Here is a 285,462-nt window from a genome sequence, read left to right as displayed (position 1 = left end):
CTCTTCCAGTTCACGGGCGCTCAGGCCGCTCTCTAGAGAACGAGCATTTTACAAACCGCTCTTCCTCCCTAGTTGAGCTTTCCCCTAGTAAATGCTATCAGGACAATGCTGTTGCAGTATGTCCTCTTAATTCCTGCATCATCCCGGGGCCCCTAAAGATACCAAGGGGAGCACGTGCAAGCACCTTGGACCCACACTCAAGCCAGACACTTTGCAGCAGAAGTACGCAGCTACACTGAGCCTATGGCAGTAGTTTCACAGCATGGCTAGTTTAAACTCTTCAGGCCAACTCTGTCCTGTAGACCCCAAATCATCTTTTAAATCCTGTTACCAACTACTGAGCTACCACTTTTAACATGAATTTACCCAATCTTGAGCAGATCACTCCATCAGCACAAGCTGAAATTCACAGCATGTATCTTGGGAAAGGCACCCCAACAGCAAGATGCCCAATGGCCAACCCAACCAGCCTCAGAACAGCTTTTATTCTTCCATGTGCTGGGTAGACTTGCAATTTAAGATTTTCAGCACCTGCCAAGGACCTTGAAGCATATGGCTTTCTTCCCCGCATACTATAATTTACAGCCATTTAAGAATTAGGCCTTCCTGGTAGCTTTGACCAAGCCCACTTTATAAGAGTTGTAAAGATGAGCCCTAAGGAGCCGGGCTTACCAATGCTAGCAGCTCAGGGAAGGGCTCTGGGTAAATAAACCACCTTACCACTATGCTGATGACAAATGACACTTTACTGCCTTGAATAAGACCTTAAAAAAAGAGCAGTGCTACACACAGAGCATCCACTGAATTTATTCCTGACAGCTAGAGTTGACAGAAAGCTCTGCCACCATTAAGTTGTCCTCTGAACAAGTACTTCTGCTTTAGCTTGGGTCTGCGGGAGACCACCCAGCAGAACAAAAGCTAACAGCACATTAGCAGAGCAGTGCTTGTGCTCTTTACTCCTTGGTGCATCAGTTTTAGTCAAGTTATCTGGAAACCGAGTCTTGCCCAGAGCAAAAGACCTCTCACCTTACAGCTGTCCAGGTCCTTCTGCTCAAGATCTTTCCCCACACTGTAAGAACATCAGTGGAAGTTTCCCCATAGAGGAAAACAGCATTTGCCATAGGGTGACACACATCACTCAGCCTCTTCACAAGCCTGAAGGCACACGTAACTGTGTGCATGCACACAAGAAACTCCCGTTGAGCTGAGCAGCATGCCAGGCCCTGGATACTTACATTACAAGCAACATCTGGTACCTGCATGCTTAATGCACAGGCAGTTTGACACCGCATTGGGCAGCGGCACCAAGTGCTAGATGAGCACATGCACCCACTTTTTGAAGTCATGCTCTGAATACATATTTCAGCCTTTGAAAGCTCACCACAGGGCTGGAGAAAGGCTATTTAGAAGGGACCAGGACTTGTCTGAGCAGGTCTACGATGCCGAGCCCTTCAGAGGGTCACACTTGCTGGCTGGCACCACCATCAAGGTTAGACAGAGGGACATTTCAATCTCCTGAGAGGAGATACCAGAAGTTTGCCTGCTGGGAGATTACTCAGCACAGGAGGGATGGCAGACTGTCAAGACCTCCCCTTCATCCACCAGCTACTACTTATGCTGAAAGTCCACCCTTCTGCCCTGATCTCCTTGCAGAGGCGGGCACGAAGAGATCAATAGGAAAGCTTTTACCAGGAGAAAAGCAGGGCAGAAGTGGGTTTCAGTGCCACCACACTTCTGCTTCCACTCAGAGACACCTGCTGTGCCCAGAGGCTGCAGAGCTGTATGCACATTTGGGGCAGGGTGGCAGAGGAGGGAAGCAGCATGACAGAGGCCCTGGAGACTGAACACAGTGCAGTTTCTTTTGTCATTCATCAAATAAGCTTGTAAAGAAAAAAAGGCTGATGTCCCAAACAATAGCCTGCTGCAGTTCCAGAAAAACAGCTCGTCTGCAGTTTTTACCGCCCAGCCAGACTCTACCCTGGTGGGGTGGGAGCAGGCTGAATGTTTTAGTCAGCCAAAAAGTAGCACCTCCTACAGACACTAAGCAACTTCATGGCAAGAGAAACATTTGCATGTCTGAAAGTCAAAGGGGCACCTTAACCACCTCCTACAGCTACAGTTAACATCTCTAGTTACAGCAGTGACACAGTCAGACAGGCTGCCAGAGTGAGTTTTCCCCCTCCATCACACACAAGCACCAAGCTGCTTAAAACATGACCCACTCACCACAGGGGAAGGGGCAATCAGTACTCCAGATTAATCTTAAGTGAAGTTTTAGCACTTCACACCTGCAGCCACAGGACCTCACACTGCCTAGGAGGAGCCAGCACACCTGCAGCTGCAGCACAGGGGACATCCAAATGAACCAAGCCCAGCAGCAGCTGTGATGACACATGTGGGGCTGCAGCACACAGTACAGGAATGGGCTTTGCTTGGCACAGGGAAGGCAGATACTGGATTCCCCCCTCTATTCACACCTTAACAGGGAGCTACAGGGAACAGCCAGGCTCTTATAGGTGCACAAACAAACAGGGAAAAGCTGCAGCAAGAGAAGTGGCACAAAAACTTCTCCCTCTTAAGTGGAGCAGCCATGTGGCAGGGCCCAGAGAGGTGGAGGCTATCTCCATCCTTAGGCCCTCAGAACTCACCTGCGCAGCACACTGGATACCTCCAGAGGTCTCATGCAGCTCAAATCCTCCTGATTTGATTATAATCCCATTACTCCAATGAAGAAAGAAGTCACTGCTGTTATGAGAAAAGCCACCTGAAGTCAGATGCACACACCCTCTCTGGAGCTGTACATCACAACAGAAGTCTCAATCATCTATGAACCAACTGCCAACTTTCAATAAAAGCAGTTCCCAGACCTGCAGATGTGATCAAACCAGCAGTAACCACCATCCAAATAGGAACTATGGCACAGCCCTTTTTGTTTCTGGACAACAAAAGAGGAACCTCTGCCCTGACAGATTCTTCATTTGGGGCGAAGAAGAACTGAGGATATTCAGGCAGCTATTTCTGGTTTGCTAAGAAGGGGGCAGGGGAATAAAAAAGGCAGCATGATCCCACAGCTGAACTACAGAATTAGAGTCAGGACACCTGAGGTCTATTCTTGGTTCTGGCACCAAGATGGTAAGTCACTTCCCTGGCATGCCCTGAAAAATGGAAACAGCAGTGGAACTAGGAACACGGAGAAGCTTATCGCGTTGATGTTTGAGAGCACAGGTCCCCCCCTCCTGCACTGAGAGAGTGGGACCCAACTGACAACAAGCCTTGCTGCTTCTTGAGGCAGGGAATTTTCTACTGTGTTTCTGGGAAGGGAAAACAGATGCCCAAGGTAAATATAAAATCAGTAAAGACAGCTAAAACGCAATTCAGGATTAGAAGTGCACAGGTAATTGCATTCACTAAGCAGACTGCCACAACTGCGTTCGTCTTTAAAAAGATCAGAACATTGAAATACAGCAGGTTTTAACATGTATCAGTCCCAGAGAGATTTAAAAGCCAACATATTCAGGTCAAATTCTGCAAAACAAGCTTCAGCTTTGCAAGCCTCAAGAACAAACACTTCTATATTTAAGTACCAAACTCCTCTCAATTATTTGCTGCAACATCCAGGGTGCAAACTCTGCAGCATGTGTTACTTTATGTGCTAACAAGGATGAGACTGACTCATTTTCACTGCTCAGCTGCACCACAGTTTGTGGGGGTGTCAAGTCCATCAGGATGCCACCTTTAGGAGAAGGTATGTTCTTCAGAGGGGGAGCAGGCTGTTGGCCATACCCCTTTGGGCAAGGCAGCAGGCTGCGGTAAAGAGCAAGCTAAAAAAGACATGCTTTAGTCCCAAATGCAATCTTGTTTGAGAAATGGCACAAAAGCCTCACTAAGGCATTCAGCTGGCATAAAGCCACATATTTCATCCCTAGATTGGCACACCCAGCACCACCAGTTATGCCTGCAGGTTCCCAGTTACCTTCCAAAGGTCTGCATGCCTCGGGTACAGAATGAGAGCCTTAGGGGTTTGCTTCACCCTCCCTCTGCACTCTTGGAGGGAAAATAAGCCAGAGGGGCAAGGAGGGAAGCCGGGCATTTCTCCATGGCCATCTCGAACAGACAACGGCTGCTGCTTTGTCTGAGAGCAGCCTCTGAGCTGGCAGTAGCACAGACATCACCTGTGATTCAGCTGTTTTGCCAGCGCCTAAGGGACCATGCATAAGGCAAGCGAGCCCGGAGATGTGGATACAAGGTGCTGAGATAGAAGACGCAGCACTGGCTGGAGATGCCCTGCCCACTGCCCCTGCCCTCAGCCCGCACCCTCTGGGAGGCTGTTAATTCAGACCCACGGTGGCACCGCACAGCATCTGCGTGGTGACAGCTCAAGGACCATGGCACCTTTTGGAAGCAGATCACTTCAGAGCCAGCTCAGCAGAGGTGCCCATTTAAACAGGCCTTGTTCTGGGAACACTGAGGCAGCCCATGAATTAAGTTTCCACAGCCCCTTGGGCTACGCTTTCCCCTCCAGCAGCTTTCCTATCCTGCTTTGAGCGGGAGGCTAGACTAGCTAACCTCAAGAGGTCCCCTCCAACCTGAATTACCCTACCACCCTAAAAAGACAACCTGTCAAGAGCGCTTCAGAGGGCCCAAAGTGCCCTCTTACAGTAGTCCCACATGCAGTCCCTGCACGAGAAGTCAGCTAGAGGGATTTCAGCTATACAGACAGGTCAAACTCTGCTGGCTCACCGGTCTTGCCCCTAGTGTCACTGCAATGACAGGTCATGCTGCAGCACCACACTACACAGCCTGTTATCAGAGCAGCAAGCTGTGCCCGGAGACAATGCAGCACCAGGGACAAACTCAAGTTTAAGGTGGGAGCAGATGCTGAACTCTGGGCCTGTCCCACCAGAGCTGGGGAAGGGTAGGAGCAGGCATCACTCCTACCTTCTGCTACAGGTAGCCCCAGTGCACTGGGAGAGCGGCTCCAAAAGCCACGTGGAAGTTCAGGCAGTTCCTCTACCCAGCTCCAAGTGGAAGCACTCAGACCTGCACACGTTGTGGAGTCTGTAATGAAGACACCAAGCCAAAAACATATTCAAGGGCCTCTTCTAGAGAGCTACCATATTACCACCAATGAAGCTGCAGCAGACAAAGCCTTTCATGTCTGCTCTGCCTAGCAAGCAAGCATCCCATCTGCTGCTTAGGCATGTAGCAGTGCAAGGGTTGGAGGAAAACCTACCCACACCATCTCTCATTTCACTGGCACAATTTTGGGGATGAATCTTACCCCAGGCCAGAGCTTGCACACACCTAAAACACCCTGCCACTACCTCCAGTATCAATCACAACGGGGGGGGGGGAAAAAAAGAGACTAAGCTACTAGTTGCCTGGGGCAGCTCAGAGCCACCGAACAGCAGTTCTGATGCTTTCCTCAGAAGGAAACATGCTTGCTAAGGCCCACTTCAGGAGCTAGCCGAGAGGCATATGCTCCAGACTACAATTTGAGTCAAAAAGCTTATAGGCAAGCTCCACGAGGCCAATGCATCTGTACACACCAGCATCACCAGGCAGTGGAGCACTAGTCAGCATGTCTACGAAGGGTGGAGATCTGCCAGCGCTGGAGCATTTTCTTCACTGCATCTCCAAAGGCTTTGAGCAAGATCAGATGCGTGAGAAGTCTGTGCCTTCCTTGCACCACCACCTTGTGGGTGCAAGGTAATGGCTCATCTGCCATTACCTCCAGAGAGCATGCAGGCAGCAGCAACAGCCCCTCAGGGTTGGTCCAGAGGCTGCAATAAAACATCCTTCCCTGACAGAAGTCAAGGGGAAGGTTTTGGGTGGTGTGTGCCTGCTCCTGCAAGCCACCTCCATCCAGCACAAGACTGGAGGCTGCCCTGACCCACTTCAGTTCTAGCTGGATGCAAGCAGAGATGCTGGTTAGATTCCCATTCCAGTTACTCACCTATTTGCATCTTCTACTTTACAGCATCAGCACAAATAAAAATAAATCTGTTTAGAAGCTGCTCAAATGGAAGCTTTAAGAGGTGGATTAAGAGCAACTTCCATTAGGAACCAATTGCAAACTCAGTTTTGATACTTGTTTTACTTACTTGATACATATTTTATTCTGTTAAGCATCAAATACTGCTGCCACATGAGCAGTCTGCAGCTATTAAGTGCTCCCTGCTTTCTACTCCACAGCACAACTGGCTCTGGCCAGCAGGTGAGAAATCAGCCCATGGAGTGTGAGCAGCCCTTACTGAAACATGCTCAAGAAACAAGGGCCCATTAAGCATCCACACCAAGTGGATCCTCAGAAAAGCCCTACAGGAGCTAAGATGTCATGGGGCAAGCTTTTAGTAAGGCCGTTTCAGGTACTCCTGAAGTACAACCACCACACAGGAGGCCACGCAAGTCAAGCCAGCTCCCAGCTTTGTTCCATTGCAACATTATTATAATCAACATCCACATACAAGGCACCACCACCACGTTCATGCTTCCACTGCTAAGCCCTGAACAGTAGGCAGGCTGCTTCAGAAGGACCAGGGCTTAACACACAGCTGCTGGGAAAGCCTGTCTTCATTTCAAAGCAACAAAGGACACTGGGAACATGGGGATTCAGGACACCCCCCCCCCTCAGGTCTTTGGTTACTCATTTGCCTGAGTCTGGTGCAGGCCTGAGGCCAACAAGAGATGGTCTTGCCCCCTTGCTCCAGCACCAACAGCCAGTATGAAGGAACCTTTTATTGTTTTCCAGGCAGACTCAGGCTTAAACCTGAGTGAGGCTGCAGGTGAACTCTGAAGTGTCTCACTCAGGGTGAAGTGCCCCCTCTCCGGACCTGAAGCTCCCCCTTCACTAGGGAGCAGAAAGAGTCCTTCTTGGATACTCTGGTGGCACATAACCTAGAGTTATCCAGATGCTGAGCTCTTCCCTGTCACAATGAGCCTCTGAAGCCTTCTTCTAGCACGAGAAGGATTTTCATGCAGCCGAGCAGGAATATGCAGCAGTTGAGGATTACACTGCTGTTTGAGTTGATGCAGCTACCAGGCACACCTAGGCAGCAACTGTCTTCTGAGGCCATTTGTCCAAAACACAGCAGGTAGAAAAGCAGGGAGAGACCCAGACACACAGAGGGGCACCAGGAAGAGTGCTAGGGAGCAGGCACTCAGCACCATGCTGCAACACAGGTTAGCCTGGCAGCAAATTAAACAGCCAGGGAGAACAGTCGGAGATGTGGGGGACTTCCCTCTCCCAAATCCTCTGCCCCTCTAGGGTCTTCCTCAAGCTCTGCAGCTAAACACTCAAACCAACAACTCAAGGAAGGCCAGCAATTGCTATGTTGTGCTTATTAGCAACAACCACCCCCAGACTGATTAGCAACTCTCACTCAGGGGGGCAGTTCTCAGGTGCCTGCCACCACCCATAACAGCATTTCTAAGGACAGTCTGAAAACAGCCAGTCCTGGGGGAACAGCTTACAAGTCCCTCCTGCTGTTATTGAGAAGAAAGGCTAGGAGTCCATGACAACAATCATGCTTCCTTCTGTGCAACAGGTCTTTTCTTTCATCTTTCAGAGATAGGGTTTTGCCTTGAAGACTTCAGAGTGATTTCTACTCAGAGGCCTCAGCTATCTGCCAGGCAACACACAACAGATTGCCTGTGGTTCTAGCCTAGCAGATTTTAAGCAACTACAGATAATCAGCACATTCAAGCTTATTGCAGAAAGAAGTTGCTGTGCACTGGGAAGCAGGAGAACCAAGGGCTGGAAAGATCCAGCAGCACTTCCCTACCACAGGCCATTTCCCAAGCACCAGAGCAACTGGAGCTGTAAGCTTGCAGGCTAGAGAATCAGACAGCAGCAGCTGCTCCAGAGAGGGCATGGATGAGGCTGGAGCTGCAGTCTCAAGAGCAGATCCAAGGAAAAGCTCAAATCTGTTGCTGCACCGGCAGCTTTAGGGTCACACGCCAAGCAGAGAGGCAGATACAGCAAGGTGGTCCATCCAACACCATCAGGAAGAGCTCACCAAGAGGCAGATGTCCTCTCTGCAAGAAGAGCCGATCCTCCTGAAAACGCCCTTGCAGGTTAGCATCACAAACTTAGTGTTAACAGACTGGTTTTAGGATGATTTCCCAGGGGGGGCAAGTCTGCCTGTCCCACATAGGGTTAGCCTCCGCTTCCCAATGTAGGACAGGACAGACCAGCCAGACCAAGCAGCTGGCATACAGGCTAAAAACCAGCCAGGGAGACCCAAAATCCACACAGGGATCTACTTGTGTACTGCTGTCACCCGTTCTCTAAGCAAAAATTGGATCGAGACCCCATTTGCTTGTGCTCCTTGAGGAATAGGGCAGAGAAGGTAAAGGATACCATCAAGGGCAGTCCCATCTCACTGCTTCTTAACCCCTCCTTGCCTCTGCAGAGCAATGAACTTGAAGGTCTTGACACAGGCACCTGCCTACTATACTGTCTTTAAAGAAGGGGAAATGCTGCCTCAAGAAATACAGCTGGGGATGGCAGGACTGGAAGTGTTCAAGGCCAGTTTCCTGCAAAAGCCCCTCCCCAGGCCACAGAGCAGGTTTCTGGGACTTGCTGAAGTATTTCCAGCTTGACAGATCTAGTGGCAGTAGCGGGTTTAAGATGCCTTTCCTGCTATGAGACAGCAGTTCAATCCTACAGCCAATAAATGCAGGCAGCTCGAGCCTGCAGCAGCTGCTGCCTCCCAGAGAGGGTCTCTCCAGACATCAGCTTCGGGGACAGACAATGCATCTGGCATGCTCTCAAGGGCTAAGCACACATCCTCAGTGCATTAGGGCACTGGACCCAGAAGGAAAACTTGTTAGAAATAACCTTGTCTGGGTGCAAGGGGTTCAGCAGCCCTTCAGGAAGGGGGATGTAGGCAGGATCGGAGTATATAAGCCAGCCCCGTTGCTCTCTGGCCTCCTCCAGCACAGCCCTGGCAGGCGCCTGATCCCACTGCACCAGGCTGCGCTGTGACACCACCCCGAGCACAAGGTGACACCAGAAGGGTTTGCAGCCAAAGGTCCTTCCCAGGCTGAGAGCGCTCCATGCTGGCATGGACTATGCAGACAGGAGAGGAGGCCCCAGCTCATCAGTACTCAAGCACAAGCACTGCAGGGGACCACATCAGCAATATTTTTAGCTTGATTGTTAGGGGGTTTGTTTTTTGGGTTTTTTTTTTTTTGCATTTCCACCCTTCCAGCCACCTCCCCATGGGTCCGCGCAGCTGAGTCACTGCTGGAACCTTCCAAACGCTTGGGCGCCAGCGGCACAACAGCTCTGCTTGGCAGCACCATCCCTCCCCAGCCCCTAGAGACAGCCCAGCACTGATGCAGCCTCACCTGCTCTCAGGACACCCTGATAGAGACCCCAGCCCTCAGGGCTAGGCCAGCTGCAGCCTCCCAGGCCTCAGCACTGGGCATCAGGAGCACCTGGACAGAGTAGCATCCTCTCCACATCCTCCCTCTTTCCTTCACAGCACAGCCAGGCCACCTGGAAGCATTGGCATCTACTGAACTCCTCAGATCCATACAGCTTTCAGACAGAGGAACACTCCTCTGCCACCCAGAGTTTTTCCACAGCCTTTCAGAAGATGCTCCTGAACTACAAGATCTCCCCTCCCAAGGAGCTCCATGTTGCCACTCCAGGGCCCTCAGAGGAGAAAAAGATGAGGCTCTGCAGAGATGGGAGGGGTGGGCAGGCTGAAGCAATACAACAGCTGTGCACAGGTATCAGCCTTTCACTTCTCTCCAGCATCCCCGCAGCTCTTGGAGCAGGAGAGCAACAGCAGCCCAGGCCAAGGAGCACTCCTGGCACAGCTGCCACACACCTGGGAAGGGAGAGTAGGATTGAGAGGGAGAATGTGGTCTCAGGACCACAACACCCCCAGCTATATAGACCTAGACCCTGTGCACAGCCTCTGCAGGCCAGAGGCTCCTCTGTGGAAGCAGCACAGCTGCATTTGGGCTGGTTTTACACCCCAGCCATGCCCCCCTTGTGTACCAAAGGGAATACCGGGAGTGAGAAGTGAGGAAACAGGCCTCTCCAGACAGTATTGCATGCCATCTTCCAGCAGCTGTTACCACAAGTTGTTACAAACACCCACCAGGTGCAGATCACCCAAGCCCAGGGCAGTGCCCAGTTAGATCCTTCCTACTGCTCTTCCCAGGCCTCTGCAGCAGGCAGGAGCCCCAGCACAATGCACTGCAGTCAGCGGGGGCACCTGACACCAGATACAGCCTCTGCAAGCAGGGAGGTCACTGGAGCATCTTCAAATCACCTCCAAATGATTCTCCCTCCTGAAAGCAGAAGGCCTTACACCCTTGACAGTGAACCCCCCCCCCTTCCATGGTCCACTCGGCCCTACTGCCCAACCCGCGAGGTGCAAAGCCTGCCACAGGCTTGTGCAAGCACTGCTCGCCTGCCTGCCAGAGCGCTGCAGAGACATCCGCACCTCTGCCAAGACAGCCTGGCAGGAAGCCGGCCAAGAGAACACTGGAGACAGCTACAGCAGATCAGGTGGGGCTGGGACATCCGCACAGAGCAGCCGCCTTGGTGTGCGACAGCCCTTGTTCTGCAGCACCATTGTGCACCAAGCCCCAGGTGTTGTGGTTGTTAGCAGCAGCAGCACTGTTCAGCATGGATGTTGCCTGCTTTAAGTGTGCTCTTTACATTAAAGATCCTGTAACACAGGTTCAGTGCCCCATAGTCTGCTAGCAACCATAAGGGGCTCTATGCACAGCTCTAAGACACCTGTCCAGCTCACTGCACACTAATAACTTTCATTTCTCCCTCCTCCTTCAAGGTTTCAGCTGGCAATGAAAGGAGGACAGATACCAAGTGTGTGGTATTCCCTGGTTCATTAGGGGAAACCCATAGGACCATGTGCTGGAGCAGAGCAAGGCTTAATAAAGCTACTGCAACCTGACTGCAAGCAGACCCTAAAGTGCCTGTGCTAGGGCCCACATGCAAGCCTGCACACTAAGTCTTGTGGAAATTAGATGTAGAAACTCAAGTGAGCTGTACTGATGAAGCTGTCATTTCAAACTCCACTACCCCACAAGTGGTTTTTTTTTTCCCCCCTACAACCCATGCAGCAGCATTCAGGGCTGTGTCCCAGAAGCTCTTCCTATCCTGAGGACAGCACCCCCTGGACATCAGAGGTGGTCGACAGCACCCCCTTGCCCCCCCCATCTACATGGGCAAATCACACAGCTTCTGGGGTGGCCTGGGCAATCTACATTCCTGTCAGCACCAACTTTACGCCTGGGGCCTCCTGTGTCACCCAAGTCTGCACAGAGATGCACTACCCTTTTAACAAAGCAGCAGCGTGCTGCTATAAAGGGATGAGTTTCTGTAGCAACCAGGCTGAACTTGTACAAACTCTGCCAAAGCACTAGATCTTTCCATGGACTGATACTTGAACGAACACACCACCATTTGTGAAACTGGTTTTTACAGCCCTTAAAGGCTGGGAAATGAACCCTTCCCTCTGTTTTACCCCCCTGCCCCGTCACCAGGCCAAGGAGATGCATTAAGTTTGCGCATGCAGCACCCCTTTCTCCTCCTGCGATTTTACAGAGAAGGCTGGTGCCTCTGGAAGAGCTAACTGAACCTGAGTCACTCTGGGGGAAGCACCCAGCACCCCAAACACTCCCCATGCAATCCCAGATGCAAAACCAGACTGGAGAGGATTGAGGGGGAAGGGCAAGCCAGCCAGCAGCGCGTGGCTGCAAGCCCACACCCTGCCGATCACGTAGGTTTGCGCTGGACCAAAAGAGTTAAACCAAGAAGCCATTCCACTGCATCTCCTCCAGCCCACTGCTAGGAACAGACCGCTATTTCTAGTTGAACATGGGAGTGGAGAAGGATCCCTCCAAGTCTTCCACCCAGCCTGCGAGCTGCCAGCTGAAGTTGTTAGTCAGGTGCCAGCTGCACCTACCACACCCCACAGGCAGAGTTTGGCAGGCAACACTGCCATAGCATAGGAGCAAGTGGTGCTGCCTGGACTCTCACGGTCAGGCAGGGGGGTCCCTCTGCAAGCATGCACACCCCTGCCTGCACAGCTACCTGCCACCAGGGATTTTCTCAGGCTGCCGGAGTGAAGTTCAGCCTCACTCCCACCCAGCATGTTCAGCCTCCTGACACCACACCCCCCACCCACTCCCTCCAAACACAGGGAGAGGATTTCTCCTCTTCTCTCAGCGAGGTTATTCCTCCACCAGTGTTACAGCACCAAGCAAAACATAAGCCTGGGCACTTCTTGTCTGCAATGAACTGACAGCAGAGCAGAGGGGGCTGTGGCACAGCCAGCCACAGCCTCCCCAACTAAACTGCCACATTACACAAGCATTACAGGTTGAGAAGCCCCCATCAGTAACTGCCAGCACACCGTTACACAAGCAAATCGCGCCGCATTAGCTTTAAAATGGCCAAAAATAAAAGGAATCCAACAACTGTTGCTGCGTGCGTCAGACTCACCGGACTGTGTGCTGGTTTGTGCTGCAGCATCAGAGTCCTGGGTGCTCCAGGGTCTGTCCCACCCTGTCAGGTTGAGGGACTGCAGGCCAAGGCACAGATCGTTGGTGTCTGGGAGGCCACGGGAAGACTCTTGCGTGGATGTGGGGAAAAGCATCCTGCTTGCCACTGCTTCTTCAGAGTCCTGGAAGTCTGCTCAGATTGAGAACAAACAGAAGCTTGAGAGTTCAGGGCTGCTTTTTTCTTTTTAAAGAAGGAGTTTTCTGAAGCGTTAAGCCCTGAGCCAGGTCTTGTGCTGCTCTGAAGCCACAGCTTCTGCAACTAGCAGTTGTACCCCAAAAGGGAGGGCTACCATATGTCCGGAAACCAGCCCCCCACCCCCCTCAGCCCCTCCACCTTCCTATCCCGTCTGCATTACTGACTGGGTCAGCATGTGACCAGGCTGCTGATGCTTACTGTGCTGACAGTGACGTCACTCAGCCATGCAAGAAAACTGCATCAGCTCTTATAAAATAAAGGTAAGAAGAAAGGATAAGATTTCCCCCAAAAGACAAGACGGCAGGCAGGAGAGGTGCAGCTCCAGTAAATCAAGGGAGGCAGGCAGCACAAAAGCAGGGCTCCACAATACAGCACAGCAGACGACAGGCTCAAGGCAGCAATCCCCCCAGCAACGACGATAGCAGCAGCGACAGAGCAGACAGTTTTAGTGCTACCCAGCTCTCCTGTCCCCGCCTCCCTCCACCCACAAAACCCAAAAACACTTTAGTCCTGGACAGACTCCAGCTGCTGGCTCCAATTCAGAGCCCAATGCAAAGCTTCGCAATTCTGCTAGCATAATCTCTTTGGTTCAACTTGGCCACTGTGCCTCACTGACTCTGCGTTGTTTACCACTGAGTAACAAGGATAACCTTCACCCCCCCACACTACCCGGAGAGAAGCCCATTATTCTGGGTCCAGCCCGAGCGGGCACATCACGCTGGTACAGGGAGAAGAGGACCAGCCAGAGCACAGGACCCATTTCACATCAGGAATTCTTCATGGCCTGTTTACCTTCTGCCTGCCTTGTCCCCCCTCTCCCCACCTTTCCCAGCCCTCCCCTCCCCTGCGGGGTGTTCACAAGCCTACGGTACTGGAGACACCAGATTCTTGCCTCGGTTTAAGTCTGTGCCAACAGCCTAAGGAAACACAGCAGGTTCATAGTCTGAGAATTCCAGTTTAATGCAGGGATCTGGGGGCTGATGAAACCACAAGATGCTCAGCTGTGTTACCCAAAATCTGAGTCAGAGGGCATTTATAAGCCAGCTACCAAGCAGCAGCAGCTGTCTCCTCCTCTTCCCCCTGCCCCCACACCCTCCCACTGTGCCATCAGATGTACACCTCGGCACACAACACTCCCAGCTCTTCAGCAGGGCGCTGCAGTGACTTCAGCCTGTCACGTTATCCCTCATGTGCAGCCCCAGCCATCCCAGACAGCCTGACAGCATTCCTGGCCTCCTTTTCCACACCCACATCCCATGCCACTGTTTGCCTGTGACATAGCAAAGCCCAGGCAAGGCCCCACCATCAGCTGGGTACCACACATGAGACACAGGCCACTGCCACCACCAGAGGTGGGACCCTCACCTTCACCCCACAGCAATTTGAGGAGCACCAACATTCCCAGATCACAGCAAGGGGGCTGAAACACTGTGGTTGGGATGAGACCAGCTAAAGCCATACCTGCTGGCAACATGCCGCCTTCCGCCTTCCCAGCTACAGCCTCCTCCACAGTACTTCACCAGGATAGCACCCACCAGGTTTTTTTTTTCTACTCCCCTAGTAGTTCTAGTACAAGCTGTAGTGCCAATTCAGTCACATTACTATCAAGCACCTGTAACAGCATTGAATATTCCTCCAAAAGCATCATGCTGCATCTTCAGCAGGGTATTTCACTGCATTAATTCTTCCAGTATAGTTTTCAGATTGCTTGTTTTGGACAGGCCCTAAAAACATTTATAATGCAGCTGTAGGGAGGAGAGGATAAAGGCACACTGCTCAGACAACTCAGTTCCCACAGCAACCATAACTTGCCCATATGAATATGTAACATTTCTGCATTTATGAAAATGCAGAAGTGCTGTGCTCTAGCCCAGATCCCTGGCAGTAGGAGACTACCTTCCCTCTGGGGACCAGGATCTTCCTAGGTTTTATGCCATCTTCAAGATTAATTCCCACCCAGCTTCAACTTCTGGGAAGCATGGACACAGTATCAATAGACAGTAGAACTTGAACCCCACCTAGATCTAACATCTTGGATGAGAACCACCACTGAAGAAATAAGGAAAATAGGGAACAAATTCATCAGCGACAAGAAGCACTCACTCCACAGCATCCAGCCACATTTTCCCTAGCTATCTACATTTTTCAGGAAATAAGCTGTTTTGTTTAATTGAACCCAATCAGATTCAAGTTTGAGATCTATATTTCCCTCTGATGACTTCAATCTACATTAAAGACAAGCTCCCTGCAATTCAGTTACAGGTATAACTGCTGAAGCACAGAGTAGAATTTGCTTAGGTAACTAGCATTTTTTAATTAGACCTTTTGCCATCCAAAGCAAATAGCCAGCACAAGCCTGCTTCCCCTTTAACATTCCCAGTCACACTGGAAGATGGATATGGGTCATCAAGGAAAAACACCAACTTAAAAAATAGAATTTAAATGGATTTCTAGAATAGTTATTTTCAAATTCAGAGCCTGAAAATTTGTTACAAAGCAATCAATTGTTGATGGCAGACAAAACTAATAGGATACTGGGGCAGGAAGAATTAATTTCCTACAAAAATTCAGTCTAAAGAGTCATAACCTCAAGTTATTCATAAGCAAATGTCTACCAAATATTAAATAATTTCGCTTTGCAACCTGACACAGCCCAACCCAGCCCAAATGCTTTGCTGCAGACTTTTCCAAGCCCCAAGAACCAGTGTGAGTCTTTCCAACCTGGGTTTTTCCCTGGAGTTGCCACTGGAAGCCAACCATCCTGGCAGAGGGAGCTGCGCTGCACTGGGCTCATGCCCGAGCATCTGGGAGAGACTGAGCTCCCGCCTCCCGAGCTGGTTAGGTTTGATTTCAACAGCATCATGAGAAGCAAGTCCTTAGTAAAACGCTCCTGTGCGGGTCTTGGAGCAGGCGGCTCTCCTGGATGACATCCTCCTGTCTGTCCAGGAGATCCCTGGAGCCAGGGCACACCACAGCACAGGCTGGACAGCTTTCCACACCACCACCCAGATGGAAAGCTGCATTTTTCAGACTTCAAATGTTAGCATCACATTTAAGATATTTCAAAGGCTTCTTGAAGGTGAGCATCTCCACACAGTTCAGCTCTTGACCTGCAGTTAAGCTCTACCAGCCCAGTTGGCTTATGCAAGCTGCAGCCCCAGCCACTCGTCCCCACCCCAACGCTCCCTCCCCACTTACACCAGTTTAGGCAGATGAGTTTCCACACAGGAAGCTGGGTTGGGGAGCTGATCCGATTAAAACCAAGCCACCAGGAGTTAGTTTTAGCCTAGCTCATTCCCCTGATCTGGTATGCAGTGTGGCTGCACCAACCAGGCATTTGAAACAGGAAAATATTTAGAAAATTACAGCCTAAGCCTGCGTGGAGAGGACAAGCAAGGACTGGCACCACAGGCTGTGACCCACAGGCAGTTTGTGGCAGGTAGGTTAAGGTAGCATGGGGAGAGCTGAGCATGACTCAGTCCCTGTCCTGCAGCAGCAGCATCCCTCTGTGCCAGACTTAGTCTTGAAAGGTAACACGTCATCCAAGCACAAACACAATCAGATGTTTGAGCCTTCCAGACCTAGGCCACTTGAAAAGCCAGCTAAAAATCCAGCAAATGGGTTTTAGCTTGAAAACTGAGAAAATCCAGAGAAAGAAGGCAACAGAATGATTAAGCAAACATGAACCAAACAAGCTAGATCCCTCTTACCACCTCTGTGGCCATGAAGAGGCCTCCCTTTGCTTCCGCATGCTAATTTCTAGCAGAACCTGAGTACGGAGGAAGTCCCTCCACAAACGAGGCCCCAAGTGTACAGAGCAGGGGAAGGATAAGCACAACTCAGATGTAAGCTCTGTTCACTGACAAAACCAGACTCACCTTTGTGTGCAGCAACCTTGTGGACTAGAGCTCTGACCAAGGCTGAACTTCCAAACCAAATCCAGAGAAGCAAGAGGCAAGGCGAGGATTTCTGCAGCCTTCAGATCATAAATGGGAAGGCAGCTCACAGCAGAAGCATTGTTTTACCTTTCATACCTCTTTGCACCTCCAGTTGTAAAGGCTGGGAATTGCATCCCTGAAAATTAAGCTTCAAGTATGTTTTGCACAGAAGACGAATCTCAAGCGCAAGCTTTTAGGAGATGAGCCAATTGTATTCCTAATGTACACTGGGGATCATCAGGGGCTTAGGAGAGCTCTTGTTAGGCATAAACCTACTAGTTACAAGAGGTTTTCTTGATACACAACTAAGCATCTTCCCTGTAATCTGAAAAATTCCTCAGGTAGACATTTGCTGCTGCATGACCTGTTTCACAGCCAGATGAAGGAGTCTACCTTATTCCTGTAACCACAAACACTTGGAACAGCTGACAAGCAACTATTTGAGAAACTAAGGAAGAGGGCACTGCAACTTCGCCTCACTGCTCTACCTACCTCTTCCAAGAGTGAGAGACTGCCACAGGATTACTGCACCAAAAGCTGAATGACAGAGCACAGCACATCTGGAAACCCACAGGAAACCTGCTGGATCTTCAGCAACACCATCCAATTTGTGACCACTGCAGAGTGCAACAGCTCTAGGCCAAGTCCCTGCTCTCTACAGAACACGACACCTTAATCTGCTTCCATTTGAAGATCTGATGAAGAAACCCATTTACTAGAGCTACTTTCCAGTACAAAACTGCATTGTGCCCAAGTAAGCAAAGACCTGTTAATGTGACACTTGAAATACAAAGGCCAAAACCTAAGGCAGTAGGTGTGCACCTCTTTTGGGGCACAGGTGTTGAATTTCACTATTCTGGATGTGTGTACCAGACAGCATTAATTTGAGGCAAGCAGAATGGTTCTCAGCTGCCAGGTGAGCTCCTGCTAACAGCCTTACTCTGCCTCAGGCACCCTGTTAACCCCATGAACTCCAGGCAAGCAGCACCACATTTTGGGTCTCTGCATCTACCGCATTTTGTCCCTGCACCCAAGACCACACACATCAGGTCAGCCGCATCCAGCGAGGTCTGGCATGTTTCCTCATGGCTGCAGGGCAGTGAAAAACAGAGGAATTTACATTATAGTACCAGAGAGGACTTTCTGGGTGGCTAAACAAGTGATAGATCATTAATTGACTGCGATTGAGAGCAAACAGGAAGCCGATTTAGTCATCAGCTGGTCTGGGTTTGCATTTGTCCTTCAGTTTTCCTTAAATAAAGGAGCCACTGAGAATCATTAGGACCTGATGGGCCACAACTAACAGCCTTTACACTGAACTTGGCACCTTAAGCCACTCCCATACACAGGAAGTCATTTAAGCATCTCCCATTTCTTCACACAATGGACTGTCAACTTATAGCAAAATAATGGCTGCTTTGTCTCAGTTAAACGAGCAGAGCTTAATGAAAGGGAAATCAATGCTGCTGGGACATTTGGGGTACCTACAATCCTTTTAAATCCATTTGTTTTAAGCCAGCATTGCCTTCAGTTGAAGCCAGGCAGCTTAGCCAGGTGAGTAAATGGGTGAAGGCTGAAGAGGGGGCTTTACTCACTGTTCTACTTAAGCTGGAAGTTGTGCCTACATTACAGGATGATGATTTCAAAAGCTGGTTTAGTTTTTTGTTTTTTAAACCAAATCTGGTAGCAGCATCTTCCACCCAGCAATACCCAGCTTTAAAGCCTAGCAGGTGGTTTGCTTGCTACCTTAAGAAACTGGCTTTGCTCACATTCTTATTCAGACCAGTGATGAACATGCAGATCAGCTTTAAATTTGGGAGAGGAGAACCACATTCCTGTGAAGCAGTTGCCCAAGGACAGGCTGCACTCCAGCAGCCCTGGCAGGAGTTGAGCTGGTGGGAGATGTTGACCCCTGCCTCTATCAAGGCCACATTTTCTCTCCCATCTCCAACACCACACTAAAAGCCACTAAAGGTTAACATCTGCACTACACAACCTTGCTGAAGAAGTTTTGCCTTTCTTCGGGGAAGACTGAATCAGCCTGAAAGGCAAGTGTTTTGAAGCACCACACAATCCTGTCCCAGAAGCTACCAGACAGGTTCTACAATTACAGCTTTCACCACACTGCTTGCACTGTACCCTTCAGTTTGGGCTAGCAACCTAAGCCTAGGCTTGGGGAACTCCTGGAGCAAGCACCCATGAACCACTGCGGTGGTAGTCAGGCTGGGCCTGACAACTCAGATTATTTTGACAAGGCAACTAAGTTCACCGAGGATTATCATTAACTGCAAACTGATCTTTATAGAGATTTAACATTAGGTACGGCAAGCTAAATCTCCAGTGGCAGTCCCTTCTGCCACGCAGCTCTGCCCAAATCTGGATAACCCTCCAACTGTCAGATACAGGACTGCTGAATAAGCTTGTTCCCTCACATTGCTCAGACTGCTGCTGTACTGATCTCTTCTCAGCACCATCTTACTGCGCACCTCATCACTCCGAGTAAGGTGCCTCCACACGTGTTTTCCCAATAGCATTAGTGAAAGGTCACAAACTTCTGCTGTCCCTTCTCCACCACATGTAATCCTCTTAATGCTGAAAGGGGCTTCTTACACCCAAGTCCAATCCAGGATAAATTTAGTTTGACCTGAGGAAGACAACTGAAAAGCTTGAGGGACCATGAATAGTTTAATGTACAAGTATTTTCCTGCTGGAATAAAATCTCTTCCCCAAGCCCCCCAACCAAAAGAGTTTAAGTTGTAAAAAGACAGTCCTTTCACCTGTTAGAGCTACTACATTAAGGGTTGATCTCCAGGCTCATTAAGACTGCCCAAGCTACAAGTTTCCTGATAATATAGCCTAACTACAATACAAGAGTTGTTCCTGCACCAAATAAAGGCACCAGGGGCTCATGAATTCTTCAGAAGTGATTTAACTTGGAGCAGTGACAAGACACCACATGAGATCAAGGGTCTCTCTGCTCTGTTGGTCACCTACCTGGAAGCCAGGCTCACCGAAGGCAAGGCACTGATCCTGCAGAGCCTCATCTTGTTCACTCAAAGGCATGGCAAACAGCTCCAACAGCCTGCTTCAGGCTCTGAACTGTTCACCCAGTGCAGGGGGCAGTTAGCAGCATTATATTCTGAATTTTAGCAATCAGCTGTTCAGCCTTACAGCCATCAGGTATGAATTTCTGCAAGAGACTGCCACAACCTAGGCCAGGGTCCAAGGGCCAAAGCACCTCCCCATTTGCAGATCACAGTGTCCTAGGATTCACATCCTTGCTGACAGTGCCAACTTTTTCATGGAGAAGATGCTCATTAGCCACACATTAAACGGAAGCAGCTCATGCACTTTTCTGGTCCAGAGACAGAAGGAAGCTTGCAGAACTGCTACATTCAGGCCCTCATTACCTACCAAGAGGTCCTGACTGACACTAACGAAACAAGGCTGGAACTGCAAGTAGACTAATAACTCTGAGCTGCCAATGCACTGGCAGATGCTGACTCATCCACACATTTACAGCTGATAACTGCTGGCCTGGCCCAGGTAGCTCAGGTCAGACTCTATTATCAGTTTCTTGCACAGCCCAGAGGCACCTTCTGAAAGAGAACACACTCCCATTAGCCTAAAGGGCGAGGGCACCCAAGGCAGCCACTTTGTAGCCCTGCCTCAGCAGTGCCCAGGATCCTTTGGGAAGTGAGCAAGTCTTTTTCCTCATGCCATCACAAGCATTTGTGCCACTGCACAAGGGACTTGATATAAGCTAAAAGCCTCCTGTCAGGTTACCCAGTGCTGAGCAGGGCCCCCACCCTGGTTCCCACACCACACAAATGGCTGTGCCAGCAGCCAGCTCCTACTTTGAGACTGGCCTCAGCTGCTACATCAGGAACAAGAAAAGCTGCTTAGGATGTCCCAAAAAGCACAACTTTGGTTGCCCTGCAGCAGAAGTAATGTTTGCTAGAGGAAGGTTCCCTTTTTTACATGCAAGTCCCACCATATTTGTCCTACAAGAGGTCTTCCATAGAAGTTACTCAGCAATAGCCTGAAACACAAGCAGAGTTTAACACCACCAAAGGGAAATTCACCCAGTTTCCAATCAAGGCACCACCTCTCAGCAGCTCCACACCAGGCAAGAGCCCCTGCCCCAGACATCCGTAAGAAATACCACAGCAACTGACAGACCAAGCAGAGATTTACATGCAGCAGGTCAGTAAGCAGGTTCATTGCATTGCCAGGTGAATACCCCAGTCCCTCAGAGGAGAGCTTTAGAAGCCTAGAAGACAGTACTGCAAATTAGAATTGATGTGCCAGCTCTAAGCCCAGAACTAACCCACACCTTCACAGGATGAATCTGCTCTTGTGGGCAGGGATAGTTCCTTTATCAACCAGGTTAACTTTGGCAAGTAAGCTGAAAATTAGGAAACATTTCCACTCCAAATTATAAATGGAATATGAAGGACTATAGCTGTCAACAAGGCAGCCAGAAACAACTCTTTCATGAACTCATGGTAAGGAGATAAAGGAAAATACTTATGTTTATTTCTCCCTTATGCTTCCAGTGCATCAAGATCAGATACAACACTATCACTGTGCCAAGGGACAAAAATGTCTAAACAGCTCAGTACAACAGCAAATCTCTAAAAATGTACCACTAACCACACCACTGACCTGAATTAGTTAGTATTCACTACGCAACTGCTCAGGAGTAGCCAGCGTATCCTCCAACACAGTTTTACTAGGCACGTTTCAAGCAATGCTGGCTATAGATCCGTACCTCGAAGCAAACAATTCAATTCCTCTGGTATTTCTGCAGCGCCAGCACAGGATCACATGGCCAGATCAGCCCCTGGTCCACAGTGCTAAGCCCTTCAAATACCCGGGAGATTAAGGTGCACCGGAAGTCATCCGGTAGCAGTCATTTTGCTAGTCCAGAACAAAGTTGCACTGCACAAGCATCAAACAGACCCACAGGATGCCCAGACACATTAAAACTCATCAGATTATCCATGAACACAAGACAACCCTGTCTCCAAGTGACTGCACAGAAAGCTTCTCTGCCTACAGCAGCCTGCAAGGTCACCAGCTGGTGAGGTTTTTCCCTTTACTTCCCACTTTGTTTTGGGACAAGTCCAGAGGGTCAGTTTGTTTCCAATAATGGCCAAAGTGTTTATTGACCCTATAATTCAGAGGCTGGAGGAGAACAGCAATCTCTTTCAAGTGCCCAAATCCTTGGCACAAGTACCATTGCACAGAAGTGCGCTGGCAAGAGGAACATCAGGCACCAGGCAGGTACATTTACCAGCAGATCTTGCATACTGTAAAGGGACAAAAGCACGTCCTTCACTTACATAAAAATAAGATTGGACCCTACACTCTTTGCTTTGGCACAGAGCCTTCTGTTTCAAGGCAGATCAAGTACAAGACAGGAGAATATGCCCACTCCCCTCAGCCTGCAGGAAGCAAAACTTGCAGCACTGATTTCATAATCCCAAGCTTGCTTTGTAAGAAAGTCTCCACCTACATGTACTGCTTCAGTGTGCTCTTAAATACACAGTTAACTGACCTGTAGCAAACATGGTTATTCAAAATTCTTTTGCATTTTTAATGTATGCAGCAGATCAGCCATACTAACCGCTAACAGATAAATCCTGCCTCCAGGAGAGACTGTAAAGGAGTCTGCTGGACCTATGTATGCCAGAAGTTGGCATATCAGGCAGCAAGAGCTCACGTCCTGCCCACACAATGATCCACAGCATCACAGGGAGTGTAAGCGAGCCTTCCCAGGCACCTCCACACTGGCAGGAAATACTTGGATTATCCATTTCAGGTACACAAATGAAGCCCCCAGTACCAAAACAGCATTAACCCCAACTCCAAGCAGCTCTCTGCTCACAAGCACATGCCAACAACCACACCACCAAGAAGTACCACCACATGTTCGCTAGGTCCCACCAAGCAATTCCCCCCTTCCGCCAGCCCCGGACCTTCAAGCTCACCTCAAACCCAACCAAACACTCACCTGGCAGGATGTCACGTTTGCTTTTTGTGACAGGCGTGGTGCAGACTCCACTGAAATCCAGAGAGTTGTCCAACATGGCATTTATTCGGCGGAATATATCTGCATTGCTGCAAGTGGAAAGTGCAGGGGCATCCGGGCTATCCCAGCAGTCCTTTATGCTCCTCCCAGTATCTTCTTTCTGGTAAAAAAGAACAAGTATTAGTGTCAAGCAGCCTAGTACTCACCACCTGGCTTTCCACACATTGTGGAAAGTCTGGATTGCCTCCAATACTCATATTAGCTTTAGCTCCAGGTCTTAGCAACACTCAAGTACAATTATTGGCATTAAAGAAACAGTGAAGCAAATGGGTCAGCAATTTGTCAGCACAGCACATCAGGCCAGGACGGCCCCAGTCACAAACAGGTACCAGCTCACCACAGGTAGGATGAACTTTAGACTAAGAGCCACAGCACCCAAGCTAGTGTGGTTGCTAACACAAGCTCCCTGCTGCTTTTCTCCAGCACATCACATCACTACAGTGGAGATCTGGTTAATAGAGGCATGCGCCTTCTCCCCAGAATCAACCCCCTGACACTGGGGGACAAGGAGGATGCTCATGGTCAAGGCAGCCACCACAAGAAACCACCTGCGCACAGCAGAAGAGAGCAAGGCTCACTTCACCACCCGTATTTGGGAGCTTTGAACAACATCTTGGAATGGCTCAAGTCAGCAGCCACGCAATCACTTCAGAAAACAGGCTTGCGGAAAAAACATGACTTCCCAGCTAATCAAACATAGCCTCAAATCCTGAGGTTTCCCTCAACAAGGCAGAGAACCAAATCCTGATCTTCCCTTTAGGTAGCAGCTCCTGACCACAAAGGAAGGTTACCCCAAACCAGCTCTGCTTTAGCACGACACTTCACAGGCACTGATCTGCCAGCATCAAGGTTTTGGGACCATCCCACACAAGCCAGAGCTATTGTAATGCTTCCTCTGCATGAAAGAGATCAAACCCCTCCTGCTTCCTGGTGCTGGTCCAGAGAACCAGCAAGAGCAGCTGCTTCCCCCAGGTCTGCTCACAAGCCACTTTCACATCTAGGCTTGTTTCAGTGCAGCTGCACAACATTCAAGCCTCTGCCAATCTAGAAGCTGCTAAACTTAATCTGTAACCAGCATTTTTGGACAGAGGGCAGGTCTTCCCACCACCCAAAAGCCACTGCAGCAGAACTCTGCTCCTGAACATGCTGAGCAAATGGTATCGCTATAAATTAGGACCCACATTAAAGAGAAGAGCAGGAAGGCACAACCTCACCAGTCTTGGCCTCGGGAACAGAATCCTTGCCATTAAGCAAATAGAGTTAGAGCCAAATGCAAAGAACTGAATTGCAGCAAGGCTGGTGAACAAGCCCCTGCTACTCCAAGACACGCAGAAGCCTATAGCTCTAAATTGGGCCATTTGTACTTGTCAAGGAGATATTTAATACCTCTACCTTTTGGATGCGTTCCTTGCAAGAGCTTTGGGCCTGACTTCCCCCACATTTCCCCCCTGCTTCACCCACTAGCAAACCTGAAGTGCTGAGCTGGTTTTACTCTCAAATCATCCCTTACTGATCTTTCCGGTATGTGGCCTGTGGCAGAAGGCAGGTCTAAATTGAATTTCACATGGACACAGGAACTTTAGCCCAGCCCGAGTATGGGACTTGCATTCCCCCCCAACCCTGTCATTATGACCAGTTTTACTGCCATAACACACGATCTGATAGTTATCTCCACACATGCGAGCTCCCCCCACCATTTAGCTAAAAAGCAAATGAAACCCTGTCCTGGAAGCAGCAGGAATAAGCTACTGAATTGTCAACTCACACAATACCTCCAGGCAGGACCCAAACAATTGATTCAGGATTTCAGCCCGTTTAAGACTATTAGCATCTATTCAGCACTGGAATCCGGGATCTTTGTCTATTGAAAGGCTCAGCCCACCCCAGGTAAGATCCTGGGACTCTGCAGGCACAATGCAGGAGCATTTACAAGCCAAGAGTAAAACAGGTAGGGCTGAAAGCAAGCTTCAGGCAAGAAGAAACAGGCAGAGCAAGCTTTAAGTCATCTTTATAAAAGCAGCTGAGGAGTATAGAAGCTCAATTTAAGAAAGTATTGCCAGTCATCTTTAATAAAAAGAAGTGCCGCATCAGGATGCTTTGGCACAAGTGTGAAACTCCATATTCTACTCCTGTTACTAAAGAACCACTTACAGCAGGAGGCAAAGCTTTTCCCTAGGAGTCTGTGCTAGCAAGACAAAAAATAAACCCAAGCAGCAAACCAAACACCTGATCTGTTCCTGCTCATTTAGCATTTGATGCTTCCCACAACTGGCAGCACCAGTCCTGCTACAAACAAGAAGAGAAAACAGCAAGAGTATGGCCAAGCATTTCTGCAAAAATTCCTTCCACTTACAGAGCTTTTAACCTTAAGACTGTCAAGGATATCCTAGAGATACTGCAAGCACCCAGGACACAGGAGCTGGCATCCAACCCCTTGTAGGAAGTGGCTCGTGCTCATTGGTACCTTCCCCTGGTAAAGCTCACCCTCCTCCCTAAACCCCTAAAAGAGATACTCCTTTGAGAAGAGGTCTGCAGGTCTTCAAAGCACACAAGGCCCAAACCATTCAGCAGCCTGGATAGTCTGGTGGAAAGAGTTTGCAAACGTGTAGCTGAAGAATACACCCATATCCTTTAGTCTCAGAGTTAATACCAAAGCACAGGGAAATACCATGCCTGTGGCTCTGTCCTCCAGGACCTGCTCCACTCTCACATCCCCAAGACAAGCAAAGGAACACTCTTGAGCCCAGCTAGGATTAGCTTTCAATGCTCCATCTTGAAGGATTTTGCAATAGTTAAACACATGCTGTCTGTTCAGGCTTCTCTGGAAGTCCTCTGCACAGCAGCAACTACAGCTACAGCCCAGGCTCGGAGCTGGCAATCCCCTCTGCTTTCACTGAGGCACCAGTCCAGGAGCACTGGTGGGTGGTTCTCCTCCTTCCGCAGGCCCCAGCAGTGACCTGTCACATTGTGTGAAACACCAGGGTGTGACCCAACAATGGCCGTTCTCAGCCCGTCCTGCCTGCTACAGTGCAGGATCCCAGATCAGAGGAGGGGACACCATTTTATCAGTGCAGTCAGTAGACAGACAAGTCAAAAACAGAAGTGTGATCCAGCTGACAGGTCATTTAAAGTCATCAGGAGTCAAACACTACTTCCTGACACCTGGTAAGACACCCAGACTCCATTTAAGAGCTGAGAGTTTCTAGGGATATTCCTAGATCGGAAACAAATGAAAAAGGCAATTCAGTTCCCTGCAGTAGGCACACAGTACCACAGAGCAAACAATTTAAAGGCTTCAGGTTAAATCATTGTGGTAGATCTGGAACACAGACCCAAGAACAACTGCACAAAGACACACAGCAAGATGAATCTCAGACAGGAATACAGTCCATCGTATCCTGGCTCAGCTAAACCCTTAGCCAAGAACCCATGTCCAAGCATGAAGATGCATCCCCAGGATGCTCTGAGGTCTCAAGGAGGACACCATCAGGCTCCAGACACCTCTAGCACTCAAAACAAAACACACCAGAGTGAGAAAGGGAGTGCCAGGCTTGATTTGAAATAGGGAGGAAGAGTTTCCACTCCCTCAGAGTAACAGAAAGACAACTGATGAGCCTTACCACCATGGTAGAGAGCTCTTGTTTACTGGCTCTGCCTTGAGAAGCTGGCAGCCAAAGCACAGCAGCTGTCAGGTCTCTGGAGTTCACATCCCATCAGCCCCAAGCAAACCCCATGGCTGCAGCCTGCCATTTACCTGCAGGAGGTCCTACTGCTGAGACACATGCACAACCTGCAGCAGCTCAGTCAGTAGAACAATGTACACCTGTGGAGCAAAAGCCACCAAAGATGTCCAAGGTAAGTGGAAATGAAGGCACCTCCACAGCCCCGAGGCAGACAAGCCAGTAGGAAACAACCTACGGATAATGAAATCCCAGGGCTAGGCAGAACCCACAGCATCACAACAATGCTGGCACAGGATTAGGATAGCCTAATCCTTCGGGAAGTCATTAAACACAGCTCGGCTGCCGGTATGGCCAAGATGTGCATTAGCTCCTGGGGACACTCTGGAGCAGACAAGGCTTACCCACCTCAGCTACAATTCAGCCTTTGCTTTTTACACCTTTCGTAGCAATCCCACTGGGGCAGCGCCATGCTGACGCCCAAAGGGGTTCTCAGCCCTGTAGCTACAGCCAAGAGGGCCTTGAATCCTGAGACAAAATTTAAGATGCTGTTAAAATGGTGTCAGTCACCAAGCCAAGATGGCTCCATACATTGATCATAGGCAGCTCTAAAAGTAATTTTTTTTTTAACCAGTAATTTTCATTTCCTAAGCTGAAGTCAGCTACACCAATATAAAGCATAACATTGGTATAACTGTTTCTACCAAGCAACACCGCTAACAAAGCAACAAGCTCACACATCCAACTCATCCCAAACAGGGTTAGGCTAGGCTGCATTAGCTCTCTCACCACCAGCAAGACTGAGCTTAAGCAGCTCTCCCAGGGTTTACTGCATGGAGAGGGTTTTGAACACACCTGGCTGGAATCAAGACTGGAAGGGATTTTGATGGCAGTATTTTCCAGAGGAGCACTGACTTCAGAACACTACCAGTGTTGCCAGAACTCCTATTTTTAAAAAAGTTTCCCTGTTGAGGCACCTACTTTTTAGTGGGGTTTTTTTTGGAACAAAACATTTTGAAGCTATCACTCAAGCAGCTTTGGAAACAAGCAATATCACAGCTGCCTGTTTCAGCACATTATCAAAGCAGAATAAGGTTTTAATTGGTTAAGGGAGACTGTTCCAGTCAAGATAAACTGCAGCAAAGCAACGAGATCGTGAAACTCCTCACAAAACACAGCTCCCATCCTTTGCACAGTTCTAGCTGGAGCCCCTCACCAACACTCCAGCTGCCAGCACACATGGTTTAGCCATCACAAAGGCAGCCACAACGAGTGTTAATTGGTTTTAGCTGGGGAATACTGAAGGGTTAAAAAAAAGAACTTGTTTTTCTGAAGACTCTCTCACCTCTGCCCATACAGCACAGAAATTAGGGACTAAGTCTCCCGGGGTCACTAACAGAAGCCAGTCTTGCTACGTGGAGCTTGCAATTGCCTGGTTTAAAACAACCGCTCCACTCACTTTGCATGCTCAAAAAAGACAGAGTTTAGAAGCGCTCAGAACTACCTCTTGCTACCAAGCAAGACCATGGGTTCCCACTCAAGCCAAAACACACCCTACCATCATGAACCAGAGCTCAGCACCTCCAGCTCAGCTTCACCCCCCAATAACCTGGGATGAGAGCAACCACAGGCACCGCTTGCTGGTTGGACTGGGACCACTGGGTTTCCTCCAGTAATGGCTTTGCTCCTGAAGGTGGCACCAGTCAGTTGACGGGTTGCCTGAGGTGAAGTCCCTTCAGAGCCCCTCGTTCCCTCAGCGGAGGGGGCCAGTCGCCGGGCCTCAGGACTTCACTCAGCGGCGGGGCCCGCCCTCGGGGAGGGCCCCGCCGGTCGGCTGAGGAAAGGGGAGATCCCATCCCCGCTCCGCCGCCGCACACGGAGAAAGGGCGGGAAATCACCTCAGCGCCGGTCCCCCCTCTCCCCCCCCCCCCCGACCTACCGCCGCGCGCCGCCAACGTGTGAAATCACGTGACGGGGGCGGCCTTAAAGGGGCCGCGCGCGCCGCCTCTCTCCTCCCTCCCGCCTCGGCTCTGTGAGGCGCCGGGGCCGCCGGCACGTGTCCCGCCCGCTTCCCCCCCTCCCCCCCCCCCTCACCGGCGGGAAGGCCATGGGCGGCGCTGCGGGCGGGCGGATCCCGGAGAAGAGGGAAGCGACAGCAGCGGGCAGCCCTGCCCGCCCCGCCGGCTTTTATGGGCCGCCGCCCCACGGGGAGGGGGTGTGTGGTGTGTGTGTGTGTGTGTTAAGGGGAGGGGCCGAGGAGCATGCGCGCTGCGCCCGCTCGCCGCGTGGCGCACCCCCCCCAATTACTCCTCCCCTATCCCGGCGCGTACCGCCCGGGGTGTTGGGCGCGCGCCGGTTCCCGCGCTTGAGGCGGCGTCTCTCCCTCTCCTCACGACGCCCGGCGGCGGCTTGAGCCTCCCTGGGGCCGCCTCAGCGCGGGCACCTCTCCGCACGCAGGCTGTGGCGCTCGCTGCGCTCCGTGTGAGGGGAATGGGACCCCCAAGGGGTTAAAACAGCCCCCCCTCCCCCCCGAGGGGAATGGGGTGTTGGTGGTGCCGCCAGCTCCCGGCTTCAGCCCCCCTGGGTGCGAGGCAGCGCTGAGCGCTCCAGCTCTGGTCCCCGTCGTGGAAATGGGCTTTTCCCTGCGGGAAGGAAATGCTTGACGCCCAGCAGTTGGTGGTGCTGTGGCTCTGGCCGGCATTTTGTCACCGTAAAAAAAAAGGTGATTTTATCCTGTCTCTTACCCACGCACTGGAAAAAGCAGAAAGCCCCTCACCCTTTTTGCAGCAGCAGAAGGGGTCGGACTCGAGGCGATTTGGGGTTCAGGCCTTCCTGTGTGTCCTTTGCTCATCCTCTCCCTCCAGTGCTGGGCCTGGCTTCCCGCTGGGCTGCAGCTTTGGAAAGGGAGAGCCGGGGCTCTCTTAAATCCCACCCAACCCGTGCTGGGAGGAGAGATCTTGATAAAGAGTCAAATTTCCTTTTTTTTTTTTTTTTCCAGTTTGGAGATGAAAAGCCTCCCGGAGTCGGCCCCAGGAATCCTTCCAGTGACACTGCAGAATAGACCCAGCCCTGATGTAGCAGGTATTTTTGTGGTCAAAGCACGAGCAATTCTGCTTTGAATAAATAGCTGGAAACCTCCCAGGACTCCTCAGATCCCCAGTCGGGACCAAACGCCTCTCGCCCTCTGCCGAGCCCCAGGGGTGTTTACCCTGACCCTGTGTGTCAGTGCCGGGTTTTCGCCAAGAGCCAGCAGCCACCCAATTCAAGTAGTGCCACCCCCAGGGGACTTGTATGTCCCCAGTTGCTTAAGGGATGGCTGGTCCCCTGATGTCCCCAGTTGCTGCCCCGGGGAGGCTGGCAGAGCCTGGCATGGGGGCAGTTTGGGGCTGATCCAGCCGCTGTGCACACAGAGCAGAGGAGGGGAAGGGAGCGGGTTCGAGAAGAGCTTTATTGGGAGATCCTGGCCATAATAAATAGAGGTTACACTGGGAGACAGTGGCGAGGGGCTGGGGGCTGGAGGCACACTGTGCTCCTGTGGGGGCTGGAGCCGCTGCTGCCCCTCTAAGCGGAACATCGCCCTGTGTCCCATCCACCCTGTCCCGCTCCTTCCTCCCAGCGGCAAAGCTGGCCCGGGGGTCGCTGCCTGCCGCCCCTCTGGGGATTGGGCCAGGGAATAACCTGGCAGAAATCGGGGCAGGGAGCGTTTTGGGGAGCGGTGTGGGGCAGAGGTGGGTGGGAGGGCAGGGCCGTGGGTGCGGCGGGGCACAGGCATCACTGTGCCAGGGCCTGGACGATGTCCTTCACCAGCATGGTGCCAATAACCATCTTCTCGCTGTTGACGGTCAGCTGAGCCACAGCACCCTCCCGTCGTTCCAGAGTGATGAGCACCAGGCTACCGCTGGTCACCGTCTTGGCTGCGAACCTGCCCGCCAGCGAACACAGAGTTTCAGGGCGAGCTGTCCCCCCGTCACCCTCCCATCCCCCGGGATGCTCCGGTGGGGACCAGGGAGACATCTGCCACCTACGGCCACCGTCACGTGTGGGTTCATGCAGGCTCCTTGTCCTAAAGGAAGCCTTGAGTGTCCCCGCTGTGATTCAGGTGGGACTGGAGAGGTAACAGTGCCTGCCTGGTCCTGGTGTGGGGGTCCGGCTACCTGTACTCGTTGTCAGCACCGCAGGGCACGCGGCCCACGTTGGCAGCCACGGTCACTTGCTGGACGATGGCGTGGTCACTCCAGCATTTCTCGGGCAGCGTCAGCTTCTCCGTGATCTCGCTCATTCCCGTCAGCTTCCCTGGAGTGGGCAGCAGACACACCTGCCCGTCTCCGGCCACGCACCCAGCAGACGTGTCCCTGCCGGGCCCCATTTTGCCATCCCCAAACCAAGCCCCTCCAGCCGCCAGCTCCCTGCATCTGGGTCCCCCATGACATCCCAAACTGGCTGCCCTACTTGCTCCTCTCCAGCCCAGCAGAGATGGATTTGGGAAAATCCTTCTTCCGCAACCCTTCCCGGCTCATCCCTGCGTCCCTGCTTGGTGGCCACGTCCCTGGGTACAGGCTCCTCTGGTCACCGGCGGTGATGGGGCCGGGTGCTGCAGGGCACCAAGCACCCACCACTCAGTGCAGACCCCCATCCACGGGGCCAGGGTGGGGATGCTGGTGCTCCAGGAGCACAGGGATGTGGGGCCAGGGTGTCCCCGTCACTCACCAGACATGATGCTGGGAGCGCCAGGGGTTGCATGAGCCCTCCATGCTGCGTGGGGACCCAGAGAGGCCACCCTGGCGCCAGGGTGGTCCCCCTGACCCACGGGCCAGGGGGTGCAGGAGGGGGGCAAGGGGAGCAGAGCTAGTCTAGAGGCCGGTCCAGTGGCCACTTACCCTCGCCTGGCTGTGCGAGGTGCTCTGGGGCCACAGCGAGGGCGGCAGAGGGGACAAAATGGGGGGTGAGCATCGGCGCTGGGGCGGTGGGTGCCTGTGCGCCACCCTGTCCCCATCCCCATCCCCCACTCACCCTGCTCCTTCTTGAACTCGTTCTCGCTCATGAAGACGGGGGCCATGAGCTCCCCCACGGGCGGCTGGATGGAGACGTAGAAGTGGCGTGTGTGGGTGCTGGGGAGACAGGTGGGTGAGGGGGGCACATGCTCAAAATGTCCCGTCCCCCCCGGGTCCCGCTTCCTGTCCCTGCCTTCGGCACGGGGCGGCTGGAGGGAAACTGAGGCACAAAAGGCCTTGGGAATAGGGGGAACCCCTCAGGCTGGACTTGGGGCTGCTGCCACCTCCTTGTCCCCTGCAGGGATGCCGGTACCTGTCCTGCTGTCCCCTGACCACCCCATGCCCATCCCGGTGTCCCCCCTCCCCTGGAAGGACCGTGGTGCCCATCCTGCTGTCTCCTATCACCCAGAGGGACCTTGTCCCACTGTCTCCTGGAGCTTCTCCTGCTGTCTTCCATCCCCAGAAGGATGTTGGTGCCTGTCCAGCTGTCCCCAATGCCCTGGAGCACCCCATACCCTGTCCTGCTGTCCCCTGGGGCACCCCACACCCTGTCCTGCTGTCCCCTGTCCCCTGGGGTACCCCATGCCCTGTCCGGCTGTCACCTGTACCCTGCTGCCCCAAGTCCCCTGGAGGGATGTTGGTGCCCATCCCACTTTCCCCATCCCCTGGAGCACCTGTGTCCTGCCCCGCTGTCCCCCATTCCTGGAGTACCCCACGCTGTCCTCCTCCCCTGGAACACCCGTCCTGTCCTGCCCAGTGCCGGGCACTCACCACAGCTGGAAGTTGGCCGCCTGGGTGGAGTCACAGAAGTCAATGCCCATCACCACGCTGGCCGTGTCCCCGGGTGCCAGGCGTTCTGAAAGCACAGGGCTGCCACTGTGTCCCATGTCCCCTCCACCAGCTAACCCCTGTCCCCGTCCCTCCAGCAGCATCGCAGCCGTGCCGTGCCATACCGATCTCAGGGAACTCCTGGATCCGCGTGCCAGAGAGTGGCTTGGGCTCACTGACCCGCAGGCTCTTCACCTCGGCGTCAGTGTTGTTGGAGATCTGGATCTGGATGGCCACCATGTGGGGGTCCCCCGGGAAGGGCCGGCGGCTGAAGCAGTACTCGACCGAGAGCCCCTCGCCCGCCATGCGGTGCAGCAGCTCGTAGGTCCTCACCGCACCGAATGCTGGGCTCAGCAGCTGTGAGGGACCGAGGGACCGGCGTGGGCTGCCAACCCCCTCCCTGTGGCCCCCGCAGGTGGCAGGGGTCCCAGGAGTCCCCTGGGAAGGATGTTGGGGACACTTACGGCAGGTGCCAGGGAGGTGTCGGTGAGTGTGAGGCCCTCCAGGTCTGTCACCAGGCTGGTGGAGACGATGCTGCTGGAGGGTACGGGCTGGGGAGGAGGGGGGGTGACTGCGGGGTGTGGGGGTGTGGGAGGAGGAAAGAGTTAACAGAGCTCTGATGAGCCACAGCCCCATGGGGACAGCCTCAGTGGCATAGCCCTGTGGGGACAGCCACATGGGGACAGCCCTGGTGGCACACCTGCATGGGGACAATCCCATGGGCACAGCCCCAACAGGGTCAGCCCTGCTGGCACAGCCACCTGTCCCACAGCCATCCTCTGGGGACAAGGACCGCTCACCCCATTGGTCCCTGTCCCAGCTCAGCAGCCCCCAAAGGACCTGTGGGACCTTGAACCCACTGGGGTGGGTGCCTGTGCCTCAGTTTCCCCAGCGTCACCGTAACAGCCATCCCACATGCCCCGGGCAGCCACTCACAGTCATCCAGGTCGAGCAGGGAGATCTCCTTGGGGCCAGCCCTGCTGCTGGGGGGCTGCAAGGGGGCAGAGAGACGGGGAGGGTGTGAATGGGGGGTCTGGGGATCCCCGCGCTACCCCCAGCCCAGCCTGACCCTCACCACCTTCCTCCGCTTGGCCTCTGCCTCGGAGCCTGAGTCGGAGCCCGAGGAGCTGCTCTCAGAGGCGCTGGCCTCCTCCGATGAGGTCTCGGTGTGGCTCTTCCTGCCCTGCGATGCCTTCTTCTTCTTGGCCTTCTTCGCCCCCTCCTCCTCCTCCTCCTCCTCCTCTTCCTCGCTGGGGCTGCGGGGAGAGCCCAGCTCAGGGTGGGGCCGGTGTGGGGTTTGACCGGGGGCACCCCGCTTTCCCAGGGGCTACCTGCCCGTGCTCCCTGGGGCTGCCTTCCGGGACCCTTCCTTCTCCTTTCTCTTCATCCTCTTCTCCTCCTCCTCCTCCTTGTCCTCCGACTGCTCCCCACTGCCTTCCTCCTCCTCTTCCTCCTCCTCCTCCTCGCTGCTGGAGCTGGAGCTGCCAGAGCTGCTGCTGCTGCCGCTCTCCTCGCTGACGGACTCGGGCTCTGCAGGGGGCACGGCTCAGCCCTGCTGCTGCGTCCCCCCATGTCCCCACAGCTCCCTGCTGCATCCCACTGTATCCCTGCATCCTCCCACTGCATCCTGCTGCATCCCAGCACCCTCTGCTGCCTCCCACTGCGTCCTGCTGCATCTCCACGTCCTCCCACTGCATCCCACTATATCCCTGCATCCCTCTGCTGCATCCCCACTGCACCCCTGCATCTTCCCGCTGCGTCCCACTGCATCCCCACAACCCCCCACCACATCCCTGTTTCCCCCACTGCGTCCCCGCATCCCCTTGCCACATCCCTCCATGTCCCCTGCCATGTCCCCACCACGATGGGATGTCTCCACTGCAATGTCCCCTGCCCAATGCCCCACTGTTGTGGCACCTGCCTGATGCATCACTGTGGTGGCCCCTGCCTCATGCCCCACCATGGTGTCCCTTGCCTGATGCCCCATCATGGTGGCTCTTGCCCCATGCCCCACCGTGGTGACACTTGTCCCATGCCCAAGTATGGTGGCACCTGCCTGGTGCCCCATCATGGTGGCTCCTGCCCCATGCCCCACTGTGGTGGCACCTGCTTGATGTCCCTGCCACAGTGATCCCTGCCCCATGCCCATGCCACTGGGTCCTCACCGCTGTCCGCCGACTCTGTGGGCCCTGACTCTCCCTCTGAGTCAGAGTAGAAAGGTTTCTCCACCTTCTCCTTCCTCTTCTCCCGGCTGGTGCACTTGGTCCACTCAGGAACCTGCCGGCACAGGGTTGATGGAGTGGGGCCATCGCCGAAGGGTGGGGGAGCCCAAACAGCAGCCCTTGCCCCACTCCTGTCCCCAAGCAGGTGTGCGGGCACCAGAGAGGGGACACGGGGCAGCTGAGCAGCACCTGGGCACCTTCTGGGGCTCTCCCAAGACCCTGAGATGATGTTCCCACCTTGACCCCCACCATGCACCCCGCACCCTGGGGTGCTCCACGCACCTCCACGTTCCTCACAGAGGGGTCGGGGGCCTCATCCGGCCAGTCAGGCAGCTCCTGATAGCCCACAGCCTTGGCGTTGAGCAGGTGGGACAGGGAGCCCAGCTGGAAATGGTCCCGATCTACAGCAGAGTGAGAGGTGGCAGCAGCTCGGGGACAGACATGCAGCACCGTGGTGATAGCTGGCCCCGTGTCCCCATGCCCTGTGACCAGGGGTGAGTACCTTTGAAGGAGGACTCCAAGATGGGAGCAGGTTTTTGGGCCAGGAAGAGCTTCTTGGCGTACTTGTTGAGGGCCCCACTCTTCTCGGTGGGCACAATGAGCTGGCGGATGAAGCGAGCCCGGTCGCGGATGTCGTAATTCTGGTCGTACTTGGCCAAGTTAAGGACGTACTGGGTCAGCAGCTTGCTCTGTGCCAGAGGACATGCTCAGGGCCAGCCTCTCCCTCCCCCGTGGGGAAACTGAGGCACACCATTGGGTCACATCCCTGGTACCTGCTTGGAGTTGGTCAGGTAGAGCTTAGCCGCCAGGTTGATAACCTGCAACTTGACGATGTCCTCCTCGTTGGTGAAGGACTTGGCCATCTTGCGCAGCACGTCAGGCGCTATCTTGGGCACATGCTCGCAGTACTCACCGATAAGCCATAAGATGCTGGCCCGCGCCATCGGCACCTGCAAAATGCCCCCGGGCACGTGGTACCGCTGCCACTCCCCCAGTCCTGCGGGCCACGCAATGCCCTGACCCACCTGGATGTTGTCGGTGAGCTTGGCCATGTGCTTGATGATCTCGCTGTGCTGGGCCGGCTGCATCTGCAGCAGCTTTTTGATGACCACCACGGATTCAGCCACCACCAGCTCTGCGGACAGAGACCCGGCCTCAGCGGGGTCCTGCCCCAAGAGCGATGGAGCCCCTGTTTCACCCCCACTGCATGCACTCACCGTCCCGGTTGGAGAGGAGCTGGACCAGTCCGTTGAGGCAGGTGTCCCGCACCTTCCCGATGTTGGTGGCACAGCGCCCAATGGCTTGGATGGTGGCCGCCACGAAGTCCTTGTCCATGCTGCGGATGTAGGTCTGCACAGGCATGGGGGGGGACACATGACATGTCACCCACATGCAGGGCATCCCCCCATGTGGTGGTCACACGTTAGGGCTCTTTGGAGCCACCCATGGGGTTGGCATGGCCTCAGCCCACTCCTCCTGGTGGGGCTCTCCTCTGTCCCCTCCATGGTGGTGTTTTGGCACCCAGAGCCATGCCAGGGTGACACCCCAGTGGCCTCAGTATGGCCATGGCATACCTGGAACTCCCGCAGGATGGTGGAGATGTTGGTCTCGTTGGCCAGGTTGGTGAGGACCTCCAGCTGCAGGAAAGAGGAAGAGATGGGCAGCGTGGGGACACGGTACCAGGGCACGGGGTCCTTGCGGTCCTCCTGTCCCCAGGGCATGGAGGACAGCTGCCCCACAGGGAAGGGCTCCATGAAGCCCCAAAGCCACCAGTGATGGGTTCTGCCAGGTGTTTCCAGCTCACTTTGAGGATCTTGATCTGCGTGGGGTCTGTGGAGCGGATGTAGAAGCTCTTCAGGTAGGGCTCAAACATCCCCTGCATGCAGAGCCAGCAGCGTTAGTGCCATCCCTGTCCCCACCTCGCTGAGGCCACCCACAGGCAGCTGGCCCTGGTGACCCTGCTGGCTAACCCTCATTCCACTCCAGAGTCAACAGGGCCAACTCCTCCCACAATGAGTCCGAGACTCACCCGCCGTTTGATGGACATGGTGGCCACGTTCTGCAGCACGACATACTGCACCTCGCTGTGGGAACAAAGAGGGGACCACCATCAGCGGGGCAGGGTTGGACCCCCCCAACAAGTCTCTGTGAAGATGGGGCAGGACCCACCACCAGGCTGGTGCCACCACAACGCTGCCAGCCCATGTCTGGACTGGGCTGGGCCAAAAAGCCCTCTTTTTTGGCAATTTGCCCCAACCCAGTATCCCTGCGGGGATGGACTTTTTGGGGGACTCTCCCAGGGTCTTGAGGCTCCCCAGGGGTCCCATCAACCGGGGTGGCGGGGTAGGGGACCACCACAACCTGGGTGCCACAGACCTGTGACTCCGCAGGAGCCGCACTAGCGCCTTGGCGATGACGCCAACCTCCGCCTTGGGTGCCAGGTGGAAGTAGAGCTGCGCCACGGCCATCACCACCTGCGGGGAGACACCCGAGTGTCACCTGGCGAGCATGGGGCACCCCGGGAGATGGCTGTGTCTCCCAGAGTCCCACCCGGCAGCACCTGGAGGAAGCCCAGCCCTGGGTGTCCCTCAAGCACGCCGCTGGCTCCTTGGCCAGTGGGGACGTCACGAGCGCAGGCTGCTGGACACCACCCATGGCCTCCGGGGATGGACAGGGCTGGGGCAGGGGGCTCACCGCAGCGTTGCGGCTCTGCAGCAGGGGCTTGGTGTTGCGGAGGAGCAGGCGGTGGTCGGGGTCCATGACGTAGGGTTTGCGCTTGGCCAGCGAGGCTGCCTCCGCCTTGGCGTCCTTGGCGTCCTCCTCCTCGGAGCCGTAGAAAGCCTTCTCGGCGCTCTCCTCCAGCAGGGACTCCTGCTGGTAGGTGGGACGCCTTGCATCCCCTCAATAGCACACCCCTTCACCCCACCTCCCTGGGGGCTCCCAGGGCACCCCGAGGCTCCCTGGCACCCCAAGGCTCCCACACTCACGTTCTGGTTGGGGCTGAGGAACTGGGTGCGTGCGTAGCGGGTCAGCATGTTGATGATGACCACCTGCCCCCACTCCTCCACGTCGATGAGCAGGTTGCAGAGCTTGCGGTAGTTCTTGTGGATGAGGTCGATGCGCTCCGGGCAGACCTCCTCGAATGCCATCACCACGCTGCCAGCCACCAGCTGGGGAGGGAAAGCTCGGGGTGACTCACCGGGGTGGTGGCATCTTCATCATGATGCTGGCTTGATGGGGAGGGTGGCATCCCCACGAGGATGCTGGTTTGGTGGCATCCCCATGAGGATGCCAGCTCAGTAGGGATCGCTGCATCCGTGTGAGGATGCTGGATCAGCGGGCACAGTGGCATCCATGCGAGGAAGCTGCGTTGGCAGGCATGGCTGTATCCCTGTGAGGATGCCAGCTTGGTGGGGACAGTGGCATCCCTGTGAGGATGCTGATTTGGTGGGGATGGTGGCTTCCTCGTGGGGATGCCAGCTCAGTGGAGTTGGTGGGATCTCCACGAGGATGTTGGCCCGTTGGGGACAGCAGCATCCCCACAAGGACGCCAGCTCTGCAGGGAGGGCTGTATTCCCGCGAGAATGCTAATTTGGTGGAGATGTCTGCATGCCCATGAGGATGCTGGATCAGTGGGGACGGTGGCATCCCCATGAGGATCCTGGCTTGGTGGGGATGGTGACATCCCCACAAAGATGTGGGCTCTGGGGATGGCTGCATCCCTGTGTGGATGCTGGATCAGTAGGACGATGGCATCCTCATGAGGATGCCAGCCCTGTGGGGGTGGCTGCATCACCACAGGGATGCCACATCAGTGGGGACGGTAGCACCCCTTTGAGGGTGCTGGCTCGGTGGGGACAGCAGCATCGCTGCAAGGATGCCCACTCTGCATAGATGGCTGCATTCCCACGAGGACACCAATTTGGTGGGGACATCTACATCCCCACGAGGACGCCAGGTCAGCGGGGATGGTGACGTCCCCAGATTTAGGGGCAGGGGAGACACAGCGTCCTGCTCACCGTGGTCTTGTCTGCCAGCAGCTTCTCAATCACTTCGATGAGCTGGTCCTTCTGGTCTGAGTCAAGGCTGCGAGGGAAGAGTAGGGCAGGTGTGGCCAGACCAAAGTCCCCCCCCATCCTTGCCTGTCCCTGCCTGCACCAAGCAGCTGAGACCTCAGCATTGGACCCTTATTGGTACCCTCAAAATTTAGCAGCCGACCCCTCATTACCTGTACAGCTTGGGGATGGCATGGGCGGCTGTCTTGCGCACGTATGGGGACATGTCCGAGGCGGCCTCCTTGATGGCCAACATCATGATGGGCACAATGATGGGCACGCGGATGCTGGAGAGGACCCGCAGGGCGCTGGCGCGGATCAGCTGGTTGGGGTCCTGTGGGGATATGCGGGGGGCTGCAGCGCAGCCGTGGGGGGCTCGCCGCCCCCCCAGACAGTCCCCGGGTCCCCAAACCGGCCCACCTTGAGTCCTCGCTGGAAGGTAGAGATGGAGAGCAGGGCCAGATCCTGCTGCTCCTCTGCGTAGCGCACCAGGTAGACGTACACCAGCTTCTTCACCTGTGGGGTGAAGGTGGTGGGGCCACCTCAGAGTCCCCCAAAACCCAGCCCATCCCCAAAACCCTCCTGCAGGGGAGGTGTCAGACCCTGGGGACACCCATGGATGCCACCAAGGCCACCCAAGACCTTCCTCACCTCGATGTTCTTGCAGGCAACATTTTTCACCACGGCTGGGAAGAGGTCGGAGGCGTTTTTACCCCGGGCTATCATCTAGGAGGTAAAGGAGCAGTATGACACCAGGCTGCTGGCATGGCATGGCACAGCACGGCACGGCTCAGCACGGCATGGCTCGGCACCAGCAGTGGTCCCCACCGGTAGCAACAACACCCACCGCCACGATTCTCTTCATGGCCTCCAGCTTGAGCGAATCCTTGTTGCTATCGAGCATCTCCTTCAGGTCATCATGCCTGCACCGTACCAGGGGAAAAAATCCCATTTTCCGTTTTTAGCCATTTTTAAGCATTTTTAGTCTTTTTTTTTGCTCCCAGCCTGCCGTCAGGCTGGCAACCCGACCCTTCGCCATGCAGTATTTATGGGGACAGGAGTTGGGTTACAGCCAGGTGAAAGAGGAGCTGGAGGGACTGGCATGGCACTGGCATCCAGCTCTGCCCCCATCCTGGGCGCTGGGATGAGGACCCCATCCCAGCCTGGCTGTGGCTGTCACCCCAGGATGTCCCCAGATCGCTTCCCAGGGAGCAGGTGCCCATCACTGGCTCCATCCCAGCCACCAGCCCAGTTGGGCTGAGTGTCCCTTGTCCCCTCCTGGGCACGGTGGCATGGATGCGCCAGTGCACTCTGATGCAGAGCCCTTCCCTGGTCCCCTCCCTGGGCTGGGAAAATGCCACCACCGTCCCCTTTTATAAAGCTGGTTGTCACTACTGTCCCCTCTTCTAAGGGACATCCATCCCCACTGAACTAGGGGGGACCTGCAAGGCTGCGTCCAGCCACAGCAGCTGGGGGTGGCACCCATGGGACGATGCTCGGCCAGAGCCACCGTTGCCAGAGGGTCCCGGGGGGACTCCTTGGAGGGGTCTTACCGTGGCAGTGGCCCAGTGCTGGTGGCCACCGTGTGCTTGGGGCTGGAGAGTGGCCGCAGCTCATCGGCTCGCAGGGCGCTGTAGCAGGCAGGTTGTCTGGCCTCAGTGGCCAGCACCGGGCTCATTACCTCCTCGGCCGTGTCACTGCCCGACGGTGATTTTGGCCGCCTGGCTGGCCCTGCTGGTAGCTGCTGCAGCAGCTTCTGCACCGGCGGCAGGGACAGCATGGCTTCAGCCAGGGGTGGTGGCCCTGAGGATGGTGGCAGGGCTGTGGCCCTGCTCCTCCTCCCAGCACCGCTGGCTGAAACCTGATGCTGTTGTTGGGGTTGGGTTGCAGCCACAGTCGTGACGCCCTTCCCGGTGGACGAGGCCAGCCTGGAGTGTCACATCCCAAGTGACACCCCTCCTGCAGCTGGGGCTTGGGGACATTGCAGGGAGCTCCTTCCCTGCGTGCTTCGAGTGGCTCAGTCCTGGCCAGGGACCCCATGTCACACTGGGACACCTACCTGCGTGATGAGGTGGCAGGATGGGACACTGGTGGGTGTCCCACCTGGGTGACGGGGTGGCACTTGGGAGGCATTTCTCTTGCCCCATGCGCCATGCACAGCTCATGGGGACGGTGACAGATCTGGTGTGGCCACAAGGGGATGGGCTCTGGGGAAGGGCAGCACGCAGGTGATGGGGACAGTGCCCGGGGGTCAGGGATGGGGGCACACTGCCAGACTGGGGGACACTGCCAGGGGGTCAGAGATAGGGGGACACTGCCAGAGTGGGGGACACTGATGGTAGGTCAGAGCTGGAGGGACACTGCCAGACTTGGGGACACTGCCAGTGGGGGTCAGGGGACACTGCCAGACTTGGGGACAGGGGTACGCTGCCAGGCTGGGAGACACTGCCAGATTGGGGGACATTGCCAGGGGGTCAGAGATAGGGGGACCCAGCCAAACTGGGGGACAGTGCCAGGGGCTCATGGAAGGGGGGGACACTGTGAGATGGGGACACTGCCAGTGGGTCATGGATGGGGGACACTGCAAGACTGGGGAACACTGCCAGGCTGGGGGACAGCCAGCAGGGCAGGAATGAGGAGACACATCCAGCCTGGGGGACATTGCCAGCGCGTCAGGACTGGGGTGTCACTGCCAGATTGGAGGACGCTATCAGGCAGTAATGGATGGGGGGGACACTGCCAGACTGGGGGACACTGCCAGGGGTAGGGAGTGTGACACTGCCAGACAGGGGTACACTGCCGGGGCATTAGGGAGGCAGGGACACTGCCAGAGTGGGGGACACTGCCAGGGGGTCAGGGCTGGGGGTACACTGCCAGAGTAGGGGACAATGCCAGGGGCTCAGGGAAGGGGGGACACTGTGAGATGGGGACACTGCCAGCGGGTCACAGATGGGGGACACATCCAAAGTGGGGGACACTGCCAGGGGGTCAGGGCTGGGGGTACACTGCCAGAGTGGAGGACACTGTTAGCAAGTCAGGGAGGGGGGGACACATCCAGGTGGGAGGACACTGCCAGTGGATCAGGGCGGGGGGACACTGCCAGAGTGGGGGACACTGCCAGCGAGCCAGGGAGGGGAGGACACTGCCAGAGTGGGGGACACTGCTGGGGGTAAGGACTAGGGGGACACTGCCAGAGTGGGGGACACTGCCAGCAGAGAAGGGTGGGGGACACTGCCAGGAAGTCAGAGACAGGGGATACATCCAGCCTGGGGGAGGCTGCTGGGGTGGTGGTGCCACTGCCAGACAGGGGGACACTGCTGCGGCATTAGGGAGGGGTCCAGGGATGGGGGACACTGCCTGAATGGGGGACACTGTCAGCGAGTCGGGGGGGGGACGACACTGTCAGACTGGGGACACCGCCAGCAGGTCAGGGTGGGGGACACATCCAGAGTGGGGGATGCTGCCAGGGCTGGGGGGACAAAGGGGCCCCCACGTTCCCGCAGCTCCGGGGACCCCCCCCCCCGCTTCCTCTGCATCCCTGTCCCCGCCCCCCAACAGCCTGCCCCACACAGAGGTGACATTTCTCAGCCCCCGCCCCCCGCTGGGGACCTCGGCGGGGGGGTGCCGTCACCCGGGGACCCCTGTGAGAGCCGCGGGAGCCGGCAGAGCCTGGGGGGGACGACACCGTGCCCCCACGCCCAGGGGCGGGGGGTGCAGTGGGGGTCCCCGCGTATCCCCCCCTCTACACCGTCTCCAAAACCCCGCGGTTTTCCCCCAAAACCCTCCCCGGCCCTTGCAACCTGCAGTCGCGGCGGCGCGACCGCGTCCCCTGTCCCCATCCTCATCCCCATCCTCATCCCCGTCCCCACGCCGGGGACGGTGGCCAGCCCCCACCCCCCACCCCCCGTCAGGTACCGCGTCCCCGGCGGGGATGGCGGCCAAGGCCCGCGGTGGCGGCCACCCGGCCAGGCTCAGCCTGTCCCCCCCTCGGCGTCCCCACCTCTTGTAGTCGGAGGAGAAGATGCCGCCGCTGGCGGGGTCGTGGCCGTACTCGGGCTCCCCCAGGCTGGAGGAGCCCCCCTTCTCCTCCCCGTAGGCCGGGCTGGCCGCCATGGCGGCGGGATGCGGTCGGGATGCGGCCGGTTGGGATGCCGGGACTGATGTCAGCGTCGTGCGGGGACGGGGACCGCCCTAACGCTCCCCACGCTCCCCCTCCGCCGGGGACGCTGGGTTTAAGGGGGCTTCACCCAGGCAGCTCGACCCCTCCCTAAACCGGGGGGGGGGGGGGGAGGAGGGGCTTTGCACCCCCAAAAGGGGTCCCCAGCCCTGCACCCCCCCCCACCCGCACAGGTTTGGGTGCTACTCAGCTGTAAAATGGGCATAATTCGGGATATTATCAGTAGTAGCGTTTGGGACGCAATTATATAGTATCTATCATATAGCTCATCTATCACACATCATAATAGATTATATAATTATACATATTTACATTATATTACATTACATTATATATTATATTACATTCTATTCTATTCTATTCCATTAAATTACATTATTATTTCATACATAATACATTAAATAGTATACATTATATGTTATATACTACACATTATATGCTACATATATATTATATACCATATATATTATATATTACATTACATTATATTATATTACTGATTATATTACATCTCTTATGTTATATATATTCTATCACACTATATTATACTTAAACCATAATCCATTCTACATTCTACATTCTGCATTCTGTTGTATGTTATATGTTATATATTGTTATGTGTTATATATGTTATATGTCATACTACATTATATTATATTGCAGATTGTATTAATTCTATGCTATATTCTATAGTCTATATTCTATATTCTATCATATTACATTATACATTACACATTATACATTATATATACAATATATATGATGTATAATATATGATCTATTATGCTTGTATTAAATTATTTATTCATATTATAGATATTATCGATGATGATGGTGATGATGACGATGATTATAATACACTCCACAGGTAATTATTGATATTGGCAGACGTTTCAGTTATGATGATTATTCTTTGCAGCTAACAAGCCCTGAGCAGCTGGTTGACAGCCGGGCAGCTCTCTCACCCCACCACGCAGGAGTGAGGCAGCGAAGGAAAACGGGCACATTTCAGGTAGAAAAAAATAATAAAGCGTTTAATTAATGCACGGCAATTAAGCTCCAGAAAGCAGAAAGCAACCCCCTCCCAAAAACCTGTCCTTCCCTGGGGCGAGTTGTTGGGGTGCGCAACGCGATGCTGAGGCTCCTCTGTGGGTCGGGGGGGGGTTCGTCCTCAGGGGGACGCAGCAGCTGCCACCCCTCACACCATGTGGCTGCTCCTCTGCAATGCGGAGGTGGGTGGGCTGCAGGTGGCCTGGAAAGGGGGGGACAGTCCCCCGATGCCCGGCCCTGCCCTTCCCGCCCCATGCGGCTGGGTCCCCCACCAGCTCTGGCAGCTGGAGCCCTGCCCTCCTGGGGACCCCAAAGGCCTCCCGGGGACCCAACCCTTCTCAGGACACCGCAGTCCTCCCATGGACCCGCAACCCCCTGGGGACCCCAGCCCTCCTTGAGGACTCCAGTCCTCCTGGGGAAACCGCAGTCCTCTGGTGAGCCGTCCCTTCTGGGGACACCACAGCCCCCCCAGTTACCCCGGCCCTCTTGGGGACCCCAGCCCTCCCAAAGACCCCAGCCTTCCTAAAGACCCCAGTCCTCTTGGGGACCCCAGCCTTCCCAAAGACCCCAGCCCTCCTGGGGATCCCACAGCCCTCATGGGAACCCCACCCCTCCAGCAGACACCAGCCCTCTTTGGGGAATCCACAGCCCTCCCGGGGACCCCACAGCCCTGCTGGGGAGGGCTGACACTGGGGATACTCACGGCCCCACCACCACAGCTGCCACCTTCATTTGGGATTTCCACCTGCAAGAGAAAGCTGTCCATGTGCAGGGGGCTTGGCTGTCCCCACCGCTGTCCCCACCGCTGTCCCCACCGCCCATGGGCCAGCCCCAGGGGGAAGCGGCTCAGGATGCAAACGCAGGGCTGGCTGTGGGTGCAGGAGCCGTCCCACCGCGGCCGTGACGCCCAGCTCCGTGCTCACCAGTTGCGTGTAGAAGTGCACCAAGCCCAGAAGGTAGAGGGCAAAGTGGATGCAGTTGTTCTTGCCAAAGTGGTATCTGGCTTCGCTGTTCATCGTCTCCCTGACTTTACTATGGAAGTCACTGGGGTCGATCCCGCCTCTTTTCCGGTAAATCTGGCATTTCCCCCTCTCCTTTTTCATGGCTTTGTAGCCTTCCTTGCTGATCCAACCAGTGTTCCTCTGAACGCTCGTGTCTGGAAAACCGAGAGCTGCCCATCACCCTGGCCCGGCCACCGCGCTGCTGCCCACCTTTCGGCCACCGCCACGTCCCAAAAGGGAGCAGGGGTCGGGCGCTTACTCTGGAAGTGTATGACCTCTCCATCCCCGCAGTAGACGGCCGCATGTTTGAAGCTGCTGCTGAGGACACCAGGGCTGATGTTCATGGGGAAGAGCAAGATGTCCCCGGGCTGCAAATTTCTCTCTGACACCTTCCTGAAGACATCCCCGTGGCCGGGGACGCTCTTGAGCAGCAGAAACTTGAGAGTCTCATACTCCCTCTGCCAACCGCGCCAGGGAGGGAAGGTGAGGAGGTTGCAGAACCTGCCCCATTGACCCCAACACCCCCCGAGCTCCCCACGCTGCCGGTGGAGGTCTCCCCAACCTCCTACTTACAGAGCTGCTCGACATCTGCAAGGAGAGAGGAACAGAAACGGGGTGTCAGCACTGTGCTTGTGCCGTCCTGCCCGTGCATGGAGGGCAGGGTGCCACCCTGCCATCACACCCTGCCCATGATGGCTCCTGCCAGGTGCAAGGGCTTGGCTTGGGCAAAAGTCACCCGTCCTCCCCAACTTCTTCATGCTGGAGACGCCCCGGGACAAGCCCCGTTCATCATCTCCCCCCCTGCCCTGGCGTGAGGGTGGCGCGGGCAGCTGCCTGCGAAGGAGTGTGAAGATGGGAGCACCCTTACCAGGCTACTGCTGCTCATAATCAGTGATGTCCCTGGGCCGGAGCCGGTGACGGAGCCGGTGACAGAGCCGGGCTGCTGGCACCTCCACCAAGGGTCCTGGGAAATGCAGCTGGGAGGGGACGGCAGGCGCCGGGGTCAAACCTCACCTCTCAATCTTTCCTGATGCACGTGAGAGGTGGAGAAAGGCTGAAAGCAAAACGAAAAAGCAGTGCAAAGTCCAGGAAACCCCAGAATGAGTTTTTCTGCTTCCTAAAGCTGGGGTTAATTTGCTAACGGCAGCTTAAATGTGAAGTCTGGGAGCGGAGGGAGGTGATTTGGGAGATCCTGGAAACGCTCTGGAGTCAGAGGAGCTGCCGGACATCTCCAAAAGTGCGTGTCATGCAGCAACCTCCCACCCGCCTCCGAGAGACCTTCGTCCAGCCCCAGCCTGAGTAGGACCCAGCTGCTGGTTTTTGCTCCTTTCCCCTTAGAAGCCACGGGGACATTTCCCCCTCGCTGGGGAATCAAACTTGCCCTCTCGTGGGAGCGAAGCCTCCCAGAAACTTCCCCATGAGTGTGGGAACTGCAAAAGTCTCTAAAAGCAAGCTCGGAGAGAGACCTGAAGCAGCTCTAAAGAATCCCAGTGGAGGAATATTTTCACAGGATCACAGAACGGTTGAGGTTGGCGGCACCTCTGGAGGTCATCTGGTCCAACCTCAAGCTAGAGCTCCTTGCCCAGGACCATGCCCAGATGACTTTTGAATACCTCCAAGGATGGAGGCTCCAGAACATCCCTGGGTGACCTGTGCCAGGGGTCGGTCACACTCACAGTGAAAAAACTCTTTCCTGGTGTTCAGAGGGAACCTCCTGTGCTTCCGTTCGTAGCCATTGCCTCTGGTCCTGGCACTGAGCGCCACCAAGAAGAGCCTGGCTCCGTCGCCTTTACTCCCCCCATCAGGCGTTGATACACACTGATAAGATCCCCCTGAGCCTTTTCATCTCCAGGTTGAACAGCCCCAGCTCTCTCAGCTTCTCTTCATACAAGAGATGCTCCAGACCCTTGGTGGCCCTTCGCCGGTCTCTCTCCAGTATGTCCATGTCTCTCTTGTACCGGGGAGCCCAGCACAGGACCCAGCACTCCAGGGGTGGCCTCACCAGTGCTGAGCAGAGGGCAAGGACCACCACCCTCAACCTGCTGGCAAGGTTCCTCCTAATGCAGCCCAGGATGCTGCTGGCCTCCACTGTGCCCCGAGGGCACATTGCTGGCTCACGGTCAACTTGGTGTCCCCCGGCACCCCCAGGGCCTTTTCTACCAAGCTGCTTTCCAGCTGGTCGCCCCCCAGCATGTCCTGGTGCCTGGGCTTGTTCCTCCCCAGCGGCAGGACTTGGCACCTTCCCCTTGTTGAACTTCATGAGGTTCCTGTTGGCCCATTTCTCCAGCCTGTCCAGGTCCCTCTGGGTGCCAGCACGACCCTCTGGCGCATCAGCCACCCCTCCCAGTTTGGTGTCCGCAGCAAACTTGCTGAGGGTATGCTCTGCCCTGTCAACCGGACCAGTAATGAAGATGTTGACCGGGACTGGACCCAGGATTGACCCCTGGGGTATACCGCCGGTGACTGGCGTCCAGCCAGACCTGGTCCAGCTGTTTGGCCAGTTCTCAAGCCAGCAGCCCAGGGAATATTTATTTTGATGCTCAAAACCAAACGCCGTTAACGAAAGAGGCATCTGTTTGTCTCAGGAGGCCACAGGGAGTGAAGAGCTCTTCCCCCTTCGAGATGTGCCAAGGCAGGACATCGCTCACAGGCAGCTTCAGGGAAAAGGAAAGCAAAAGCGAAAAAAGCACAAATCAAACAGGTTTAGCACAGACTCTCCGTGCCACCGTTCATTGCCACGCAGGAGGGATTGCAAAGCCACCAACACAACGCTGGTCCCCCGGGGAGGGATGTTCCAGCCCCGCGCATCCCCCAGGCGCATCACCGCCTCCATCACTGCAGCGCTGGGGACACCTGGGAGAGAAGATGGGCTGTGGTGACGCTCGGCTGGAGCGGGCGTTGGGGTCCCCCGGGGTGGTGGCACCCACCATGGTGCCAGCGAGCTGGCCCAGCCCCAGCAGGGTGAGGGCAAAGTGGATGCAGTTGCAGGTGACAGCGTCATACTCCACCGCCTGGTCCATGGCCGCCCGGATTCGCCGCTGCAGGGCGGCCGCATCCAGCCCTCCCTTCCTCCGCAGCACCTTGGCCGGACCCCGTGTCCGCAGGAGGTGGTTCTTGCCGTGCTTGGCCACGATCCCCGATGGGGATGTCCCCGAGCTGCCTGTGGAGCAGAGGGTACGCTGTACCCCGTGTCCCTTCCACAGGGACGTCCCCACGCCGTGGCCACCTCCTGGGGCTCACCTTCCAGGTGGATGATCTCCCCATCACCGCAGTAGATGCCGGCGTGGGCGCCCCACCAGCCAGGGCCTCCCGAGGCCAGTGGGAAGAGGAAGAGGTCCCCGGGCTGGGGCTCAGCCACCCCATCGGGGACCATGTCAAAGTGCTGGCCCAGCAGCCACTCGCAGAGGAAGAACGCTGCCGTGCTCGCCACCCCAGCCACCGCCTGGGGACCCATCCATGTTTCAGGGCCACCGGTGCCCCAGGGACAGCGGCAGCATCCCCAACCCACTGGCTCATCCCCCATCCCTGGTGGCTTGGGCACAGCTTGGGGGCAGAGCGAGCTGGGGAGCCAGCCTCTGCTAGCACCCATTCCTGCTGGCACCCATCCCCAGTCCAGAGCAGCCTCCCAGGAACCCCCATCCTCTCTGCATCCCCAGACTCGGCACCGGGCAGGTCCCAGCCACGGGGTCTGTGGGTGCCACAGCAGAGGAGTGGCACCTCCTGGGTGCGGGTGCCCTCCCCGCCGGCTCCCCCTTTGCCTGGACGAGGAGGTTCATCTGCAAGGAGAAAACATGATGTCCAGAGAATGAGGACACGGGGCCGTGCCCAGCCCCATTTCGGGGACCTCTCTGTCCCCAGACAGTTGTGGTGCCAGGTCACCCTGCCAAAACGCAAGCTGCGGCGTCGGGCACCACGCCAGCCCTGGTGGTGATGGACGCTTTATTATTTTTTTCTACCTGAAATGTGCCCGTTTTCCTTCGCTGCCTCACTCCTGCGTGGTGGGGTGAGAGAGCTGCCCGGCTGGCAACCAGCCGCTCAGGGCTTGTTAGCTGCAAAGAATAATCATCATAACTGAAACGTCTGCCAATATCAATAATTACCTGTGAAGAATAACAACAACAACATCTACAATAAGAATAAAGAACACAATGCAATACATAATGTGTCATATATATGTCATTTATCAGACAACATGCATCATAATATAATTATGGTGGGTTGACCTTGGCCTGCTGCCAGGCACCCACCCAGCCGCTCTATCACTCCTCCTCCTCAACTGGGCAGGGGGAGAAAAATACGACGCAAGGCTCGTGGGTCGAGATAAGGTTAGGGAGATCACTCAGCAATTACCGTCACGGGCAAAACAGACTCGACTCGGGGAAACTAATCTCATTTATTGCCAATCAAGTCAGAGTAGGATAATGAGAAATAGGAACAGATCTGAAAACACCTTCCCCCCACACTGCCCTTCTTCCCGGGCTCAACTTCCCTCACGATTTCTCCACCTCCTCCCCCCGAGCGGTGCAGGGGGACGGGGAACGGGGGTTATGGTCAGTTCATCACGCGTTGTCTCTGCTGCTCCTTCCTCCTCGCTCTCTTCCCCTCCTCCACCTACTTCTCCAACGTGGGTCCTTCCCATGGGCTGCAGTTCTTCACAAACTGCTCCAGTGTGAGCTCCTCTCCACGGGGTCACAGGTCTTGCCAGGAGCCTGCTGGGATGGTCTTCTTGGGGGTCTCTCCCAGGGTCTTGAGGCTCCCCAGGGGTCCCACCAGCCATGGTAGTGGGGTAGGGGACCACCGCAACCCGGGTGCCACAGACCTGTGATTCCGCAGGAGCTGCACCAGCACCTTGGCGATGACGCCAACCTCCACCTTGGGTGCCAGGTGGAAGTAGAGCTGCGCCACGGCCATCACCACCTGCGGGGAGACACCCGAGTGTCACCTGGCGAGCATGGGGCACCCCGGGAGATGGCTGTGTCTCCCAGAGTCCCACCCGGCAGCACCTGGAGGAAGCCCAGCCCTGGGTGTCCCTCAAGCACGCCGCTGGCTCCTTGGCCAGTGGGGACGTCACGAGCCCAGGCTGCTGGACACCACCCGTGGCCTCCGGGGATGGACAGGGCTGGGGCAGGGGGCTCACCGCAGCGTTGCGGCTCTGCAGCAGGGGCTTGGTGTTGCGGAGGAGCAGGCGGTGGTCGGGGTCCATGACGTAGGGTTTGCGCTTGGCCAGCGAGGCTGCCTCCGCCTTGGCGTCCTTGGCGTCCTCCTCCTCGGAGCCGTAGAAAGCCTTCTCGGCGCTCTCCTCCAGCAGGGACTCCTGCCGCTAGGAGGGAAGCCTTGCAGCCCCCCAACAGCACCCTCCTTCACCCCACTTCCCTGGCCCGAACCGGGGCTCCCAGGGCACCCCGAGGCTCCCTGGCACCCCAAGGCTCCCACACTCACGTTCTGGTTGGGGCTGAGGAACTGGGTGCGTGCGTAGCGGGTCAGCATGTTGATGATGACCACCTGCCCCCACTCCTCCACGTCGATGAGCAGGTTGCAGAGCTTGCGGTAGTTCTTGTGGAGGAGGTCGATGCGCTCCGGGCAGACCTCCCCGAATGCCATCACCACGCTGCCAGCCACCAGCTGGGGAGGGAAAGCCCGAGGTGACTCACCAGGGGAGTGGCATCTCCGTGAAGATGCTGGTTTGGTGGGGGTGGTGGCATCCCCATGAGGATGCTGGCTCAGCAGGGACGGCTGCATCCCTGCGAGGATGCTGGATCAGTGGGCACGGTGGCATCCCCATGAGGATGCCGGCTTGGAGGGGCGGTGGCATCCATGTGAGGATGCTGGTTTGGCAGGGACAGTTGTATCCCTACGAGGTTGCCAGCTTGGTGGGGACAGTGGCATCCCTGTGAGGATGCTGGTTTGGTGGGTGTCATGGTTTAACCCCAGCTGGCGGCTAAGCACCACACAGCCGCTCGCTCACTGACCCCACAGCGGGACGGGGGGGGAAGAGAATTGGAAGGGTAAAAGCGAGAAAACTCGTGGGCTGAGATAAAGGCAGTTTAATAGGCAAAGCAAAAGCTGCTCACGCAAGCAAAGCAAACCAAGGAATTCATTCACTGCTTCCCATGGGCAGGCGGGTGTTCAGCCATCTCCAGGAAAGCAGGGCTCCATCACGCCTAACGGTGAGTTGGGAAGACAAACGCCATCACTCCGAACATCCCCCCCTTCCTTCCTCTTCCCCCAGCTTTATGTGCTGAGCATGACGTCATGTGGTGTGGGATATCCCTTGGGTCAGTTGGGGTCAGCTGTCCCGGCTGTGTCCCCTCCCAGCTTCTTGTGCCCCCCCCAGCATGCTCGCTGGTGGGGTGGGGTGAGGAGCAGAAAAGGCCTTGACTGTGTGTCAGCACTGCTCAACAGCAACGAAAACATCCCTGTGTTACCAACACTGTTTCCAGCACAAATCCCAAACAGAGCCCCCGTACTTGCTACTGGGAGGAAATTTAACTCTACCCCAGCCAAAACCAGCACGGTGGGGATGGTGGCTTCCTTGTGGGGATGCAGGTTTGGTGGAGATGGTGGCATCCCCACGAGAATGCCAACTCAGTGGAGACGGTAGCATCCCCATGAGGATCTTGGCTCATTGGGTGCAGCAGCTCTGCAGGGACAGCTGCAGCCCCCAGAAAATGCAACTTTGGTGAGGATGGCTGGCATCCCCATGAGGATGCCAGCCCTGCGGGGATGGCTGCAACACCACGAGGATGCCATATTAGTGGGGACAAGACACAGAGCCCTTCCCTGGTCCCCTCCCTGCGCTGGGAAAATGCCACCACTGACCCCTTTTCTAAGGGACGTCCATCCCCACCGAACCGGGAGGATTTGCCAGGCTGCATCCAGCCACAGCAGCTGGGGGTGGCACCCATGGGACAACACTCAGCCAGAGCCACCGTTGCCGGAGGGTGCCGGGGGCCTCCTTGGAGGAGTCTTACCACGGCTGTGGCCCAGTGGCCTCGGGGTTGGTGAACAGCCGCAGCTCATCGGCTCGCAGGGCGCTGTAGCAGGCGGGTTGTCTGGCCACATCACACTGGGACAGCCACCTGGGTGGTGGGGTGGCAGGATGGGACACCCGTGGGTGTCCCACCTGGGTGACGGGGTGGCACTTGGGGGGCATTTCTCCTGCCCCATGCACAGCTCATGGGGACAGTGGCAGATCTGGTGTGGCCACAAGGGGACGGGCTCTGGGGAAGAGCAGCACGCAGGTGATGGGGACAGTGCCCGGGGGTCAGGGATGGGGGCACACTGCCAGACTGGGGGACACTGCCAGAGGGCAGGGATGGGGCACAGCGCATGGCACGAGTGCCAGGGCTGGCGTGGTGCCCGACGCCGCAGCTTGCGTTTTGGCAGGGTGACCTGGCACCCCAACTGTTTGGGGACAGAGAGGTCCCCGAAATGGGGCTGGTCATGGCCCCATGTCCTCATTCTCTGGACATCATGTTTTCTCCTTGCAGATGAACCTCCTCGCCCAGGTAAAGGGGGAGCCGGCGGGGAGGGCACCCGCACCCAGGAGGTGCCACTCCTCTGCTGTGGCACCCACGGACCCCGTGGCTGGGACCTGCCCAGTGCCGAGTCTGGGGATGCAGAGGGGATGGGGGTTCCTGGGAGGCTGCTCTGGGCTGGGGATGGGTGCTAGCAGGGGTGGGTGCCAGCAGGGGTGGGTGCCAGCAGGGGTGGGTGCCAGCAGGGGTGTGTGCTAGCAGGGATGTGTGCCAGCAGGGGTGGGTGCCAGCAGGGGTGGGTGGTACCAGGGGTGGGTGCCAGCAGGGGATGGGTGCTAGCAGAGGCTGGCTCCCCGGCTCGCTCTGCCCCCTCTCCCCACAGGTGAGCACCCTGGTGCAGACCCTGCGAGCCCCGGACGGGCCGTTCCTCCAGGCCCGGCACTGGCTGGGCTCCTGGGTGCGACAGGTTTTGGGGGTGCTGGCACGGGGACCCCGGCCAGGGGCTCGGGCAGGGGCATGGCAGCGGTCCAGGCAGGGGCTGCGCCATGGCACTGGTGCCCTGGGTCCCATCTCCCCAGCGCCACCGGGGCTGACGCCGGGTGTTTGTCCCTCCAGGTGGGCAGCTCCAGGCAGGTAAGTGCCAGCATCCCCTCTGCGCCCGGCACCACCCGTCTCACCCCTGGCTCAACAGGGCCAAATCCTGCAAGCCCTGCCTTTCCCTCAGCTCCTAGAGGAAATGGCCCCTTCTCGGAGGGTTTCCCCATCCATGGAGATCCAAGCTGTGCCCAAGCCACCAGGGATGGGGGATGAGCCAGTGGGTTGGGGATGCTGCCGCTGTCCCTGGGGCACCGGTGGCCCTGAAACACAGATGGGTCCCCAGGCGGTGGATCCAGGCAGCCAGGGACCAGGCGGTGGAGGACGACGCGGTCACCTGCAACTGCATCCACTTTGCCCTCACCCTGCTGGGGCTGGGCCAGCTCGCTGGCACCATGGTGGGTGCCACCACCCCGGGGGACCCCAACGCCCGCTCCAGCCGAGCGTCACCACAGCCCATCTTCTCTCCCAGGTGTCCCCAGCGCTGCAGTGATGGAGGCGGTGATGCGCCTGGGGGATGCGTGGGGCTGGAACATCCCTCCCCGGGGGACCAGCGTTGTGTTGGTGGCTTTGCAATCCCTCCTGCGTGGCAATGAACGGTGGCACGGAGAGTCTGTGCTAAACCTGTTTGATTTGTGCTTTTTTCGCTTTTGCTTTCCTTTTCCCTGAAGCTGCCTGTGAGCGATGTCCTGCCTTGGCACATCTCAAAGGGGGAAGAGCTCTTCACTCCCTGTGGCCTCCTGAGACAAACAGATGCCTCTTTCGTTAACGGCGTTTGGTTTTGAGCATCAAAATAAATATTCCCTGGGCTGCTGGCTTGAGAACTGGCCAAACAGCTGGACCAGGTCTGGCTGGACGCCAGTCACTGGCGGTATACCCCAGGGGTCAATCCTGGGTCCAGGTGGGGGCTGGAGGAAAATCTCTCATAGGCAGGTGGGAGGTTGCTACATGACACACACTTTTGGAATGTCCTGCAGGTCCTCTGACTCCAGAGTGTTTCCAGGATCATAGAATCATAGAACAGTTGGGGTTGGAAGGGACCTCTAAAGGTCATCTAGTCCAACCCCCCTGCCGTGGGCAGGGACATCTTCAACTAGAGCAGGTTGCTCAGAGCCCCGTCCAACCTGACCTTGAACGTTTCTGGGGATGGGGCATCCACCACCTCTCTGGGCAACCTGTGCCAGTGCTTCACCACCCTCAGCGTAAAACATTTCTTCCTTAGATCTAGTCTAAAGCTACCCTCCTTTAGTTTAAAGCCATTCCCCCTTGTCCTGTCGCAACAGGCCCTGCTAAAAAGTTTGCCCCCATCTTTTTTATAAGCCCCCTGTTAGGTACTGATAGGCTGCAAGAAGGTCTCCCCGAAGCCTCCTCTTCTCCAGGCTGAACAACCCCAACTCTCTCAGCCTTTCTTCATAGCAGAGGTGTTCCATCCCCCTGATCATTTTCGTGGCCCTCTTCTGGACATGCTCCATCAGGTCCGTGTCTTTCTTACGCTGAGGGCTCCAGAGCTGGATGCAGTGCTCCAGGTGGGGTCTCACCAGAGCAGAGCAGAGGGGCAGAATCCCCTCCCTCGACCTGCTGGCCACGCTGCTTTGGATGCAGCCCAGGATACGATTGGCCTTCGGGGCTGCGAGCGCACATTGCTGGCTCCTGTCCAGCTTTTCATCCCCCAGTACCCCCAAGTCCTTCTCGGCAGGGCTGCTCTCCATCCCTTCATCCCCCAGCCTGTATTGATACCGGGGGTTGCCCCGACCCAGGTGCCGGACCTTGCACTTGGCCTTGTTAAACCTCATGAGGTTCACACAGGCCCACTTCTCGAGCTTGTCCAGGTCCCTCTGGATGGCATCCCGTCCCTCTGGCGTGTCGACCGCACCACTCTGTCATCTGCAAACTTGCTGAGGGTGCACTCGATCCCACTGTCTGTGTCATTGATGAAGATATTAAACAGTACCGGCCCCAATATGGACCCCTGCGGGACGCCACTCGTCACCAACCTCCATCTGGACATTGAGCTGTTGACCACTACCCTCTGGGTGTGACCATCTAACCAACTCCTCCCCCACCGGACAGTCCACCCATCAAATCCATACCTCTCCAGTTTAGAGAGAAGGATGTTGTGGGGGACCGTGTCAAAGGCCTTACAGAGGTCCCGATAGACAAGATCTGCAGCCCTTCCCGTGTCCACTGATGTAGTCACTCCACCACAGAAGGCCACTGGGTTGGTCAGGCAGGACTTGCCCTTGGTGAAGCCATGCTGGCTGTCTCGAATCACCTCCCTGTCCTCCATGTGCCTTAGCATAGCTCCCAGGAGGATCTGCTCCATGATCTTGCCAGGCACAGAGGTGAGACTGACTGGCCTGTAGTTCCCCGGGTCTTCCTTTTTTCCCTTTTTAAAAAGGGGGGTTATGTTTCCCCTTCTCCAGTCAGTGGGAACTTCTCCGGACTGCCACGACTTCTCAAATACGATGGATAGTGGCTTAGCAGCTTCATCCGCCAGTTCCTTCAGGACCTGCGGACGGATCTCATCGGGTCCCACGGGCTTGTGCACCTTCAGGTGCCTTAGATGGTCTTAAACCTGATGTTCTCCCGCAGTGGGCGGCTCTTCATTCTCCCAGTCCCGCCTTTGCCTTCTGCGGCTTGGGCAGTGAGGCTCGAGCACTTGCCGGTGAAGACCGGGGCAAAAAAGTCATTGAGTACCTCCGCCTTCTCCGTGTCCCGGGTAACCAGGTCTCCCGTTTCGTTCTGGAGAGGGCCCACATTTTCCCTCCTCTTCCTTTTATCCCCGACGTACCTATAGAATCTTTTCTTGTTGCCCTTGATGTGCCTGGCCAGATTTAATTCTATCAGGGCTTTAGCTTTCCTAACCTGATCCCTGGCTGCTCGGGCAATTCCTCTGTATTCCTCCCAGGCTCCCTGTCCTTGCTGCCACCCTCTGTAGGCTTCCTTTTTGTGTTGGGGTTTGTCCGGGAGCTCCTTGTTCATCCATGCAGGCCTCCTGGCGTTTTTGCCTGGCTTCCTCTTTGTTGGGATGCATCGCTCCTGAGCTTGGAGGAGGTGATCCTTGAATATTACCCAGCTTTCGTGGGCCCCTCTTCCCTCCAGGGCTTTGTCCCATGGCACTCTACCAAGCAGATCCCTGAAGGCAGCAAAATTTAATAAATCTAATCAATGCATGGCAATTAACCTCCAGCAAGCAGAAAGCAACCCCTGACCCGCTGCACCTCCTGCCCCATGCAGACGGGTCCCCCGCCAGCGCTGGCAGCTGGAGCCCAGCCCTCCTGCGGACCCCAGCCCCCTTTGGAGACCCCAGCCCTCTTTGGGAATCCTGCAGGGCTCCCAGGGATCCCAGCTTTGTTTGGGGACTCCAGCCCTCGCGGGGTCCCCTCCCTCTGGGGGATCCCACAGCCCTCCTGAGGATCCCGGCCCTGTTTGGGACCCAAAACTCCTTTAGGGACCCCACAGCTCTCCTGGAAACCCAGCTATGGGTTTCCCTCCTGGGGATCCCACAGCCTTCCGGGGGACACCATCCCCCTCGGGGCCCAGCCCTCCTGGGGACCCTACAGCCCTCCCAGTTACCCCAGCCCTCTTGGGAACCCCAGCCCTCCCAAAGACCCCAGCCTTCCTAAGGACCTCAGGACTTTTGGGGACCCAAACTCTCCTGAAGGCCCAGCCCTCCTGGGGACCTTGAATCCCACCCAGGGACCCCACAGCCCTGCTGGGGAGGGCTGACACTGGGGGTACTCACGGCCCCACCACCACAGCTGCCACCTTCATTTGGGATTTCCACCTGCAAGAGAAAGCTGTCCATGTGCAGGGGGCTTGGCTGTCCCCACCGCTGTCCCCACCGCCGTCCCCACCGCCCATGGGCCAGCCCCAGGGGGAAGCGGCTCAGGATGCAAACGCAGGGCTGGCTGTGGGTGCAGGAGCCGTCCCACCGCGGCCGTGACGCCCAGCTCCGTGCTCACCAGTTGCGTGTAGAAGTGCACCAAGCCCAGAAGGTAGAGGGCAAAGTGGATGCAGTTGTTGTTGCCCAAGCGGTATCTGGCTTCGCTGTTCATCGCCTCCCTGACTTTACTAGGGAAGTCACTGGGGTCCATCCCGCCGATTTTTCCAGTAAATCTGGCATTTCCCCCTCTCCCTTTTCATGGCTTTGAAGCCTTCCTTGCTGATCCGACCAGTGTTCCTCTGAATGCTCGTGTCTGGAAAACCGAGAGCTGCCCATCACCCTGCCCATCACAGCTGTCCCTGCAGAGCTGCTGTACCCAATGAGCCAAGATCCTCATGGGTCACATGTCCTCCGGCTCAATCTTTCCTCCCTCTCCGTGAGAGGCGGAGAAAGGCTGAAAGCAAAAGCAAAACGAAAAAGCAGTGCAAAGTCCAGGAAACCCCAGAATGAGTTTTTCTGCTTCCTAAAGCTGGGGTTAATTTGCTAACGGCAGCTTAAATGTGAAGTCTGGGAGCGGAGGGAGGTGATTTGGGAGATCCTGGAAACGCTCTGGAGTCAGAGGAGCTGCCGGACATCTCCAAAAGTGCGTGTCATGCAGCAACCTCCCACCCGCCTCCGAGAGACCTTCGTCCAGCCCCAGCCTGAGTAGGACCCAGCTGCTGGTTTTTGCTCCTTTCCCCTTAGAAGCCACGGGGACATTTCCCCCTCGCTGGGGAATCAAACTTGCCCTCTCGTGGGAGCGAAGCCTCCCAGAAACTTCCCCATGAGTGTGGGAACTGCAAAAGTCTCTAAAAGCAAGCTCGGAGAGAGACCTGAAGCAGCTCTAAAGAATCCCAGTGGAGGAATATTTTCACAGGATCACAGAACGGTTGAGGTTGGCGGCACCTCTGGAGGTCATCTGGTCCAACCTCAAGCTAGAGCTCCTTGCCCAGGACCATGCCCAGATGACTTTTGAATACCTCCAAGGATGGAGGCTCCAGAACATCCCTGGGTGACCTGTGCCAGGGGTCGGTCACACTCACAGTGAAAAAACTCTTTCCTGGTGTTCAGAGGGAACCTCCTGTGCTTCCGTTCGTAGCCATTGCCTCTGGTCCTGGCACTGAGCGCCACCAAGAAGAGCCTGGCTCCGTCGCCTTTACTCCCCCCATCAGGCGTTGATACACACTGATAAGATCCCCCTGAGCCTTTTCATCTCCAGGTTGAACAGCCCCAGCTCTCTCAGCTTCTCTTCATACAAGAGATGCTCCAGACCCTTGGTGGCCCTTCGCCGGTCTCTCTCCAGTATGTCCATGTCTCTCTTGTACCGGGGAGCCCAGCACAGGACCCAGCACTCCAGGGGTGGCCTCACCAGTGCTGAGCAGAGGGCAAGGACCACCACCCTCAACCTGCTGGCAAGGTTCCTCCTAATGCAGCCCAGGATGCTGCTGGCCTCCACTGTGCCCCGAGGGCACATTGCTGGCTCACGGTCAACTTGGTGTCCCCCGGCACCCCCAGGGCCTTTTCTACCAAGCTGCTTTCCAGCTGGTCGCCCCCCAGCATGTCCTGGTGCCTGGGCTTGTTCCTCCCCAGCGGCAGGACTTGGCACCTTCCCCTTGTTGAACTTCATGAGGTTCCTGTTGGCCCATTTCTCCAGCCTGTCCAGGTCCCTCTGGGTGCCAGCACGACCCTCTGGCGCATCAGCCACCCCTCCCAGTTTGGTGTCCGCAGCAAACTTGCTGAGGGTATGCTCTGCCCTGTCAACCGGACCAGTAATGAAGATGTTGACCGGGACTGGACCCAGGATTGACCCCTGGGGTATACCGCCGGTGACTGGCGTCCAGCCAGACCTGGTCCAGCTGTTTGGCCAGTTCTCAAGCCAGCAGCCCAGGGAATATTTATTTTGATGCTCAAAACCAAACGCCGTTAACGAAAGAGGCATCTGTTTGTCTCAGGAGGCCACAGGGAGTGAAGAGCTCTTCCCCCTTTGAGATGTGCCAAGGCAGGACATCGCTCACAGGCAGCTTCAGGGAAAAGGAAAGCAAAAGCGAAAAAAGCACAAATCAAACAGGTTTAGCACAGACTCTCCGTGCCACCGTTCATTGCCACGCAGGAGGGATTGCAAAGCCACCAACACAACGCTGGTCCCCCGGGGAGGGATGTTCCAGCCCCACGCATCCCCCAGGCGCATCACCGCCTCCATCACTGCAGCGCTGGGGACACCTGGGAGAGAAGATGGGCTGTGGTGACGCTCGGCTGGAGCGGGCGTTGGGGTCCCCCGGGGTGGTGGCACCCACCATGGTGCCAGCGAGCTGGCCCAGCCCCAGCAGGGTGAGGGCAAAGTGGATGCAGTTGCAGGTGACAGCGTCATACTCCACCGCCTGGTCCATGGCCGCCCAGATTCGCCGCTGCAGGGCGGCCGCATCCAGCCCTCCCTTCCTCCGCAGCACCTTGGCCGGACCCCGTGTCCGCAGGAGGTGGTTCTTGCCGTGCTTGGCCACGATCCCCGATGGGGATGTCCCCGAGCTGCCTGTGGAGCAGAGGGTACGCTGTACCCCGTGTCCCTTCCACAGGGACGTCCCCACGCCGTGGCCACCTCCTGGGGCTCACCTTCCAGGTGGATGATCTCCCCATCACCGCAGTAGATGCCGGCGTGGGCGCCCCACCAGCCAGGGCCTCCCGAGGCCAGTGGGAAGAGGAAGAGGTCCCCGGGCTGGGGCTCAGCCACCCCATCGGGGACCATGTCAAAGTGCTGGCCCAGCAGCCACTCGCAGAGGAAGAACGCTGCCGTGCTCGCCACCCCAGCCACCGCCTGGGGACCCATCCATGTTTCAGGGCCACCGGTGCCCCAGGGACAGCGGCAGCATCCCCAACCCACTGGCTCATCCCCCATCCCTGGTGGCTTGGGCACAGCTTGGGGGCAGAGCGAGCTGGGGAGCCAGCCTCTGCTAGCACCCATTCCTGCTGGCACCCATCCCCAGCCCAGAGCAGCCTCCCAGGAACCCCCATCCCCTCTGCATCCCCAGACTCGGCACCGGGCAGGTCCCAGCCACGGGGTCTGTGGGTGCCACAGCAGAGGAGTGGCACCTCCTGGGTGCGGGTGCCCTCCCCGCCGGCTCCCCCTTTGCCTGGACGAGGAGGTTCATCTGCAAGGAGAAAACATGATGTCCAGAGAATGAGGACACGGGGCCGTGCCCAGCCCCATTTCGGGGACCTCTCTGTCCCCAGACAGTTGTGGTGCCAGGTCACCCTGCCAAAACGCAAGCTGCGGCGTCGGGCACCGCGCCAGCCCTGGTGGTGGTGGACGCTAAATTCAGGGAGGCGATGAACAGCGAAGCCAGATACCGCTTGGGCAACAACAACTGCATCCACTTTGCCCTCTACCTTCTGGGCTTGGTGGACTTCTACACGCAACTGGTGAGCACGGAGCTGGGCGTCACGGCCGCGGTGGGACGGCTCCTGCACCCACAGCCAGCCCTGCGTTTGCATCCTGAGCCGCTTCCCCCTGGGGCTGGCCCATGGGCGGTGGGGACAGCGGTGGGGACAGCGGTGGGGACAGCCAAGCCCCCTGCACATGGACAGCTTTCTCTTGCAGGTGGAAATCCCAAATGAAGGTGGCAGCTGTGGTGGTGGGGCTGTGAGTACCCCCAGTGTCAGCCCTCCCCTGCAGGGCTGTGGGGTCCCCGGGAGGGCTGTGGAGTGCCTGGGAGGGCTGTGGGTTCCCCAAAGCAGACTGGTGTCTCCAGGAAGGTTGGGCTCCCTGGGAGGGCTTCAGGGTCCCCAGGAAGGCTCTGGGGTCCCCAGGAGGCCTGGCATCCCCAAACACAACTGGAGTCTCCAGGAGAGCTGGAGACTGACAGCAAAGGAGGTCTGGGATCCCCAGGAGGGCTATGGGGTCCCCGGGAGGAAGGGGTCCCCAGGATGGATGGATCCCCGGAGGAATGGGGTTTCGCAGGAGGGTTGTGGGGTCTCCAGGAGACATGGAGAACCTTGTGTTGTTTTCACTTTTGCTTTTCTTTTCCCAGAAGCTCCTTTCCCTGAAGCTGCTGGTAAACAACGTCCCACCCCTGGTGCAGCTCCCCCCTTTCTTCCTTCCTCGAAGGGAGTGGCTGCTTTTCGCTCCCTGTAGCCTCCCAAGTCAAACAGATTCCTCTTTCGCTGACGCCATTTGATTTTGAGCATCAAAATAAGTAAGTCCCTGGGCTGGTGGGTTAAAAACTGGCCAAATGGCTGGACCAGGTCTGTTTGGAGGTCAGTCACCGGTGGTCTACCCCAGGGGTCAAAAGTGGATCCAGGTGGGGGCTGGAGGAAGGTCTCTTGGAGGCGGGTGGGAGGTTGCTGCATGACACACACTTTTGGAGATGTCCGGCAGCTCCTCTGACTCCAGAGCGTTTCCAGGATCTCCCAAATCACCTCCTTCCGCTCCCAGACTTCACATTTAAGCTGCCGTTAGCAAATTAACCCCAGCTTTAGGAAGCAGAAAAACTCATTCTGGGGTTTCCTGGCCTTTGCACTGCTTTTTCGTTTTGCTTTCAGCCTTTCTCCACCTCTCACGTGCATCAGGAAAGATTGAGAGGTGAGGTTTGACCCCGGCGCCTGCCGTCCCCTCCCAGCTGCATTTCCCAGGACCCTTGGTGGAGGTGCCAGCAGCCCGGCTCTGTCACCGGCTCCGTCACCGGCTCCGGCCCAGGGACATCACTGATTATGAGCAGCAGTAGCCTGGTAAGGGTGCTCCCATCTTCACACTCCTTCGCAGGCAGCTGCCCGCGCCACCCTCACGCCAGGGCAGGGGGGGAGATGATGAACGGGGCTTGTCCCGGGGCGTCTCCAGCATGAAGAAGTTGGGGAGGACGGGTGACTTTTGCCCAAGCCAAGCCCTTGCACCTGGCAGGAGCCATCATGGGCAGGGTGTGATGGCAGGGTGGCACCCTGCCCTCCATGCACGGGCAGGACGGCACAAGCACAGTGCTGACACCCCGTTTCTGTTCCTCTCTCCTTGCAGATGTCGAGCAGCTCTGTAAGTAGGAGGTTGGGGAGACCTCCACCGGCAGCGTGGGGAGCTCGGGGGGTGTTGGGGTCAATGGGGCAGGTTCTGCAACCTCCTCACCTTCCCTCCCTGGCGCGGTTGGCAGAGGGAGTATGAGACTCTCAAGTTTCTGCTGCTCAAGAGCGTCCCCGGCCACGGGGATGTCTTCAGGAAGGTGTCAGAGAGAAATTTGCAGCCCGGGGACATCTTGCTCTTCCCCATGAACATCAGCCCTGGTGTCCTCAGCAGCAGCTTCAAACATGCGGCCGTCTACTGCGGGGATGGAGAGGTCATACACTTCCAGAGTAAGCGCCCGACCCCTGCTCCCTTTTGGGACGTGGCGGTGGCCGAAAGGTGGGCAGCAGCGCGGTGGCCGGGCCAGGGTGATGGGCAGCTCTCGGTTTTCCAGACACGAGCGTTCAGAGGAACACTGGTTGGATCAGCAAGGAAGGCTACAAAGCCATGAAAAAGGAGAGGGGGAAATGCCAGATTTACCGGAAAAGAGGCGGGATCGACCCCAGTGACTTCCATAGTAAAGTCAGGGAGACGATGAACAGCGAAGCCAGATACCACTTTGGCAAGAACAATTGCATCCACTTTGCCCTCTACCTTCTGGGCTTGGTGCACTTCTACACGCAACTGGTGAGCACGGAGCTGGGTGTCACGGCCGCCGTGGGACGGCTCCTGCACCCACAGCCAGCCCTGCGTTTGCATCCTGAGCCGCTTCCCCCTGGGGCTGGCCCACGGGCGGTGGGGACAGCGGTGGGGACAGCGGTGGGGACAGCCAAGCCCCCTGCACATGGACAGCTTTCTCTTGCAGGTGGAAATCCCAAATGAAGGTGGCAGCTGTGGTGGTGGGGCCGTGAGTATCCCCAGTGTCAGCCCTCCCCTGCAGGGCTGTGGGGTCCCCGGGAGGGCTGTGGATTCCCCAAAGAGGGCTGGTGTCTGCTGGAGGGGTGGGGTTCCCATGAGGGCTGTGGGATCCCCAGGAGGGCTGGGGTCTTTGGGAAGGCTGGGGTCCCCAAGAGGACTGGGGTCTTTAGGAAGGCTGGGGTCTTTGGGAGGGCTGGGGTCCCCAAGAGGGCCGGGGTAACTGGGGGGGCTGTGGTGTCCCCAGAAGGGACGGCTCACCAGAGGACTGCGGTTTCCCCAGGAGGACTGGAGTCCTCAAGGAGGGCTGGGGTCCCCAGGGGGTTGCGGGTCCATGGGAGGACTGCGGTGTCCTGAGAAGGGTTGGGTCCCCGGGAGGCCTTTGGGGTCCCCAGGAGGGCAGGGCTCCAGCTGCCAGAGCTGGTGGGGGACCCAGCCGCATGGGGCGGGAAGGGCAGGGCCGGGCATCGGGGGACTGTCCCCCCCTTTCCAGGCCACCTGCAGCCCACCCACCTCCGCATTGCAGAGGAGCAGCCACATGGTGTGAGGGGTGGCAGCTGCTGCGTCCCCCTGAGGACAAACCCCCCCCCGACCCACAGAGGAGCCTCAGCATCGCGTTGTGCACCCCAACAACTCGCCCCAGGGAAGGACAGGTTTTTGGGAGGGGGTTGCTTTCTGCTTTCTGGAGCTTAATTGCCGTGCATTAATTAAACGCTTTATTATTTTTTTCTACCTGAAATGTGCCCGTTTTCCTTCGCTGCCTCACTCCTGCGTGGTGGGGTGAGAGAGCTGCCCAGCTGGCAACCAGCCGCTCAGGGCTTGTTAGCTGCAAAGAATAATCATCATAACTGAAACGTCTGCCAATATCAATAATTACCTGTGAAGAATAACAACAACAACATCTACAATAAGAATAAAGAACACAATGCAATACATAATGTGTCATATATATGTCATTTATCAGACAACATGCATCATAATATAATTGCGGTGGGTTGACCTTGGCCTGCTGCCAGGCACCCACCCAGCCGCTCTATCACTCCTCCTCCTCAACTGGGCAGGGGGAGAAAAATACGACGCAAGGCTCGTGGGTCGAGATAAGGTTAGGGAGATCACTCAGCAATTACCGTCACGGGCAAAACAGACTCGACTCGGGGAAACTAATCTCATTTATTGCCAATCAAGTCAGAGTAGGATAATGAGAAATAGGAACAGATCTGAAAACACCTTCCCCCCACACTGCCCTTCTTCCCGGGCTCAACTTCCCTCACGATTTCTCCACCTCCTCCCCCCGAGCGGTGCAGGGGGACGGGGAACGGGGGTTATGGTCAGTTCATCACGCGTTGTCTCTGCTGCTCCTTCCTCCTCGCTCTCTTCCCCTCCTCCACCTACTTCTCCAACGTGGGTCCTTCCCATGGGCTGCAGTTCTTCACAAACTGCTCCAGTGTGAGCTCCTCTCCACGGGGTCACAGGTCTTGCCAGGAGCCTGCTGGGATGGTCTTCTTGGGGGTCTCTCCCAGGGTCTTGAGGCTCCCCAGGGGTCCCACCAGCCATGGTAGTGGGGTAGGGGACCACCGCAACCCGGGTGCCACAGACCTGTGATTCCGCAGGAGCTGCACCAGCACCTTGGCGATGACGCCAACCTCCACCTTGGGTGCCAGGTGGAAGTAGAGCTGCGCCACGGCCATCACCACCTGCGGGGAGACACCCGAGTGTCACCTGGCGAGCATGGGGCACCCCGGGAGATGGCTGTGTCTCCCAGAGTCCCACCCGGCAGCACCTGGAGGAAGCCCAGCCCTGGGTGTCCCTCAAGCACGCCGCTGGCTCCTTGGCCAGTGGGGACGTCACGAGCGCAGGCTGCTGGACACCACCCGTGGCCTCCGGGGATGGACAGGGCTGGGGCAGGGGGCTCACCGCAGCGTTGCGGCTCTGCAGCAGGGGCTTGGTGTTGCGGAGGAGCAGGCGGTGGTCGGGGTCCATGACGTAGGGTTTGCGCTTGGCCAGCGAGGCTGCCTCCGCCTTGGCGTCCTTGGCGTCCTCCTCCTCGGAGCCGTAGAAAGCCTTCTCGGCGCTCTCCTCCAGCAGGGACTCCTGCCGCTAGGAGGGAAGCCTTGCAGCCCCCCAACAGCACCCTCCTTCACCCCACTTCCCTGGCCCGAACCGGGGCTCCCAGGGCACCCCGAGGCTCCCTGGCACCCCAAGGCTCCCACACTCACGTTCTGGTTGGGGCTGAGGAACTGGGTGCGTGCGTAGCGGGTCAGCATGTTGATGATGACCACCTGCCCCCACTCCTCCACGTCGATGAGCAGGTTGCAGAGCTTGCGGTAGTTCTTGTGGAGGAGGTCGATGCGCTCCGGGCAGACCTCCCCGAATGCCATCACCACGCTGCCAGCCACCAGCTGGGGAGGGAAAGCTCGGGGTGACTCACCAGGGGAGTGGCATCTCCGTGAAGATGCTGGTTTGGTGGGGGTGGTGGCATCCCCATGAGGATGCTGGCTCAGCAGGGACGGCTGCATCCCTGCGAGGATGCTGGATCAGTGGGCACGGTGGCATCCCCATGAGGATGCCGGCTTGGAGGGGCGGTGGCATCCATGTGAGGATGCTGGTTTGGCAGGGACAGTTGTATCCCTACGAGGTTGCCAGCTTGGTGGGGACAGTGGCATCCCTGTGAGGATGCTGGTTTGGTGGGTGTCATGGTTTAACCCCAGCTGGCGGCTAAGCACCACACAGCCGCTCGCTCACTGACCCCACAGCGGGACGGGGGGGGAAGAGAATTGGAAGGGTAAAAGCGAGAAAACTCGTGGGCTGAGATAAAGGCAGTTTAATAGGCAAAGCAAAAGCTGCTCACGCAAGCAAAGCAAACCAAGGAATTCATTCACTGCTTCCCATGGGCAGGCGGGTGTTCAGCCATCTCCAGGAAAGCAGGGCTCCATCACGCCTAACGGTGACTTGGGAAGACAAACGCCATCACTCCGAACGTCCCCCCCTTCCTTCCTCTTCCCCCAGCTTTATGTGCTGAGCATGACGTCATGTGGTGTGGGATATCCCTTGGGTCAGTTGGGGTCAGCTGTCCCGGCTGTGTCCCCTCCCAGCTTCTTGTGCCCCCCCCAGCATGCTCGCTGGTGGGGTGGGGTGAGGAGCAGAAAAGGCCTTGACTGTGTGTCAGCACTGCTCAGCAGCAACGAAAACATCCCTGTGTTACCAACACTGTTTCCAGCACAAATCCCAAACAGAGCCCCCGTACTTGCTACTGGGAGGAAATTTAACTCTACCCCAGCCAAAACCAGCACGGTGGGGATGGTGGCTTCCTTGTGGGGATGCAGGTTTGGTGGAGATGGTGGCATCCCCACGAGAATGCCAACTCAGTGGAGACGGTAGCATCCCCATGAGGATCTTGGCTCATTGGGTGCAGCAGCTCTGCAGGGACAGCTGCAGCCCCCAGAAAATGCAACTTTGGTGAGGATGGCTGGCATCCCCATGAGGATGCCAGCCCTGCGGGGATGGCTGCAACACCACGAGGATGCCATATTAGTGGGGACAAGACACAGAGCCCTTCCCTGGTCCCCTCCCTGCGCTGGGAAAATGCCACCACTGACCCCTTTTCTAAGGGACGTCCATCCCCACCGAACCGGGAGGATTTGCCAGGCTGCATCCAGCCACAGCAGCTGGGGGTGGCACCCATGGGACGACACTCAGCCAGAGCCACCGTTGCCGGAGGGTGCCGGGGGCCTCCTTGGAGGAGTCTTACCACGGCTGTGGCCCAGTGGCCTCGGGGTTGGTGAACAGCCGCAGCTCATCGGCTCGCAGGGCGCTGTAGCAGGCGGGTTGTCTGGCCACATCACACTGGGACAGCCACCTGGGTGGTGGGGTGGCAGGATGGGACACCCGTGGGTGTCCCACCTGGGTGACGGGGTGGCACTTGGGGGGCATTTCTCCTGCCCCATGCACAGCTCATGGGGACAGTGGCAGATCTGGTGTGGCCACAAGGGGACGGGCTCTGGGGAAGAGCAGCACGCAGGTGATGGGGACAGTGCCCGGGGGTCAGGGATGGGGGCACACTGCCAGACTGGGGGACACTGCCAGAGGGCAGGGATGGGGCACAGCGCATGGCACGAGTGCCAGGGCTGGCGTGGTGCCCGACGCCGCAGCTTGCGTTTTGGCAGGGTGACCTGGCACCCCAACTGTTTGGGGACAGAGAGGTCCCCGAAATGGGGCTGGTCATGGCCCCATGTCCTCATTCTCTGGACACCATGTTTTCTCCTTGCAGATGAACCTCCTCGCCCAGGTAAAGGGGGAGCCGGCGGGGAGGGCACCCGCACCCAGGAGGTGCCACTCCTCTGCTGTGGCACCCACGGACCCCGTGGCTGGGACCTGCCCAGTGCCGAGTCTGGGGATGCAGAGGGGATGGGGGTTCCTGGGAGGCTGCTCTGGGCTGGGGATGGGTGCTAGCAGGGGTGGGTGCCAGCAGGGGTGGGTGCCAGCAGGGGTGTGTGCTAGCAGGGATGTGTGCCAGCAGGGGTGGGTGCTAGCAGGGGTGGGTGGTACCAGGGGTGGGTGCCAGCAGGGGATGGGTGCTAGCAGAGGCTGGCTCCCCGGCTCGCTCTGCCCCCTCTCCCCACAGGTGAGCACCCTGGTGCAGACCCTGCGAGCCCCGGACGGGCCGTTCCTCCAGGCCCGGCACTGGCTGGGCTCCTGGGTGCGACAGGTTTTGGGGGTGCTGGCACGGGGACCCCGGCCAGGGGCTCGGGCAGGGGCATGGCAGCGGTCCAGGCAGGGGCTGCGCCATGGCACTGGTGCCCTGGGTCCCATCTCCCCAGCGCCACCGGGGCTGACGCCGGGTGTTTGTCCCTCCAGGTGGGCAGCTCCAGGCAGGTAAGTGCCAGCATCCCCTCTGCGCCCGGCACCACCCGTCTCACCCCTGGCTCAACAGGGCCAAATCCTGCAAGCCCTGCCTTTCCCTCAGCTCCTAGAGGAAATGGCCCCTTCTCGGAGGGTTTCCCCATCCATGGAGATCCAAGCTGTGCCCAAGCCACCAGGGATGGGGGATGAGCCAGTGGGTTGGGGATGCTGCCGCTGTCCCTGGGGCACCGGTGGCCCTGAAACACGGATGGGTCCCCAGGCAGTGGCTGGAGTGGCGAGCACGGCAGCGTTCTTCCTCTGCGAGGGGCTGCTGGGCCAGCACTTTGACATAGTCCCCGATGGGGTGGCTGAGCCCCAGCCCGGGGACCTCTTCCTCTTCCCACTGGCCTCGGGGGGCCCTGGCTGGTGGGGCGCCCACGCCGGCATCTACTGCGGTGATGGGGAGATCATCCACCTGGAAGGTGAGCCCCAGGAGGTGGCCACGGCGTGGGGACGTCCCGGTGGAAGGGACACGGGGTACAGCGTACCCTCTGCTCCACAGGCAGCTCGGGGACATCCCCATCGGGGATCGTGGCCAAGCACGGCAAGAACCACCTCCTGCGGACACGGGGTCCGGCCAAGGTGCTGCGGAGGAAGGGAGGGCTGGATGCGGCCGCCCTGCAGCGGCGAATCCGGGCGGCCATGGACCAGGCGGTGGAGTATGACGCGGTCACCTGCAACTGCATCCACTTTGCCCTCACCCTGCTGGGGCTGGGCCAGCTCGCTGGCACCATGGTGGGTGCCACCACCCCGGGGGACCCCAACGCCCGCTCCAGCCGAGCGTCACCACAGCCCATCTTCTCTCCCAGGTGTCCCCAGCGCTGCAGTGATGGAGGCGGTGATGCGCCTGGGGGATGCGTGGGGCTGGAACATCCCTCCCCGGGGGACCAGCGTTGTGTTGGTGGCTTTGCAATCCCTCCTGCGTGGCAATGAACGGTGGCACGGAGAGTCTGTGCTAAACCTGTTTGATTTGTGCTTTTTTCGCTTTTGCTTTCCTTTTCCCTGAAGCTGCCTGTGAGCGATGTCCTGCCTTGGCACATCTCGAAGGGGGAAGAGCTCTTCACTCCCTGTGGCCTCCTGAGACAAACAGATGCCTCTTTCGATAACGGCGTTTGGTTTTGAGCATCAAAATAAATATTCCCTGGGCTGCTGGCTTGAGAACTGGCCAAACAGCTGGACCAGGTCTGGCTGGATGCCAGTCACCGGCGGTATACCCCAGGGGTCAATCCTGGGTCCAGTCCCGGTCAACATCTTCATTACTGGTCCGGTTGACAGGGCAGAGCATACCCTCAGCAAGTTTGCTGCGGACTCCAAACTGGGAGGGGTGGCTGATGCGCCAGAGGGTCGTGCTGGCACCCAGAGGGACCTGGACAGGCTGGAGAAATGGGCCAACAGGAACCTCATGAAGTTCAACAAGGGGAAGGTGCCAAGTCCTGCCGCTGGGGAGGAACAAGCCCAGGCACCAGGACATGCTGGGGGGCGACCAGCTGGAAAGCAGCTTGGTAGAAAAGGCCCTGGGGGTGCCGGGGGACACCAAGTTGACCGTGAGCCAGCAATGTGCCCTCGGGGCACAGTGGAGGCCAGCAGCATCCTGGGCTGCATTAGGAGGAACCTTGCCAGCAGGTTGAGGGTGGTGGTCCTTGCCCTCTGCTCAGCACTGGTGAGGCCACCCCTGGAGTGCTGGGTCCTGTGCTGGGCTCCCCGGTACAAGAGAGACATGGACATACTGGAGAGAGACCGGCGAAGGGCCACCAAGGGTCTGGAGCATCTCTTGTATGAAGAGAAGCTGAGAGAGCTGGGGCTGTTCAACCTGGAGATGAAAAGGCTCAGGGGGATCTTATCAGTGTGTATCAACGCCTGATGGGGGGAGTAAAGGCGACGGAGCCAGGCTCTTCTCGGTGGCGCTCAGTGCCAGGACCAGAGGCAATGGCTACAAACGGAAGCACAGGAGGTTCCCTCTGAACACCAGGAAAGAGTTTTTTCACTGTGAGTGTGACCGACCCCTGGCACAGGTCACCCAGGGATGTTCTGGAGCCTCCATCCTTGGAGGTATTCAAAAGTCATCTGGGCATGGTCCTGGGCAAGGAGCTCTAGCTTGAGGTTGGACCAGATGACCTCCAGAGGTGCCGCCAACCTCAACCGTTCTGTGATCCTGTGAAAATATTCCTCCACTGGGATTCTTTAGAGCTGCTTCAGGTCTCTCTCCGAGCTTGCTTTTAGAGACTTTTGCAGTTCCCACACTCATGGGGAAGTTTCTGGGAGGCTTCGCTCCCACGAGAGGGCAAGTTTGATTCCCCAGCGAGGGGGAAATGTCCCCGTGGCTTCTAAGGGGAAAGGAGCAAAAACCAGCAGCTGGGTCCTACTCAGGCTGGGGCTGGACGAAGGTCTCTCGGAGGCGGGTGGGAGGTTGCTGCATGACACGCACTTTTGGAGATGTCCGGCAGCTCCTCTGACTCCAGAGCGTTTCCAGGATCTCCCAAATCACCTCCCTCCGCTCCCAGACTTCACATTTAAGCTGCCGTTAGCAAATTAACCCCAGCTTTAGGAAGCAGAAAAACTCATTCTGGGGTTTCCTGGACTTTGCACTGCTTTTTCGTTTTGCTTTTGCTTTCAGCCTTTCTCCGCCTCTCACGGAGAGGGAGGAAAGATTGAGCCGGAGGACATGTGACCCATGAGGATCTTGGCTCATTGGGTACAGCAGCTCTGCAGGGACAGCTGTGATGGGCAGGGTGATGGGCAGCTCTCGGTTTTCCAGACACGAGCATTCAGAGGAACACTGGTCGGATCAGCAAGGAAGGCTTCAAAGCCATGAAAAGGGAGAGGGGGAAATGCCAGATTTACTGGAAAAATCGGCGGGATGGACCCCAGTGACTTCCCTAGTAAAGTCAGGGAGGCGATGAACAGCGAAGCCAGATACCGCTTGGGCAACAACAACTGCATCCACTTTGCCCTCTACCTTCTGGGCTTGGTGCACTTCTACACGCAACTGGTGAGCACGGAGCTGGGCGTCACGGCCGCGGTGGGACGGCTCCTGCACCCACAGCCAGCCCTGCGTTTGCATCCTGAGCCGCTTCCCCCTGGGGCTGGCCCATGGGCGGTGGGGACGGCGGTGGGGACAGCGGTGGGGACAGCCAAGCCCCCTGCACATGGACAGCTTTCTCTTGCAGGTGGAAATCCCAAATGAAGGTGGCAGCTGTGGTGGTGGGGCCGTGAGTACCCCCAGTGTCAGCCCTCCCCAGCAGGGCTGTGGGGTCCCTGGGTGGGATTCAAGGTCCCCAGGAGGGCTGGGCCTTCAGGAGAGTTTGGGTCCCCAAAAGTCCTGAGGTCCTTAGGAAGGCTGGGGTCTTTGGGAGGGCTGGGGTTCCCAAGAGGGCTGGGGTAACTGGGAGGGCTGTAGGGTCCCCAGGAGGGCTGGGCCCCGAGGGGGATGGTGTCCCCCGGAAGGCTGTGGGATCCCCAGGAGGGAAACCCATAGCTGGGTTTCCAGGAGAGCTGTGGGGTCCCTAAAGGAGTTTTGGGTCCCAAACAGGGCCGGGATCCTCAGGAGGGCTGTGGGATCCCCCGGAGGGAGGGGACCCCGCGAGGGCTGGAGTCCCCAAACAAAGCTGGGATCCCTGGGAGCCCTTGAGGATTCCCAAAGAGGGCTGGGGTCTCCAAAGGGGGCTGGGGTCCGCAGGAGGGCTGGGCTCCAGCTGCCAGCGCTGGTGGGGGACCCGTCTGCATGGGGCAGGAGGTGCAGCGGGTCAGGGGTTGCTTTCTGCTTGCTGGAGGTTAATTGCCATGCATTGATTAGATTTATTAAATTTTGCTGCCTTCAGGGATCTGCTTGGTAGAGTGCCATGGGACAAAGCCCTGGAGGGAAGAGGGGCCCACGAAAGCTGGGTAATATTCAAGGATCACCTCCTCCAAGCTCAGGAGCGATGCATCCCAACAAAGAGGAAGCCAGGCAAAAACGCCAGGAGGCCTGCATGGATGAACAAGGAGCTCCCGGACAAACCCCAACACAAAAAGGAAGCCTACAGAGGGTGGCAGCAAGGACAGGGAGCCTGGGAGGAATACAGAGGAATTGCCCGAGCAGCCAGGGATCAGGTTAGGAAAGCTAAAGCCCTGATAGAATTAAATCTGGCCAGGCACATCAAGGGCAACAAGAAAAGATTCTATAGGTACGTCGGGGATAAAAGGAAGAGGAGGGAAAATGTGGGCCCTCTCCAGAACGAAACGGGAGACCTAGTTACCCGGGACACGGAGAAGGCGGAGGTACTCAATGACTTTTTTGCCCCGGTCTTCACCGGCAAGTGCTCGACCCTCACCGCCCAAGCCGCAGAAGGCAAAGGCGGGATTGGGAGAATGAAGAGCCGCCCACTGCGGGAGAACATCAGGTTTAAGACCATCTAAGGCACCTGAAGGTGCACAAGTCCGTGGGACCCGATGAGATCCGTCCGCAGGTCCTGAAGGAACTGGCGGATGAAGCTGCTAAGCCACTATCCATCGTATTTGAGAAGTCGTGGCAGTCCGGAGAAGTTCCCACTGACTGGAGAAGGGGAAACATAACCCCCCTTTTTAAAAAGGGAAAAAAGGAAGACCCAGGGAACTACAGGCCAGTCAGTCTCACCTCTGTGCCTGGCAAGATCATGGAGCAGATCCTCCTGGGAGCTATGCTAAGGCACATGGAGGACAGGGAGGTGATTCAAGACAGCCAGCATGGCTTCACCAAGGGCAAGTCCTGCCTGACCAACCCAGTGGCCTTCTGTGGTGGAGTGACTACATCAGTGGACACGGGAAGGGCTGCAGATCTTGTCTATCGGGACCTCTGTAAGGCCTTTGACACGGTCCCCCACAACATCCTTCTCTCTAACCTGGAGAGGTATGGATTTGATGGGTGGACTGTCCGGTGGGGGAGGAATTGCTTAGATGGTCACACCCAGAGGGTAGTGGTCAACAGCTCAATGTCCAGATGGAGGCTGGTGACGAGTGGCGTCCCGCAGGGGTCTGTACTGGGACCGGTGCTGTTCAATATCTTCATCAGTGACATAGACAGTGGGATTGAGTGCACCCTCAGCAAGTTTGCAGATGACAGAGTGGTGTGGTCGACACGCCAGAGGGACGGGATGCCATCCAGAGGGACCTGGACAAGCTCGAGAAGTGGGCCTGTGTGAACCTCATGAGGTTTAACAAGGCCAAGTGCAAGGTCCGGCACCTGGGTCAGGGCAACCCCCGGTATCAATACAGGCTGGGGGATGAAGGGATTGAGAGCAGCCCTGCCGAGAAGGACTTGGGGGTACTGGGGGATAAAAAGCTGGACAGGAGCCAGCAATGTGCGCTCGCAGCCCCGAAGGCCAATCATATCCTGGGCTGCATCCAAAGCAGCGTGGCCAGCAGGTGGAGGGAGGGGATTCTGCCCCTCTGCTCTGGTGAGACCCCACCTGGAGCACTGCGTCCAGCTCTGGAGTCCTCAGCATAAGAAAGACACGGACCTGTTGGAGCATGTCCAGAAGAGGGCCATGAAAATGATCAGGGGGATGGAACACCTCTGCTATGAAGAAAGGCTGAGAGAGTTGGGGTTGTTCAGCCTGGAGAAGAGGAGGCTTCGGGGAGACCTTCTTGCAGCCTATCAGTACCTAACAGGGGGCTTATAAAAAAGATGGGGGCAAACTTTTTAGCAGGGCCTGTTGCGACAGGACAAGGGGGAATGGCTTTAAACTAAAGGGGGGTAGCTTTAGACTAGATCTAAGGAAGAAATGTTTTACACTGAGGGTGGTGAAACACTGGCACAGGTTGCCCAGAGAGGTGGTGGATGCCCCATCCCTGGAAACATTCCAGGTCAGGTTGGACGGGGCTCTGAGCAACCTGCTCTAGTTGAAGATGTCCCTGCCCACGGCAGGGGGGTTGGACTAGATGACCTTTAGAGGTCCCTTCCAACCCCAACTGTTCTATGATTCTCTGATCCTGGAAACACTCTGGAGTCAGAGGACCTGCAGGACATTCCAAAAGTGTGTGTCATGTAGCAACCTCCCACCTGCCTATGAGAGATTTTCCTCCAGCCCCCACCTGGACCCAGGATTGACCCCTGGGGTATACCGCCGGTGACTGGCGTCCAGCCAGACCTGGTCCAGCTGTTTGGCCAGTTCTCAAGCCAGCAGCCCAGGGAATATTTATTTTGATGCTCAAAACCAAACGCCGTTAACGAAAGAGGCATCTGTTTGTCTCAGGAGGCCACAGGGAGTGAAGAGCTCTTCCCCCTTCGAGATGTGCCAAGGCAGGACATCGCTCACAGGCAGCTTCAGGGAAAAGGAAAGCAAAAGCGAAAAAAGCACAAATCAAACAGGTTTAGCACAGACTCTCCGTGCAACCATTTATTGCCACGCAGGAGGGATGCTAAAAGCCACTGGCACAACGCTGGTCCCCCGGGGAGGGATGTTCCAGCCCCACGCATCCCCCAGGCGCATCACCGCCTCCATCACTGCAGCGCTGGGGACACCTGGGAGAGAAGATGGGCTGTGGTGACGCTCGGCTGGAGCGGGCGTTGGGGTCCCCCGGGGTGGTGGCACCCACCATGGTGCCAGCGAGCTGGCCCAGCCCCAGCAGGGTGAGGGCAAAGTGGATGCAGTTGCAGGTGACCGCGTCATACTCCACCGCCTGGTCCATGGCCGCCCGGATTCGCCGCTGCAGGGCGGCCGCATCCAGCCCTCCCTTCCTCCGCAGCACCTTGGCCGGACCCCGTGTCCGCAGGAGGTGGTTCTTGCCGTGCTTGGCCACAATCCCCGATGGGGATGTCCCCGAGCTGCCTGTGGAGCAGAGGGTACGCTGTACCCCGTGTCCCTTCCACCGGGACGTCCCCACGCCGTGGCCACCTCCTGGGGCTCACCTTCCAGGTGGATGATCTCCCCATCACCGCAGTAGATGCCGGCGTGGGCGCCCCACCAGCCAGGGCCCCCCGAGGCCAGTGGGAAGAGGAAGAGGTCCCCGGGCTGGGGCTCAGCCACCCCATCGGGGACTATGTCAAAGTGCTGGCCCAGCAGCCCCTCGCAGAGGAAGAACGCTGCCGTGCTCGCCACTCCAGCCACTGCCTGGGGACCCATCCGTGTTTCAGGGCCACCGGTGCCCCAGGGACAGCGGCAGCATCCCCAACCCACTGGCTCATCCCCCATCCCTGGTGGCTTGGGCACAGCTTGGATCTCCATGGATGGGGAAACCCTCCGAGAAGGGGCCATTTCCTCTAGGAGCTGAGGGAAAGGCAGGGCTTGCAGGATTTGGCCCTGTTGAGCCAGGGGTGAGACGGGTGGTGCCGGGCGCAGAGGGGATGCTGGCACTTACCTGCCTGGAGCTGCCCACCTGGAGGGACAAACACCCGGCGTCAGCCCCGGTGGCGCTGGGGAGATGGGACCCAGGGCACCAGTGCCATGGCGCAGCCCCTGCCTGGACCGCTGCCATGCCCCTGCCCGAGCCCCTGGCCGGGGTCCCCGTGCCAGCACCCCCAAAACCTGTCGCACCCAGGAGCCCAGCCAGTGCCGGGCCTGGAGGAACGGCCCGTCCGGGGCTCGCAGGGTCTGCACCAGGGTGCTCACCTGTGGGGAGAGGGGGCAGAGCGAGCCGGGGAGCCAGCCTCTGCTAGCACCCATCCCCTGCTGGCACCCACCCCTGGTACCACCCACCCCTGCTGGCACCCACCCCTGCTGGCACACATCCCTGCTAGCACACACCCCTGCTGGCACCCACCCCTGCTGGCACCCACCCCTGCTAGCACCCATCCCCAGCCCAGAGCAGCCTCCCAGGAACCCCCATCCCCTCTGCATCCCCAGACTCGGCACTGGGCAGGTCCCAGCCACGGGGTCCGTGGGTGCCACAGCAGAGGAGTGGCACCTCCTGGGTGCGGGTGCCCTCCCCGCCGGCTCCCCCTTTACCTGGGCGAGGAGGTTCATCTGCAAGGAGAAAACATGATGTCCAGAGAATGAGGACATGGGGCCATGACCAGCCCCATTTCGGGGACCTCTCTGTCCCCAGACAGTTGTGGTGCCAGGTCACCCTGGCAAAACCCAAGCCGCAGCCTCGGGCACCGCGCCAGCCCTGGCGCTCATGCTGTGCCCAGCTCCCTCACCTTGGTGACGCCTCTGTGGTCCCCTCACTCCACCGTGGTCCCCAGGAAGCTGTTGCTCCTAAGGTGGCCGCCGGGCAGGACCTCAGTGCACCCCGGCGAGCAACGCAGTGGCCTTTGGCACCTGCACATGGCTCCGCCAGTGCCCGGGAATGTGCCCAGACCACACCGACCGGCCCCACCGTGGCACCGAGCCCATCCTGCGGGGCCAGTCCCAGGGGGAGAAACCCTACCTGGTGTGATATTTCATCAATGAACCCCTTGTGTGGCCCCAAAGGAGTCACAATACAGCCCTGTGGCCACGATGCACTGATAGCCAGTGGCCACTGGACTGGTGCCAAAACACCTCTTGGTGCCAAAATGCCTCTTGCCCTGAAGGTGGCCCAAGGGACAGCCACCAGCCTGTCCCCAGCCCCGTGTCCCTGGGGCAATGTGTGCCTGGGGTCAGCTCCGGAGCCACATTAAACTTTAATCCTTGTGTCAGGGGGTCTGCGAAGGCTTTGGCAGGGCTTGGGGCAGGTGACATGGGAGCTGTCACGCTCTGTCATCGAGCAGCCTCCACAGCATCATTTGTCATGGAGCCTCCAATAAAGAAGAGCTAATTACAGCTGAAACCGGAGCCTGGCCTGGACACGCCTCAGCGCTGGGTGGCCATGTTAACCCTTCCCAGCCACCTCCAGTCCCACAGCCATCTTGTACCCTCCCAGACTTTTGTGTCTTCTTCTGGTTGCTCTTCTCCCCTCCTGATCCCCACCATCCTCTCCTGGTCCCCATTGTCCCGTTCTGATGTACCCTCCGGTTCTTGCCACCCGCTTCTGGTCCCTAGTGTCCCCTCCCAGTATCCACCATCCCCTCCTGGTCCCTGCTGTCACCTCCTACTCTCTGCTGTCACCTCCCTGCTGTCTCCTCTTACTCTCCACCATCCATCATTGTCACCATCAAGATGTCACCATTGTCACCATCCTGGTCACCATCAAGACATCCAGGTTCCCATTGTCCCCTCCTGATCCTCATCATCCCCTCCCAGTCCCCATCACCTCCTCTTGGTCCCCATCATCGCCTCCTGATCCTTGTTGTCCTCTCCTGGTTCCCACCATCTCTCCTGGTCTCCATCATCCCCTCCTGGTCAGCACCATCTCCTCTTACTCCCCTTCATCCCCTCCTGGTTCCAAATCATCCCATCCTCATCCCCATCATCTCCTCATTCCACATCATTCTGTCCTGGTCTCCACCATCTCTTCCTGGTCCAAATCACCCCCTCCCGATCCTTGTTGTCCCCTCCTGGTCCCTGTCATCTCCTCTTCATCTCCATCAGCTCCTCCTGGTCTCCATCATCCCCTCCTGGTCCCCACCATCTCCCCTCGGTCCCCAACGTCTCCTCCTGGTCCCTACCATCCCCTCCTGATCCTTGTTGTCCCCTCTTGGTGCCCACCATCTCCCCTTGATCCCTGTTGTCTCCTCCTGGTCCCCATCATCTCCTCCTTGTCCCCACTGTCCCCTCCCCTTCCCCACCACCCCATGCCCTCACCAGCAGGAGCAGGGCTGCCAGGACAGCAGTGCCTCCCTGCATCACCCGATGTCCCCAACTGAGCTGTCCCCTGGCCAGGGCGCATCTGCCAGTTCCCCACCGCCGGTGGGATTAGGGCGGCTGGAGCCTTGGGGCTGCTCCTGACCACAGGTTTCAAGCCCATCGCCAGCATCTTTGGGTAATTAGTAAATTAGTAATTAAATGCTCTCTGCCTGCTGGGGGGGAAGCGGGGCAGATCCCGAGGTTTTAGGCTCGGTAATCCCGTGGCATCTGCCCCAGCGTCTGTCACCAAGCCGAGTCACGACCCCGCCGCGGGCTTTAACGTTTGCTCCTTCACCCCCACCCCACTGCCCGCAGCCCCTCAGCTGTGGCATCGGGTCTGCTCAGGCCGCTCCCCAAAAATGGGCTGGGTCGAGCCCCCCCAGGTGCCTGGGTTTGGTGCTCATTGGATGCTCCCAGGGAGGGGGACAGGGTGTTGCTCCATGGGGACCCCACCTTGGCGACAGCACCCAGCCGGGTGTGATGGAGAAACAGAGTGAGAAACCATATTTTTGTAATTATTGGCTTTCCTGGCCGTGCTGATGATTGGCTGGCAGCAGATGGTTGGCCCGGCTAATCCCCCTCCCAAATCCCTGCTCCGGAGCTGGCTTTTACCCAACGGCGAGGAGGGGACGGGCAAATTAGCCGACTCAGCATGTATCGCCATGCTGGCCGCTCCCCGACGTCCCCTGGCACCGGGCACCCGGGTCCCCGTGTCACCCATGGGTGGGCTGGCATCCTGGGGTGTGGGTGCTCCTGGCACCCCCGGATCGGGCACCGGGGGTTGTTTCACCCATGGGTGAAGCTCTGCTGAAGGGTCTGGAGGCACCTAAGCCGCGGGCAAGGGACGGGCAGGGCGAGGTGACAGCTTGCTCCTGCCGCATTAACCCAGCGTCATAATTCTGCAGAGGGAGGAGGGCGGCCGCTGCTGCAGATGGTGGCTGTCAGAGATCTGGGTCAGGGTGGGGGCCCGCCGCAGGATGGGGGGCTGCGGGGTCGGACGGGGCACCCCGGGGGGGACAGGGGGTCCCGGGGGTGGAGGGGTGCTGCAGGCAGAGGTGATGGAACAATGCTGCAGGCAAGGATGATGGAGCCATGCTACAGGCAGGCAGGATGGTGGAGATATGCTGCAGGCAGGGGAAATCGGAGCAATGCTGCAGTCAGGGTGATGGAGCCACGCTGCAGGCGGGGGGGGATGGAGCGATGCTGCAGGCAGGGGAACATGAGCAATGGTGCAGGCAGCGGGGATGAAGCGATGCTGCAGGCAGAGGAGGATGGAGCAATGCTGCGGCCAGCGGGGATGGAGCCATGCAGCAGGCAGGATGATGGCACCATGCAGCAGGCAGGGATGATGGAGGGCTGACCCCCCAGCCCCCGGATCTACTGGTGTCACTGCCGCCAGCCCTCAGCAGGGACCCATTGCCAGCACCCGTCCCCTGGGACACCTCCGCTGGGGCCACAGACAGCAACAACACCCCCAGGGTCGCAGCCTGAGCCCCCCCCCGGGAGGGACACAGGGGGCCGGGGACCCCCGGCCACAGCCTGGCCCATCCCTGGGGACAACCCGGGCTGGGTGATGGTGGCCACCCACCATCCCCCTGAGCTGGGCAGGGGGGGTTTAGCGGATAAAGCCCTCAAATCCCAAATTGTGCTGCCCTGTCACAGCAAGGGTTTAGTAGCAGTTGCGTAACCCTGGGGGCCACCTGGCCTCCACCCGCTGCCATGTCAGCAGTCCTGCCCCCAGGGGCCCCCGTGTCCCCCCGGGACGGGAAACCGAGGCACCGGGGGGGGGGGGGGGGGGCACCGAACATCCCCCCTCCCCTCCCCATCAGGGCTGGTAATTAATTACTTGGGGGCAGGGAAATTACCCCCTTAATTACCACTTTTCGTTATTCCCCTCTAACCGCCTTAGTGAAGGGCTTATGCGCTTATAGGACCCAGTGGGTCCTAAGTGGGGGGGACACATATGGGGGTCCCTACCCCAAGCCCTGTCTCCCACCTCCGCCGCAATCTCAGCCTTGCAATGCTGGGTAGGGGGGGAGGTACACACGGTGGCAGGGTGACACCCCCACAGTGGCCTGTGGTGGCGCGTGGCGGGGGTGGCTTGGGTGTCGCGGGGTTTAGAGTTACAGGGCTGGGGCTCAGCACCTTTTTAATTCTTCATTGCGTGGCTGATTGATCCCCCCCCTCCCTGCGCAGACACTAAAGATTAAGAGGGTGACAAAGAGGCGGCTGCTTACACAGCGCCCGCCACTAAGCTGCCTTGAAGAGAGCAAGGCAAGAACCCCGCTGCCTGCAGAGCTGCCGGAGCACCCACCGCCTCGCCAGACCCGGGGGCACCCACCGTGGTGGCAGCCAGAGGGAGGGGAGAGACAGAGGTCAGGAACGCCGGGTACGGGATGGCTGCGTCGCCGGTGGGGTCGGTGGTGAGCGCTGGGCTGGATGATAGCCCCACGGGTAAGAGGTGGTGTTCTGCTTGAGTCGGTGCGACACGGCGGGACCGCGGTCACCAGTGGGGTCTTTCTTCAGGATGGCTGGGGTCCCCATCACAGTCCTTCTCCAAGATATCCAGGGTCCCCAACATGGTCCTTCTCAGGGATGGCTGGGGTCTCCATTGTAGTCCTTCACCAGGATGGTGGGGGCCCCCATCACGGTCCTTATCTGGGATGCCTGGGGTCCTCATCGTGGTTCTTCTCCAAGATACATGGGGTCCCCATCGTGGTCCTCCTCCTGGATGCCCGGGGTCCTCAGCTATCACCCTTCTCCAAGATACTGAGGGTCCTCATCGTGGTTCTTCTCTGGGCCAGGATGCCTGCAGTCCCCAACCCCAGTGCTCTCCACGATGCCCATGGTCCTCATCATGGTCCTTCTCCAGGATCCCCAGGGTCCCCAGCTATGGCCCTTCTGCAGGATGCCTGCAGTCCCCAGCCACAGCCCTCTCCTGGATGCCCATGGTCCCCTGCCCTTCTCCAGGGTCCCCGCGGTCTCCTGCTGTGACCCTTCTCTGGGATGCCCACAGCCCCTTGCTGGGATGCCCAGTGTCCCCAGCCGTGTCAGGACACCTCCAGTCCCTGGTTGTGGCCCTTCTCTGGGATGCCTGGCATCCCCCGACTGGGACACCTGGTGTCCCCATCCCTAGGGACAACATTTCATCCCCTTCTAAAAGTCCCATGAGAGCTCATCCCGCAGCATCCCAGTCACTGGGGTGTGGGGAGATGCTGAACCCCATCTGCAAACCCTAGAGTCCCTGAGGTGTCCCCATCCATGTCCCTGGGCTGGACCAGTGGAGGTGGAAACCACTCCATCACCAGCGTGCTGGGGGGGCACTGGGGACTAGTGGGAGGGATGAGGGACGCTGGGGTGTCCCGAGTCACCCCGAATGTGTTGGCTCCGCTCCTGCAGGGCTGAGCCCGGCCCCCGGCAAGGTGCTGAGCCCCGTGCTGCTGTGCAAGGTGTGCGGGGACACCAGCAGCGGGAAGCACTACGGCATCTACGCCTGCAACGGCTGCAGCGGCTTCTTCAAGCGCAGTGTCCGCAGGAAGCTCATCTACAGGTGGGGACGGGGGTGGGGGGATCCCCGTGGGGCAGGGACCAGGGTGGGATGAGCAGCCAGTGGGGCAAGGACCTGGGAATGGGCACCCAGCAAGGCAAGGACCCAGGGGATGGGCACCCAGTGCGTCAGGGACTGGCGGGACAGGCACCCAGTGGGTCAGGGACCAGGGAGACAGGCACCCATCAGGGTAGGGACCAGGGGGATGTGAACCCAGTGGGACAGGGACCCCAGGGGATGGGCACCCAGAGGGATAGAGACCTTGGGGATGAACACCCAGTGGGGCAGAGACTAGGGGGACAGGCACCCAGTGGGGTATGGACCCATGGGATGGACACCCCGCAGGGCAGGGACCAGGGGACAGGTGCCCAGTGAGGTGGGGACCCTGGGAGAGGTCCAGGACACCCATGGGGCCAGGACAGCCATCAAGGCAGTGTATTCACTGGGACAGTGCACCCACAGAGGGGACAGGGCACCCACTGGGGACAGGGCATTCATTGGGACAGGGGACCCATTGGGGACAGGGTGCCCATCATGGCGGGGCACCCATTGTGGGGGGACAAGACACCCAACAGGGACAAAGCACCCCCAGGACATGGCACCCATGGGGGCAGGACACCTGTGCCCCAGGGACAGGGGCCACCCCAGGGGCTGCAGCCGGGTGCCACCTCTCCCCATAGGTGCCAGGCGGGGACAGGGCTGTGCCCAGTGGACAAGGCGCACCGCAACCAGTGCCAGGCCTGCCGGCTGAAGAAGTGCCTGCAGGCTGGCATGAACAAGGATGGTAAGACGGGTGGGGGGGGTCACACGGTGGCAGACAGCGGGGGTGATAGCAGAGTGGCCGGTGCTGATGCCACCTTGTCCCCGCAGCTGTGCAGAATGAGCGCCAGCCCCGCAGCACGGCGCAGGTCCGGCTGGACAGCATCGAGCTGGATGCCGAGCTGCCCCCTGAGCATGTGACCACCACCCGTGAGGTCCCCCCGACTCCCTGCCCAGCTCCCCGTGGTCCCGGTGCCACTGTCGCCATCACCCCGGGTCCCCGAGCACCCACACCGCCCACCAACCATCGCTTCATGGCCAGCCTGATGACGGCCGAGACCTGTGCCAAGCTGGAGCCTGAGGATGGTGGGTGGCCACCGGTGGGGAGGGGACGGGCAGGGGGTTGTCCCCACAATGGGGTGACCACCAGCGTCCTCTTCTGTCCCCGCAGCTGATGAGACGGTGGATGTGACAGGCGGCGAGCCGGAGCGAGCGGCCAGTGAGTACCAGGTGGCACCGTACCCGGCGGCCAGCCCCGAAAACGTCTACGAGACCTCAGCGCGTCTCCTCTTCATGGCCGTGAAATGGGCCAAAAACCTGCCCGTCTTCTCCAACCTGCCCTTCCGTGACCAGGTGGGGTTGGGGACCCCCATGGGGCATTGGGGACCCCCCTATGGGACAACCGGGACCCCCAAAAATGTAGGCAACCAGTGGGAGGGGGATGGCTGGAGCATCCCCACAACATTCTCTGCAGGGTCTGGGGGTCCCCCCCCCAGAAGATGCTCTGCAGCCCAACCAATGTGGTGGTTTCAGGTGCTGGAGGCTTTGGGGGTGACGGGGGTTTTTGGGGCTTGCCCCCCTCACCCCAGGTGATCCTGCTGGAGGAAGCGTGGAGCGAGCTGTTCCTGCTCTGTGCCATCCAGTGGTCCATGCCCCTGGAGAGCTGCCCGCTGCTGGCCGTCCCCGAGCCAGCCCCTGGCAAGCTGCTGCCAGCTGCCCTGGACGTCCAGGCGCTGCAGGAGACCCTCGGCCGCTTCAAGGCGCTGGCCGTCGACCCCACCGAATTTGCCTGCATGAAGGCCGTGGTGCTCTTCAAACCAGGTGGGGGACCCACCAGCACCCGCTGCTGTCTGTCCCCATGTCCCCACCCCACCCCGTCACCCCTTTGTCCCTGCAGAGACCCGCGGCCTGAAGGACCCTGAGCAGGTGGAGAACCTGCAGGACCAGTCACAGGTGATGCTGGGCCAGCACAACTGTTCTCACTACCCCGGGCAGCCTGTCAGGTACCGCCGTCCCCATGTCCCCATGGGTGACACCAGAGGTGGGGACACCCACCCATGGCCACCGCTCTGTCCCCCAGGTTCGGGAAGCTGCTGCTGCTCCTCCCGGCGCTGCGCTTCATCTCCTCCGAGCGCGTGGAACTGCTCTTCTTCCGCCGGACCATCGGCAACACCCCCATGGAGAAGCTGCTGTGCGACATGTTCAAGAACTGACCTCCCCCCACCCCAGTGTCACCCGGCTTGTTTGACACCCTGTCACCTCCTCACCCCGGGACGCCGCGGGGTGTGAAGATGCCCTGTCTCCAGGGTGGTGGCCAGGGCCACGGGATGCTGCTGGCAGCTGGGACATTGGACCAGCTTCACTGGGGACAGCTGGTGGCAGGGGGATGTCCCCAAGTCAGCAGGAGCACCTCACTGGGGGGGGTGCCTTGATGGGTGCTGCTGTTCCAAACGCTGGAGGACCACATGGACCCAGGCAAGGTGCCCTTGCTGTGGCACCAGCACACATGGGGACCCGCTGCCACTCAGGGGTGACACCAGCCTGGGGGTGACACTGCCCTGCGAGTGATGCCAGCCTGGGACATGACACCAGGCCAGGGGTGACGTGGGCCTGGGGGTGATGGCCATCCTGGGGTGACACTGGCCGGGGTGATGGCCATCCTGGGGTACGATACCAGACCAGGGGTGACACTGGTCGGGGTGATGGCCATCCTGGGGTACGATACCAGACCAGGGGTGACACTGGTCGGGGTGATGGCCATCCTGGGGTACGATACCAGACCAGGGGTGACACTGGTCGGGGTGATGGCCATCCTGGGGTACGATACCAGACCAGGGGTGACACTGGTCGGGGTGATGGCCATCCTGGGGTACGATACCAGACCAGGGGTGACACTGGCCGGGGTGATGGCAGCCCAGGGGTGACGCCAACCTGTGGGTGACGCCAGCTTTAGGGTGACACCGGCCAGGGGTGATGCCAGACTAGGGGTGACATTGGCTGGGGGTGACGCCAGCCCGGGGTGACACCATCCCAGGGGCATGACCCCAGTCCAGGAGTGACACTGGCCGGGGGGGGGGCGATGCCATCCCGGGGCCAGGTGTCCCCCCCCAGCCGCAGTCACTGCCCCTCACTCATGGGGCACGGGGCTCCCCCACCACGACTTCAGCTCCGCGATCCCAGGGGGACAGGCGGTGACAGACCCTCGTCCCCATGTCCCGGGGGGCCCCCACTCCCCCCCCCCATTTTATACTCCAAATAAAGAGGGCTTTTGCAGCCAGCCTCCTCGCGCCGCTGACTCGGGGTCCCCGTCCTTGGATGGGGGTGGCAGCGGGGGGGGCACCCGCTGAATATTAATAATCTGAGTAGAAATAAATAAGATAAAAATAAATAATCTGAATATAAAGACATTGAAAAAAAATTCTGAATATAAATAAGCTAAATATAAACAATCTGAATTAAATAATTAAAGATTAATAGCAATAAGATCAATAGAAATAATGTGAATATAAATAAAAGGAAAATAAATACTCTGAATATAAATAAATTGAAAATAAATCATCTGACTATAAATAATCTGAATAGAAATAATCTGAATTAAAGAATCTGAATAGAAATAAAATGAAAATAAATAACCTGAGATAATCTGAATACAAATAAAAAGAAAACAAATTATCTGAATATAAATAAGATAAATATAAATAATCTGATTGGAAATAATCTGAATTAAATAATCTGAGTAGAAATAATCTGAATAGAAATAAAATTAAAATAAATAATTGGAAATAATGTGAATATAAATAAATTGAAAATAAATCATCTGAATATAAACAATCTGAAGCAATCTGAATATAAATAATCTGAATATAAATAAATGTAAATAACCTGGATATAAATAATCTGAAATAAACTGAATACAAATAAATTGAAAATAAATTATCTGAATATAAAATAAGCTAAATAGAAATAATCTGAGTAAGATGAAAATAGATAATTTGAATGTAAAGAGATTGAAAATAATCTGAATAGAAATAATCTGTATGCAAATAAACAGAAATAACGTGAATATAAGTTAAGATAAATCGGAATGATCCGAGTATGAACAACCTGAACGGGAACGAGCCGGGAGCACGGGCTCGGACCCCCGGGGCGGCTGGGCCGGGGGAGCCGCCGTTGTCCCCCCCCAGCATCAAACACAGCACCCAGCGCCAGGCGCTCCTCGTTACAGCTCTTTAATTAGCGCGGGGGGGCGGGGGGGGCCAAGCCCCTTTGTACAGCCACGGGGAGGATGGGGGGGGGGGGGGGATCCAAAACCCACAAATTGCACTTTATACACACCACGGTCTGCCGGCAGAAGGAAAAAATACCCCCCAGAGCCCCCCAAACCCCGACAGTGATCTGGGGGTTCGACAGGCGGCAGCGTCCCCCGGCTGCGGGGCACCAGAAATTCTTCGCCTTGAGAGAATGACACTTTTATTTCTCTTTTTTTTTTTTTTTTTCTTTTTCCTTTTTTAAACAATTTCTAGCGCGGATGACACAGGATAATATATCCTCTTACAATACAGACTTTGTTTTTAATTTACACGCAGCAGACTTATAAATTACTTAAAAAAAATTTCCATTAAAAATAATAATAATAATTAACAGCACGCAGCCCCCTCTCCTTTCCAGTAGTAAGTACATTCATGCCGCTCCGGAAAAACCCCATTTTTTGCCCCCAAATCCGGCCCTTTGCCGGAGGGAGGGCCGGGAGGCAGCCGTGGGAGATGCCGGGGGGATGCGCCGGCCGGGGACCCCGGAACACCCCACTCCCCCCGGGGCTCCGGGGGGCCAGCGCTGGCCGCCAGCTTAGCTCCTGCCGGGATATTTTTTTTAAATATATATATATGTATGTATGTATATGTGCTATATTTCTTTTATGTATTTTTTCTTTATATATATACACACATGAATATATTATATATAAAGAAATATATTTTCTATATATATTCTATACATTTATATATATAAAGAAATAGAGATAAAATATATAAACATATATTCTTTATATATGGTGTATATATTTCTTTTATATATTTCTTTATATATATACTCTCTATATAAAGAAATATATAAATATATATAAAGAAACATATTCCTTTATACGTATAGAAGAAATATATAGAAATATAAAGAAATATATATTCTTTATATATAGTATATATTTATATATATTTCTTTATGTATATATTAAAAATATATACATAAAGAAATATATATTCTTTATATATAGTATATATATCTTAGATTTCTTTATATATATAAGTATGTATTATATATAAAAGAAATATAAAATATATAAAGAAACATTTATTCTTTATATATATTCTTTTATATATATTTTTATTTATACAGAGAATATATATTCTTTTATATTTATTTCCCTTATATATAGAATATATATTCTTTTAAATATATTTTCTTTATATATATAAAATATATATATAAGGGAAATATATATATATCAAAAGAAATATACATACACACACACACACACACATATATATATATTTGGAGGTGCCGCCTAAGCCAGATCCGCCGTCCCTGCGGCCCTCATGCTGCCAGGGCGAGAAAACCGAGGATGAGGATGGAGCCCTTCCACCCACCCGCCCGCAGGGACCTCCTCGCCCGGAGCCCGGCCGCTTTGAGGGGGATTCCTGGGGTTTTAGGCAAAGAGGCTCTAAACTGGCTGGTTTTGGCGCAGAGCACTGGGGATGCTGCTGCTGTTGCCAGCTCCCGGGGGGTCTGGGGTGGCTCCCCCCAGGAGCTTTCACCTTCGTGGCCACCACCCGCCTTCCCAGCACATCCCGGGTCGGTCCCCAAATCCCTATTTTCCCACCTGGGGATGGTAAAATCCCGTTTTCCCCTACGGATGGGGGATGATTGACTTGGTCTTGCTCTGCTCCCGGGATGCAGCGCCCGGGCGGATGCTGCTCCCGCGCCCCTGCTCTCCCTGCGGCATCTCTCCCCCCCCCCCCCCCCCCCAAAATAAAAAAAAAAAAATAAAATAAAATAAAAAAAAAATTAAATTAAAATAAAATAAAAAATAACCCCCCCAATAAATAAACCATCCCTCGAAAGAAACGGCCCTTTGGGCAGGGGGAGAGGGGACCGAAGGGCGGCTCGGCTAAACCCAGGGATGCGGGGATGCCCGGCAAAACACAAAATACTCAGGAAAACTCAATTTTTTGGTATTTTCCCCCTTTTCGGTGGCGTTTCGGGAAAGGATGAACCTCAACCTGCGACACCCAGCCCATCTGAAAGGACGGATCCAGCCTTTATTAATCCAATTAGTGCCCCAGGGCTCCTAATTTCACCTTTCCAGAGGTTTTCCGGTGCCCAGAGCTTCTCCGGGCGCCACCGATGGCGACGATGACGATGATACGGGAGGGATTAAGAGCCGAGTCGTTAGCTAGCATTGCTAATTATTCCTATCATGGGCACCGCTTTTAAATCATGCTAATTACACCTCCCGGGATTTCTCATTCAAAAAACCCCAATGTATAGAGCAAGGTGGTAGCGGCAAGTGATGGATGGTGACACCGGCGGTGACACCGGCAGGACGGCTCAGCCCATCGCTTCCCTCCTCCCCGGCCAAAAAATAATAATAATAATAATAATTAAAAAAAAAAAAAAAAGTTCTGTCTGGGGAAAAATATAAAAAAAAAAAAAAATATATATATATTTACAACAAACTCCAGTAACCGGCATATAAACAAATATAGCTTCAAGTAGTCCTTGATTATTATTATTATTATTTTTTAATACTGATGGTCTCCAGAAAAAAAAGGAGGAAAGGTGGTTAGGTCACGTTAAAAAACAAAAAAAAAAAAGTGATTTTTTGGCAGATTTTTAACGCTTTTCCATGCGCTTGGCGTTGGCGTGGATGAGGTGGTTAAAGCACGGAGGGGCTTGGCTGGCTGGAGCAGAGCCGGCGCCGGCTCGGGATGCTCCCGCGGGAATTTTAGGCTTGCTTTTCTCCTACCGACGGGCGACAGCGATTCGGCATGAGGATTTGGCGGCGCGACGCTCTGAGACGTCGGATGCTCCGAGGGGAAGGGCGCAGGAGCCGGCCGGTGCCCCTCCATCCCCGGTCCAACCCCCCCTCCCACCCCCCGAAGGTCTCAACCCCCCCAAACCATTAAGGCCACCGTTAAAACCGTCCCCCACCGGCCTTTTTAATTAAGAATTCATCCCCCTGGCGTTAACGAGGAAGCCATCGGGAGCGCTGCCGGTGCTGCCGACGGGGAGGATGCTCTGGCACGCGACGCGTCCCCAGGGTGGAGCATCTCAGACCATGAACTCGTTGCTCCCCAGGAGGACGAGGGGTTGGGCGGCGGCGCAGTCAGCCTCGGGGTTTCTCTTGCGTCCCCCCCCGGTCCCCCCATCCGGGGGCTCTTTGGTTTTCGGAGGGGAGGTTTTCACGCTTTTCAGTTTCTGTTTGCCTTTCTCCGGGTTGAACGTCCCACGGGTGGTGAACTGAGGCCGGTCCTCGGGATAACGGAGAGGTCCCACGAAGCCCTCGGGGCTCGCCCGGGTTTCGGGGGGCTCGCTGCCCCCCCCCGCTCGGTAGAAAGGCGATTTGGAGTACATCTGGAAGCGCTTCCGGGGCAGGTGGGGCAAGCAGGAGGTGGACGATTGGGAGGAGGAGGAGGAGGAGGAGATGGAGGTGTCGGCTGGGTCCGCCGTGTCCGGCCGTGTCCTGGGGTGCCTTCGCAGCCGGCTTGGCCCCTCCGCCTTGGCAGGGCGCAGGGAGGTAAGTGCTACACTTCTCTCTGGGGAGGGGGGGGGGGGAAGGACCACCAGAGGATTAACACCCCGAAACCACACAGCATCTCGGCACCGCTCCCCAGGGACGCACGCCGTTGAGCCAGGACAACGTTCCCGGCATCTTGCTGGAGGTTAGCGTCACCCGGGATGACGCAGCGGCGCTGGAGAACCACTCACCTCCCCATCAAACCTTGGGTGCTACCACCCACCTCCCCAGGTCCATGTGTTTTAACCCTTAACCCCCCTCTTTACACCCATTTAAATTGCTATGCATCAAGAGCAGGCAGGAAAAAACAAATAACACCCCCTCAAGCTATCAAAAAACCTGAGCAACCTGATCTAGTTGAAGATGTCCCTGCTCATTGCAGGGGGCTTGGACTAGACGATCTCTGAAGGTCCCTTCCAACCTAAACCATTCTATGATAAACCCAAGAACGCCTGGATTTACCCGAACGATCGGAGATGGCTCCTTCGGAGTCAAAGTTCAAATTTTCGGAGCTGTCGGCAGTGCCGATGGAGGCTTCGGACTCAAGGGTTTCGTCGTCGGAGGCGCGGGGCTCCAGTGTCAGCATCTCAAACGTCAGCTCCTCCCTGCCAAAAAGACCCAACGGGACCGAAAAGGTGGGGAGGAGAAGAAAGGGATGAGCATACACCAAGAGATCATGGAGGGATGGAGTCCTCCAGCTCACCCTACGAGCAGCACGTCAACCATATGATGTCAAATAATATCCATACATAACCTATAGCAGCTTGAACCCCTGGCCAGACTCACTTTTCCTTCTGCAGGCTCTCGATCTGCTCGGTCAGCACCTTCTCCTCCTGCTGCATGGCCGCTTGCTGCTGCTCTGTCACCTCCATCTCCATGGCTTCCTCGCTGCTCATGGTCTCCTCGGGGACATCCGTCACCGAGGGCAAGCGCACGGCAACAGGAGACGTTGGGCTGGGGTAGGCGCCACGTCGCACACGTCCTTTGCCCTGAAGAGAGACAACGGTGTCACCATCAGCAGCCAAGGTGATTCTGCAAACATCTCAGGTGCCAACCACACTGCTCTCCTAAGGAGCAAAGAAGACAGCCCCAGCCATTGGTCCTCAGTGCGCCGCCGGCAGTCACACCCAGGACCCTCCAAAATCTCACCCCAGGCTGGGAGAGGTACCAGAAGGACTCAACATGTTGGAAGGGGTGAGGATGGAGGTGGTGAGGATGGAGGCGGTGAGGGTGGTGCTGATGGGCCAGCTACCAGCTGATGGACCAAGTGCAACTCGGACTTCAAAGCAAGCCCAGCTGGCGGCAGGAGATGGGTTTCTGCAAAGCCCACAGCCCGTGCAATGGGAAGCTTGACCTGCCAGGTGGCCGTGTTGGCTTTGGGTGGGAGCATCACCAGGGCTTTGATTTCAGGGCACTCAGCTCCTGCTTCATCGTGAGATCACGTCTCGCATCCTTCCCTCGCCCACCCTTGGTATTTCCTGAGCATCGCAAGGGTCTCCACCGACTCCTTCGGCAAACGGTAACTCACACCTAATTGTGTTGTCCACACTCTGATCTCACGTACATGAGATCCATAAACCAAGAGCACCTCCAATGGTCCATTATAAAACAATAAATGTTAATTTTTGCACCTGCGGTTAAACAGGGAGATTTAATGCACCGGTCCCTGCTGAAAAGCTCTGAAGAACCATCTATTTTTTTTAATATTAAAACCAGCAATGGAAAAGGACTCAAACGGGGGTAGTACGTATGGAGGAGTATTATACATGCAGCTGCTTTAACCTTTCGAGGACCAGCTCTACAGATCTGCTCCACAGAGTAGAAGAAAAAGATGGATTTTGGGGGATGAGGGACACCACGGACATTAAAAAGCTTTTATCTTAACTGTTATCATAACCAGACACATCACATCTTCTAAATTCAAGATCCTGAACCGACCAGGACTTAGGAGATGTCGACTAGCCTGAGTCATGCCCATCACCTGCTGCCCTTCTCCTGACCACCATCCCCAGGATGAACCCGCATCTCCTTGCGGTTGAAGAGCTCGTTGCAACGCAGCTTTTCTCCCCGTAGGGCTATTTAAACCCTGCAGCTGGGGCATCCCCGCACCTCTCTGATCCCCCGTGTGCCTGAAGTAGGTTTGCAGGGTAAAGGAGCCTCCTTTTTTCCTTTAAAAGTATTATTTGCTCAATTTTACCCCTTTCATCTTTTAACATCACACCTCAGAGACCCTTCTCCGGCAGCAAAGCCGCTCCTTTGCCCCGGCGTTCTTCTGATGGCACCTTCTCACATGGGCTCCCGAGCTGAAGCACAGCTACCTGAATCCTATTAGCCAAACCCCCTCAGATCCCAAAAATCCCACCGGCTCATGGACTTAAGCCCCTGCGAAATGGTGTGCTTGCGAAACAGCGTCGGGGGAGCAGAGCTCGAATTTTGCTTTTCTCCGTCTCCTGACCCTCATGGATGCTGAAGGATGGGGAGAAGCATCATGGGCTGAACCTGGTAGGAAGGGAAACAGCCCCACGAGCCTCCCCAAAAACCTGCGGGCGCTTTTCTCGCCCATCGTGGTCTCGCTGGGAACTCAAACTCAAGCTGGGATGGAGTTGGGGAATACAGGGGTTGTTGGACCCCTCCCAATTCAAACCTGGGTGTCCTGACCTTGAGTTCAAGGTGGTGGTGGTGGTGCTCCTCCTCCAAGAAGGTGGAGGAGACCTTTGGATGCCTCGTGGTCTCCGAGACATCCGAGCCAGGGGTTTTATCCACCATCTCGAAATACTGCAGCACTGTGAAAGCAACTTGATGCTGAAACGCATCCTGAGTGAGCAGAAATTGGGGTGGGAAGGGAAGGGATGAGTCAAGTAAAGCAAAAAAGAGGGAAGCACAGGACGGAAAAAGAAAAGAAAATAGGAAAAAAAAAAAGTAGGAAGGGGAAAAGGGGTGGAAAGCGTTTTTTTGAGAAGCTGTGTGCAGGGATGGCCGAGTGCTGGCCATCCCGAACTCCTGCTGCCTGGGGGACCTGCGGGAGAAACGATGGCCCTGAGGAGTGGCACCCGCTCGGGGATGGGACGGGCAACGTCACGGACAATGGCCGGTGGGACGAGACTGGAATGAGCGGCAGTGACAGACAACGGAGGGACGCGGCGGCTGGCGCAGGGCGCGCTGCAATGAATACATACCGGGATTGAACTGCGGGTTATGCTCATAAATCTAACTGCAATTAGTACGGGTTTCTGGATTAGAGAGGAGATGAAAAGGAAAGCAGAAGGTTAGAGTGCACATGCCGTCGCCCCTCCAAAAAAACCCGTTTTTGTTCATTTTTATGTTTCTTTTTTTTTTAACTGGGATGAGCAGGGCAGCTCTGCAGCACCAGCCCCACAACCTTGGGCAGCCCCTGCTTGGATTTCACCCCCCAAAAAAGCAGGAGCAACGTGTCCCTGAGGATCACAGCGGGCAGGTCCAAGCAGAGGGGCCGCTCGGCTCCTTAGTCTAAGCCTGGGATGACTGCGCTGCGCTGAGTCTGTCCCTCTCCCGCAGCCCAACAAGCCAAGCACAGCGTGCATCTGCAGCCCGCCGGCCCCCCAGGAAGCATGGAAGCTCAATGAGATGGGTTTGAGGCTCCCAAAAAGGCGGTGCGGGAGCAGGGAGAGCCTTTGGGGAGCTCATTTTGGATTCAGATAATGTGATTGAGCACAAAAAAGAATGGTCCAGGTCTTCCATGGGGCGATGTCGAGCCGGTCAATGAAAGGCTTGATTCAACCCAGGACCAAACAAGCTCAAATGAAGGTGGAAACGCTGATCAGGAGCGTCTGAGCTGGAGCGACCACGTTTCCAGGACTGTTCCCACCTCCTCGTGCTTCGGTATGACTCCCTGCAAAGGCAAGGAGCCACCACGGGGCTGAGGGTCCCTGTCCTGGGGGAGATGGCATGGGAGGTTGCGAGGGGTTTGGGAGGCTGGAATAAGCAGGAGAAGATCAGGTAGGGTTGCTTCGGGGGCAAGGAGAGGACAGGAGGGAACAGAGACGGTTTTGGCATCTCACCATCGATCTGCGGATCAAGGAGAGGCGACTCTTGGCTTTGTTCTCTGCAAACTCCAGGCTGTTGATGTCCTTGAGACGAGCCTTGTACTTGTTCATCTGCTCGATGACGATTAATTCTACGCAACTAAGGGGGAAAAAAAACCCAAAAGACGACAAAGTAGGAGGAGGAAATTATTTGATCTGAGCTGGCCCTGTCCCGCCCAAAGGTCTGCCCTGCTGGAAAGGCACAGGGGTAGAAAGGTCCAGCTGGAAACGCAAGGGTAGTGGAAATTCCCCCTAAAAAGAGCGATAATGGGCTACGGATGGATCAAGGAACTCAGACCAGAGAAATTAAAGACCCCCAGGGATCCCACCAGAGAAACTCTCCACCCCCTTGAAGAGGGGTCAAGGAAATACAAACCTGGGAAAAGCAGGTTGCTTCCAAGCCACAAATTCAGACTCGCCTGCACGCAGCAACGCTGCAGCAAGCTCGCTTAGCTGAGCTGACTGTTTAATGCTGTCAGGAATGTGTTTGGGGAAAAAAATAATCCTTTCCGTGTAATAAAATTAGAGGATGTGCTATAACTAAAGCGTAAGGGAGAAGCTACAAAGAAATCCCATAGAAAGACGAGTGCTCCTACCAGCTGGGTGTCGAAGCATATTCTGCTCTTCAACAATTTTAATAGACCTAGTGGAGGTAAAACCTCCTCTTCTGGAAGCCCAGCCCTTCACTGGATGGTTTCCATTATTGTCTCCATTATCTATTTTTAAATCTATTTAATACGAGCCAGACTGAATCTGGGCAAGCGCTTCACTTTTTCTCTGTAAAATCTTTGCAATTATGTCAAATACCTTAAAGAAATCGAAGTATGCAATATTAATATTGCTGCAGACCAAACAAACTCACCTCCTCAAATAAAAAAGACAAAATTAAGTAAGAATAAAGACCTGCTTGCCATAAATGGGATTAACTATAAAACCACGTCAGCACAAGCTCCACCTTTTCCTGCTGAGATGTGCTGGGCAGGAGCCAAGTTGATCTGCTCTTGTGGATGCTCCATCGCTTAAAAATCCCCATGCAACAACCTCTCGGGGATTGAGAGAATATGAAATACCTTCATGAAGATGCATTTAATATGTGTTTATAATTTCCATGCTAAAGCTCCCTTATTCTTGAGCCATTTGTCTGTACTAAGGGTTATCAAGATGTGAGTGGCGACATGTCAACGGTTATGGAGCTGGATCACCCAGCACCACATTCTTACGTGGTTGTTTTACTGATGTCCTGAACGCTCTGCAGCGGGTCCGTCGTATCGGGGCAGCGGAGGATACAGGGAGCAAAGACGATAGCCAAGGCATTAGCTGACATTCGATTGGTCTCTTCTTGGAGGGCAATCCTGAAACAAATAGGGATTAAGAGAGAAGTCAGAGGTGAAGGCACCTCCACTTCACCTCTTCCACATGGCCATGGATGAATAGAGGAGACGACACTTCTACAGTGCTATCTTGCTCTGCTAGCAAGTGCGCTGCTCTGCCCTCATCTTTGCTCAATGGAGAAAGGAAAACCTGAAGACATCTCAGGTGTTCCCAAGGCAGGCGAACCACCAGCATTTTCCACCCAAACAACCTGTCGCTGCAGTGGCAAGAGGCACCACGAGCAACCAAAGCGCTGTGGAGGTTGCTCATCAATACGAGCATCGTTTGGAGAAACAGCTCTGGGGCCACCTCCCAGGAGACACGATGGACCTGAAAGCTCTTCCCTTTCCTTTGCCCACCTGCTTTCAGTCTCGGCTATTTCGGTACGAAAGGATGTCTGAGCATCCTCCCCTTGCCTGTTGCCCGAAACTGCCTTGGCCCAATGTACCTCACCAGGTGGAAGATGAGACGCTCCAAGGTGCTGAGATGGGTGCGGGAGAGCTGGTCGATGACTGAATACACTCCCCGCACCGTCTCCTTCCTCTCCTGGAGGCCTGCAGAGAAAGCACCAGTGTTTAGGGGCGGCTTCTACTTCTTCCTCGTATTTAAAACGATACCTTCCTAGTGCTTGCTTACTTTTAGTACTTAAAAGACAGATCTTCTGGCTAACATTTTGGGCTGAAATCTGCTGAACCACGATGCAAACGTGTGCCACCAAAGGCGAGACCAAACTGCCTGGGGCTTTGCATGAAAACACCTTATGACCAAAAAAACAGACTTTGAAACCAGGCGAAAATGATTTGGCAAAACCAGATGGTTTGGGCCCAAAAAGTAAATAAAAAGTTCGGCACTAAAAGCAGCCACTGTTTCCCTCTGCCAAGGGAACGGGATAGCAAAGGAGGGTCCTTACCCATCGCCCGCAGAAACTCCTCGTAGAGCTCGAAGGTCATGAGAGGGTTGGGTAGATCTCGGAGCCACTGCTTGAACACGCTGGCGATGACGTGGATGTTGTAGTCGTCTAAATTCACATTATCGATGTCTGCATTTGGCAGTGGATTGAGAAGAAAGAATAAAAACAAGAGGCAACAAGCCAGAAGTGAAGCCAGCGCATGGATAAGCTAACTCTAGGATAGAAAATGTTCATGTGCCATCCCAAAACCACACTGCGTTCGATGTCAAGAAATCCATCACCTGATTTCATAGAATCATAGGATAGTTTGGGTTGGAAGGGACCTCTAAAGGTCATCTAGTCCAATCCCCCTGCTGTGGGCAGGGACATCATTTCAGCTCCACATCTTAAAATCTGCATTTTCCAGGGCATGCAACCTTAGGTGGGACCAGGATTTCTAAGGCAGTGTTTTCCCTCAACTAGAATGACTTTTTTCATGCATCACACCCAAAAAAGCATGAGCCAGTGACTTGAGAACAGATTTTGGTTGGAGATGTGAAAGCACCGCTTGCGTTTTCACAGCCTGCGGTCAGGGAAGGCAGGACCGCTCCCTTGCTTTGCCCCGATGAAGCATCCCACCTTCCTTACATCTAACCCTGCTGGTTGCAGAGATTTTTCTCCCCTTGTGGTTTATTTTTTCCATCCTTTTACCCGTATCAAGTCCTTGCCGCAGCTCCTTGATCTTGTTGGTGGACCCTGATTTTCTGTAAATGCCCTCTGTGTACAGCCCGTGCATTTCGATGTAGTTGATGAGCTTCTCCACCAGCACCGGCACCGCTCGCTCCTCGCTGGTCAACCGGGAGAGCTCCACACCGAACTGCCGAGACGAGAGCTCGGGGTCATACTGAAGAGGAAAAGGAAAAAAAAAGGTTTTAAAGTCCTTTTATAGGAAGCAATGCTGGCGCAGCGCTCAATTCCGACTGCTATTCAAACTTCTTCAGCTGATCGAGGTGACCTGCAAGTCTAATGAAGCCACGTGCAAAGGAGGACAGGACAGCCAGCAACGTACATCTTGCAATGCTAGATCGGTCTCTGGGCATGCACCTGAAGTCATAAAAGCCTGAATTTTCTTTCTTTAACCACCCCACTGTGGTTATATTCTCAGCCCAGCAGAGCCAACGCAGCTGGGCATGGTCCTCCTCCACCTCCTGCCCCTCTGGCACCATCTCCAGGGGTGATTTCACTGCCCAAAGAGGATGCACAAAGCAGAACAGGTAAATCCGAGTCTTGGGTACTTAGATCAACTCGCAGCATTGGAAATTACAAAATGTCCGTGAACAAACATGATGCCAAAATAAAAGCATGAAAAAACCCATCTCCATCTGTCAGGAAAGACCCTTTTGCCAGCTGCAAACACTCACTGGAGATTTGATATTTGGCAAATTCAAATGTGAACAAAGTCCTTCCGAATGGGAGATTCTGGGTAGGAACAGCCAAAAGACCTAATAAAATTTTGACACAAAGGCCCGGCCCCAGCAAAAGGAACGTGAGAGGGCACACGCTGCAATCCAGTCATCAGCAAGATGGTGGTGACCATGACATAGCTCACAGCTCCCCTTATAACCACTCCTGCATCTTTGTTTTTCCCATTCAGTGTCATCCTTTCATCAATCTTGTCAACCTTACGAGATGATGTGGGGACAATGCCCATGCTGTTTCATGCTCTAGGGAAAAAAAACACCCCAGGAACATCTGGTCTCAGCTACCAGTTGAAATTAATCACCTGCTCTTCAACCAGCCTGCTTGGCTGCTAAAACCATCAGCAAATGCGATGCCACAAAACCCATGTGCTACTTTACTCAAGTCAAGTAGCTCCGAGATGAGGACCAAGCATGGGTGAAAGCAATTCTATTGGCCATTGAGAGAGATGAGCTTGGCATTTGCTCAAGTTCTCCACAGATCTGGAGAAACAGATCCAGTCTGGGACAAGGCTAACAGTTACAAAATCAACCGTTGCCAGAAAATAAAGACCTCTTTCTCAAAGCATAATAGATGGTTTGTGGCTCCCCGTCGCTGAAAACGACCCTAAAAACGTTAACCCACTAAGCACAGACAAGCCAGAGCCTTCCTAGAGAAGGACCTCTAACTGCTCAAGTGGAAAGCTACCGTGGAGACATGGTGAACTCGCTTCCTTGGGTACAGCACAAAAACTTCCTTGTGCAGAGAAACCCCAAGAAACGAGAAGGCATCTCTGAGCTTCTCTGAAAAAAAAAATAATCAGAGATCTCATTGAACTTCCCAGATCTGTAGAGCAGAACCTCATGAGGTGTTTCCGACTCTTGCAGAAAGACAGCCAGAAAGGGAAAGAGCACAGCAAAAATACTATATCAAAGCAAATATATTCAAATAGATATATTCAATGTATATATTCAGATTATTTCTTGGGAGGAATGTAATCATGCAGCTTTACGGAGGCTGTATGATACATTATGGAGGCTGTATATTATGGAGGCTGCTCTTCATCAGGAAGCTTCCCAGGGAGCTGATAGAGCTTTGTGCACATTACTATCCTGGCTGTATTATCCTTTTTTGGGGCAGAAAATAAACTTTAAAAAAACCAACACCAAATCTTGATGATTCATTGTTAGCCAGGGCGACATGCTGCATTCATTCACTGTCCTCCATACCCTTAAACCCAGCAAACAATATTTAATTCCCCTCTAAGGAGGATGGTGAGTGCTTGAGCATCCTCCACCCACCCTTCCTTGCTCAGCTGTAGTGGTGCTGCTGTTTGGGGACCGCGCCGTGAGCCTGAGCAGGGACCAGCGGGGTTAACAATAACGCGTATTTCCAAGCATAACCCCACATTTAGGAATAACCCCACATTTCCAAGTCCTTAAAAGATAAAAAACGAGGCAGCTTTCTATTATTCAGCATGGTTACAAGGCAAGGAACATCACTGCAACACCTGCTGCATGACTGGGCAGATATTTAGTGATGCATCACTGCATTACTCCCAAAATACATGCAAACACCGAAGCACTGGTTGGAGGGACCTCCACGGATCTCTGGTCCAAGCTCCTGCTCGAAGGAGGGTTATTGCCAGCATTATATCAAGTTCTGTGCCTGCAAACATTTTTTTTATACAAGCTTGGGATCGCCATCTGAAAGGTATTTAATGAAAGAAAAGGAATGAGAGACATTTACCTTTTTGGAGCACTTGGTCGTGGTTTTAAGACAGCACTTCTTGTGACAAGCATATTTACATACTGCAACGAAGAAAAATACTATTTAATAATCCAAAAAGTCAGATCACTGGAGAAATATGAATTAATATGAATTAAGTAGCTCCTCTCAGGACTAGCAGGTCAAAAGCACGTTGAATTTGCAGTTCCCAGGGGCCAAGTCTGTATTAGATCCACTCAAACCAAAAAAAAAAGAAGCTTTTGATTTTAAAGGTCCCATATTTAAGTCCCTGAAACATTAAAAAAACACTGATAGATCAACTCAGAAAATAATCCATGAGTCACACTGAGCTATCAGACATGGATACCCTCAAAGAGGTTGGAAATAGCACCTAATTTGTATTCTTTCTGTGCTGGAAATCAGCCTGAAATACCCCAGGGTTGACACTTTCAACCTAATCAAAGAAATGTTGGAAAAAACAAAGCAATGGATCAACCTTTCCCATCGGTCCTCCTCCATTTTCCTGATCTCCCCAAAAATTCACGTGCCTGGAGGTCAAATAGGCTAAGCCAAATGAATTCGCCATGGTCATGAGACCCACAGGCATCCTATGGGCTGAAGCCGTAGGGCACGTTTGCCACACCCGACTCTACCGTCCTTCTCACCGTGACACTTAAATATGGTTTGACCTTACAGGATGACCATAGGACCTTATGGGATAAGACGTGTAACGCAAAGCTCCCACGCACTAAACTAACCGTACCATGAGGACTGGGAGGACTGCTGGAATGGACTTAGTAGTTCACTTCAGAAACCCTTAGGATCTGTCCCAGAAGTTTTTCTAATGTGAAAAAACCCAAATTATTTGAGAGTGGGGTTGCAGGAAACAGCAGCAAACATCTTTCAGAGCCCCAAAACTCATCACTGTGATACAAGCACGTGAAAAAAGGCCAAAGAGAGCGTGCTTACATTTACAAACAGAAGCCCTGTCCATTATCCAGATCAAGGAGGAACAATATTCACAGTAGGTGGGGATGCTGTACTGGGTCGCCTTAAAAATGTGACCATTGTGCTCTTCCACCTGCAACGAAAAAGACTGGGTGGTGAGAAAAAGGAGATGGGTGAAGAGTTTGCTGCAAAATGGGGAGATGAACAGTCAGCTGTCCAACTTTTAGCTGTTATTTGCTATTTTTGTTTTCTTTTCAGCCCAATAACCCCGTAAGGCAACCCAGACAGACATCCAGCCAGTATGGGAATCGAACCGCCGTGCAAGCAGGTTAGAAACTGCTTTTGACTGAGATTGGCTGGTCAGCCTCTCCATGTTAAGAAGGTCTTCTATGCATCCATGGCCCCTTTTCGCTCTGCATCTGCATCCTTCCTAGTACTATCACATGCCTTAGGAAAAAAGGAGATTTAACCTCCTACTTCTCTGATATTAGAGATGTAAAACACACACTATAAGTTTATGCAGAAACCCAGGACAATACTTTGTTTCGCTCTCAGTTCTTCTGTAATAACTCCTGACATTACATGTACTGTCTTGACTGACGTGGGACATGTTTTCAGAGGACAACCTACAGCAATCCTTGATCAAGCAAACCAAATCCACCTCGTCCATCTTTCTAGCGTGTCCTTTCACGGCTGCACATTCATTACGGTGTGATGTTCAGATCTCAGCATAGGACACATCATGAGCAGGTCTCTTATCACTTGTCATTCTGGCCACAAGGACATAAATATTTTAATGCGCAGGTACAGAGTGCTCAACTCACCACATCCACTTCCTTTTTTCTTCTCTTTTTTCTTTCCGTTTTTGGCACCTGGTAATAGAAGGAGATTTAAGCGTATTTACGGGCAATTTCCCCAGGTAAAGCGTACAGAGGGCTCGTATCTAACTTTGCCCACCGCTTTCCAGACCCATCCTCCAGTGCACCTGTAGCCCCAGGAGAGTCACTTTAGAAAACTCTCCTATGGATCACCCTGTTTTCAGAAATCTCCTGGACAACTGTCCCCATCTTCATCTCAGAGTTGGGATTAGCTGCTCTGCCTCCAAGTCCAGCATTAGTGACCTAAAGCTCTCCCATCTCATGCAAGACACCCAAAGAGGACGTAGCACAGCACTGCAGCCGGAGCTGATGAAGAAAACCTGCCTGGAGAGGAGCCTGGGGAGGACTCGGAGCAGAAGAGCCAGAAGATGGATTATTTGTACAATAAACAGCATCTCCCAAGCCCAGCCTGAGACCCCGTGATTGTCCTCGCAGACAATAAGGAGCAGAAAGTGAGGAGCTCAGGTTTGTGAAAGGCACGCTGCAAGCTCTGACCGCTTTAAAAACTGTAGCTAGACCCCGAGGACAGCCACTGCCCATGTCCCCTTCTCCTGCAACCCAACCGATTGTCAAGTATGTGGTCACCTGGGAAGAGGTCAAGAGATGAGGAAAGCATGTCTCTCTTTCACTTTCCCTCAAAGATTGAAAAAAACCCCAAAAACTAGAAAAGAAGCACCAGGAGCTGCCTTTCCAACCATCCATAGATGGCTGCAGCTTTGCCACGGAGACAACATCTACACGTTGGCATTGGCCAAGGCCCAGCTCAGCCCAGATGTGAACTGGGGTTTGCTGAGCCCAGTGAAACACAACCAATGAATCACGCCTCGCATGCCGGGTCATGTTGTCCACCTCAGCTTAAAGCAGAGGAGAAGACAGCAGAGGTTCCCACGTGTCTACAGAGAGCACAACCCCGCAGAAAGACAGTTCCCAAATCTTCAAGGGGCTTAAGAAAAGTGCCGACTACCTTCACCGCGGTGTAGTCCAGGGGTTTGTACTCTATCATATATTCATCCAGGAAGACTTTGAAGGTATTGACCCAGACTTTCACTGGAGACTCGCTCCAGTCCCTCTGCTCAAGCCTCATAGTCTTCTCCAGAATCTGCTCGAATAAGGCGTACAGGTCCTTATAGCGGATGCTTTTCCCATCATCCATCTTTTAAGGAAACAGAAGCAAAAAGAAAAGGGATTTTTATACACCCCAGATGGCCTATTCCGCTCCAGACAATTATTTCAGCCTGACCAGCTTCCAAACGCCCAGGGAAAGTCCAAGTATGATTAAAAAGAAGGAAAAAAGGATCATCTAATAGAGTTGTGTTGTGACCGTTGGCAGGGTGGATTCTCAGTGCACAGAGCAGGACGACGTTAAATGCCAGCTCAAGTCTTAGAGGGAACTTTTTGTACAATCTGGGCAATAAAATAGCTTTTTTTGATCACTGTGATCACTAAGCCATAGCTATCATTGCTCAGATTCAGAAGCAGCAGAAGAGCACAGCTCCACATTGCTCAGACGTCCACCACTCACAAATTTAACTAAAAGGTTTCCAGGCACTTTGGGTGGCAAATAGGAGTTTATTGACTTACTGTCATCTCCCATTTCACTGGGAACAATTTGTAATGAGGAGACCAGAAATCTCCACTCAAGGAGGAAGAGTTTAGTCCACATTTACAGCTCATGGGACTGAATACAAAGGAAGAGCATCCATCCTTCGGGATGAGCGGACCAGGAATGGAAGGCTCAGCAACGTCTCCACCACCAGGAGGACCCAGAGCATCTTGTTTCTCCCGGAGGTGGAAGTTCTCACCCGTCATCTGGTCACTCACCGCCAACGCCGAGGAGTAAAAGCTGAAGATGTTTTGTCGGAATTCCTTCAGCGCTTTCTTGAACACGACATCCACCAGCGTGTCCTTCTTGCTGTCCTCGTTATCCAGTTCATTCATCTGGGAAACCAAAGGGGTTTTTATGCACCCATGCCACTTTTGCTGCAGCAGAGCACCGTGTGAGATGAAGCAGCACTAACGAGCAGCTGCTCCACCACCGGCAGACAATGTTACTAATGATTACAAGGTGTTTTCTCCTGCATGCAAACTAGACACACAAGCACTTCCCCACAGCCTTCAACTCCTGTCCTCCAGGGTCACCCATTTCTGATGCCACCAGGGGGAACTCAAAGCAACGGAAGCACTGAAGCTGCTGTGCCTGTGCAGAACAATCGCACAGTGCATGCACAGTGTGCCCATCTTTTCTCCCAAGCCTGCCCTGGTGTGTGCTGTGCACCCTTAGATAAATTATTAGTATTGCTACTGCTGCCCCCAGGACAATTTTGGCTTTGTTGCCTCCATCTGCTCTTTGAGCTCTCTGATGATTTATCTGGAGCAGTGAGGACAGGAGTTACCTTTTTCAGGAGAAACTCATCCATGCTCTTCAAGTCGCTAGCGCTGGTTATGATCTGCAGTGAATCATTCTGCCACTGCACGGGCTCCAGAGCCACGTTGCTGATCTTGACGCTGCGCTTGCGTTTCACTTTGGGAGAGGGCTCCTTGTTCTCCTTAAACTCCCGACGGTAGATACCAGACAGCTCGGGACTCCGTGGAGGCGTCAGGTGGTGAGGACCCAACTCTACAGGCAATAATTAAAAAGGGAGAAAGAGATTGAAGAGCAGATTAGTTAACAAATGCTATTTCCCAAGTTCCACCTATGGCCTGGAAGAGAAGCAGGGTTATTTCTTGGGTAGTAATACAAATCTATAGCTCTTGATGAACTCTCAACAAGTAAAAAACATCAAGCGTAGTCTCCCAGAGCTGCAACACAGCACGGTAACACGAAGTTCTGCCACTAAAATAGGGAGACGGGCAACGGAATAAACCTGCAGAGGAGAAAAGCACTGTGTGGTACTCATAGAAAGATTAAATGTAATTTCTCCTTTAGTTATTTCCTCCGTCAAGAGGGGAAACATCTGTCCATGTCCAGACAGCTGCCAGGAAGATTAGCAACACGGAATTCCTTGAGACCCGTTTTGGATGCCACCCTCTAACCTATTTGCCATCATTTCGGGTTGATGCCATCCATGAATTCAAGGGACATGAACCAACACGGACATTCAGTTTGTGCAGCTTCCCAACCCATTTTCCCACAGCAGCCTCAGCTAGACCACACCATTGTATACGATACTCCAATTACAGATACCCTAACCCTATAGATAGGCCAACCTTCCTCTGTATCTTTACCAAAGCCCCTATATATTGGGCTTTGCTTGGTTGTAGCCTAAAGCCCGATTTAAACCAGCTTTTCCTTCTGCCATGACAGCGAACACAATTTCTCTGCTCCTTACAACACCGGCAGCATGCTACCCTACCACTTACCTTCGCCAAGCTGCAAGCCAGAAATCACCTCCCTGCCGGGGGCTTCTTGCTCTGCGTACAGCTCCAGTAGCTCAGACTGGGTAGCAAGCTTCTCCCGTGGGGTCTTCTTCTCCCCTTGCTTTCCCTTCACCCAGAACCTCATCTTGGCTCGCTGAGGTCTGGAAATAATTCATGGAAAGAGGAACTGCCTTAACTAGGAAAATGTCCTTCTATCCAAAACTACCCCAAATTTCCCAGACCTTCATGGTGTTTGAGGAGGAGTTAAATCCACACAACTTCTACTAGGGAAACCAGGCTATGCGTCCTCAGGAAAGGCAAGAAACTCAAGTTTCACGCATGCAATTGGGTGGTTTGGGATGGGACATCTGGCACACTGTGTCAAAATTTTATCATGATATGAGCAGGACACCTCTTCTAATTGGGCATGTCCACAGTCACATAGGAAAGATGGGACGAATAACTCGCGTGCAGGTTTTGGCTAGTGGAGCTCCAAAGGAGCCGGGGTGGTTCAGCAAGGTGACGGAAGCCAAGAAGGACATGGGAGGGACGCATCTCCCATTTCCAGCTGCGTTTCCTACCTCCCATCCGGAGCCAGGCTCTTCTGCGTGGCCGCCAGCTTCCCGATCTCCCCCTGAGACATGGTTTTGTGCAGTTTCATTTGGCCTTCCCCAGAGGTGAATCGCTGCACCGTCTGTAACGATTCCAAGCATGAGGCATTTAAAAATGAGACAGCTCTTGGGATGCTGGCTGATTATTTTCTTCCTAGCAAAAATTAGATATTTCACCTTTTATGTATTTATTTCTATCTGCCTACAGGTGAAAACCTACGGTCCTGTTGAGCTAGCTACAACTAAAGAAATATTTTAACAACTTCTAAAAGAGAGAGGCACTTCCCTTGCTCCAACTCTGCATCAAGGTCCAACCTTCCTTCTCCTTGAGCAACCAATGATGAAAATCAGTGTGCACCAAGCCACGGGTCCTCATCACTCAGCCTGCACAACTGCTCCACCACCTCGGTCTGGGCAGCCCAGCTCTCCATCCCAGAACAGCCACGTTAGCCACGATCGTTAACCACGACAAAGTGATTTGTGGTGTTCCTAGCACCAAAGGAACCCTCGACTACATGGATATGTCCCAGCAGATTCTCCTCCTCCAGCTCTCGTTGAGTACTTTGCAGAAAAGAAGTCCAAAGTCTTTGTGCCAAGAACAGGTTAAAAATTGAGATTTTGCAGCTTTCATACAAAGGATCTCCACTTTTGCCACCATTTAAAATGTCCTGGGATGACTTTTAAGGGTGAAATGAATTTGCAATAATTCAACCTAACAGGATTCCATGAAATAGCCCATGAACTGCCATATTTAAAAAAAAAAACAAAAAGCAATTTTTGTTCTTTTTTCCCAATTGCAGCTGTGATTTCAGATTTTGACTCCTAGAGGAGACACTTTTGGCATGAGGAAAGCAGGGAATCAGGTTGTATGTAAGGATTCGGAAGATGATGGTCAAATATCTCCTGTAGCTTTCCCATCACCTAAATGTCTCACTTGAAGGCACTGTGTTTTTAAGCATTTCCTTTTCTTCTATTAAAAACATTTCAAATAAAATTATACAAAATAGGGGCTGCAGGGGAGTTACATTTACCATATTTACTCTCTTTGAACGTCTTACTTTTCACCCCTGGACTAACCTTCCTACCAGCCACGAGATGGCAGCACATAAGGCAAAATTGCCACGGGGAAAGAAAGCAACTGCTTAAACCATCAAAGGGTTTCTTGTTCCTGTCGCTCTTACATTTAGGTGACGATCACACATAAATTGCGGATGGATACTGGGAAAAAAAAACAAACCAAAACCCATAAAAGTGATTTCCATCCAGCCCAAACTTACTACTTGCTTTTAAAAATGACCTATTAAAATATTTGGCCCCATGATATAGTTTTGTCCTTGAGTAATTTCAACCTTTTAATAATTTTCAATGCTTTGTTTAAAAAAAAAAAAACAAAAAAAACCCCAAGAGTATTCTGTGAGGGCATTTACTCCCTTTTTTTCTATTTCAAAGCCATTTAAAGCACATTGGTATATGTTGACCATGGCAGGCAGGCTAAGGGGATCACCGGGGCAATGCAGAGGTTGCTCTATAGGACACCATAGACACTTTCTTTTTTAAATATATATCATACCTACTCCACAAGCAGACCTGGCATACAGATTTTGGAGTAGAGCAAACCAAGTGAAATCCCTGGCTCATGCAGAAGACTGAATCAAAAACATCTGTAATGCACTTTTTAGACAAAACTGGAAGAAGGATTTTCTACCATTACTACCACCACCTCTCTCTTCTCGGCCCCAATTCTTGACCTACTATCAAGCGTTTCCTCTGCTACCACAGCAACCTCTCCAGCTTTTGAAAGTGAGGACTAAAAGGCATTTTTGGCACGAGAGCCTTCTGTTTGAGGGACTCCTCCAAGAAGCTGTGATGGGGAACGTCCTTGACTGGATGGGAAACCTTCTCAGATGCCAAGACAAGCCTCTGTGCCAGAAAGTCCCTGGCCAGGGAACACCACAAAGTACCACGTGCTGGCAAACGACAATAGCCAGGGAGCCTGGAGTTGTCCCCTGGATGAAGAGGGGACCAAATATTTTTCCTCTGAAAGAGCAACCTGTATTTCACCCGCTGGCACTAGGAAGAGATAACTGTGGCCAAGCGAGATGACTTGTCCCAGCAGGCAGCAGTGCTACGTGCTGCGTTGAAGAGCTTCCTAAAGTGCAACGCTCCTGCTGAATGGCTTAAGACAAGAGATCTTCTTTCATTGCTGGCTCTTTAGGCATGCCTGGGATCAGCTGGTGACAGATACTTGGACTGATGTTTGTCAACAAATTCGTGGCTTTAGTACAGAGGTTGGAGCTAAATCGCTGCTTCATTATCCAAGATCCACTAAGAGCCTCTGCCGAAGGAGAATGTATTCAGAAGGTATTTCTGGTGTGGTTTCTCTAACCAAGGCTTTCTATTTATCTGCTGCAGGAAAGCTCTCCAGGCTTAGGTGCAAAACAGAAGTGGTATTCATATGTGTTGACCACAGCCAGGAGCTATTCCTCCCACTTGTACTTGTCTCACCGCAAGGCAGGTTAATCCTCAGCTAATCACTAGCTAAAAGGCTCAAGCAACCTTTGAAGGCTTGGTCTTTTAGCCTTAAAGGCTCTTCGGAGCCAACTGTACCTTCAGCAGCCACCACTTTATATACTGGTGCACCTTTGGGTTTCAGCTCTGGCTGAAGATGCTCTTGGTCTTTGCTGCTCTGGGATACCCAAGACTTAGGCCAGGAGCATGGGTTTCTGGTGGACTTCTACTTACCACCTGGTGATACACAATCGTTGACTTGATGGTCAAGAAACCAATGGGCACAACGGGCAGTTTCACACCAGTGCAGCTGGTGAGCCATCACATGCTCAACTTCACAAGGTTGCACGTGATCTTTCTTTCATCTATCCAGCAGCCCATGGCCGCTGGGCAGCTCATTAAAAGAGGCTTTTTTGGAGAGTCGTAGCCGGGGGCTGGAGCTGTATGAATAAGCTCTTCACTAGCACGGAAACCAGCCCGCACAGGGCGGCTGCCTGACTCGTGTTCATGTGAACATCACAAGACACAATGAATATGCCTACGTAGGCATCCACCAACTTGAGCTTCTACCCAAACCAACGTGCACTGGTATTGCCCTATCATAGGCTGCTTCATTTGCAACACCCAACTGGGCTCAGCTAATAAATATAAATAAGCAGTCCTTAAATTTGGCTACTTGTGGCAGTCCCGACCCAGAGAAGCCACAAGCCAAAGGGCTGGTCCCAAACCTGCAATACAGAATACAGATGGAAACACTGTACACGTTGTCAGGACACACAGATGTAGGGTATCGCTGAGCACACAGTTTCATGGGTAGCGTTTGCTAGAAAGTAGAACTCAGCCGCACAAGGGGTGAAAGTGCTGACCACCAGTTAGAGCTAGTGATGGAGAGCAGAGGAGAAGAGGGATACAGGACAGATGAGAGACAGTTGGCACCTACTACTACTCGCATGCAGTGAGAGCTGTTAAACCAGGTGAGCAGAGTCCAAAGGAGCATTTCTAAAGAATGGGATGAGCCAGGTCCCTTCCCAAGGATGGAGCTTGCCAAGCGCCTTTCGCATCCCAGCGGGAAAGATTTCTACGGCTAAAAAAACCCTAACACTTTGTAAGAGGGTAGCCTCCAGGAACACAGCACGGCACTCCGGGTATAGCACAGCCCCTCGCTCAGGGCTTTCACCAGGCTGTGGGGAAAGTACTACATTTTACTACATAAAATTCTCCCTTTCCTGATCTACAAGCAGGGAGATGCGCGAAGACGCAGCCTAGTGAGCTCAGTTCATAGAGCCACGTCTTTCAATCAGGTTTTGAGTATTCCTGGCTCAAAACCCCTGGAAATCTATCAAGAGCAACCTTAAAAATTCACGGAATTTGTAAATCTCTGCCCCCTTCCCATGAGGAAATTATCCCGGGAAAAGTTTATCCTTTGTAATAAAAGCTGCTAACAGAAAAGTCAGGAAAAGCCCTCCTTGGCCATCTGCCTTTCTTGGAAAAGCAGATTTTAGGATTGCACAGGATGTTTGCTGGACCCACGGCAAAGCCGTAGCACAAAATAAATCGCTGACTTTGGTTTTCATGCTTTTGTTCGGTTTTATACTCAGCTCCACATCCAGCACCGTAGCTGGAGCAGAGGAGCAAGGCAGCTCTATGCAACGCTCCACCTGAGCTCTTACGGCAGGAGACGATTCCTGGTGTTTATCCACACTTCTATGGGAACATCTCCACCACCTCAGGAAAAAAAAAATATGAGTGGGTTGGAAGCCGTTGGCCTCTTCCACTCTCAAAACCTCTCAGTTTGTGATTTTTCCGAAAGCAGCTTATCCGGGCAGGAGATTAAGTCTGAGATGCAAGTGCTCTGTGGCTCAGGCTCACGTAGCACGGAGCTGCAGCCCGTGGACCTGCCAAGGGACACCAGTTACTGTGCTTGAAAAAGCCACTAATGTTGGGGTTTTTTTTTCTTTAAAACCCACTATTTCACTCTCACTATATTTTTATTGCCCAATTTACATGTTTTTGCTTTCTCTAAGACGCCGTCTGCCAGCATTGCTCCCATAATCAAGGACTGAATAATCATCGGATACTGTGGCTAAGGATACAAAAATCAAAAGTAATAGGAGGTGCAAGATTTATATCATATTCTTTGTTGTCTGTTGCTTTTTGGACAGTGTTTGCTTTGATCTTTTCTATGGATTTGTGTAGATCATTTTTAGAGCAAAAGGATCCTAGGGGGGACTTTGCTATTGAGGTTAAAAACCAAAAAATATAGGTAGCAGTGCAATACAAGTTGCAATGCTACAGGAAAGCTATGGAAACCGTAGCTGATATCAAATCAAGCCAGAAAACATCCCCATGGCCAAGAAATACAAATGATTTCCCCATTTTGCACCCATTTCTGCTGTGTTCACCGAGTCTACCCATCTACAGCACCCTTGGAAGTGGGAGAAGAAGCGGTGGAGGGATCAGTGCAGCTAAGGTTAGCAAAGAAAGGCTCCCGCAGCTCCGCTCGCTCCCTTTTTTCATTTTCCCCACCACGTTGGAAAAAATTACCATTTCGGAGTCACTGTAACAGGCCTGCCCCAGCCGGGCTGCAGGCACCGCCTCGGGATGAGGAGGTTGGTCAGAGGAGAGAAGGAACTCAAAATTGCCATCGTAATCATCTTCCTCCGTATCCCCCTCCCCATCAGCAAAAGTACCTCTAGTCAAGAAATCGGAGCGCGTCCGCGCCATGCGGGCTTTCTTTTTATGGGTCGGTCTGGGAACCTGCTTGACCAAATGATAAAACAACAACAACAAAAAAAGGTTTTTAAAATAAAAAGGAGATTCTACCGATGTTTGGCATCATAGTGTAGCTCAAGTACGGCCTTAAGACATCTCTGAGTGACACTGCACCCCACGGAGGAGACACAATATTATATCTAGGGTGAAAAAAAAAAGGACCAGGAAAACCAAAAACCAAGACGGCACAGTGAAAATGGACAATCATGGATGTTACTCAAACGTACATTAAACCAAACCAAGACAAGACTGTGTTGGACAGTGTTTGCCATCAGGACCACGAGATCCTTTTTATCCAGAGCTGCCACGAATTAATGTTATGGAGGCTTTTTATTTTTAAGAGAAGGTGTGAAGGTTGCCGTACCGTGATATCCCCCTTCCCTATGTCTAGCAGCCCTTGTGCTTTATAGTTTACTACTTTGATGCTTTTGAGGGAAACCTGACAGAATAAGGGTTTCCCCCCCACCCCGTTCAATTAAAAGAGAAAATAAGCAAGCCACAACTTACCTCTCCTCTGCCAGACCCCGGCATCTTAAATGGCTTCCTAGCTAGTTCACCCTTGGAAAGGCATTGATGACTTGCTTCCCTGCTGAAAAACAACAGAACAGAGATGTTTCATCTTCTCCTAAAAGCCTTCCCACCGCGCCAGCCCGGCTCGCAGGAGCATGCAAGTGCGCAGCCCAAGCAATCAAGACCAAACTGCGAGTTTGAGGTTATGGGGTTTTGGAATCAGTTCGCATTCTTCAGGATTTGAGTTAATACCAAAGGACAAGAAGATGCCAAGTTCTGCCTGCCAACTCTACCCATCATGGTGGTTACGGATGGTACCTTTTCACTTCTGGATTCTCAAATGTGATTGTTCTGTTGCAGAATAAAAAGTAAAATACAGGAATTTTTAATTTTTTTTTTTTCCGTTGCTTGTTCTGTGCATGAACCAGGAAAAGAAATGGAAAGAATTTTTTTTAGGGGAATATATTTTCAAATACCCACTTCCAAACCAATTCTCCAGGACCTCCTGCAGACTTTCATATGAACCGGTTTGGAAGGACAGCATCCTCGCTTTGCATCTAACATAGCATTAAAAAATATGCCCATTTAAAGTTGCTTTTTGCTCAGCTCACTCTTTCTACCATCACTTCTGAATAAAACCCTCACCATGCCTATGCGCGTGGGATGCTGCTGGCTCTACTGGGGTGCAAAGGGCTATTTTTATATTGGCTGCTCCTTTTCCCCATCACGTGTGTCTGGAGTTAGTTAAAGAAATGACACAAACGGGAATCTCCTCCCGTCGCAACAGCACATAAACCACAGGACTACTACACTCGGAGGTACCTTAAGTTATCAACAGCAAACACTCACTGGTAGCTTTTGCCTTGGAAAGGGCGCAGCAAGATTTGGGGGTGGGGGGAGTTACGTCCTTTTTGAGCTAAATGGCCAAAACCTCTCCAAAATTAGGCAAAGCAGCTTAAGCAACATGATAGAGTGGGAGCAAATCTTGCTGCGGTCTCTAGACCCTGTGCTGCAGCAGCCCATCATTTAAGCAATGCGACGGAGCTGAACGACTGCTAAGCCCATTACACGTGTAAGCGATACACTGTCAGAAGTGCGTTCGTATCCCAAGCTCCCTCCGGACAGTTGCTGGGTTCTAACCTGCAATGGCAAGACTGTCCGAATGGCTTTGCTGGCTGCGTTAATTCTACAGTAAGCAAGAAAAATCCTGAAATTTTCTGCCTTATTTGCTCATTTCTACTCTGAGCACCCAAAAATCCTAAGAATTTTTTCTTCATCTTTTACCTTGAGAAATAAACTCCTGTCACCGTTCATCTATGGTAAATGAAAACAGTGTCAACTCTCTATTAATTCACTTCACCTGCTAATATCTATGATTATCTCCCCCGGCTTACATAATGCACATCACATAAGAGACTGAGAAATCGTATTTCTCGCTCTTTTTTCCTTTTCCTCTGATCTCTGCCCACTCGTTGCTAGAAGATCAAGAAAACCGTCTTCGTTTTGCTAGGTGTTTTGTACAGTCTCCAGAAACAACGTTCTGGACCGTTTGTATAAAATGGTCTCTAGCAGAACAAAAAGCCTACGGAGAAAGTCAACAGAGAAAGCACATCGTCTTTTTACTCACTGGAGGCCGAAGGGATTGTCTTTCGGCGTGAAGAACATAGCGTTTGCCCTCGTCTCCTCAGTGGCCTGGTTGGGCATTCGAGGCTGCCGGAGGCGCTCCGTCCTCGAGAAGTGGCTGCCCGGGAGGTCCCTGGGGTCCAGAGCCGGTCTGGAATGGCACCGGGGTTCCAGAGCCGATCCTGATTGACCTTCTCTTCGCTCCATGAACATGCTGACGGGTCTGTCTTTGGGCGCACTGTGGGCTGGAGAGCTTCCTCTGGTCCCAACAGTGAGACCTTTAATGTCCACCGATGAGGTTGGAGTCACACCTGTGGTGGGCCCGTGCTCCCCTCTGCTCTGGGGGTGCAGGATGAGGACCGACTGAGGCCGGCTGTCTAGTTTTTTGGTTGGTTTGAGGGAGGGGTCTTTCATTCTGCTCTGCTCAGCCCTCTGCAAAGCCTCCACCCTCCCTTGCTGCTCGAAGGCTTTGCGTTGTCTCTCCAGAATTTCCTTCTGCTCACGGATCTGCTCCATCATCTCCCTCTCATTTTGCAACTGAAGCTGCTTTTGCCGTTCCTCCTTCTCCACATTGAGCTTTTCAAGTCTCTTGATGACAGAGTCTGGAGAATGGGCCTGTGTCGCAGTCGCTGTCCCACGCTCCTCTCTCTTGGTAGAGGACTTCTCCTCTTCCTCCCCTCCCAAGGCTCTGCCCTGGTCTGGCTCAGAGTCCTTTCTGACCTCAGAGAACGTAACCGTCCTCTCCTCTCTTTCCATTGCTTTGTTCCTCAGGTTATTCTCCACCAGCTTCACCTTCACATTTTCTTGTGGTGGAACGTAGAAAGTAGGTAGGTTGCTGGAAAGGAAGGTTTCTCTCAGATGAGCCTTGTATATAACATTCTGGGGGTCGCAGACCACGCGCTCCTTCGCAGTGAGGTTATCAGGTAGCTCCGAGTCTAAAGGCATCCTTCTGCAACCGGGTAAGTTGCTGTTCACATCTGCCGCACAGAAAGACTTCTCCTGCAGATGAGCCTGGGGGCTGCTAGGCAAAGAGTCAGTGGAAAACGACTGCACATCTTGCTCGTCTAAAACTAAGGAAACGCGTTTATTACTTGGGGTATCTTCACAGCTTAACATCTCGAAGCTCCCTTGAGAGCTTTCGCTCTCTGGGGTTCCCTGAGGGGAATGAAGTGCTTCAGATACAAGCTCGGTGGACCACCGCCGCTCTTCTGAAGGTGACAGCCCACCAGTGGACCGGACTTTAAGCAGCTCCAAGCTAAATTTTGCCTGTTCCAGTTCACGCATCCTCCGGCTTTCTCTTTTTGCACGAACCACTTTTTTCTGATTGAGATCCTCCAGTGACTTGGGTCTCTCTCTAACAACGACCTCCTCTTCAGTGTCCATCCCGCTCTGGCTACTGGCTCTCTCGTGCCTTTTGTACAACAAATTCGCAGAAGTATCCAGTGGGTCCATGTGATTCACCCGATTATTCTCCATCAGCGATATATGTTCCTCTATAGCTCTCACTCGCTCTTCAAATGAGCCATCCTCCCACTTAGATGGGTCGGAGCCCTTAATTTCCAAAGCATCACCTGCCTCCAGTCCATCTTCTTCTCTAATTGACAGGCCATTCTCCAGCTGCATCTCTTTTAATCGCTGCTCTTTCAAAGCTCTAAACCTGCAAGAAAGCAGAAAAAGAGTACATCATACCCCCGTGCCCACTCATGTCCCTTCAAGGCACTGCACCGGTGGCATCTCATCACCACCACCATCATCACCTCACCACCACCACCACCATCTCAAGCAACCCTCCTTGCACGTCCGGTGCAAGACGATGCGAGCACACGTTCAGTTTTCAATCTTCTCCTCTTATGCCATCTCTCCTACTCAAGGATCATCCCAATGCGCCTGAAAGCTCCTCTCGTGCTGATGGCAGCAGCTCCAGCCTCCGTCCCTGGTCTAGCTTGTTTGCAAGCTGATGGAGCCAGAAAAGCTTAACCCATCGCACTCCCTTGGCTTCTCCATCTTCATCATCTTGCCTGGGCTGCCTCTGGTACAGCTAGCAGGGACTCACGCCCCACGCCAAGAGCTCTTTGCAGCTCCCAAATCTTCCACCCTATGTCAAGGTGCTCCACACCTTGCAGGCAACACCTCCGGAGAACGAACCAAGACCTGCCCTGCGCCCAGCAAGCCAAGGCATAGCTGGAAACCCTCTCCCCTTCACAGTGGCTGGCTCCAGTATCTCCTGTCCCTGCGAGACAGTGCAGCAACCACATCGGCTAGGCAATCTGAGTTAAAAATAGGCTACTTAAACTGGTGCTGCTGCCAAGGGGAAAAAAAACCCCCAACAACCAACTCATGAGTATTTATGGCCTCAGCTTTCCACTGCCTACGTGCTCCAACCTGAAATAGACTCTGCTTATTTTAAGAGTAGGACCTGCAGCTAAACAAACTCCTTTGTTAGAAAGCATGGACAAGCGAAGGATCAGGGCAGGTTGGGACAGGGTCAGGGATCCTATGAAGGGACACCATCTGCTGTAAGTCACCGTAGTCCGAGCAGTGCCAGAATTCACATCAACCACATCCCTTAACACTTTCTTTTTTAACCGAGGCCAACGGGATTACCTTTGTCGTGCTAAATATCCTCTGCACACCGCTTGCAAGCAGACGATTTTGCTTCTGCTGGCTGTGTAGGACTGCTTTGCGCGGTGTCCTCGCCAGGCTGCCTGGATGCTGGTGGCCGCGTCGTGCCGCCGCTTGGCATACTCCCGCCAGCAGCTCTGGATGAGGTGGGCTGCAAACTGCATCTGCAGGAACCTCCTCCTCTCCACAAAGCCACGCCAGTGGGTCTGGAGAACAATGGCGGCTTTGCCGAGGACGAGAGGGTCCGGGGCTGGTTCACCTTGCTTTCGGCTCTGGTAACACCGCCAAAATCTCTGCAAACACAGCAGGCAGTTCCTTGTAACGGGTGTTGCATGAGGATGGGAGAGCACCTCCTTCATGCAACCTTTCCAGCTCCGTCTCCCCCATTCCCAACTTATTATGGCACTAGGAGTCAAATCCTGATAGTAAGCTCCTTCCTCAGAGAGGGGGCCTGATTTTACCCATCAGCTGTATCTGTAGGTTTCGTGAATTGTAATTTGCAACGAAATCAGGCTCCATCACCTACCTGTATGATCACTGCAGCTTGCCTTAAGCTCAGGAACTGCCTCCTGCAGAGTATGCTGCGAAACCAGCGCTGCAGCAGCGTGATCCGGCGCAGCACCTCCTGATGGAGCAGGTCCTGCAGAAGCTGCCGCTCCCGCTCCTTCACGAAAACCTGGCCGAAAAAAACCCCAAAAACACTAGCATGGAAAGCTCCCGCCACCAAAGGACAAATGATTTAATCCTCCTGGTTTCTGTGTCCTGGATGCCCAGAAGAAAGTTCAGCAGCTGATTTTAGTTAAGCCACCTCTAACACGTTTCTGCAGTTTCATCTACAGCCTGCGACTGTCCAAGCTCTGAATTACAGAGCCTCTGCTTTCCCTTCAGGGGAGGAAAAATGATAGCTATCGTATCAAGCTGTGTCTACACACAGACATAGTTTTCTGAAGGCTGCCTCGTTACAACCAGACCTGTGACTTGGTTAACACAAACCAATGACGTTCCTTACTATTTTGTGTTAACAATATTCAAAGCTTCAATTAAGCTATTAGCTTCTGGCAAACAGAAGAAAAGTAGTTTCATTAATTAAAAACATATATAAAGATGTTAATTTATCATTACAGAAATGCAGGCAAATGTTATATCTGTAACTTAAACGTAAGTCTGAGCTGAGGATAAACATTTACCATTGATTTTCCAACTTGGTAATTGTCTGGGTCGAGTTTTATTTTCCGGAAGAAATCATGGATATTGTGCTTAGACGGGCTGATTCCTTGCGGCAGAAGGACATGGAAATGGTTCACAAAATCCTGAGAAGGAAAAAAAGAAACACCAAGATTTGGTTAGATGGGTCCTGCTGTGTCCCTTTCTTCCATAAATAATGGATTTGCTCCACTGGCCACATGAAATGGGATCTATCGAGTGAGCAGAAGGACAGAGAGCATTTTACGGACTGGGGAACACCAAGTTTCATCCACCATTTGTGGTTTGATGGGAAACACATCAAAGCAGCACAGCAATGTTCAAATGTCTTTCAGCGTGGGAAGAGAGGTTCTGCAGAACCCACGGGGTCATCTCGAGCAAAAAATGCTCCAAATCCTCAGCAAGGGCCGCTATGGAAGGGGGTTACAGGCATCTGCAAAGCATCTCTGAGATGCTCCATCGGTTACTGCTGTGAGGACTCAAAGGGCGGAGGAGGTAGGAGAGGAGAGATCCTCCCAAGTAAGGTTGGGATCCATGCTCTCGGCAAAAAAAGAATTGAGCAGTTTTTCCTTTTCTAAACAGCTGCTGCGCAGGACACGACATCTGGCCCAAAGCAGCTGCCAGCAGGAAACAAATCGGCACCAGCAAAGCATGAAAGGACTGACATGTGCGGAAAACCTGGCAAACACATGGAAAAGAAGAAAACAGGAAAAGCTGTATAACTCCTGAGCGGTTTAGAGGATGCCAATCACCCTCCTGATGGGACGCAGCCAGCGCCGACACGACAGGGCAAAGGCCATTCCCAGGTGATTTCAAATCACATGCAGAAGAGCACGTGCAGATTGGATACCTTTTTTTGCAAAAAGGAAGTCCACGTTACAAAAAAATACTGCTTTTGTTCAAAAACCATGATGTTATCTGCAGAGGGGCTCATAGCCTTCACCTAGGTCTAGACCAGCTTGCTAGAATCAGCAGCGCAGCAGAGGACCACTCCATGCCGGCTCATTACATCCACTGCCTTGCATGAGCTATAAATTCACTACCTTGTTAAAAAAACGAGCTAGACAACTATCAGACAACTCTGATAACGAGGCTAAACATGGGGAAAGACTGAAAACATTTTCCCCAACCTGGAAGGAGTATTTGCAGCTGTATCCCGACTGGCGAATGCGAACGGTTTCCAGCATCCCCGTGTACCGCAGCTGCCTGAGCACCAGGCTGTCGTTGAACCGCAGGGGCAGCTGGAAGGGGGAAAACAGGCCAACGATGAGCAAGTATTTCCTTTAACTGAAGCTTTTAAGCGCACAGATGGGTAAACGGATTAAGCAGATGTAGCACATCTGCATGACACGCACATTGGCAACGAAGCTAGGGGAGGGAGGGAACGCGGGTCCCCAGGAACTGTACTAATCCCACCAGGGTTGAATCCTGGTTGCTTCCAAGCAGCCGTCAGATGGAGACTTTCAGACAGCTAACTAGATACATAAAGCTATAAAGAAGGTTTTTTGGATCCCCCGAACTGAATAAGATCCCCCCAAGGGCACAGCTAATGGGTAAGATTGTGAGCAACTAAATAATCTCTGAGGCATAAAGCTTCATCTTTAAATGTCTGGGCAAAACTCTGAAGGATTAATCCACAAGAAAGCATCACTACTGCAGCCTTCATTTTAAACTGAGAGTCCTTAGCCCATGAGACAAATCAATCCTTAAAGCCAAATTCAAAAAACATGATGCATCACTGAGTCAGTTTGAATAATGTGGCTTATTCTAAAAGTATCTGCTTTTACCTATAGAAACTTTATTTTAAAGAAGCATTAGGGCTCAGTAACAGCACAAGTGAATTCACGGCTCTGTAAATCTCTATTAAGGGTAGCAGGAGCTTCAAAGGAGTCAAATTCATTTATTAAAACCAATGTATTTTTCATATAAATTAAACCCATATATTTTTCATATACATGTTTCTGCAATTACAAGGAAAGCCAGGGCAGTTTATCAAGAGCAACACCCAAGTGATAACATCCATGCTTCCCATCGCTCATAGACAAATATCTTCTAAATCCAACTCAGTTTGGGGCTTTCTTTTCTTTTTAAACCCCCTGTAAAAATTTCCAAAATATTTCCAAGATGATTTTTAGCAGCACCACTTTCACGGGATGGGATTTACCTTTTCGGCATTGGATCGAATGCACTTGACAAAATAAGGTTCTGCTTGGCCGAGGGTCTCCATCAGCTTGTTGAGTGATGCCTGCAACAGAAAAGACATCTTCAGTTGGGAAATGGAGAAGAGAACACGACAGATAAGGAAAATTTTCCTCTGTCCAAAGCGACTCCACGCAGCATTTATTCCTGATTTTTAATTGTCAAAACTTTATTTCTGGCCTAGAAAGGAATTTTCTTAATGACAGTTTTGCAAAGGGAAGATCTGGAAGCTTTCTCTAATCACTGCTTTCCGTCGTTTGCCTGTCCCCTTCTTCTTGAGCAAATTCCCATTCTGCCAAATAACTTAATTTATGATGATTTCTAAAGCCTACGAACCCTAAACACTTCATAGGCTGGTTTTAGAGGAGAATAGCCTCAATGCTGGCATATTCCTGGCCATATTCCTCTGCTGAAATGCACAGTTGAGATAACTAGGAATCGAGACTTTTCCAGGTTCCCATTTTATGTTTCCCCTTATTTCTGCATCATTATTAAAAGTCTAGCCCATAAAATGAATTTATATTGGCATCATTGCTACGCACAACAGCGCCAGCGGGACGTCACGCCGAGTTATGCCTCCACCTCGCAAATCTTTGACTCTTGTGCGACGAGGCGCAAGCTCTTTGAATAAAACCATACTGAAAAATCAGAGCATGCTGAGTCAGTCTGCGGCTGGCCGGGCTCCTCGACTGCATTTTTTTTTGCTTGTGACCTATAAATATTTTGAATGTCTCTAATTGCCGAGCACATTACTGACATGGTATTAGTAACATGCTCCAGAGTTGATTACTCCTGATTTTAACAGCGTTTAAAACTCAGTTGTGTAAAAGATATTCTGTTGCATAATTATTATAAGCAGAGTTATAAATTTTTGAATATATGTGTTAATAAAATGGTGTGATATTAGAAAGAAGCATTTCGCCTACAGATCTGCTTGCAGGAAGCCTTTTCTTCTTCTGATCATTTTAAAGACATCTTTATGAGAGGCCTTTCATGTTTAGAAAAATTTATCTACATCCAGGATCTGGGGAAGAGTAAGGGATGGATCCCACGCACATGCGATGCAGCTGTGTTATGCATATATTAACTGCACGCAAATGTCCCCGTCGTTCCCATTCCAGGGAGCAGCAGGAACGCCACGACGCGGCAGACCTCTGCTGGCACGCTCCTGGTTTTCTTAAAAGTAGACTGAAATCACTCTGAAAGCAGCCCATTGGGAGATAGCAATCAGCAATGATGCTGCAGCATCCCACCGTGCCCCACACCGGGCTGGTGGGAGGGAAGTGGGGGACACACGGGATGCAACCCCTTTGTCAAAGAGCCCTGCCGAAAGCCCGGCAAAGCAAAGAGCTCCCGGCACTGGAAACTGTGGAAATTGGATCATACTGTGACTGCCAGCCCTGTAGGAGGGGGTATTTCCACTTCATCAGCAGCCAGCGACATCCCGCGCGCGGCAGATGGTTCAGGCACCCTCTGCCATCTGGCGCAAGCTCTGGTCATCGGGAATCCGTAAAGGACACGCGAGGTCCCCGGATTAACCCCGTACCCTGCTCCTTTGTCCCTCTGCCTGCAAAACTTTCCAGTCACCCACGCTTTCACCACCTGTATTTGGTCTTTCAGGGCGCGATGAATCGTTTCAGCGTCACCCCGTGCTAGACAGGGCAGCATCCTTTTCTCTAGGGTACCACCTGCACGCAGGATAAAAGGGGAGGCTATAAATTGCCGTGCTGCAGTTTAGGCACCAGCGGTCTAGTTTTCAACTGTGAAAGTCACGGCTGCTCTTACAGCGTCCTCTAATACAGCTGTTTCGCCTATAGATTACCGTAAGTATAGGCACGTTTAAAATCAATAGGAGAGGGAGCAGCTGCAAGCCTGGTGTTCAGGCATTAGCCATAAGGCAGCATTTATCAGAAAGAAATAGAACGCCAAAACCCCGTGATAGGAAACATTTGTTTCCTGCCTGTGACCCAATTCCATGCGCCGCAATTTTATTAGCCTGCTCTCGACAAAAAAGCAATCGCGCAGGCTTGCACCAGGCTGCTCTCTCGAGAAAATGCTCCTCTCTTACGAGTGTGAAATTAAATTAGGGCTGGAGTGCCCGGCGTTTGTCTAAAACAGGAGCAGGCAGTCACACCAGAGCTGCCTCCGACTTAAATATGCTTTTATTCATCTAATTAAAAAAAAAAAAAGATGTCTACGTTGTCAAATCACCGCTGGTGAACGTCATAAAGCGTAAGGAAAAGGGTATTTGAATGATCTGCTTTGCTGCATAGGGGGAAATCTTCACGGTGTTTAGTGGTCTTTTATTTGTATGCACTGTAAAAATATATATATAAAAATCTCAATCACACACCCTGAGGCTTTTCAGAATCTCATCTGAAGGATGAATAGGTTTCGGGAAGGCATTTCACTCCAAGATGTCCCTGTTTCAACCCCCCCATGGTATTGTATGAATTAAACTCTTCAGAAGTGTATTTTAACCAGCATACCGTTAGACTAGACCAAGTTTAATATATATATACACACAGATGTGCATTCTGCAAATTATATATACATAGATTTATACATATGTGTGTGCGTGCATGTATATATTTACTTACTTAATCTTAGCCAGATCTACACATGGAGACTTTCTAAAAATGACCCCTATCTCCAAAAAAAACCCACCAAAACTGCAAGTCAAAACCAAGCCAGACTTGTTTAGAAACCAGTTTTTAACTGAAAAGCTGCCTTCTAATATTACCACCTGCTTGTGCATGTGTCTTGTAGCAGTTTCCAAGCCCTGATGTGCATATTGGAGGATTATTTTCACTGCAGCTATTCCTAGGGACGGCTGGCTGGCGCACAGCGCCGACAACACCACAAATGTTGTATCGATCCCTCCTCTGAATTCCTCTGCCTGCCTGGAGATAATGCAGCAATATTTTGACCCTTCCACCCCTACTGAAATTCACATTCTGGCTGGCTTGAAAACAGATTGAATTTAAGATGCTGAATGCAAGTAAAAAGACTGTAAAAATGTCATTTCGGGGTTTTGCAGTTTCTGGATTCGGTGGAGAAAGTGCCACGATGCGATGGCTTGGAAAGCGAGGTACCAGAGGACAGGGATGCACCAACATCTCTGCTCTGCAGCTCATCCTCATGTCCCATCTTGCTCCACCGCTCTTGTTTCTCTCCATTTACACCATTTAGATACCTGCAAGGTGTCTCCCAGCTTACCCAAGCCACCTCCTCAGCTGAATTCATATCTTCAACAGTGGTGAGGATGGGACAGGACTGCACCTGCAAGTGTCCTCCTAGGCACCCTGGGGACCCGGAGCAGGTATTTGCTTTTAATTCACCTCTCTGTACCAGAGGCAAAGGATTACCTGGAACTGGGCACTGATGCTGGGTGGTTTTTTCTTCTTATGGAGATGGAGGAGAGATTTGGTAATGCGGTCGTGCAGCGTCAGGTTGGTTAGATGCTTGAGGGACTTCACGTCCAGCATGTGCTGTGGAAAAAGAAAGACTCCATTTGTTCTTGATAAATACAAGAATAATGATCACCCTATCGTCATGCTATCTGCTACATCCCTCTTTATACCCTCTGCAGGGCATCCTTAGGTGACCACCCTACTTAATCTCAACGGCAAACACTGAGGGACGGCTTGAAATATAGCTCTGCTCTATTTGGTCGGAGCCAGATCCCCCAGATCACGTTCCTCCGAGCTCCTCTGAGGACTTGCCAAGGGCATCTTTGACCATGGGAAATTTGGCTCTCCTACCCACTGAGGGCTGCAGACAAACTATTCACTATTAATGAGCAGTTCATCGATTAACTGTATCTGTGCCTCTCCAGGTGCAACATGCACACAGAGAGGAGTAAAACCAAAGTTTGCTCTTCCCGGTCCTCCGTTTCCGACCACTGACGCAGCATCAGCAAGGACCACAACAAACATTATTCTTCTAGATACAACAGATCTCTTGGGATTTCTTAAAATATAGTAAATGCAGCCAAGATGGAGGGAAACTGAATATTAGACAAGCCTGTTGTCTATCAGGTACCAGCCCTCTTGCATAACCTACCTGCTCATTTTAGTTTAGAGATTTAATTATCAAATTTCACCAGCACATGTGTATTCCTTCCCAGGAGGTGGAAAAAAGAAGCCAGAGCAGGTCCAAGAAAGGAGGATGCAAGCGCTCATACAGTACTCTCCCAGCACAAATCAGGGCTGAAATCCTTTGTTTTTATATAAATTAAAGAGCCCTGAACAGAGCTGAGTTGACCAAGGTCTTGATGTAGACACAAGTGGTCTTCCTCACACCCATCAGCATCTCATCACTGTACCTACAGTCTTAACCCACGGACCAGCAAGGTAAAAATGTTGCTTCTCGCTCACCTTTGGGAGATTGGGTTTGGCTTTGAAGTTCTTATTTCGCCTGGGGAGATAATAAACGGCTCAGGTTAATCCACATGTGCAATTGCAGAATGGAGGAGTTTATGAAACAAGCCCTTCCAAGTCCCCTTTAGCAGCTGCTTCCTATAACCTGCACTGAAATTGGGCTGCTTCTGCATGCTGCAAACTAGTTTTACACATTTAGTGGCACAGGTTTGAGAGGGAGGTATCCAATTAAAGGGAATCGTTACATTGGAAATAATGTGGATGCCGGTAATTAGCGTAGAGCGAGGGAGCAGCGTCGCGAAACGACTGACCACCCCTCCTGCTTTCTCATACCCCGCGTTAACTCCAGCCACCCTGGCGATGTTCTCTGAACCTTTTGTTGAGGCTGCAGTGTGAATCATCGACATCATTTCCCCACCTAATTTGTAATGGAAACTTTGATATCATGTTAAAAAATGTGACTGCATTACACCACTGTCATATCTTGAGACTGGTTTGACCGGCAGATTCATTTGTTCCTTCTCTTTCCCGCATCTGTCATTACAAACGAATGATAAGAGTTAAATAAATCAGATGCGTAAAACATACTGGGGTCGCTTTGACCCAACTGTGAAACGTTTCCAAGTCTACTTGAAACCCTGATATTTTTATATTCTGGCTATTTACATTCCTCTAACCACCCATGCTGCTCGTTACACTCCAGGAATAAAGCCAAAATCCCCTCCTTTTGCACTGACATGAGGATGCCGTGGGCCCTCTCCAGCAGCTTGCTGTTGGTCGCGTTGACAAATATCCCATCTTTGTCTAGGAAGGCGCCAGGGCTGGCGAGCCTGCTGTGCCGCATCCCCATCCGGCCGTTCCAGCCAACCGCGTAGGCATCGCTGCAACACCCAAACACCGCACAGTGTTAGGAAGACATAAAAAAATCTGGTTCTATGACAAAATAAAAAAATAAGATCATAAAATAATCCCTCAGTAGAAAATGAGAGTCGCCACTTTATTCTTTTAACCGCAAATCCGCTCCCATGGGATGAGTTCATGATGCCATACACCACATGAAGTGATCGGCTAATTAAGCACCTTTTGAAAAATCAAATATTCATAAAAGGATCAAAACTATCAGCAGGAGAATAAGAGCTCCCAGTTCTCCCAGTCGCAAGGCTTGGGTCTGCAGATACCCCGGTGGTCCGAAGGATATGAGACTATGACCTCTGCCATCAGCCTTGCCATCGTTAATAGTCACAACTTTAGATGATGCTGGTGCTGACCCTGTCTTTTCTAATTCATGCAATCATTTCATTAGGAAAAGAAAAAGCAAATTTCATTTGCAATAAACTAATTGTTTGCCACAAACAAAGGATGCCGGCCCCAGCAGGACTGATGGGTTGGCCCAGAATCACTCACTGGGACCTGATCACAAACCACTTGCCCGATTTGGTCCTCTCTGCCATGGAGCAGAGCGGCTTTGGTCTTCAGAAACGCTAACCTGGCTGCAGAAGGACTGAAGGGAATGGCAAGAGGAGCCAAAATCCTCCCTTGGAGGAAGGGAAACGGGTACTCGACAAAACTTCACATCAGGGCAAATAGTTTCTAGAGTTGAGGAGCCTTCCTATGGCGTCTGGGGTTACACAAAGCCTCTCCCGGGCTGCACCCAACTGCAATACTTTTGATTTGGTGGTGGGGTTTTGGTGCTTTGTTTTTCGGGTTTTTTTTGTTGTTGTTGTTTTTTTTCTTTAATTTTAAATTCTCTATCAGCCTTGCAGAAACCATCATATGAAATAAAGGTGACCTAAGGAAGGATGTGGGGTCTGCAACCCACCCCCCCGAGCTATCTCAGACAGGAGGAAAAGGAATAGGAGGAGACTCAATGCAACACCAGTCTTCTGGTCATGAGGATGCTGAAGGACACGGTGATTTAAACAGGGCCTCCAGCACCGGTCACTTCTGAGGTCTAGCAACAAGGCAGCCCTTTGCCTTAAAGTCTTGATTTGGAGGAAGGGCAAATATCAAATGCCACACAGAAATTAAAAAACAAAGCGTGTAAAGTTGTTCATTCAGCCAGCTCAAAGCCTGGAGCCAGATCCTTGGAGCAACGTGACACTGCAGTGCAAGTCGCCTTGCTGCCTCACCACAGCGCTTTCCAAATTCCTTCCTAGCCCCATTAAATCAGCATTTTGACATGTACTACTATTAAAAGAAAGGATGAATCACAGCAAAGTAAACCCCTGGCTGAGCGCTCCATGACCTGCTTTTTTTGAGCAGCCTGTTCAATTCAAGGAAGGCCAGAGAGAAGCTTTAATATCCAGGTGATCTCTTCTGTCCGCCTTCTTTCTCGTTACAGCTAAGGTCCCATCCATCAAAAACCTCCTATTTGCAGGAGGAAAAAAAAAAAATCACCGGTTGACGGGTACCACTAAACCTCAATGGCCACTTTCGGGATCTACAACCCATCATTAATCCTGGCTGACCTCAATGCACTCTCAGGCTTGAGACCGGCTGTGGATATACGGACTCTGAACAAGACTAGAGAATAGAAAACCCTAGAAATTCCCATGTGGTTTTGGGGAAAAAAAAAGAAAGAAAGAAAGAAAGAAAATGACAGGTCTGTTTATTACAGACACTTTAGGATGGATACATGCATATGGTGACTGATGCAGCCTTTTTGGTACTTGGGAGGTCAGTCATCTCACCAAGCCCAACCAACTGTTTCAAGACAGACTGATCAACACCTGCTTTCCTGCACGCCGCTTAGACATCACTGCGCATAAAACAGTTTCATCAATGAACATAAACCAGCAGGAAAACAGACAGCCCGAGCGGTTTTGGTTAGGGATGGCATGGCTTTCATTACTCGACGGCCGGTGAAGGCACTTCCAAGGCACGCCGGCTTCCCGACGCTCTGCTGAAGCCTGGTTCCCCCCCCCCAGCATGTGCAAACCACCCGTCTGCTTTCTTCTGAGATCAGAGGAGAGCGCTTGGCTCGCTAAACCCTCCGCAATGACTTCCTGCGTGATGTCATGCCTCAAATTTGCTTTTAGAAGCAAGCCCCGGGCTATCCTGTGGGTTGGATGTACAACGCAGACTTATCAGCGACCTCATGATCATGAGATGGCTTTGAAAGCAAATGCCTGTTTAATTTAGCTCTGTAAATCACTTGCTGGTTTATCTGCTGGAAAGCTGTTAGAGTAAATCTCTCTTCTGTACATGTTACCTTCACCCCCATATTTACCCCTTCTTGCTCAACAAGCGCAATTTAACTGAAATACCAACATTTATCAAGTGTGATATGAATCTTCAAATCAAAATCATGACTCTTCAGATCGACATCACCCGCAATGAAAGGTATGAAAATCACCTGCCTACTCTGAAAGCGCAGGCTGGATTTTAGAGATCTTATGAGAGACCCAGTTTGTGCTTTCTGAAGGAAGGGGCACAGATGACATTTGGGGACCCATCACTGACGATGCCCAAGACAGGCAAAGATCATGGACCGTGCTACTGAGGCACCACACCAGGAGGAACACAGGAGTTAGGACAGCTTCAAAAGTACATTTTCTGCAAATATATCAGTAAAGGGAATAAATTGTCTGTCCTGACCCTGTTGTTAGGATACAACTGCTGGGGATGATGGAAGGAAGACACAGTAGTTGCTGCCCTTGATCCTGGCTGTTTAAGGCAACTTGTCTGCTATGCTGGCTTGGGTTAAACCAAATAAATAGAGCTGACCACAGACTGAACTCCACAGTAAATAAATACATCCTCCTCGTTGCCTGGGACAGGAGGAGTTTCCCTGCCTTTGCAATGGCCCCTCGCTGAGATAATTGAAATGTTTTGGGCTATGAAAATGCTGGCAGCCCAAGCTGCTGCACTAACATGCCTCCAAAGCTGGAGCTGGACAGTCAAGAAAAGTCCCATCCCACTTCACAGATGTTCTTCATGCACCAACATCAGACTTGAAGGCTTGCCAGAGAAACTGCAGAACTTCTCTTATCTACACGTGAAGATCTCCACAGGGACAAAGTTTCACGTTACATCACATTTAGGGAAACCTGCGTGACCAGAGATGCTAGAAACAGTGAACGTCACCTCTGGAGACACCAACCTTCTCGGCCTCAAACGTTACCATGTACCTACTATCATCATAACCCAATAGATTAGAGCCGTAGCAGCTATAGCATTAGGAGAAAGAAAAGAAGGGGTGGGAAAGACTCATGTGAGGACAACCAGGGTTGCATCACCTTCCCATGACAGGGTGATAGCTTGCACAAGCTGGATTTCTACTCAAACTCGAGAAGTGGCACAAATTTATGAATTTATTCCAACAATTTTATGGAAATCACATCGTCTCTGACCACTGAAAATAAGCCAACTTGTAATGATATGATATTCAGTTCTCCTTCAGCAGGGTGCCACCACTACTCTCAAAGGGAAGAAATTCAGGGCAAGAGGGATATTCTAGTCTTGATGGCACTCAGAGGGCACGTGGTGAACAAAGCAAGACAATAAAAGCCACTTTTGTTCCCCTAGAAGAAAAGGAACAACGTATCTAATTTCTGTCTTGGCCATTTGGCATTAAAGCCAGTAAACATGAGGTTTAATAATATATTTGGAGGATATTTTATTTTGCATGGAAGGGAAGCCCACTGAGATGCAAGGACCATTACAGGGGATTTGATGGACGCGTTTCAGGAGACAGTCTCAGACTCCTCTCAACTTGTTCTGGACTTCTTGTGAAACTCAGAGCAGCCATGAAGTTACACCTGGATGTCTGCAGCTCCAAGAAATCGTTTTAGGAGCTGAGGATGCTCTGATCATATCTTTCCCCAGCACACACACACATCTGCTCAGAGGGAGGCAGAGAGGCACGGTACCCCTTTAGAGGTGGTATTTGGATAATCAGACTTTCTAGCGTCTGCAGAGGGATAGCACAAGAGTAGCTGGGGAAAAGGAGAAAGAGGATCAGCACCCAGATATCCCTCTGAAATTAAGACATTTTGCTTCACAAGCAACTTAATTCTGAAATGGATTTGGAAGTCCTCTTGCAGAAGAGGCACAGATCTGCATCTCAAAGTGTAGACCTGACTCTCAAGCAAAAAGGTCTCATTAAGTAGTTGCTTGAATGGCCAGAACCTTCAAGGAAGGATTAAAAAATAAAACTGTACATGAAAACTATAAAAATCGAACCTTTTTGAAGTTAACATGCTTCTTTCCCTTAAAAACAAGCAAACCTTTGACAAGGAACCATCTCAAGCCCCAGGTCCTCCACGCTCAGTGGCGCCTAGAGCCACCATCACATTACTTGCGTGCAGTTCTGCACCCAAACACATCATTGGGTTTTTCGCGCCAGAAAAATCCTCAGTAAATTTTTATTTCCTTGATATCGGCACGTTCATGAATTTTTTTTGCAAACCTCTTACCACCTTGTACGCCACACCACCTACAATTGCTGCCTTTTGATGCAGGAAAGTTGCTTTCCCTGCCTGCTGTTTAGTCAGGTAAAGATATTTAGATATGATCACATAGCAGAGAAAGAACAAAGAGAAGACAAAATTAATAAGCAAGCTGGGAGAAACATTAATACAGTAATTTATAACCACAGACAGTGCTCTCCCATCCCAGATTTCCTTGTCATGCCAATGTAAAAGCAAGAGACTTACCGCTGGGTCCTCTCGTTGATGGTATTGACTCCCTGGAGATCTGAGAGCGGCGTCCGTGGGCTCTTCCGAGTAATACCTAAAGCAGCACATGAAGAAAGATGTTTCCACCTGGCTTTTCATCAAAAGGCAATTAGCACAGCCATAGCTTAGCATTGACTACAGCGAGGAGGAGCATGTACGTGTCATGGCACATGCTGGGCATACAAGGGTGCCAAGGATGCCGACATACCCATCGTCCACTAAGTTCTACCTCTCTGCCGCAGTCATCACCCTTATGAGTAACGCTGTTTGCTCAAGCCTACTAATTCCCCTCCCACACATGCCCGTTGTGTTAGGGACACGTTGTCCCAGCTAGTAAGCAAATGGGATGAAGGCAGAGGTTGCTGCGATGGGGGGGACCAGCCACCCGTGTCCTGCATGTCCAAAATATTCCTAAGCTCTCCGCTGTGCATGGGACAACCCAGTTGCTTGCACGGGCAAAACACCCAGACATAAGTAGGGTGCTTGGAAAAATGGTCATTTATTCCTTGCATATGGACAGGGACATGTATACCAAGCAGTATATACTGCACGGGGAGGCTTTATTGCCTATTGAACCTATATCCTTTGATAGGGGTAGTTTTAGAGTCATTTATATTTAATAAATAGCCAAGGAAGTTATCATGCATGGCTACAGAAGCAGATGTTTCAAGCTGTTATCTTCCCCAAAGTGGAAATGTTTTGTAACCAAGCATTTAGGAAGACAGAAGACAATTTTGGTAGACAACAAAACACTTTTCAAGTCACTAAACTACAGATATTTAAAGACCCAATAAGCTCGAATTTGACATGAAAACAGCCGAGCAATTTAACTGACTTGAAATTGCTGCTGTGAGACAGGAAACATCACAGCGCTCACCTGAACATGGGAAAAATGTATATTCCTTTACCCTGAGATTTCTGCAGTGGAAAAAAAATGCGAAAAAACCCCCTCTAAAAAGAAAGAAATCTAAACTGTAGCTTGTAACAGAATAGGAAGAAGCAATAGCGTATCCCCTCCTCCCCACATTTATCATTCCCCTATTTAATATAGCCCCGATGCTGAGCTAAAAGGTGTCCTGAGGATCTTTTTATTCCGAAGACGAACACAAAGCAAATACACAGAGATCTGAGCCCATCCTGCTGATCTGCTATTCCTCAGAACCTGAAATTTCTAAGGAGAAGATGAATTCCTACCACACCTCAACATGCGACATCCCTTTAGCGGGACATCTACTGTCCTCCTTTACCTGTTGAGATATTATAATAGCTTGTCTTGAAGCCTGAACATCAGGCTGGAGATGCCCGAAAAGGCTGATGGTCCACTTGGTTAAGTTACTGTATCTAAAGGTGTCCAAATATCCTAGAAATCTGAGCGAAAGAAAATTTGGGAATGTGCTGCCACAGGTCATCTTGGATCCTGCCTGTGCTCCAAGGCAGGACCAAATCGCTCCTGCTGAGAAGGTTTTGCAATCTCCAACTCTGGAGATTTTTGGAATGCAAACCAGATAATCTATCCGAGCGCCTAGCTATGCCTAGAGTTCAAAACTCTCTTTTTAATCCTCCTTTGTGCCATTTAAGCCATTTTTTGTAATATTTCTCATCCTAGGAGCATTCTTTTACCTCTTTCAGGACTGCCATTTCTGTGCCAAAAGTTGCTTGTTTAGAGCACAGAAACCCAATTGTAAAGGGGGGAAAAAATGAGAATAGTCAGGAATCTGCTTAAAATACTGCATTAGTATTTTTTGTAGCTGGTTTTACACTAAGAAAGCACCTAACGTCTAGCTGCGTCTATTTTTTATATAGTATATATGCCTGGATACTTCCCCATTAAGGCACAGAAGGCTTCTCTAACCTAAAGCATTTCATGAAAAATGGGCTTTCACTGGTATTGCTAAGATTTTTTTAGTCCATGCCCTTCTTTTTGGAGCAAACTCTGTCCTCCTTCACTTCCCTGCACTCCCCACCAAAGAAATCCCTGAAAGAAAAAGCCCAAAACACCATCTAACCCAACAAGTCAGGCTGAAGTTATGAAGACAAGGTTGCATCAAAATATTACCGCATCTTCCATTGCTCGCGAAAGGGGAATTTCTATTTCAGGCTTCCAGATAACAGCTGCATTAAAACCACATCGTGATTCTGCCAGCTTAGTGCCTTAAGTGACTTTTTGATTAATAAAGTTACGGTGCACAAGCTGGGTTAAAGAGGATTGCTTTAGACACACCAAAAAAAAAAAAAAAAAGACTTTTCTACATTGTGCTATCACTTGGCTCTTAAAAGAAGAAATACATACATGCCACAGCCAAGTAAAAGTTGTCATACTGATGTAGCCTCTTTTCTGGGAAATAGAGTAGGGTTTTTTAGAAATGAAAGGCAAAAAGGGTTTAGATTTAAGCCGATGAGTCGCACCTGGCTTTGAGAATTCTGTGTAGTGAATATGGACTATTAAATTGTATATATTAATACGCTGCATGCAAGGAACAGTGGTGTGAGTGGAAAACACTCATTCCCGTCGCGCAGCTCAGATGCCGGCTGATCTATTTTACATTTCAGGAATAAAATTATTCTGATTTTTCAAGCACATTCCCTTTTCTTCAGCTGTAGTGTTTCAGAAAGACAGACTGATTTGCCTAACAGGTCTTTGCCCTCATGGAGAAGAGCTTTGGATAATCCCAGTCTACTCCCTACCCACGAACATCAACCAGCAGAGCTTTGGTCTCGAACTCAGAGATGTCTAAACCCAGTGCCTTGCCCTGGTGGAAGACCATTAATTGATAGACTCAAAGGACACCAGCGAAGCTGCTGAGACGGTAAGGGGAGGGCGATCAGTTGGCTACACAAGCTGAATACCAAGTGACCTAAAGGGAATCTCAATCTACTCATCAAATCAATTAGTTTTCTCTCTTTGTGCATAGCTAGAACTAACTGCACGATTCAATGTCCCTCTCTCAAGGATGACATGGACGTAACCTCATCTGACTTCTGGGAAAAGCCGAGTCCCCGGAGCCAACCACAGCCCGAGCATCCTCGCCTGCGGGGCCCGCAAGCCCACTAAATTCAGGACCCAAAAATTATACATGCTCCAAGCCCGGTTTAGCCTGCCAAAGAAATGAAGCCTGGGGAAGCAGCTTGCAGGAGCACACCCCATGGGAAGACGTGAATGATTTCTGAATGCAGAACACGAATTACTCGTCTGTCAGGTCGGATGCTCTCGGCCAATTTACAAACTATGGCAATGTTACTCTCGGATCCATGTGTTGGTTTTATCCTAAGAGAGACCAAACTGTGTGGACTAGTCTATAGTAAGTGAGGTTTTAACATGTTGAGCTCAACTTAGAGCTTTAATTTAATGTGAAGCAGTGAAGTGTCTCTCGAATTGTATGAATTACTCTTCACACCTAAGCAACTGCAAATTAAACCCCCAAAACTTCCCATGCTGCTGAGCTAACTTACAAATTAAAAATTAAATTAATTAATTGCAATTAAAATTACTCTACTGATAATCACCTTCCTTTTCAATAGTTTCTTAGTAGTATCAGTAAGGTCATTTGGCACACCACCACTTAAGAAAATCTATTGCTGCGTTTGTCTTACTGCTTTGTATTTCCTTGTAGCAATGGTGGGAACTTGTAGGAAAAAACAAGTACTCTAAATTAAGAATTAAAGTATAAATTAAGAATTAAAACACCTCTGTTCCCCCAAAGCTACGTGCTGCAGAAAGCATGGAAGTCTGATATAAGGTTTCTAGCAGGAAAAGCATATTTGTGAAGACTTAACATGCAACTACCGTACTTACCGCGCTCAGCTCTGCAGAAAAAAATTGGGTGGTTTGCATTTACACCTAAGTTGCACAACATTTAAGTTAGCAACTCGGGCTGAGGATTTGCCCTTGCAGACTGCATATAGCAGTGCTCTATTTCTGTCAGCTTTAATGTGCAACATGAAGAGAATAATGGCAGAAAAATGATATATCTAAAGGTACAAGTACCAAATATGTATTTTTTTATATATACATAATATAGTAGTGCAGGCAAGAGTGTCTGTGTTGTCATGCAGGATGAGTTTATTACGTGACAGAGGAGTGAGGAGGAAGAAACGGAGACCAAGTGCATCTTTACTCAACTTATTCTGTAAAATAACATTGCCAAACGCTTTAGTTTTAAGTAAAAGCCCTCAGAGACAGTATTTTCACAAGCTAAAGTTACTTTTGAAGTCCAATAAAAAAGTCAAATTCCAGCTGTATCAGCCACATGCCTTATATCAGGAATATTCCTACCGGACCTGCAGTGCTTTGAAATTATCATCACACATGTGATAACAAAAACAAAACACACAAAAAATACCCCTAGCATCAGCATCCCGACAACGTCAGCGAGTAAACGGGGAAACCGCCAACGAAAAGATGCCGCATCTCAAGAGATGTGGGTTTGCATTTAATTTGACTCTTCAAACTCTGCCTAGTAATTTCCCGATAGGGTCAAAATTACTATAAGGCAGCCGGTTTGATCCTGGAAGGCTCCTCGGGCATTTTTTTTTACCCTTTCTATGCTGAATGCACCTGGTTTCCATTTCTTGGCGTGTGAGTGTCGTATCAGAGGGAAGGGCAGGTGGTGGAGCCTTACTGTACTTCTCCTCCTTGCATCTCTGCAGGATCTCTAAGCTCCTCTGATGAACTGGGTGATGGAGAAAGCTAAAACTATCCACACTTTTCAAAACCGCACATGGTACTGCATCATCATGCCCTTGGGAAGCAAAATAAAAACAACAAAAAAAATGGAGAGAAGAGAAAGATTATATAAGCAGAAATCAGGAGAGGGTAAAGAACAAGCCCGAAGGACGCGAGAGCTCGAGGGTCACGCGTTTTTTGCGCTCGACACAATTTAACCTCGGTTTCCTCCTGACACGGTGCCGTGGCACAGGAGCGATGGGCTGAACCGCATCCCAACCCCACTTATAATCCTTATTAGCCAGAGCATAATCACTTTGTAATCACTCCGAGATTATTTGGGCAAAAAATAGTTGATTAGATAAATCTTTACTTTTATTAACTGCTTTTTAAAATCCTTTCCATGCATCTGCCAGGCATTATCCGCAATTCCCTGAGCAGATGCTCCCGGACACGGTCACCTCAAATTCTCATCTTGCATCCCAGTGCCACACTCTGCTCAGATATTGGCAATTAAAAGGAAAAATAGAAATTATTTGTATTAAACAAGGGTTCTGTATTCCTCAAGGGCAGAGGACACAGAGTCTGGAGTTAGGTAGGATGGATTTGAGGTCAAAAGTTGGAAGAAACCATCGTTGTGTGGCTAAGAGGACCTTTGATGGCCCAGCTTTGACCACAGGGCAGAGGAGAGGTTACACAGGTGACACTGTGCAAACGGGCAGCACCTCTCCGTCATCGTTTAAGTGGCCAAGACAAGGGATACGTCATGCTCCTGTTGAGGCATGATGAGGTCACCAAGGAGTTACCTTGTGTCAGCACGTATGGAAGCATTTCATACCAACGCATTAAATCATCAGAAAGGACCGATCTGAACTTTCCAGAGGAACACTGCCAAGGGGCGTCTTCCTCGCATTAACACCACTTCACGCTGCTCAGTGAGACCTCAAAGACCAATTTTTTGGTTGCTATCACTTTTATTTGGCAAATACAGGTTTCAGGGTTTTTTTTTTTTATTCTTTCGGGGGGGCGGGGGGGTGGGTTGGTTTTTTGGTGCCCAGCTCCAGGAATAAATCTGTGGAAGTCAAGGGGATTGTTTTTGAGAAGGCGTTAGCGTGGAGGTCAGCTGCAAGGGCACTAACCCACGGAGCAACCCTTGTTGGCTGAATACAAATGCAGAGCCCATCGAGGGAGGGCACAGCCCCAGGACCACAAACCCTTCGTCAGAGCGAAGATTTAGGTTCGTGTCCAGCAAAACCAAGATGAGAAAGCTGGGAGTCTCCACAGCCTGGTTTATACGAGCAGCACCAGTTCTTCCGTCAAGTTTTTGCTAACAAAGAATTAGGGGGTTTTGTGTAACAAATCCATATTGATGATAGAGCAAAAAATGTCAATCAGCCAAATTTCTTTCCTAAAAAGCTTGATAATGTTCCTTTAATCAAAGCTCATTAACAAATCTAGTTCAAAATGTGTAGTTCTTTTGGACTACCACAATCCTCCCTGATAAACTCAGTAATCATCATCATCATCATCATCATCTTATTGAAAAAGTCCACCCTTCAGCTAATTGCATCTCGCCAGATCCCGGCGTGTTTCATCCGAGGAGGGTTGGCAGCACTGTAAGAGGTATCTCTCGGGCAGAAGAGAAAGCTACCCAACAAAATTCACCATGACACCGCTTTGCTGCTCTTCACCTCCAGGTTAACAAGGACAATTGCGCAGTCACTAAAAGCTGCACTATGAGGATATTAGGAACACAAAAAAAGGAGAGTCCCTAAAGCCAGCAGGAAAAAATGCTGATTATCCTTACACAAGCATCCATAGCACTGGTTGGCACTGCTGGCACAGAGAAGATAACCAAAAGGATGATGCAAAAAGAAAGCAAAGCAAAATTTTGCAGAGCTGCTTATACATAAGCCGGAGATTTTTCATGAAAATCCCTGTTGGGTATTGCAAGCGTGACTTGAACAGGCCTTCAGACAGGTAAAAGCAAGGGAGATCCATCTGGGGTTAAGACAAAAGAGTGCAAAGAGCCTTAAAAAAAAAAAAAAAGCATGCTTCAGATATTTTCCTACTCATTAATTACACCTGCCTGATGGATGGCAGCAGCAGCAGGCAGGAGCTCAGAAACAAAGAACAGGGCAGCACGCCTTTTAAAAAAATTATATACAAATATTAAGCGTGCACGCTTGGATGAATGTATGTGTGTGAAGTTATTCTCAGCTAATCTACCATAATTTTATCAAAAGCTCCACATCCGTGGGCAGTAAGGCATTCAGAGCAGGCTAATTAAAGCCAGCAAGGTTTGATAAAAAAACAAAATAAACCTAAAACATATGCTGTCTTTGGTTGTCTGCTTTTGTCTGTTGAGATGGGGTAATTTTAGTGATTCTTTAGTAGTTCACAAATGCCTTCTGCCATAGATGCAAAGCATCAGTTTGGGGCTTTTCTGCATTATTTCAGGGAGCAGGAGGAACCAGCAGCATCCAGTAGTGGATGCGCCGTGCTGCACCAGCCTGCCCCACCGTCCAGACACCGGCCAAGCCTTCTGCTCAGGTCCGCCTCTCCTACAGCCATCTGCTTTGTGGTGCTTTGGCAAGACGGATGGGATTTTGGAGAAGGACAACTGAACGGGAGATGGGCATGAGGTCTCGCCAGCAAAAGCGTGATGAAACATTGCTACGGATCTCACCTTGCCAAGTGCTACCACTACCTGGGCAGAAGTCATGCTAGGACATGATGGGTACCTCTCCAAAGAGGGCAGAGGCAGCTGAACGTGAGTGGTCCCAGCTCCGCCATCGGTTGTAGGGCAAGCTTTCCCAATGGATAAGGTATACCTCCATGAGGGAATTAGATTTAGGTAATCTCTCCCACTAGTTCTGCCTATATAATGGTGATTTTCTCATGACTTCTTCCCAATTTAGGCTGAAGATGCACATAGAAATTCAGGGTATAAATTATCTGAGGATTGTCAGGAAGTTTAAGACAAACCTTATCCAGCTTTTTGAGGGCTTTTGGGGTTTTTTTCTTTCTTTTTGACTCAAAACCCAAAGGTTCCAAAGCACAAAGCCATTTGAAAGTAGGCCAAAGGACACCAGATAGATAAAACAGTGAGAAAAGTGTGCCAGAAAAGGTTTAGAAACTCAGCCATTACTGTGTTAGTTTTGGTATGGAAAGAGAAGGCTTTGCAAGAAGTGAGTCTCCCAGGATTGTCTGAAAATCTCCTGGACTCTATTTTATACCTATATACTGATATATATATATAGATAGATATAACAAGTTAATGCCACAAAGTCAAGACTAAAAAGCGGAGAGCTAGCTAGTGGGAAGAGGAGCACGGCAGGCACAATTGATCGCCAGAGACACAGAAAGCAAAGCAGGGCTTGAAATTAGTTCTTAATTCCTGAGACTGAATGTATTTTTTATCTCCTTGACCAGCTCACTTTAGTTCAGCCTGGGCTTTATGCAAGATGAAAAGGCGATGCTAGGAAAATACAAATACAGATTTCCGAAGCCAACTCTTTCGAGTGACGTTTCTCCCAATGCCAAACGTCTTTGCCATCTACCTCTCAGCGTTTCGAAATGCCACTGTCTGTAGATGCTGCCTTGATGTGTCAGACAGACCCAGGTTCATGAGGAACATCTTTTCTCTTACGCCGCATCCGAGCGGTTCGAGAGGAAGAACCTCAAGAGCCGAAAGCTGATTTTTGCCTCCTGCTCTTCTTGGGATGCTATTATTCGCCCCGAACAAGAAAATTAGTCTTTCTGCTTGTACAGCTTCCATATTCCTTGTCCCAAACTCCTTGGCTCTCCTTGATGCACACTTCTCCTACTAAAAAAAATTCATGGGGCGGCTCTGTGCTTAATTTTAACTCAGCTGACATTTTCCCTGCTGAGGCTCTAATTTCATCATGAATTTCAAGCCCTCTTGTTCCCAGAAATTAATAGTAATAGCTTGTACCCGTCTTTCTGAAATTGCTTTATGCAGAGAAATGGTCTAAAAGCACAGCCAGGTATTGCCTGCCACAGCATGATGATGCACCATTACTTTCCTTTAATTTAATGCTCCCGTGTTCGGCATGAGGTGGTTCTGGATGACTGTGAAGCAATAAATTTTGCTAGACAAGAGACACGCTCACTTGCAGCTTAAAGGGTGAACAGCTTGAAAAACTATAGAGAAGAATTATTGCCCTTTTTTGTTTCCAGATGTAACTAACAGTTCAAGAATTCCTAGCAAAAATAATTTGCCTTATTTGCTGAATAATTTTTATGTCTGCTTGAATCATTCAGGTTTTCCTATGCATGTATCCTACAAAAAGGAAAAGTTAAAGCAGCAGTAAAGTGAAAATCTTTTCTTATGCTGTGCTAAAATCCAAACATACCTTTAAATGTAACTTTTGCATAGCAAAAATCTACACACTATTTTAATGATTTTTTTAATAGATCAATAGCTCCTAATAAGTCAGGCTACTTAAAATACTGGAGTAATATATTAGATCTAAGTTGCTGGTGAAAAACAGGTGCTAGGATTAGGAGATCGGCACACGTACCAGTTTTCTTCTCCACGTATCGTTTTCCAGCCTCCCTAAAAGCAACCATCGCCCTAAAAAATGCCCGCAGGACAGCCCAGCGGAAGACGGCCACCGGGTCGATCCCGATCATCCCGCAGATAAAGGCGTTTTTGCTGCTTCGCAGGAGAGCTACAATGTCCGGACGCATGTGATCGGTGTTTTTCTCACGGAAATCCTAGGGAAGGAGAAAAAGGAGGGGGAGAAAAGAGGAAAATAAAGAATATCTACAAGATACGCTGGGTAAGATCTGCCAGCCTATCCCTGGGACAGCACAACTGCCGAATCCTGCTTCTATCTTTTTTTCTGCTCCCATATCACACACCTCTTTATGTTCAGAAAATAATTGTTTTATCCCAAAGCACTGCTCTCCGAAGCATCTCGAAGCTGATGCTGAAGTTTGTCACATGTAATTACTGCATCAGAAACATAATTACAGATTTGCAGTCGTAAATCACGAGGCTGTTTCTCATACAGGCTCACTTGCCCACCAGAATTGCTTCTGCTAATAATTGGCATGAATATAAATAGGGTCAACTTTGAAATCATTTGCACGGGATTTTAAAAAGTACCTGCAGCAGTGACCTGTATTAAAAAATGGCTAATGATGAAAAAAAAAAAAAGGTTTTTCTACACAAACCAAGCCCAGAAAGGCTACCAAATACCTAATTTCAACCCATCGCTGGGACGTAGCATTAACCTTAGTGTGCGTCCCTAATTCTTCCCCAAAACGCCGACATGTGGAGCTTGCAATGCGGAGGAGAACAGGAAGACACAATCCCCACCACCTTCTCGTTTCAGCCAAGCTTTTCACCCAACACTTCTCTCCTGACCCTCGCGTCTCTTCTCTAGCCAAGTCCTCTTCGAAACATCTCTGTGGAGCCTTTGGGGCTCTCCTTCCCCACCACAGCTAGATGATTTAAATGAAAACAACTGCTGGGGAACAGCTGGGTGACAGACCTTCACTCCATACTTCACTTTGCCCGCGTAGTGTTTGATGATGAAAGCCGGCTCCATGACCGCTGGAAATTCAATGTAGGAGTTCCCTTCGTGTTGACGCTTAAACTTGTCCAGCAGCGTCTGGTTTGTGGCTTGAGGAAAACTGAGTGGAAAGAATTAAAAAGAAGATAGCCGTAAACCCAACGAAAAAGCTTTTACACTTCTTTCTTGACCACAAATAGGAAAATAGAGATATTCTGAGCTTCCACTTCTGTGCCTGCAGATACTAAGCGAACACTGTTTTGTATGCTCTTATGCGGTTATATACAAATACAAGGTACATCTGGTGTCTGAAGAACTCCTAACTGATTTAGTAATGGTCTGAAATCAGTTATAAATGCACAAACAGGTGTATTTTTATTGTGGTGTACTGTACGCCCATAGAAATTACTCAAGGTAGCTGCGTTTATCTGAAACCACACGTTTCTGTAGTCGGTTTTGAGGCTTAGACTGCTCCTACGTCTAGGAAATATTGAGCTGTTTTACCTACAAACGTAACTTCAATTTCAGGAGTTACTTGAGTGATCCTGGCATAGGAGAGGGGAAGAAAAAGGACAGAGCTTGAGCAGAGCCTCTTGGTAAGAGCAAGCCAATCCTCCTATCCTCGAACTTCATGTAAATCTGCAACGTGGGGGGCTATTTCACAGCTTTACCTAATTTGAGTTGTTTTAGCCTGGTACAGTATCACCGGGACAGCACTACTGCTGTGTGTCTGGTCAATGAGACAAGAAAAGGGGGAGAAACCTGCAAGCAAATGGTGGGAGGAGAGCTCGTGCCCTGGACCAGAGCCATGCAGATCCAAGACAAGGCCAGCAAATCCGCCTGGCGTTTCCCTGCCCTTCACACGGAGAAAACTGGCATGTACATCTGACGGGAGATCCCTTACGTTCAGAAGTTTCCACCCAAAGGCTGACCCAGAAGCCGTAAGCTCATCCGATAACTTCTGCCAGGGCAAGCGGGATGGACATAACCGAGGGTGCAAGTCTCAGCCACATCCCTGACATGCATGAAACCCTGCAGCCCCTACGTACAAGTGCCTTCAGTCCACTCTGGCTTAATTTAAAAAAGCAAATTGTTAAATCCGCCTTATATCTGAATAACAGCAGCCACACAACCTGCTTTAACTCATGCACTTGGATTCTCCCTTCACTCAGCTCAGCTTCAAGCATCGTCACGTCGTTACACCACAAGAGACAGGGAGAGAAATGAGAAGCAGAGCCAAGGAAACCTTTGTCCTTCCCTTTAACGGAAGAAATTCTTGAAACACAATTTTAATTATTATTTGTTAAGGTTTTTTTTTGCTCAGCTTGCTGATACTCTGCTGTTTGCGTTATCACCTTGGAAACAAAACTAGAGACATAAGATAAATCAGCCCAGCAAGCTATTAGCATCTTTCTGGGAAGAATCACAAGAGGTAAGACTCAAGGATAAACACTTTTTAAGTGAAAAAACAAATATCATTAGCAAAACCAACAGTTTCCTACTCACTTGCTTTCCTCATCCAGCAGATGGAGCAGGCCCGTTGGCTTCTTACTGATCAGGTTGATGCAGCCGGAGTTGTCTATATAGTCAATGTTGTGCCAGCTAATTCCTTCTGCTCTATATTCCTCCTAAAAAACCACCACAGGTATTATAACGATATAGGGTGCAACGAAAAAAAAAAAAAGGTGAAATTCAAAGGGTTTCGTGGAAACTGATGCGCCATTTACCAAAATGAACATCTCATCTGCTAATATGCCACCAATATTTTTTTTGATACAAAAGAAAGTGATAAAGAACCACTTGAACAACCTAAACCGCAGGGAACCGCACAGCATTTTACAATTTCAGGTGCACCAGACTTTTGCTCAGACACAGGTTAGCTATATGGCAGACCATGCCTACCGAGGATGCACGGCGTGCTACGCATCATTGCTTCTCGCTCTCCTTTTCCTGCCTTGCTGTTAAAACGTTATACGACGTATTTGCATCAACTAATATTTAGTATTTAGTTGCTGCAAGAAAATGGTGGTACAACATATTCATTTAATTACACAGAAAAAGCAACAGAACTCCCTTTCCTGCTTCGCTGGGCTCTACTCTTCTGTATCTCACAATATTAATGGCTGGTGCTATAAGGGCTAACAAAGAGACCTCCAGCTAACAGAAATCACTGCTCCAAGACCAGCAGAGCCACGACCCTTTACAGTAAAAGTGAGGATCTGCCCACAAATTCGTGCTGAGGAAAAAAAAGCTATTTATCTTCCACCAAAATAACTCCAACCCTTGCCCTTTTGTAAAGGTTATCTCCTCTGAGATAGATTTTCAACTGGATTACTTCGAGAAGTCTTCTGCAGAAATTATTTTAGGGCATCTGGAAGAAAGTGGAGTTTAAAAAAATCATAATTTTTATCATATGCTTTTAAGACTTGTGACTCTCTCTCAAACAGCGATATTGGAAATGCACCTTACTCCATGTGTTGGAAAAAGTCCTACCGATCCAAGCTGCGTTTTTACTTCTCCACCGTAAGACATTTTGATAGCAGAATTGAAAAAAAAAAGGAAAAAAATCCTCAGAATTGCACTAATATGATGCACCTTTATAACAATCCATTTTTATTGCTGCTTCTGCTTTTCTTTTTAACATGAGCAAAAAACTTTTAAAAAAAGTATGTTCTTACAACTCTCCAATGTATCCTCATCCAAAATTAACATGAACTCTACATATATTATTTTCAGAATTAAAGAGCCTGAAGTGCTTTGAGACATCTCACAAGGAAATTTTTGCTAAAAAACTACAAGGTCCTGAATTCAGTATTTAAGACATCATATACCTTTACACCAACAATACATACTCTGTGCCTATGTGTGCAGGTGTAGAAGGAGTTTTTAACGGCCCTAAAGCCTTTCGGATTCAAAACATAACACAACCCGTTGGAAGAAAAAAAACCCTGAAAATAAGGAACAACTCCGCATTATGAATTTTATTTTTTAATTTTTTTTTTCTTAGGTTCCTGCAGAGCAACCAGGACACAGCAGGCAAGCAGAGTAACATTCACAAGTCCCTGCTAAACTATAGGCGTTTTAAAATCATATATTTGACTAAGACTCGTTGCTTTTTCAGTGCAAGTCAGGAAAAAAGCTTCTATACGGCAATCCAGCCAACTGTAGAAGACTGCGTATTTCTTGAGCAAGCGTGAGCTTCTCCTGAGTGATTTAAAAGAGAGAGACGGCGATGCGTGCAGCGGTAATGGGAGTCAGCATCATTTATCAACAGCCTGCTTCTGACAGCTGCTTAATCGGATGCAGGGTCCATTAGTCCCAGCTTTGCCCACTCAGGGCTGGTCCTGAGCACCCAGAGAGCAATAAACCTTGCCGTGATGATAAAAGAAGAGCCTTATTTTAGTGGTGATGGGTGGCTGGTGCACGTTACTTGGCTTACCTATTTATATCGTGACTCTTTTTTGAACTACTTGTATGGGGGCTTTACACATATATTTTTCCCCCCCCAAAACCCCCAATTATCTAGAGTTTTAAGCTTGCATACATCTAAACTGGGGGCACACCATCGCTCTCTTCTAGAGACTCTTTAGACATCCATAGCTCCGCATGGGATGTTCGGCACCTGCACAGTGAATGTTGCTGCGAAACTCTTATGACCACACTAAACATTTCTACTACTCCTAAGACTGGTGCAAAATAAATAATAAGCAATGCCAGCTGTTGGTTTTTTTAAATATACTCCAGTAAATGACCATAAAAGACCACTGAGTTCAAGGTCTCTACTTCTTGCGGCTCATCTTCAGGTCTGCAACAGACGGTGCATGACCTGAGGTTGGTCATCACGTACCTCCTGGCCTCGGTTTCTTCAGCTGCAGGATTTTGGCTAATTTTCCCTCCTCTGCTCTTCTTTTTCCTCCAGGCTGCGTCAGAAACACTCCCAGGCTGTGCAGTTGTTCTCCACATCTGTCTGTCCATTGCTCCCTCCCTTCCATCCCCAATGCAACCTCTGGCTACGTTGCCAAATACGAAGAGGGATTGAAGTCCTCAACTAATGACATTTTCCATAATAACTCAGATATATGCTCTCATTTCAAGACAGGCGCGTATGCAGCAGCAGGAACGATGCCAGAGCAATTGCTCCAAAGCTTAAGTGGAAAAAAATTCCCTTTATTTCTTTTTTCCTAGCATTTTTCCAGTTACCAGTTTGGTTGCCTTCAGAATCACAGCCCGAGAGAAATAACTATGGCTTTGTGATTGACCGATATAATTCCTTGGGTGTCTGCTGTCTGCAGAACACCGTGCAAATTGTCTGCATAAAGACAGAAGCTTTATGGTAAAATCATTGCTGTCCATATGTACACATTAAACTTAATTAAGTTTCAGTTATTAATCTTCTATATGATTTGTATATGATTTCTATATTCATCTTCTAATGACTGTCTTTCTACAGAATTCAGGAGATATCCTTAAAAGCTACCTCCAAAACATTCCTTCACTTCTGAGTATGACAATAAAGCCTCTGCCATCCTTTGACAGATGCAGGGTCCTCGCAGAGCACTTTAATATTAAGGAATTAGATCCAAGCAACATGAGGTTTTCATTTAACAAACATACGGTCAAGATGAAGACAATACGAAACACTTACAGCCCATTCAAACAGAAAACACGCAAACTGGAGGTTAATTAAAAATCAGCTTGAATTTATACCTTGACTTAAAACTAAGTTATGTTTAGGGGCAAATTCAGATGTCCTATTTCTTCATCAAGAACCAAACCATTGACATTACCACTATCTGCAAAAGTTTCTAGTGCAATGAAGTCCATAGAGTCCTATTTTTTGGCATCCTTACTCCCAACAAAAATGTACGGATTTACTCCTCCCATCTCTGGATAGCTGAAACCTGGTCTGCTGGAAGGTGGAGCGATGCAAGTTTGCTGGAGAGGAGAGCACTGAGCTCGCAAACTCAGCAAAAGGAATTGAGCAAAGAACCAAAAAAAGACATTTGGGTTTTTTTAGAGTCCAGCAGCTCCATATTTTCGTTTAATTATTGGGCGAGATGCTACTGATTGCTCTCCAGGGGACCTGTACAGGCACCATGAGTAGATGAATGCTTCCCAATTGCGCATCTAGAAGCAATTCTGCTGCCCCAACCACGATGACCTTGGCAGGACGTCTATGTTGGCACCGCATGTCAAAGGGACCCGTTCTGCTCGCGCGGGTGCAATCACTTCTCCAATGCCGTCACCCAAATCAGAGCAGGGTTGCGTTGCCGTAGCTGCGTCAGTGCGCTTGCTGCAGCAGCCAGGTCAGCAAAATTGTGTAATGTGGATTTGGCCTCTTTGACTCAGCTGAAGCTCAAGGGAGAAGGGGGTTAGTGACTTCGTTTTGCCTCTCTTTAGGGGGAAAAAAATACATATATATGTGTACTTCATCACCGCATTGAATATTTAGAAAGATGTGGCTAAGCAGGGAGGTGGCCCATAAGAAAAGGCAGTATTAGTTTGAGTTTTTCTTGTTTGCAAGGGATAGGGTTTTTTTAGAGCTTAAAATGCTCAGATAGACCCGAATGATACAACATGAAACACAATTTGTGATGTTCAAACATAAAAAAAGACCCTAAAGACCATAAAAAAGGACCATAAAACGTGGGTCCAGACTTTGAAATGCATGTACTCAGAATACGAGCATAAATCTTTACTGAGTATCACACAAGACGTATTAGCGTGTAAGATTTGGGGTACCAAATAAACAGAAAGTGGCAAAATTTCCAACATTTTTACATATGAAAATTAAAGGAACTCTAGTAAAGAGATAGCTAAGCACTATTAAAGAGAAACCCTGCCTGCCTACAACCGACCCCAGAGTACAAACACTGCTTATGCCACACATAATAACGAATTTAAGATTAAAATACATGTGCTGAGCATCAGGAAAACCTTCCCAACTGGGACGCAAGACTTGATGGAAACCCGACTGCTACAAACAGAAAACATCCGTAATTTTATAGTTCAATGTGCAGAGAAACAAGTCCCATTATCTTTACCGCTGGATCAGTTCTCTTGTCAGGACTTTATTTCAATGCTAAGCCAAACAGAAACACGCTCTAATCCGCAGCAGAATTAAAGGTTTATATATTCCGAGTGGGAGAAAATACCCACAGCCCAAGAGCATCTTGGAGGTGCTGGAAAACATCTCTACACATCCACACATGCTCTATTATGAATTACTCCATATCCAGCCATGGTCAACGGTAAGTAAAACCAAACACTAAAAGGCATTATTAGAGGAGAAAGTATTGAATATGATTTTTAAGCTCACACTTATCTAGAGTATTGTGCTCACTGGGGGTTATTGCTCCTCAAAATCGTACGGTAACATTAAGAGGTGGGTGGAGGGAGTGATCTGGAGCTTGAAAAACTTAGAGGAGAGGAGCATAGAAACCCAGAGAAGAAACGAAGCAGGAGAGATGTGATAAAAATACAAATTAAAAAACATAATAGAAGTTTCTCATCTGTCTCAAAGCACAAAGCCGAGGGATTAGTAAATTCAAATCAAAAAGCAGTGAAAAATCAGGCCTGAATATAAAGGCGTGGGTTTTTCCACGATGCGTGGCATTCGTTGCCCTATCACGGGATATCAAAGGTCAAAAACGTGTCATGATCTAAAGAGGTCTGGAGGGTGTTGGGCATCCGTCCACACAGCCTGCAAGCCAAGAAAATACCTCAGCACTTCAGTGCCCAGGAAGCAGACGTCTTCTACTGTAGGGATATTGCTATTAGTCGCAGTGAAAATTGAGAAGCATCCCCGAAATATAGCATTTAAAACCCAAAGACAGGGATGATGCGCTCTCCTCTTTCGTGGGGATGGGGCAAGGCTGAAGGTAAAAAGAAGGGTAAGATGTAGCATGCAGTGCTGTTTCAGCTTTTGTCAAGTCCAACTAGAAAATTAAAGCATATTAAGAAGGAAACCTAAAACAAAATGATTAATTATTTGCATGGAACCGCTTGCAAGGGAAATATGGCATTGTCTGTTTCCCAAAAGCATGGCAATCCCTGCTTCAGAAATGCTCGAGTACATCACAAGAGCAAAGGAAAACCCCATCAGCTCGTTCACCTCCTCAGAGATGGAGCTAGATAAGCCCCAGAAGTTTATCTGCCCGAGCCTTTCATTACCGAGGCATAGGAAAGCCTTGTTTACACAATGAAAATTCCCAAAATAAAGTTGGAAATCAACTGAAAAATCCCTTTTTCCAGTGTAACTCCACATGGGAACACTTCGTATCATGTTCCTGTCGTAAAACCTTGCATAATCCAGAGCCATACACCCTGAAGCAATCAATAGGCAGATACTTTTGGATGTCTAAATGTATATAGTTTGCCTGAAAATTCGTGACTAAACAGAAGGGTGGGAAATTCCTCTCTTCTTGGCTCCAACACCGTCTGCTTCAGCTTCAGGCGGCGTTTGCAAAGTGAGAAACTAGGAATTAAACCCCCCTTCCACGTCTCCCTCTATTCCTAGCTGACTTCCCCAGCTTAAAATAATCTCAAAATATTCTTAAAAAATATTGCAAGTCAATTTGACACCCACAAAAATATAAACCTTTGCAAATACAAGCTTAGAGCCGCTAAACCCAAGCATGTAAATTGCTTCTCTCTTGATCGCTTACCCAGTAACAAGGTACCATCAACCTTCCAGATGCTGATGGACAAGAAGATATGAATAACACCTCAAAAAGCTCAGTTCAAAAATTTGAAACAAAGCCGTATTTTGCGAACTATATTGAAAACCTTCCAGGAAAGAACATAATATTTAATGTTTTAAAAATTACATTAAAATAGGTCATTGTTATATGATAAGCTAAAGGAGCTAAACTTTGTAAAAGCTCCTTTCTGGATACGTCCGTATATGTATGTATCCTAAAATCCATCTTGGGGAGCTTGGGAAAGCTTTTCTAAGGCTGGAAACGGCAGCAAGGCGTGGGGAAATCTCTCCATCCAGGAGAGATCCACACAGGATCCGTCCATCCAGGAATTAATCCTTCCCGTGGAGGATTAATTGCTCGTTCAGCAAACGCAGGCGGGCATCACGAGCCAGCCCCAGCAGAATCGTCCCGGCGTAATTTGGTAATTAAAATGAGCTTGATATCACAAGTCCTCTAGATGGGAAAACCTTATTATTAGAGAGTTCCCGAATGAACAAGACCAATGTCTGGTTTGGTGCCGGCGCTTATGTGCTGCAGACGACGCGGATGCCTCGAGTTCCCGACGTCCCTCCAGAAGAGGATGCCGAGGCTTTCATTTATGAACACGGATTTTTATGTTTGTTCCCAATTTAAGTAGAAGAGGCATTTATACACGCAGCCATGTGTATATATATATTAAAAATATATATATAAATATATAAAAATATCTATATATAATTATATAGATATAATATCTATGTTTTTAATAATGCGCCCACAGACTCAGTATATATAAATACGTATCCTCATGCTCTATAAATATACAATCTATAAACAGGTTTATAAGCCGCTCTATTTTAATGATAATGTCTGGCAACGCAGGGGTTCTGATAAACAGCCTTCCCCTGCATTTCTTCTGCCGCCCGTTTTAAGTTGCAAACCACTTACGGCACGTTGGTAGCCGGCTTTGAAGCAAAGGTGCTCCTTGAGATGGTCTTCTCCTTCGAGGTGACCATTTCAATGGCGCCTCAGCAAATGGCACGTGAATTTGGCTTGATTTTGAGGCTGATCCTTCGCCCGCTGACAACCTCGCATCTGCTTTACGTACGCAGCCTGAGAGTTTACTTTGTTGTAAATTGGGCTGTCCATTATTAAAGTGATTTAAAATAGTAGGTTCACAGCCCAGGGTTTCACGCACGCAGCCGTACGTGCTACACTAGCTCTGCAGCATCCATCTCTGAGCTCAGATCAGCTCCCTACGCTTCAGTGGCAACAGCAGGTTTCAGTCATAAATTATATTTTGCTCTCAAAATGGGGAAAATCGGTTTTGCATGAATCAGCTGGCAAAACACAGGCTGCTGCGGTCCTGTTCGCTCCCCTCGCGGAAGCATCCTTCTTCCCAACCTGCTCTAACAACAGCCAGGAGAAGCATGAGCCTAAAGATGCTGTGGGATCTGCTGGCAAATTAATTTCTTTAATTTCTTGCTATCTAAATTAAAGAGGAAAAGAAATATATATATATATCAAAGCAGTCCTTGCAAGATGTATCAGGCTTAGGAAGCGTGAAGGGGACCTCCACAGTGGTCATGGTCAACACCAGACTGGTCCTCCAGGCTAAACGTCTTCTTCCCCTTCCAGTCCCCACTCCAAACTTGTGTCAATACACTTGCTCCCGATTCCTCTCCCATTCATTCACGCTTACAGTGGGCTCACAGTACTCCCTATTGCATATATATATACACACACATATATACAGTTGTCTTACGCTACCCCTGTGAAATCTTGTTACCATGCCAAACCAACTGCCCAGGCAGGAATTTCACACGTAACGAGTGGAAGAGCCACGGTCAGGACGGACCATCCAGTTCTGCCTCAATATGACATTTTTTCAGGTGGGTTGAAGTAGTTTAGAGGCTTTTAGAGGTTTCTCGCTTATCTTCTTGCTTAAGAAGAAGGGAGCTCACATTGCACAACGCTGTCCTGTGAAAATCCACCAACATGCATCGAGGTCTTTTATTTTTAAAGAAAAGCTGTTGCTCACAAGTATTGCTAGTGCTTTTTTGCTGAAATAACCAAAGATTTCATTACGTTGTTGCCTAATTTAGCTCAAAGGTATAAGGAGCGTGCAAGAATTTCCCCATGAGTGTAGTTCTGGACTATGACCCAGGCCTTGGCCCTAAGAGACCAGTATAGAAACATCCTAGGTCATCCTAGAGCACACCTAGTGCTCTCCAAAGCAGGGTGTGCATTGGGGTGCAGGAAGAAAATACTTTTTGTACCATTAATAAATAAAAGTGGTGTTTATTTCATCTTCATCTCATCCTTTTTTGATTTCTATTGGGGGGGTCTTCATAACGTACATAATATTAGTACATGTATATAATTTGAAAATAAATATGCATACATTGGATTGCGCCTCAGGAGCAGGTCCCAGAGGAAAGTCAGGCTCGGCATTCCCAGGACAAACCCGACCCCGAGGTGCAGGGCTCCGGCTGGGTTAGGGGGACAGGACTGACCCCTGGCACAGTCCAAACCCACATATATTTAGCCAATATATTCGAGTAGGAACCACGAACAGCAGAAAACATCGCCTAACTGGAAAAAGTCAAGGAACCAGCTCAGAGAAGAAGAAAAAAGGGCTCAAGAGATGACGGTGTCTTGGGAGAGGGATAATGGCACCTGGAGCAAGGCATCTGCAACTTGGAGAGCTCCAGCAAGGAGGGTGGGATGAGGGATGGAAGAAGGGATTTGAGTGGGGGAACTGAGGCGGTTTGGGGAGGACACAGTACTGCTGCAAGCAGAGCCCGGGGATGCGCCCAGATGTCGCGGGATGCTGTACGGGATACGGGATGCCTGGTGATGTTCCCCTTAGCCTGCCCGGCTCACAAAAAACATTAGTGAAGGCCAAGATATGGAGACAGCACTGAGAGAATCTCTTTATCAATATAACCTTTGCTTTTGCTCACTGCAAGACACATAATTTCTAAAGCAGCCCACGTTCCTAAGTCACTATTGCAAGATTGTCCCAAGCAGGTGACGAGCAGAAGGGACCGTGACCATCACACTCCTCCTCCTCCTCCTCCCCGACAGCCACGTTTCCAACACACGCAGGAACTCCAGACCCTCTTCAGATCATCTGCAGCACAAACCACCTCCAACCCCGTACTTCATTAAGGAAAGGACTGTATCAAACACGCTGGCCAAAAGCCACGCGCAGTATGAAGTGGTGACAACCACATGTTGAACCTGCCTGCTCATCTCACCAGCTTTTTGCCCAAATAATTCTTCTCTAGCACAATCGTGTTTGGTTTTAATAAAAAAAAAAAAAAAAAAAAAAAGCTTGGACCTTCTGATGTCCGTCGCCCAAATCAATTCTGCTTTTCTCTCTCTTTCTCCTAGGTAAAATATGAGCTTGAATCTTAAAATTACACATTAACGAACCTGCAAATAGGAGCTCTCTGTGGATTTATCTCAAGAGTTTTATGCTGTCAGCCAGAATGATGATATTTTCACAAAAGCTGGGCTTCACAGGCACAGTACTTCTCTGCACTGGGCTTTAAGTAAGGGTCAAGGAATCAAATAAAAAAAAAAAACAAAGCAACCCAAACCTGTTTCTTACAGATAGCTAAATATAATGTAGAAAAGACGCAGAAAACTTCGAAGTCTTTTACACCAGCACATCACACCAGGAAAGCTTTCTAGAGTATTTTCTAATGATATTTTAAGCACGTTTTCTAATTTGCTTCCCTAGGATGCTGCTACACAGATTTAAGAATACTAATTCTGGGCGTTCATATATTATATATTATAAATTATACTTTATATATTATATATGGCGGGGGGTTGGAATTAGATGACCTTGAAGGTCCCTTCCAACTCAAACTATTCTATGATATTCTAGTATATATACATAATATATTATGATGTTGTAGATGTTGCACATGAACGTTCATCACCTGGAGAAACTCAGGAACAAGGGGATGGCAAACGAAGCCCCCCTGGGCCCAGCCCCGGCCACGCAGCGCCCAGGAAGGACCCAAGCCAATGCTTTGGGGGACCAATGACAACCAGGGTCATGTTTTGTTTCAATCCTGCAGTTTGAAATCTTCCTATCCTAAAGATAATGTTTAAACAACTCTAAGCATCCATTTTTTTTTTTAAATATGAGTTATGTATGCTAAGCATCCTTTTTTTTTTTTAAATATGAGTTACACGCAATGGCATATAGCCAAATAATAAATCAATAACTTGTGCAGCTTGTTATTTCTCCGCCTGTCATATGGCACAGAGCTGACGGCAGCATTTTTCGGAGAGCGCCCACTCTCCCATCTCCAACAAAAACAGAAATTTGAACCGAGCCTCCCAGTCCTCAACGGTTGACTTCTGATGGTTGGCTTTTGTCTTCAGAGGCGATAGAGGCGTTCACGCCTAAACAGAGTGATGAGATACAAAAAAAGCCCCTTACCGGAAGGAAGGGAAAAAGTGCTCCAAGCAGTAGGAGAAAGACCCTTTTTTCATAATTTATTTTTAATTTAATTATTTTTCATTTTAAAAAATTTATTTATTTTAAATTTATTTATTTAAAATTTTCATATTTTATTTTCTCTAAACAACATGGAAAGGCTGCTGGGAGACAGAGCAGCACGGCCAGAGAAACCCTGCATATCCAAGATGCTTTAAAACATCGCAGGCATCGCAGCCATTTCACAGACTGAAAAAACCACCTATCACTGCGTCCAGCGACAAATCGATGCTTTTTTAAATTAATTCACTCCCACCGCGATGAACAAATTGTTATAATGTTCATGATTTAGTCTGGACTGTCAGATTTCTCCACCTATTACACAGGACCAGTAAAACCTATAAATGCTCCCTAAATATTTATGGAGTTTTAGATGGCTGAGCAAACATTTCATAGGACGCATTATCTTTACGAAATTAAGTTTTTCTATCTGAGCAGGCTGACGTTTGCTGGCTGGGACATCAAGCTCACCAGGGACCATGCCAGAAAATAGACTTTGCTCAACACCTGAGCTCATGCCAGTTGATCGTGCTCCAAATAATATTTTTTTTCCCAGTCTCAACCTCTGTTGTTCATTAATTTTTTTAAACACTAGAAGGATGTCCTCAAAATTGAGGTTTGGTGGGTAAACAAAAGGTAGAAAATGGGGTAGAAAAGAACTTAAACAGCAACACTTGTGGGATGGAAAGCCATGGGATGACCTTTCAACCTTGCAAAGCATCAGCTGAAATAGGGAAAGGTGGGTGGGGTGGGAGTAACCAAAAAGCAGAGCATTGGATGAGCCTGAGCAGGGATGGAGGAAGATCGCTGAGGTCAAAGATGACAAAGTTTGGAGAACGGGATACATAAAGAAATAAAAACTTGTATTCCTGGCCCTCAAACTGCCAAAGATCTGGAAACTTGGAGAAAACTCCTATCATGGGTGCTATGTTACTGGTGACCTCCAAACTACATCTTCATACACAGCAATTATTTTGTGTAATGCCCTAAACTGAAAAAGGAAAAAAAGAAAAAAAAAAAGGCAAGTTGCAATGCAAAAATGCTATTTTCCTCTCCCAGAAGCACCTGGGTGTTATCTGAACGTCATGGCAGCTCTGGGCTTATCTGCTCTGCAGAGGCCACTCAAGGAGGACAGGGGGATGGAGCAGCCACCGGGGAACAGAGAACTGCCGCCAAGGTGTGATGCTCTGACAGCACCTAACGAGTCCAAGAGCTACGGGGACGTCTCGCCTGAAGTCGCCAGCCTGAGGGAGGGATGAGACAGTGCTGTCTGGAAGAGCTAAATGCGTCTGCACTTTGTGCAGAGCCTGGTGAAGGACACTCCATCCTCCTGCCGCCCAGAGCACGCACCGCACCAGGCAGCAGTTGCAGCCACCAGCTACAGCCCCTCATCCAACCTCCACCCTATAAACCTGTAAGATACACGGGGAGGAGAAAACCACCCTTGCTACGTGGTGGGGCAGGCTGTATTTAAGTTACGATTCCTGCAATAGCAATCTTTCTAGATTAATAAATAGATTGTTATCAGTCTGAATCCAAGAGTTTGCCTATACAGGTAGACCAGGATTTGTGAGCCTGGGCTTTACCGCCTAGCTGGGGTTTGTCTTTCTTATACTCTTCCATCGTCTGCTAAAGCATATTCCCATGTATCATGAATCATCACTAAATCTTACTTCGCGATCCAGAACAGTTGGTTTAAAAAGAAAGTGGTAAAGAAACATCAGTAACTGTCTTTAACCAAGGCAGAACTCTAACATTTACCTTTTTTTTCCTTCTCCTCCTATTTTACTATAAACAGCGGGCAGAGATGCGTTATCCTTATTCTCATGGTTGGCTCAAAGAGAGGAGGTTGCTATTGCAAAGAGCTTTGCAGACTCTCGGTACGCAGCACAACAGCAGCTGTATTTATAGGAGGCATCAGGCTGAAGCCAGACTGCCCAAGGATGCCTCGGCCGGTTGTTTGCAAACCGCTGGAAATAGCATTGTCTTCAGACAGAAGGTTTAAAAAAAGGTTCGCAAGGCGCATTGTATTAGATTTCACCAAGGGAAAAAAAAAATAAAATAAAGGTTAAAATAATCCCATGCTTCTGTTAGATGACTTTGTGGTAGGTATTTTGGTTTCCATAACATCAGCAGTATGCCACAGCAACAATTACATCATGGCTAAATACCGTTCTTGCACACAAATTCTATTACGATTTTAAGAAAAATCCTTAGTGAATACTTAAATTTGTCATTCCTTTTAGCAGAAGTGTCCAAATATCTCAGCAATCTGTCTTCAGCCTCCTGTAAGCTTTGGAGATACAAGAAGCCTATCTCTGGATGCAGAGGAGGACCCCTCCACTTCAGGTACCCATCACCAATAACCCCACGGTTTTTTTAGCCATCAAGGCATCAAATAAACCCTTGTAAAGCCACAAATATCTCAGATAAATTCACAATTCAAAGTAACATAACTATTTTGCCATCTTGAAACACAGTATTAACTACCTAGTCTTCATCTGTAGTCTGGCAACTATCATTAAAAAGCAGGTTAATCTTTGGGACAGCTAGGAAGGAAGGATGTTCTGAAGACCCAAGATCTGAATATGTATCATCAGTTTTCTATCCATCAAATCCACTCCTCCACATGCAGCACATAACTCCAAGAAGAGGAAAAGTGAATGATTAAACCATACAAATAATTCACCCAAGAATTAGTGCTCACGCAGCTGTACAGCTTATTTATATTTATAGAAAGCAAACTATGTAGAGATGACCATAATTTCCACCAGCAGAGCTTGCAGCGCTCCAGCCCTGGACGGATGACGTGCTCCGGCATTAAGAATTGGAACGAGCCCTTTGCAATCGGATGCCTCAACAACTGCTCCTCTCATCCATACAGCAAATACTGATTTTAATGACTTCATGTGCTTGACAGATTTATAGGAGAAAGCTAATTAGGTCACTGGCTATAAGCCGATCCAAGGAGAATTACAGATTGCTGCAATCAGGAGCTCTGCATATATACCCTGGGCTCGGGGAGGAGCACTGGCCTGCTAAGAAATCCCAGCCCGAGCACGGGAATTCCCTTATGGATGACGGCATCTCGGCTCGCTCCTGCGAAGCTGGCGGAGGCTGCCGAAACCCAAGTGCCCTGAAATCCCACCTCACCGAGGTATCATCTCTCTCCAGCTTTCAGGAAGGGTCCTCCCTCCCCAAGTCTTTTCCAGAAAGTGTATCGGTTACCCTTTATAGAAAAAAATAGCTATATTGGCTTTGCGATAGTCTTTTAGTTTGCCTTTTTATGGTGGATAATGGTAAAATAGACCTAGAAATAGGTCTATTCCTAGAAATACAGTCAGGTTTTCTCATTAACTTCTTAGAGCACCTATTGAGAAGGGTGCATCAGCATACAAAGATCAGCTAAAAAACCAAAATAAAATGCATTTGAGCAGCTCTGCTCCACCTTCTTGACCAAAAGGAGAGTTAACAGCGAAGCATCAAACTCTAGAGCAAACATCCCCCAAATGATCCACTCAGGGCTATATTACTTATTTTTGACCATCCTCATATTCAAGGAGACTTCTCTTTCTGACTTTTCAGATCTCTCGTAACACTGAGGCCCAAAATGAAACTATCAGGGTTTCTGGGAAGGGCTGGTTTAATTCTTTGATCTCAGCTGGACTCAGGCCATGGAGCGCAGGTCATCAAACACTAGCTCTACCGAAACTAATGATAAGGAGGATTTCCCTTGACCACACCCAAAGAAGAATTTCACTTGAAGGGAGGGCATGTGGACTGGCATTAAAAAAAAAAAAAAAAGGCATTTTGAAGGTCTGTAACACATTTACTGTATTATACAGCCCAATTATACATTGTGCATCCATGAAACAACACGTACTTTAGCAGTTTTCTTGTCCTGCTTGTTGTTAGATAACAAATGATGTTTGGATAAGCCTCCTCCCATCCTAATTAATAAACTATGCCATCTTGTCGTATATGTTACCTGCTAAATTATGGCCTGTATTTTTATTATATCTCTTACAGCACATTAATTTGAGGCTGGAAAGTGACACCCGGTCTTAACAAACCTAAAGCAAAGCTTAAAGTTCAACATTTCCTAATCTGCCATGGCTATTGGATGTCATAAGGATCTCAAGTCTGACCTTGCAGAACATGTATGAGAGTGACATGTCCCCTCCCTCCCCACAGATTAACACTGGAAAGCAAAAAAACACCAGAAGACGGGGGGGGCATTTTCAACAGATGCCGAAAAATAACTTTGATACGATATTAAATGACACAGCAGCAAGTCCAGACAAAGGCAAGAAAGGAATTGCTCATGGATGAGTCCTCTGAGCATATATCAAGGAGACAAAAGAGCAACCGTTAAGGTCTTCATGATGTTTGAGGATACTTGTATCCCAAAATGTTTATTTAAAACAAGCAAATCTCTGGCTGGATTTTATTTTACAGGTAGCAGTAAGTCATATGGTAAATTAGAAGTTAAATTTGAATAATACAATGTACACTCCTTAACGTGCAAGAGTTAAAAAGACAATTTAAGAACTTTATCGGTGCCACAAACTCACGTCAACACTCATTGGCATCAGAGAGTAAATATTTCCAGACCTACCTGTTCAAGTTTAAAGATGTGTTGGTTAAAGTAGTGCTGCAAGCGCTCGTTGGCAAAGTTAATGCAGAATTGCTCGAAACTATTATTTTCATAGTCTTCAAACCCAAAGATATCAAGTACTCCAATGGATAAAGTCTGCAAGAAAAGTAAGAATGCAGATTAAAATAAAATCACATAAAGTAAATGGATTATTTGTACGCAGTACACAATCAAAAGCATACAAACAGAATTAAATATACTTAATAGAAGGACTTTTAATTTTTACTGGAATTGTTGATGATATGCCATCTGGAAGACATCACCTACATCAGCGAGGCAACATGTAACTTTAGATATCTGGACAGATGGCCTCTTTCTAAAAGAAAGTCCTTTTAGAGTTGTTTCTTCAAAGAAACCTGAACCCAGTTCCAAGTTATTCTATTGGATCTAAGACAGTATTTATCTTTTGAGGGGAAAAAATGGGGGTAGGGTTGGAAAAAAAGGCTTACACCATGAAGACAGTCCACAGAAAGATGCCTACAAGGTGACTAGAGGGTGTCTATGCAAACACACTCCAGCTGCAAGCCTTCCAAAGAAACACCTGCATGGCAGAGGTTTGCATGGAAATAACCCATTGCAACGAAGGAAAATAAGTCTGGTCAGAAGTAAAATAGTATCGAATATAAAATATCCACCTTGCATATCAGATGGATCAGATGAATGTTTCCTACTGAGAAGTGTAACCCAGACAGCCTGATTTTTTGAATGGTTGAGTCTCTCTCACCTTACCGAAGGGGATGTAAAGTAATGTAAAAATAGTAATGCTGCTGAAAAGGAAGGCTCAAATCCATTCCCTGAGTCAGGTTCCTTCATAATTAAAAACACCAGCAACAGAGCTGTTGAGCAACCAAAACAAAAGCTCCTTTTCTAACCTAACGACCCAAGAGTCTGCTTTCCCTGCCTTCTGCGCCCTTTGAAGACTCGGCTACTGCTCGCCTTGAATGAAGCTCTCCGGGCAGGGAAGGGAACCAAGCCTCATTTCCCACGGATGCTGTCCCAGGGCCCCATGCTCTGGCACAGCCATCCCAGCCCCTGCCACCAGGACACAAGAAATGCTCTGCAGGACCAGCCCAACACTTCTCCCAGCCCAGCATCTCCAAGCATGGCATCCCATCCTGGGTATGTCAGCATGGCTCTTCTGTGGTCCGTCACCCTTTTCTACCAGCACCCACAGTTTTGAGATGAGGGAGGGGGAAGAGGCACCTCTGTGCTCCCTTTAGTTCATGGGCAAGAGATGTGTAAAGAGGTACCTATAGAATTTTTTTTTTTAAACCCATTGACACTACGATCCCTCATGGCCTCTCAGACGTTCACAATAGAGAAGCGTTTTCTTTTACTAAATCCATACTCCACAACATAAATTGCAGGATTTGGTGAGTTACAGTTCTAAAATGCTTTTTTTCCAGCACTTTGATGATTTTTTTAAACCTGAACCATATCCCACCGCAGCTTTTTCTCCAAATTGAAGAGCCCTAACCCTGTTTGGTCTCTCCTCTCTCTTCTAACCTACAATGACCTCTTGAGAGGGTCATCAAGACATGGGTGCACCAAGGTTTTTTATGTTGGCAAAATGAGGCCAACACCACTGCAAATTCACAGCTTGCTTTGCAGTCTCCTGGACCCCTCTTCTCCTGAACCAACCCCGCTCCTCCCGTACCAGCCAGGCAAGGGGCAGCAGTGGACCCTGGCCACACGTATGTTGGCCTGCAAGGAAGTGCAACCCATCACTCCCGGGGCTCAGACTATCCCTCCTTCCCTTAACAGGAGTAGAAATGTGGATCTTTCTCTTTCATGTACGTACTGGATTTCATAAAACTTGAGAACCCAGTACCTTGAGCCCTCTGCTCGTTGGATGAAATTGGTAAACACGGGGGAAGAGGGAGGTGAGGATGTGACAGCAGATAAACCTGACTGACACAGGGAGCCAGGGTGAAAAACAAGCTTAAGTAGGTACAATTTCTGCTGCAACTTCCAAACCTGTATATGACTGTTCTGTTAAACAAGTGATTAATAATTAGTTGCAAATAAAACTCAGGTTCTGTCCATCTAGCAAGCCTGTTGTCATCAGAAAAGGAGTGAAGTGTTTGAAGGACGTGTGCACAGAGCGCTCCACCAGCAGTTTGTTAGCAAACTGCGCTCCGGGGTAAGCTTCCATGTCTCACCAAAGCCATCTCACTTATACACGGGTTCTGTTCATACATCACAATTAATTGAATAAAAATATTAAGCGCGGTAAAAGCATTAGCACTGGTCAAGTGAACCAAATCTCAAGCAGGGAGGAGAAAAACCTCCACCGCAGAAGAACCTGAGAGCTGCCAGGCACTCTGGTTTTAATTTTATTGGTCTTATCTGCACTCTGGGTTTCATAAGGGTTTCTGCCTTCCTAAGACTACCCTAACTCCACTGCCAGAAATATAAACCAGGCTATCTGCAAGTCTCTCTACGCTGCAGTTTGTCCGTTTTCAACAGACCACGTAACGTGGGAGGACAATATTCCTTCTGTACTCCAATCCTGACCAGGGAACCACCTATGGCTGGAACAGAGAGAGCTGCCATGGGCAGAGCAGCCACCCGGCTTGTGAGTTGAAGCTTTGTATGATACGGACTTCAGCTACCAGAACAAGTGAAAACACAATCAAAAAAAAAAGCGTATAAGCACAACAATAACACTCTAACTCATTTTTCCAAGAGGTCTTTGGCTACTCTATCCTTTGTTCAGGCTTTTCTCCCTATTCCAGGGCTAGACTCTACCTCCTCACCCCCACCCATGCCATGGCAAGGATGACCACTGAAGGTCCTTGGCCAGCTTCCCAGAAGTTTGCATCACTCAGCAAAACGCCCATAAGAAACAGCTGTTTGACCAGAAGATGGAAATCGGGAAGCCACTGGACCAAGGACTGAACCTGGCAGAGGGATTCGCTCTCACTCGCTGCTTCCCCAGGCTCAAGCATCCTTCTCCTGCTTGTCCCAACGAACGTGGCAACCCTTTTGCTCACAGATATATTCATTAAACAACAGCCTAACGAGCAGAAATCTTCTGCTTCATCTTTTTTTTTTAAATAGATTTCAGTAAGAATTCTTCTTAAACTCTTCGCATAATTAACAGCTCATATTTTATCTATATTATACATGGAAAAAGTGATGACGGAAACACAACAAAGTGACTTTTTCTCATCCACGACACCGATGCTCCATTCGCATTGTCCTTGCCTAAGCAAATCCCGACCCCAACCACCCCGCCGCTGTGCAAGCTTCTCCCTACAATACACAAGAGCTCCCCAAAATTATTCTAGATAAAAGTCTCTATTGCACTACATAAAAACAAGACTTAGAAGATAAAACGCTCACACTTCCAGAATCCTCATGGAATTACCGACACCGGCTTTCACAAGCGCCACGCTGATGCTCTGTGGACATAGTTAAGCCCCTGCCACCAGTGAACACTTTAAACTAAACAAGGTTTTCAAGCTCTCACAAACATAATTTAATATGAAAGAGCTTAGTACAAAAAACCTCCCCCTTTTTTTTTAATGCTGGTTAATTTACTGTGTCGAAACTGCTACTAAAATAGATTTTAATGTGTGTGTGTAAATACATTTATAAAGCAAAACAGAACAGTTATATATAGAAAAAAAACGGCTATTCCAGTTATTAAAAAATCCTATTAAAATATTATATTTGGAGTTGTCTTTTTATAAGTTTTTGCTGACACCCAAAATTAAACAAGCTCAGAGAGGTAAAATGAACAGAACTCAAAAAGAAAAAAAAAATCTGTGTGTAACAAAATCACTGCAGGTATCGAACTGCGCATACAAGATGAGGATGGTTAATTCTGCCATGGTTGTTACACGGGGAAAACCAGCATTTTTCTCACATCACTGACTATGTGGATAACTCCCAAACACCTCCAGAATACAAATTTTAAGATGGGGGGGGGGGTTTTGCAGAGTTTCACGCCGGAGAAATTAGGGCAGAGCTCTGCAGTGAATCAGGTTGTTCGCCCCCTGTTGCAGGAGGCAGCATCGCAGAGTTCCCGAAAGAAAGAGGTCAATGCATTTAAGCTGGTAAAACTTTTAAAAATGAGAAATTGGGAATTTATGGCTATTTTTCTGCTTTCTGGCCAAAAAAAAATCTCATGGTACCTACGCGAAAGGGTTATATGGGTTTTTCCATTATAAAGCAGCATAAATCTACCAGTAGAGTCATTTCTTATAGCAAGGTGAAAAAAAATTATTTCCATTGAAGTATGCATAAATGAAACTATTTTGTTAAGCTGCCTGACAAAAGCACACAATCTGGCTGGTTTTAGGATTAAGTTTGCAGTCCAATACATAAAAAAAATATAACTGAAGGAATTTTATATTTACAAATATTCTAATTCATCAGTTTCAAATTCACACGCTGAATGAGTGCTGTAAGGAAATCATGCAAAGATGTAATATAATTTAGACGTCAATTAGCCAAGTCTAGTTTATGCGTTAATGTTGTTCCTTTATCAAAACTAACATTTAAAATTAACAAGTACGCAGCACAGACAAGCCTGCAGCACACGACTGCATTACTTAGTATATCAAATCTATAGCAAAATTCCTGTAATTAGAAGCGTACATCTATAAGGATTTTTAAAATTTGGGAGAACCCTGGGTTAGGAATCACCTTCTGGTTGAGATGATAAAAGTGACCTCATGCTTTCCTCAAAAATGTCACAGCCGTGACATTTAAACACCGAGCACGAGTCTTAAGGGCTTTCAGCAAACGACGGACTTGAAGCTACGTTCACATGCTCTGCAATTCCCAAACCGCCAATAAATAGCGATCGTTGGAGCTGATTTATGTCACCCCAAACGCACGCTGGTGATGTCATTCCACCACGGAGGTACATTTGGGCAATCACAAATAGGTTTGCTTCCAATTCTGGGGAAAAATATTTTTTATTATTATTTTTTAATTTTTTATCCGTTTTAAATTTCTTTTTATTTTTTACAATATTCCAAAGCCAATACTGTAAAAAACAAACAAACAAACAAAACCCCATCACCACTAAATCTAAAAGGACTACTCCAATCTACATCACCGCAATACACATGATGGCCTATAATATAAAGGGGGAGGTAGTGATTTGCTACGAATTTGGAAGTTGGGACCTAAAAATAAAGAACAGATATGCATGAAACCTGTTGCGTGTTCAGCAATTTTTCCTCTGAGGTCAGATAGCCACGAATAAAATAGTTAATTAAATTTAAATGAATTTTTTTCATGGCCATGATTTCTTCATGACTGCTTCATTAATTCAGCCATAAATTTTCTTCATGGCCATGAATTTGCATTCACCATCATCACCACGTATGCAGCACCTCATCTGAAAACAGCAGCAGGGTTATTTAGGAAGAAAGTAAGACACATCGCAAGAACCAAATGGGAAAAAGCTTAAAAAAAACCCTTGGAAGAAATGCCTTTAGGTCCACCTCGATCTACACTATATCATCATTTTAAGCAACGAGACAGACTTCTAACAATTCTTAACCTAATTTATGGAAGGAGAATTAAATAAGAGACTCTTTGAGGTTTCGCAATCTAGTTCTCAAGAGGAGAAAAAAATCTCTGACCTCATTAATAAAGGTCAAATTTCAGACAGTTTGTAGAGGATCATGAGAACATAAAAGAAGCTAAAAGCGACAGAGAGAAGACCAAGGAAAACGGAGAGTCAGAGTGAAACCGATATGCAGCAGCGCTGCTATGAGCATAAAACAAGCTGTATCAAATAACTTATTCACAACTCGGTTCAGAAATAATACGCTACGAATCCTGTCAGCAAGCAAGATAAGCCAAATCCCACTGTGTTTTCCCAAAATAATTCACTGTATGTTTAACTAAAATTGGATATCAAAGGTCTGATTTACATCTTCCAAATACTCCCTTGAAAAACAGTGGAAGAACGATGACCAGGTGTTATTTTTTTTATCCAGCTTCATCTTTTGATCTTCTCCTTACTGCTGACATCAAACACACACGCATATTGGGATATGAAAATTGTCTCCATTCCCATAATCCCAAGTTCTCTTGGGGCACGGTCTTTGTTAGGATCTAGGTCTTCTTCCCACCTATCACCAAACCACATGGTCCACCAGCAATTAAATAGGCTTAACTAGCTATAAATAGCCTCCTCGGCAAATGCAGCCTGCACCAGGGAGTATTATGTCCACCACCGGTTAGTTGAGCATGAGTTTTGGTCAACGAGGTTGTCCTCGGTGGCTGGGGCAATGCCTTCTTCTGCAACCTCCAGCCTTCACTTCACTTCACCTGTCGGAAAAGGACCTGGGGGTGCTGGTCGACAGCCGGCTGAACATGAGCCGGCAGTGTGCCCAGGCGGCCAAGAAGGCCAATGGCATCCTGGCCTGTATCAGAAATAGTGTGGCCAGCAGGAGCAGGGAAGTGATCGTGCCCCTGTACTCGGCACTGGTGAGGCCGCACCTCGAATACTGTGTTCAGTTTTGGGCCCCTCACTACAAGAAGGATGTCGAGGTGCTGGAGCGTGTCCAGAGAAGGGCAACGAGGCTGGTGAGGGGTCTGGAGAACAAGTCTGATGAGGAGCGGCTGAGGGAACTGGGACTGTTTAGCCTGGAGAAAAGGAGGCTGAGGGGAGACCTCATCGCTCTCCACAACTACCTGAAAGGAGGTTGTAGCGAGGTGGGTGTTGGTCTCTTCTCCCAAGTAACACGCAATAGGACGAGGGGAAATGGCCTCAGGTTGCGCCAGGGGAGGTTTAGATTGGATGTAAGGAAAAATTTCTTTACTGAAAGAGTGGTTAAACATTGGAAGAGGCTGCCCAGGGAAGTGGTTGAGTCCCCATCCCTGGAGGTATTTAAAAGACGAGTAGATGAGGCGCTTAGGGACATGGTTTAGTGGGCATGGTGGTGTTGGGTTGACGGTCGGACTCGATGATCTTAGAGGTCCTTTCCAACCTTAATGCTTCTATGATTCTATGATTCACGTCAAAGCCCCCAAGCTACCACAACCAGGCGAATGGTAGCTCTGGTCAAGCCAACTTCTGCAAAGGCTATACAAGCTCTCCATGACTATTTTTATAGGACAGCTGTGTCTGACCACTGAAATCAAAATTTACACTCATGAAGAGATACACTTTCACATTCATTTTTGTGATCAACTTCAGATGCAGGTCTCCTCCCATATTCACTCTGAATTCAGATGGCTTTGAGTCTTATTTTACCTCTGCATAATACGACTGTCAAAAAGAAAGCCCTCTGCCAAAAATCCATCATCTGACAACTTTCCGAACCTTCAAAATGAGATGCCCCTGCTCCCAGTCCACCTTCCAGTTACTCATTGGTGTTGCCCAACCCCAAGACCACATATAGGAGGTTAAGAAGAACCTATATCTTCATCCAGGCTTTCTCCAAGCACGAGCTGAAAAGGATTTCAAGAGAATTGTGAAGTGGTAGGAAAACCCAAATTAATCTGCATCAGCTCGGTTCCTCCAGGGCAGAGAAAGGTGGTAATTGCTGGTTGGTGTCTCAGCGGCAGCCGCAGAGCCCGGGAGGCCCTCGGCCACTTGCTGGCAGCAACGTTATTCCCTGAGGGCAAAGGAACAGCTATTCCCAGCCCTGCCTGGTCCAGGCAGGCACTTCTCCCTCTGTGCTGGAAGGACCCAAGTCAGCGGCTAAAAAAACAGGTGGGGAGATGACGCTGTAGAACAACATGAGAGAAAATTGGCTAGCCGCTGTTTAACGAAGCTGCTCTGTGCAGCTCTGTGCAATGCACATAAACTCTCTTCTTTAACCTCTCTGCCCATAAAACAGGCAGGAGTCATGCATTTTCATGATTTCTGGGGGACTTGTGAAAATCAACCAATGTTCACAGAGGACTCTGAAGATAAACCTAATTACACTCCTGTCTCTAGAAGTATATACTTCTCGGTATTTTGTGCACTACCTTCCTCTTTCCAAAACTTGGCCCACGTACAGCCCAGGACCGCCCCTCGCTGGATCTCGCCACCGGTACGAGCCTGCACGTTCCTGCAGCTCTGGGTCCTGGGTGTTTGCCAGCACAGGCGGATCTGCTCTTGTGCAAGGGCAACACCGCTCCCGGCGCTTGCTGCCTGACCTGGATCTTATTGCTACACAGTGTAATTTCAGGCAAAAAATATGGGTCAGAAAACTGGGAATTCATGAGATGATACAGGGAGATGGGCAAGGAGAAGGTGGTTACGCTGCACAGGAGTCTTGGCTGCAGGAAGCGGAGGGTTAATATGCAGCGGCGATGCTGGAAAACAGCCCGAATTTGGGCTGTTCTGGCTCTTACCTGCTGAGATTTGAGGTTGGGAACCAAAGTTTAATGGCCCATAAACACCTACCGTCGCACCCTGCTATTACAGACATGCTGACTAAGCAAGTACTAGCGTCCTAGTCTGATTTTGTATTTAAATATTACAGAACAGATAATATTTTTAAAAAATCATAGAATCATGAAAAAAAAAATAATTAATATTTGAGATGCATCTCCTTGTCAAAATGAACCCACCTTTTCTGCTTCACCAAATACACAAACAATGTTGGGGTTTTTTTCCTGACAGCCCAGACAAAACTTTTGATGACTTGGAAAAAAATCAGGAAAGAACACAACATTTTTGGTAAAATATTAAACAGAGGAAGAGGAAGCATGTGCAGTCAAAAGAGACGCTGGATGTTACCCACTTTAACAACCTTTCCTGTCAGAAAAGCATATAACCAAATTTTATAGGCATGTATTTATTTCCAGTCTATAATTACGCTCCGCAAGCATTTCTATGGAGTTAAATAAAGGATCGGCTACCCTGCAAGTCTCTGCAACTTCAGTCCTACAGCATAATTCAAACATAATGTTAGTGCTTAGCAAAACAATCCTCCTTTTGGCAGCCGCGGCTTCAGCCTGGATGTACACACACACCCCGCCCCCCCCAAAAAAAAGCCACATGCTGCTGGCCCGTGCCCAAAATTTCCAAGCCAAGGGTAGCTGGCGAGCTGCAAGCATGTGTGTGCGTGGACGCATCCGTACACCCGTGCCTTTCTGGGGTCAGCATCCCCCCGTCGCAATGAGCACAGATGAATACGCGAGAGGTTTTGGAAAGGATGTTCTGGGTCGCTGCATCCAACCCCACTATCGCAGGAAATGTCATGTCATCCCTTCCATCAATTCTTTGGGAAAGCGGTTCGGCACCGTGCCGGCTTCGCTCTTCCCGTCGCAATCTTTTTTTTCCCTAATCTTATTTTTCTGCTTGTTAGAGATGTGCTATCCCAGTACCTACTGACACCACAGCTTGTTCACCTTTTCTGATTATTTTTATGGAGCAACCTTATCGAAACACCTCCTGTTACCAAGCTTTCCCTTTCTTCCCCTCAATTATATATGGTCCTATAGTTTTACACACAAGGAGGAAAAGTCTTCAGCATGGCTCCTGGAGGGGGTGGGGAACAGGCTTTTGTGGCTACTACGAAACCTCTTCCCCAGGAGCTTTGATGATGTATTTTTCAAGGTGCTTCACCCTTCCTGGCTCAGCAAACGCCACTTAAAATAACGATATCTAAAATATTAACCGAGGAAAAGTTAACTTTATGTTAAGCAATGTGCTGTTAGGAGCTTGGGTAATGTTTTATCCTGTAGTTACCTATTTTAAAAACACAAGAGTCTCGCCAGCTCTTCTGGCTACACGTTACCTTGGTGCTTTCCTCCATGTCCTTTGAGTTGAGGAGCGCGTGGTTAATTCTGAACACTATCCAGTCGAACAGGGCGCTGTACAATGATTTAGCCATGGAGTTTCGCACGGTCACAGCCTAAAAGAGAAAAGAAAAAGGTGATTGGAAACGATTCCTGTTCTGCACTGAAAAGGGTTTTGCTTCTCAAGCGCCCACATCCAACGTTCATATTTCTCCCTTGCCAAAGCTTTTGTCTACTGTTTTATTTTACGCCATGTATTGACGCCATCGGGAGTTGGTTGCAATCCCAGGGCCGTGAGATGTGCCCCTTGGCTTGGTTTCCTTTTGTGCATTCAAGCGGATGATGCACGAGATCACACCATAAATCCCATCACTGGTGGCAAAAGAAAAAGAAATAAAAATGTATATAAAAATAAAATATATATTAAAAATATGTATTTAACTTCACCAAGATCCTTGAAGAGTTTATTCGGGGAGAAGGAATGAGAAGAGTGGATATTGCACAGCAACGACAGCAAGTGATGTGAAAGCACGTGCTGGGGCAGGCAGCGCCTGGTACCAGCAGAAGGGTGGCAAAGAGGGAGGCTAAAACCCCTATAGTAAATCTGTGAGCGTTACTGAAAACTTGACGTTTTCCAGGTACTGCCAATGGGAGCTACAAATCATGGCAGGCAGATTCGCTGCTCCTCCAACAGCTCTCCTAGAAAGGGGAATAATACCTCTGAAGTGCCATCCCCACCATAGAATCACAGAATCATTGAGGTTGGAAAAGACCTCTAAGATCATCGAGTCCAACCGTCAACCCAACACCACCATGCCCACTAAACCATGTCCCTAAGTGCCTCATCTACTCGTCTTTTAAATACTTCCAGGGATGGGGACTCCACCACTTCCCTGGGCAGCCTCTTCCAATGTTTAACCACTCTTTCAGTAAAGACATTTTTCCTCACGTCCAATCTAAACCTCCCCTGGCACAACTTGAGGCCATTTCCTCTCGTCCTATCGCTTGTTACTTGGGAGAAGAGACCAACACCCACCTCGCTACAACCTCCTTTCAGGGAGTTGTAGAGAGCGATGAGGTCTCCCCTCAGCCTCCTTTTCTCCAGGCTAAACAGTCCCAGTTCCCTCAGCCGCTCCTCATCAGACTTGTTCTCCAGACCCCTCACCAGCCTCGTTGCCCTTCTCTGGACACGCTCCAGCACCTCGACGTCCTTCTTGTAGTGAGGGGCCCAAAACTGAACACAGTATTCGAGGTGCGGCCTCACCAGTGCCGAGTACAGGGGCACGATCACTTCCCTACTCCTGCTGGCCACACTATTTCTGATACAGGCCAGGATGCCATTGGCCTTCTTGGCCGCCTGGGCACACTGCCGGCTCATGTTCAGCCGGCTGTCGACCAGCACCCCCAGGTCCTTTTCCGCCAGGCAGCTTTCCAGCCACTCTTCCCCAAGCCTGTAGCGCTGCATGGGGTTGTTGTGGCCAAAGTGCAGGACCCGGCACTTGGCCTTGTTGAACCTCATACAGTTGGCCTCGGCCCATCGATCCAGCCTGTCCAGGTCCCTCTGCAGAGCCTTCCTACCCTCGAGCAGATCAACGCTCCCGCCCAACTTGGTGTTGTCTGCAAACTGACTGAGGGTGCACTTGATCCCCTCATCCAGATCATCAATAAAGATATTAAACAAGACCGGCCCCAAAACTGAGCCCTGGGGAACACCGCTCGTGACCGGCCGCCAACTGGATGTAACTCCATTCACCACAACTCTCTGGGCCCGGCCGTCCAGCCAGTTTTTGACCCAGCGCAGAGTCCACCTGTCTAAGCCGTGAGCCGCCAGCTTCTCTAGGAGAATGCTGTGGGAGACGGTGTCAAAGGCCTTACTGAAGTCCAGGTAGACCACATCCACAGCCTTTCCCTCATCCACTAGGCGGGTCACCTGGTCATAGAAGGAGATTAGGTTGGTCAGGCAGGACCTGCCTTTCATGAACCCGTGCTGGCTAGGCCGGATCCCCTGGTTGTCCCGCTCATGCCTTGTGAGCGCCCTCAAGATGAACTGCTCCATAATCTTCCCCGGCACCGAGGTCAGGCTGACAGGCCTGTAGTTCCCCGGATCCTCCTTCCGGCCCTTCTTGTAGATGGGCGTCACATTGGCAAGCCTCCAGTCTTCCGGGACCTCCCCCGTTAACCAGGACTGCTGATAAATGATGGAAAGCGGCTTGGCGAGCACCTCCGCCAGCTCCCTCAGCACTCTCGGGTGGATAATAATAATAACCATGATGCTCTCAGCCACGATGCGAAGAGATTTTGCTTGACTGACAGTGATGGAAACCAAGACCAGAGGGTACCTGGGCTGCGCTTTCCCAAACACGCGTGCATTGGGACCCGCACCTACATACATAACCGTAAAGCAGCAATTCATATTTAAGGGCTGTCTTTGTTCTTGCTGCTTGTGATTCTTCCTTGGTTTAAATTATTACCTTGAGTTGTATTGCACTGCTTTGGTACATACTAATCACCTGAAATCTTACGATACCAGCCGTGACTGTTAAATTTCGGTTCATTTTAGCCACTGTAGAAGAATGAACACGGAAACAGAAGGTTCACGCATAACTATTTCAATAAAACCTTGAACTATAACAAATTGGTGGCTTGTCACACATTGCCTTGAAATCCTTCTCACCAACCCTCCCTTCAAGGTACATCACCTGAGTGGCCTTATTTCGCTGACCTCAAGCAAAAGAATAAAGCTCATGTAGCATCATTTATCTTCTATTAGCTTGTTCCCACCTCTTTTTCCTTGATTTTTTTGTGATAGAGACTTTTAGCGTGAACACAAGCTGTTCTGCCAACGTTTCGCTCTTAACGTGCAATTAATCCAGTACGCAGTCTCGCTTTCTCTCCCTCTCAAGTTGGAGCAGGAGAAGGCAGTACCATGGTCCATGACTGGGGATGCTCACAGTCTACATAAGCCTCCGTATGCCGCTAACCATTGCTCGGTGGCAATAAAACGCTGTCAGATAAGCCACGTTGCAAGGATAATTACAAAATATTGCAACAACTAACATGGAATTACTCGCCTGCCCAAAAAAAAGCATTGCTACAAACCAAAAACAAGCGTATGATGAAAACATGAGAGCAGCAAGACCAAACGGATTTGTTGTAGCACAGACCAAACTAGCGCTTTTAAAGACTGAGCGTGAGCTGTTGAAATGTGTGAGTTATCCAACCAGTGTTGGAAAGTGGATGGTATTTAGAAATACAAACAGGTCTAGTTTCCACTAACTGTTTTTTCTTCCATTTACTGAAGAAAAGGTTTTGGGGAGGGTTTTTTTGCTGTTTTCATTACAAGCAACAAGGGTTGTTTGGGTTTTTTTTTTTTGCTGCTGTTTCTAGTTTTTACATTTTCCCAAAGTGCGGGGGAATATTTCAGTGATTAATAGAAAATTTCAAGACCAATTCTCTAACCCCATGCTCCATCTCAGCTTATTTGATTGGATAAAGCTGGAAAACAATCAGTGCCACTGTCACACCAGAAAAATCAGTCTCCGGGAAAGACGAAGGCCAAGACCCAGGAATGTTTCTCGCTGCCGTAATGCTTTTTCCTAGCGTAAGCCAGCCCAATTAACTGCTCCAACACAAAGGCGTGCAACTAAAAACAAAAACCAGTTCTATTTAAAGCCAACAAAGAACGCCATCGTTTCCTCTATACAGTCATATAAGGGTTTACATTGCAATACTTTTCCTTCTCCCTTTTATTAGAGGCTGTAGGGGATGTGCAGGACTTCACTGCTGAATTTTCCTCTTTTTTTTTTTTAAATAGATGAGGGTATCGTTAAGCCTGCACAACCCCAGCATTGCCCAGTTTCCTCCAGGGATGTGCAGGGTGGGCTATAAGCCATCGCTCTCTTCTTCCCAAGATGGGCTCGGCTACATGGCAAGCTGGGAAGCCCATGAAGAGCCACTCTCCTTGCTACGCTTGGGACCCAAAAACTTGATCAACGCCCCAGATCTCAAATTCTTCAATAGTTATTTTTAGAAGCGATGGCTGTATCATAACAGCTGGTAGGAAACTCCTGGCAAAGCAACGTATAGAGAATATAGGGGGGCTGGAGCACACGTACACATGGATCTCATTTGCAAATTTGTTGGCTCCTTATGAGCCAATTTCTTCTCTCTGTTGTACTAACAAATCCAGATAATTCCTCTACAGACGCGCAGTCATAGCAGACTTGCGGTGGTGTAAACAGAACTTCGCCCCGCACGCTCGCCCAGATGATGAAATGCAGTGGGGCCAAAACTGGGATGCTCGCTTTGCCTCATGGTATGTGCAGTCTCCTCCTGGCAGGATCTCCACCGTGCACACAGCAAAGAAATCTGGTTTCGGACACCCAAGTTGCTCCAGTGCTGCTGGGTGCTGTGGGGTCCCACCAAAATGGGCTCTCCAAGCTCACCTCCCCACACCGTGATGGACCTGCTCGTGGGGAGTGATGTCCACCAGCGCTGGGAATGAAGTCCATGGCACCCCACATCTGTGGTACCCAACATCCGTGGTACCCAAACCAGCAGCAGCTTTCTAAAATGAGATATTTTTAATTGGCTTGAAGAGTTGAAGACAGCACTTTGCCTTTTTTTTTTTTTTTTAACATCCCTTTATAAAATACCAGCAGAGACATTCATCTATTTTATATGACTCAAGTTTTTGTTTGGCTTTTTTGGTTTTTTTTTCCCATTTCAATAAAGTATTTATTCTTTAGAATAGATCCTGGATGATGTTACATTATAAATAAAGCCCCTCACTGTCCTAAATAGATATCAAACCACCTAATCTGAGGACCATCAGGGAATATTATTTCTTTCCAAATTAAGGAGCTGCTGCAATTTCAAGAGTACAATTTCACATTTCCTCCCAAATTGTTGGAACAGTCCACTTTGAAAACAAGTTTTCTGCTTTTATTTTTAATTTCAGCCATTCATCTTGCATTGCCATATGCCACCACGCAGATGGTTTAACACACCACTAGTCCGTAAAACCCTTGAAATAAAAAAAAAAACAAACCAACAAAACCTGTACAGCAGTTTGTCCCTTTCAATATGTCTTGCTCTTATTTTCTCTGTTCAACAGGGTAAAGCTGCCGAGGAGTGGCAGGGTAAAGGATGCTCAGCCTGCCTGACCATCCCTGCTGTTCACAGCACGACCTGGTGTGCAATATTCAGGATATTCTTCTTGTAATTACAGGCTTGTTATTCAAGAAAGGATTGTACTACATGCTTACATTCACTCCTACGCAGCAGAGCATTGAAAATAAGCGCTTAAACATTCGTTCCTGTATTTATTGGTGTATTTATTAATTCCTGTATTTATTATCCTACATACATTAAATGTGAATATTGAATTAAATCTGAAATATATAGCACATACTACATATGGCTTGTCTTCAGGTAGTCACCTACAGCTTCTTGTCTCTTCTGCAAGACTTACGTGACATTTAGGCAGATCTGGAACACCGTGGCGCTGAAACCATTTTTATTTTGCTCACAAAGCAAAATAAAAACAGCTCCTGCAACGCCAAAACAAATCTCTCGGGGATCAAAGCGAGCGCAACATCTTGCACACATGCAAAAATATTGCTGATTTGAAAACAAGATAGATCAAATGCACTTTAACTCGGCGACTCAGGAAATCAGCTGAAGACAAGGTTTTAATCAATAGGTTTCCTGCTTATCAGGCTAGCAAGGATATATAGTTTATTTATTATATGCTAGAAATGCCACTTGTTGGGGTTGGCCAACCTTTGCTAAGATCCTGATATAAGATATTTGGGGTTCTTCATAGGATTGCATTGCCAAATTAATTGGCCTGAAAGTTTTCATGATGGGCACGGGATTCAGGCTACCTTAAAAATAGATACACTTTTGGAAACATCTTCTGCCAAAAGGAACAAGGGGAAGACAGACTTAAGAATTAAAATCTCTCTTTGAAGTGTTTTGGAGCAAGGACTTACAGTTTCTGCAGCGACAGCCTGTGTTTTAGAGACGGCAAGAGATATAATCTAAGAAAACCAAACTTGCTCAAATTAAAAGCCTCTGTAAAACACATTTGTACAAGTTCAGTAGTTTCTTAATTCTTAAGATTACAAACTCTCTAAACGCATACGAGCACATCTTCCGTCTGCTGCTGTCCCTACAGCATCACCACCGCTCCCCACCCCAGGGTCAGGATTTCTTACTGCTGCTATTCTGCACTCAGCTGAGATTTGAAACTCTGAGTAAAGGTCTTTTTCTGCTGGCATTATTCAAAATATTTGCTGGTACTCAGATAACCCAGGAAAGCAAAAGGGTTAGAACCCCCCCTCAAACTTATAAATGGAAAAAGCAGGGAATCGAGTAAAAAAAAAAGAAACATTAACACTCTAATTTGTATGCCTGCTTTAAAAAAAAATAGAAAATTAAAATTTTCTTCCCTTCCCTTAAAAAATAGTTCTGCTGGTTGCAACCAAATTCCAAACCCCAATATTTTTAAAATTATTATCTATGAAACTTTAATTTTACAGGCTTCTTTGCTATAACAATACCATCTTCACATTACACAGTCCCATACTATCTTCTCCCACAGAAGCAATGACTCACGAAGAGCAAAAACCAGAAAAAAGCTGTATGTGATGATGTAAAAGGGTGGTATTTTAATTTTTTTTTTTTTTTGCACTGCTTCTGTTGGTGGTTGTTAAAGCCTGTGCAGGGGGCTGGACAGTAAAGCTCTCAGGAAAAAAAAACTATCGTATTTTTAATAAATGCCGGAAGGATGGCTTCTTGCACCTTGCTACATATTCAGAAACCACAACAGCTTATACACAGATAACCAAGATTAAAGCATTCCTTTCACTTCCTAAAATCCTGGTTAAACCAGCAACTTTTTACTCACCCTGCCATAACTTGTTTTTATAAAAAAAAAAATAATAATAAAAAAAAAAATCTAAGGGAGCACTTTCATGCTACAAGCTGCCAGTTGAATTTTATGGCTTTAAATATTGAAAAAAATGGATTGCCACAAAGGTAGTGCTTCACAAGCAGATGGGCCCCTTTGCTGTAAAGCTCGGGCACTGGATGTACCGACTCTGAAAAACTCATTAGAAAAAACTCTTCTTACTTCCAATTTCTTTTCAAACCTCAGTTCTTTCCCCTGCATGTCTCCCTGGACCTTCCTGGAGATGCAGGGCTGCCAGAAATAGTAAAACTCAGGCTTGTATTTGTGCAAAGTCCGCATTGGCATTGCAATGTCACAAATCTTCTAGACTCTGGACTTGGTCCTGGAGCCAAAACCAGGAGAAATCAGCTCTTTGACCCCAATATGGTATTAACTAAGGCACAGGCTGTTGTTGTAGCAGCAATATCAGCATTTAAGATATACGTATCTACCAGCATGTAATCCAATGGGGAACCTTCTATCCCAAAAAAACATCTTGAATTGAGCACAGGCTGCCATCAAGGTGGTCCATCACAACCGAGCTCAGTCCACTTTTTATTTGTACGGCTGGATGGGTTTTGGTGCTCAGTGAAGTCTTAATTTAAGGTACCCTTACCAAACACAGCTCTTGATTTCACCTTCTTGACACAGCCCAGTAGAGAAGAGACGCCAAGCTCTGCCCTGCTTTTGGACATCAGCTCCTTGTAAAACCAACAGATGACTTTGCAAGGTGAAGAGATGCCCATGTACCGCCGGACAGAGCCCTTGGCCTTCGTTCTGCTGACTCCAGCTTCTCCCCCTCCAGGGCCGCTGCAGACCCTGAAGGCCACGGTGGTGACCTGCCTTCCTGGCAGACGCCCAGTTAACCTTTTACAGATATTTTCACATGATCTGCTGCGATAAGAAGTTCCCCAGCGTGCAGCCCGCAATCCTTATTGGATTCAGCGTTTATATTGCTGACTAACCTGATATATGAGCAAGAGTGAGCAGTAGTTCAATTCTAACAACAAAAACTCAAATATTTGTAAGTTTTTCACACTAAGGGGAATAAATAAAGCCTGGAGAGTAGAGGATGGATGGAAACAAATGCTGAAGGGCTTTGAAAGGCAAAGAGCACTGCTTTATCGTGCATAATTGCAGCAACATCCCAGTGATTGTGCATCCCAGGTAGCAGAAGGCAAACAGATCCTGCTGAAGAAAAAGCCATCAAGAGGCTGCCAAGACGAGCATTTTCTGGAGTGCAGACTCCACTATCTCCAGCGAGATCCAGAGTGATATTGAAATGCAAAAGCCAGATCCTCTCCCCAATTACTCTGTCCAAACCAGACCAACCATAGACCGTATCTGGAACAGCAACCAGCCTCTGACATTCAACTTTAAACGTTTTTGACCCAAACAAAAACATACCATAAAGGACTCTTGTAACCAGCATAAACACTTCCACTAACATTTTGTTTAAAAAAAACCTGCGTAAAATAAATAACCATTTCTGTGCGGTGCATCACTCGACACGGACACTCAGAAAATTAGAATAAGGCAGAAGCAAAGCAAAGCAAAGCTCATCCCTTTTGTTACCACTTAGGAAGAGCATTACATTGATGCACTGACCAATTCTGGGTAAGAAATGATTCCCAAGTAGTATTTAAGCACCAGGTACAGACCTCTAAAGACTTTAAACATCTTAGCTCATTGAGAGATCTACCCGTCTTCCCTCACCGCTAATGCAAAGGACGAGATAGACTGATCCTGGACAAACAGAATGGAAAGGCTGTTTGACGCAAATGACAGATTTCTGGATACCGGCAGCTCTTACGACCAGTTCATCAAAAAAGCAATTAATATTACATTTTAACAGCCACTGAGTTTGCTCAGGAGGGATGCTGAGCACCACTTCATCACTACTACCTCCCGAGCGTAGGAAGCATCACATGCTCCTCTACAGAAAAGTGAAGCAGAAAAACCCAAAGACCATTTTGCACTGAAAAAATGCCCTTTAACGCACGCATATTGGAGAGCAGCAATCTATTTTGGGTCACTATTGTAAAAAATGCAGCTTACGAAGGGTGCATGTGCCCAGAGCTGAGTTTTTGGACCCTAGTTCCTAAGTACAGACTCAGTTAACGAGAAGTGGACTTAAAAAGTAGAACTGGAGAGTAAGCGTAAGCACCAAACCAAATTAAAGCCCTAATGAGCATTAAAACCCCACAGAGTTTATTAACTGTGAGAGCATGCAACCCTTATCCTATCTCTTCAGCATTATGCAAATCTATGAAACATCCATAAAGACACGCTGAACGATTCAATTGGTCAACGTGATGTTATTACACCTTCAATAATTTTCAGTCAACATAATGCTATTAAATCCCAATTTTTCACCAGGGGACAACGTAGACATGGGAGCAAGGTCAGTGCACCCACTCCAGATTTTCCAAAAGCTATGAGTACTTGAAAACAGGATGTTTAAATGACATTTCTCAGGCACAACTCTGGAAAATTCATTGGGTCTAGAAGAGAAGACTTGTTAGAAGACGACGACAACTTGTTGCCTTGTAGTTAGCCTAGAAGACGACTTGTTGCCTTGTTGGTCATCGTCCTTTCTTTCTCCAGTTTTTCAGCATTTCCCCTAGAGACCGTGTGTGTGTATCTCATGATGGACATTATCAATGTTGTTTGCTCCCACTGGATAAACCCGTTGCCAGCACCTGTGTTCCTTACAGATGCAAAACTCCCACCCATCCCAAAAAATCTGGCTTTACAAGCCACTCTCTTGGTAAACTTCCCAATAAGAACTTGCAATTGTCTCAGAAAATTTATTGGTTGAAATAGGAATGATCTTGATACAGTTGTAGAAACTACTTATGGATTTTTCCCCTCCTAGTGACCCAACAGCTCTTCAGTAACACGTAAATGGACACACACGTGTGCGGTTGTTTCCTGTCCTCTAGGAAGAAAACAAGCAATGCACGCTCTCTTTTCAGACCTGTGACATCAAATACTTACAAAAAACAATTAAAATAATTCCAGGATGGCAAGAAATGTTTCTTTCTGAGTGTGAAGTTTGCAAGAGTTTATGTAAAACACAAAGATAGGAGTTCCATTTTTTAAGTAAAGCCAGGTACCACAAAACACTTCACGTTTTCTGCTTGTGTATAATAGAAACGGAGATTCCTCTTCTCTTCAGGAAATAAGATATGAACACAGGAAGAAAGGAAATATCCCATTCTCCCTTAAGGCCTTTGATAGACTTCCTATAATTTCTATACAAGGATGAAAGGTGCTTCCAATGAAATATTCAGGGGGAAAAAAAATAAAAAAGCAGCACTAGGATTCTTCCTATTCAGGAAATCCCTCCAAAAATCAAATCTATATACCAATTTTTAGTGGCTCTACAGAGGTTTTGGTTTTTTGTTTTTCTTTTAATAGGTGGAATAAATTTTCAGTGCGTTACCCAATGAATCAATTGGCTTTTCTGCTCACAGGGATTTGGCACTAAGTCCCAGGAATCTGCTGATATCCTACCAAAAAAATAATTTAGTGAGCTATTATCATAGACAGGATTTGATTTTTGTTGTCATTTGATGTCTGTTTTAAAATCCTTATCAGCCATTCCCATTTTTCCCCCATTTATTCTCTAAGGTGAAATTTGGCTTCATAATTACATTTGTACTCACTGTAACACAAATGTCTTATTCCAAGATGACTCAGAGAAAAAAACACATTTTAATACCTACTGAATTTTGCCCATGGTATTTACCTAATATTTTCTGATTATGCCTCCCTCCTTCAATCACTTCTGTGGGTTTGAGTCATATACATAATTTTCAAATAGGGGAAAAAGATCAGGAAAAAAGTGTATTTGTTTTCTTATTTGACTCAAAGTATCTATTCAACAATAATTACGCTGTATGCATGAGTAAATGATGAAAAAAAATCAGTTTCTACTCTAAAAAAATCCACACATCTCTTTTTTTAAAAAAATATATACTAGCAATGCTCAGCCAGTCTGAAGAGCTATACGGCTGCTAGGGATATGACTTATCTGAGATTAGAACAAGGAAAACCAAGAGCAATGCAAGCTCTCCTAATACACTTGATTTGTATTTCATAAAGGGGTCCAATGAACAGGAATAGAAGCTAATCCTCCGTTCTCAATAAGTCTTGGACACGCAGTCAATTAAAAACAGCACACGTAGGCATCTAGGTGATGATGATCTCTGCAGCAATCATGAATTACATGATTAAATAAAACAGACTCAAAACCTAATTTTATTTGAATAGGGCTTAGGGGTGCCAGCTACTAATAAGAGCGTTAAGTGTCAGAGAAGTAGCTACCACATGTACTAAAATGATATTAAAATCCAATTTTTATCTCCGACGCTGTTACTGCTCTGTGAGGGCTGGGGAAAAAACCATACGTAAGGTGGCTTCAGCTTGGGTTTGTACTTGTATGGACAGAAGAACAACTGCAGAGGGATGGTTTGTTGGGTCTGTCACTCCTGTTCTGAGATGGAGTAACATCTAAGGAAGGGAGAGACACGTAGCTGTGAAGTAGAGCTAAATTAGGGAAGGAGCAGAAAACGAGGAGGATGGCGATGAAGTATAGCAGCACTGCATACAAAACCTGCCGGCGCATCGCATCCTCTCTGTGGCTCACCACCGAAGTTGGTGACGTTTCTGGACTTGAAAAATAGATGCAAAACTGTTAGTTGCTGGAATAAGGCAAGGTCTAAATCCCTCTTTTTGTCCAAATGCAGGTTTTAGTGCCTCACTCTTATCTCACATCAGGTTCAGCCTATTCAGTGGGTCCCAAGTCACACACGTGTGTGCACGGAGAATTATGGTTTCCGGCTGTTCTGCTCGTTTTCTATTTATTACCGAATACGTCGTGCGTCTGGTTTACATTCACAGCCATGTCCTGCGGCAGGAGATAGATTAAGCAGCTTTTGTGGTTCCCCTTTGGGTCACAGGACATAGGCTGAGACAAGCAGGCTTAGCTTTTCTTTTTTAAACAGAGGCTTAACACCCAGAGGAAAGTACTCTTGCAGAATATCAGACTCTAGCTTAATCCCTATCTTGGCATCAAGGAGTATTATATCATACTCGGGCTGGATAAGTATGATGTAATTTTCCATACTCTTATTTTATCTTAGCATCATATTAAAATCCTGTCATTCTCGTGTTTGCTTTTCCTAAGAGAACTCAAATCATTAATGTATCATGCTGACTCCAGCCTGCAAAAGGGGTTTTTTATGATTTTTATGTTTGATTAAGGAGGAGGAAAAGTATCTTTTAAAGCATCATTGGAAGAAGAGGAGTGACAAATGCAAGAGGAGTCTAATTACAAAAAGGAAAAGTTCATTTAAAAATGCTGTAAACTTTTCTGCAAAGGCTCATTTTTATGTTTTATTTCTATGAATGTACCTGCAAAAAACATACCCCAAAAAACCTGTACTAAGCCCTGCACTACCACAACTGCTGGCTCCTGCCTTCCCGGCTGGCCGCCACGTCCCGGCAGAAAGCTTCCACTATCACCCCGGAGCCGGGAGGCAGCGGGGTGTCCTGCCAATGGATTTTATCCAAGAGATGCAAGTGTCAATGATGTCTTCCAGAACTTATGGGTGGATATTGCAATGAGAAAAAATAGACTGGAATGTCATTACAATACAATACCGAACCGTTCTCCAATACAACACTGAAACAGAAGGCATTGCAGAATTTTTTCACTAAAATAGTTATAAAGTTCTCAGATTCAGAGATATTTTTTTGGTACTAGTCTCCAATTTACGTATCAAACACCCTTTTAAAAATTCTTCTTGTGCTCTCTCTTTTCTAGTACCAGTTTCCCAGTACCTTCACGATCACCTTCCTTTGACAAAGGTCCATCTCCAACCTGCCGGTCTGTATTACTCAGAGGTATTTTTAGGGCCTCTCCCAAACCATGCCAACACTCCTCCCAAAAAATCCCAACCACAGTGAGAGAAGTCAAATCAATGGATTTGTCCAGTGAGACAATCTTCCTGCATCAATATATCATCAGGTTGACAAGAAAGTCCTTCAGAGCTACCAGCTTACCTGCTACTCTAGGAAGTAAGAAACCCAACCTTTGTCATTAGTAACTTAAAAAAAAAGGATTAAAAACATTTTTAATGTCATTGCACTCTTTTCATCATGGGTTAACATCTTCATCCTTACACTGCTCCCTATCTTGCATACATTCCCACTGAAACAGCTCATGCCGTTCCTGTGCTAACACGACTCCTGAGGAATAACATGGGAAGTGTCAGCATGCTCCTGCAACCTTCCCCCTCCTTACTCATCCTCCTGTCATTAGACAGACATTAATAGGGAAAATGAAGTGGAAAATCTGAAACGAGAACAACATCTTCTGTGGGTGTTGAGGACCCACCTGTTGTATCTCAGCTGGTGGTAGGCAGGACTTGGAAGAGGACAGACAGGAGACCCGTCATTCCCATCACAGACTAGAGCCTGCCTGCTATTTATTTTTGGAGATGTATTGCAAGTCCCCATCTATAATATTGTCATATCGTAGCTGAATATCTGTAATATGCTGTGGTCACGCTTTTCAGAAAAAAGCACTCAGGTTACAGTCAAAACCAAAATAAACCAACAAAAATCTTGTTAGCAATTTTATCAAAGTCTCAACTGTGGAGCCATGAGGTTACAAGCATCATCTTCCTAAAATAATTTCAGTCAAAGCCTTCAGCCTTCCGATTTGGACAGCGTGGTTAGAAAATGTCATCTGTAACAAACCAAAAGAAACAAAAAACCCCCTTCTCTTCCTGAAATAAAACTTTTCCAGAAAATGAGTCTGTGGTTCTCGCTTCTCCCCGTGGAGGAAAGGATGGCATGGAGCACCCCTACTGAAAGGTGCTCACGTAGAGCAATCATGAGCCCACCATAAAGAGCTGCAGAAGAACAGAGCCACCAGGCAGCCAAATTTGAAGGGCCTGCTGACAGCAAAGGTTTCAAACACTTTTTTCAAACAAAAAAGTGTTTTCCTCCACCACAGTCTGTTCTACCAAAAGCATGAACTGAGATCCCATTCAGTCCATGTTTTCACAGTGAAACCAGAACATAAATAAATTAATAGGTTACTTGGTGGCACAAGAAGTAGGTGTGTGACCTGACCCGAGGAGGAACCTGTAGGCTATGTTTAGGGAAATTCGCTCAGCAGTTTACAGGCACAATGTACCAGCATTCCTACCATGAAGTCCAATGCATCATCAAAAATAGCACTTGAGCTTTTATAAGCCAAATCCTGCCTTTCTGTTGGCCCTTCCCAAGCAGAAAACACTGTCGTGGAAAAACTTTTTCTGCTAGTGTATCATCATGTTCACTACTGGCTCTTTTGTTCTGGCAAGCTTCCTCAAAGAGAAATTACTTCTTGTCACACCTCAGCTGCTACAGCTGTAAAGGCAAAGGCTGTGTGACAGACCCTGTCCAGCCATGGAGCTTCTACACCTCCTCCTACATCAACTGTTGATAAACAGCCTTAGGCTGAGAAGAAATCAATCTAAATTTATTCAGATTGAGATTATATAGAAAAATCCCATATTCCAAGCAACTGTACCAAAATTACATCCTGTGTGGGAAGAGCTGACTTGCTCATCCAGGAATGGTTCGTTTCCATTCTTATAAAACTTTTCACGTGAGTTTAGCCTAAATTTAAGTAACAAAAGGGACTCTGTGAAATTAAAGCGTCTTTTCAGTAATCAGATGTAATTAAAAGAAGCCTTTAAAGAGTCGAGAATGGATTTGATGACAGAAATGGCAGCTGGAGTGGGGAGAGCAGTCCATGGAAAGTCAGCATTTCCCTTCTTAAAGTCCTTATTTTGGACTCTGCTCAGAAATCTCGAAATCTGAGTCTTCCTTTTTTTTCCAGATATTAGTGCCGAATAAGTAGTATGAACACAGCTAACACACAAGAATTTCCATGGTGGCACAGAAGAGAAGAGTAACCATAACATCTTTGCACATGAGCTCTGGGTTCCCAGGATGTTCAGATGTACATTGTCAACCATGAGATTCTGCAGGTTTGGGAGAACCTTGTAGACACAAGCTCCATTCAGCCAGATGTCTGCATCAAATCCCACGCACCGCTTCGTGGAAATGTTAGGGCATATAACCATATCATCATGTGAAAAAAAAAAATCATCAAAACAAGTTAAAAAAGAAAAAAAAGGACCCAACGTTGATGGACTCGGTCTTCCTAGTAAAGGAAGGATGCTGCATCCCATAAAGAAATACATGCAGGACACCAGTCCAATAAAACCACTAGTCTCATCTAATCCACATTCTGTCACCAAGCACAGCTGTTCCTTGCATTTTAAAGGGAAAAATGAGAAACCTAATCCCCTGAAAGAGTTTCTTTTGAAGTTCTACAACTGACAGGTTGCCCTCATGTCCTGAAGGAGAGACGCTTGCTTGGCTCTTAAAAGCTTTGTGGGGTTTCAGTTGTATTCTATTAATATTTTTTCTGTTAATTCCGAACACACTCATCAACGTACCAGGTCTTCAAAGGAATCCTGCTAAGCTCCCGATGCTAATAACCTGTGGTGACAATGAGTCTCCTAAGCTAATGGGGTTTTGTATAAGTAGGTGCTTCCAGCAGTTTTGCTACTTTCTATTCCATTAAGTGTCCCTGTCCTCCTACTTCAGGACTGAGAATTTTCATTCCACTTTCTTCACGCTACTAATTATTTTGTCTGCTTCCCACTTTTTCTCTTCTAATATTTTCAGTCAGTTAAATGCTCATGATTAGTTGCAACTATGATCTTTTCCTTTGTTTGTTTTTTTTTTTTAACATCTTAGGTAATGTTATGCCATTTGGCCCTGGAACTCCATTCCTTTTCTCTTTATAATGGTCTGAAAAAGGCATTAGACAGTACCACTCTGAGTACGTAAGCTAATGAAACATCGCTCAGCTCTTTGCTGTAATGAAATACTTTTTTCCCCTCATTAAGGTCTGCTCCGCAAGGCTTGTCTATCTTGTATCTCTGCCAATTAACTGTTACCATGCTGAAAATTAACCGTTCTCCCCAAGCTCAACCCACTAACGCAGCACGGTTTATCATCTGAAATAACCATCTTGTGATGGTTATTCACGAACATGCTGAGTGTCTTGTATTCATCAGCAAGAAATTCATCCCGGGTAAAGAAGGTCAGGGTGAAGTGACGCTTTATGCTATGAAAAAAAAAAAAATCCACTGGCTTTGTGCCACCAGAAGGGAGAGACGTGCCTGCCCCACTGCTCCTGGGCAAAGGTTCCCTCTTCTCCCCCTTTCTCCAGACAGCACAACGCTGGTGTTTACTAGCCTTCTACTGGACTTAGCAAAAGGACACAAACCCAACTCTCCTTCCACTCCAAGGACTTTCTCTCGGTTAGCTAACTGAGTCAGCACAGACCCAGGGATGACGAACATCTGGCACAATGAAAGGACCGAGCAAGGCTGCACAGCCCTCGGCAAAGGCAGACAGAAGACCTGGACTGTCTTCTCCTGCTTTACTGTCACACTAAAAACACTGTTCAATGCTTATTACCCTCTGCTTTTTTCTGCACATAATAGATTTTCAGGAGACTGAATATTTTGGTTAGCAAATCTGACCTGAACTGCATAAGCGCTTTTCTAACTAACGATTAGCTGATCTCACATGAACCTATAGCTGCACATATTTATGCAGAATAAAAAGCATTTCACAGATTCAATTGCTATTTGGGTGCTCTGCACACCATCACAGAACAGTTCGACGGTGTCCTTCCATGGCCACGTAAACACCTGCATGTAACACTCATTTGCTAAATAGCGTATAGCCATTTAAGCGAAGATATGATGGCACATTATAGCCTACAAAAGCTTGCAAATAAAAATTTTCAAAATATATTGGCATTACATAGAGTTTTAGCAGACCCCAAGAACTAGGTACACTTAAGGCAGTGCAGAGGGACTTAACAAAAAATATGTTTGCAACCCAGGTCTTGCTATCACAATATAGAAGAGTGCCAAAGGGGCAGGAGATAACATGCCTTTTTTTTTGTGCTCCACAACATCTGCTTGCAGGGACCTCCCCGGACACACAACGCAGTCCCTTTCAGTTCCTCTGGTTTTTAAGATAGCCATTTTCCACTTACAATTATGAATACACATTAAGTTAATACAAGACATTTATCGTGACACTCATCACATCAAGCAACCAGCTCCTAACAGCTTTCCAAAATTAAAGGAAGGGAAGAATCAGGTCACTTGTTGCCCAAGAAGTTGTCTCACATCTTTTATTTCCCTTCTGTTGGGCAATTTCACATCAGACTTCTTCCAGAAGTGTGAATTAATTCATTAACTAACCCTTAGGCATAAAACATCCCTGGTCACAAACGGCTGAAAATTATAAAGACCTGTTAAAACAAAGTCTTTCTGCAAAGTCATTTGCTTAAGAAATACCAACAGAACTAAATGAATTGAAAGCATCATGGAAAAATCTGTTTTCTGGAGGGATGTAGAAAAGGATTCACTAACTGATGTATTTATTTTGATAACGAGTTTTTCCTCATCTGATGAAGAACACGGAAAAAATGCAGAGACTGGTGAAAAACAGAGAAGCAGGTGACAGACACCAGCCTGATAAGCAGAACAAATGGGATGGAAACCAGGTGGGGATGGTTGAGGAGCTCAGACACGGGGCTCGTCTCCGGCGCAATGGAAAGGGGGAGTGAGAACCACCAGTCAAGATGTTGAATGGATTTGAGCGAGGTATATGACTGTATTAGTCAAGGCATAAACTAATGGCCTTGGAGCCTTGCAGTAAGCTGAGACGGAAAAAAACCTGAATTCTCTGAATTATTTAGATAGAAGGAAGAAGACAGACGTGACCCAGAAGGGCAGTTCCTTGCACAGATTAAGCTTAAAATGACGCTCGGATTACAAGCAGGATCAAGAGCAAGATTTTTAACCACCCCCAAGTTCTCCACAAAGATTTGATTAAAGTGCTCTGCTCCTGCATCGGCTGCATGTTTCCTACCAAATATCAGTCAAGCCGCTTAATATTTAGCGCGTCTGTTTCTTTTTCTTTTAAATACCTGAATTGTGGCTTATGAAACTTTCCTACCTCAGTAGGAGGACTGCAAAAATTCACATATGAATATATGAAAAAAATGCCCAGAATCTGGAGTTGAGGGGCACTTGGGGAAGGACAACAGCAATCCTCAGCGTGCGTTATTATTCTGTTACCATTAAAATCCCATTGTTCCCCTATTTCATTTACGTGCCTGCTATATTTTACCTTATTAGGAAGAAGAATACTGTGGCTGCAGACAGATGCCCAGCGTTCAAGACAGACCTGAATCAAAATACTCTAATCTTTCCAGACACCACTGATGGCTCTCTTGCTCCCATAGTCAAACCTTCTCTTTTCAAAGGGTCCTTACCACTGCATTTTATTTGCTAAATGAAGTGGTCTTGGCCAGCTCGCTGTTACCAAATACTGCCCTCGCCCTGCATGGACACACCGTGATTTCTCCAGAAATCCATTAACTGCTGCTAGCTCCATTAATACACCATCTCGCTCCTGATAAAGACATTGGCAGCTGTTTTGGACAACGAACCAAGACCTCTGAACACAACTGCAGCCTTTCGTGTCCGTGCAGCCTTTTTACTAAGTTTATCTACAGCATAAAGCGTCTAAACCTTAGCGCTAGACCAAATTACGCAGTCGTTTCAAACACTGCATTAAAATACCATCCAGCTACTATAAAAGGAAAAATGAATGGTTCCAGGAGGCAGCTCTGCAGCAGACAAGCCAGCGTGGCTCTGAAGATAAGAGGCAGCTGCCAGAGGTAAATATAAGCATTATTTATGGATGTGGTGTCCTTGCTCATTTACATTTCAACAAGCGCTGGAGATGCAGACAGAGAGCGGACAGGCAGCTCTCCCCGCAGGGCTGCAGACGCATGGGGTCTACAATCAAGCCCACATTTGCCATCGGTGCCACAGCAAAGAGAGGTTGCAACTACAAAGCAGCGTTGATTTTTACCTTCAAAATCAAGTCTCTCTTTGACTGCCTCTCCTTAATCAGAAATACCGGTAGCTCCAGCAACACGGGGCCGTACCTGACTGTTAATACCATGGTCAGACACAACCTCTTAACAATACACCATGATTTACTGAACGATCAGAAAAACCTGATGGCACATTACGCTTTGCAGGGTCTTCCTGAAGAACATGCTCATTCCATAATCCTTGTAATACCCTGAGGACAGGCAGTGACTACACACCAAGAAACAACAGATCGCACCTTGAAATGGGAGCTCAGTTCACAACAGTTTATCTGTTCCTGGCTATAGCCCTGCTCGAGCAGGTGCTGCTATCACACATCTTGTACCCTCCTGAGGGAAATAAAGTAAAACGAAATCTGTACGTGCTGGGAAGAACTTGCTCAGCTGAAGATGACAGCACTGGCAACTGCTGGTACACAGGAGGCAGTGCTTTTGCTCTGCTGGAGTCCTACCTTCTTGTTGGACTTCAATATAACATTTTAACCCATTAACCTGATTTAGATCCTCCAAGGTCATCCAGCAGAACAGTTGTAGGCAGGCAAGACTCAAAAAGTCTTGACTTATTGAAAGAAGCACAGAGTTGACAAAGCCAACATTTCTGCCTAACTTAAAAACGGCACACAACTCATGGGGGAAAAGCCCAACGCAACTCACGGAGGCAAAGCCATCAAGAAAAGTAGTAAAGAAGTATGATATGAATAAACAGAGAGGAGACGGGTGCTAACTGCAGCTGTCTCCTTCAACACTATTGGCCTCAGGCTGCTGGGACAGCAAGGACAAAATGTCCCCACAAGGACATTTTGCAGTACCTTTTACCCAAGCATCAAAATGTGCCAGAATAAAGTATCTAGTTTTACATAAATTACTGCAAAGATGAACAGAACAAACCCAGGAAGAGAGCCTGATATAAATTTATAACTGTCATGAAGGAGAATGTTTCAAATGAGGAGTTGCCAAGCGCTCAAACCACTGTTTAAAAAAAAAAAAAAAAAAAAAGCCCCAAACCACAGGACAGTGTTTCTAATCAGCGTACAATAACAACGCAGCGAGCAAGCATGCAGACAGAGAGGAATGCGGCATCACTGCAAATCCAACAAAGGCATCCTCTCCGTGCGCTTGTGGGGCTACAGTTCGGGAAAATGGAAGAGAAAAGGCTTGACTTGGTATAATAAAGTCCAGTCTCAGCTCTGATTCCTCCAAAGCTCTGAAGGAAAGGATTACTCCAGACCACCTGCATCTCCTCTGCCCATTCAAGACTATTAAGGGAGGGTGACAATTGTCACAGCAGGACTCTGAGGTTACAGATCTCACAGGAGCCAGGCTGTGATCACAGAATGATCACATTAGCATTAGCCATTTCATGGAAAGTATTTCTACGTCGAGTTGTCATGCACATATACTCCAACACTGTTTGATGAAAGGGATCAGCAAACATCAGCCCCTGTGCAGAGCACAGAAAGTGAAACAACGCCTGAAGCCCTATGGGCAAGTCCAACCACCCATACTGAATACGATATGTCTCTTTAATATGGAGTAGATGCACGCAGGAACCTCATCAAAGCTCAAGAACCCATCCCAAACGTAAGACCTCAAGGCTTTTTACAGAAGAATGTTTATTTCAAATTAAAGCTCCATACTTCTAACTCCTTGCTAATAACCCAAAATTCATAAAGAGGTAGAAGAAAACCAAGAAACCCAGGTCTGTGTCTCATCTACAGAGCCAAAGGCTCCATCAGGAGACACAATCTCCTCAACAACAAACTCTCCCGCTATCCTGAGCGATCTCATCAGTGATGTTGCAGGTAGAAGCCCAATGCTACTTACTCCCACTTCACCCATAGAGCCCAATAATTTACTATTTCCACTCACAGTTTAGACAACAGGTTTCGGAACCAAAAAAAATTTCTTATTTTTACAAACTTTTTTTCAAAAATGTTATTTTTTCAAAACTTTTGCCAAGTTTTTGCTCTTCTTTTAATAACTGCTACACTGTGCAGGCTCCCTATATAAAATTGTTCAAAACCTTGGAAGGCACTTGGTAGATGCAAGCTGCTGCTCTTGATGGTGTAAAAAAGCAAGCACATGCCAAAATGACATTTTTACAATCCTTTTTTGAGAGCCACTGCAGTACAGTCTTTTCCAGACAAACTCCTCTGAAACTTTCAGTGTATCAACAAGCTATGCAAAAAACGTCAAGCATTTCAGCATCTGAAAAATACATACATCATCGCTCTATCAGGAAAGGCAGCTGCCTATGAGTTATAGGAGTCGTGGTGGGACAGTCAAGTCTGAAAATCCTCAAAACCTCAATCACTCCAGCCATTTGAACCAACTATAAAGCTCTTCTGTAAAACACACAAGAAGAATAACCAGCCCATCGGTTCCCAACGGTGCCAACAATCCAGTTAGTCATGAGTGGGATTATCAGACATCAGTATTCTCTGTAAAGTCCCAAAATGTCAAATGAATCCTACTCTTCCTTCCTGATTCAGATGAATCTGAATCTAAGTCACCTCTTTTACTCCCTGAGCCAGAGGAAGACCAGGAGAAGACCTCTTATCGTGCTGAGGTTCCAGTTAGAGCATCTCAAATTCTGCTCTAGTATGTCGAGCATGAGCAAGTCAGTAATGAACCTGCTACCAGAGAGAGGTCACTGTCGGATAAAATTTGGTGGTCAGGATGCTAATGTTGTAAGGGCAGTGAATAAAAAGCACGGGTGGTGCCTACCTTTTCTTAACACAATTCACGGCTTCTTACAAAATGATTTCGTCATGGAGATTACATCAACCTTTCCCACCAGAGCCTTGTGCTCCTTTGTCTTCCCCCCCAGTCACCACAATCGCCACACCCTGATCTTTCATTTCTTGTACTAGATATTGGTGACAAACCTTTGTAAGTGAATACCCAAGATTCGTGAGCAGAGACATCACCAAAAACATTTTGGAAAGCACTTGAGAAATTCATGCTCAACCATTTTAGGTAGCAAGAGGGGTTCTTTGATCTCAACAGAAGGAGCATCTAGGTAAGACTGGTTCAATACAAAACCTGGTGGCCCAGGTTAAAATATTAGAAGAAACAGTTTAATCCAACCTGCCAAGTTTTGCAGCGAGGTGGTTGAAGGCACATTGCTGCATGTTGTTCCATCATCACAAGCTGTTGGGAAGTAACCTCCAGCAGGAGGGTGGTTACAGTTACTTTTTACGTTTTTACGAAATTTCTAGCAATTTCTTAAGTCTGTGCCCAAGACGCAGGAAAAAAGTACAAATACCACATCCATTATATGTCTGTCACAAAGACACAGTAAAAGCATTTGTGTGCCCTTTGTTAGGGGAGATTCAAGCCTTGCACAAAGGCAACACTTAACTTTTAAAGATTAAAGCTTAATAACAGTTACTGAGCTTAAACACACATCTCAAAAGGGGAGAAAATATTCCCCCCCTCCCCGGTAAAAAGGAATCAAAATATCTACAGCTGACCCTAATGACAACACGTCACATGCTTACTTATTTGCGACACAACAGACCGCTCTCAGAGACATTACTCAAAATGTTGCAAATTCTCATACAACCATATGACTACAAGGAGGAACCCAGGGAGAGAGCGTGGTGTGATGCCGTGCTCAACGTTCTTAAACCAGGGGGGGATACAAGAACACTAGATGCAGAAACAGCCAAAACAAGTACTGCAGCAGAATAGAGCTTATATACTTTGGAGAATATAAGAAGAAAACAGAGGTGTTTCTGTTTACCGGCCACAGAATATAATTCAAAATTCCTGGAAACCACATATTTAGAAAGAAAACACACGTTCGCTGACATTGTAATCCTGAGACAGACCATAATAAAGAAGTTAAACATTTCATGCAGTGCCAGCCCCATGGTTAGCAGCGGCACAGACTACACTCAAGTTTGAGAGCGGCTGATCGAGTTGTGGCTGCTCCAAAGCATCTCGCAAGGACCCAGGTTGTGAGAGGTCTGAAGAAAAGATAATGGGAATCTCCTACAGAGGATCTCCAGCTCCTCCCATACAAGAACCTTGACTAACGTAGGCACTTAGGACCCCACCAAAAATTTCCTGGAGGTCTTAGGTCACCACTCTGCTGTGGGATGAATCAGTGCTACAGTTTAAGGAACGACATATGAAGACTACTACTTGTGTCACGTACACTCAGCAACGCACAATTCTGCTTTGGAGAACACTTACACAACCGTAAGTCATTAAAACAGTTAAAGACTATGACAGAATAGAGTGCAAACCTGCTTTCCAGGAACGGCATAGAAGGTGAAGTCAATCATTTTCTAGATTCACACACATTAGGCTTCTCGTACATTATTTTTATGTAAATAAACCAAAAATGAAAGAAACTCTACCAGAGCTGAGTGTACATCTCAAAGCATTGAAAACCACCCCAAGAGTTGCCCTTTTAGTAATAAGGATCATGTACAGACCTCTGCTAGTTTGTACGGTAAGATCAGCTTCTCTCCTACTGTCACTGTCTTTCTGGTAACCAGGGCCTCAAACAGCATCTCTTCTTTCACCTAAAACAAAAATCTTGACGTTAATGATTATAGTAGGAATAAATTTTTTTAAAATCTAATTTAAAAAAAAATAAAATTTATAAGTGTAAACATTTTCATAAATGTAAAATTTATAAATTTAATTTTTTAAAAAATTTAAAACACTTTTGCCAGCCCTTGCAGAGTTAATGTTCAATGCATAAGAACAAGCTAGCCATTGGGAGGAGACAACTCAGCACATAAATCCAGCATCAGAAATCAGACACCATGGTATTCAAGGGAACCTGATTTTCCACATTCAGTCATCGCATTTCTAGCAATTTCCCCTTGGTTTCCTTCGTTCCTGGTGCAGCTCCTCCCTCCCACACTTTTTGTTGGTAAAGTAAGTCAACTCTCTAGTGTTGTCAAGATGACATCATACAAATTACTCTACAAATAAGCAAAACAGTGTCATCAGTTTAAGAGGTATCCTAGTGCAGAGGTTTTTTTGTGTTTTTCAGGGTGGTGAGGAATTAGAAGGAGGAAGAAACCTTTTGAAAACCACCTGATATTTACTCTGCTATTCACACCTGATATTTACTCCCTAAAGACGACAGTTCCTGGCAAGGCGATAATCTCTAATCAGCCGTAACAGAAACCAGTTTGTAGAAAAAGAAAAATCAGTTGTGTAAACACAGACACTTTGGCAAATAGGTAAACAGTGCCAACAAATTAAGCAGCACCTGCCATGAACTGTTGTGAGAAAGCCTCTTTTCTGACCAGTTTCAGGTCCCTCTTATTTTGATGTCCCCTGGAGAAATTCAGAAGCATGCCCTCTCTACCAGAATAGATGGTGATACTCTTATACGTAAGTTAGACCTAAATACTTTGAGTCGTTGACCGCTCTTTGCTAAATTTCAATGTCAAAAAAGAAATTGTTAGTCTGGGTGAAAATCTTTGAGCCCAGAGTTGGTAGCTATGGATGTATACGGAGATGCTGTTGCTTGAGAAGCCACACCGAAGTCTAATACAAGCTGCTTATCCTAACTGAAGGACTCCATGCAGGCACCAGGCCCACTCAGAACATCTGTGATGAAGACTAGAAGCACCAAATCCACATTTCTGAAGCCATCCATGGCCGTATTTTTATCCCAGGTAAACCATTTACGATTTGATGCAGATGATGGGGAATTTAGTGGTTTATGTACTTTGACTTACTGGTTTAATCCAGTAATTAGTATGAGGAGCAATGCAAACAAGCCAGTGGAACTTAATAAATCTCACAAACCATTGCAATAATGATGCCATTCTGTACAAAATCCTACCGTCTACCAAAAATACTGTCATGGGAGTCTCCCTGATAAACTCCAGTGCATTTTTATATAACTGACTTTTTCTGCAACACCCACTAACAAGAACTTGTTGCTGTGGTGAGGAAAGCAGAAAACATCAAGTCGCCTGTATATGACCTTCACCTAAAAGCAAGGTCTATGTCATTGGAAGTCGAACGTCAACACCTCGAGGTTCGTTTCACTAGTCCTCAGTAACACTCTAGAGCCCCCAGTTCCTACAATCTGATTTTACCTTTCAAAATCAAGCGGAAAAATAATAATCTTCTGGTTCATCCGGAAATCCACAGCAAGTTTTCACATTTGGTTTCTATTCCTCTATATTCAGCAAAATGGCGATTTTTTAAAATTTCAGCTCTGCAGGCAAAACACGGACACTTTTCCAGCAGCTTGCGACTGCGGGACCATCGGCTGCCCTCCCTCAGTTGCACAGCTTGGAACAAAAGTGAGTTTTACACCATCCGTTATCCCACTTCAGGGATGCTGCAAACCCGCAGCCAGCAGGCTGGCTTTTTTTAATTATCAAAGGCAACATGGCAGAGGGGTATCAGATGGTTACTAATCAAAACAGCCCACTGTAATATTCCTAAACAACCTAAATGCTTCCAAGTCCCACATTTGTCAGCAAACACAGGAATTTTAAACGGTTTAAACAACTACCCGCGCCGTCCCTCACCATCCCCATCAAACATTCACCCTGGTTTCCTTCTCCCTCTGCTCTCCTGATGGATGAGACCTGCAGATGTGCATCCTTCATCTCCAGACCTGCTGCAAGCTGACCCGGAGGGATCGCATCGAATCATCTTCTCGTACAAAAACATACTTGGCAAGGATGGGAACGTAATCCCTGCATCTCCCTGGGTCTCTGCCTGCAATTACCACCCCGTGGAGCTTGATATCTTGATTGCTTCATCACTTCTGAGAGCCAACACCATGGGTACAGCCAAATTATCCTAATTTTCATTTAAGGTCACAGCTTGAAGGTAGCTGACTCCTCATGCCAACGAGGAGCCACAGGAGTTTTCTAAAGATAAACTCGGCGCATGCCGATGACTAAGGACACCTGGTGCGTTGAGATACTTGCAGCTTCCCTATCGCGTACATCCTATGCTTCCTCCTCCAGAAAGCATGATACACTAAAATAGAGACAAAAACCATCTTAGCAGATTAGCAAAGAGGAGAACACAACTTATTTCTTTATTTTGTGCCCCGGGAGTTACACTTCTAAGTTACATTTCATGGATTTTTGTTTTCTGGTGCTAAAGGGCAAGTCCTGCTCTCCCTCTTAAAAAAAGCTACACAGCCCGTAGGAGTTTATATTTTAATTACAGGGACAAAACACAGATTTAAGACTTCACTGCCACATGCAAGTCGAACCAACGCTGAGAGGGCTGGATGACTAGAGCTCTAAAACCCAGTGAAGGATGACCGGCAATGCTGCCACGGCTATAAACGTTAGCGGAGCGCGGCGGGGAGCAGACAGCCAGTGGGCTCCCGCAAGGGCTGGGCTGGAGCCAAGGCAGGCGGAGATTGCTTCTCCAGTAATGCTGGGGTATTATGTTATAGCAGCTGGAGAAAAATGAACCATTTCCAACTTGAGAGCAAGAAAACATCGCTTTTTGTCTCTCCTCCCATATTTGAGAAAGGGATTACAGTGTTGAGTGCTCGTTCAAAAGCTCCCTGGTGTGGAGTAACAGAAAATAAATTCAGATTTCTATCAGTTCTTCTCGAAAGAGATCTGAACCTTTTCTTCAAACTTTCTTTCAAACAACCAGAAAGTTATCTGACTCGAGTTCTGGCTTGGAGCTTCGCATCCGATGAAGATGAAGATGTCCCTGCTCATTGCAGGGGGGTTGGACTAGATGACCATTGGAGGTCCCTTCCAACCCAAACCATTCTATGATTCTGTGATCCCCAAAACTTCGTCCAGAAAATGGATCCAGAAGAAAAGGCTGGATGCAAGCACTGGCTGCCTCGTAAACCTCACCTCCCTTTTGCTCCCCAATTACTTTCCAAGATGTTTATCACACGAGGAGCACAACGTCTGTGGGATCCCTCTGGGAAGCTGAAGACAATTTTTTAGCAGAAAAAGAACTTGAGCACATAAATCTCCCATGGAGGTAGACATTAGCTCCAAAAGCTAACATCATTAATGCAAAAAGAGATCTGGCAAAACTAATGTAGGACACTTGATAACTTACATTTACCTTTATTTGCATTGAGGCTGGTTACCTAAGCCTAAAAACCGAATATAAAACCACTCCATTGAGCGAAGACAGCATTTGCCTTCCTTACTCAGTGCTCCACCCATGGAAACAGTTTCCAGTATTAGTAAATGTATACAATTAAAATGTTCCTGCTCTTCTAATGGAAAAAAAAAAAAAATAGTCTCTCTTAAGGTCAACTGACACTAGGATCATTTCTAATAGATTGCTTTTGTTAATAAGCCCACAAAGGAGCCTTTCCAGGCTTTTCCCCAGAAACACAAAAGTTTTCCCCAGTTTTACACAATCCTCTATGATTTCTGCAGAGGACCCGTGACATTTGCAGTGCTTGCACAGGACTCCACGTCTGCTCGATCCATCAGGCAGCCTTGACATCATGCTACGGCACGGTATTTCAGCAAAGTTTAAACAAAGGCCATGAAAAACCTGCCAAAAGCCTCACATAATCCACACACTATGTCTATTCTTGAAAAAAAAAAATGGAATGGGGGTCTTACTGTAAATGAAACAATGATCTGCAGAGTCTGGCCAAAATCCTATACTGCAGTTTGCTTTTTCAACAAATGCTGGTCTGAATGTTTTAATAAACCAAAAACATATTGGATGGGGTTGTTGGTATCTAAGAAAAATGAAATTCATCGCAGATCATCATCTCCTCCCAGATTCCTTCAAAGAAATCTGCATATTAGCTTCATTTTATAGGGACACAAATCTCGTTACACAGAGGAAGGATAGTTGTCCAGTGTTGTTGCATTAACTGCTGCAGCAGGAAAATTCCCCCCGTTGTCCTTAGAGGCTCAGAGGCTCCAACGTAAACTAGCTAAGCTCACGATAATTTGGGCCAGACTTTCCTTCGGAGGGGGAAGACACCTTAGCTTTGCCTTAACTTTTCATTTCAGCCAGTCTGTTTGGTCCTCTCCTGCCCATGAAGGCTGCCTCCCCACCGGTGCCGTGCAGGAGGACCTCTGCATCCCCTCTTCTTGGCTGGTCTCAGAGATGGCCAATTCAGCTCCTGCTTCTCAGAGACTTTCTTCCACCAAGTCCAGTTGGATTTTTTTTTTTTTCTTCTTTGCCATGTCAAATCCTTGACTGAACAAATCCAGCAAGTCATTAAGGAAAAAAACCCAAACCAAAACACTCCCCAAATCTTCGCCTGCAAGTATCAGATCACAGCAGAGCTGGTTTCTGGCCTCATTTTGTTATGCTCAAGAACGTCCTGCCAAGCACCCAGTAGCTGCACGAAAAGAAGTTAAACTATTTGTCAATTAATATTCTCTTTATTCTGAGATGATTTTTCAGTCTTAGAGAGTAATGCCAAGATCTGGAGAGGGGATTAATAACTTTTTCAAGCCAATTCATATTTGCAGCAACAATGGTGTAAAAAGCAAAACTGTATACTGTTCAGTGACCTCAAAAAAAAAAGTAATAAAAATAATTACCCAAGTGAGACAAAATACAGTGTCAAATGTTTCAACCAATATTTTTGGTCTCTGGCTGAGAAGAATTCACTACACTTAATTTGGAGAGTTGTAAGTAGCTAACTGACACATAAAGTGCAACAGATGCTCTTTGTGATAGTTTCATCTGTTTGAACCCTTTAATCCTCGTTTTGGTCAAAATTGAGCAAGAATGACAAAAGAGCTATTCAGCTCTGCAAAGGTTCAGCATTTCAGAAAAAGAAACCAAGCACCTTTTGAAAATGAGATTATTGGCTTTATTTCAGCTGATCAGGGAGTGGGTCTATCGGAAACTTTACAGTTGGAGGCAACCAATGTCTCCGATTCCATGGATAAGTTACCATACAAATGCAACTTTAAGGACAAGCAACACCACTTACCCAAACCCAGCAACGTATTTCACAAGATCATACCTGAGATCTGCATTGTCCTGACCTAATTAACAAGTATTTTATGCTGTATACGGTCATTTAGCTTGCAAAAGAATTACCAAGATGAACAGAAATCTATCACTTTGCTCAGCTATACCAGATTCTACTGCTTTTGCAAAATGGTGAGGTTACTTTTTTTTTTTTAACATGTTGTTGACACTATCTGCAAGTGAGCATGGTATCCATGCTCTGTGCCGTGCCAGACCATGGCACGTTGGATCTATAGGGCTCAACCGATGCATCATTTCACATGTACACGTGCAAAAAATAACCCGATACCTTACAGCATGCAGATGTTGCAGAAGAGTTTGTTTGCGGAAGAAAGCCAGGGCAAAGACCCAAAGCCTGGAACTTTTTCAGATCTCTAAGTCACTCTCTTATTCAAAGCTTTTTTAAAAAACGATTACTTCTTAAATGACTTGGCGCTCTTGCTATGGCCATTTTTAATGGGGTAAGATCAACAACATTCTCCTCCAAACTCATATTTTCCTTCTGTTTATTCCTGCAATCTCCAACGCCAAGACGCAAAGAGCATCCAGCTGCTTATACCCATATTATACAGAAGCTTTCCTCGCCCTGAATTCAAAGCATTAATGAAGTGCTATGAAAATCTGAGAGCGCCAATTCCCAAGTTCTTTAAGTAGCGAGATAGCACAACGGTTATTTAAGGGAAGGAATGGGAAGAGCATCACGTGTACACAAAATGACAACGAGTTATCTTCTGATACGATCATAAAATTAGCAAAAATTAACCTTCCACACCTTCCAGCGAGTACAAAGGGATAAAGATAATAGTTGTTTTAACCAACTACAAGTATAACATTTCAGTATCCTCTGGAGTTGCAAGTGGTTTAGAGTGTTTCACGAAAAGTGAGACGGTGAGAGTTTCTGGCCACCTCTATCCATGTCAAGAGGTTTCGACCTCAGCTCTCAAAAGCGTAAGGCAAGCGCAGGATAAGCTGGCTCATTGAAATGAAGACTTTTCACATGAACAAGTAATGCCACAGCTTCATAACCTGCCTGGGCTAACAGAGCAGCTCTCCTAAGAACTTAGTGCTTTTGCACTGATTTACAGAATTGGATATAGCCCTGGGCCATCCGGGCTGAGACCTGCAAACCCTTCCCAAATGATACTGGCACAGCGGTGACTCACAGAGGACAAAGTGCTTTCGGTAAACGGTCTTAAACAACAGATAGCATCAAGAGGTTCACAAAAGAACTAGATAAATGCACGGATAATAGGTCCATAAATGGGTACTAAAGGGATGAGATGCACCCTCCAGCATCTCTAATGCAGCCTTTGTGGATGCTGGCAGGGTAACAACAGACAGCAAAACATGGTGAGCGAGCTCAGCATCTCCTGCAGCCACCACCTGAACCAGAAGAGTGGGCTGATGGTCTTACAGTTGCTCCAGTTTCTTATACAAATATTGGAACAGATTTCAGGAGCATCAGGGAATTTTGGTGAGGAAGCTGATGGTTGGCAATTGAAGAAGCTACTGTATTGAATGGCAGGTTTGCTTTCCACCTGGAACGGGTTTGCAATCTTTCAAATTTTAATCACAGAAACAGTATTTTCAGTCAATTAAACCTGAAGCTGAAGAGTAGGGGAAAAAACCCTACATTAAAAACCTCATTAAAAAAATCTTTATAACTTTTCACTGGCAAACACGAACAGCCCATATGAACGGTAACACAAGAGAACTTACTCTTCAGTGAAACTGGAAATAAATTCAGAGGTGGCTCATTAGGTGTGAACGTTACAGGATGGAAAGCAAAGGCTTACCTCCAGCAGGTCCGACACAATAGGTAGTATTTCAGGGTTACAAATATCGATGGAGTCATCCCGGTAAGTCTTCTTTTTGTAACGGATGTTACCCAGGTGTAGTATCGCCGACAAGAGAGAGAAAATTCTAAAGAAAATAGAGAGAACTCATTTTCACTCGGTTGTTTTTTCTTAAAGCTAATGAAAAAGCAAACCACATCCCCAAACATCCAAGTGCCACCTTCGTATTTGATTCATTCCTCTAATTTTCAATCCGAAGCAGTTTATGTCTCAAATCTCTAAATGTTTCCTCAAAAGTGATGCTCAAATTAAGCATCCAATTCACCTCATGTAAAAAATATTTTCACTTAGTCAAGTACCAAACTTGCATCGGTACGGCTTTTGTGAAAATTATTTGACACATCAAACCCACAGTTACAAAATGGCACCCCATATTAGAAGAAAAAAAGAAATCCTCGAGTAATCTAGATATTCAGATTAAATATCTATCATACAATTGCCTAAATTAAGGGGGAGACTGGGCTTAGCCATGCAGGTGATCCTTCTCAGTCCCCTGGCACATGTATTTATCACCTTCTCAGATCTAGTTCCAGGTAGGAAGCCTATACAAAAAAGCATAAATGCTTTTATAATACATAAGCATACTGAGACAGAGAAAAGATGTTACACTTCAGGTAAATTTATCCAGCCAATTTTTTTTTTAATTTGATCATTTTTCAGTGATATCCTCACTCCTCTTAAAAAAAACCCAAAACTCCTCTAAAAAAGTAGCTCTGAGACTATTGAGTCATGGCTGACTTCAGCAATAAACTCTGTTTGTCCCTGTTTCTACACTCTCCGGGGAGCTAAAAATGAATAAAATCATATCGGACTCCAAGCCATGCCACCAGCTTGCCTGCACAACACCCCTTCACCTCTCCAAGCCGATCCTTCCTTATCTCTAAAACAGGGATGCTGATTCCTTACAGTGAATTACAGGGATGCAATTATAAACATTTCTCTTCTGTAACCGTTTCCACAAAGGTGAAACCCCATGTTTTGCTATAAACAATCACTTATAAAAGTATAGTAATACCTAAAATGTCTTTCCTTTTTATACTCAGCTGAAGGTGGTTACTCTTTCGTGTCACAGCTGGACCACGCCAAGGAGAATAAATTTGCTCATATAGCGAAGAATCCGCTATATTTTTTGACAGGCAAAATTCACTAGGAGAAATACAAGAAGTTGTGTGCCAAGAAAAGTTATTGCACAGTAAATCAAAAGCGTGAATTTACTGTGACATCCAACTCCGCTCAGTCCAGACTGATTGCTTTACTCTGGCAATTAAATGCCCTTACTCTACAGCAACCTTGCACCCTAAAGAGGCTCTAGAAAAACCTTGTCGCTGAAACCCGATTCTTGAAAGATAAGGAACCGCACTGGCATATAACATATTTGCATGAAAAGGATGTATGCTTTGGTTTATCCATGTGCATGGAACGGATAGAGAAAAAGCAGTCTTAATTTCATAATTAATTTGTTACAAGGTAGGGACAAAGGATGGATTCTTGTTGGAGCAGAAGGCAGGACAATGTCTCACAGTTAAGGGCTTCTAACTGTTGGCTCGGATATATGTTAAAAAAGCAAGAAAAATGATGCTTAAAAAAACATGAGGTAATCCACTCAGTTGGAGTGGATTATTTATATGTTAGCATCTTAAACGTCATTTACCCAAGGTGATGAATAGGGTTTCAAGTGCCATTAGTACAAAGCAATAATTCTCTGTTCCCACGTAAACCTCCAGGATTTCAGACAGAAAGAACCACGTTCATTAAATTATTGTTTGAACATTTTGACTCAAAAAAGCACAAGATTTCTCATTGTGTTCCAGCTACTGATGTGCTTTTCAGCAATACTTAAAACATCAGAATCATATTCATTTTGAGCTCTTTTTTTTAATACATAATTTTCTATGCCTGTTACTAACCTTAGTAACATATTTGTCAAATTAATTCAAACATACTCAAGACTTTCAAGCCAACGATCAACATGAGAGGAATTATTTTGTGGTTTCTGTTGAAGATGACCCTCGTGAAGCATGTAATTCCTTGCAGTCAGCGGAAGGCAATATTGCAACCCAACTAAGAAGTCCAGTTTTTCAACCAGCACTTCCAGTGAATTAGTGAACAAAGGCCAGCTGGAAATGAGTCTACAGAACTGGCAATTGCATGCAAAGGATTATGCATGATGACTAATAATCAGGATTTCTGATCAAACCAGGATCTGAATTCATGACATGCAGAGCTAAGGCATGACTATTCATGAACGGTTGAAAAATAATACTTCAAGGTTCCAACTTCCTGCCAACGCGCCATTTGCATAAAGAGGATCATTAACTACAGTAATGACAGGCATATTTTGTTGGTACCTTCAAATTTTGTTTACTCCTTTATTGTATGAATGGTCAAGTGTCATTATGCATACAATCACAGAATGGTTTGGGTTGGAAGGGACCTTCAAAGATCATCTAGTCCAACCCCCCTGCCATGGGCAGGGACACCTTCCACTAGATCAGGTTCCTCAAAGCCCCGTCCAACCTGGGCTTGAACACTTCCAACGATGGGGCATCCACAACATCTCTGGGCAACCTCCTTCCAGTGTCTCACCAATTATTCCTTCTCACCAGCCTGATATGTTATGTAGAGCACAACAGTTACGTTAGCTCAAGTCAGGTGAATTATCTCACTGATTATGGAGGTTATATTAACTAATATAATCTTCAAACTACAGAAAATAAACTCACTGTCTGCGAGTCTTGGGAAGAAACCCCACCATCTCCATGGCCAGTTGTAACCGCTCAAAGTCATGCTTCAAGTCCTCCCCTTCCACAGAAAAGCAGTCCTGTTGGGTTCAAACAGAAAGATTTAGCACTGAAAGAAATTAAGACCAGAACAGGTCCAGATGGCCAAGTCAACACTTCATAAATATCATTTAGTGACTTCCATGCCTTTTGTCGGTGACTAGAACATTTCCAATCTGGCACAGAGAAATGAGATATCCAGGGTGCCCCACTGACATTATGAGGAATAACTGTGGCTAATTACCCCCGACACCCAGCCCAGGGACAGGGGGATTCACAGCACCATAGCAGATACAGCAAGAAACACATACGCAATACAATAAAAGACCAGGATTAGCTCCAGTGGCAAGGCAGAATTTTTCTTCTTAAATATTAGAAAGAGTACACACAATTAGTAGTTTGATTTTTTTTTTTTAAGTATTTTTTTAAAAGTTTGATTTTTTTAAAATTATTTTTTAAATCAAGATGTTTAGGAGAATCTGCTTCTACAAGGACTTTATGGAGAAGCTAACCAGAGTGCAAATTTCAATACAATAATTATTTATTATTGTATACACACATTTTTCTCTGTACTGCATTTTTATCCAGCATGGTGAGATGGTCTTTCCAAGGACGCTACATCTCCACCATAAATGCCTTGGTTTGAATAGTCTGGACCTCAGAGAGGACTGTGTTGGTATACCTTTTCCAAAATAACATTTTTGGCTAATTTTTCCTGGAGATACGTCCTTATTTCTGAGGTTTAACCTCTAACGCAAGAGGTAAGTCACACCATTCTAACAGTATGCGGAGAGCTCGTCAATGTGGGACAATCAGCATACAAAAAGGATGTGAATTAACAAGAAGATGAAATATGTTACACATTTACAGGCATTTTTTTCCACATTAAGTCCTGATCCATTTGGATTTCCTATAACTAAAGAGGAAGAATTCAGTTTTAAAATAGAATTCACATAATTTCATGTAAAGTGTCAGTGAATTAAATCCTGCAAAGGAAAGGGAAAGCTTTAAATATATTTTTCACTAACTTTATTCTAACTACCAAGAAGTCTTCTAAAAACGCGAACATTGAGAGAATTTGAAATCCACTACATTTTATATTTCTTGGAGGCTAATGTCTCTGAACAGTTTAGTTTTTCAGATAATCCCCAACCTGACAGCAGTCATTGATACTTTCAGGGAAATCCGATGACATTCTGGACCCAACTAATATTGTCCTGCACCAATAGTTAGGGAACACAGTTAAATTAATTCTCCTTAAATGAGTATACAAACTATTAATACCAAGTTCCTTTTGCTTTGGCTCACCTTGGCCCCCCCCCTCCCCCCCCAGGTTATCGATTATTCTCTCTCACTTCGTAGCCCATATTTAATACTTTTTCCCATTGCTGCCTATAAAAATTCCCAACCTCTGAATCAAAATTAGTTTATTGTGCATCACACAATATCGTGTTATCTTAAATCTCATAATATTTTACTAGCACTTAAATAGAGACTTTCTACAAGTTAACCCAGGTATATAATTTTAAAATTGCAGCTGCATTTACAGTGACAATTAATGAAGCAGCTGTATCCACATAGTTTCTTTTGGTCATTTGTCTGTAAATCATATTTACCACATGAGCAAGCGTGCAGAAACTAATTCTGAAAGTCTGCACTAAACAGAGTTATGGGAATACTACAGTGAACGTCACTGAGCAGGTACCAAGCAGTCACAGGATGATGACTATTACTTGCAGAGACACTTGTACTCACTTATAGTAGATAGAATAAATCATAAATATAGAATAAATATAGATTATGTAGAATAAAGTTATTTTATATTATCAGCTTCGTGTCTCAAAGCACCTATCCCCATTTAAAGCCTGACAACTGTGTTAGTGGTACGTTCTTCATCCCACTCCATAGCATCATTACAGTGATAGCTGCTGATTATGGGGAGAAATGCTTATTTAAGATATTTACTGCAACACAGGAGACTCCTCACACCCAGTTGTCCTATCCCCTTGACTGAAAGCTAGAGAAGTTCAACTGGAAAAGAAAATCTAAAATTTTTTATCAACAGTCCTCAGGGACAACAACTTAATATTGCACGGACAAACTGAATTTAGAGATGTTGAACAGACTATTGAAAATTACCCATTTTTTAACAGACGTATAAGCTCTCTGTACACCTTATCCAAAGGAATGCAACAAAGACATCTATACTATGTATCAGTAAGATCATCAGGGATCAGCAATTGAATTATTTACACCAAAAAAATATCAGGATAAGAAGTTGTCCCTCCTGAACTCAAACCTGAGCCAACCGGCCTCCTTGGCCACTACACACACGCTAAGGAGAACCTGGAGAAGTTTTCACACCCGCTAAGGTGGGACCCGGAGTCTGCAGGACAATAATATACTCACAGATTCTCCAAATAAGTCCTTTTAAAAACTTTTTTAAAAGATACCAAGTGTCGCTTTTAGTGGTGCTCCACATTCCAGGAGACAATTTCATTCTGTGGCATCATTCATCCAAAATTACGTCACGAGTCAACAGCGAAATACCATAGACAACTCAGAAGTAGCACAATCTATGCCAAAGGCAATTCAATTAACAATTTACATAACAATTGCCAAACTCATTAATCTGCATGGCAAGGCCTTTTGCAAATTATCTACTTAAAAGCAGATGCTCTCTGTAGTATTTTAGCTCTGTACTGTTTCCTAATGGATGATAAACGGATGATAATTAAAAAAAAAAAAAGAAAAAAAAAAGAAAAAAAAAAGAAAAAAAAAAGAAAAAAAAAGAAAAAAAAAAAAGAGTTTCCTTGATATTGGGGCAGAGAAGCATTACAAAGTCCATGCCCACAGACCAAATTAATCATTAATATTCCGCCGGGGCAGTTTGTTTCCCAGCAAAAGTGAGTCCCCTGCGTACTATCATCACCTCGAAGCAATCCATGGATTTCCATGGAAGTTTATAGACAATATAATAAATAGGTTATCTTTATTATAAACCGGACGTCTGCAGCAGGTTGAGTCCGTGGTTATGGGGAGAGGTCCAAGGTATGCTTAAGAGTGAATCATCAACTGAAGCAACAATGTGATTTATCACGAATATCACAGAAGATTATCCCAAGCAAAATAAAATACCAGATAAACAGCCAAATTGTAACGGCATGTGGTTTTGCTGTGCAAAATAAGGACGCATAACAGGGTAAGTCCCAAGCTCCTGAGCTGGCAGGGCATTATTGGCCCCTGCAGAAGAAGGTGGCAAATTTGGGGTTTGTTTTAATTTTAAGTCCTCCAGTAAATTGTCCTAACCCATTCCTTAACCAATTAAGGTCTTTGCAACATAGTACAGTGTATTAAGGTATAGAGAAAAGCATCTGCTCTTCACTCCCTGCTCTTGTAGGACCTCTAAGGATGCTGATGTATTAAGGATGTCAATACAATATTCAACATTTTTAAACCGTGGGAGCTCAGACTCCCCTTCCCTCCTCCTCTCCTAAGGATTTCGCAGCTGAAATCTTGCTGTTAAGATGCTTATTTAGCCTGAGTGAAACCCAAGTCCTTCACAGATTACCTCTTACTCTTCCAGATGCATCAGCTAGAGTTCGGCAACCATTAAGCACACAGCAAAATTAGCAGGAACAACATGCAGCTGATCCGAAACATGCTTTCCCGTGCAAGACAAAACCAACAGAGACCATCACGGGACACACAGACACCCAAAGCACATCGCCAACTCAAGCCATCGCCTCCGACTCGGTTGCACAGGAGAAGCTGGGGAAGGGGGAGAAGCTTCACCGTTCCTTTTTGGGTCAATCCATTTGGAAAGGATGATCATGTCAACAGAACTATTTTAGGAGAAGGAATTGTTTTTGCGTTCCGAATAATATCAGGATTTGATTTTCTCGCAGATGTTTTGGGGGGATGGTTTTGGTTTTGCCTTTTTTTTCCCTGGAAGCTGGGGAGCAGATACACTGCTACAACCATCATGAACTGATCCATCTCTTAGGGCTTCGAGAGACTAATTTGCTGTTTTATCGGAATTTCAATCGTCACATTGCTGCCGTATTACAATTTCCATAAATCATCATGTATTATATCAAGCAGGAACAAAAAACACCCCTTAGTTTGCTAAAACTAGATGACCATATCCAACTGTTGAAGAAGCTTTCCAGATGGAAGAAACCAAAAAGGGCAAGGGAAAACACATCTGTATCGTCATGAGCTAATACACAAGCAACACCACTGCAGGGCAGAGGAAGGGAGAGGGTAATCAATAGGTTAAACGTAATTTGACTTCGTTTTCTGCTCAGGTCTTGGTGCACCTAACAAATTCCAGTGAGCAGCAGCCCTGCATCAGCAACACAGAAGACGGGGGTACTTGTACTGACCGGCTCAGAGTCATAGCAATAATCATCCCAGCTCTGTCTGAGGGGTTTCTTTGTCATCTGAAAGCAAGGCAGACCGGGTTAAGTAGTGTTCAGACCAACCGTAACTCCCACTACCTGCTCTTTAACCAGGGCAGCAACGTCGACTTTCCAAGTAAAATCAATGTTGTTATTCTGCATAGTCATTCCTTATTTTCATTTTTTTTAAAGGTAAGATTTATAATGCTTTTCCATTTATGGTGCTCTGATGCCTCCTTACAGTGTTTTCAAGACTCATGCAATAAGCTTAATGGATTTTAAGACCTTTTATTTTTCTCCACGGTTGGAGAAACCTTTGGTTTACCTACAGCTGAAGAGCTATTGATATAAAATCACACTGAAGAGTGGATTTTTGTTTCTACTCTCAACCTCTGCTCTAGACACATGTAAGTGTTGGAAAAGCGCGAATCTCCAACCGATTATTAGAAAGCAACACGTGAAAGCTTTTTAGGAATTTGTATCTTTTTCCAATCAGACAGGGATGGAGTTGAGAGAAGGCAAAGGACGTCAGTGACCAGTCCCAAGAGGGAGAGACACGTGGCGCCAGAGCTCTTAAAGAACTTAAAATAAGGACCTAATCCTGCAAATCACTGATTTCAAAATGGATAAATGTGAATAACCAGCACAGAAAATATTCAGCAAGTTGCAGGGTATGCAATGGCAGGTATACCTGCCATTGGTATGAGATATGGAGAAGGCATCCAAACTCAGGGGACAGTTTAAGTAAATTTGCTTTTAAAAAAAATTAAGATCTTTTTTTCCCCAACCTGCTCCCTCCATTTACAGATCCACAAAATAACAGCACATTTTGGTGAACTGTCTGAATAGATTATTGCTCGTCTGCAATACAAAATGCATGTCTGTTTTGCATAACATAGCGTGAGCTGAGGAAGAAAATAACGCTTGACTCAAGGACTGAGTCAGGCCCCCCTTAAGGGGCGTGGCTCAATATGTTATAGCTTTTCAATTTTAATATTTAATTTTTAGTTAAAAACTTCGGCTCGTTTCTGAGCTCATTCTTTTTCCTTTTAAAAAGGCAGGGATTTCTCTAGGACATGTTTAAGAAGCTACTATAAATGCTATGGGGCCATTTTATTACTTTCTCCTTTTCTGTTTCCAAAGTTTCCTTTCCCTATTCCTCCACTTCCTCTTTTTCCTTTTTTCTCCCTATTTTCCTTTTTCCCCTTTGCCTGTCGGGCATGGGAAAGCTGCTACTGCATTGTCAGAAGGCCTTAATATGAAATGATGCCCTGAACATGTCTAAAGGAGCCATTTTCCCATAGTTGTCAGTGTTAAATGGTCTCTCTAACACCAACCCTAGTCATTAAAAATTAAAAAGTTATTATAACAAAAACCCTAAAAATTCAGACTGTCACTATTGTCCATACACTGTGTTCAGACAAGTCCAGAGCCTGCTTCCCTTACCCACTGGACGTACCTCAGCATCCTTCTCCAGCCTACTTGCCCACAGCATCCTAATTTAGATTAAAATGAACGTTTCAACCTAAATTATCACATTCCCATTAGATCTCCACATTACACACCATTAGACTTATTGTTTCACATTAAATATGAACGCCCTTGAACGTTAAACTGCTATTAAAAAAAAGAAAGACTATAATTAAAAGCAATGTTTTCGACTAATGTAAAACTACCGGATTGCCCAACAAAACCTGTGAATCTGACAAAACATTCGATCTGAACGGTCTTGGCACCTTCCCGCTGCAAAACGGCAGCGCAGATGGTCACGAAGATCACACCGTGTCTCCAACCAACGCCTGAGGCACAAAGACAGCGAGCAAAAAGCCTTCAGCTCTTAATATGTTACTCGTTTGTGCGAATTTCCTGATCCTGCTAAGAGTGGGTGGGAGTCGTTAATATTACAATAGATTTTGGCTTTCATAGCCTGCTTTAAAAAGACCTTTAAAAAGCCCTGGGTAGTTGAGATGTGTTCCAGAGTTAAATTATATTTCTAGAAAGACTAAAGGCTATTTGGGTTGCATTGCACGTACAAGTTTCTCTCCAGCTTGTGGGTTAAATCACTCTTTATTGCTAATCACATTTTGGCTCCAAGAAAATTGCAATTAGTTAAAATCAGCGTATAACATAACTACTCTTCCATGTATTCCTAGTGCTTTTTTTCTTTTTTTTTGAGCAAAAAGCAGTAAAGTCCCTATTCACAAGCATCAGTGGACAACTGTATCTTAAATATCTTAAGTAAACCAGATTTTCCAAAGTATGAGTTTAGTTGGTCACTGGTAGTACCTCACTCATTTTTAATTCACACATTTTCAGTGGTTGCTGTGTTTTTATTTATATCGAACTTATTATATTGTTAAATTCAAAGGACCATGCTAACAGCCAGCCATGAAGCTACAGAATTAGGACTACCTCATGCAAGACGTTATATCCTTTAGACCTACTGGTATCACACATTTTTCTCTTTTCTTCTCCTCAGCAGACAGATGTTAATGAGTAAATGACATTCAGACAGATAACAGGTAAATTATTACTGTTTCTCCCTTCGACAATTAAAAACACAATATATTTAACATATCCCAGGTAGGGGACAAAAACGGAAAACATTGATATTTTTTTTTTCCCCCCATACTAACTAGTGTTCAGATTGCCAATGCAGAATTATTTCCAATGATGGAAGGCCGCCTATAAAGCATTAAGTCAACCCGTTTTTACTACTCCACACATTTTCTTTATTAGCATTAAATATCAGCAGTAGAAAAGGCAAGACCACATATTGTATTCCTGTAGAGTATTCCCACCTGGTTGAGGTAATGATATTCCTCAGGCTGCTTCAGATGAAATGCTGATCTCTCTTCCTCGCTCGCTCCTGCCAGGAGGTAATAAAATACATGGTAGTTCCTGGTGACAAATAAAAAAAAAAGATGTTAAGACTTCAAAATAAACAGCAGCATTAAGCGGAGAAGAGCACGTAAACCTCATAACCTGATTTTCCAGCTTCCAAACTCAGACCTGAACACTGTTTAGAAATGGCCCGTACCCACTTTGCAGTGATGTAAAAGATTAAATTAAGTAACGGAGAATGAGATCCTTCTTCTCCATCCAAGGACATCCACTGCCCTAGAATATAATAAAGAGCTCCCAGCCGACATCATCACGTTTTCCTCCAGAAACATGTGCAATGCCTACATATTTATTAGAATCAAACCAACATATTTCCTTCCAATGCAGAAATTATTATTAATATTTTATTACCATTAAAAAGGTAATGATTTTGCAGTTGCAGTTCCGTAAGACAGAATGGAAAAATCTTCAATTTTTACAGCTACTCAAATATTCAAAATACTTGAATATTACTAATTCTAAAAACACCCCAAGTGACACTCATCTGTTTTGCTTCAAGACAACTCTAGCACGGATTAATGCTAAGAGCATAGCAGTATTTCTAAAATTAAAACTTTGCTTTTATGTTGGACGTTTTCCAAGAGGAACCAAGTTTAATCATCTTGCAACACCCCAGAGTACATCTGTCAAGGCTGTATATGCTATTTAACTTCGGGATCAGCCCATGAGCATTCGAGAAAACTTCTCGCACAACATCTGTCTCAAAAGGGAAACACACACAGAAGTGCCAAGAGTTGAAAGACAACTAGAAGCAGCAAATTTATTTAAAGTAAGAGTAATTATTACTGAGAGGCGAGTATGTAACAAATAATACATTGCAATTAGGAAAGAACAAATTGCTTACATTTGTTGTCTATATAATTTTAGCTTTTTCTAGAGGCCCTTCTGATGGCTTCAGTGTGTTAAGAACTGTAAAACAGAACTAAAATACCATCTTCCCTCCCCCGCCAAATTAGATATTAAAGAGCTTACAAGTTGCACAAGAAAACAAATGGCACGTAATAATCCATATGACATGAATCATAACGACAAAGGAAAATATAAGTCAAGGATTGTCAATAAAATAATGGAGTTTATTTTCCCTGGGTAGTACATTCCTCCCTAAACAGCAAAATATAAAATGCATCCTTTATCTTTGAAGCACAGGGTTAGGAGCATGAAAATCCTGATTCCCCCCATGCCAGCTCAAACAGGGTTTTAAGCTATCTGTGCCATGCTATCGGCACATATAGAAAACCAACCCTGTAAGCAAAATATAGGCACCTACCGTTCATTGTGCTCCTGGTAGACTAGTCTTGATTTCTCCAGGAGGTACTTTTCAACATAAGCTCTGGAAGGAAAAAATAAAAGCGTTATTCATTGACCCAATATTCAACTTAAATGAACACAGCTTTACTGGGACTTTTCAGTCTTGGTACGCACAAAAAAAAAGTTTCAGCCTTGTTTCACTTAGTTATATAAATTTCTTCCTAGGCAGAACAAGCCCAATGTTATGTTTGGCTTTTGAGGTTTTTTGGTTTGATACAAAGCCAACACTAACTTGGATATGAAAAACATGATCTCAGATGCGTTAGCCTATGGGCAGGGAGCACAGGGGGAAATTTTGACAGCAACGAAGAATCTCGGATACCTATTTAATCCAAAGCCAGCAAAATAAAATTGCTTGCAGACCAAGATTTGTGCACACAAGAAATATATCTGGGTGCAAAAGTTTACAAGATCAGATTTAGCTGCAGAATCAGTCCCCAGGTCACCATTCCCTCTTCCAGAAGAGCCATTTCTCAACAAAAACTTGGGTTATTAACTTGTGGCTATGGTCAAAAAATAAACAATTGCAAAAGCTCCTTATTGGAGTTTACATTTTATCCTGAGAGCCTCCATAATAAACATGTTTAATTTACATATTAAATACTTTTTTCAAGCTTGTAGAGCTAAAACAAGCTTCAATAGTTTTTTTTCTTCCAAACAATACTAACCAGTAATGATAGGGATTTAGAAACTGGAGTTATAATTGGCAGTTTTGATGATGTAGCTGTGCTTTTCCAGCTACGGACGCCCAGTGATGTGGCACCGACATTAGCAGCCACGTATGAATGGGGAAACCCAATGAACCTTGGGCATGGTAGGACAAGGAGGTGCCTCCACGCTTGCTTCTCCACCATAGTCTCCAGACAGGGAAGACAGACCTATTTATTACTTGCTTCTCAGTAATTCTCCCCTCCTTTCACTAAAAAATGAAATAAAATAAATCATATGGACATGCTGCAGAGGTTTTGTGACAACTCTTATGGCAGCTCTTAGGAGAGGCTACTGGAAATGGCATAACCAACCCTGAATGGGATGATCTTGCTGGATAGGAGGAGTCAAGACAGACGGACAGCAAAGCAGTATTATTCCTCTGTATGATGTGCACCAAAAAGGTTTATTCTTGTTTATTCCCTGCGAGGAAGCCGAGAATAGTCTATGGATATTCCTCACCGACAGGGTTTTTTTTGTATCCCCTTTCTAACCTGAAACCAATCTTTCCTTTCCAAGCCACGCCGCAAATTCACTGCAGGCTCAGTGAACAGATGAGTGAAAAAGGTATCAGAGTGTCCCAGATCCCACTCCCACCCCTGGGTAGTAGCTCAGCACGCTGCTGTACAACAACCTGCATCATGTCCACCACCCTTGATATTTCATCCCTTCCCCTGTGATTTCTGCTCTTATTATAGACCCACCAAAAAAAAAAAAAAAAAAAAAAAATCACTCTCATGCAATAATTTAGGTTGGAAAGGTCTTCTAGATGTCATCTGGTCCAAGCCACTATTTAAATCAGGGCAAATTTTTTACAATTTTATTTTGTAAAATTTTTTTGTAGATGCAACTAAAATGCTGTTTTGGTGAAATACTCCTTGCTTAGTGCAAAGGTCATAATGAATACGTGTCCCAAGAATATAGGTCCCCTACTGTAATAGGATAGTGAAAAGGAAAACCAAATTAAGTATAAAAAAGTAGATGTCTCCAAATGTTTTCTTTTTATTTACTGTTGTCAATTATGTCAAATCTACCTTTAAGAGTAAAGAAAAGGAGTTCTGAGAGTATGATTTTGTGTAAAATACTCATTTAAGCATGATACAGAGCCTGTACTTAGCATCCTAGGTAACATCATCTGAAATCCGAGACTGAATTTCATATACAAATACAGCATGCAAAACACCCAAGCACAGCATGTTTGAAAGCACCAACTCATGGTGTTTCAGACACAGCCTCATGTCATTGCACGGATTTACCATTAGACCAGTGCACTGTTGCTTTTAATTAAAATGTCTCCTATCTGGCTCTTCTGCAATTTTATGGAGCGTGTCAGATGTTGAGGCTTTTGATCATCTTATGAGGGCTGAACAGGTTGCAAAGACCTTCCTCCAGAACTCGCTTATCATCGAACAGGACATAATAAATTCATAAAGCCTTATGGGAAAGCACTTAACTGTAGCTTTTGCTCATGCTCCATCAATTTTAAAGACATCTTCAAAGACTTCATTTCATGGGGTGGGGTTGGCTGCTACTAAATCTCTTGGCTATTACATGTCTTAAGTTTAAATTTGCTTCAAGTTTTGGGTCATTATATTCATAGAGTTTGTAAGCAAATACCCAACTGCTGTTTTCAGCCTCCAAACAGAGCAGAATTCTGATTCGCGGCTGCAAATTACGGTTACATTAACAAAGCAAATCATATGCACAATACGGGATGATAATTGACTGGGGTTGTGCTTAAAATCTATGCTAAGTTTTAAAAAAAAAAAAAAATACTTCTGATCATCTTTGTAAGAATATGGAAACAAATTGTCATCTCGTATGCCAGGAACAGCTCAGATTTTTTTAAATGTCTTTCTACTTTCATTGGGGCAGCACTGCAAGCTTATAGCAAAGCACAGTCACATCACACCGTGCAACCAAAGGCCAAGAAAGTGCTTTTTTTTAAAGAGGAGGGAAAATTCCTCTTATTTTATGAACTAGAGTATACGAATACAATGTTACTCGCACCTATCTGCCAAGTATAGATAGAGGCCACTTCCATAGAGCTGACATAGCATGCCAAGATAATACATTGTTAAGGCATTTGTTGGATTCTCGTTACCCTGTATTTCAGTAGGTATTAAAAAAATTGAGGCTTATCCTTTTAAGAGAACTGTTCACCAGAATTAAAGAAGGAAAAAAAAAAAAAAAGAAAAAGAACATCAGATTTGACGTAGGATGAAAAAACAGCGGGAAGGTACACAGAGTACCCAAAGCTCATTTGAAAAATTAATGGAAGCTATTTGTGTAATACTGTTCTGCTGGAAAATAAGAGAGAAAAAAATTTAAAAGCAGTTCCCTAAAATAACAACGAAGTCCCAGCAAGAGATCTCTTAGCTAGCTGCAGAAGTTACACAACCCCTGGAATGCCACTTCTACTTTTCATTTTTCCAACTGAGTTAATTAACCCGCACAAAAAGCGGAGTTAACGAAGCCCTGCTCATTTAGAGCTAGCTTGAATCACTTTCTGATGACCTGACACTATCTAAATTGTCTAAAGCCAAAGAGAAAGCCCGGCTTAGGTAAGCCCACCCAGAAGGTTTCATCCCACAGGCTTCCAACCATGCAGCACTTCTGCTGCAGCCGCCCCCGGGAGAAGGAAGGTTTGAGTCACAGCTATACGTCCCATGAGCTCTGGGTAGCAGAAGAGATGCTGAAATAAAATGCGGAGAACCACGATGGATACAAGCATCTCCTTGCAATGGCCCAGGGGGAAAAAAAAAAACAAAAAGAGGCCCTAACTGGTCAAGGGCTGGGCTAAAGAGAGACTTCAGGGTAGAGACAGAAGCTTATGGGGAATTCGACAGCAATCAAGAAGAGTCTGGCTTCATCGCCTCTGTAACACCCATCAGGCAGCTGGAGATTAAATCCCCCCTTGGCTTTCTCTTCCTGAGACTGAGCAAAGCCAGCTCGCTCAGCCTCTACTTCCTATCATATGCTCCAGCCCCCTAACCCATCCTAGCTAAAACGTTCCCCGTTCCTGCCTTAACTGCTCTCTTAAGAGGAAAAGTTCCATTTCAGCTTAATTATAAAGTTGACATCATGATTAAGGAGAGCTCAACTGGCTTGAAGCCAGCTCAGGTGTATTCACACCTCAGTGTGCAGCTCAGATAGGCCAACATTTTCATACCAATGCATTTAAATATGCTAAAAAAAAAAAAATTTTTTTTCCCCCTCTCCATTTTGGGAAACATACTGGCCAAAAAAATTAACCTTCTTTTTCGTGTACCCCCTACAACAGCCTATTTTAGCTCCTTGTACAGGTAAGAGCATGTACAGCATCTTCAACCCGATTCCCACTTACCCTCGCACGGTGCCTGTCTCCTGATAATTCACCTGAATAAATTTGCCAAAGCGACTCGAGTTGTTGTTATGTGCCGTTTTTGCATTTCCAAAAGCCTGTGAAAAGAGAGAGATGCCATCATTACGTTCGAAGAGCCACCGCCTTACCTTATTTATATGCATGTCACTAACAACTTGACTTTGGGGATTTTGCTATCATTGTATAACTAATAAAAAGCATATGGTGAAAGTTACTTGAATGGTCTACAAAATAATACGATGAGCTTCTGGAGACCATATTCAGTTTCAATTTGGTATTCATGAAGAGCAGATAAACACTGTTTAAAAATAAAGTGTTAGCTGTACAAGAGAGATTTAATATTTGAAGTTATTATAGTTATTATAGGCTGTGCTTTATTCATTTAAATAAATACAAAAGTACGCTGCTCCAACAAGACTCTAAATTTTAATGAGCTAGAGGAAGCTGCTTTTTAATCATATATGGAATTAGGGGGAAAAATGCTTTGAAGGCTACTCAGATGTTAGACAGTGTCATATATAGCACCGGCATAACCCAGAGTATTTTCAGCATTTCAGACACTGTCGTTTCGATTTGCTAGTCTTGTTTTTCCAAAATCAAAATGCTTTTAAGTCTTTATTATGCAAAGCTTTTATTAAAGCTCTGCCTTACCGAGGCACCTAATACAGAGAGTCATTTATTGCCTTTTAAAAGAAATCTCTGAACAGAAGAGCTATTGGGAACCTGGAAGAACTGCAGCTCAGCTTCACTGAAAACTGGTATTTTCAATTGTGCCTAAATCACTTTAATAATAATCCGGCCCACGGTGACAGAATCTGTCAAGCTGCCAGGACCAATTAATGTTTCATTTATTAAACCAGTTTTGATAATCATTCACCTTTTCTTCCAAGCCAAACGTATTTAAGGTAATTATACACAAGATAATTTCTAAGTGTTGTCTGTGTATGGACACTGAATTACAATTACAAATACATTTTGTGCTGAGGCTTAATATCAGAGCTCAGCTCCGAGCTCCCAATAGATTTATTCCCTACTCAGCTATTTATTAGAAAAGATTAAAAGGGCTTTACAGCTATAATCTGAAGCTTTTCAAATGACCTTTTCAGATTTAACTTTGCAACTAAAAGCAAAAAAATAAAGGCCAAATTAAATGAAACCTTGGCGAAAAGGCATTCGACACCTTCGGTACCTGCGTGATGCACGCTCTCACGTCTACTTTTATCTTCCCAGGCAGATTTATTTAGCAATCTTGTTAGATTTAATGATTTAAAAACTGAATTAGGTTTGCTGACAGAATAACGACGTGATTTTTCCCCCCCCTATTTGAATACAGGGATTTGTTTAAACTCAAGCTGTTGCATATGAATTCGCTTTAGTTGACTAAAACAAGTTCTGGGATAGCCAAAACCTGCCGAGCAAGCAGATTATACTCGAGAGATGATTTCAGACACACAGCTAACCAACGCTCCCCTACAGAGGTTTCACATCTTTTCAGGCTGCTCACACTTGTTTTCTGCTTATTCCCCCCAAAAATCCTCCCCGCACCCAGCATCCCTCCTCTACCCCACCCTTGGGAGGGTGTCGAAGATGCCCACACCTCCAGGTGACCACTGAAGCCCCCAAAACTCTCCTGGCAATTAAAATCCAGGCATCCTCTCCCCAAAAATAGGCATTTTGGCATTAAAAGACGGGATGCTATTTAACATTTCCAAAGAATTTGCCTGCCCTCCTCCAGGTATTTCAGCAAGCAGAGACGCAGCAAGCAGCTCATAAGCAGAACACGTTGATATTCAACATTGCCATATATTTCTATACTTGTTTTAAATAATATTAATTGCATTACAAGCATTTCCCTGCAATAGGATCAATTGCAATCTAAGACATCACATGAAGGCAGTAAGATAAATTTTCTATGCACCTAAGTAATGCTGTTCACTTGAGAACAAACGAACTCAAACAGACTAAACGGACAGCAGCCCTATTTTAATCACCTTTTCATATAATTTAATAAAGAATTTAAGCAAAAAACAGTATTAAAAGGATTTTCTGGTTCGGTTCCCTGTGCTATTAAGCTATTACCTTAAGTAATAGCTCACAGAGAGAAATAAGGTCTATTTATTAGGATATCTTTGGGAAGAGCCTTACCCAGGAATAAATCTTTTTTATTCTATAACAAGGAACATTAAGACTCAGGAGAAAACGTTTCAAATATAGGAGTGGGGAACTGCGAGAGTCCTCTTTTTTTGAGCTTTTTTTCCTGGATTAATACGTCAGACCACATTATATATTATAACCCAAATGCCTACAGAAATCATAACCCATAATATCCCTCTTTCATGCATTTTTCTTTATTGCTGATGTAAATGAGAAAGCTCTTTGGATCACGCCGTGTTAGAACTTAAGGCTGACTCCATGGCAAAGGCACACTGGTGGAGGGCCAACAAGTAGCTGAAGAAACACCTGATGTTTAACTTGAGACAACTTAATACATTTCGTTCGGTTTACTCGCCGTGTTTCTTTAACAGAACTATGGGGCCATAAAAAAAAGTGCTATTAATTCGATTTATGCCTGCCTAATCTATATATACTTGAACAGGACACCATGTCCTTCTGCAGCCAGGGCATAATGTAATAGTTCAGGCTCGGAAAACACAAAATGAGTTATAACTACTTCCCTAAAACAAATTATCATCTGTGTGTATTATTTCCCTTTACTAACTCATTGATTCGAAGCTGCTGAGCAGCTCAACGGACAAAACTCCGTAACAGCATTCCTAAAATTCTCGGGGAGACCAAAGCTTTTACTGGCCAGGGCTCAACATTTCGAAGGAAACAAAATTCAATACGTTCCTCTGTAGGAGCCGAGCATCCCTCTGGACCCGGCGCTGGTGATTCAACAGAGGAACGAGCAGCTCCATTCCTCCTGCCTCCTACCACCCTCCCACACAAAGAGATGCTTATCGTGGATGGCAGGGGGGAAAAAAAAAATTAAAAAATTAACAGTTTCGTGGCTAAATACTTCATGTTCCTCCTCACCTGATCCCGAAGGCTCGTGGGCTCTTTATTTTGGACTGCATATTAATGCAATCTGGATTAATTACAGATCACAGCCGGAATAAGGATTATTTTAATGTCTTTCCTGAAATAAGGTTATTTTCCAAATCCCTGCATCTAGGAAAACACCACAGTGACTTGTTCTCATATGGCAATGACAATAAGATGCTGTTATATAGATAATCCTAACTGAATGTCATTCCCATATAAAATAACAGCTATATTCACCTATAGAATAACAGCTGCATTCCCCTATAGAATAACAGTTTCTGCAGTGAAAGCACCAGTGGAAATACATGCCTTTGCTGGCATATTTAAGGTCCACAGCCCTGCCCTTCCCAAATGAGCCTCTAGCACACACCCTTGGAGGGAAAAATAAATACATCTTTTTATCTTTGCTATATAGAAAGAGAAATGTGTTAACAGACAAAAGTTTTTAAATGGTTTCCTGTCTACTTGAAATGTAAATTTAATTTTTTAGAAAGCTGTACCATAAATATATCAGAAGAAAAGCAAGCTAACTGCTTAAATCTCAGTACGGGCTATGCCATTGTGGAATAGTTATATTAGTAGTTATATTCCATCGTGGGGCACTGAAGGGACTGGGAGCAAGATTTAGTCACACTCATTTATGCCAGGGACAAGAAATAGGTTAATATCAGACAAGAGACTGCTGGAAGATTCATATTCCCTGGTTTACTGTGAATTTTGGAATTCATGAATCAAATGTATTCATAAAGTATGAATGACTTGTAACTGCATAAGCAAGGTGGAAACTCAAAGCGTCAGCCAGCAACATAGCAGCCAGGGAAATAAAACACTCGTCTGAACTTACGCAACTAAAGAGAATATTTGTGAATTAAAACCTTTGCATATATAAGTGCTGGTAAAGGACAAGAGGGGTGCAGAGTCCATACGATGCCCAAAGAGCCCAAGCCCTAATGCACGGGGACTGCATTAAAGAAGACAGCACAGGAAAAGTCTGTTTACCATCAAATAACAAACACGAGGCCAGGGCCAGAGTTAGATGGACACGACACAGACGATGGAACAGCGAGGACTCCATGCACATGTCAGATGCGCATTCGCATGCTTTACCTATAGCTTCTGTTAGAGACGCCCAGCGTATGCTTCCACAAAGAGTGGCGGTTTTAAACATTGCCTGTAATTTATTTCCAGATTTGAAGGCTATTTTTCCCAATATTCTATACATTATGCTTGAAAGAAATAATAATTCACAAATATCTTTATTCCAAAAGAAAAAAGACGACACAGGAAAAAAACAGCATATTGAAATTTTGTAATTTTAATGTCTTTTTTATTATGTGACCAGGGCATTCACTGGCTTTTTAAGTTATTCTCTGTAGCTACGAATTCCTTTCTGCATCTTGAAACATAAACAGCTGGATGATAAAGATAATTTTTGTTTGTTTTCATTCAACCTGCAACCAAGCTCCCAGCACTCTTCTTGTCCTGCTATTTTGCTTTTTAACAGAAATATATTGAATTATGGCCAGAACATGAACTGCATCTAGACTACTTAAGTTAGAGCCTTGCTAAATCCTTTCTCATTATTGCTTCTGCCCTTTTAAATCTGCAGCTTACTGCCTGATAAAACCTATCAACCTGAATTGCACTGCTAAAACTTTGAGATATCTCCCCCAACTTTTGGTTTCCGTAAGGAGCCCTAAAAGCCACCTCTATGCAGCAGAGACCACGACACCTAAATAAGCACCTAAATAAGCACCAAAGCCAAAAATAAGAGCTACAACTTGCATTCTTGCAAAGTGAAATAGCTTTTATATGAATCCTTCAAGGCATTGTTCTGCGTGGCCAGGCACTAATACTGAATATCTAGTTCACAGCAATTAAATACCAGTTCAAGCACTGACACCTCGTTCTTTAATTCTCTTGGCTGTGGCTACATGTCCCATGCTGCCTAATGAAACCATCGATGCTTTTATGGTAAAAAGCACAAACCACGAAGTATTTATAGCGTTCGCGCTGCAACACTCGAGCAGAGCTCTCACCGAGAATGACCTGCAACCCTGAACTGCCAAACCTTGACTTTCAAAATCTTTAAAAGATTTCTCTTTCGTTATTCTTTTCTTCAACAGGCCACTGGAGCACACTGCAGAGCCAAAACCCAATTTTCCATTTCAAACCTCAAAGGTGGCAAAGCAGTTTAAACACAAGGTCTATAATGACAAAAAAAAAAAAAAATTTTTTCTATTACAAACAGATAATGTTTTTCTCAAACATTATAGAAAAAATTTCTCCTGGCTGTTGACATGAGCAGAAGACTTGAATGGCAAATAGGAGTTTGAAAAAACCACATACACACGTATATATCTAAAATTGTCAAGTGTCTCATATATATCAGGATTTATATACAACTTAGACCGATTCACAACACATTTTAAGGTATTCCTCCTCTATGCACCCGCTCATTTAGTTGATAACCCCCATAGCATCTCCTGGTTGGCAATACCTACAGCACACAGAAGGCTGAGTGAAATAAAACAACCCAGTATTTTTAAAAGAAAGTATTTGTAAAGCTCCAGCTGCTGCTGTATCATAACAAAAAAAAAAAAACAACAACAACAAAACCCTAGATCTATGTTTTCCTTCCTTGCAATACAAGTCTGTTGCAGGTAAAAGAAGAAATTAAAAGCACCCAAACCTCTGCAAGCCCTGCAGCAGTTAGCTGTTCAAAGGTGCTGGTGATCTGATCCATGGTGGGAATCCAACTCCCCATCAAGCCAAGAAACAGCAACTGCTCTAGGACAAGACCCTGAGCCCCCCTGACCTGCTCCGAGCACGGATGGACCAGACATCCTCTGGAGGTCCCTGCCTACCTCAATTATTCTTCAGTTTTCAAGTATCTAGCCATCTTCCTCACCATTCTGGTGCAGAAAGAGCAGGGACATGAAAGTCATGTCTCACACATTGCCTGGATCAAAACCCAATCCTTTATTACTCTTTGACAGCAAACCACAGCAGAACATCTCTGCGGTGGTGTTTGCTTTCTGTAGTGTCTCCTATTAGCGCGATTTTTTGCTTACAAGCTTCTCAAAACCAGGTAGTTTTCTGTTTCTTCCCATAAAATTAGTAATGCAATTTTTTAAGCTGGCACAGCAACCAAAAGATGCAACCCTGTCCTCGCCTTACTTTTCATTCCCCAAAGAACCTTTCAAATACACGACCTGCAAATACTTCAGATGGGGAAAGTCCAAAGGATAAAGACACCGGGGAAGTGCTGATGAGACCCTTACGGAGAACAGGCCCGTATGGACAGGCTTGCAAAGACTGCCCAAAGATTCAAAACCATATTTAAGGGGGTCGCCCCGCTCCAAACAAACGTACCATTTGTTGCATTTATGAAAGTTAAAACACTCTTCGTCCCGCTGTCAATGACGGCACGCCCTTCACTATGCAGAATTAAACTCAGCGGTATTCTTTCAATACAAAGCACATCAAATACTTCATTTCATAATTACAATTACTGAATGGCAGCCAAGTGGGTTCTACCATATTAACAGACATACCTTCTTGTAATTTAACTTATGTATAAAATACTACTCTCATGATACAGGCTATGAAACATCTTCTTTAATTTTTTTTTTTTTTGTTACAGATAGCTTATGCCAACTAAAAATGTCTTATCTTTGTAAAACATTTGCACTAAACCTACCTGGCCACAGCAAAACTGAGACTATTCAAGGACAGCCATTCCCCCCCGGCTGAATCAAGTCGCCATCCTGGGACAGGGCAATTAAGCAACGAAACTTTTGCAGCAATTAGGCTTAAAACACAGGGCCAGTTAAGACCGTTTGTCTTTGTGCACTGAGAGTTCACACTCCCTAATACAAATATGGGAGAAAATGACTTTTAATGGGAAAGCACTGATTTGGAGAAGGTTTTGGGGTCAATTGAACAAAAGAAGTGCCAGTGTACGTAATGGAAATATCAATAGCACCATTAAATACACTTATAGAGTAAGATACCCTAGATAAAGTACTATAAGTCATTACAGCACACACTTGTTTGGGAGATTTAAAGCTCTGCTGATGCAGATGCTCTATCAGCTATGTAAGAAATAGGATTTAGCATCTGCATTCCTGGCAAACGCTTCAACGTTGGCAGAATATTCCTCCTTTTCCCATACTCAAGCACAGGATCAGACCATTTCAGCTTCTTCCTTTTAAGGAACGCTCTGGAAAAAAAAAGGAATTGCCACATAACCACGATGCAACAAAATAAAACCCCCAAACCAAACCAAAGCCTCCCACTTAAGTCCTCTTCCCGAACGGGGACAGTTTTCCTACACAAGTGCCATAACGGGAAAAAAAACCCAGCTAAGATGGCAGACAGTCATTGGCAAACGCCGGTACAGATGGATCCTGGAGGCAGAGGCTGCCAAATCCTTAAGGTCTGGCTCACATCCCTGGTCCCCTGCTCATACATTTATTTTTTTTTATGCGTAGGGTAGACGGCCCTGGGAAGAGCAGCCAAACGCACGTGTTTTCCAGCAAATTCGCGCACATCAGCCAACAAACGTTTTGGTGGGAAAAAAATCTTCAGCCCGGGTTCAGCTTCGGATTTACAGAAGTATCCCAAACTGAAGTTGGGAAGCTCGGTGCTATTACAGTGGTCTGCCCAACCCAGGGAATGCTTACAACTCCCAACATTTATATTCTGCAGCCAAAGAACAAAACTTTACTACATCAGATGCAGATAGCAAGTGCCTGACAGGTCCCAGGACTGAGCAAAATCTCCTTAATCGGTGCTTCAAATGATTTTTTCATACTGATAGGGATAGAAAATAATCACAGAGCAATAAAATGACCAGTTGAAAACAAGTCATGGCTTAAGGAGGAGACTTTACGCTCCCCCAGTGGGCAATACAAGTACCATAAACGAGCACTACAGCAGAAACAAAACAGCACTAATAGAATATTGACAGATAAAAAACCCTTAATATATATTTAAAGTGATTATCAAATAGGTTATATTATATATTACAACATCAGGTCATACCACGATTTCCTCACCTTGCATAATCTGTTTTTGCAGAGCTAGATTAAGTACAGCGATGCGTCACAAACAGCTGCTGCTAAAATTAAAAACTTCTCTGTAATTGCTAGAAACAACCCCGCAGTGTGTCAGGACCACAGCTGATTTCCTTTACTTTAAATAAAGTCTTATTGCAAATAATACATCCCTTGAGATGAGCAGATGACAACATATGCAGCACCAGGATTGCCCTTTTTCTCAAGGTTGAGGCTTTTGAGTCTCCAGAGCTGTTGACCACTCGTGTCTCACCCGCCGTGAAGCCACGGTTAAAGAAAATATGACTTCTCCATTTCCAAAACCAGACAAACTTCCACATGTTTCAGTGCTCTGCAGAAGACGGGGTAAATCGCTGCCTCTGAAGCATCTCCCATAGCTTTTTCGTGCATCAAGCACTACAGACAGCTGTAGAAAGGCAGTCCTCACCCATGGCTTCACATACTTCCAAAAGTAACATGGTTTAGGTCTTTCTGACCAGAAGCACATTGTCTTGGAAACACTGATGCTTCACAGTGGTACAACACACAACATCCAAAACCGAGTACTATTTTTTTTTAAAATATAATTTCATTATGCAAAAACATCCATGCAGGAGACTATGTTCCCTTAGGACAACATGTTTTGCCATACGCAAGCTCCTATCTCTGTTCTCACTTTCTGACGGCTCTAGTAGCACTCAGAAGTGCTCACTGGAGCTGTGACTCACTTATTTTAAGAGCTGGTGATGACACACTGGTATCACCGACGGCTCGCCTGGGCTGGAACTCTTGGTGCAACGCTGCTTGCTTCGCGTGGTGGAGTTGTGGACCTTCAGCCTGAGGATAGGTCTGGAAACAAGCCATCAAAGTTTGGGGAGGTCTTCCTGAAGAGGAGCATCTCCAATACAACACCAACCTCAGCCAGAGCCGAGAGCCGCTGCCTGGCATGGAAGCAAAACATCGCCCATCGGCAAGAGTCTCATCCCTTAGAGAGGCATCTCCACCAGCTTCCATCCCCTCCTCGCCAACCATCAGCCTCTAAATTAGGGAGAGGTATCTGGTCTGGTGTACAACCCTTGGACACTCTCCAGCCCCTGGAGGAGGCCTCTCAAAGTCCCTTCAAAACCCTATTTTTTCCCTTTTTTTAATGTAATGATTCTACATGGGGCCATAAATGTTTACAAATGAAGTTTCAACTTCCCACTGCATACTTGGATAGCCCAAAAAATGCTAAAAAAAAATTGAAGCATTCACTGTTCTGGGCTTGACAGAAGTTTTCCTGCAGTTTGTCACCAAAATCAATACCATAAACTGAAAGGCAAGAGAAAGTGTCCCTACCGTAACGCCTCCCATCTGGAACCTCTTAGCAGAGGCACGGAGCCCTCATGTATATTTTACACACATATTTTTCCTGCTTTTCCCAAGAGAAATATGTGTAATGAAGAAAAACAAAAACACGTTAGCAGCAACAAAAGCATACCATTGTAATACGAGACCAAGCTTGGCTTCTGCCTGTGTTATCCTTCCTTTTAGACTTCAGCTACTTTTTGTTAGTTACAGACAAAAAAATAATACACACCCTCCCCTCCAAAAAAGAAAAAATATCAGAGCTCTGCCATTAAATCAACACAATAAAAACCACATTTTTTTTCTGCCATGTAAAATATCGTATGAGTAAGGACAAGGTTAAACATGAATATACACGTCTCCAGCCCTTCCCTGCTCTTCTGCGGGATTATATAAATAATCCGCAACTCTTCTTGATGCAACTCCAAAATTTCAAGTGCTATTAAGCTGCAGCATCAAATTTCTGTGCATAGTACACAGTTAAGATTACTCGCTTACACCACAGCAGCTCGGCCGGGCTGATGTTTCCCAGCGCTTGCAGCATTTCAGTAGCCGTGAGAAGCTTCGGACATCCCATCGACCCATGAAAATGTCTTTTCCCCTTTTTAGCACAGTTCAAATGGTGAAATCGGAGCTTAAAAATGCTTATTACTAAGTATTGGGGATGGACCACACCTGCAGAAGTCAGACCGATGCATAGCACTGAAAAAAACCCAAAACTATCTTATCAGTGACCAGAATATTTGATAAGTGCCAGGAAAAACAACGGCTGGCACTGATTATTTTTAGGGAGCAAAAGAGGAGTCTGAAAAATCAATGTATTCCTATTAGGCATTTGTCTTAGGAGAAGATGCAACTGCTTAAACGTGTATTTTCAGCTGTTAGATAAAGCAAAATAGGAGAATTTAAAAGGTACCGCTTGTCACCTTTCCAAAGGTATTAAATGTGGATGTTTTTGAGGATCGTGATGGAGAGGTTGTCTATAAACTGAAAAAGATTACCAAACTGGGGGTAAATACGACACCATACCATCCGCTGTCTACAGAGAAAGGAACAGCTGCAATGCGAGCGCAAAACAGCCGATGCCCCGTGGCACGGGACGGGCACGGTGTTTTAATGCAGTTTGTCACGCAAGAGGTCTTCATACAGAGAATAAGCTTTCACTTCAGAGCACACCCTGCCAAGATCACCTGTTTAGCTTTGCACGGTGTTCTTCAATACTGCCAAGGCTGGTATTTCTGAGAACAGTCTTTGGGTTTGTTTTTTTTTTTTTAAATCCAACAAAAAAGAAAGCCCCGAATTAATAAAATTAAGGGAAACGTGCTGAGATTTTGTACTCCAACTTTCCACGCAGCAGAAAACCCTGTGCAAACCAACGCAGGCATTTTCCTGTCGTCCACATTTTCCTAGCCCAGCTTTGCAAAACGCCGAGCGGTTGGGACGGCGTGTTGGGAGCGTGTTCCCCTGCTTTTCAGAAAGCGCAGGAGTCAAACCAAGCCCACCCTTGGCACGCCAGCACAGATGTGCTGGCCGGCGTGCCGAGGATGCAGAGCCCTCACTGCTCTTTCTCCCTGCGTGAAGATGAGCAGCAGCTCTTCATCGTCCACCTTCGCCAAGCAAGAGAGATCATGAAGTGGGGACTCAAAAGCACCTTCATTCTATTCAATTTTTTCACGTATGTATTAAGAAATGTAGCTTGAGGCCATATCTTCCATTAATGGGCAGGATTTTTAACAACACTTCAAGTATTAATTTGTACGGTGGCTGCATACATCCAATATCGCTGTAAGACTTCAAGTACTCAGACACAAGGAGCAAAAAGCCTGCACAAACCACACATTTTGCGTTGGAGATTCGACCCAAAATGGAGCAAACCAGAGGAAGGAACGCAGTCCCAATTTTTAGAGCAGCATCCCAGAGCCACTGAACCCCCTTCTGGGATCTCCCTCCATCAGTTGCAATACGTCTTCCAAATTTCGCAGCAAACGAAGCCGGGGTCCTCCCGGCTGTGAGCTCGCTTTACTGCGCGAATGAGCTGATCCCCAGAGCTCCACGCAGCAGGGAAGAGGGAGGAGGACACCGTGTCGCTGAGGATGCCTAAGAACCGCAGCGCAAATTTAAGTCTCCAAAGGCATTTAATAGCATTTAACTTTGCAATCTCTTCAGTCTTTGTACGCAATGTTTTGGGGAACACCAACTTTTTAAACCTTTTTGCTTTTTAGAAGAACATAGCAAACACTAGAATAACGTGTATGTGCAGTACCGCATTTAAATTTTAAGATATTCGGAAAAAAGGTGTGTGATGGATGGACAGACGGTGACCTGCTCAGAATAAACAAGCGATGTTCTGTTTGCTGCACTGGGAGCTGTGCACAAGTATTTCATGGTATGACGCTCTGCACAGCTGATAGCGGGAGAAATGCAGAAGATACACTTGGAAAATTCACAGGGGCATCGCTGGCCGGAGCAAACAGTAACGGCAGACTTTGTTTTCCAATTAATTTCATGTAAATAAGCAATGCTTCGTTAGAGTACACGCTCATTAAATTCTCTCTCTTCTGTTTTCCTGAAGCAGTGGTTTCCAGTCGACAGGCACTGTATGTCTAATTTTTTTTAATGCCTTTTCTGTTTAATTGCCACCACGCAGCCTGGCAAACCCTCTCCGATTGCTCCCCACTCTGAAGATACTCGGCCGACACGCTTCCTCTCCATCGCCGTGTAATTAAACAAACAGCGTACAACTCCCCTCGTAAGAAACCTTCAAGATCTACAACAGTAAAGTTTAGACCAGCATTTCTTCTTTCACACTTTGAAGAATCACTTCAGTGTGATTTAAGCCTTTTGGTAATTCTTCCGTAACTAAATACATAGTAAATAAATGAAAATCACAACCTGATGCTGGTATCATAGTAGCTGCAATGGGATACAGATAGAGGCGAGAAATTTTGTAGACAGACGTAATATTATCTTTAACCAGACTAACTGGAATAGCTGGGAAACCCAACAAGCTTTCAAGTACACCTGTCTTCTGCCAGGCTGAGACAAACCACAAAGCTCAGGTACAAATTCAGAGTATTTTTTCTGAATTTAGCAAGAGATTCATCAGTTGAACCCAGTGGGAGAAAAGGATCTTTAACCAGAGGGGCACAGGGATGTGAAAAAGGAAGGGGAAAAACAAGCACTCCCTGTGCTGAGCAGCAATATATAATTTATAACCTACATAAGAACACATTTTCATCTATTATTTGGAAGTGGGTGGTGACCTAACATGCAGCAACACACCAGAATAAAGAGTGGGTCGTTACTAATTACGTTTGGTTTGTAAAAACAAACTGAGAACCAGCATTTGCAAGGAAAGGAGCTGATGGCACTCCTGCATTCGCTCCCGGAGCGGGGATGGAACGCCGGAGCATCCCTCCCTGCAGGACCGAGGGCAGAAGAGTGATGCCCAACGGCACAACCCCAGCTCTCCAGCTACTGCCCACACAACCCTCACATGATGTTCCAGAGGGCGAACGTGACTTCATGATGTCTGACCCAAGACATAATTTTTGTGTTCTCAATAAAGAGCACAAGACAAGAACACATCAAAACGCACATTTTCGATGTCTTGGATCTCCCTTCAATTAAGGCAGAACTACAGAGATGAGGGTTTATATGATTTTAATCAAACTCAGTAGAGCGCGTGTATGTGGAGGTATCAGTCTTAGCAGGGAAAAAAGGCTGGAGGGTATCTTAGATCCAGATCTCACTTTCTTCATTGCATATTATCCACTTCCAAAACCTTTACTCCATACATAGAGCTATAAAGTTACCGCCAACAGACAGCAATCTGTTTATCCTCATTATACACCACCCAAATCTGAAGCTGCTGAGAACGCCAAGGAGATGACCGCTCAGGCGGTCATAGCATAGTCATAGTATAGTCAAAATGTCTCAGCAGGTATCGCTTGGAGCCATTTGGAAAGATTTTATGAGGGTAGAGCTGAAAGATATCTCCCTTAAATAATAAAGAATACGCCACCCTGAAAGTGGGGTTAAAGCAAGGAGCCCGGCCACTCTGGTTGCATTTGGGATGATGTGAATTTATTGAGTTTTTTAAGCTGCTTATTATCTGTTTCCTTTTTGCATAAAAAGATGCATGCCGGACGTAGCAGAAATTGCTGGAGCGCATCTGTTTATCCCGAACGGGAAAGATGGGGACACTGCTTCTGCTCGCTCACTCAAAGCAGCTTCATAAAACCCCAGACAAAAATACCATTAGTGGTACCTAAGGAGGGTTTTGTTTGCATCTTTCAAGAGGGGGTATTAAATGTATTTCTTTATTGACTTTAATCAGCAAGTAAAATACTACGTTAAAAAATTAAACTCATGTGAAAACAACATTTCTTCTCTAAATAGCTCTGCCTGCCGTTCAGGAGGAGGAGGGATGGAAAAGGAAGCTAAAAAACTGACAAAAAGGAAAAACACAGAAAGAAACCTTTCTTTCTCTTGCTGAGCCTCATCCTCTTGTTTATAACTCCCGAAGAGAACAGCAGCACGATTGTCCTACCTCGTGCTGGCCGGATTTCAGCAGGAAGGCTTTGGTCACCCGGCCTCTGGCATCCGATACGCGAGGCTGTTACCCTGGTCATCTCTCCTTTTTTCTGCTGTTTCTTCCCCGTCTCTCCCCTTGGATGACATCCAGGCGGACGGAAGCTACTGAAAATTCATCAGCTGCCTAGTCTAAAGTCACTATAATAATTAAAACCCAGGTGGAAATGGAAACAAGGCATGGAAAAAAAATCCCACGCTACCAGGGACTGTACAAAAAAGGGGAAAAAAGGATGGAATTGGTGCTAAGGAGCTCCAAAATCAAAGTTTGAAGATAAGCAATGCTGAGCATCAACATCACCTTAAGAGGTTCCCATCTATACTCTGCTGCTCCCTGGGATTCGCGGCATAAATACATGGGGGGCCCTATTCCCAACCGGATCAAGATCCTGAGCCAGCCTAAAACATACGGTGTAAGTGGGTTTGAGATTATTACTACAGTTGCAATTCTTCCAGTGCCACTTTAGAAAACAAATGCATCAAAGATACTCACATAATGGGTAGAAAGAGGTAGAAAAAGCTCCACCTTGAATTACCAACACGTTTAAGTACCGACTGACTGAACTGTTCACCTTTCGCATCCTCTTAACCACGTCCCTGGCACCGGTCCACAGCAGGATGCACAAAATTAAACTGAGCTGATTCGATGGCGAGGAGTAGCACGGGACCGAAAAATAAAATACCTCTGCAATTTCTTTTGAAAACACTTTCAGCAATTGCAGACGCCCTACCCCAGTCGCGCATCCTTGTCCGAAGAAATTTTGCTCCTAAGGAAAACTAAGTGTGGATCTGGCAATCTGGGGTGAAGCCAAATCAAATGTGGTTTGAATCAAGTCAAATAAATGGAAACGCAGAGTTTTCTCTCAAAGTATAAAACTTAATAGTAAGCTCAAACCTATTTTACCTTTTGAATTTCCAGTTGAAAGCTAGAAGCTTAATTAAACTCTTTGGAAAAATTAGCACTTAAGATCTTTCAACATGATAACTATAAAGTAATTTAAAACTCACAACCATTAAAGTCAAAATGCAAACTTATGGCTCCTATAGACTTCAATATTTGCTCGCGCAGATCCTTTACGCCTTAAGCTAGCAGGTAAGACAACCTAGTTATTCAAAAAGCTTCTTCTCCCAGCTACATTTCTCTTGCCGAACAGATGCAATTAATACGGAAAACCAGAAATATTTTGCTTACTCATAATTATATCTTAATGAAGCTTTCACAGCAACAAAAAAACAGCGAGGGCAGGAGCAGATAATCTAATGATCCGCAAGAGTTTTGCAGCCTAAATGGAAAAAAAAATGACTAAATATGCCTCGAGTACCCGACTGCTCGGGTCAATACGGCTCGTAGCAAGACAAATACTCCATTTGCACACCGCCGAGCCCTCGCTAAGAGCTTATGGACTTCTTTAAAAGCCCGACGATCGATAAAGTGCAATTTAAAAACTTAGTCAAGGGGGGCTGCTAATGTGATGGAGATTAAGCAGACGCTGACCCATGCTACCTCTAAACTTTAAAATTATCCTAAATGACAACCTTGATCAGACTTAGAGGGGCAGGTATAAAGAAAATAATTTTTTTTTCCACATTTATATAGCTCGTGTATATATTATATTTATCTCCTATCTGTTATATATTTATTTTCTATTAATATATCTCATATATATAATATATGTTTATTTTGTATCAATATATCTAGTATTCGACAATTTAGGAAATGCATCGTTGTTGCAAGCTAACGCGATACAGATATTGCTGCGTGCTTAATCCTTGAGCAAACACGGCCGGTCCCACTGAAACAAGGCTGTTCTGATCAGCAGCATCGCCTCCGTGCTTTCAGCGCTCTGCTGAGACGTCAGCTGGGGGATGCACCAAAATTCAGAGTAATCTCAACTCACGTTAGTTATCATTTCAGACCCTTGTAAAGAAAAACGCGGCGCTCCAACCCCATTAAGCTGTAATTGCGTTGTCCATCAGATGATGCACTTACTCAAGCATCCAAGTCAGCATTCACTCTGTCAATAACCCAGGCTGATAAATTTAATTAATAACCCCACTTGAAAACCAGGCAAACATCAATATGTCGGGGGGGGGGGGGTTAAAGCATTATGTTTTCTCCCAGTTTTATTGAAATTATTTGGCTTTCCTGTAGCAGATGAAAAACAGATGTTACAGAGAGGGAAGGGCTGCACGAGCCAGAAAGAAAAACCAAGACAGCAACAGGCAGGTCGCACCCATTCATTACCCATACGTTTCCCCTCGGCCATAAGGCTATTTATATTGCATCTCTATTATTACAAATATTATAATTGTGATGTAATTCTAGAAACCATAGTTTTCTCCTTTGCAGTCCGAAGTAGAAAGCAGCATGCGAGTCAAAAGGCTTCAGCAAAGTTTTTGTGCTGCGTAAGCACTTTGGAAAGCTTCGCTCCCATCTTGTAGCGTTAATGCCAATATTATGGTTTGTAATCCCTTCTGAAGCAGCCCAAGCCCAGGATTAATCCAGGCTTACTGGCTCTTGGATGCCCACTTGTTATACGGAGAACACTAAAAAAGAAAAGGAGTTTGTGTACATGCACACAAAGCAATTTAGGAAGTATCACCATGTGTCTCGCTGGTAATTTTAAATGTGCATCCTCGTTTACGTGATTTGCAGCACAAGTGGAGGGGCAGGACTGGAGTTATTTATCATTTTAAGCAGCTACACGGTGCAAAAATGGGGAGTAAGAGTCAATCACGGGTGACTTAAGAACTGACTGGCCATATGCATAGGCAACTGAAATGGCAGATGACCTACCTTGTTGGATTTTTAGGCATACTTCACAAGCAAGGAAAGGCCTTTGAAAGTCTTTGCTCTCTCCATGTCATTTTTTTCCCCATTTAACACTCACTTAAGACTTCTGGCAATGGAGTACCCTGATTTAAAGCAAACGTACGGTGGCAATTAAGAAAGGATGCAGGAGCAGGTTATTCCTTGCTTGAATTTGCAGAAAAGAAAAGCACACGGGGAAACGAGCCTTGGTGCGCTCTATTTGCTGCACAGAAATCACCACCCAAACCAGGGTTGTATATGGGCAACCTACACACTGACAGCACTGCCCCGAGGACCGCGCTGGGAATTATACATCACCATCGCAATACTGACTAGCTGCTGCTCTGGGGGATTCACTTAAATTCCTTTAAAACTGGCTTAATGCGTATTTTAAGTTAGCTTTGACGTTCTTTTCAACTCCCAATTATACACCTATGTACTGGAGCGGCATCTCCAGTTATTCGACGGGGCCACTCGTACCCAACAAGCAATAAATTACATATCTCGCCTTTTCACTGACAGATGCAATAATTAAAATATTGGGCAAATTTCCGTTGCTAACTACTCTCCAAAATATTTTAAGTATCCATCACGGATGTGCTTTTCCATAGCAAAAAGGGTTTACTCGTATTATCGCACGCATTCTTCTGAAGCTCGAGAATTAAGTTAAAATAATGCTTTTTACAAGGAGGATGCCAAGCTTCACGCCAAGCCACGACCCAGAGAACGAAGCGGGGTTTTACTTGATTAATTATTTTGGCCTTCTATATGACACCTGCAATGCAGATTTTTTGTGTATGTGTATATTATTATTATTTTATTATTATACTATAAATGTTATTATAAGATATTATTATTATATATATTATTGTGGACTTCTATATGACACCTGCAATGCAGTTTTGTGTGAGTGTGCATATATTATTATATTACTATGATATTGTATATATTATTGTAGCTTTTTTTTTTAATTTTTATTTTTATTTTGGACTTCTATATGACACCTGCAAAGCAGATTTGTGTGTGCTTGTGCATATACACACACACAATATCTCCCAATGCCTGCAAAATACCACCACATGCTATTACATTATTATTATTGTAGATCTTATGTTAGAGATATATATTACTTTGGACTTCTATACGACACCTGCAATGCAGATTTGTGTGTGGGTATATTATTACAGTACATATATTATTATAGTAGATACTATAATATATATATTATTTCGGACTTTTATATGACACCTGCAATGCAGGTTTTTGTGTGCTTTTGTGTGTGTCTATATATATGTACACACACACACAATCTCCCAATACTTGCAAAGTACCACCACATGCTTTCCTCTAGCTGCTATTTGGAGAAATTAAAAATATTTACTCATTATAATTTTTCCTGGAAAGCGCGTCCCGCTGGGTAGCAGATGAGCTCTGCCCCGCGCACGTGGCAGAGCGGTGCCTGTGGTTACGGCCGCTCCTCTGCTTGCTGCCGCCATCGCCGCGCCTGCAATTAGCAGAGGCTTTTTGCAGGGTGATTGCGTGCATGCGTCCACTTCTGACTAATAGCTCCAGGAAAAAATGCGATGGAGAGGGAAGGGAGCGATCCAAAACACCAAAGCTAAAACAAAAAAGAGCAACGAAACGCAAAAAAAAAAAAAAAAAAAAAAAAAAAAAAAAATTGCAGGTTGCATTTGGCAGCGTGCTGGGATTAGATCACCGTGAATCCCAGCTTTAAATAAAGCTCAAACATGAATTTCCTGACTAAGGTAAAAAAGCCTGGCTCAAATTTATGAACTGCTGGCAAGGTTACCTCTATCCCAGAGGCCTACAAATACCAAGAAAACTCTGGCCCAGAAATGCAGAGTTCAGCCTGATAATTCAAATACATTCCTCTGAGCATCGCCGTTCCTGCAGCCGTAGCCGAGGCAATAAAGAAATGAACTCCAATACTTCCAACTTCACATTTTTCAGAGCTTTAAATTAAACCATAGAAGTGTATTTCTAAAGCTTGTGAAGTTTATTTCCAATGAAGAAGTGGATATAAGCCTTGTAGAGAAGGTTGTTTTAAGGAGGTAACCCCAAATCTTCCCCGGCTCCGTCGGATGCAGCCCACTCCACCAATATTTTGTGAACAGAAAAAAATAAAATAAAATAAAATGGAATTTTCTACTCTTCAGGACAATCTTCTGGATCTCGTTAATTAAAGGATAATTCAGTTTCACAGTGACATGTGTAAGCTGTAAGAAGAAAACCCCACCTGAACCCCACACTTCCCCGTAGGAGAGACTCAGCACTACCCCTTACATCTCCCAGCCTGTATTTAAGTTTTTCTGAATGCAGAGAAAGCAGTAATTCTTCAAAAAAATTATTAAAATTATTAAAGTCTGCTTGGTCTCTTCTTTATTTTTTTTGTTTCTTTTTTTCTTCTTTTTTTTTTGTTTTGTTTCTTCTCCAAGCACGTCAGATGCTTCGCTGAAGTCCAGAGAGATTAGATCTGCTCTGCTTTGGAAAGCGGTCGAGCATCGAGTATTGGGATACAGCTCCCGACCTTCCACGCCAAACCTTTGCTCCCCAAACTTGCCATTTCTCCAAAAAGTTTCCAATTTCCTCGATGATAAAGCAGATTGAAGTTTTAATAGTTTGCCCTTATCTTGGATGTGAGCATTTTTATCCACGTGTTTTCATTCTCATTTGGCATCCCTCCCACGGCTCCTTGTCCAAGATTTTTCTCCCGATTAAAAACCATAAGTAAGCCTGCCTATTTTGGGACAGTCAGTAAATCTTTGATCCCTACTACAAAGTCGCTGCATAGGAATCCCGTTTCTCTGTTCTTATTCCCTCTTATCAAACACGAGGATATTAGAGATCTGGAAAACGCTGGCAAAAAAATAAGATCTTTTTTATTGCATTATGGCCAGAAATTGCTGAACGTTTCTCTCTCCATCCCCCCCCCTCCCCCCCCCCGGCCCCTTTTTTTCCCCCTTTTTTTAATTAACAAAAGTCAGCCTCATCCCCAGCATTTTTTGGTACACATACCCCTTTTTCTGAGACCTGTGCTCTCCTTCTTCAAAACCTCACTTTCCTGAAAGTGGTAATGAGGGGAGGGGTCAGTTTTAAACAGAGTTTCTTACTCTGAAAAGGTCTTTTTAAAAATTATTTCTTCCCCCCCCCCCCCGAAATTCGTATTTTCTTAGCGTGTGGCATGAGCATTTCTTTAAGTATTTGCATAGGAACTGCTTGGAAACCACCACATTACACCCTGCTACCGGTCTGCCCATAACAGCATGAACTGGTCCACATTAAATTAACCATCTTGGTAAATGCAAAAGTATTAAATATATGCAGTAATGTTTAAAATCAGAAATAATCACAATTACTCAGATCCCTACTTCTCCTATAGTGAATTATATAGTTTTCTGGTACCTTTTAGAACGGAAGTAACTGACAGAATTTGCTTTCATTACTATAAATAATGTTTTTCATAACAGCCAACCACCCTGATTTGTCTTGTGCTGTGCTAAATTTTCAATTAATTTGATTCTTAAACAATATTGTACCATCTTTTCCTCTATTCTGGCTTTATTTATGGGCGTTGGTAGGGCTAGGACTCTTGAAAATGGAAATACATCATTTTAAAAATGCTCTGCTTTTACAACAAGGAAGATGAAATTATTCATGCCGCAGCTGACAAGCACCAGCATAGGTGGACGGCAGCTATATAACATCGACACCGTTCATTTTATCAATCGTGTCGTTAAGACCTACCAAAAACTTTAGCTTTCACGCAGCCATAAGACGCATTTTTATGAAAATCCTTACTGGGTTAGCAGCACGTGGTAGAGCCATCCGGGTGTAGGCCAAAAAGCAAGCGGCATGCTGCTGTTCCTATGGTGCTGGCTGGAACAAAGGTAATTTATGGTAGTCATCACAAGCTTCACGTAGTCAAGCTGACCCCCAAAAACCCATCCAGATTTATTAGACAGAGATGGCTGCCAATTTAGGAGATCCCTGAGCTACAGACGACCGAAAGTGGTGGGACCGGCAGGGAAGCCTCACCCCGCCCTGCCTAACGTCCTCCCAGGGATGGGATGAAGGATGAGGTGAAGCCTTCATCGGGCTGAGTGCAGCCATCCCTGTGGGCGAAGGAGGACAACCTCACTCTCCAAGGCTCTTCTCTGCAAAACAGAGGTGGTGCTCACCTACATCGCAAAGCTTCACAGGAGCGAGCAGCGATGCACATGGGACACCAACCCTCCCAGTGATAGAAAGCTTCGTTAACTTGTTGCTCACGCTGACGCAAAATGGACATAATTGTTTTTTTAAAATGCTTTATAGGTCCTAAAATAAATGACCTGCAAAATGCCTCCGCTGTTTTAAACTCAATAATAACTCTTAAGATTCAGCTTGTCCTTTCATCATCTCTATCACAGGCTTTGCCCGTAGAAGTCCAAATCCCCAATCACTGTGACAAAGCCAAAGGCTCAGCTGTCTGGCACGACGTTTATCCCTCATCCATCTTAACTAATCGAATAAAAGCGAGTTGCAATCGGCTGCTGCAGTTAAGGCAGATCCTTTCCGCAAACACGGGAAACAATGATTTTATTTGCCTACCCCAAACTGCTGCCATCAGTTTCAGCGAGACTTGTGCAACGTGGGTTTGGGGAAGGATTGTTCCATCACCCTCTGTCACACACTCCGCTGAGCTTTAACTTAACCTCTACATAATATTTAAACTTAGAGGCTGAACAAATTGGAGCAGCTACCTGTCTATGTTTCGCTATATTACCTTACTTTGTTTAATTGATTTCTGCTGAATTCGGCAAAGCTACTTGCTCAAAGCAGGAGGCACTTGGTTAAGCTTCTTTATATCTGGCAGACGTTGGGACCGCAAAGCAAATGCAATCTTCTCCAAGCTGCAGAAGAGATGGTCAAGACCGCTCATCCCGGCAATTCTTGGGTTTAGACATTTTCATTGACACAACCCTAAACGATGATGACTATTCACACCGATGCTCGTGCTCTACTTGCAGTCATCAATGAACGCATTGACTTCTCTCTTCCTATAGGAAGCATATGGGGAAATAAGGCGTATACACTGCATTGCCACAGTGCTGTAGTTGGCTCAGGAGGTCTTCAAAGGGAACCTCTTGACCCCCCCACTAAATCCACTTCAGTTTCTATGCTCCAAAACTGCTGCGATTCAAACTAAATCCTGGTTGTAGGCAACTGAGGTCTGCTGCTGCAGGACCAGATGGGAGCTCATCCGCAGTAAGACCCTGGAGGTGCACACGTGGGCTCAGCACCGGCTGCTTCCCTCCACACAACGGCTCCCTGTTGTGCTGAACCACTTGCTAACGTGTATATATAGGGTGTATACGCACATATATTATATATCTTTAATTTCCATCTAGGACAGCTAGGTACTTCAGTACCTTTACAAATACGATGCTTGAAGACCTGTCCAGGCTCATACTGGAAAGCAAAGTAAAGAAGAGGCAGGAGCAAGCGCCAGCCACGTGCACCAACTCCAGAAGTAACCCTCTTCCTTCAGATTTATATACATCAACAATCACTGGAGACATTAAAAGGAAAAAAAACCTAAATAATCGCATTTTCTCTGTCTCTCCACCGTATAAAATAAGTGACAATAACAATTTCTGTGCTCTAAATAAGAAGGGAACACCTCTCACATTTGAAGACACTGAGGACAGATTCAGAAAATTTTATTTACTGCCTTGGGAAACAATTTGTTCAAATTCCCAGAGCTCAATAATACACCATCACCTTGTCATTGAGCAGACAAGAGAGGGTATTGCTCCTCGGGCGGCAAAACAAAATACACTTACGAGAGACATTTAGTGGAGAGCACTCATGTTTTGTGCCTGGAAAAGCCACGGGGACGGCAGAAACCAGAAAAAAAGGCAAAATCTGTCAACTGCTACCTCTGGAGCTGAGCGTAGTCCCTGTCCTACAAAGGCTCCTTGTTCTCAGGCTCTTCTATTCCCCACCAAGGGCGACCAAGCTGCAGCACACCACCTACCTGGCATCCACCCAGCACCCAAGCCCAGCATGTAAAATCTGATACGGGTTCCCCAGCCATGAAAGAAGTCAAAAGGGTCTCAGTAAATAGTCCTAAAAAACAAAATCTGTATTTTGACTGGGAGAAGAGAGGAGGGAAAGAAACAAAATCCCTACTAGAGCATTAATTTCTCATTCCGTGAGTAGAAAAATAGAGTGCCGTATTAACTACGCACATTAGGGATAAAAAGTCTGCACCTCGGTTATCGATATTAAGTCCTCATGGAAGCCGTACTGGACAGTAGCAGCACGATCTTTGATCAAAAACATGACTTATCAAATAGTATAATGATAACGTAGCACTCTGATAAGTATATATAGTGAAAAATGAAACAAAAAGCTTTCAGAGAAGAGGTCCTTCCTTCATGCTTTATAAAACGTGCACCTTGATATTCAGGTTTAAAAAAAAAGCTTAATACAAAACCAAGTAACAGATACAGTGGTGCAATAAGTCAGTGGAATATTTAAAAAAAATGGTATTAAGGAAGTCAATCGTTCTCTAATGCCGTATAATGCTGAGCATCATCTGGGTTCGCTATGGTTGCATGCAAGCATGAAAACATGGTCCCCACTCAGGTCAGACTCAGGATTATATTTTATAGATCTATAGATATCTACATAGATAAATATCTATTAAAATATCCAGATATCCGGATATGTGGGGATCCAGATATCTATAAAATCTAGATCTCCAGGTACAAAATATCTAGATATAGATCAATAGAGGGAAAAGTGAAACCCTAAGAGATTAGAGAAAGAAAACTAAAGAAAAGGATAAAAATGGAAGGGTATGAATGAGAACAAATGGCAAAACAAAACAACTCCCCCAAAAAGAGATGGCGAGGAGGGAGGGAAAAGATGGGATGCTTGCACGTGCATGTTCAATAAAATGCTCCCTGTAAGGCAAGCGCTCCACCCAGCAAAGGTGGGGTTTTATTTAGCATTTTCCTCCTGGAAACAAAATAGCTGCTAATTCTTAAGGGTGGGAAAAAAAGGCATAAACCTGCTTTAATAACTAATCCATTTTCCTGCAGTCATCTCAGGTCAGAAATAACCATTTCTGTCATTTAAGCACAATAAACTGGATTTGGTGGTGACAAAATGTTTGCTGAAAATAGCAAATAATGAAAAAAAAAAAAAAAAAAATTAAACTCAGCCACCGATACAGCCAATCTGGATATTGCAGGAAGCCTCTAAAGTAAAAAGATTGAATAATTCAGCATCAGAGAAACGGATGAACAAGACATTATTTGATACAGAGCCTGAAACTGTAAAATATCCCCAGCTAAAGAATAACAGCATTTTGAAAGCGCTGGTGAAAAGCATTTGGTGCATGAGCCTTGCTGTATGACTCCTTTGTGTCACTGCTGCCGGCGGAGGCCTGCACAAATTCTTCCCACATTAGGCATCATCTGTATAATCTCTGTGCGCTGCTCCCTCTCTAACCTTTCCATGCACTGGGGAGGGAAGAACGCAAGGCGAAAAAATCCTGGCTGCTGCATTAAACACCTACCCCAAACTCAGACCACGCAGGAGATCAATAATAACTGTATATATTATCGGTTAAAAATGATCAAAAGGGAGTAATGAGCAGAATAACAAGTCTTTGCCTCTCCCCTTCATAGAAATCCATTTTTAAGATCTAAAACCTCTAGAGCCACAAGACACAACCTAATGACTTAAAATCAGTGTCTGAAACTGAACTTCATGAACTAAATCAGATCTGTTTTTTCTTAAAGTCCATTTTAATGAAATTTGGTTACCTCCCATTAATGCTGTTCCAAGTAGGAAAAAAAAAGGGAATAAGCCCAAAGTTTACCTCCCATTAATTGCCATTCCAAGTAAAAATATGAACATGTTGGATTTGATAATGCCTTTTCTCGCAGGGAAATAACTGCACCGTAATTTGCTGTATAAAAAGGGCATCGCCTCATCGTGACTACGCACCGCAGGAGTTAACGGAACGGGATCTGCCGGCAGAACTGGGTCCTACCTGGGATCACTACAGGTCTTGCATGCGTCTGGCCAAATTGCCTGGGAGAAGCAGTGGAGGATGCATACACATTTAGCTTTAGCATCTCCGCGTTGTCCAACGCCAGTCGAATATACTGAAAGTCCAGGACATGCCTGATGATTCTAGTTGATTGATTTTTTTTATCTCCACTCAATAGCTCTTTGTTTAACTCTGGAAACATTCAGCAGCATCGACTGAAATTTTGGCAGCGCGGTATCATTTTCACTCGCACCTAACAGCGGCCAGCTCTTCAGCTGCTGCTGAGAGAGCTTAATTCAGTTGGAAGGAGGCTGTACATTACCACAGCAAAGTCCTACAAAATAAATTTCAATATCTTTTAGTTGCTGCTTACATTTTCCTCCAACAATCCAACAATCAGGATTAAAAAAGAAAAATAAGAAAAATAACAGCTTTTAGACTTCTAGACCTTAAGATTGAAGCTATAACTTCCCCATACAAGCAAAACACACATATTGTGTAATATTGCTCCAGAAATTAAATTCAAAAGTAATTCCGGTTGCTGTTCCGAAGGTTTCTATGCAAACCACCGCCTATTGGGAATGCAAATAGCATTGCCACCACCACAAAAGGCTAGCTGCAATTTTTTCAAAAGCAATTCAAGCAATCAACTCCTTTTTTTTTCCCCCGGCTTAGATGCTGCAGATGCACATCAGCTGTGAAGGACAGCCACAGCTACCCTCCACCACCAGCAGCGTTCCTCAGCCTGTCACAGAAACATTTCTTTTTGCTTTTTTTTTTTTTTTTTTTTAAAGCACTTGAGAAATCCCCACTGGGATGTTTGAAGATGCATGTAAACAGCTGCTTAGAAAACATGTCTGGTTTTTGTAGTTGCCATCGCAGTACTTCTTGTGACGAACGAGACATTGAGAAAGTTACGGATGATAAAATGATCTGGTGCAGACTCCTTTAGATCTAGGCTCATTCGATACCTGTCTGGGGACCTTTGGGAATACCTGAGCCAGCGAGAAATTTGCTACTTCTGCGTTCTTGCTGAGAATTGAAAAAAAGGTAACATGATGGTAATAAATTAACTTGCATTCAAACCTCCCCAGGAAAGCTGAAGCATGGTTTATGTTTCGCTTTGCACCGAACACAGGAGGATGCTCACGTGCTGCATCGTGCACTGGCGCAGGGTGATGATCCCAGGGAGGGCTGGGGAGCAGCACACCTACATCCCACCTCTAAAGGTTTAAGTCTATGAAAACAAGCTGGGCTTCCAATATAAAGTTCATCTGGATGTTCCTAGCTAATCTAATTAAAGAGAAAACAGGGTCTTAAAACACCGTCCTAAGTTCACATGAACGAGTTACCTACCTATGGGGTAAAACAGCCCTGTGGCTAAACCCCAGTTCTCCAGGTAGACCACTCATTGAATCACAGAATGGTTTGGGTTGGAAGGGACCTTCAAAGATCATCTAGTCCAACCGCCTTGCCATGGGCGGGGACATCTTTCACTAGATCAGGTTGTTCAACCTGTCCAACCTGACCTTGAACACTTCCAACGATGGGTCATCCACAACTTCTCTGGGCAACCTCTTCCAGTATCTTACCACCCTTAACTGGAAGTCCTGTGATAACGACACTTTGGGGTTTTTTTAGAGCAAACCTTTAACTGTGGCTTTCAGAATTAGAAATGCAGTAGAAACACTTCATGGCCTGCATAAGTTGCCTACAGGAAGCTCCTCCTATTCCCCTCTCCAAAAAAAAGTGCAATTGTCGGAGTAAAGCATTTGCCTGACCGGCACGCTTCCTCGATGCTTTCTTAAATAATATCAGGGTTGGCATCTAAATGAAAAACAAGCTACCTACGTGGCAGCAAAGTTATGCACCCTGGGTCCCTGATAGAGCATCAAGCTGAGCATAATGAAGTTTCCATCTGAAGTATTGCATGAAGTCTATCGGAAACAGAATTGAATTGCAGCACGTGCAACTCTTCCTCTGGTCACTACATAAAACAATTGAATTTGAGAAGCTCAGTCTTGAAACTAAATAGCCAGAGAGTAAAATTTTGGTAAGCTCAGCTCTACAGATACCCTGCTGAAAAAGCAATCTTCTATAGGGAAAAATGTGCTTTATAAGAAAATGGGGAAAAATACAGAAAAAATATAAAGAAAAACACCTTTTTAAACCAATTGGAACCTTGTTATTAGAAAAATAAGTACAGTATCTAAATAATACCATTTATCACAAATAAGTAATATATAAATATGTAAGTATTTTATAATATCATTTACCACAAAACAAAAAAGGCATATTGCAACCGCTCCGAGGAGCGTCGCTACAAGACAAGCTTGCCTATTAAATCCCATTTAAGGAAAAAGAAAATCCATAGGACTTATGTCAAATACACTTTAAAAGGACACGTTTGGTCTCAGTACACACCTCTAACTGCAGCCGCTGCTACATACAGCTGCTGGATAATACTACCACGTTTAGATGGCAGCAACAGCTTGCCTTGACAGCCATCCCCAAAAGCGCAATTTGGACAAGGCTCACAGGAATCTCATGCAAGAAAAAAAAGTCTCAAACAATAGCCTGGGGCTATTCAAAAAAAGGTAAATTAGGAAAACAGCAAAGCTGCAGGCCGGGGGGGGGGTGGTGGAAATCATCTTAATTTTGTTCCACTTTCGCTCCTGCTGTGCGAGCACGACTGCGAAGGCATTCCCAGGAACGGGCGGTTCGGTGCAAACACTCGTGCTACCAGAAATGCTTTGCAAGCAGGGAAAGAAAAAGAGATTGACGGGTCCGAGTAAACTCTTATTTGCTGTGCTCTGTTCCCTAAATCAGAAGTCACAGCATGAAGAGGTATGTCACTGCCTCCTAAAAGACAAGCCTGAGCTGAACACCATTTAATTTTAAATACGCAGAGGGAAAACAAGGGGATCCAAGAAGGCGTCTGGAGAGGAGAAGAATGAAGAAAAAGAGGAAAAAGAAAAAAATACACAAGTTTGGCACCTAAACTTACAGAGAAGTGAAAAGTGTATTTCAACCACAAACGCAAGGCATCAAAAGGTCAAATCTGCAAATGGGTGGCAGGGTAACACAACCCTTTACAACAAATCTTCTCTGAAGATCCCTTTTTTAGGAAATTTTAGGAAGGGAAGGAAAAGCAGAAGTATGCACATTTTATCTTTAAGCCTGTGTGATTTGTGACTATTTGGGACTGGCGCTGGCAGAGCAGATGAAATTCTGGATTACCCTCACTTTCTCCGAGAGACCTGCAGGCAGCTAGAGAAGCACAACAGCAGCCGTCCAGCTGCCAGAGCGAAGGAATGCAAACTTCTGTTCCAAAAGCAAAAGAAATAACAGATATGATTCAGATTTTTTTTTTTTTCCTCCTTAAAAACAGCTGCAGATCTTGCAAAAGGAAAGCAAAGAGGCTTAGTGCGTCCCTCCCCTGTACCTAATCCCAACACACGCAACAGTCCCCGGGAAGAAGTAAGTGCCCATCACCAAAGCAGCATTACCAGTAAACCGTTTGCGCTGCTGCCCTTCATCCAAGAGCCAAGCAAGTAGACTTAAACTTCCAATCCTGAAACACGGGGGTAACAAAGGGATCCTGATAACCGGGGATCTTCAAATTGCACCATCCTGAAATTGCTTGCACCCTCTCTCCCTGTTCCATAACATAAAATAACAGCAAGCAGAGAAAGAAAAGCAAAGAAACGCGCAGCTCACGGGCATCCTCTATTTCTTGCCTCCGGACACAAGCTTGTTTGACCATAAGCAATGACTGTAAGTCTGTATTTGGGGGGGGGGGGGAGATTTAATCTTTCAAGTAGGTGGAACAGTTCATTTATTTAAGGGACTACATCAGTGGACTGAGTGATGCTCCAGCCATTTTGCAACTGGACTATTTTACCTATTCCTGAGAAAAGTAGAATTCAAGACAAAAAACAATTCCCAAAACTTCATTCTACCTTCTCTTTCATGGAGACCTCTCTTCGCCGCGTCTGGAATCTAAGCTAGACAGAGATGCTCTCTCTGACACTACTTAAGAGAACTATAAAGCAGACGTCGGTCCAACAAGATACACTAATAAGCATACCAAAAACCAAACAGGCATGCAAATGTTTCAAATAAATAACAGGATTGGAGGTGGAATGCCAGAGTTTTCATATGTGTTTTCTTAAATTAATGTGGTCACCTAATTGGGTCACTGCAGTAACAACCATGAATTGCAGACTACCGGAGCCTGGTCTGATATTTTCTCATCGACTTCAGCAAGAAACAGCTCCATAATCTCCTGCACAACAACAGGGGAAACACTGGCGAGTGCAAGAACGGGGAGTCCGCTTGCCTGTGTGCTTTAGGAGAATTAACACACAGTTTCATGCAGACTGTCAAAAAAAAAAAAAAAAAAAAAGCCTTTTTAATTTCTTTACCTTCAGTTTGTCATACAGCTTTGCGGCTTTTCAGGGCAAAGCCCATCCCGAATGACTTTAATCATTTGCTAACTTCAGATTAAATTAGCTCAACCCATTCTACCTGACGTGAAAACAGAAGAAAACTTGTTGGCTTTGCAAAATGAAGCTGTTAGCTTATCCTCAGCTGAGACATCCACGAGCACTAGTCCTTCGTCTGATTCCCAGTCTTCTGCTGGTAGTCGAAGCTGACCCAAGTCCTCAGACTCATTAATGGAAAACAGACACAGAGAGTAGGTATCTTTGTCTACAACTGCCAAAAAACCCTTTCAAAACAGAAAACAAATCCCCCAAAATCCATGAGTTTTACTATCCTTTAGTCGAAGCCACTTTTTATTTTAAGAGAAGAAAACACAGCCATCAAGCCACCTCTCTGTACCACGGCTTCAAAGAACAACGGCACGGCTGAAGCTGACGCTCATGCCACCCACGTGCAGACAGGCTTTAACAAACAAAACTCTTTAACAAGCAAAACTGGCAATTCTAAGGAAAACCATTTCAAAGAGTTACGGGGCAAACTCAAGGCAAATTAATTAATGAATGTTTGTATCCCTTTTTAGAGTTTCCTATCTGCAAAGTTAATGGTGCAGTTCATCTAATCTCCTTTCATACACAGGAAAAGTCCTCATAATGTAACTAATCGCACTGGCCAAATCAAGTACTTGTGATTGGAAAACAGAATTTTGACCATGAAAGTTACCTTTGATCTCTTCCCCAGCTCAATGAAGTTGAGTGCACAGGAACTCCGTAAATACAACACTATCAATGTGCAATGAATTCTCTTTTCAAATGTACCATAAAGAAAGGCTACCAATAATTCAAGAAAGGCTTTTTCATTTCCATTTTCAAACTGAAAAATCACCGAGATATACCAGTATTAAGAAACACTTGAGTGAAAACAAAGCATTAATAAATTTGTCAGAAAGCCATTTGCGTACTTTTATTTTTCCTTTTTTTTTGAAGCAGGTAGGATTCTATAGCCAGAAACACAACCTTCTCTTATTGCTAATACTGTTGTAACTTTATTATCAGCATTTAGCAGATAACCCTGCTGTTATTATGACTAGTGTCATAATAAAACCCCAGCTACTTGGGGTTTGGTTTGGGGGTTTTTTGTACCGTTACAGTTTCCACGCTACTATCGTTTTCATCTTACCTCAAGCACTGGTCCAGCTCCAAGAATAATCTGTTCTACTCCGCTGGCAAATCCCTTCTGGCTGAGGGCGGTGAGGTGATGAATCAGAAAGTTGGTGCTCTGTGTCTTTCCTGACCCGCTCTCTCCCGAAATCACGATGCACTGGTTCTTCCTCCGCTGAAGCATGGCGTGGTAAGCCACGTCCGCCACAGCGTAAATATGGGGCTCCAGCTTTCCCAGCTGATGGTTATCGTACATCTTGACATATTTGGGGTTATAAATAGGTAGAAACTTGAACGGATTAATAACGATGAGGATGCTGCCTACATAGGTGTAGATTTTTTCTTGCTTGAAGCGGTTTCTGAGATTTTCCAGAAGTGTTTTCTCGTTCAAGTCCGGCAGGCTGCACAAGTCATCGTAGTCCTTCTGCTGCGGCTGGGGAAGGAAGCCACGCTCCACCATCCTGCGACGCTCCTCCGTCACCCGCAGCCAGGACTGGAGGCTCCCATAGTGAATGGACCCGTCCAGGTTCTTCTCCCGCAGGAGGAAGCGATAATCCTCGCCACTGATGCGGTTCTCCAGGGCCATGCGAGGCCACAGCATCATGCGCTGGACCGGGCAGTCCGTAGGGTTGAGGATCCATTCCTCCCCACCAAACTCCTTCACTTCGGCAAGGACGTAACATTTTGTTTTCTCGAGCTGAAGTTTATTAATGAGCGAATCGATCACCTCGGCGGCCGTGGAAGTTTTCCTGGCGGTGATGGGGCAGTAGATAGTCCCTTCTGCAATGCTCCCGGGGTATATGTGCAACGTGTACTCGCTATCCTCAAAGCGTCGTCTTCCTCCAACATCATTTACACTCATATTGGATCCTTTCCCATCAGTACCTGCGCTGCATAGTCAGGACCGTCCTGTATGGTGTCAGGTCATCATGTTAGCAACGCTAAAAAAGAAAAAAGCAAAACAAAAATAGGTTAGGCGTTTTACCTTGGTAGGGATCCCTGAAAAATGGCTGACGTGCACCATGAGATGCAATGGAACGACTCGAGTGATGATACCCACCACCTTAAGAAGGCAACTGATGATTCCCAACCAACATCTGAAAAGGGAGCAGGATTTTAACCCACCAAGCCTGTAATAAAGGTATTTAACACACAAACGCTAGCCACCTCAGGCTCCCTTCTACTCGGACACAACTACCCACAGCACCTCAAGCTTTTGCTAATTTTTCCCTGACTCTGAGGCATCAAAGATTCAAACAGACTCTGACTTTCAGTGTATTTTACGGAGACTAAAATCACAATTTTGTGAGCAACATACCAGACAGCCTACTGAATCAATACTGGCATTCTCCTCATGTCAAAAGTTGCTACAGCCTTATCACTTAATATTACCAAATAACTTATTTAAGAGTTAATGCCTCTATTTCCATGTTTGCACAACTTCATGCCAACTTAGGGAAAGCATCAATCAAGCTAACTGTGACTTTGGAAAACACCCCCTGACTTTCCCAACACTGACTTACCCATACACATAAATTACATGTTCTCTAACAACATCTAGAAAATTAAGCCTTTTGAGATTTTGAACAGTTGCGTAAAATGCTAACTTAAAAAAAAAAAAACAAACAACTTTAAAATATCACCTTAAAGGCACACTCCAACCAGAAGGAAAATGCCTTCTTTGTCAATTCAAAGGCCTTCCTGAACACCGTTCAAAATGACTCTTGAAACACAGTGATTTGCCTAGTCACAAGTTTAAAAAAAAATTTAACTACTCAGTGGTCACAAGCTTCAAGTTCTCTCACATTGTAAATGGACACACGACTGCCGCACAGGCGCCTATCCAAGAGCGCACACTGCTGATAACGCCTGATGCTTTGCTCCAACACCCCTGGGATGAGGACCTTGTATCGACTGAATTCACCTACTCCTACAGCTGCTCCGAAATCCAGGCTGTGAGAAGAATCATCAGCTTCTCATGGGTGTGTGGTACACAACAGCCTCCAATTTTTACTGCTTCACACTAGGATAAAATGACCATCACCTTCTCCTGTGGACCTTGTCCTTGCTCTAGATACGTTATCCCATGGTCCTGTGCCAGTGAACGGTAGATAAAGTCCTTTCTCTTCCTGTCCAGGAGATTCTCAACCCATCGGGATTCAAACAGTAGTACTTCTCCACCCACCAAGTCAACCTTTTCCAAAGGTGTCCATATCTGACATCAGATATGAAGTATTACAGCCAATCACTTGCACAATCGCACTTTTTATTTCCCTCGTACTGCTTAAAAAACACAGAACACAGATCTCTGGCGTTGAAACATCAAATGTACAGGTAAGTTCTCAAACGTAATCACTACAAGGAGAAGACACCCCACCACCTGCCTCAAAATGAAAGCAATTCCAGAGTTAGTGGTCCTCAGTTCTCTACCAATTGGTTCTAACAAACTCAAAACTCCCCTTGAAGATGTTAAGATTTATTCCAATATAAAGACAAAAGGTAACTACGAAGAAATGCAGAGGACCCTCAGAGCCAGGATCTGGGCAATAAAGTGACAGATGACATTTAATAAAGATAAAAGTTTGTGATGCACACCCTAACATTATGTATCATATGGAGTTTTTCCTTGAGCACTGCCCCACAGGAGTGAGACCTGACGACTATGATGGCTCTCTGACGGTGTCAACAAAACGCTCAAGAATGGTCAAAAAACATGAGGTCAAATCATGTCAGGTTCAGGGAGCTCCTGAGTTTCAGATATTCAGTGTCGGGAAGAGTACTCAGAGGAAGCATTTCACATGGTCGCCCTGTCCTTGCACTCCTCCCCAAGTACCCGGATCCAAGACCTTCAGCCCAAGCACAGCCACCCCATCATCTACACCCATGCAAGGCTGGGATTTGCAGATTTGTTTAATTTACTACAAGCATTTCTGAGGTCCCTAAATGAAAAGCATTCTTTTACGTTGTATTGTTTCTCGCTCCGATATTTCATTAAGAATATTATCCCCATCCACGCACTATTCAAAGCAAAGAAATTAATATGACACAGTGAAATACACCTGGCACGGATTCACGGCACATTGCTTGGTAGCAGGACATATATTATATACTGGGAAGCGCTCCAGCTGCGTTCCTATAGGTTTAGTATAGGCACAGATGCAACAGGGATGATGTCAGTTAAGTGCTGGGTTGGGCTTTCTTTGTCTAGCTCTGTGACTCCAGCATCAGCCTTTCTTCAAGAAGTGGGGGGGGAGCCAAAACCCAACACTTAAGCTAGATAATTCCTCACCAAGATTTTACTTCAAAAGCTTGCGACAAGAGGGCTGGCTATTTTTATTCAAGTTATCAGAGCATATCGAAGACTGCTGACTCACAAGAGAACTGCAAACAGGACTTTAAGTTGACCAACTTGAGTAAACTGACCTTCCCTTCTACCTACTCCCTCCCGTCAAATACTTGCAAGCTCAATACATTCTCCATAAAGCATCAGGCCACTCTACTCCACCTACCCAAAAGCTTTCTTCACTTCTCTATAGATGCTTATTCTGCATCGACTCGGTAGAATAAGGAACATCTGTGTCTTCTGCATCCAAACAACTTGAATCCGGCAGAATTGCAAGCCAAGCATGAACCCCATGAAGATGCTAAAAGCCCCAGTAACTCCGAGAACGCAGAAAAGCCAAGTCCTCCCCAAAGCCACTCAAACGCCAGAAGCTTCCCCTAATGACTAAGAAATTTAGCAAGGTCAGAAAGCAAAGAGGTGTTAATTTGAGCCTTATAAATCACAGGAGGCGTGCCACATGATTTATTTTTAATAATACTAAACATGTCTCTAAGTATTATGTTAGGTCAAAGAAACATTAATGAAGATAATTGCTTGTGGTCTCCCAACCGCTGATGCACATGAGCCTGGCTCTGCTCAACATCAAACACGCCTCTTGCGGACAGCCAGTTTTCAAAGCATTTTGGAGAAAATATTGCAATGAAACACGTGTAATTAGGTAATTAGCATATGTCAGGGAGAGAGGCTCCTAATGACAGCTGTTCAAGCAGGCTGTCATATTAGCTTTTATATGACTTTTTAAATTAACAGTATTTTTGCGTTTGGACGCAAAAAAAATAAATAGGGACATGAAAAGACCAAAACAAGAGTAAGTATTTCGCAACCCACGAATACTCACCCTATGCACTATTTTAATTAAAGGCATTTTGCGCTGCTACATGTTTACATTTAAATGAGAGCATATAAAAAATCATGCTACATCTAAGCAGGCAAGTCATTGATATAAGAAAAGAAATGCTAACGTCTAACTGAAAGGGGATGCTTGTCTCTGTACCCAAGTAAGTAGCAGATTATAAGATGAACTGACTTTACCACCAAGCTATCGTTCAGCTGCTTCACTCATGTACTGGCTTTGGCAAGGATGAAGGCGGCAGTAACGGGATGCTGATCCCACGGGAGATGGAAACCCGGGGATACATTAGACCAGAAATAATTGCCAACTCCCGTGAACACTCTGGCCAAAATTTATGGATTATGCCTGTCTGTGAAAGGAAGAATTTAGGACATTTTAAGCCAATATACTTTCATCCTAATATTTTCTATATCCTTTCCCATTCTCTACGTTTGAATGAAGATTCTTACTGAAATTGACCCTGCACGCTGATTTTGCTCATTTTTACTATCATAACGTAATTCTACTTGCAATGTAAAAAGCATGATCTCCAAACAAACATGAGGTTACAAATTAAGCCTTGTGTCCCCCTACATAACAAAATAGATTAATATTTCCAAGGAGCTCAGAGGCCCTTATAAAAATCACAATAATAATTGGATTACCAGCAGGTTGATAGAAAAAGCATACTAAATTTACAACGGCCAGCTAGGCTTTGTGCATACACTAAACTTGTAAACAGTGGCTTACATTTACATTATATGCGATCTTTTACTAGTTGACCACAGTTTAATACACATAAACACTGGTAGCAAATGTGCTTTCTCAAATTAAACTTATATATGACCACATACAGTGAGCGCTCCTGCATTGGGGGCTGCATTTTTTAGCAAGCGTTATTCTGTAAGGGATATCAAACAAATGAGGATGCTCCAATTACCTTCGGAAAGGTAGTTGAAATGGAGGCTTTCAGTCATGCCATTTCTTATTTTTCCATTCAGAAAGACCAATCTCAGTATTTTCAGGGACAGTGTAAGCAACACGTGGCAAAAACCCAAAATAAACCGTCCACTGGAAGCATCAGTACCCGTCATAAATAATGTGTGACAGCTAAAGCCTGAAATCATGGACAGAGTTTGCCAAATATTGGATGATTTGGAAAAAATAGAGATTAGTGTCAGCGTTGAGGCTGATGAAGGGGCAATTCTGGAAGCAAAGTTCACTTGGTTTTATTATAACATCCCACAACCCAGACAAAGGACTACAAAAATAGTGAAACTTTCTCCCCGTTCCCAATCCTCAGGCAATCGTAACAGGCTCGGTTGCTCAAAACAGCCTGGATTTATCCATCCACTGGTACGTCAAAACGCATACCGTGTGGGGCAGAAATTCCTGAAATAGATAAACTTTAAAAATCTGATAAAGGAACGGCCAATTTAAACATACTTCACTGCTTAATCTGAATATATCGGCACAAGGGCTCTCTGAATTTCTCTCCTGCAGCAGCAAATAGCCTCGTGCTGCTGGTACCCGAAATAACACCCCCATGACATCAAAACTGATGCCAGACTGACACATCTGTGACAGCTGATGCTGTAAGAACTACCACACCCTAGACAGGCAGAAAGGCCCATGTAGATGCTCAATATCTTGGTTATTATTGCACAGTTTACATGTCAGTTCATTTGATCATCTATATAATGCGTAACCCTCACCTTTTTATCATCTTTCTCTGCCGCGCTCACCATGTTTTTCTCTTCCCACCATTTGCTGATGGGAGAGAAACGTCATTATCATCGCTTAATCAACTACGTCGGTCCGTCTCAAAGAACCTTGTAGTGGAAGTGCAGGAGGTGGTGCTACCTAAAATGCAGATTTATGGTCCCGGGTATTGGTGTGGGGAGGGCGAAAGGTGTAAAGGGGACTGTTTTGCCGTAAAACTGCATGCAAAATCTCTGTAAAATGAGTTTTGCCCAAAAGAATGAAACCTCTAATGCAGGAAAAGCGAGATTTATAAGTGTTATAGTGAGCATAGAATGGTTTGGGTTGGAAGGGACCTCTAAAGGTCATCTAGTTCAACCCTTCTGCAATGAACAAGGACATCTTCAACTAGATTTGTAATCGCAATTCAGATTTACTCCTTCAAAAGGAATGATAAGCTTGGATGGGGAAAAAGAAAAACCCAAACCATCAGCACTCCAAGATTCTCCATATACAGAAGAAAGGTCTTTTGGATAAATTTCAGAGTAGTTTATTTGGACTGAAGCACCTAAGCAGGATGCCAATGCAGTGAGACGACCTAAATTAGAACAGAAAACGAAAGCAGGAGTGGAGACACGCTTGCAGATGCTCGGCAGCAACAGAAGTCCCTGCCAGACCTGGCACGATGGGATGCTGATTCACAACCGAAAAGCAACCCCTGTAGGCACCAAACCACCCATCTCTGACAACAGTGAGGACAAGCATGCAATGGCAGGAGCATCCCAACTACACCTTTTACTGCTTCGGCGGTTTCTTCCCTCTCCCCTTAAAATTTTCCATTTGGTCCCAATTCTGTAATCAAGAATTCTTCTCCCTTGTTAAATTCACTTCATCTTGCCCAGGAGTTCAAAACTAACGTGGGTGAACCTAAAAATCTGGTGTCCCTTCATTTCCTGCAAACCCAAATGATTTTGTAGATAAACCTTCTCAATGTCCCCAATCCAAGTCGGATTCATAAACTGGTTTTTGGCTGTTATTGTCAAGAGTCATAATAAAAGGAGAAACCACGCTTGGCCGGCATTAACCACCATGCCTCTGGTAGAGGGAAATATTTCTGCGAGTAGGGGTGATCCCACACTGTCATGCCTGTACAGTCAGAGATGTCTACTCAGCCTCCGAGGAGGATTCCCAGAATATAAGAGAAGAAGTTGTGAATACATAGCTCAAACTATGTAAATCGCTCCCAAAGATGTATAGTTGCCCACACTAAGTGTAACCTAAAACAGGTTGCAAGTGTCTTCTAAGTTGTTCCTAAGCTCACCGGCTTCTCCCGTGGCTTGAAAAATTGAGAAAAGTCCTAACAGGCTCATTTTTCCTGTGTTTTTCATTTTTATTCAGCACTTTAAGCAACTTTATCAGCTTCTTGTCTATCCACCTCTATACTAGAGGATGAGACTTGCATTTCAGCTTGTGACCTGGAAGCTTCTTGCTGTGCACTGGAGGTCAGTGGTCTTCTCTTTTGGAGATGGGCTCTGTTTACCCATACTTTGATAGACATTTCTTGCTATTTAAGAGACCCATGGGTACATAAAGCACCTCAGTAGGTGATACTCCTTCCCAGGGCCTGGAATTACCCCGTGTCTGGAGGTTTTGATATTCCCCTACGGTCTGACAACCACTCAACGGTTTCTCTCCTTCTAGCAGCTGGAAGATGGGCGAGGTTGCCGCTACTCGTTCATCACACTCTTGCTGATGCATCTCATGTGGACATCTGTCATCTTCTACCAGACCTTTTAGCTGAGACAAAATGAAAGTGGGAAGAAAAAAAAGAAAAAAAACCTAAAAAAATTACAGGAAAAACTGTTGCAAAACAAAATTACTCCTAGAAGCTGTTGCAAATGGTTCTCACGAACGAGGAACTGAATTAGGACGTGAATAGTAACACAATCACTTACTCTTCCCCTTAAGGTCACCTTCTGTGCAGAGAATAAATCAGCGTCCGAGGAATTAATCAGGGCAACGCAGTGAACAAAGCTCTTGTCTGCAGGATTCCTGCCTCGTCAGCTGGAGATGCTACCGTAGGCATGGACGAGGGCAAAAAAAATTGAAAATAAAAAAAAAAAAAAAAAAAAGGACTACAAGAAGGCTTGGTGAGGTCTTGTGATTGAGGCGAATGAATGGGAGAAGTGATTTCCATCTTTGCTTCCATCAGCTTTTCTGTGTGATGCTGGCAGACCGAAAAAAAATGGTGCAAACAAAATCTTGCCCCGGACCGTTCCTCTTTCTTGAGCTCCCAACTTGAGTCACTGCATCTTGATTTCTGGAAGCGCTACCGTTCTCCCAAAACGTGCGTCCTACACATAAAGAGGGGCGGTGGTGTTAAAGTATTAAAATAATCAGCTTTTTTTGTGGTACTCGCTGAACGGCCGGCACTTGGAAGTTAATTCTCTCTGTGTCCCAGATCTTCATCGATGAAACTGCATCAGGGTAAGCAAGGATGCAAGAAATGCTGGGTATTTAGCAAAAACGCAGCATCATTAAAAACTTCGTTCTGACAAATGAGGACCGGTAACGAAGCCCGTGTCGGGCACTGTGCGCTCCAGCTGCTCCCATGGCTTTTTTTGCCAGAAACCAAAAAAATAATAATAATATAAAAAATAAAACTAAAAACAAACAAAAATAAAATCAAAGGAAATTGCTGAATCCTCTCTCAGGCTGCGAGTGTGGCACTCATTTAACTTAAACTTGCTGTTCTCATATTCCCTACGTGGCTAACAAGAACTGCAAACTGAATGGCAAGGACTAACAAAAAGCCAAGAAACTAAGGCAGTGCTTTGTGTATCCCAAGTGTTTGGAGACTTTCAGGGGAATGAATCATTGTTATAGGTTGTTTTGCTTCTTCTAATGACTAACTAAGCAGTCACTGGCCAGAAGCATGACAACCCTGTTCCAAATACCAAGATAAATTTGTCATATATAGAAGTGGCAAAATTACATTTACAGCTCCATCAAGTTTTACCAGATTAACTCCGGGCTCAAGCATCGTCGTCTGACAGAGCGTCCCTCACCAATACAGCAATTCTGTTCAGGTGAACAGCCAAAATATCCAATTTTCCAGCTTTGCTGGTTGGATTTACTCCTTACAGGTGTATGCAGAGCAGTTCAGTCTCTGGAAAGCCAACTGGAAACAAACCTGGAGTTCATATCCCAAAAGCATAGATCACTGTCGAATACCACATTAATACAAGCGCAGAGAAGAACCAGCTAGCAGGGAGACGACTGTATAAACAGTAAGTGGACACAACATCTTCCAATTATCGCACAAGGCACATGCCTAGCTATTTATATTTTTGTTTGCAGCCAAAAATTTCACATATAGAGCCTGAAAAAGAACAGTGTTTACAATAAAAATCTTTTTGAAGCTGTTAAAAATGAAGGATACGAAGTGTTAGAGCAGAGAGACACTGCCAAGGACTACGGGAGTTCACACTGAGGAACATCTCGCCAGCCCCAAAACAGATGCAGCAAATACCTTTTTCAGAACCCAGGAATTACACCAGTGTTAAAGACAAGACGCTTCTATCCTAGAAGAGCTCAAGAGCTTCAGAGAACAAAACCCGTGGAAATAAAGGCATCCTTCCCCTCCTAATCCAGCCCTGCAGGCACCGGCGGTAGGAGAAACCTGACTACTGCCGCGCCGAAAAGGATGCATGTTGAAGGATGCTGAGCAAAAAGGCACTTGCCTTTCCAGAAGCAATAAGTATTACACAAATACATTGCACTACCCACCTAAATGCCACCGTATCGCTGCATTAGAAAATTTCCAAAGGTAAGGGAAATAAATGGCAGCTTATTAAAAAAACATTACATTTTTATATGCTATCATCAAGAAATAACTTCTCACATTGCAATTTCATCATAATGTAAGAGTATTTTGAATATTGATATATCTATATATTGATATATATCAATATATAAGTATATTGATCCTTTTGAAAGGATCTTGTTGGGTTAGAGAACCATGTCATTCAGCAGATCCTCAACATGGAGGTCTCCATCCTTGGGAAACTCAACCCACTTCCAGCACAAGCCGAGACAAACCAACGCTTCTTAGCCTTGCTTATCGTGGAGCCCACGCACATGCCAAAATAAACATTAAACCACTTTGGAAGTGACAATACCTGTGCTGTATTTCCAAAAAAAAAAAAAAAAATTAGGGACAATTTACATAACTGAGTGTCACCACGTTATTTTTGAATACCGGGTCAAATAGTATCTTGATAATTTCAGATATTTTTCCTGTAGTCTTAAGAGCTTTGAAGTTATCTGGAAGAAGTTAACATGGCTTAGGTGCAAAGTCAAATTTAAGTGCAATAGTGCTAGAAGATATAATAATGCCGTTACTGATGTTCTCTCTTTCATCATTCTATGGAGGATTATGGACGGCAACTGATAGCAAAAAAGGGATGATTTTAAAGCCTTCTCACAGAAAACTCTTTTTGGCAAACAATCCGCTTCAAATAAAAATTTCCAGTGTTCCCAACGTAATTTTATTACATTTCACAAAAATTATTACCTGCCTGCTCCCGGCAACCCGTCAACACAGAGACCTGAGCTTCCTCTTCTGCCAAAAAGACGTTTCCAACTTTCCTACTGATAGGAAATATACTCCTCAAGATTAAAATGAATGATAAAAAGCAACTCTGGCTGGTCAGAAGCCAAATACCATTTTTTAACATTTTAGGTAAAGCATACCTTTTAACGAACGAGAGTTTAAAAAGCTAATTCTCCAATTTTTCTGCTGTCTCGTATTCTTTAAGCGACACTACAATTCAGCTTTTCTCAAGCATCTGAATAGGAATAAAGTTATTTTTGGAAGTCCATATTCTTACACTATCATGAGCACCTACCCCTGCAGCTGCTGGCATCTGCCAGCCACGGTTTCTTCTGCTATAACTCCTATTTCTGAGATACAAATCGCCAAGGTGGCTTCCACACAAGCCCATCCTTGTTCTTTTAAAATCCTCCTTAAATGAAGGCGACCCTCAACTAACTGCAAAACACGTGCGAGTTTTGTCCTCCGGTTTGCCACTTCTGCTTGCACCTCCTTTCCGTTTTCCATCCGCAGATGAAATCATTTCCCCAAAGGGAATCATCTTGTCTGCAACAAATGAAAGTCAGCCCTCAGCAGCAATTAACTGCAGCCTCATCAGAAAGAAAAGCAGCTGCTCAGGACGAGATTTAGGTTCATATTAAGTAAGAGATGATGCCATGTATTATCTGTCTCCTCTCGAAGTTCAGATTCCAAAACAGCTTAGTGCATCGCTTAACCTACATATTTTAGAAATTTGATCTGTACAGCCAGACCATACATGTAGCTTCCACTTCTTTAAACTGAGCACTTAAAAATCCTACAAAATTCGTGTTTCTTTTCAGCGCAGAACTACTCAAAAGCTTGTAGCGCCAACCTGAAAGCATCCTTCTGCTCCCCGGTCCATGCAGGTGCCAGATCCCCTTATCCACAGACTGCAAGCCGATGCATAGCTGGTAGCAACCCATACATTCTCTATATAGCCTAGCTAGCACAAAGAATAGATCTTAAAGCATTCAGAAATGTGCCATCTAAGATCAAAGGGAAAAGAATATTAAAACTGTACTGCCAGATCTGCTTAGTTACCTTACAAAGAAAAAAAAAACAACAAAAAGCCCAAACAAAACAAACACCAAACAGGATGAGTCATATTTTAAACAAGACTTCCAGCAACTAGTTTCTGAAAAAAAAAAAAAAAAAAAAAAAAAAAAAGCCTTTTTCCTCTAAAGGCCATATTTTTAAAAGAATATTCATCCCACAAATTATGATAATTTACAAGCAAGGGCACAAATAGGATGCTGCATTTAAACTAACCACAAAGCAATATATTCAATCTCAAAATTAAGCTGTCAGGTAAGTGCCACAACACGAGTGGCTTTTAAACTCGAAGAAGAGTGTTCTGAATGCATCAGGACATGAAACCAAAAACAAAAGCCTTCTTACAATCCAAGAAGTACTGAGAAATCCCTTGAATTATAGATGACAGCTTCACTAAAAACAGTTATTGTCAGCTACCTGAAAACACAAGCTTTGTAGTTCTTTGAAAACATTAATATCAAAAAGAGAAGGGAAAAAAAAAGGGAGGGAGCTATCCAAGTATTTAATAATGCATATCATCAAAATATTTCAAGGCTGATATTTCACTAATTAATATCGATATGCTAAGACTGAAGGGACAGCTTGTTTGAAATACCACCAGTATTATATATTATATATTCCACCACTGTTAGTACTTTTAGCATGAATCTCCGAGCTGCAGCTTGTCTTTTTGTCCACCTAGCCCCTAACAGGGGCAAAGCTTCCCTATGCAAATCTTATTTTTTCCCAAATTTCAATCTTGTTTCTGAATTCTGTAGCTGCAGCTCTCACAAGGACACAGAGCTGCAACCAACGTCTACTTTAATTGTTCATGATATACCTGAAATAAGCTGTGGATTTCAAGTGAAGGACTAAGAAAATTAAATGCTATCCTGGCGTCACATTTTTAATAGGGAAGGCAAGAACTGGATGGACTATGGAGATGGGGTTATTTTGGGGAATTAGGGATCTTTTTAATAAACAGAGGGGTAGTATGACAATGTGGGTCACCTCCACTGCTCGTCTAGGAGCAAAAATACAGGAGGAAGTCAAGCTGCATTTTGAAAAATGGATGCGAGACACTAATTAATTAACTAGGTTGCTATCCTCTGCAAGACGGGAGGTACTGTTACCAAGACCCACTTTTTATTTGCTCTGTTAAAAGAAGCAGTGGAATATCATAGAAAAGACCGCTTCATTTTAAAAAAATTAGCAGCAAAAGGAGAAATTCCGACGTGTGCATGGTGTTTGTTTTCACAGGCAAAGTGCTACGGATGGCCGGTGAGAGATCAGTGCTAGCATCCAAACGCAACATGTATAAAAGACAAACGCTTGACCAAGCAAGGACTGGACCTTTTAAGGGGTCTATGGGAACTACAAGCCCCAGTCGAGCTAAATTCAGCTTCTCGTTAAGGTTATCAAGCTATTGCTTTTCTTGATGGAGCAGATATGCTGACCGAAGTCTGCAGAAATTCAGCCATGTTCGGTGACCGGTACCAGGGAATCGACACATCCATTAGGGATGCCGTAATTCACCTTTTTAAAATGAAACAAGCAGTAAACGATCAAGGATCTAGAGCAGATGCTGTGATGCAGCACAGTGCCGTAATAAACATGTATTTTAGGGTGCCTCTGATATCCTCTGGGTTATTTAAAGCTGGTTTATGGAGGTTCATACACCTTTTGCTAATTGTACATCACCGATAAGGATTACGATTAATCCTTGTTAATTACCTGCCAAGCAGGTAACTCCATACGGCCACCCAACATGAAGCAGGACAAGCAGCACCTACAGACAAGGGAAGACAGACATATGCGGACTTTGCATTTCATTTGAATCTTTCCAGCTTTGGGCAAAAACTAGAACAACATAGCAACTTGGATCACAATTTCATTCTTGCACTTGGGTAACAGCTTCCACCTTAACCAGCCAAGCTAGAGCTCGACACAAAATAGGGTAGCAGAGGAATGTAGCTGTTGAGCAAATAAAATTCAAAAGCACATTCTGGAAGTGTGGTTTGTTTTTTTTTAAATCACTGTATTAGTCCAATAAGGTAAGAATTAAGACAATCGAAGTAACAGCCTGCATCTCATTATATTCTCTGAAAAAAAAAAAAAATCTCGTCTGGAGGTGGAGATCTGGTTTCTTTGGAGATCAAGCAGCAAAAATAGAAATATTCACAAGACTGGCAGCGGAATTATTTCAATGCTTCAGTGGGCACACATTAAAACCGAGCCTATTCAATCCAAACTAGCACAATGTATTTGCTTTTTCTCTTGCGTTCAGACTGTCTTGTATTTCCACATGTCCTCCCTTGTCTTTAGAAGGGCTATTTTTCCATCCAGAATAAGGGGGGGAGGTGAGCTTCCCACCTTTTCCCCCCACTGACAGGCATGATTTTTCATTAGGACAGAGCACCGCTGCGAAAAAGAAATTCTGACCTGGTCCCTCCTCAAAAAGGAAAGATTAAAACAAATGGAAAACAAATGGTCCTCGAGCACACAGCTCAGGCAGTCTGCACCGACAGAGATCAAGTATCCTCAGATGGTTTAAGAAATTAGATGACAGAGATTGCAGCAGCAAAGCATTAAACACCTCAAAGATAATTCCACATCCCAAGTAGAAACATCGTGGGGAAAGAGAGACGCTCTTTTAAGCCAGGTCTGCAAAACTGCCTCTTCGACATCTGTTCGTGCATTTACTGCAGGGCAGCTCACAAAGCGGCTCCGGTGACGGCGTTTGCCCTAATTGCAGTCAGCAGATAATCGCGCTTATCCTGAAATGGGGTGCCAAATGCAACGTGAGAAAAATCTCTCTTCCACCTTGTACATTCATTTTCTTTGAAACCTGCTATAAATCTAAAGCCTCCCCTAGGATATTTTGGGTTTGAACATTTCTAAGGTGATTCTTCTAATTATTCAAGGACTATTAGCTTCAGTTGCAGGGTTATTCCCAGAGAAAGTCATCAGGCCCTCTCACCTTTTACTTTCCACCACGTGCCGATCTGTCTCTCCCAATTTTTCTTTTCCACGTTCAAGGGGAAGCAGAGGTGCCTATTCCCCACAAAACACACAGCAATCTCCGTATCTCAGTACGGAAAACCATCAATTCCACTTGACACAGGAGATGAAACACAGACATCCCTCCAAAAACGGCAGTACACATGGGTTTTAAGCCTCTTCCTTTGTAAAGAATATTAGCAGTATATTTTAGATACTTTCTTTGCTAGTATAAAGATGCCATCAGTAACAGAAAAAGACAATTCTGCACTTAACAAATCTGCAGTGAAGAATTGAGTACAAACATAATCCTTAAGTTTCTTGAAGCTTTTTTAAAATTATTATTATGACTTTTAAATTACAGAGCAACTAAATAGTTTCCATAAGCTTGAAACGATTTCTAGACCTTGTTTTCTATCTCCAAATGTCCTAGGAGAAGGGCTTGTAACAGCAAGCAAGATCCTCATAACGTTCACCTGTTTCTGTAGGGGACCTTTCATTTGATCCGACCCCTATAAACAAATTATTTCCACAAGCAGACCACCGTTTCCAAAATGTTGCCTCAACTCTTAATATTGTATGAGGTATATCGGACATCAGTGTATAGTGATGAGAAACACGAGCACGCAGTAGGTTTTACTAAGACCACGAGCCCACCCAAAACCAAGCAAGGACCGCTGTGCATCTCCCCATCCCAGCACACCTCCCCAACCTCGCACCCTGGAGCGGACACAGAGCAGGACCTGTGTTTAAGACAAAACACACCACCAGCCTGGCATCCCTGCCCTTGGAAGGGGACAGGACGCAGCCAAGGTCAGCCGTGTGTTATCGGAAGAAACTGAAATGCAATGCTGATTACAGTCGAACAGGCTCAGGACACACAGCTGGTTTCACTTCTACCTTTTATTCACATGAAGGACAACTGAGATGGGAACTACCGGCACTCCACGATATCCAGATCTAAATGGTTTTCCACAAGCACATCATCACCTAGAAAATAGATGGCATTTACCCTGATACTAGAACCTGATTTACGAGAATCAAGCATTGGTCATAAAAGATAAATCATACTTTTCGCCACTTTAAAACATGATGTAAGATCACAAACCTCTCCCTAAAGTCACCAGACCTCAATACAGAAACACCTTCCAAGATCCTACCTAAAAAAGTTACACCATTTACTTTTCTCAAGTTATTAAATTTTTCATTCATATTCAGCAACACCGCAAATATTTCAGCTGAAATATTTCCAGTCTTGTGAATGCATCTTGTCTATCTTTTTCATACTCAAAGGGTTTATTTCAAAATGCTCATCCGCCCAACTAAGTCAACATACCTAGAAGTTTTACGAGAACCGTTTTATTTAAAGCAGAAGTTAGGTGAGGGGGACCGTAAACCATTTTAACCAAACGCTTTCAGATTTCTACGAATTATTCAACTGGCACGAGGCCAGCACAACTCTCCACATCAGAAAAAGAGGTCAGGTAAATCCAATAACAAGTCTTTAAAAAGACAAGTCAACAAAATCAGTTCAATTTTCTCGCTGGAGGCAAAGCAAGGTCATTATGAAACAGGGAGGGGGGGATGAAGAGGGGATCCAGCAATAAAATAAAAGAATAAAATAAAAAAAAAATCAGAAGATTTAACCTATTGGTTTTTGCAATTACTTGCACTCCGTTTCACCAGCAGAATCAGAAACGTTAGGACAGCGGCACTGGCCACAACAGGCAGCTGCCCGGGGCCATAACACACAACAAGCCATCCTCTCTACCATCACCCTGCAGCGATAACAGGTCCATCCCGGAGCAGACGCTACCTCTCAGCTCTCACCAGGCACACGAAGACACGGCGCTTGTCCGATGCACTAAGAGCTGCCAAGGTTAGCTGCCGGCACAAACACGGTCGGAAGAAGGTGCGAGTGTGTTACTCCTGCAAATTTAAAAATACGCTAAGGAAAAATTAAAAATGCACTAAAAAGGAAATTATGAGACACATTGATCTCACACAGAAAGGTTTTCAGGACTCATCTTAGTTGATCGGATGAATGCCAAGTTATTGCTAATCAACATGCATTGTTTGGAGAGGACCGAAATAGATCTCCTTATTTCTTTACCGTCACTGACATTTACACACTGCCTGTTTTGGTTTTTTTTGAGAGATTAAACGATATGAAAAGTTCTTCTTCCTGTTCATAACGGTCCCATCCTCATGTCCCCCCGCTATAATGCCGTCCCTGATATACCAAGTCCACCTATGTTGCGTGCATGGGAATCACAGACCACGATTTGGATCAGAAACCTGAGATTTAGCTGACTTTTCAGGATAGAAAACTTGTTTCCTATCTCATCCTATCTTTCCATCCTCAGCCCAAAAGTCACTTTCTACAGAAAAATGCATTTTAACCAGCTTAGGATTATTATCCTTATCTATACCTTGGCTGCAGGCAGAAAGCAGTCTAAAGTTTCCCGGACATTTAAGGGCATCGATGTTTTTTAAGCTGTTAGTATTTGGGGTCTGACAGACACATGGGAACCCGTTTGTTGTATTCTTGGACGTCCTCACTGACTTTACACTTGAGCCTCACGGATTTTCCACTTTCCTTGAGCCTTTCCACTCAAGTCTGCGGTGAAACTCATCATCAATTTGACTTAAAGAAGCATCCTTAACCCTAACCTTTAAAGAATGATCAGGTTTGAAAGACAGTTTTTAAAAGAATGAGGGCTTTTTGTTGTTGCCTTTTTTTAAACATGTTTCTCTGAAACAGAGGTTTGGGGATTTTTTTTTTTTTTTTTTTAATGAAGGGTGAAACACAAGACCAAGTTATTCATCCTCATACTCCATAACCTGCTGTTTTGGGATTCCCCCACATCAAAAGACACCCCAGGCTCTCAGGTTTTCATGAGGAAGGTACCTCCTGCATCTCCATCTTCCCAACTGCTACCACCAAAGGGATTCCCCGATCTTATCATCTAACCCGTTCACATCCCTCCTTGGATCTCTTATCACCTTTATCCCTGTATCGCTTAGATCCCAGCCGCAGTCCTGAAATCAACTGGGTGGAGGTTTCAGCTTCAATAACCTAAAACACGGCAACAGATTTGATGGAATAAAGTCTCTCCCAGTGATTATGTACCAATCTCTTTTTAATTGCTCAATTTATTTTCTAACGCCAATTACTAGCAGCTGTATTTTCATAACATTTCAAGATTTCTTCTCTACTAAGATCATAAGTTCATCGTTTATATTGAAGGACATTAATTTCTACAAAAGCGGTAAAAATAAGTCTGCTATGGAAAAATAAGCATTTTCTCTGCACTATTTTATCAAGTTAAAATTTAACTGAGCAAATACCAACTTCTCTAATCAATAAAAAAGCCATACTGGCATTCTGGTTTGAATTCTATCAGGCTCCATTCATCATAAAAAAAATGAAATTTTAATTAAAAAAAACAAACCCTAAGGAAGTGTGCTCAAGGAAGAGGAAATTTCCCAGCCTAAGTTACCAAATAATCCAACTGAATATTTTTTCCTCCAAACTTCAGTCACATCTTCAGTCTAAGGACAACCCGTTCACCTCTAACACAAACCACTTTAAACAAACTACTGTATTTGTTTAAAGAAACAAAGTTTCAACATATCTAGTACCATCCAGATGCTGTTAAATTTGTCAACTTCAATACATTGCTCCAGTGATTCAGGTAAATTAGCGAAGCCTCAGCAGCAGTTCGTAATTGCAGCTGAGTTTATTCTTCAGGCACCCATCACGATTTGTTAGATAGGAAAAAAATCGTGTCCTTCCCAAAAGAGATTGGGCTTTCTCCGAATACATAATTCAGCTTTATAATTTACATTTACAGTTAGCTATGGCGATTGAAGCAGGCAAGATCCTTGAAATTCATTGCAATACGTACAGCTACCGCATGAATTCCTACCTTCCCCAATAATTAATGTTATAGAAATAATGGTTTAGAAGTTGCTCTTCAAGGAAGCATCCCACTAGCGGGCTGGGGGTTTAAATACGTCTAGTGAACACTTCCAGAGCGACTGCATGATCTCCTCGTCCTCGCGTCCAAGGTGTCATCCTTCCTGGCTCCTCTAAGAGACAACAGGAGATGGCACCTTCAGAAAACCCAAGTCATCTCAGAGCTTCTCTGAGAACACGCATGCCTACCTCTGTTACCTGAAAAACAGAGTACATATTGGCATCATACGGTAAAGTAAAATATAGAAGCATAATTATCCCTCCAAAACGCCGTAGAGAACGTATGGTATGGAAATGAAACTGCCTTAAATCTATTAACTTGGCTATGTGATGAGATCAACAGAAGGGAGCGTGAAAAAAATGTTTAAAAATATATTCAGTGTAGGATCACACAACTAAAGCACATTCATCACCCGGATAATGTAATGACACTAGGAAATGAGCTAAGTAAATCCCAGATTGAAGTTTCATTTTCGGAAGTGCATCTGTTTGGCTCGTATCACCCTGAACCTCATCATTTAGCCATGCTGGTTTTCATCTCAGATGCAAAAGATGCAAGAACATAAATCAAAAAAGCTTCTTCGCCAAGCAGCCATGGAAAACATGCTTCTAATTTGTTTTTATAAATAAATAATCTGGATCCCAGCAGTTCTTGCCACAGCCCTCCATGCGAGTATGCAGGTTGACCCTTATTAGTTTGCCAGGTTTGGGGGTTTTTTGGGTGAGAGTGTCAATCTTCACTAGGTAAAGTTAAACCAGCTGGTTTTTCGCTGAAGCAGATGAGATGCACTAGATCAAGCCAACTAAATCAAGGGGGACAGCACGTTCCTGCAGAGGAGGCAACATCCTCCACTACGCTCCTTCCCTGGGATCATCTGACCATTGCTTTCTGTGATTGGAAATGAGGAAAGCCAAAACTGAGGTGGGCTTACCATCAAGCCAGTCAACTAGTCAACTGAAAACATTTCTAGGGATGGCAAGTATTTTTTACGTTTCATGTGCCAACAGTACAAGCAACTGGCCAAAACTCTGGCTGAACATGTCCACAGTGGGACTCTGACTTTGGATCAGGCAGGTAGAAAAGGGGTTGACTCCATCCAAATGAGTCAAGTGGAGGCCCATTACACCAACCACCAGAAATCCTGTTAGGTTGAGAGGCCTACAAAGCAACCAACATAGAGATTTGGGGAACTTTCCAAACGAAAGCATGCATCAGCTTGTCTGTCTTCTCCATGCCTAAGGACTCCTGTCACCAGTTCAGTTTTAAGGTGGACGACACAGGCAGAAGATTACTAGATCAAGACCAACCAGAAGATGTTAGAAAGTTGTAGTCCCATGAGTTCTGCTGGCAAACGTCCACAGGAGCACGAATGAGAGGAAAACCAAGCAAGACCCGGACACACAGAAACTTTCAAAATTAACATATGGATATTTTATGATCCATTCAAATTGAATTTTGAATTACCTCCACCAAAATTACCTAAGTTGATGACTACTTTGTGTATCACACAACTTGACTCCAACATGCTGATCTGGTTACTGATTTTGTCAAGCTACAGAGTCTGCTACATCACACTCCCATCTCTTTCAGTACTCCCTTATCTCCCCAAGGTTTTGCAGGTCCCTTCGCTCTGCACCACAACCAGAGCAAACTGAAGCACCATTATACACCAACGCAAAGAATGATTAAATCAGATTAATATCAAAGCCACCAAATGGTGGCACTAGGGCATTTAAAATACGAATTAGGAGAAATATAAAGCGGAGAAGGTTAGCTAATGAGTTTACATAGAAATATGATGAAGTGAGAATACTTTACTTGATCTCCCATAACATGATAAAGAACTTCAAAGTTTTTTTCAGATTCATCTTGAACACGGCCATTTCATGGGCTGGCTTGCTATGCTTTGCAAGAGGTAACACGGGAGTGCTCTCCAAGGGGTGTCCAGGTGTTATTTTGCAAAGGATTCCCCCATAACATAAAGCTGCGACAAGACTTTTGCAGAAGGACAGGAAGAAACCTCCTCTGTCTGCAAAGCCTGCCATCTCTACCCTAGTGCTGCCTCTCATCAGCTGCAGGATCATCTCTGGAAGCAATTTCCTCTCCCCACTTTCCCCCCAAAAAAGCCCAAAAATCCACGTCACAACCGCCAGCACTCTGGAAAGTCATAAAGACATTTTAGAAGTACCTCATTTAACATGATTTTTATCTTCCCTTGTGCCTATGCTTTCCAAGCCTGAACAGAAGTAAGTCAGTCACAGCCACCAGCCCCACACCACCAGCCACCTTCCGACACCGATACCATATCTCGCTCAAGCTTTGAGGCTCGGTGCAGCTCGACTCACTCGTTACGTTCCACGGCAGAAGATGCTCAACCTCCGGGATCCCTCCGCTCCGGAGCGGGACAGATGAATGGTTTTATTTGCAATGGCAACAGTCTGCTTCTGGCCCCCGTCGTCGTCATCCTCCTCCTCCTCACCAGGTCGCCAGACCACGTAGGCGCCGAGGGAACAGGCTGCACATATTTCAGCCATGGCGCTTGAAGCCCTGGGCTGACGCAGGAGCTGCCCACAGACACCGGATTCTTTATGCATTTTCTGCGTGCACGCTGTAGGCAGCACCAGAAATACCGTCCACGTGGAAAAATGGGAAAATATTTTCCTTCTGTGATAGGGAAGAAGCCATCTAGCTAAATCCGGCTTTGTTCGGGGGCAGGAGTGCCCACTCTCTGCAATAGGGGTAATTCAGGAACGCTGATAAGTTTGTTTTCTGTGCATAAATAACCTACGTTCAAGCTCAACTGCTTTAGCTCACTGAAGGATAAAGCCCTTGGTGGCAATGCCCTAATATTTGTCTACTCGCTTATCAAGCAGGAGCCTTATTACAAAGGCTAATTCAAGCAGAGATTAGATTTCACGTATGAAGGAACGGACAACAGCATCAGATATTCTTCAAACACCAGTAAAAAAGACTAATGCAAGTGCCGCTGCTGCAGGTTTTCACCTTGACAATGCCTTAAACAAACAAAAAAACCCACCCTGGTACCTCCCAACTAATCTTCCCAAATGTTTCACCATATTTCATTGCGTAGAAATCACCTCGCTTCTCTCGGCCAACAGCAACTACAAATAGTCTACAGGAAGCCACTAATTTCCTGAAAAGAGGGTTAACTGAGAATCATAGGAAACGGAGAAAATTAAAGCGGGGTATAACATCTTGACTAGGCTAAGCATGCTGTAAGGAGGGAATAGAAATTGTTCACAGCACTGAGCATGATCAGAAATCTAAGCCCATGCAAAATTAAATAAGACTATTAAAATCATTAACACAGACCTAGCAAAGAACTACCTTTTTCGGCACACTTGCCTACAGAAAGCCACTTTCCACGCTCGGGCACAGTTTTCACATGCAACTACCTAAAAAGTGACCATCTAAAATCTTAAATCAGAAATAGAGCCAAGTTAGTTGTAAGATATACCAAGCACCTCACAAATCGAAATACCTTGCAATTAAGTGCTCTCTCCTAAAGGACTAATTCATAAACTGAATAACAAAAAAGAACTCGGCAATGCAGTGAAATTTCACTTGCTCAACAGTTGTGCTGACAGATCGGAGACACGCGAAAAATCAACTCGGTGTTTTGTGGGAAACAATCCGAAATAAAAATGTGAAGCTCTGATGACTTTGCAAAAAAAAAAGTAGGAACCTTGGTTTTAAAATGTCCTAAATTGTCACAAAACGTTGCGCAACAAAGAGAGGAGGGAATGCACAGACTGACGCATCTATACCAGCTGAAAAAAAATAAGAAAAATTGCTTAAATATACTTATAAGTATTATAGCAGCCCTCCAAAACTCCAGGGATTACACGATATAGATGCAGAATAAGGAGGTGATACGAAAACCATAACAGCTCTGTGCTGCGGACTCTGTCACGCACATGAAATAACCAAGAAGTGGGCGAAGGAAAGAAACATGTATGCGATGTGGCAGCAAAAAAGGAACCAGAGTGACACGCTATTATAAAATGTCACTGTCTAAATAAAAATTGAGGGGGCTGAATCCAACAGAGACAGCAAATAAAAGGTAAAACTCCCTTCTCGGGCACTTATCTCAGCCAGTGGAGCAGCTTCCCTCTGATCAGGGGAAAGGCAATCTTACCCTGCCCCAACCTGCCAGGACGTTGCAGCAAAAATCATTATTTTTATACGACTGCGTTGCTCTTCTCTTGCATCCTAATACATCCTTACTGAATGAACTTTGCATTTTTTATCTGTACCTCTAAGGCTCTCCCTCGTGTATAACTTAAGATCACTATCAAGAGGTTGACTCCTCTGCCAGCTCAGGTTGCCGATCTCCATTTCCAACCCATTAAGAAAAAAAAAAACCACCACCACTTTCATGATTTTCCAAGACTCTCCCATCACACATTTGAAAGCAGCAGCCTCTAAATATTTATACACCCTTTTCATATTCTCTCAAGCTTTCCTCTCCCTTACACAACACCTACAAAACAGAAATATCCCACAGCCAAGGCTGTAGGTGTGCCAAGGCCCCGCACTAACCTATAGTTTTTTGTTGCCCTTCTTGGTGGACCCTGTGGATCCATCTCAAACGATGAAGTTGTTTGCAACTCCTGCAAGAGACCTGGGTCTGTAACTAGGGCACACAGGCAACACAATAAACAAGTAGAATAAGCCTAAAAATACTATATAGTACTGTAAACCATTTATAAAATAATATTAGAAACCTACAAAACATTGACAATGCGTTTCAGCTGAAAAAAATCGCTAAAGACAAGAGTAGAGCTCACAACGAGGAGGTTCTTGCATCAAGTCACTGGTGACATATCCTGCAGATCAATGTCCTCTCCTAGGTCCAGCTGTGTCTTTCCCCGCTGGCAGCACCATCCTGAACTCCTCCTGGTGGAACTGCTCACACTCCTTGCTCCGAATAAATAAGCTTATGAAAAAAATTACTCTTTCAAAGGCTTAAAGCTAACTTGATTTAACCAAAAATGAGGGAGAAGCATTTATATTGTTAGTTTTACCAGGAGAACGAAGGAGAGGAGAGCAGGAGTCTCTGCTGGCATCACAGCCCTGAGCAAAGTGCACCTCTACCTATACCCTCAGGAAAAATAAAATTAAAAATTCCCTTCCTAGCCTAAGAACGTCCTAACTGACACACTAAAACCCTACACATCAGCTCTACAAAAGAAACTGAAAGTGAAAAAACTGTTCTGCTGATTGTATCATTGATGTCAAAGGGCCTTTTCCAACCCATCCCCAGTTGGGCAAGACCCTCTGAACAAGCACATGTCTTGCTCAAAGCAGCAAGAAGAAACCCTTCTCACCCTCAGGACGAATTAATCGAGTTTATCACGAATTCCCTTGAGATTTGGGCACATCTCACCATCTTCCGTGCAACGAGAGATCCCAGGACCAGAAAAACAGCCTTCACTCAAGGAAGGTCCTGGTTCAGCTCTGGTTTGAAAGCATGGGCTGCTCCTTTGATGCCCTGCCAGAAGTGGCCTCCAGCAAGGAAGCCCGGGATGAGTCACGCCACCGGCAGAAGGAACTCGACAATCTGGATTGAAAAGCACAGATGAAACTTGGGATTTTTCTCCCCGCTCTGCCTTCTCCATTTCTGCACAGCAGTTCTCGGCAATCGCATGGTGCCAGGCATGCTGCCAGGTCCGGCAAAGGAGAAGCAAATATACACGGCAGAAACGGGGAGAGTCTGCCAACCAAGGCTTTTTTCCTAAAAGGAGAGAAACTGAGACAAGGGGGTGTTAAGGAACTGAAAGGATCATCTGGTAAGAGCACCGTAAAAGCTTTTTTTTTTTTTTTTAACTGACTTGCATGAATTCCAGTTGGCATAGGGGTTTATTGCTTTCCACACCTGCAGGGCTACGAGCCAAGAGCTCGTACCACTTCTGCATCACCTCTTTAAATACTGTGTCCTCTAATCTGAGTTAGTTCATACATAAATCCAGAAAAGAAAAAAAAAAAACACCAAACTTTTAGACCCCTAAGACAGCCTCAAGAAAAAAGTTTAGCCCCAGTTTGCTCTCCAACTAGGGATAAAGCACGTCCAAAACTGATCCATTTTACATTTACATAAGATGCAGGGGGCAAAGTTGTCTTCACGAAAATACAACATCTTGAGTATTAAAGACTTAAAATTATCGCACAATTCCTTTCGCACAGAAAATCCATTTTACTCAGTGGTTGGGGGCAAGGTATTTCTTTGCTTCATTCACTATCACAGCCTATTGCTATTCAAAAACATACTAAAGTGGAAAAACAGTAGTAATCTCTCTTCTGTCTTTTGAGGTTCAATTTGGCAATTCTGGTAATAAAACTACTAATTCAACATGTTCTTTACTTAAATCCAACCGAAACTGCAAAACGTCTGCTGTAGCTGCCAACCTTGCTCTGCACTAGAGCATTTGAAGTCCCACTGCATGCCTCTTTATTGGTTTTTTGGTTTTGTTTTTTGTTTTTTTGTTTTAAATCTATCCAGCCCAACCACTAATTTAAAGGAAACTGTGCTGGATGCTCTAATTGACCCCGTTCTCTTCCTTCCCCAGTTTGTCTCTATAATTAGCCCTTCCCAGCTCAGCCTAGCAAAGGCAATCAGAAACAAGACCTTTCCGAGCCACACCCTGCAGACCACAGCAACTGCCTCGTATTGTTTTTGCCCAAAAATCAACATATGCTGCAGCATTAACTGCTTCAGGACAAAAATAAAATTAAAAAAAGAAAAAAAAAAAGCAAGAGCAAATGCGTATTCACCATTTTCAGGCATGTTGTAGTGAATGATGCAGCTAGCCCAAATGAAAACTTCACCTGCAACAGTAATCCATCGGGCATGCTTTGTAACATGAGCAAAATACTTGTTTTCCTCGAAATAATATACAGTTGCACAGCCTTCCACACTCAATTCACCTACCTAGGACTTGGCACCGCTGCGTATCTCAGCACACTCACGAAACGCACAGAATAATTCAGTTCTGCGCTAAGGCACCAGGAGGACCCACACCTTGTTTCTTGAGAAATTAGAAGGCATGTAGAGAATGAGGAAAGGAAATGCATAAAAAAATAGTCTTATCAGCAAGCAAATGCCACCAAAGAAAATTCGCCTCCCTACTGGCCTCTACAATAGGTGACGATTCCTACCAGGTGACCAGAGTTGTGGTTATTTTTAGGTATTGGGAAAAAAAGAAAAGAAAACAAAACAAACAAAAACCCAAAAACAGGAAAAAAAAAAACAAACCAACCAGTTTAGGTCTGGATTTGCAGCGCTGCTGAGCACTGGAAGGTGCAGAACAAAGCAGCGGTCCCCAGCGACGCCAGCAAAAACACACAGGGTGATCTCAAAGCCTGCAGATCTTAACCCGGCCTGACCCATGTCCTCCATGCCACCTGGCATCTTCTGTCTTGGTCTTCACATAAGGATGATACTACAGCCTAACGCAACGATCCGAAAGTAAACCAGAGGAATTTTTTGTTAGCTTTGAGCTTCATTTCCTTCCATTTCACTTCTCCCATCTCTGAAGTTCCAAGAGAACCCACCTCAAGAGGCTGTTCCTGAAGAAGGTGCCCACCAGGAGAAGCACCCCAAGGGTCTACAAAGCACGATACTGGTGTGCACCAAGTCCCTAACTCACTATTTTCTGCTCAACTTTCACACTTGACTTTGCAGCTTTCCAATAATTCTGCACCCCACAAAGCTTTTTTGTTGCATGGAGCTTAGAAACCAAAACGGTTGCATTTTTTTATGATTAATTAGCATTACCAGCTGAGACTGAAGTTCTCCTCTTCAAATCCATCAGCGGCCATTCGCTAAATATCATCCTGGCATTTCAGAGCCACAGCTCCCCGAAGCACACAAATAAGCATACTTCCATAACGATCAGGAATTTCAACATTTATATGTTTAGAAAATTAAACTGCAGCTGGCCAGAGTCTCACTAATAACGGCAGCAGCTGAACCTGTAATGATCCTTCACCTAAGGAAAATTGTTCAAGTTTTTTGAATACTTGTCCCCTCCACCCCCTGAAGAGCATACCTGAAAGAAAAGTACATAGATTAATGCTCCCAGAAAACTTAAACAGCAGAAAAGAAAGTTGATCCAGTCCTAAAAAAAAAAAAAAAACAAAAACCCAAAAAACCAACCTTTCTTGGTGCAGAGGATAGCCCATGCTCAAGTAAAAATAACTTATAAATAACACAGAAAAACTGCACCTGAAACATTTTAAATCCATGTCTACGGGTTTTAATTTCAATTGCTTTTTTTTTATGGCTTGAAAGAAGAGACATTCTCTCAAGGATCTCATTTTTACTAAAAATAAACACAATGCAAGAGAGAAGATCGCAATCTCCCCACCACACAGCCTGAGTCACGAAAGTCAACACTAAGCTACTTTTAAACTGAGTTTTTAAACGAGTTTTGCATGCGGTTGAAAATGGTTCCTATTTAGCACTGGAGACCTCGCACCGGGGCCATTCACTAGACTACAACAACTGCATAAAACTTCTCATTCAGCTTTTACTCCTCAAGTTTCACGTCTTCCCGGACAAAACAAAAATGAAAGCAGCGTTCAAGTAGGACAGCTGCACCGCAGAGAAGTAAACCAGAGGAGGAAACCCCTAATGTTGCTAAAAACCCAGCCAGCGAACGCTGCGGGTGAGATTCACACCGTCCTTCCATAAGAACAAAATACAGGAAAATATTCAGGCAGGGTTTTTTTTTTTTCCCCTTGTTTCAGTTTTCAGATCTTATTTCTTTCCAGCAGGGACTTTTAGGTGGGAGGATGAATTCTCAATACCAGAGACATGGATTTCAGTGCTCACTTTTTTCTCTATTTCATTATCCTTACCCATTGCTGGAGGTGCTTTTTTTTGTTGTTGTTTAATATTTTTTTCTCTCCTCATATTTATTGTATTGCTCACCGCAGGTGAATAACAACGGCTCTAGAGAGGTATTTAAATCACATAGATGGAGGGAGAGGAATAGAAACAGAACATATAGTACAGCTGAACTCGGAAACAATACATTTGAAGGCAGGCCTGCAGCTCCCATCCTGTAATTAGAAAGGGATTTGAGTCTGAAACAACGCACACGAGTCCATGCCTCTTCTAAAGAATGGTAGCAAACGTGGCGGGGCCAGTGATGGGCAACTGCTGCTAAGTCATCTTTCTTGGCAATTTATTTCTAGACGTACCATTTCAGCCTTAGAAGAAATATTACTGCTAATATTTATTAATGCTAATAAATTCCTTAATCAAATCACTGCAGATCGCAGTGCAATCGGAGATGTATTTGGAGAAGTGCAACTAGGCTTTGAAACGGGTCCTGTGCTCTGACAGGTAAAGATGCGCTTGGCAATCACCAGAGTTGAAGAAGGTTATGCAGTGAGCAGAAAAAGTGTTTTTTGTTTATAAAATCATACTTGCTTTTGGTTAGTTCATTCTGTTCATAGTTTAGAAATACTCTTAAGATTCCTCGTTATCTGCTGCAGGCACCTCAAACCTGACCTCTGCTCTGCATTGTCCTCCTATCTCCTCGCTTACCTTCCAGGCACGGTGAAGCGCCTCCGGATAAGATTATCCAAGGCGATGGCCACAGCGAACGAGCCTGCTCTTCTAACATGAAACGCAAGCGCCTGCCTGTACAGATTATTTATGCAACGGTCTTCCCGTGAAGGATAAAAGGCGTAGCGCGTGCCCTTGTTGCTCATCGAGACATTTGCAAATGAGGTGGCCCAAATTCAGACCGAGTCGCCTGTCCACTGCATCCTTCTCCAGCAAGCCCTTCCCGCTGCAGGGCTGTATCTTTATTTTCTGATGAAAAGAAGCAGAAGAAACAGTGGCTCTGCTTTTAAATGACGTCTGTCCAAGTCCTTCTTCGAGTAGGAGTTGTTCAGCCATCCTTACCACTGCCAGCAGCAACAAAACCCACATAATTATCCCCCACTTACTGAGCAATCGGTGAATTAAGGAGCAGGGACTGGCTCTCCTGCACTTACATTTCTCAAAAAAAAAAAAACCCAGAAGGGTTATTTACCAACATGACCTCCCTCTCCCAAAAAATACTTATTCTGAAATCTTAAAAAGTTGGTTGACATCGTTTTAATCAAGTGCTACGTTTCTAATGATCTACTGCATTCAATTATTTATTTATTTTTGCCTAATGGGACCGCGTTCCTTAACAATTAAATCATTTACTCTTTCCTCCCAGGGGAGGTTGTCCTATGCACCCAACAAGCATAAACCAACCTAACAGTTCTTAGACAAGTACTGTAAAAGTAAAATTGTTAATGTTTTTGAGAATTTTATTTCGGTCTATGTATTTATGTAAAGTATGAAAAGACAGTAGACTTACGGAAGTCTTCTAAAGTAAATATTTTCGGTTAACTTGTTTTAAGTTCATCCCTCAAAACCAACTGCGTAGATGCCGAATACAATAAAAGAATTCTTGGCCGTCTATCAAAAACATTCATGGTCTGGGTTGGTTTTAAAGCTCAGGTTTTTCAAAGATGTATCTATATGGATTAGACACTCCACTTCCATTAATGCTCGACCATGATGCATCATATCCAGGATCATACACCTTTTTAAAGGTCATGCTTTACAAGTAATAGAAGATAGTCGTAAGAATTTTGATTAAAAAACAGCACAGGGGCTGTCAGATTATCAGTGTTTGGTCAATAAAAGCAGAGACTAAACAGGCAGCCGAAGAAGGAGTAACTCTACCACTGATTCAAGGTCATTTTGGGGTATACCAGAAGCAATTCAAGGTGGAGAGATCAGTAAACAAGATTCAAATCTGATATTGAAACCCACATATTTTTTGCCATTTTTACATTAATAGAGGTGGTAACTGAAGTAGCAGCAGAAGAAAAATCAGTATTCACATACCCAGTATGCTCCGTTGGGTCCTAAATAGATAGAAAACTATCAAGAAGTAAAAATATTGAATAGCAGCCCATTACACACCGAATGCAGTACTTCTGGGCATTACAATTCGTGTATTTTAAAACACATTTTTCCTCCGCTACTGTACGCAGTACCCAAGCGGGGCAGATCACCGCTCTGTTCCCCATTGGTCCTAACAGGTATCTGCAGTAACTCCTACAAGCTGTAGGATGGAAACCAAGATGATTTCCCTAAGAGAAGCTGAGCACCCAGTCTGAACCACGGAAGGTGCCAGGGTTGAAAGGGCCTGATCCAGCCCTTCCCTCAACGCAGGCAACTTTAGACCGACCTACACCTACAGCCAGCCTATTCCTAGGGACCTTCAACGCCCACAGGGATTTCATAAACCTTCTCTGGGACCTGAAGGAGACACTTTAAATGCACACCAGAACCCAACAGAGATGAAGGAAGACCACGGCAGAGCTACACCCGCAGCTTGCTTTAGGTCAGGCACGTAGCTGCAAAAAAAGCAATATAACTCAGCAGCCATGCAAGACAAGAGCTTGGATGAGACGAGAGCTTGGATGAGATGCAGCTGACTGAGCTTCCCCACGTGCTTGTCTCCCATCCACAGGGAGAGGATGCAACCAAGCAGACCCTATCGATGTTCCTGGTGGAGGATGGAGAGTCATAGCCCGAAGGGTCCAGGCACACCCCAGCTTGTATCTGGGGCATCCTTAGCGCACCACGGGCTTGCCACTCTTAAGACTCATCTCCCTTGAGGGACAACGGGCTTGGCAGGAGACCCAGCTCCATCTCTTCACGAAACCCTAAAAAGGGTTGACAAGAAACACCAACAGAGCCTGAAACAGCGACCCACGGCTTCATTTCACAGAGCCAGCGCCAAGCCATGCCTTGGCACGGTGTGGACGGCCGAAGGTGTATAAGAACCCTACACAAGAAAGAGATGCCTCATCCCTCTCCAAAGGGATGCTCATCCATGCCTGAAAAGAAACCGCAATGCAAGATTTTAATGGCAGAAAAGAATCAGGGGAGTAACGATAATCCTTAAATCTACAGGTATTTATTTGTTATTTCATTTTGCCTAGAAAAATGGCACGCGACCATTTCACCTCCAAGGAGTTTCCACCAAAACACTGCGGCGCTGGCCACTTGCCAGCTTCGGGCTGATTATCAGCAAAGTCAGCCCAGGCGAGGACCATCCCCGTTCCCCTCCCAAGATTAACTTCAGCCAGATCAGGTCCTCTTTCAACAAGAAGCCTGCTACTAGATCAGCTTAATGAAATCATGGAAACGCAGCGTAAAGAGGCAGTTTAACACGCTTCCAAGTGGAAGGCTGTGCTCCATGAACAAGGGCTGCCATGGATCACATATAATCTTGTTCTCCTTGGACACCTTCCACCCAACACAGCTCAAACCGCGCCCCTTCCCTTCTTGCCGTCTGCAAACCACGGGTGGAAGACGACTGACGTGAGACATCTAAAGCCGCGAGGAAGCCGGTCTGACCTCGCAGTCAACTGTGCTCAGAGCAGGATTTTGGATGGAGTGACCTCCCAAGGTCCCTTCTGACCTAAACGATCCTACAGTCCTCCATCGGAGGAAAGCAAAAAATAATCTAGAAGCGGCAATACACAACTGGGTAGCATTCAAATCATGGGGGTTTTGTTAAAATAAAGAGCAATTGTGGCAAAGACATACAGTTCTCGCTTCACCTATAAGACTTTTCCGTAGGTACCTGTTATAGGATTCCTCCCCACAGAAAAAAAAAACGCTACCATGATGACCAGCAGAGCCATAACTCTTGATAATATTTGAAAAACAGATACAAAAATGAGTTCAATTCTAAAATCACTGTTCAATATGCTTCCCTTCTGAATTTTGACATTTTCTGAGGACATATGGTTTGCTGAGTTTGCTTTTAAACGTTCAATTCCTAAGACACAGAAGTTAAGACATCAATGCAATCACAGGAGTGAGATGTACATCACATCATGGCGTTCCACCTGCCAAACACAGTAGCAAGATTCTAATATTAAAGAGCCACATAGAGAAAACAAAGACTATTCCATTTCCCTTTTTTCCTGTTATTATCCATTATCTAGCAAGAGCTTTACATGTTTGGTTTATATGTTCTCAATCCTGAACACCTGTGCCTTCACACATATACCCAAAGCCTATGGAAAAAATTTGGCCAGTGTAAAAAAAAATAAAGGACCAGAAAAATAATCTCAATTCTGATGATCTGTAGACATCCCATCAGCAGCATTCCATCCTTACAATTCAATAAGAAACCCACGCCTAAGCTTTGTGATAATCCCAGACATCTAACCTGAAAACGCAGCATAATATTTTTGAACACCAAGATGCAGCAGGAAGCCCAAACAATTAACAAGCATCTTCCCAGAGCAGGGAACTACCCAGGCACAACCAAAATCTCCGATGACACTGCTTTAGTCCAAAGGAATGCTAGAGAAAGTCTCGAATTTGCAAACTTGAGCCGCGATCCTTTAAATATTTATGCTCGTGTTTACTTTTTAGAGAAGAGAGAAATCCCATTCACTCAGGAGCAAGTTAAGCAAATACAGGCACGCAGGACCCAAGCCTGAGAAAATAAGATGCTCTTAAGCTCAACACAAAAAAACCCTCATCTTCTAAAGCCAAAACCTGCACCCAGCCCATCTTGGGGAGCCAGACTCCAGGACCAGGCTGGGAGCTTCATAAACTACATAACGAATGTGCCTTCAACCTCAGGGTGACACGACAGCAAAACAACCCGCCTAAAAACGATGGGGTTTCTTCCCGCAGACGGCAGCTCTCCTCAGGCACTCGGTCTGCCTTCATACTTCTCGGGTACTTTGCGTGCAAGTGGGACTGCAATCCCATTTTATTTATAAACCAGTGGGATGCAGGAAGTTCTGAAATCGAATTTGACCAGCTAAGACGCTTCAATCGGCCCAACAACCTTGTTTTCTCCCCAGTAAATGTATTCTTAAAGGCATTATATCCAAAAGCTCCATGGTTTGGAGCGAGAACTAGAATTTGGCAGAAAAAGGCCATGCTACGCCCACCAAAAACAACCACCCCAAATGGCTTTAGAAACCCTCGGATCACATTCGCTCGCAATTTTGCTAAACTTGAGGTATTTAAGACTTCAGAACTACATGGCGTGCTTGCTCCCAAGGCTGTAATGGTGAACCCCGGTCTTCCTCACCAGCTGCGTGGTGGTGCCAAGCTGCAAAACCAGTGGAGGGACCAGCACCATCCCTGTGCTCCCAGTACTCCCCCTGTTGACTTGCGGGCGATGCGGAGGAGCGATCTGTTCTTCCATCCAGAGCTGGATACCGTCCTTCCAGAAATCAAGCGGCGTACGTGGGAGATTGGGATTTCTAGTACAGCCCTACCTCGAAACGAGCTAAATTAAGGTTGCGCAGGTAACCTCAGGTTTCACGTTTCCCGAGCGCCTGACCTCGCATGCTTCACATTCTCAGAGGTTCTCTTGCAAACGTGATGAACGCCCGCTAAAATCACCACGAACATCCTAGATAAAAATAATTTAGGCATAAAACATTTAGATGGTTAGATTTTCCTAGCAAAGGATCCCAAAGGTTTGCTAGTCTGAGTTTTAGATGGCATACACAAGTGCCGGTGTTTGTGAAAGATATTGCAACAGCAGATGTCACGTCAGCCATGAGATACCTTTAAATCTCAAAATGCAGCTTCCCCACCCAAAAAAAGAAAAAAAGGTAAAAATGTGAACTTTATAAACCGTAACTGGAGCTGCGGATGCACAGAAGAAATAACTCTGAGGCACGCTCTGCAAAACTGAGCCTACGTTTCAACACTTTTTCAAAAAATAAAGAGAATCAGGGAATTCAAATAAAGCTTTTTTCAGGTGTTTCAGAGGCGCCACTGATGGACCATAGGCCTTTCAATAAAGACGAAACATCTCTAAAGCCATCCCGATTTATACACTGATTGCAATAAATAAATAAATAAATATAAAGTTGCATCATCATTGATAGACCAGGAAACAAAAGCTTATTACTCGTGCGCCAGGGCTGCTGGATTACCTTCCCTACCGTCAGCAGCCGGACCGACAGCTCCCAAAACGATCTTGGGGATGAAAAATCACAGCCAGGAGTGAGAGCGAAGGCTGGGAGAGCCTTCGTAAGGGAAAAATGCAAAGAAAATCCTCTTTTTTTAATTAAAAAATGTTAAAAAATGAGAAAAGTCACTGAAATGGATAAGTTTACTCAAAGACACAGGGGAAATGGTGATTATCGCGTGACTCCAGAACGACGGGCTGAAGAAAAGATGCTCTTCAGCGATAACGCAGCCTCTCTGACCCCAACCGGAGTTTGCTGGTGCCCATGGTTAAGCTCAGCTCAGTAAGGTCGTACTTAAGCATTCACAGCTCATCACCACCACATCCACGCAGGTCTCCTCAGGAGAGACGAGAAGACGACGCTCCCCTGTCATTTCCTAGCGCTCCCCGGGGAAAAGAGCCAGGAAAACGCTCGAGCCGGCCAGAAACCCATTTCCCCAACTAATAACCTATTTACGAAGCGATTTATTAAAGCGCTTCGTTATCGATTTAGCAAAACGCCGTGCTGTTTTCTCTCCCCGTAGCAGTGCTCTCCTCCTTCCTTTGCCGCTACGTGATTATTTTTTTATACGCCGATGGGCAGGGTAACGCGCGCTGCAGCGAGGGATCTGAAAGCCATGATTTCTGCTGAGCTCACGCTCCCGACTTTATTAATCTCAGCTTGATTTCAGGATATGAAAATGTAAATAGAGGAGGAGGAAGCCGATCTATAAGCAGAAGGGCGGCAAAACGCCCGGCTCTGAACTTACAGCAGGTCCTACCGCGAGTCACGTCGGAGGATTTTGGGGGGGGATAAAGCAAAGGCCGTTTCAGCTACATTTAGGAAAATTCCAGAAAGAAATATCGACTGTTTTAACCTTCGGAGGAGCAGCACTCCCACAAAGGTCCGGAGTGCCGGGGAGCGAGCTGCCATGGGTTCAAATACCGCGTTAAAAAATAGAAATGTCTCGTTAAGACGGGGTGGGAATCGTTAACGCCGCTCGCGTTTAGCGGCGTAACGGGCTGCTCCTTTGCCAAAGACGACGGTGCCGACCGCGATCCGGTCCCGTCGCAGTGCCCATCGTCGCGGCGTCAGGGCTGTTTCCCCACTCGGGGGGGGGGGGATGCTGCCAGCCCACGGACCCACTGGTGACACTGGAAACACTAAGGGAGGTAAAAGCTGTGTGTGTGTCCCCCTTCCCGGGCTGGTTTTTTCACGTCCTGCGTGCCCGACCCACCCCAAAATGGGTGCAAACTGCAGCGTACTGGCACCGGAGGATTAAAAACCAGCAGCCGCGCTGCCGCCCTCAGCGTTCCCACGCGTGGGGAAGCCCACGCGGGGCCCGCGGACAGGACCCGGCCGCCGAGGCGCCGTCCCGCACCTTGCGCCCGCTGCTTTCCCCGGGCGCCGCTGCGCACCGGCAGGGCGGGGGGGGGAGGGGGGGGCGGGCGGGCTGTCACGCGTGGGGGCGAAGCTCGCGTGGGCGCAGCCACCTTTACCCGCTGCGGGAACGCGGGGCGGGGGGGGGGGGGGGGGGGGGGGCAAGAGCCCCACGCCACCGGAGGGACTCGCCCTCCTCCGCCGAACAAAGGCTCCCGCCGGCCCCGCGGCAGCACCGGGCGATGCTCCGCCGCGCCAACGGGGCTCGCCTCACGCTGAGCGGGACGCGGCGACCCCGGCCCCGAGCGGCGGCACCGCCCGCGGGCACCGCGCCCGCCGCTCCCCCCCTCACAAACACCCCACACACACACACACACACCCCCCCACACACACACACACACACGGCGGCCCCCGCCCCGCTCCGCTGCCCCGCCGCTCACCTGGGTGTCGGGGCGCGGCGCATCCCTCGCCCGCCGCCGCCGCCGCCGCCGCCGCTGCTGCTGCTGAGGGAGATCCCGCGGGGCGCTGCTGAGGGGGAGGTCGGGGGGGGGGGGGGACGGACGACGGGGGAGGAACGGGCGCTCCCGCCGCCGCCGCACGGGCGCTGCCCGACTGCCCGCGCGCGCCTCTCTCGCGCACCCGCTGCCGCCCGCGCGCCGCCGGGGGGGGGGGGGGAGGGGGAGGCAGGCGCGCGCACCGCCCCGGCCCGCCCCGCCGGTCGCCCCGCCTGTCGCCCCGCCCCGCCTGTCGCCCCGCCCCGCCGGTCGCCCCGCCCCTCGGGCCGCGGGGTTGGGAGGGGGGGTGTCCCCCGCCACCTCCCGCGCCTGCGCACACCCTGCGGCCGCCGGGTCGTTACGACGCGGCGCTGCCAGCTTTACGGCAGCGCGCAGCAACCGGCCGGTGCCGGCTCCGCGGAGGGCGAGCGGGCTATGAGGCGGCAGGTGAGCGGCGGCGGCGGCGCGGGGAGGGCCCGGCCCGGCCGGCTTTGCCGCGGCAACAGCGGTGTCGGTGGGGCCCCGGCGGTGGTTGCCGTGCCCGGTGGGCGCGCAGGCGGCAGCCGTTGGGGATCCGTGACCGGCCTCCAGCGGGCCCGGAGGCTTCAGCGCGCGTTTTGAGGGGAAAACGGTTAAAATCGTTAAACGTAGAGCCCCGTTACCGGGTGTCGAGCCGGGGCTGCCTGGGCACCGCTTGGCCTGGGTGGGCTCGCAGGGAGTGGCGTTACCGGCTGGCCGGGCCCTGCTCCCCACCCCGGCCTTGACCCTGACCCCAGCCCCGGCCCGGGTCCCGCCAGCCCGGGTGGACCCTTCTCCTCTCCCCTTTAACTCTCACTTATTTCCTTAGAAGCGGCGGCGGGACGAGCGAGCTCTTCCCGGGGGGCTGCTCGCGTGCTGCCATCCCGACCGGCACCAAATGCCAGCCGCCGGGAGAAGCTCGGGGTCGAGCCCCTCGCTCCTCCGGCCGGGCGCCGGGGGTCCTGTCTCCACAGAGCAACGACAACCCCAGTCCGTTCCTCTGACCAAACTCCTTCTCGTGACTGGATTCCTTCAGGTCTTTCAGGCAAATGATATTCCCTCCCAGCACTTCCCACTACTCTCTTGAAGAAACTCTTTCTCAGAGCAGGCGAACGCGATCCGTCGACGTCCAGTTTAACATCGTTCCGATGAGCCGAGCCGAGGGGTTTCTCGTTGTTGCCTCTGGGAGAGCCTCGGAGGCATCTCTCATCCTCAGGTGTTCAGGTCGCTGGGTTTTTTTCCCCGTTAAACCTGATGCTTTGGCCAACCCCATCCTGGGGAGCAAAACGCATTTGATTTAGTAGCGTTTGGTGTAGTTCCTCCGGCTTTTGGTTTACTGCCCCGTGAGATGTTGTGAAACAAAGCGGGGTTCTGGAGTTTGGTTGTGTAGAGCAGCTCCACGTGCCTGGTTTGGGGAACTTGTCGGGAAGGGAAAGGTTCAGGCATTGTCTGTGCGTACAGAAATTATGAATGTTTTCTTGGGAGTCCGGCATTCAGGGCCTATTGAACCCGCAAAGGCTCTGTTCTCATATCGTACAGGAATTATAATCTATAGGCTACAAAGAGATTGCTGATATTTAGCAAAAGAGTAGACAAGTACGCTTCTTTTCTGGCTTAGTTGTTTAATTTTGCTTGAGTTTCTTCTCTGGCTCTGTTAGGAGACAGGTAAGTGCTGAGACTCAGGTGCCGGTAGCCCAGCCCAGCTCACGCTGATAAATAGAAATTGATGTTCCTTGTCTGATCTTGCCACCATTAACAACGACCGCTAGTAAGAGCGCTGACACGGTGTCTAAAAACTGTATTTCCAGTAAAAGGGAATGGTCTGGTGGTTAAATCGTGGGGCTTTTTACTCTTGATCGTTCCAAAGACTTCAGCCAAGCTGCCGAAAACTTCTCTGTCCCTCCTACTCTTCCCCGGTAAAGTCTGAATAATTTGTCTTTCAGGTGGCTTTCTGTATTTACCTCCATATTCTTTAAATTTGGTACAGGACTTTAGTGACGTGGCACCTTAAAATATTCACTCTGGATGTTCTTAGCACCTTTAATTTATTAAAATAGACTTTAGGAATCTGATTCATCCTTAATTTATGCTCTCTTCGCTCCATCGCTGCCTATTTACACTCAATTACTAGTGAGTTCGTTCCCTGGCTCGCAAGTGCTGCCTTCAGAGTGCAAGGCAACAATTACATGCGGAAGGTAGTTGTCTTTAATGTTGTGAAAATAATAGGTTTGGGGGGTTTTTTTGTCAGGTATTACAAAACACAGGCTTTGCCTCGCATCCCGGACACGAAGGAGTCCCGTCAGTTTATGGCTCAAACTTGCGCTGACGACGGCGGCTAACTTGTTAAATTGTTATAGCTTCGAGATGAGAGAAACTTGACTTCTTGCCATATTGATGCAAGACGGCACCGTTTTCAAATCTAGAAACGAAATGGGCGGTTTCATCTTGGTTGGCTTGATGACATTTTTATTGACATGCTCCTCTTTCTTTCCCCGGTGTTCTCATCTTAGCACTCTAAACGGGGCAGATGAATACCCCTCCGAGAAGCTGAGGATTACAGAGAGTTTGCACAAATTCCAGCTACTGATATGCAAATAAAATGAACGAGCGAGACTCTTGCTGGCAACCTACAACAAAATTTCCCGGCCTGCGCCAGTATTTATTCCTATTTTTATGAAAACTTCTGAACGGAGTGCGCCTGAGCCTTCAGGAAGCAAATCCTGGCTGTGTCTGAGCAGAGCTGCTTGCGATCTGCGACTGGATTTCGACACCCCTTAACGTCAGAGGTGCTCAGATCCACGTCCCGGCTTCTCTGCGGATTCATCTTTTGCTTTAATGGGGAGGTTCTCCCAAACAAAACAACCTCCCTGATGGCTTTTCGCAGCTCCACTACGCTCTTTCGGTCCTCGCCACTTACCTTAAGTGGCTCTGAACGGCGTCCGAGCCTACGAAGGGTTTTCCTTTAAGCTGTGCGCTGCACGCGGTGAGTCATCCTGCAGAACTCACAAGCAATTTCACAAATACCAGATGGCAATAAAATTAAAAGTAGTAGCTAGTGGCAATTAAGCATTTGCTATAACCATTCTCCCTTCCTGACTGTAGGAAGCTGCCAAATGTCTCTTTTTTTTTTTTTTTTTTTCCCTTCTCCTTGACTGAAAAAAAACCAAACGATGTTTCTGCAGAGTGGAAAATTAACAGAATACAGGACGCGCGCTTCCTTCCCTAGCCCGCAATCCCGTTTGGACTTGAGTGGCAAGCTATTTGCTGTATTTCGCACATCTCCAGGAGAAGATGAAGCAGAAAAAACACGCAGTAAAGGAAAATTTGGGGCGTTGTATGGGCACGTGCAAGAAGTATTTCAGCAGTGACCCGGTTAAACCCACAAACTGGTCGCCTCTAGGCTCGCAGGATGTCCAGCCCTTTAAACAAGACTATATTCAGGCACGCTCCGGAGCTGCTGGGACTTAGTTTAGATGTTTTGTTTTGTTTTTATACTGCAGGCTGTTGCAAAGGATCTGCTCCACAAACTGGGAAATAGTTCGAGCTCATGAACGTAGGAAGCGTGTCCAAATACCATTGCGTTTGGCTCAGTATAAAGAACAATGACTGCTCCCCTTCCTTTGCAGTGACTCTGGCTGCTTGGCATGTCTCGCATCTATCAGCGATACACAAATAGTTATTAGCTTTTTCAAGCCCCAGATACTCTTCCTCGGCCCTTCCTTCCGACGTATTACACACGCAGCATGCTTCATCCGTTCGGTTATTTAAAAGTCACATGTGATGTGACCTTGCCAAGATTCTTTAGAGATAAATCTCTCCTAATTATGCATACCTGGCCAGGAAGGATTGTTTTCGTGATTCACGTCGCACTAAGAAGCACAAATCTACTTCTTCCTAACGTGTAAACAACACAACACTCGATTTTTATTTTTCATTTCCCCCTATCATAATGGATAATTAGTGTCTTATTTGTAGTGAATCATATTAAAGTGATCTTATCGTTATCAGTTTTCACACAGTGTTTTAAGAAATCCTGAGATGTTTTCATGCTGCGTTTGGCACAGATGAGGAAAGGGTGAGGCCAAACCAGCTCCACGTCACCGCTCTCCCGAGCTGCGGCGTTTCTCGCCCTGTCCTGGCGAGGAGGGAAGCGTCGGGGGCTGATGGTGCATCGCAGCAGCTGAGGAGCCCGGGCTGGGGGATGCGAGAGCAAAAGGAAAACCGGGGCGGATATAGGGGGTTTAAATCAACAATTTCTCTTCAGAAGATCTCCTCCTAAGTCCTAGCCAGCGAGTATTTTGCGTTGTCTATTGAGTAGCACCGCCTGGCGTGCTGTCCAACCTCTTTCTTAAAACACGCTTCAATCTCCCCGGGACGCGAAGGCAGCAAATGCAACAGCTTCTGAAAAGGAATTATATGACTGGTAGAAAGACCAGAATTAGTGGATGCTCGGATAACCTGATAAACGGAAAGGAGTCAGGAGAAGTCTTGCCTGGGAGACCTGTTGAAGTCCCTTGAGTACATCCTCAAACACGCGGGTGGGGAGAACCAGGTGCTACAGTCTACCTGAATTTCCAGGCGCCTTTTTAAGGATAAGCAGCCTCTATTTGTGGAAAGCAGGCACAGATTAAGAGGGAAGAACGTAGCCTGGACAAATAACAAAGTAAAAGATTAGAAAGAGTGGATTGGCATGTCGGGTCACTTCCGTTCGCAGGTGGACGTCACCAGTGGAAGCCTGCAGGGATCTTCACCCCTCGGTGTACCCACGAGTGCTTTCTCCTTTTGTGAGCAAAATTTTGGCACGTTAAAACCTGAGCGAAAACATGATAGGTGTTTTGCGGACCATCCAGCTTCGGTGGTACTCGAGTTATTGAAATCTCTACCGGCTAGGTAGGGGGTTGTCCTAAAGATTCCCACGGTAGGGAACTGGTTTGTTTGTGATCTTGTTTTGCTTTGTTTCTCCTTACTCATCGCCGCCTTGCCTCCTGCGCTGGCGGGCCAGCAGGTTTTCCTGGAACAGGTCATGCGTCTGGCAGCGAGCTGTGGCACTATCTGCTAGGCGAAAGGGACCGTATGCCTGTCAGACAGCCCCAAAAAGACTTTTATTTAAGGAATACCAGTGATGCAAAGAATTACAGTGATTGTCGCTGTGCGGGTGAAACACTGAAACACCAACACACCAACCGACTTCTCCTAGGTCACATAAGGTTTCTGCGCGAAGCACAGAACTGAAGGTGTGCCTGCAGTTCCCGAGCAGGAACTGCTTTGAAATCACTTTGCTTTGAGGTTAAGATCATAACGAGGAAACGTTTATCTAATCGGAGCCGCGCAGTGCTCCTAGAGCGGCAGAAGAGCCCGGCTCAACCCGTCACACGCTGCAGATGAGGAGCCGCGTGTCCCCCGTCTGCTCATCTGGCAGATAGTTCAAACGCCAGTCCTTCAAACATCCGTCTGGCAAACCCGGGCTTCTGCTCACCGCTTGCCGAGAAGGAACTCGAGCTGTTTGTTGGGCTGTATCTTGTCCCAGGTGTGATCTAATTCCTTAATTCATCTTCCCTTTCTATGTTTCAGCTTTTGAAGTTTCCTGGAGTGCTGCAGCCCCGACCTGCGCAGGATGGACCCTGTTGTTCTCAGTTACATGGACAGTTTGCTGAGGCAGTCGGACGTCGCCTTGCTGGAGCCTCCAAACTGGCTTAACGATCACATCATCGGGTTTGCCTTTGAGTACTTCGCCAACCACCAGTTCCAAGAATTTAGCGATCAGGTTTGTTTTATCAGCCCCGAAGTGGCTCAGTTCATTAAGTGTGCCCTTAGTCAAGAAGAAATAGCCATATTCCTTCAACCGCTGGACCTTCTCCACAAGAAGCTGGTGTTCTTGCCTATCAATGATAACTCCAACCAGGTCGCTGGGGGCACCCACTGGAGCTTACTGGTTTATTTCAGGGATAAAAAGTGCTTCGCCCATTACGATTCCCACAGTAAATGCAACTCCGTCCACGCCAAGCAAGTGGCGGGGAAGCTGGAGGCCTTCTGGGGCAAAAGAGGGGGCAAAGCAACCTTCGTGGAGGAGAAGGCGCCTGCCCAGCAGAACAGCTATGACTGTGGGATGTACGTCATCTGCAACGCGGAGGCTCTGTGTCAGGGATACTTCAGGGGCCGGCCGGAGCCTTTGCTGCAGCTCCTCACTCCCTCCTACATCACGCAGAAGAGGTCGGAGTGGAAAGCTCTCGTCACGAAACTGGCACAGAAGTGATCGAGATGCAGCTCCAGCCCCCCCCCCCCAAAAACTGCCTTCCCCTTCCGCGAGGCAGCACCCCCAGTGCCTGAGGGAGATGCCCATGCGCAGGATTGTCAAAAAGAAGAAGAATGTAACCCCTCCAGCATGGCTACAGCCCCCAAACACCCTGTTCCCTCCTGGAAAAGCCTTAGTCCCCTCTGGAAATCACTGGCCTTTGAACTTCTAACCAGAAAAGTCACTTTGCTTTCAAAGAAATCCTCCTCTTGACGGTGAGTTTTTACGCTAATCGCTGTGGCAAAATGGGTTGCTAAAGAGACCTCTCCGCCTTTGCCCAGCAGGCAGCATGCCCTCGTTAGGTGGCTTTAATTGGCTACCGGCACTGCTGTTCTAAGCCAGGTTTAGCAAATGCCCTTTAAAACCAACCCCCCAAATGCTTTATCGTGGCTATTTCTAATTTGTGCCTCCGCTAGCGGTATTTGAGCAGTCTGGGATTTAGCAGCAAGGATTTTTTTTACCCCCGAAAAGCTGACGCTGAGCTGTCGATGTCAAAAGACGAGACTCCAAAGGAAATGCTACGATTAATTAAAGAACGGGACAAAAAGAAAATCAGTTTTCTTCAGATAGGTGCTCCTAGGCTGTACGGCGATAGCTTTTTTTTTTTGTCCCCCACCCCTGCTCGCTCTTATTACAAATTAAAACCTGACTCTGAACTGCTGGAAGATTAATAGGAAGCTGAGAAACCCAATCCTGGAAAGGAAATTTAATCGAGATGAAAAGTGACACTCACCCTTTGAAGTTTTGTTGGTTTGGTTTTTTTTTTTCATTACGATTTTAGGTCATCTCCATTTGGGGAGGGTTCGTCAGCGCTCCCCAACCCTCGTTAGTGTTTGCCACGCTCAGAGCGTACAAGGCGGTCACTGCTTCCTCTAGCACAAAACCAGTTCTGTTACTCGAGATAAAAAACACACCAGGGAGAACAAAAGGACAGAGTTTGAGTTATAAAAGCCAAAGATAACTGCAGTCTCCTTGAAGCCTGAGAAGTCCTTAATACGCTTCTAATCGAAACACTTTTCCTCCTGTGCTGAGTGATGGCTGGGATCCCAGAGCAGATCCTCTCGTTAAAAGACAGGCTTAGCAGTGGGGAAAATAAAATGAGATGTCGTTGCAGGATAAGAAGTAATCGCTAACCTCATGAGAAGCAAAGAGGAGGTCGCTCGGGTGGTGTCTAGCAGAGCAACCGCACCCCAGCGCGCCGACTGGATCAGGGAAATCCAGGTTAAATCTAACCCTCGGAAAAGGGGGAAGGGTTATTTTGAACCCCGAGCTCTTCACCCATCTTATCGCCGGCCCAGCCCCACCGGCGTGTGTACCAGCACAGCCCCGAGGGTGATGAACTGTAGGAAGGTCTGAAACTTCCCTTGCTGCTGGGAGGGAGGTAAGTAGCCACAGCCCAGGCTCTCCCAAAGCACCCGAGCAAACACACACAGACAGCGGAGGGGCAAAATGAGGGTCGGGGTCGTTCCTGTCCTTCCTAGGCTGCTCGGACAGGAGAGCAGCCAGCGGGCCGGGGCATCCAGCCTTCCCGGGAAAACCCCTTCCACTGCTCGGATGGAGCCGAAATGGCATCGAGCCGCTCGCCAAAGGGGAGTCGCATGGGGCTTCGCCGGAGCAACGTTACTGCCACCGCGGGAGGCTGCCTTTCTCCCGGGTCCGGAATAAAACTCAAACCAAACCGTGCGCTTGTGAGCATCGTCCCGTCTTTTGTGTAGGTACCCACTAACAAGCGGTGGCTCCCGCTGCCCCGCGGTGTCTTGTGCGATGGTGTCACGGCCGCGAGGGTTGTGACTCGCGGGCAGAGCCTCAGGTCTCGCAGCGCCTTTGCAGCCGCTCTGTGCTCTGCAGTGGGTGAAACCCAGCAGAAATCAGTCTTGGAGAGCCAGCGAGCCTGGGGACAACTCCACCAGCGCCTTTTGTGATAGCGAGGAGGCCATACAGGCTGATTTAATCTCCTAATCATATTTTTAGGGGTCGATTTGGGCGGGGGAAGAGCGCGGGCAGAGGGGAGGTAGGAAGGCAAGGTGGTGGGTCCAGCCGGGGAAGCATCGGGGGGACTCGAGGGCAGGGGCTGCGCTCATCCAGAGGGCACCCCGCGCTCCTCGTCCCCGTGGGACGGGGCAGGGCTGCCAGAGCCAGCAAGGTGAGCACCCAGGGACGTTTCCCGCACCCGAGGCTTTTACGTGGCATTTCTTTACACAAAGAAAAGCAAATAAGCTCAAGCAGGGCGTCGCCGGGAGAGCAAACATGCACCAACCAGGCAGGCAAACACCGGCTGGAAAACAAAACCGGAGCCTTGCAACCGGCTCCCGGCAGCAAGGACCCTGCAAAACCACACCGGGGTTCGCCTCTGGGCTCCTCCAAACCTCCTCCACGTCAGCCGACTGCACCCACAGGTTGTCCCACCGCTGGCTTTAACCCAAGAGCCCCGAGAGGAGCCAAGGTGGCCGTTACCACCGTCACACGCCTGGCCCGGGCTTGGCATAGGGACAAGGGACCCCACGCACCTGCTTCGTATTGGGTGCTGCGGAGCACCCGAAAAACACCAGGCTGGGCACACGAGACCAAAAATCCCCAATCCTAAACCTCTAAACCTCATTTTTGGGGCCTTAAGCCCCGCTTTGAGGTTGAACCCGTTGAGCACCAACTTGTTTTTAGAAAAAACAACCCCAAACCCATTTCGGCAGCCGCACTGGCAAAACGAG

The 285,462-nt window shown here is 47.7% G+C and overlaps 10 protein-coding genes across 23 annotated transcripts in view; 3 read left to right on the top strand and 7 right to left on the bottom strand.

Moving 5' to 3' along the window:
- CPEB1 (cytoplasmic polyadenylation element binding protein 1) overlaps positions 1-22,796 on the bottom strand; it is a 36,939-nt gene extending 14,143 nt beyond the window's left edge. Inside the window, exons 1-2 of one of the 3 annotated variants that reach the window (XM_076348610.1) lie at positions 22,706-22,796; positions 12,494-12,682 (exon numbers count right to left, since the gene is read on the bottom strand). In XM_076348610.1, the coding sequence (XP_076204725.1) occupies positions 12,494-12,682; positions 22,706-22,781 (265 nt within the window). In that variant the 5' untranslated portion in view covers positions 22,782-22,796. Of the gene's footprint in view, positions 1-12,493; positions 12,683-12,946; positions 13,182-22,705 lie in introns of those variants that run through there. The other 2 variants (XM_076348608.1, XM_076348609.1) reach the window with 2 other exon arrangements.
- Positions 22,797-29,892: 7,096 nt separating this feature from the next.
- Positions 29,893-42,712, bottom strand: LOC143165175 (AP-3 complex subunit beta-2-like). Of its 5 annotated transcripts, none has more exons than XM_076348603.1 (28): positions 42,560-42,712; positions 39,407-39,482; positions 39,211-39,285; positions 38,980-39,075; positions 38,733-38,893; positions 38,524-38,590; positions 37,492-37,674; positions 37,199-37,378; positions 36,881-36,978; positions 36,534-36,588; positions 36,309-36,380; positions 36,079-36,141; positions 35,722-35,854; positions 35,530-35,639; positions 35,278-35,454; positions 35,007-35,193; positions 34,787-34,905; positions 34,448-34,559; positions 33,614-33,812; positions 33,358-33,538; positions 33,219-33,273; positions 32,747-32,853; positions 32,408-32,639; positions 32,226-32,310; positions 31,474-31,571; positions 31,341-31,364; positions 30,618-30,756; positions 29,893-30,385 (listed from the first exon to the last, which is right to left on the bottom strand). In XM_076348603.1, exons 1-28 carry the CDS (start codon positions 42,670-42,672, stop codon positions 30,235-30,237), a joined length of 3,348 nt encoding a protein of 1,115 aa, XP_076204718.1. In that variant the 5' UTR covers positions 42,673-42,712; the 3' UTR covers positions 29,893-30,234. The 5 variants fall into 5 exon arrangements, with proteins under 5 accessions (XP_076204718.1, XP_076204720.1, XP_076204719.1 ...); XM_076348605.1 differs by having other exon boundaries at positions 33,361-33,538; XM_076348604.1 differs by having other exon boundaries at positions 37,199-37,375.
- A 1,037-nt stretch (positions 42,713-43,749) lies between these two features.
- Positions 43,750-45,835, bottom strand: LOC143165288 (uncharacterized). The gene is made up of 6 exons (XM_076348748.1): positions 45,656-45,835; positions 45,361-45,375; positions 45,047-45,245; positions 44,710-44,942; positions 44,490-44,531; positions 43,750-43,955 (listed from the first exon to the last, which is right to left on the bottom strand). The coding sequence occupies exons 1-6, from the start codon at positions 45,671-45,673 to the stop codon at positions 43,935-43,937; spliced, it is 528 nt and encodes a 175-aa protein (XP_076204863.1). The 5' UTR covers positions 45,674-45,835; the 3' UTR covers positions 43,750-43,934.
- A 2,724-nt stretch (positions 45,836-48,559) lies between these two features.
- LOC143165227 (AP-3 complex subunit beta-2-like) lies at positions 48,560-51,354 on the bottom strand. The gene is made up of 5 exons (XM_076348682.1): positions 51,283-51,354; positions 50,227-50,409; positions 49,925-50,101; positions 49,607-49,704; positions 48,560-48,563 (listed from the first exon to the last, which is right to left on the bottom strand). Exons 1-5 carry the CDS (start codon positions 51,352-51,354, stop codon positions 48,560-48,562), a joined length of 534 nt encoding a protein of 177 aa, XP_076204797.1.
- A 9,553-nt stretch (positions 51,355-60,907) lies between these two features.
- LOC143165287 (uncharacterized) lies at positions 60,908-63,409 on the top strand. 2 transcript variants are annotated; one of them, XM_076348747.1, is made up of 7 exons: positions 60,908-60,971; positions 61,318-61,503; positions 61,784-61,798; positions 61,914-62,112; positions 62,217-62,449; positions 62,628-62,669; positions 63,204-63,409. In XM_076348747.1, the coding sequence occupies exons 2-7, from the start codon at positions 61,486-61,488 to the stop codon at positions 63,222-63,224; spliced, it is 528 nt and encodes a 175-aa protein (XP_076204862.1). In that variant the 5' UTR covers positions 60,908-60,971; positions 61,318-61,485; the 3' UTR covers positions 63,225-63,409. The 2 variants fall into 2 exon arrangements, with proteins under 2 accessions (XP_076204862.1, XP_076204861.1); XM_076348746.1 differs by having other exon boundaries at positions 63,171-63,409.
- A 141-nt stretch (positions 63,410-63,550) lies between these two features.
- Positions 63,551-65,193, bottom strand: LOC143165225 (AP-3 complex subunit beta-2-like). Its single transcript, XM_076348681.1, has 4 exons — positions 64,894-65,193; positions 64,592-64,768; positions 64,274-64,371; positions 63,551-63,554 (listed from the first exon to the last, which is right to left on the bottom strand). The coding sequence occupies exons 1-4, from the start codon at positions 65,191-65,193 to the stop codon at positions 63,551-63,553; spliced, it is 579 nt and encodes a 192-aa protein (XP_076204796.1).
- An 8,709-nt stretch (positions 65,194-73,902) lies between these two features.
- Positions 73,903-75,195, bottom strand: LOC143165224 (uncharacterized). The gene is made up of 6 exons (XM_076348680.1): positions 75,067-75,195; positions 74,891-74,908; positions 74,770-74,799; positions 74,442-74,643; positions 74,129-74,361; positions 73,903-74,054 (listed from the first exon to the last, which is right to left on the bottom strand). The coding sequence occupies exons 1-6, from the start codon at positions 75,193-75,195 to the stop codon at positions 74,034-74,036; spliced, it is 633 nt and encodes a 210-aa protein (XP_076204795.1). The 3' UTR covers positions 73,903-74,033.
- A 4,439-nt stretch (positions 75,196-79,634) lies between these two features.
- Positions 79,635-83,037, top strand: NR2E3 (nuclear receptor subfamily 2 group E member 3). Its single transcript, XM_076348745.1, has 8 exons — positions 79,635-79,692; positions 80,638-80,788; positions 81,466-81,569; positions 81,656-81,910; positions 81,996-82,177; positions 82,414-82,645; positions 82,722-82,827; positions 82,905-83,037. Exons 1-8 carry the CDS (start codon positions 79,635-79,637, stop codon positions 83,035-83,037), a joined length of 1,221 nt encoding a protein of 406 aa, XP_076204860.1.
- A 4,978-nt stretch (positions 83,038-88,015) lies between these two features.
- MYO9A (myosin IXA) lies at positions 88,016-276,445 on the bottom strand. 7 transcript variants are annotated; one of them, XM_076348589.1, is made up of 44 exons: positions 276,394-276,445; positions 241,039-241,960; positions 210,471-210,565; positions 206,376-206,438; positions 205,006-205,105; positions 202,190-202,246; positions 197,745-197,842; positions 194,962-195,088; positions 187,666-187,755; positions 164,195-164,311; positions 154,446-154,580; positions 139,130-139,251; positions 137,603-137,744; positions 136,625-136,820; positions 132,034-132,153; positions 127,394-127,469; positions 122,474-122,617; positions 121,734-121,773; positions 120,723-120,845; positions 117,320-117,400; positions 116,286-116,396; positions 115,140-115,262; positions 114,479-114,628; positions 113,935-114,245; positions 111,335-112,987; positions 109,705-109,786; positions 108,970-109,185; positions 103,888-104,000; positions 103,310-103,467; positions 102,343-102,566; positions 101,771-101,887; positions 100,914-101,102; positions 99,896-99,943; positions 99,093-99,204; positions 98,145-98,206; positions 95,649-95,841; positions 94,959-95,087; positions 94,497-94,602; positions 93,898-94,029; positions 92,654-92,777; positions 91,793-91,846; positions 89,403-89,605; positions 89,079-89,221; positions 88,016-88,635 (listed from the first exon to the last, which is right to left on the bottom strand). In XM_076348589.1, exons 2-44 carry the CDS (start codon positions 241,879-241,881, stop codon positions 88,151-88,153), a joined length of 8,007 nt encoding a protein of 2,668 aa, XP_076204704.1. In that variant the 5' UTR covers positions 241,882-241,960; positions 276,394-276,445; the 3' UTR covers positions 88,016-88,150. The 7 variants fall into 7 exon arrangements, with proteins under 7 accessions (XP_076204704.1, XP_076204705.1, XP_076204706.1 ...); XM_076348590.1 differs by having other exon boundaries at positions 108,970-109,182; XM_076348591.1 differs by having other exon boundaries at positions 109,705-109,783.
- Positions 276,446-276,824: 379 nt separating this feature from the next.
- Positions 276,825-284,440, top strand: SENP8 (SUMO peptidase family member, NEDD8 specific). Its single transcript, XM_076348587.1, has 2 exons — positions 276,825-276,894; positions 282,037-284,440. The coding sequence occupies exon 2, from the start codon at positions 282,080-282,082 to the stop codon at positions 282,716-282,718; it is 639 nt and encodes a 212-aa protein (XP_076204702.1). The 5' UTR covers positions 276,825-276,894; positions 282,037-282,079; the 3' UTR covers positions 282,719-284,440.
- Positions 284,441-285,462: the final 1,022 nt, after the last annotated feature.

Source organism: Aptenodytes patagonicus, chromosome 10 (assembly GCF_965638725.1).
Source record: "Aptenodytes patagonicus chromosome 10, bAptPat1.pri.cur, whole genome shotgun sequence".
Taxonomy (NCBI): Eukaryota; Metazoa; Chordata; class Aves; order Sphenisciformes; family Spheniscidae; genus Aptenodytes; species Aptenodytes patagonicus.
The sequence above is the reverse complement of the archived record's forward strand: the minus strand, read 5'-3'. Positions and strand labels throughout refer to the sequence as shown.

Bases quoted from the DNA above. Each gene is read 5' to 3' on its own strand.
- LOC143165224 (XM_076348680.1), bottom strand. From the start codon at position 75,195: ATGGGTGCTAGCAGAGGCTGGCTCCCCGGCTCGCTCTGCCCCCTCTCC. The intron at 74,644-74,769 runs GTTTCCCCATCC...ATGGGTCCCCAG, and splicing joins AAATGGCCCCTTCTCGGAGG to GCAGTGGCTGGAGTGGCGAG. The intron at 74,362-74,441 runs GTGAGCCCCAGG...TCTGCTCCACAG, and splicing joins GGAGATCATCCACCTGGAAG to GCAGCTCGGGGACATCCCCA.
- LOC143165288 (XM_076348748.1), bottom strand. The intron at 44,532-44,709 runs GTGAGCACGGAG...TTTCTCTTGCAG, and splicing joins TGCACTTCTACACGCAACTG to GTGGAAATCCCAAATGAAGG. The intron at 43,956-44,489 runs GTGAGTATCCCC...TCCGCATTGCAG, and splicing joins GCAGCTGTGGTGGTGGGGCC to AGGAGCAGCCACATGGTGTG.
- LOC143165287 (XM_076348746.1), top strand. The intron at 62,113-62,216 runs GTAAGCGCCCGA...TCGGTTTTCCAG, and splicing joins AGAGGTCATACACTTCCAGA to ACACGAGCGTTCAGAGGAAC. The intron at 62,450-62,627 runs GTGAGCACGGAG...TTTCTCTTGCAG, and splicing joins TGCACTTCTACACGCAACTG to GTGGAAATCCCAAATGAAGG.
- NR2E3 (XM_076348745.1), top strand. From the start codon at position 79,635: ATGGCTGCGTCGCCGGTGGGGTCGGTGGTGAGCGCTGGGCTGGATGAT. The intron at 81,911-81,995 runs GTGGGTGGCCAC...CTGTCCCCGCAG, and splicing joins CAAGCTGGAGCCTGAGGATG to CTGATGAGACGGTGGATGTG. The intron at 82,828-82,904 runs GTACCGCCGTCC...TCTGTCCCCCAG, and splicing joins TACCCCGGGCAGCCTGTCAG to GTTCGGGAAGCTGCTGCTGC.
- LOC143165225 (XM_076348681.1), bottom strand. From the start codon at position 65,193: ATGCAGCCGTCCCTGCTGAGCCAGCATCCTCATGGGGATGCCACCACC. The intron at 64,769-64,893 runs GTGAGTGTGGGA...TCCTAGCGGCAG, and splicing joins TCCTCAGCCCCAACCAGAAC to GAGTCCCTGCTGGAGGAGAG. The intron at 64,372-64,591 runs GTGAGCCCCCTG...GTCTCCCCGCAG, and splicing joins TGCAGAGCCGCAACGCTGCG to GTGGTGATGGCCGTGGCGCA.
- SENP8 (XM_076348587.1), top strand. From the start codon at position 282,080: ATGGACCCTGTTGTTCTCAGTTACATGGACAGTTTGCTGAGGCAGTCG.
- LOC143165227 (XM_076348682.1), bottom strand. From the start codon at position 51,354: ATGCCACCATCTCCACCAAACCTGCATCCCCACAAGGAAGCCACCATC. The intron at 50,410-51,282 runs GTAGAGTTAAAT...TTCCCTCCCCAG, and splicing joins CCGTGCTGGTTTTGGCTGGG to CTGGTGGCTGGCAGCGTGGT. The intron at 49,705-49,924 runs GTGAGCCCCCTG...GTCTCCCCGCAG, and splicing joins TGCAGAGCCGCAACGCTGCG to GTGGTGATGGCCGTGGCGCA.
- LOC143165175 (XM_076348603.1), bottom strand. From the start codon at position 42,672: ATGGCGGCCAGCCCGGCCTACGGGGAGGAGAAGGGGGGCTCCTCCAGC. The intron at 39,076-39,210 runs GTGAGGAAGGTC...TTCACCCCACAG, and splicing joins TTGCCTGCAAGAACATCGAG to GTGAAGAAGCTGGTGTACGT. The intron at 35,640-35,721 runs GTGAGTGCATGC...CTCTGTCCGCAG, and splicing joins GCTCCTCTCCAACCGGGACG to AGCTGGTGGTGGCTGAATCC.
- MYO9A (XM_076348589.1), bottom strand. From the start codon at position 241,881: ATGAGTGTAAATGATGTTGGAGGAAGACGACGCTTTGAGGATAGCGAG. The intron at 114,629-115,139 runs GTAAATGTTTAT...TTTTTCGGCCAG, and splicing joins ACCAAGTTGGAAAATCAATG to GTTTTCGTGAAGGAGCGGGA. The intron at 99,944-100,913 runs GTAGTCGGCACT...TTCTATTACCAG, and splicing joins TGGACTACACCGCGGTGAAG to GTGCCAAAAACGGAAAGAAA.